Consider the following 288358-nt stretch of genomic DNA (forward strand, 5'->3'; position numbering starts at 1 on the left):
GACAGAGCACGTCATCACTGGCCTCTCGCTCGCTTCACCTTATACTTTCCCCTCTTTGGGGAAGTGTGTGTGGGAGTTTGTAGCCTTTTGGCTTTTACTCCCCTGTGTACTTGTGTGTGTGATTTTTAGCTGTAGTTTTTTGGTTGTCTGTGATATGTGATGAATGTTCTGTGTGTGTCTGGTACTTGCCTGAGGTTGGCGAGAATATTGGTGTTTCTTGGGAAGGAGCAGGATTGAGGATTGGATATTGGGATTTAATCTTCGACTTAATCGTCAAAGATCGTCATGGGGCGTTTGTGTTTATCGCGGGACATGTCATACCGACCTAAGGAGTGGATAAGGTTATTCTCAGACCTAGAAGAGCTCTCGTAGAAAGCCCTTGCCAGATCCTGGAATCTTTCTTTGAGGAGTGGTATTTCAGCAGCGGCGTGCAGATCGTCTGTGGGGAATCCCATGGGTAGGTGCAGTGCCCTCCTGAGGGCGCGGTTCTGCAGCCTCTGGAGTTTGTCCAGGTGCTCCTTCGCCGCGTATCCCCAGACAGGGCACGCATATTCCATTACTGGCCGGATCAGGGCCTGGTAAACGTTTACTCCTATTGTGCAGGGGAGGGAGCTGGTTGTGTTAAGGATTGGGTACAGGATGGACATTCTGGCGCAGACCTTCCTGTGGATCTCGTCTATGTGGGGTTTCCACGTAAGACGAGAGTCCAAGGTTACGCCAAGGTACTTGGCGGTTCTGCGCCAGGGGAGTTGGGATCCGTTTAGGTGAAGGTGGAGGGGGGGGGGGGGGGTGTTGAGGAGGTTCGCGCCTTCCGAGCCTACGGGTAATCAGCATAGCCTGCGTCTTTTCCGAGTTGATGGTAATGCGCCAGCGTCGGGCCCAAGTTTCTGTGTCATCTAAAACCCTTTGTAGCCTACGAATGACCAGGTCCTTGTTCGCATTTCTAGTGTAGAAGGCTGTGTCGTCTGCATACTGTGCGGTGTGCACCAGGGGGGCGGTCGGCGTGTCCGCAGTGCACAGACTGTACAAAACGGGCCCCAGGACCGATCCCTGTGGCACCCCAGCACGAATATGCCTTTTGGTGGAGGTGGCAGTTTCTACTTTGACAGAGAAAGTTCTATCCGTGAGGTAGCTTTTGATCTGCTTGACTATGCTCCCGGGGAACCCTTGTGTGTATAACTTGTAGAGAAGCCCTCTATGCCATACTGAGTCGAAGGCTTTGGCTACATCTAGTAGCACTATCCCGCAGTAGCCTCTGTGGTTGAAACCCTCTGTGGCTGCTTCAACCACTCTCATGATCTGTTGTGGGGCAGAGTGGTTCTGCCGGAAACCAAATTGGAAATCCGGCAGAAGTTGCTCTCTGGTAATGTGTTCCTGTATAGGTCTTAGCAGGAGGCGCTCATAGATCTTGCTGAGTGTCGGCAAGAGGCTAATCGGCCTGTAGTGCTGCGGGAATAGAGGGTCTTTCCCTGGTTTGTGTATCGCGACCACTTCCGCGTGTTTCCAGCAAGCTGGGAACTCGCGGGAACGAGTAATCTCGTTGAAGACGTTCGCGAGGTGTGTGATTGCCGTGGGTGGGAGGTTTTTAACTAACTGGTTGGTGACACTGTCGTGTCCTGGCGCCTTTTTTCAAGGGGAGGGACCTGATTACTTTTGCCACGTCTTCGGGGGCAAATATTGTGGGTTCGTCCTCTGGGTCCTCCTCAGCATTGAGGAAGACAGCCAGTTGGCGACGGACCACCTCTTCGTGTTCATCATCCTCGGGTTCTGCCGCCTGAAACTGCTTCTCGAAGGAGTCGGCGAGGGCGTTGGCCTTTTCAGCGTTGCTGTAGGCCAGACCCCTTTCTCCATGCAGTGGTGGCATCCTAGCGCGTCTTTTGGTGAATTGTTTGGTTGCTTGCCATAGTGTATGATCGTCTACTTTGAGGGCTGTGAGGCGGTTTTGCCATTGCTGGTTTCTGTGCTCATTGAGCGCTGCCTTCAGCTCTCTCTGCAGACGATTGAGCAGCCTCCTAGTGGCCTGATTTCTGGTGATCTTCCACTCTTTTGCCACTCTGTTCTTATGACGAATTTGGGCTATCAAATGTTCCGAGAGCTGTATCTGCAGCGGCGGGCCATCCCTTTGTACAGGAGTGGCCGCTTCTGCTGCCTGTAAGATGGTACCTGTTAGGTCTTGTAGCGCTTGTTCTACTGTTTCGGTAGTAGGTGGCGGAGCGCGAGCGATATCAGAGGCGACAGTTTCTCGGTATCGCTCCCAGTCTGTACGCTTGTAAGACGTCGGGTACCGCGGGAGTGCTACCCATTCTCCCACGTCGACCTCCAGAATCACCGGGTTGTGGTCGGAGGACATTCTGTTGATTGTCCTCGCGGCAACAGACCCGGCAATCCTCCTAGTGAGAGCTATGTCTAACACGTCGGGCCTGCCTCCATTTTTTGGAAAATGTGTGGGCTCGACTGGACCCCATATTTCGAAGTGGTGGGTGCGCGCGAGTTGTTGCAGTTTGGCGCCTGCTCTGGAGGTTACTCTAGAATTCCAATCAGGGTGTTTGGCATTGAAGTCGCCCCCTATTATGAGTTTGCCTTCAATTTGCCCTAGAGCAGCTATGTCTCCCTCATCTATTTGGTCTTGTGGGGGTCGGTAGATTGCAACAACTGTTAGGGGTCCGGTGGCAGTGGTTACTTCCACAGCCACTGCTTCGATTTTATTGGTAGCTGGTAGGAATACCTGGTGGTGGGGGATCCCTCTTCTTACGAATATGGCCACTCCTCCGCCGTGCGTTGGCCTATCTTTACGGTAGCTAACATAGTTGGGAACTGTCGCTTTTATTCCCGGTTTTAGGTGGGTTTCCCCCATCATGCATATGTCGATGGAGAACTCCCTCATGAGTTCTCTGAACTCGACCACTTGATTAACAATGCCGTCTGCGTTAAAGACGCACATTGTCAGGCCTTGGATATTTGGTCGTCTATCCATGATGGGGTTTCGAAACTACTGAAGAAGTCGCAGAGGGGAGCGACTGCTGGACTGCTGCCTGAAGGGCAACGAGGACCTGCGTGTTCTGCTTCTGGGCTTCCCTGAATTCCTTCATCATTTCCATGACGAGGTTCATGGTTTGCACCATAACGCCTAACAACTGATCTGTGGGTGTGGACTGTGTGTGGGGTTCCCTAGCGCTTTCTCTGTCTTGGTGGACCTGGTCGTTGTTGTTGTGTGTTTCCCGGTGTTGTTCTTGTGATTGTGTCTGATGTTGTGGTGATTGGGCTACGTTTCCATGACCTCTCGAAGGAGAAACCACTTCAGCGTATGTTGCCCTCGGTGTGTCCGGTCTTGGTTTTACCCAGCCCTTGTCCGTGTGTGTTGACATGTTTTGTTTCTTTGTGTGACTTGATGTGTTGGTGGTGTTTTGCTTCCGTGTGTGGGGGGCAGCCTTTGCACCCTTAGCCTGATGTGTGTGTCGTTTGTGGACCTCACAACCTTGGTAACCCGCTGTGTGGTTTTTACCACACAGCGCGCACCTTATTTGTGGGTCCTTGTGTTTTAGTGTACATGTTCTTGTGTCGTGGGCCTCGGCGCACTTTCTGCACCTTATTGGCATTGTACAGTACGCCGCGATATGGTTCATGCCCTGACACCTGAAGCACTGTACCGTCTTACTTTTGCGGCGCAGCGGTTCGGTGGTGACAGGCACAGCAAGGACCGTTTTAATTTCCCTTTTGTTCTGTGGAATATCAGGGAGTGTCACCTGATATAGTGGCCACTTGCTTTCGATGTAGCCCATCTGCTGGACCGCCTTGACGACGTAACCCTGGGCAGTCAGGTCTGTTTTAATCGCCTGGAGGGATACTCGTCTAGGCAGGTCTCTAATTACAATGTTTTTGTTGCGTGTTTTTGTTGTGGGGAACGTGTAGTGAGGTATGTTTTTGTCGTTAAAGAGTGTTTTGACTGTGGTGTAGTTTTCCAATGTGCGTAATGTAATCTTTATTTTGTCACCACCGGCAGGTTTTGCCTGGAAGTTGCCTCCTCCGATTTCCGTCTTTAACAACTCGTAGAGTTCCTCATAATTACGAGGAAACTCCGCGACAATCGGAGGGAGTTGTTGCGTGACTTGTTTCTGTGTTTGTGTTGTGTTGTTTTGTGTCTCTGGCTCATCAGCCACCGCCTGGAACCTATTCGGGGTGGGTTCCACTCCCCGAGCCGGCGGAAGCCTCGGCTGGCGAAACGTTTTCTTCGCCAGCACGAAACCGTCCAAGTCCTGCCCGGTTACGTGGGTCCCGTCCAGTGCAGTTGTTTCCTGGTCCCCTGCCAGGGCGACAACAGGTGCTGTCGGGGGCGCAGGTTCCTCAGAGGGTGAAGGAGTGGTTGGGGCAGGGGTGGTGGGGTGATTCTTCCCCTTTGTGTTATTCTCCTTCCTATCCTTTTTCACACGCCGCTGTTTGGATGTGGAGGGCTTGTGTGGGGGGGATTTAAGGAATTTGGATCGGGTGGAGTGCTGGGACGAGGTGGTGGGTTTGGGGAGGATTTTGGTCGGTAGACGGGTTGACTGCTTGCTAAGGGATGCAATGAAGCCTGGGAGGTTGTCGGTGGCGTTAGCAAGCAGGAGCGGACTTAGGAGAAGGGAGGGAGGGGTGGGATTGCAAGTACTGACGACGTATGACGATGTTGGTGTTTTGTGTAAGGTAGCATTCGCTGTGTTTATTGCCATGTCCGGAACGGAAAGGGGGGTTGCTGCCGGGGGGGTGCCAGTTACAGCCTTCGTTGTCACCGTTAGGTTTCTCGGCTGCATTGCTGGCCCTACTGTACTAGTGGACGCGGATAACTGGCTGGCGGCGGCGGAAACCATCTCTTTGGTCCCGCGGCCGGCTTCCAGGTCCTGGCCCACAATTTCCCTAACATTGGGGGGAGCAGAGCCTAGCTCTGCGGCAGCTGGTGCGCTCGACACGGCCGGCGACGCGGCCCGCGGCAACGACAAGACGCGACCTTTGTCAATAGCGGCTGGCCGCTTTGACCCCAAGGCACCTCTGAAGCTCGACATTCCGCAAAACGAAAAAGAACACGACAAATCTGCTGTCGGACGTCGCTAAATAAAATAACCTGCCCGCCGTAAATGCTTACTGCAGACCTCTGACAATGAGTTCCCGCCAATGCTTTTATAAAAGCAAAGCCAGCGATACTCCTGGTTTGTCACCCGTACCAGCGGGGGCCTATGGCTGACAGCGCGCGAGTGAGAGGAGCAAGCTCAACCCTTGACTGCCGCTCAGCGACTGATCACTGGCCTACAAGAAGCCCTGACCTTAGGCCCTGCGATTTGTTCTATGGGGATGTGTTCAAGATATGGTGTTTCGACCACCTCTACCAGCTAACATCGAGAAACTAAAAGAAGGAATAACTGCAGCTGTCTAAACTGTTAGGCTGGAGATGCTACAGAGAGTATGGAAAGAGTTCGAGTATTGGGTTGATGTCGTTAGAGTGTCTGGGGGAGTCACACTGAACATTTATGAACTTGTTTTCTATTGAAAAAAACTTTGTTAAGTACTCTTCAGGGTTCCGTCGTGTTTCTTTGACTAAATACAGATTTTCAAAGTTGTGATATTCTTTTTGAATCACCATGTATTTTCTAATAAGAATAATGAGCCACCCTGGTAGTATTACTATACAAAAATTTAAGCATGCTCAATTCTCTTGTGGAAAGACTGTGGACACAAACCCAGACAAACATAAATTATATACATTAGTGAACAGTAAATTACCAACCAATAATAATTTTAATAGCTCACAAAAATTTTCAAATGACAGTGATGTTGGCATGCAACAAATGGCATAGCCTCCAAACAAACAGCCATTACTGCCTTGATCACTACTGCATTCACAGAAGACATTAACACATCTCACGTACAGGCAAAATCGAAAACACATATATATTAAAAAATTACAAAATATACACTGGCAAAAAGTCATTCAGCACAATTAAGGGAAACCTGTTTCAAACTTATGTAGCTGATCTTGCGGTAAGAATCGCACTGAATTAGTTGAGTTTAAGAACCAGTGATTAAACTTAATATTCACGAAATGCGTTACGGCCAGAAGTGCCATACAAAATTTTTAACAGAAAATATACTTTGTTCTAAGGTAGAATTTTAACGCTTGCAACTTCTGTAAACACAATTTCGACTCATTGTAAGCAGTTGACAGAGAGTCACAAGGCTTTACAAGCTGGCCATAATCTTCCACAACTCACGTTGATCATCAGAACCATTTAAATTCAAAATAACTACAGGAAGTTTATGGCACTAAAATAAGTGGGCCCACACAATAAGAATGTTTAAAAGGTGTTGTGCCTTAAACACACAATAAATTTTAAACAGTTTTGGGTTGTGTTGTTTGGAGGAAGCGACCAAACAGCGAGGTCATCGGTCTCATCGCTTTAGGGAAAGACAGAGAAGGAAGCCGTGCCCTTTCAAACGAACCATCCCAGCATTAGCCTGGAGCGATTTAGGGAAATCGCGGAAAAACCGAAAGAAGGATGGCCAAACGCGGGATTGAGCCGTCATCCTCCCGAATGCGAGTCCAGTGTGCGAACTACTGCGCCATCTCACTCGGTATTAAACAGTTTTAGTTCTATTCTTAAAATAACTAATTTTTAAACAAACAAGAGCCTTAGGCCCTGTTAAATTCAGTAACTTCTCAGCCCAGACACACACCCTAACATTCAGATCACAAATGAGACACTTGTCCAAAAGCCAATGAAAAAGCTATTTGCTTCCAAACGTGATGCTCACCACACATTGAAGTGTAGCTTTGTTCTCCATCAGCAAACATACCTCGAGAAGCATGCACAGTTTGCGATTAAAGTCCGCGTCACATTGCAAAGCGGCATAGTTTTCAGCCATTCTGCGCATCTCCCTCCACTAGCCACTGGCAGCCTATAAAATTCATTCTCTTTCAGCTAAACAGCGACAATCTCGTTCCTACACGGTGCACTGTTGCTGCACCTCGCGGCAACCGAATTATTCATTCAACTGTCGGTTTTTTTTTGTTTTTTTTTTTTTTAGCAGTATAGGTGTGAATGTGTATCTGTAAATGTTTAAGTGCGATGTGCGATTTTAAAAAAAGCCAGGTGACATCAATAAATGTGAAGTGCTTCACAAGCAGGCGGGGGATTATTTACCACATTTATAATTTTTTCAAACATGAATTTGAAAGCATGTCTCCTACTGTTGACATTTGAAAACACATGAATGGACTCCAGAATCATGATGTGTCGGCAAGAGAACTGTACAGAGAATTCTAAACGGAAGTGTCAGAGCTGTAGGAACAGTAGAAAAAGTTTGTTTCGTGTTGCCAGGAAAGCGTATAAATCTCAACAAAACCTGTAACGCAAATGGATGGTTTTAACGACAATCTTTTAAAGGGCTCCATGTGGATGATGAATGCCCGACATCACAAAAACGTGCTACAGTTATGCAGGAGAAAATTAGCTTCAATGGTAAGCGCTTCGTCACTGTAAAGAATTTTAAAAGATGTTGGTTTCTGATACGTTAAGAGAAGAGTTTCTAGTTCCTCTCCTGCGATTCGTTGATTTCTACAAGTAGCGTGAAGGAACGTACGAACTTGACTTCCTTGCATGTGAATGGGTCACACAGTTTTGCGTTTACCCACGTGTCACTGTCAGTTTATCCTATGTTGGTTTCTGATACGTTAGGAAGAGAGTTTTTAGTTCAGAAAGTGACATAGGTGCAGCACAAACTACATTCCATATAAAGATTCACAATACAAGAGAAGGAGGTAGTTCAACAGTGTATTACCTTGATGAATTATGGTTCAATTAGAATCATTCCTGGAAGATCTGCTGGAAAATGAGTGATGGTACTGGCAGTTTTAAAGTTTTCATGGGAATAGGTTCTCGGACGATTATTCTGCATGCCGACTCTTCTTCTGGTTTTGTTTCTGAGAGTAAACTTGTATTTACATGTAAGAAAAACAGCAGTGACTACTAGTCACAAATGAACACTGTCAGCTTCTTGACGTGATTCACAATGCTTCGAAGTCAGTCATTGGGTATAATTCAATTGTTACAGAGAAAACACCAAGCACAAACACCAGAAAAGCGGATATTTTTCCCTGGCTTAAAAATAAAAATACTAAGCTCAGTAAAACCAGACTTGTACTGACCTCCTGCAGTTCGTTAATTTATATAAGTCACGTGACGTAATGTACAAACTTGACTTCCTTGCATGTGAATGGGTCACACAGTTTTGCGTTTACCCATGCGTCACTGTCAGTGTAGTCCTAATGAATTAATTTGGGAAAGGATAAGGCTTTGTGGGAGAAAAAAAAAAGACATTCGAGATAGCATTCACTGAATCGCTTGTGCATGAGGCAATAGACATATCCCACCTGTAGCGTGGGCACATCTGTGTGACATGCTGAAAAGCTTCAGAAAGAATAATTTGACAGGGAAGTGATGATGAATATAAGACTTGAACCTATCATCGTAAACTTACAAACAGATTGTTCGGAAACATATTCAAATAGAAGTGATAGTGGTATTGGGCTGTAGACTTTGGAACAAAGTAATAATATTTCTTAGTTTTAAAGACTCATGGTTTAAGAAATTTGTTTGTCAACGTATCAGTTCCGTACATAATAATGAGAGCTTTCTAGTCTTTTTGATTAGGACTTTGTATCCTTTGAATTATGCAGACTATAATGTTCAACATATTGCCCAAGGAGAAGTTAAGCTTCTCCCACCATGTTGTATGTTCTAATAACGCGAGAATGCAACTGGATAAATTCGTTGAAGTCCGATGTTTCCAAATGTAAACCTCTGTCATTTTCAAGGCATGAATTGGATATGGCCCTAAAATGACAGTAACTGTTACTTGTCGAGATTCGCAGACGATGGTTAATTGTTTGCTTGTTCAATGGACTATAAATAAGGTCTCTGACTGTAATGTCGAACGAGTTAGTTTACACTCATAATTCCCGTTAGCAGCGAAAAATTTGACAACTTACTGACCATTTTTACGATTTTTCATTAGTCTTTTCTACCACTAATTCTTTTTTATGCTCAGGAATTACACTTAACTACAGTCAAACACATCAACACACACCCCTTATACACATTTTTAAAAGTCGTATTGAGTAGAAGCAGTTGTCAAGTAAATATAGTGATTTCGGTTTGTGCTTCAAGTTAATTAATTATTGCAAGCAGTTTCAATGATCTTGTCGTTAGACAATTGTCATTTTGAGAAAAATTGTCCTTCGCGTCTTCACAAAGCTGTGTCAGTTATTCTCGCCTCTCAAACTCACGCAATGTAAATCTGTGGAGCAGTGGACGAAACGTCGTCAAGAGGTGAATTAATATTACTCTCACGACGAGTGGTCGAAATTGGTTTTAATATTTACTATTCCCCTCATAGATGCGAACGCATAATACGATTTACCGTGGGCAAATGAGCCTGACTTGTCCGCAGCAGCGCAGTTCCGCAACGTGGACTTCGTTTGCCCGCTCTCTGACGTGGACTTCGTTTGCCCGCTCTCTGCTGCCGCGCCTGCGCAGTTCTCATCCCTTCACTGCTCCGCCTCTCTGTGCGGAAGCGCCGTTTTACTTGACTCGAGCTATAATTTCGGCCGTGGCTGACAATTCCATCTGTTATTTCTGGTTGATGACGTGCAGCACCTCTATTAATCGACCATATGCAGCAACTATCCACTATGACTACCACGGTTACTGAACTGCTAGGTGCACTATGTCAGCCAAGGAAGAACACCATGCATCAAACTGCCAGAGTGCCACCGCACAACCCACGCAGGATCTTCCCTCAAAGCACAACAACAATACAATCGTCCTACGCCATAGAGAGCACTCCCCGCTAATGGGACCTAGACACCTTAGCCGGACCGCATGTGCTCCTTTACTTTTCAGAGTCGTGGCTCTGTTGCATCCTAATGAGGCGACAGCGTAACGCGCCCCTGAGCGCGACCCAGCATCTTTGACAAGCCATCACGGACCGGCTCAAACAAAACGCGTCCCTTTCAAGAATGGTACTGTTTTGTAATGTAACATGGATATGCATCAACAACACACAGTCAAAGCATAGCCAAAAGAAAAAAAAATACACACTCCTACATCAGGGAGGTTCCACAGAACACAAATCCAGGTGCCACAGTAGGAAGAAATAGAAAAACATAATAGTTCGATATACTTATTTCAGTATTTCCCCTTAGATCCAACCATAGTGCCCATTATGCACTACAATAAGAGAGAAAAAAATAATGAAGAAACAAACCACATTAGTTACAAAAACATGTTTGTTAGAAATTCCTATCTTAGTAAGCATTGCTCTAAATTTGTTAGAGTTTAAGGGCTATGTAAACAAGTCCCCATGATGATTTCCAGAACATGCAGCTCCACACTGTAATCCCTATTTTGATATGGTTTACGAATAAAGTAAGAAGCGTACTTCAGTATAATTAACTGTTTATGGAACACTCGATTTTGCACAAATTTAATGACACATTATCAATAAATAATATGGAAATGTCCCTTTTTTCACTAATCTCCGCCGAGCGGGATTAGCCGAGCGCTGCAGTCATGGACTGGGCGGCTGGTCCCGGCGGAGGTTCGAGTCCTCCCCCGGGCAAGGGTGTGTGTGTTTGTCCTTAGGGTAATTTAGGTTAAGTAGTATGTAAGCTTAGGGACTGATGATCTTAGCAGTTAAGTCTCATAAGATTTCACACACATTTGAACATTGTTGAACTAATCTCCAATAATAGTCGATTATGCCTTACCAATGCCTTGGCTCCTTTACCGGCTGAAACGATGGTGGGTATTGCGACCGATTTCTGCAGCTGTGACATCTACAGTATGACCGTGTCGCTAATCACTGATACGAAACCGTTAGTTCATCATCTTGTTTCAATGTTGCCTAAAAAGTCAGCATCAGTTTAGCCACCAAGTTTATCCACCAGATTAAGTGCAGAAGTGACCAAACTATGAGTTACCACGAAGGTATCTGAAAAAGCTTTTTACAGTGTTCCAAGCAGAAAAAGTGGGTTTTGCCATCGATCGAGCAGCATTTGAAACAATTTAAGAGAGTTCTGGACGAGAAGAATATGTCAGATACAGCAACGATCCCACAGCTGAACAATAAAGTATGGTACTGTCGAGAGTGTTGGAATAGTCATTGTCAAACTGTTCACTATCGCATGAAGTTTTTAATGGTTTCGAATTAGTCATGTTAACACGATGCAGAATCTTCTCTGTGACTGCTCACTATGGAATAAACAAGCCTTACTCTCGTTGCTCTATTTGCTTGCCTAAAAATGAGTCTAAAGAGCACACTGAATTCTCACTTCAACAAATCTGAAAACGAGTTCACTGCACTTGGAGTTGATCCTACAATGAGACCCTCACTGACATAAATAGCAACCGTCAATTTTTCTGTTTTGCTGTGTCGAATGCAAATTCAGGGATCTGCTTCGAACGAGTAAGTCCATTTGTCAAAGTTATTATTCCAGCACAGATGTTTTCGCTTTAATCCATATAACGATTTTTTGGGCGGCAAACACAATTTGAACTATCATCAAAACCTTCTGTTTCACTCATATATACAATGCCTGATAAAAAGACCTTCCGTATTTGGAGAGGCCATTGTGTGAGTTGTTGTGGGATACTGATTTGGTGGGGGTATCGATCGATAACGATGTACATGCCATTTTCAACTGCCACAATGACTTGGCTATGAGAGCATCGAATGTTTGATGTGGAGAAGTATATTTGTAATGGCGGTGCTCGATTGCCACTCGCAATTATTTCGAACATGCCATCGGATTGTGTACTGAAAAGAAACTCTACTGGCCTACTGAAAAGAAAATCTACTGGTCGACCTCAGAGTACAACAACGCTGGAAAATGTACCACATTGGGAACGTCCATCCAGTAATCTCCAAAGCGTTCAGCACTTAAACATGCAGCTGCCCTTGAATTATATGACAGGAGTATAAGAAATACCCCGCACAAAAATCTTCATATGCAGCCATACAAAATAATGGTTATCCAAGAATTAAGTGAGAGAGATTTTGAAACTCACAGAGCTGAGAAAATTTTTCATGGCATTCTCCCTTGCATTGTTTTGATTTCTTTTGATGAGGCCCGCTTCCACTTGTCAGGTACAGTAAATAAACGAAATTTCCGCTACTGAGAAGAAAACCTTCAGGAACTTACCAACAACCGCTTCGCAACCAACGTGTGACAATTTGGTGCGCTGTTGCTGAATTTGATGTGTAGGGACTGTATTTTTTTGAATGTGATAGTGTAAATGTAATGGGTAAATCAAACTGATATTCTCACACTATAGAGACCTTCCTCTAACCTAAGTTAATTCAGTTTGTTTGGAACCATCAAAAGACAGAAGTCTGGCTCCAACAAGACAGAGCCGTAGCTCATACTTTTCGGCGTTCTATAGAGATTTTGAGAGAGTTTTTTTCTACATCTACATCTACATGATTGCTCTGCAATTCACAATTTGTCGCTCACATTTCGAGCTTCTGTAAAACTAAGGCCAATCTCGAGGATTTTGCATTCTTTCAAATTTGGCATGTTTTTCGTTGCTTTTGTAACAGTGTTCTGATCCATTTCGTATACCATGGGGATTCAGTACCATCTCTTATTAATTAATTTTGTATATATTTCTCATTTGCTGTCGATATTATTTCTTCGAATTTAAACCACGTCTGGTCTATGCTCACATAGTCATATTCGAAGGAGCGGAGACTTCCTCTTAGAAAGGTATCAAGGCAATTTTAATCTGCTTTCTTAAATAGCCGTATTTTGAGTTTATTTTTGGTGGGTTTGGATGTTACAGTATTCAGTGTAGCTACAACAACTTTGTGGTCACTAATCACTGTATCTATCGCGATGATTCCTATTTAGTCAGGAGTATTTGTTGCTAAGAGGCCAAGTATATTTTCACAACCATTTATGCTGTGGATGGACTCCTGAACCAATTGCTCAAAACAATTTTCTGAGAAAGCATTCAGTACAATTTCGGATGAAGTTTTACATGTACTGTTGACTACAAACATTTATTTTCGACAACATATCGATAGTGTATTGAAGTCAAGATCAAAACATAATTGTATCAGTGTGGTACCTCTTTGAAATGAGACTCAAGTTTTCTTTGAACTGTTCAGCGACTCTATCATCTGAGTTGGGTGTCAGCAAAAGAAACCAATTATTAAGTTGTTCTGGCTGTCAAATATTATCTCTACCAATACTAATTCACAGAAACTATCTACCTAAGTTTCACTAATGGGTAAACTACTTCTGACAGCTATAAATACTCCACTACCAACTGTATTTAATCTATCCTTTCCAAGCACAGTTGGGTCCTCTGTAGAAATTTCGGCTGAACTAATTTCCGGCTTTCGCCAGCTTTCTATACCTTTAACGATTTTAGATTCAGTTATTTCCAGTAATGCTTGAAGTTCTTGTTCTTTCCCAACACAGCTACGACAATGTACAAGTACAATATTGATTGTTATTATGTCTACTCTCTCCCTATGTTTGTCCTACACCATATGGAATTGAATCCCTTTCCCAAGACCCTCTAACCTAGAACCCTCCTTCACACAGCCTCTGCAGCCTGTGCAGTCCTGTGAGTAGTGGACCACTGATCTATTTAGCAGAACCCAGAAACCGCTACCCTGTGGCGCACGTCGAGGAATCCACAGTCTACACAGTCGAAGAACCGTCTGAGCCTCCATTTCTGTAACAAAGGACCACAGATGTCTCTGTCAACGATGCTACAGACTGTGAGCACTGCCTTCATCTTGCAGGCAAGATTGGAAGTCTTTATAACTTCAGCTAGCCACCGAAAACCAGAGAGCATCTCTTCAAATCCAAAGTGACACACATCGATAATACTGACCTAACTCACCACCTACATTTCACTGTACCCTGTGTTCCTCATAGCATCTGAGAGCACCCATTCCACTTACTCCTCCCGGTATGCACACAGAGAGCACACTGGATTCTATTCTCCCCTTCATAGGTGGATCCTTAAGGTGCCCCATTATACACCTAACGTTGGAGCTCCTAGTTACCAGTAAGCCCACCACTGTGCATGCCCAGACCTTGTGACCTGAGAGACTTCCTCTGGAACAGTATGATCGACTTCATCTGGCTCAGGGACATTGCCAGCTCCAGATAGTAGCCGAAACATGTTCATCAGATGAACTGGGGAGACCTTCCTATTGGCCCCCCAGATGGTCTTTCACTACCAGCCACACCTTACAATACCTCCCACTTGACCATGGGTGAGCAGTCAACCTCAGTGGGAGCGTCACCCAGAGTGGCCACCGATTGGAGGATGTGTGAGACATGCTGGAATCCCTCAGATTGGCCCATCCACTCCCCCATTAATGATGCCCATTGGCAACAGTCTCAAGCTGTGCGACTAAAGCCAACACTGCCTGAAGCTGTGACTGTGAGCAAATGGACACCAACTCATCTCACATCTGAATACAGTAGTCCAAGTTGATACCCATATTAAAATCAGACTGATAAATACACAAACATGCATGAGATGTAAGAACTGAAGCTAAAGAGCACTGACGAAATTGAAAATAAGTCGCTTCTTATGAAAAACTGTGCCATCTGACAGTACTGTGAAGTTCTTCTGCTGCTGCGAAAGCTACCACTTAACTGAAGGATCCAACTACTATAAAAGGCTCTTCAAACACAAAGAAAATACCTGCTGCAATGCAAACAGCGCTTCTATTTTCTACGCAGTTAATAAAGTGGGGAACTACACAGGGACATCTTCTCTGTTCATGAGAAGACATCATCCAACTACCAAGAGTTCTCGATTTATCACCTTATAATTTTTCTTCTTTGGGGATGCCTAAATGTTCATGTGAATAAACACAACCCCACAAATATGAAAGCATTTATGGAGGCAATCCACTGGAAATAACATGAAGAAGCATGAACCAACTTCCAAGAAAGACGTTCTCAATATTTCTAGACAAAAGACGCCATTTTTAAAACCAAGTAGAGGAAAATGGGATAGTATTTGTTGTTCATAAACAAAAGCATTTTTTGAGTATCTTTCTTTGCTTGTTTGTAACTACCTTTTGAAATACAGAAAGTCATTTTGCCACACCCTGTATTTCTGTGTCAAAGTGGCCATACAGAAATGTAGTTCTAACTTCAGACTGAAATTTTCTTAATTTGCAGTCACTGTTAAGTTATGAATAGCATCATAACAAGCAACTGGGCTAAAAGTTCCTTCATAATCAAATCTTGGACATTGAAACATACTGTGAGCAACTATACAAGCGTGGTATCAATTAATCGATCCATCAGGTTTATATGCTACAAGAAGTACACTCTGTTTATTGATAACATGTTTATCTTCAGGCAGTTGTACTAAGTCCCAGGTATCATTCTGTTCAGAGATCTTCCTTTCTTCTTTCATTGAATTAAATGAGCTATTGGAATAACAACTTTTGAAAGTGATATTGAAGTTTCTTGGTGCAACTCTTCATGGATTTCTTTTGTTGGGCAAACTAATGCATTTATTTCTCGAGACTGAAGAGCCTGGTAACCCAACTTGTAATCACTAAACCTCACTGGTGGGTGTATTTTATGAACTGGATGATAATTCTGTAATTCACACAAACATCTTGGTCACTAATCTCAATTTGATCAATATTAGTTTTTATTTTCTCATTTGATCAAGAATTACTAATCAAGTCACTTTCCTCTTCTGCCTCTTCAGATATAGAATTAAATTGCAGCTAAGTCGAATTCCCTGTTTTACATAACCTCTCTAGTCAAAAATCAACATTGTGTTATGTCATTGCTTGATGTTTGATTAGGTTCACACCTTGTAACAATCTCTGTCATTAACATAAATGATAAAATGAACTGTATAGCTTTCCCATAGAACAAAGTTCCTGTGCCAAATAAAAGTAGCATTTATGACTCAAAAAAGCGAAAATTGTCGAACACATTGCCATTTCCCAATTCAAAAAGTGTTTTATCTTGAACTCTTGACTTCTTGGTACGACTGAGTAGAGAAACAACTTCATCACATGCATGAGCTCCAAATTATTTAGATATCTTGCAGTATGATAATGGAGTGAGCTAATTTTGCAATGTGTCAATGTGCCTGTTCAGCAACACCATTTTGCTTGGGCATATTTGGACATATAAAGTTAAACTTGTCTCATAGTGCTGCAGTTATCATGTTAAAATTAAACTGACCTCCACCATCAGACAAAATAATTTTATCTTATGACCAACAGCATCACACTCTATCAAAATTAATTTCAGATATTCAGGTACTTTAGACTTATTTAATATGAAGTGTATCTGAGCAAAACACAAATATTCATCTTTGGAAAACTTATAGTAACAAAAACCATTTAGAGAAGCAACAGACATTCATCCATTAATGTCAGAATTAATCAAGTCACTGACAACTTTTGGACAGTCTATGTAAGGGCTGAAATGTTGGGAACGAACATATCCATCACAAAACAAGTTGGTATCAGAACACTTAACTGATATACCAGAGCTAGAAGGCACATCTAGTACATGATGTAATCCTCTCATACCAACATTGTGACTGTTCCTCTAAAGTTGCAAAGTTAATTTGTTTTTGTGAATCTAAGTAACAAACACATATGTTCATGATGTACCAACAAGTTTTTCTGTTGTGACATTTCACTACATAACCAGAGGTAACACCTTTATTATCATAAGTCACATTATATTTACGTTGTGCAGCTTGACAAACAGAGAAAAGCTTGTGTCTGGCACAACACACATACAAAACATTATTTAGCAAAACAGGGATCCCCTTGTAGTTTACGTACACTTCAGTATTAATACTGTCAGTCCCACAAGTGAAAATGACTTCTTTGATAGCTGTGTGCACCCACTGAAAGACCAGAAACTTTTTAAACATAGCTGAATCCTGTTTATTTGTGAAACATTGTGTGTCATACCAGAGCCAAAAATCCAAGTATCAGCACTATCAAAATTAAAGTAATCTTTCAAAGGATTGGCAAAAAATGTATCTGATTTGAAATTGACTTTTAAATTAAAACTTAACTATTATTGCTAACTGTCATCTTTATTTCTTCTGCAGCCATGCATTTTGGGCATTTTATAATATTCCCAATACGATGCAGGTATGAGTGAGTTTCACTCTGCTGAGAATTTCTTCTGTTTTCACTGTTGCCCATGAGATTTTGATTTTGCTTTGGAACTGCTACCTGCCTGACTCTTTCCATACATTGCAAGTAATTTCTCAGTCAAATGCAATTTCTGAAAAAGAGGTTTTTTCATCTGATCAGATTCAGGAACACAGCACCAGGTTGATCAATAAAACTGACATTTGGGCCATGTTGTTGTTGTTGTTGTTATTGCGGTCTACAGTCCTCAGACTGGTTGGATGCAGCTCTCCATGCTACTCTATCCTGTGCAAGCTTCTTCATCTCCCAGTACCTACCGCAACCTACATCCTTCTGAATCTGCTTAGTGTATTCATCTCTTGGTCTCCCTCTACGATTTTTACCCTCCACACTGCCCTCCAATACCAAATTGATGATCCCTTGATGCCTCAGAACATGTCCTACCAACCGATCCCTTCTTCTGGTAAAGTTGTGCCAAACTTCTCTTCTCCCCAGTCCTATTCAATATTTCCTCATTAGTTATGTGATCTACCCATCTAATATTCAGCATTCTTCTGTAGCACCACATTTCGAAAGCTTCTATTCTCTTCTTGTCCAAACTAGTTATCGTCCATGTTTCACTTCCATACATGGATACACTCCAAACAAATACGACTTCCTGATACATAAATCTATATTCGATGTTAACAAATTACTCTTCTTCAGAAACGCTTTCCTTGTCATTGCCAGTCTACATTTTATATCCTCTCTACTTCGATCATCATCAGTTATTTTGCTCCCCAAATAGCAAAACCCCTTTACTACTTTAAGTGTCTCATTTCCTAATCTAATTCCCTCAGCATCATCCGACTTAATTCGACTACATTCCATTATACTCGTTTTGCTTTTGTTGATGTTCATCTTATATTCTCCTTTCAAGACACTATCCATTCCATTCAACTGCTCTTCCAAGTCCTTTGCTTTCTCTGACAGAATTACATCATCGGCAAACCTCAAAGTCTTTATTTCTTCGACATGGATTTTAATACCTACTCCGAATTTTTCTTTTGTTTCCTTTACTGCTTGCTCAATATAGAGATTGAATAACATCTGGGAGAGGCTACACCCCTGTATTACTCCCTTTCCGACCACTGCTTCCCTTTCATATCCCTCGACTCTTATAACTGCCACCTGGTTTCTGTACAAATTGTAAATAGCCTTTCGCTCCCTGTATTTTACCCCTGCCACCTTTATAACTTGAAAGAGAGTATTCCAGTCAACATTGTCAAAAGCTTTCTCTAAGACTACAAATGCTAGAAACGTAGGTTTGCCTTTCCTTAATCTTTCTTCTAAGATAAGTCGTAGGGTCAGTATTGCCTCACATGTTCCAACATTTCTACGGAATCCAAACTGATCTTCCCCGAGGTCGGCTTCTACTAGTTTTTCCATTCGTCTGTAAATAATTCGCGTTAGTATTTTGCAGCTGTGACTTATTAAACTGATAGTTCGGTAATTTTCACATCTGGCAACACCTGCTTTCTTTGGGATTGGAATTATTATATTCTTCTTGAAGTCTGAGGGTATTTCGCCTGTTCGTACATATTTCTCACCAGATGGTAGAGTTTTCTCAGGACTGGCTCTCCGAAGGCCGTGAGTAGTTCTCATGGAATGTTGTCTACTCCGGGGGCCTTGTTTTGAAACGGGTCTTTCAGTGCTCTGTCAAACTCTTCACACAGTATCGTATCTCCCATTTCATCTTCATCTACCTCCTCTTCCATTTCCATAATATTGTCCTCAAGTACATCATCCTTGTATAGACCCTCTACATACTCGTTCCACCTTTCTGCTTTCCCTTCTTTGCTTAGAACTGGGTTTCCATCTGAGTTCTTGATGTTCATGCAAGTGGTTCTCTTATCTCCAAAGGTCTCTTTAATTTTCCTGTAGGCAGTATCTATCTTACCCCTAGTGAGATAAGCCTCTACATCCTTACATTTGTCCTCTAGCCATCCCTGCTTAGCTATTATGCACTTCCTGTCAATCTCATTTTTGAGACATTTGTGTTCCTTTTTGCCTGCTTCATTTACTGCATTTTTATATTTTCTTCTTTCATCAATTAAATTCAATATTTCTTCTTTTACCCAAGGATTTCTACTAGCCCTCATCTTTTTACCAACTTGATCTTCTGCTGCCTTTAATACTTCATCCCTCAAAGCTACCCATTCTTCTTCTACTGTATTTCTTTCCCCCATTCCTGTCAATTGTTCCCTTATTCTCTTCCTGAAACTCTGTACAACCTCTGGTTCTTTCAGTTTATCCTGGTCCCATACCCTTAATTTCCCACTTTTTGCAGTTTCTTCAGTTTTAATCTACAGGTCATAACCAATAGATTGTGGTCAGAGTCCACATCTGCCCCTGGAAATGTCTTACGTTTTAAAACCTGGTTCTGAATCTCTGTCTTACTATTATATAATCTATCTGATACCTTTTAGTATCTCCAGAGTTTTTCCATGTATACAACCTTCTTTCATGACTCTTAAACCAAGTGTTAGCTATGATTAAGTTGTACTCTGCGCAAATTCTACCAGGCGGCATCCTCTTTCATTTCTTAGCCGCAATCCATATTCACCTACTATGTTTCTTTCTCTCCCTTTTCCTACTACCGAATTCCAGTCACCCATGACTATTAAATTTTCGTCTCCCTTCACTATCTGAATATTTTCTTTTATTTCATCATACATTTCTTCAATTTCTTCATCATCTGCAGAGCTAGTTGGCATATAAATTTGTACTACTGTAGTAGGTGTGGCCTTTGGATCTACCTGGGCCACAATAATGCGTTCACTGTGCTGTTTATAGTAGCGTACTCGCATTCCTATTTTCCTATTCATTATTAAACCTACTCCTGCATTGCCCCTATTTGATTTTGTGTTTATAACCCTGTAGTCACCTGACCAGAAGCCTTGTTCCTCCTGCCACCGAACTTGACTAATTCCCACTATAACTTTAACCTATCCATTTCCCTTTTTAAATTTTCTAACCTACCTGCCCGATTAAGGGATCTGACATTCCACGCTCCGATCCGTAGAACACCAGTTTTCTTTCTCCTGATATCGACATCCTCTTGAGTAGTCCCCGCCCAGAGATCTGAATGGGGGACTATTTTACCTCCGGAATATTTTACCCAAGAGGACGCCATCATCATTTAATCATACAGTAAAGCTGCATGCCCTCGGGAAAAATTACAGCTGTAGTTTCCCCTTGCTTTCAGCCGTTCGCAGTACCAGCACAGCAAAGCCGTTTTGGTTATTGTTACAAGGCCACATCAGTCAATCATCCAGACTGTTGCCCTTGCAACTACTGAAAAGGCTGTTGCCCCTCTTTGAGAACCACATGTTTGTCTGGCCTCTCAACAGATACCCCTCCGTTGTGGTTGCACCTACAGTACGGCTATCTGTATCGCTGAGGCACGCAAGCCTCCCCACCAACGGCTAGGTCCATGGTTCATGGGGGGGGGGGGCGATTTGGGCCCTAATATTCTGAAAATATGATGGAGACTGAAAGTGGCAAGGGTGCATTTGGACCACTTTTCCTCAATTCACTGTATAATTCATAGAAAATGTTTGCAGGTACCTATGCATGTTTTGTTGCTTGATGTCATCCTTTATCATTTGAAAGAAACAATCGAACATATATATAATCATTGCAATAAAGATAACACTGTTATGTGAGGGCATTCCAGATCGCTTTTGCATCGCTCTTCTTTCGTACATAAATAGCATGTTTCTCCTCAAGTGTCATTCTGTTGATATAGGCTACCTGTACATTGTCCCTTTGTGAGCACGGAAATATGTTGGACAGTTATCACGTTCCGCTAATGATGGACACTGATGTATGCCATCTACACAAAAAAAATGAAATGATTGTGTGGCATTGCCAGCCAGGAGGCCCTATCTCGGGATGTTTGGCCACCAAGTGCAAATCTTATTGCAGTCGACGCCACAGTGGGTGACTCATGTACTGGTGATGAGGATGAAATGATGGTGAGGACAACACAACACCCAGTCCATGGGTGGAGAAAATCTCCAACCCAGCCGGGCATCGAACCTGGGCCTACTGCATGGAAGGCAAACATGTTACCATCCAGCTAAGCAGGCAGACAAAACACAGACAATGTTCCTTTAACAAAGCTGAATGTGCCATTTCTATGTTTCCCACTGACTTTCACTTGACAACTTCTGAATTTTTCTATGACTACTGCAATCATTTTGCTCAAGCATCATGTGAGCCATATATGAATAACCACAGCAAACGAAAAGATAGCCCATAAAACAAGTACTGTAAGTCTTGCAAGTCAAACCTGTTGTGGTGAACAGTGGATATATTTTGTAGCAAGAATAGTACACGACACTTGTAAGAATGTTCTAGGCTACTTTATTTAATATGAGATGGATATACATCAAGAACACACACAGAGCCAAAGCATAAACAACAAAATACACACTCTTAAAGCAGAAAGGTTTCACACAAAACAAAATTCTGTGCCAAAGTAGGGTGACATAGAAAACACATCAAAGTTCGATTTCTTTACTTCAGTGAATACTGCAGTCACTCAAATAGTCCTGTTACTCTTGCCTTCTTCTTCCAATCTAAGAACTAACTTATTGAGTTAAATTGGACCATGATGCAACTCGGTATTTTTCACATGAAGAAAAGAAATTCAAACATTACAGGGGGTTTGAACACAAGATCTCTATGTTAGTAGTAGTAGCACTCCACATGTAGAGTCACAGTGGAAAGACACAGAACAGTTCATTAACAAAATAATACCACTGGGAAGCACAATACTTTTTGCAATAGATATGTACATAACTGGGTATGAAGTTGGCAGTTCCCACTTTCAAAGAAAAGAAAAGACTGTAGTGTATGTACCATTTGGTATAATGAGCTGGCAAAATTTAGTATTTCAGTCATGAATCACTGCTGGACAGTCAGCTGGGTTAAGTCCCAGGTAACTGCAAAGCTACTTTAGACATTTATTAGCAGAGACACTATGCTGCCCTATGCTCCATCCTACCACCTTTTAATTTTGGTTCTACTGTCACATCGTGGAGTTCGCATTTATGTGGTTAGTGGCTCACATATAAATTGTCAGAACATTAATGTTTACCAACAAATTTATGAGACTGAGTCTTTCAGGCTAATTACATACTTATTTTTCATTTCACTTACATCTGGTTACCCAGATTTAGATTTTCCATTATTTCTCTGAATCACTTAGGGCAAATGCCAGGATGGTTCCTTCAAAAAGGCATAGCTGCTTTCCTTCTCAATTCCTCTCTCATCTGAGCTTGAGCTCTGTCTCTAATGATCTCGTTGCTCACAGGACGTTAAACACTAACCTCCTCCTCCTCCATTTTTCATTTCAACAAACAGAATGGAAACTTGGGAGGGAGTAATTATTCCTCCATACTAAAGGGATGCTATGCCGTTTTGTAACAAAACGAACACATATAATAGCTACAAGGGTCACGTCAATTTCTGAATCCGCCGTATTCAGATGTGCCCTAACTCTCTCCACTTAATTAATATTTTTCGATATTTTTCTACAAATTCAAGGTTCATAGAAAAAAATAAGGCTGCACAGTAAGCATTCTGCGTCTCTACTGACTGACTGTGAGGTACAGCTTCTGCCCCTGGAACAGTGCTGCAATATATGGTTTGCATATTTGCATTTTAGTTTCTGCTGAAATAAGTAGATTTAAATTGCTGTTCTGCTATTGCTAGACTGTTACTGTTACACTCAGTAATTTGTTCGGTTTTTAAATAGACACTGCCGTTTCTTTATTATTATTATTATTCAAGCATCCAAGCAACAAATGATAACCATATTCTGTTTTTGCAGTTTTATCTCAAAGTAAATGTTCAAACTAACCATGCAATTCTTAATTTGGCTTTGAGAAACGTTTTAACGAGTAAACAAGATGTTCACTTTCATTTTGTATTCACCACGAGTTTAAAAGAATTTCAACTACTAAGAGGACACTACCGTTTTCACTCAATGAATTACACAAGTGCCTTCATTTTTAGAAAGCATTTAGATTAAAACATCTAATTAATAGCAAACTTAAAAATATCTGGGTGTCAACTGAAGGTGCTTTTAACCCAAAAATGCAAAGTTGACACTGCATGTAGAAGTAGCCGAATTTTCCCCTCTAAACGGGGCGTAAAGTAATTGACTTGCCCGTTACCTCTTTGGCACTGAATCCATTTTGATCCCTGTAACAAACTTCTGATTTGATTGAATGAAATTATTTTGCCCAATACCCGTAGCGATTAATTTCACGAAACACAGGCGAAATTTTATTATTTTTTTCGTCGTGCAGACTTAGTTTTGTTGATGACAATACCGACTTCGAAGATCTTTATTACGTGCTCGCAATTTCACGACATGTTTTTTCAGGTACGCATTTCTCCTTTCTAATGCCGCTAGGGAATTCTGTTATATAGCTTAGTCTGAATCATTACTACAAACAACTTTATCTGTAAATGCATATTTATCAGCACTCTTCTTCCGCGCTGAATGCTTTTGTAAAGCCTCTGTGCCTTTTGTATCGATATCATATACTGTCACATGTGGTGTGCTAACACTGGTGCTGCTACTACAAGGCAAATTACACGATGGAAATGCATCTTTCTTAAGAACTCCTCACCGCGGTTAATTTAGCAGGCCCGAATGCAAGCCTCTAACATAACCGGTTTATTTGAAATGACGACAGCATATACTAGTATTTGCAACATCCTCACTGTCTTTTCCACTTGCAGACCTGCATCACGAGAGTAAACTTGGAGCACTGCTTCAGTCCGTTTAGTGTTATGATTTCGAGAATTACACCCAAAAATAGAACAATCTGACATTGCTCGCACACATACAAAACACTTTCATTTGCAAATCACCCACTACACAAACATAACTAAGCGTAAATAACAACACTCACGAAATCCCACAGCCACCAACATACAAATGTAAGCGCAAAGTGTTCCTCTCGACGTCATGCGCACAATGATAGTAAAGCGTTTGCTTCTGTGCCCCCTGATGAAATCTTATGTTGTTCCCGATGCCCTTACCGTCCGCAGAGAAGGGAATAGAACAAGGGGCCCCATTACAAATTTCTTTCGACACACATTCATGTCGTTTTCCGTAACAAATCGCCGTACAAAGCAGATCTGTTCCCCCAATGAAAGTTAACCTGTTTTGATGAAAATTCAAGAACTGTCTGAATAATTCAGGACCTAACCTCCATTACTTGTCTCATGTGCAACTGGTACCCTGATCACACGTATCACTTGACTTAACAATAATTATCCTTTTAGAACTTAAGCGTTGAGGATGACACAGGGAAAAACAACAGTTCCAGAAACAGTAATATCCACGACACATTGGCGCGATAGCAATAATTTATAGTGACATCTATTGATGAATTGGATAACTACTTGGACAACTTCCCACAGCATTGTGGGTCTGTCGTCGCAGTTCCTCTTCCGCCATATTTACGGGTTGAGTGAATAAAAATATCTGAAACTTAATGTTTTCAAGGAAATTTAAATCATAAACAGAGTATTTTATGTGATGCCTGTTCAGCAAACTCATCAATTAACAGACTGGTTGGTAATCTAATGATACGAATTTGAAGCTACTTCTGGAACATGTAATTTTTCTTTGGGCGGAATGATACTGTAAAATAGGCCCTCATGAACACAGTAACTCGAAGTATACGCCTAGCGTTTGGCGGCTTGAATTGAATAGGTTTTCATTCATTAACAATTGCTACTTTGACATTTCTGGTTTCGTGGTTAAAAATGATTCTTAAACGTGACAAACATGGGGTGTCATCAATATTCGAGCAGATGAACCCGTTAATCACATGTAATTCTATTATTTTTATTAGTTTTTCGAGAGTTTGGCTTGTATTTGTGTTATGTTTATGTCCGTACTAAATGCACGATACTCGCAAATGTTCAGGATTGTGTATATAACAAACTGTTTTATTTGTAGTAAACACTGATTACACTGGCATTCAGTCAGTCACCTGTATGACGACAAAACTAAAGACAAAATGGATGGAGCAGCCACCGGGCAGATTAAAACGTCAATCAGCTGTCATAATAATAACGCCTTCGAACCTAGTGAGCTAGTATTTTCAACTGATTGTGGTGCAGTGATGGCACAGGGAGGTGAGTAATCCTACTAATGAAGAGGTTATGTTTACAATGTAAAACAGCCTAATAGTTGTATGTACTAATGTTTAAACTTCGTTATGAGGACACGTTTCATAGTTCTGAACACAACGAACACCATTTGTTCCAATAGTTTTGATGTCTTTCGTACTGTGTAAGGAGTCTATTGTTTTACTCTAAAATTCAGTGTTTTGAAAGAAGGGAAAATAGTCGAATGCATTGGGACACAGTTGTCATTATTTTGGTTTATACCCTATTGTATTATTTGCCTTGATCCACGTGTAATTACATATTATACCATCTATATTATTTATCGAGGATTGTATCATCCTCTTCCCCAATACCTTAGTGTATCATGTAGTTGCTATGCACATACACACCACTTATTTGAGTTCCAATTATATACTTCTCTTCCTCTGTGGATGCAAAAGAGGGAACCTGTTTTGTGTTTTGAGACTGTTTACATTTAGCAGCCACATTTTTGTTGCACAAGCTACACAAAAACATATATCTGGTTTTTAGTATTAACATTGTTTTGCAAGAGCAAGTCACAGGTGCTTATGTTGATGTTCTTGTCAGTGATTTATTTAATACCTGCATAAAAATTTAAAAATATTCAGTTTTATGTCACTTGATCAACCTATTTAGGTATTGTTGGAGTTTCTCCTTACAACCTCTCTAACATCCATTGCTTGTACGCAAGTCTCTCAGAAATATCTATTCGTGAACTGCAAGTATTAATCACCGAAAGCATGAAAATAAATTTTTTACAATTAGAACTAATATAAAAAAAGATTAAGCTTAATTTTGTACAGTCCATGAAAGAAAATTGTGAAGTTTCAAAGTACAAAAGTCAAGTATCAAGAAAGTTAGTTGAGAAAAGGTAAGGGTAATTAATGACATGCATTTTAAAGGACAAGGTATTAATTGTGTGTAGTAATCAGTTGAGCTGTAATTGTTCATCATAGTACTTCCCGCAGATACTATATTGTGACTCGTTCATTGGGAGTGACTCAAAATGTACATTAGCATAGTGGTCCAGTTAAGTTGATTTGCTTTACTAACCAGATTTACCAACTCCTATTAATCATGTCACTTACATTAGTTGCCTTAAATGCTTCCTATTCTATGTTTACACATGGAAAGGATCCAGATTAGTAATTCAATTAATTAATTCGCAGAAAAGGCAATACTTTGGAGGAAAAAAATATTTTTTTTTCTTTTATTCTGTTGCATGTCCAGGGAACTAAGGATATGCATATGTAACAACAAAAATGTTCTTGTGGAGGCATTTGCAAGATCCCTATCTATGTAATATCCTCATTGCTCTTTTTTTTCTCTCGGAAATTATCACTGACTCCTGTGATTGACCTAAATGATAACAGCAGTGAAGGAGGTTAAAGCAATGATTGAGGTCAGATACGCATACGCACACACACACGAGAGAGAGAGAGAGAGAGAGAGAGAGAGAGAGAGAGAGAGAGAGAGAGAGTGTTGAAAAATTCAACAGATTGTCTCTTGGATGCATAATGAAAGATATCATCTCTCTCTCTCCTCTCTCTCTCTCTCTCTCTCTCTCTTCTCTCTCTCTCTCTCTTCTCTCTCTTCTCTCTCTCTCTCTGCTGTTTCTTTGTTTTCTTCCTCTCTCTCAAGACAGAGTTTAATATTAACTGCTAATGTATTTTTCATTTGCAGAGATCATCTCCGCAGAAGAGGGAACAACATATATAACAGTTCCATTTCATTTGATTCAGGATGTTGCTTCTCAGCAGAATTTGTTGCTGAAAACAATTCCTAGTAATGCTGTTTTTCTCGATGCTAGTCAGGTAAAAACTGCTCAATATTGAACTGTATGCCAAGTTTCTGCTTTAGTTCTAAGAAAATTTTGAATTATTATGCGGATGCGAAGGTATGAATCTCCGTTCTTATTTACTGTAGTACAGCTGTCATAACTTCTAATGTAGGCCTACTGAGCTTTGTCTGTAGGCTACCTAAAATGTGCTGAATTTAATCCATTGGAATTGGGAATGGATACACTGTACATCAGTTAGCATATGTTGTTTCACATTTATGGTGTAATAATATTTACTTATAATACTTTCTCTCCTGCAGTATAAAATAATTAAAGAGGGATATTTATCTGTAAACATTTTTAGACCTTTGTTACTGTATTATTCTTAGATTGTCAGCACTCACAATCTTGAAATTAATGTTGTCCCATATATCGACACTTCATCAAAAGTCAAAAATTTCATTTTATTGTCAACAAGAAAGTGAATCTCAAAATGTGGATGCACTACTTCCATAGTTCTCTGTAAAGAAGTATCTTGTTCTGCTCAACTTCTTGGTGATAGTTTTATTAATGTCAGTGTTGCCATAGGTTCCGGAAATCAGAGACTATCCAAATATGTCGGGGGAATTATGGAAATTAGAAAAAAATGGAAAAAATCTTTTTTGTGTCAGTAGGTGAAATGTTTTGTTTAATGGGGTGTCGTGCATCATCACTGGCTGGGTTCAGCTGAGTAAGTGCGCGGCTTCCCTGTTGCTTCATTACCAGCCTACTGCTTCTCCCCTTCCTACCACTCCCTTCAGCTTGCAGTCAGTGCTGCCACCACTTCTTGCCACAAGCCTAGCAGCTGCCGATGAGAGGCAGGGAGGCACAAGGAGTGGTTTGTTTGGATCTGATTTTCAGAGATTGTAGACACAGCGGCTGGAGACTGTGGTCATGTGTGCATGAGTTGTCTGAGTGAGTGTGAGAATATGTGTGCGCTCTCATTTTCTGACAAAAGCTATGGCTGAAAATTTAGTCATGAGAGAGTTACTGTCTTTTCTACGTGCCTATCTGCGGCTCAGCAATCAGCTTTACAGTGAGTTGCTACCTATCGTCATTATTATTGGTTCTCGGAGTGTTTGAACAAGTTATGTTGCATAGATTGATCAGAATGGTCTAATTTTGTCAACATGCTGTCTGTGGCTCGTGAACAGCTGGACATACAAGTGGATTATCACATTGGGTCAGAATCACAGGCCGTTTCTATGGGTATCTGTAATGGCTTCAGATCAGCCGATAAATGTGCAGGCTCTAGTCTCACCGCTCTGCTTGCAGGCTGGGTCTGTTTGTGTGTAGTGTAATGCAGTGGATTTTCACCGTTTATCCATTGACCGAGGACTGGGGTCCTACTCAGCAGGGCAGAGGCCATGGGCAACGGATTTCAGGAATTGCAACTGCCTCACCGCAAATACGTTGCACAGTGTGGCATTTTACAGACATTTTATTTATTCTAGTACATTTTGGCACTTACAAAGTAGTTTATATGTTAGAAAGTATGGACGATAAGAAGAAGAAAATTGTCAGTCACTGGCAGTATGTGCTATATGTACTCACATATTTCTTGAAAGAAAAATCATAAAATACCTGTGGAAGTAATAGACATAACAGAGTGGGCAATAACGAACATAGAAGAACCAACATTTTATTGGCGGTCACCTACAGTATTGGTTTAGGGTGAAGTGGGGTAAGTGTAACCATAGGGTTAGTGTAACCACGGCTTATGGTGCCTTAAAGAAGGTGTATTTTTACCTCTGACCTTTCACACATGTTAATTTACTCCTTTCTTTGTTATATTTAACCATAAGTTGTCAAATCTGACATAAATTGGTAATTAATTTTTGGACTTGAATTGACGTATACATTTTCACTCTGCGAGAGAGTGACATGCTCAGAATTTGGTGGTCTGTCATTTTTGCAGTTTTAAAGATAACTGCACAATTTTTTGGTTACAAACTAATTTTTGCATGATAATTTCATATATGAGATTCATTTTACTCTACTGACAAATCTCTTGATATGCCGGGCATGGTTACACTTACCCCAACTTTTCCCATGTGGGGCAAGTGTAACTAGATCAACTAAACTGGCCTTCCTGTGTGTGAAATCTACTTTGGACCAAAAGTTAATTCATGACCAGAGACATCATCAAGGGGTAAAAATTAGCAAATGTGACTTTTCCAATCTCCACACTGCTGTATGGAATGAAACACCACCTGAATTGTTGAAAAGTGGTTTTCAAAAAGCAGGAATATTCCCTTACAGTAGAGAAGTAATTGATAAAAATAAATATGATTCGGTGGCATATAAGACATGTAGCTCATACCAAATCTTCGGCAGAAACAAATCCATTGCCAGATCACAATAATGCGCCCATAGACTGTGTGGAAGCTATGTCTCTAACAGAAAGTACTCAGATTTTTGGGAAACTGAATAACCTCCAGAATTTTGTAGGCCTACATCTACTGAACCTTGTAGTTCTCCCAGTATCAGAGTTCTTTCTCAACCATTCCCGAGCTAACCAATGTTTCATTATGTTCTGGAACTTCTGATTTGTCATTTGAAAGCTTATTATTGGAAACCGTCCAACAGTATAGTCCCACTGGTAAAACAAAGAAGAAAAGGATTGCACCCAGGGGCTGAAGTTATCACTTTTCAAGATGCCATTTATAAAGAAAAAGATTTTAAGAAACAAGTATAATGAGGAGGAAGCAAAACCAAACAGCATTATCGGCATAAAACAGGACTTGGTAATGAAAAGTAAATCTTCGAAACAGAGTGCAGTTACTTTATGCGAAATGGCATCTCAAAATGTTGTGGAAAAAAAATCCCTGATTGCTCATGTGGGTAACAAGGAAAAAAGACTGGAAGTTGAATCAACAAGTGATGAAAGTGATACTGAAGGAGGCCTATCTTTATTAAGTAGTGGTGAAGATGATGATGATGATAACACTGGATGATCTCAGGAAAGAAATGATAAGCTGTGAAGAAGAAGATATAAACTTTTTTGGAGCCAAAGATAAAATTATAGTTGGAAAATATGTTCTGGTAGTTTTTGCAACAAAATGTAAGAAAGGTCATTTTATTGGCCAAGTTACCAAAATTAGTGATTTAGGAGACCCAGAAGTGATTTTCCTCAGATGCAAAAATAAGACAAAGCATGGCACCACATTCTACTAGCGTGATAGAAGAGATGAGACCCAAGTTCCATCCTCTGATGTCATTTCAGTGCTGCCTGAGCCTACTTTGGGTCACAAAGGAGACCTGACATTTGGTGTTACATTTGATTCATACAACATTCAGTGACCAAATAATAGTTAGGGCCTAAGTGTGAATATAGTAAGTTGAATTAGGGCAGTTTAGCATTAAACACAAATTGCCAACAACTTTACTTCAATTACCATGAAAAATAATAGAAAGTGAACTAAAGTGATTTTTTTCTTTTCTCTTGAAATGAGATATTTTATTATTTTTGTTAAATTGCCTACTAAAGAAAAAAATATTACTTTTGTAGAATTTAAACTAATAAATTACTAGCCTAAAACAAAATTAAATCATCTATGATGTGTTCAGTTTCAGTGTTTTGTGGCTTAGGCTAACACTTATTTTCTAGTTTAACCAACATTTTCTGTGTATTTCATAATATACAAAGAGGCGTGTGCAAAAAAGTTCATATCGTGAGTAAAATTTAAGATATTTTAATAATTTAAAAATCCTGAAATTCAGTAAAAATTGTGTAATCAGGTCAGTTACCCCAAGTCTCTTTTACAATAGTCTGTATGGATACAACAATGTGAGGTTACACTTGCCCCGAACCCTGGGGCAAAATGTATATTGTTTAAAAGTCAATAAGTCAAACTTTAAGCATAAGAAATTTCAAAATCATATCTTCAATAGCAAGTTGGCAATTTGGTGTCAAAGTTGAACTATGCCAAAACGTGGTTACACTTACCCCACTTCACCCTACAGAATTCTCTCCCACCTTACACACTTCTAATATTTTCAGAGGTTATTTCTCAAATGACTGAAGGTATTTTAAATCTGTCTTGCAACTCCAAGGAAATGTGTGTTTCTATCACCAGATGTGTGTCATTTTATTGAAACAAAATATCTGTAGTCGTAATGAAACATATTAACCGTTTGGCTTGCTCTCTTCTAAAAACAGTTCATTACAAAAGATGTTGATGTTAGTACTTAAGATTTTTGCTCACATCAGACAATGCCATCTACTTGCAAGTTTTTTTCTTTATTTTTTTTTCTTTTTTAGATATTTCCTCATTTGCATTATTGTCTCTTGTACCTTAGCTGCAAAGACAGATTGTCAACTTATGTCTTAACTTAACCTATGGATCTCAAAATTTGTTGGGGAAAAATGCTAAAACTTATGTGGAAATCAGGGAATTTCACGCGGGAAACTTTTGGCAAACCTAAATGTTCTCTCTCTCTCTCTCTCTCTCTCTCTCTCTCTCTCTCTCTCTCTCTCTCTCTCTCTGTGTGTGTGTGTGTGTGTGTGTGTGTGTGTGTGTGTGTGGAGGAGGGGGTATCTCAAAAGTTCAGAAGTTTTTAATCTTGCACATTATTCAGTGAAATACAAACTTCTTAAAACAGTCTACAGTATCACAAAAGACACATTATTTTCAGTGCTCCCACCACTGTAAGGAAAACGTATCTCACTATCAAAATCAGTTAACATTTCATGTTAAGCATTAACCCTTTGACTCCTTTGATGAGTCAACTTGTCATGCTTCACTGCCCATGCTGCTATTGATAAGGAAAGGAATCAACAATCAACTTGAATGGATGTCATGTGACATTCGCCCAGACCAGATGCAACGAACAACGCCTAACAAAATAAAGAAAGGGAAAAAAGGGGTTAGCATCTTTGATTCATAATCAAAATATCTTCGGTCACAGGTTCCAATCTTGCCACTGCTTTAATTTTGATTAATAATCAGCATTGCCAGCCGAAGACTCCGGCATAAGAAGTCACCCCTCATTCTGCCAATAGCCTTGTCAAAGAGGGCGGAGGAGTGGACAGAGGTTCAGAACACTCTCTTGCCCTATGGGTGGGAAACTGCCATGAAGATGGAAGAATCAGCAATGATTAATGGCATGAGAATGCAGAAGGCAATGGAAACCACTGCATTAAAGACACGTAACATGTACCCACAGTATATGTGGCCTGTAATTGAAGAAGTGTCATGATGATCTCTACATTGGAGAAAGATTCTGGAATAGTCCCCCAAGGGGGAGGTTACTATGAGGAAAACATTGAATAATCAATGGAAGGATAACGTTCTGCCATGCAGGACTAGCCAAGCAGTCTAAGATGCTGCAGTCATGGACTATGCGGCTGGTCCTGGCGGAGGTTAGAGTCCTCCCTTGGGCATGGGTGTGTGTGTGTGTGTGTGTGTGTGTGTGTGTGTGTGTGTGTGTGTGTGTGTGTGTGTGTGTGTGTTCGTCTTTAGGATAATTTAGGTTAGGTAGTGTGTAAGCTTAAGGACTGATGACCTTAGCAGCTAAGTCCCACAAGATTTCACACACATTTGAACATTTTGATAATGTTCTAAGAGCAGGCCATGGAATGTCGGAAGCTTGAACGTGGTAGGAAACCAGAAAATCTGAAAAGGGAACTGCAGGGGCCCAACCTAGATATAGTAGGCGTCAGTGAAGTGATGTGGAAAGAAGACAAAGATTTCTGGTCATGTTAGTATAGGGTAATATCAACAGCAGCAGAAAATGGTATAGTGGGAGTAGGATTTGTTATGAATAGGGAGGTAGGGCAGTAAGTGTGTTACTGTGACAGTTCAGTGATAGGATTGTTCTCATCAGAATCAACAGCAAATCGAGAACGAGAGTTCAGGGATACAGGCCGACATCGAAGGCTGAAGATGAAGAGAGAGAGAAAAGGTGTATAAGGATGTTGAAAGGGTAATACAGTATGTAAAGGGATGTGAAAATCTAATAGTCATGGGAGACTGGAATGCAGTTGTAGGGGAAGGAGTGAAAGAAAAAGTTGTGGAGAGTATGGGCTTGGGAATAGGAATGGGAGAGGAAAAAGACTAATTGAGTTCTGCAACAAGTTGCAGATAGTAATAGCAAATACCCTGTTCAAGAATCACAAAAGGAGGTGGTTCACTTGGAAAAGGCCGGGTGATATGGGAAGATTTCAGTTAGATTACATCATGGTCAGACAGAGATTCCGAGATAAGACACTGGATTGTAAGGCATACCTGGGAGCAGACCTAGGCTCAGATCACAATATGGTAGTATGAAGAGTAGGCTGAAATTTAAGACATTAGTCAGGAAGAATCAGTACGTAAAGAAGTGGGATACAGAAGTACTAAGGAATGGCAAGATACGGCTAAAGTTCTCTAAGGCTATAAGGAATAGCCCAGTAGGCAGTACAGTTGAAGAGGAATGGACATCTCTAAAAAGGGACATCACAGAAGTTCTGAAGGGAAACATAGGTACAAAGAAGGTAACTGCGAAGGAAACATGGGTAACAGAAGAAATACTTAAACTGATAAATGAAAGGAGGAAGTACAAAAATATTCCAGGAAACTCGGGAATAGAGGAATAAAAGTCGCTGAGGAATAAAATAAATAGGAAGTGCATGGAAGCTAAGACAAACAGCTCCAGGAGAAATGTGAAGACATAAAAAAGAACTGATTGTCGGAAGGACAGACTCTGCATACAGAAAATTAAAAACAACAAAGCAAGTGTGGTAACATCAAGAGTGCAACGGGAATTCCACTGTTAAATGCAGAGGAGAGAGCAGATAGATGGAAAGAATATATTGAAAGCCTGTATGAGGGGAAGATGTGTCTGATGTGATAGAAGAAGAAACAGGAGTTGATTTAGAAGAGAGATTTAAAAGAGCTTTGGAAGACTTAAGATCAAATAAGGCAGAAGAGATAGATAACATTCCATCAGAATTTCTAAAATCATTGGGGGAACTGGCAACAAAACAAATATTCATGTTGATGTGTAGAGTGTATTAGTCTGGCGACATACCATCTGACTTTTGGACAAGCATCATCTACACAATTCCCAAGATGGCAAGAGCTGACAAGTTTGAGAATTACTGCACAATCAGCTTAACATCTCATGCATCCACGTTAAAGGCAATTCTGATGTTGCGGTTAATAATGGAAGCAAGACTAATGAAAAATAAAGATATGTTCATAGGAGTTGTCAACCTGGAAACAGTGTTCGACAGTGTAAAATGGTGCAAGATGTTCAAAATTCTGAGGAAAGTAGGGGTAAGCTATAGGGAGAAGACGGGTCATATACAATATGTACAACAGCCTGGAGGGAATAGTAAGAGTGGTGATCAACAACGAAGTGCTTGTATTAAAAACTGGGTAAGACAGGGATGTAGCCTTTAGCTCCTGCTGTTCATTCTGTACATCGAGGAAGCAATTATGAAAATAAAAGAAAGGTCAGGAGTGGAATTAAAATTCAAATGGATTGAGAGTAAATAGAAGAAAGATGAAGGTAATGAGAAGCAGTAGAAATGAGAACAGTGAGAAACTTAACATTAGAATTGATGGTCGCGAAATAGATGAAGTTAAGGAATTCTGCTACCTATGCAGTAAAATAACCAATGACTGTTGGAGCAAAGAGGACATCAAAAGCATACTAGTGATGGTAAAAAGGGTATTCCTGTCCAAGAGAAGTCTACTAATACCAAATATCTGTCTTAATTTGAGGAAGAAATTTCTGAGAATGTACACTCTTTGACATAAAACTCGACCGGCGGCCAGTCGCTGCAGTGGCTAAGTCCGCATCAATCACGACATGTGATAAATAAACTGACCAACTCGCTAATTCTCAGAGTCCGGCTATCTGCACAATCTGGCAACACTGTAGACTGTATACGCCCATGGTCTAGCGGTAGAGTGCATTGTGTCTGTCTACAATATCTGTAGATCGAGACCAGCTGGCGCAAAAAGTTTTTATAGCCTCTTGTCTCTGAATGCTGAAGACGTGAAAGTAATGGTAGTGCAGATTCAATGTGTTTCACTTTCTGACACACCGATAACAAAATTTTATCCAGTAACCATTGTGCGGCAGATTTTGTGCAGACTGTCCTCCTCTAAATGCCGCATGTGGCAAAGCTCCAGGATCCATTTGCTGGCTACCGGCAGCTGCTGCGGTGAAAGCAGTGGCACTGTGCTCCCCCGTTCTGTATCGAAAGCACCTGCTACCGCCATTGCTTTTGATAATTTAAAATGCTTTATTATTATTATTAAATGTTGCTCTACAGAAAATTTCTACGATTTCCATTTTCGCTTGAAAGCAACGGAGACAGACGCCCTGATTAGTAGATGGGTACTGTATTACATTAACTGGCAAAAGCTGAGTATGACCCGAAATTAATTTTTTAGACTGGGACGAAATCAAACCACTTCACTCCATTCGATGAATTTATAAATGCTTTATACCTCGCTTCTTTTCCTTTAAGAGTCAATTATTTGTGCAAATTTTGGCCAGTATTCGGATGCTTTAGTCAAGCCAGAGTGAGTGTCTGTGGTGTAAAGTGTATTACAGTTCTTGTTTCATTCCTTATGGTAAGTGTACGCAATAAACTGTGTGAATACCTTGCAATGCATGCTCTGTAGCAGTGCAGGAATGCTACACGTTTGGAGTTCCATGTATGGATTCAAAAGGTATTTAACGTTGATCGGAAGTGACAGTTAAGGTCATCAGATATAAACCAGAAAAATTAATCGGTTTTGAGATTTCACAGAACGGTAAGGAATTGCTAATGCCGATGCCAGAAAACCTCTACAGTTAATTGCTATTGCAAAAATTTAGAGGAGAGGAATTATATTAATCAACATGTTCACTTCATAAACAATCTCCAGACATGGTAGACCTATATTATGAACAAAGCTCAAATTCGTATCGTTGACAGTCGGTTTGAATCTTTTCAGAAACTATTTTACAGTGAAGCACCTTGGCATTTGCAAAGCAGACATCCATGATATTAACGTAATTCGAAATTGCACGAAGATTTATGTGTAAAGGCATTCTTCAGATTTCGTATAAGGAATTTTTACTAGCAGTTTGCAACTCATTAATTAAAAGGGAAAATAAAAGGTTGTGTTCAGCGGTGTTCACCGATGTTGGAACTGCCATCTCATATAGCACTAGCACCACAACAGGTAAGGGGACCACTGAGCTAACTACACACTGACGGCAGCGGGCGGACTATAGTCATTGCGATATTGCCTGAGCCTCCGAACGCAACATTAAACACACAAACAGGTGTTACATATGTGAAGAACGCCATTCCTAGAATCCAGAAATGAAATATACTTTATAAGTGTCTCATCTTACAGTGAATTATATCGTATGAGTCTTTGATGTGAAAAACAAATGCCAAGTGAATTTAGCGAGGCAATGCCGGGCTACACCCGGATGTAAATGCACTATCACTGTGTTGACAAATACTTGCTGCGATGCTGCCAATTCTCAGCTCTCATACGAGGCAGATCTTTAGTGAAATGCTTGTCGTGATTGTCAGATACGATTCTTCAGAGGGGAGACTGGCGCACACATTCGATTTCTTTACGGCGTTCTCCCCTGATAGGTTCTGAAGTCGTCTTGTGGGCTATGTATCCATCTGAGGCATTCAATTATCATTAATCCAGAATGATACAAGTTTCAGCTTCTGGCGTGGAAGAATGCTGTGACTCTGACATTATATCATTTCAACGTAGGGAAAGCAAAACGGATGATTCCGTGTTTCTCATTCAGCACAAAGCACTTGAGATAATTTTCTGTAATGTTCGTAATCATCGAAAATACAAAGAAGTACAAATACATTGAAAGCTTATTTGAATTGAATATAATGTAAGATATCAAACACTTTGCACATCGATGTCGAATGTGTCGACGTGCAATCTTTTGCAGCATACTTATAAAATGTCATGATTACCACAAGAATGAAGAAATATGTTGGTAGGGATGGAAGCAAGAAGAGATGCAATCAACAAATATTCCATTCCTTATAGCATTCATTTTATATGTTATTTAAGAAGAGGTAAAGCGGGATATTACTTTCGTTAACACAAAATATGTTCCGCACATATGGATAATGAGGAAGTCTGCGTCTTTATACGTTTCCTCCTTGAAATCCGTATACTCTATTATGAACTAAGTAGTCTGATCAATGTTGTCGTAATGTTACCCTCTTGTTTGGCCCCTTAAACGATGAACAGTTTCCAAATGCATCTCTCTGCATGAAAGTAGATGTTCGAACCCTTCCTGTGTTGTTTTTTTGCTTGGAATTCATGAAGCAGACCGATGTGCCCCCCTCACCCCGCCCCCTCGAGGGTTAGGACTCAAAACTAAATCATTTTTTATCCACTGGCATAATTTATTCAGTTGGCATCAGCACAAGACTATCAAACAAAGCCTTCCATTTACGCTTTTACACTATAACCAGCAGCTGACCCAAGGGTAACTCTCAGTCATGGTCCGAAATTAGCAGCTCTCTACTACTGTGGCAGAGCCCGTACTACATTTTCGATTCCGGAGAAACAGTTTATCTGATAACCCTGTGTTAAATCAACAGGAGTAGTTGCAGAGTTGTGCCACCATATCTGTCCTCCATTGTCAACTATATGTATCTCACTTCTCCTGTAGCGTTTATCACGAGGTGCCAAGGTAAATGAGTGTATTCTGCATGACGTAACATTCAGTATTCCCTCCTTTCATAGACACTCTCCATGCGCAACGGGTAAATGTTTGATTCTGAAATGTTAACCACAAATTTGGTACACTGTTAATCACTCGACTGTGCTTAAAGAAAATGCATAAGTAACTGGAATTGTAACTGGGCCTGCATAATAACTCCTCCATTCTGTAGGCTATTTCCTTTCATTCTGTCTTACTTTCATTTCTCAAAACATAATAACGTTATTACCAGTAACATACAGGATAAAATTGCGTAATAAAAATGGTTCAAATGGCTCTGAGCACTGTGGGACTTAACTTCTGAGGTCATCAGTCCCCTAGAACTTAGAACTACTTAAACCTAATTAACCTAAGGCCATCACACACACACACCCTTGCCCGAGGCAGGATTCTAACCTGCAACCGTAGCGGTCGCGTGGTTCCAGACTGTAGTGCTTAGAACCGCTCGGCCATCCCGGCCGGCAATTGCCTAACAGCTGATGTTGTAACAGCACACTTAAAGATATTCTACTTCCTATGGTCTCTTACGAAGATAACCATTTTCTCACCCACGGGGAGGAATGAAGGATAACCCACAACGTCACAGCAGCACTCTATCGCTCTTATTACCATTGGCCCAAGCAGTGATGGTATCTCCACGCGGACCAGTACTAGAAAGATTCTATAACTTCTTCAATCACTGTCTGATCCCAAAAACACCTCATTTATTGACGTGCCTCGACGTTAACTAACTCTCGAGTGGTTGGAAAGTTCGCGTGGTCGCGATTCCGAAATTTATGTACCCCTCATATTCGTGCGCAGCATGTTGTTGCAAATGAAAAAAAAAAAAAAAAAAGTTACCTAGACTGATTTCCTAACTATACCTCGGCACCGTTAAATAATATACCATCCAAAACCTCCCCTCCAAAAGACACTTAAATACGCACACTGAACTTTTCACAATACTTACAGTTCGTGTACAGCATGCATAGCATCGCTACACGAATTACTATTATGCTTTTTCCCCTTTATTTAATTCAGGAAAGCGATCTCACTGATTCCTACGTGCCGGCCGCGGTGACTGTGTGGTTCTAGGTGCTGCAGTCCGGAACCGTGGGACTGCTACGGTCGCAAGTTTGAATCCTGCCTCGGGCCTGAATGTGTGTGATGTCCTTAGATTAGTTAGGTTTAAGTAGTTCTAAGTTCTAGGGGACTGATGACCTAAGATGTTAAGTCCCATAGTGCTCACAGCCATTTTTTTGATTCCTACGTATCTTTCAAAATCCCGTTGTTCTAAAAAATAGCTTCACACGTAAATTTCAACTGACTCATTTCACAAAATGTGATGTCTTATTCTTTCATACTAAATTAGCAACCTTAGCTTTATCTGTGAATTTCAGAAACTTGTCATATTACAAATTGAAACATAAGCAAGCTACAAATGGCTTCTTTGAAAACTAATTGTTTCAGATCAAAATTAAGGGCATTAATTTTTACCATGAATTTCTGTTTGCACTTCAATTAGTTAAAGCCACGAGATAATATTTTCCTACACTTCCAAATCAGATTTTAAAACAAAGTAACCAGAATCATGAATTTAAATAGAGCATTACTAAAAAGAATTATGGTAAATCAGCACATTCCTCCTTATTAACTAATGGTTCCTAGCACTAAGTCATCCACTCTTCATCATTTTCTTCATCAACCCTATTTGGTGAGCGCCAAGTATTTAGGCTATAGTAGTTTGTCACATTAATCCTATTTGTGTCGTACCTGCTTTACAATTGAATTCTAACACTTTACTGTTCACCGAATATCAAATTCCGTTAACTTTCAAGTTACTTTTCGCGGTCGCGACACAGTTATTCTCACATTTGCCTGCCATCTAATGTAGTGAGGTGGTTTGATTTCGTCCCAGTCTAAAAAATTAATTTTGGGTCATACTCAGATTTTGCCAGTTAATGTAATACAGTACCCATCTACTAATCAGGGCGTCTGTCTCCGTTGCTTTCAGGCGAAAATGGAAATCGTAGAAATTTTCTGTAGAGCAACATTTAATAATAATAAACCGTTTTAAATTATCAAAAGCAATGAGTGGTAGCAGGTGCTTTCGATACAGAATGGGGGAGCACAGTGCCACTGCTGTCACCGCAGCAGCTGCCGGTAGCCAGCAAATGGATCCTGGAGCTTTGCCACATGCGGCATTTAGAGGAGGACAGTCTGCACAAAATCTGCCGCACAATGGTTACTGGATAAAATTTTGTTATCGGTGTGTCAGAAAGTGAAACACATTGAATCTGCACTACCATTACATTCACGTCTTCAGCATTCAGAGACAAGAGGCTATAAAAACTTTTTGCACCAGCTGGTCTCGATCCACAGACATTGTAGACAGACACAATGCACTCTACCGCTAGACCACGGGCGTATACAGTCTACCTTTTGTCTAACATGGGACAAGACTTCTTCCAGGAAGTGCCGCAGTCTACAGTGTTGCCAGATTGTGCAGATAGCCGGACTTTCAGAATTAGCGAGTTGGTCAGTTTATTTGTCTCATGTCCCGATCGGCGCAGACGTAGCCTCTCCAGCATCCGGCCGCCGGTCGAGTTTTATGTCAGAGTGTACATCTGGAGTACAGCATTATGTGTTAGTGAAACATGGACTGTGAGGGAACCGGGACAGAAGAGAACCGAAGCATTTGAGATGTGGTGCTACAGACGAATGTTGAAAATTAAGAATGCGGAGGTTCTGCACAGAATCAGAGGGGAGAGGAATAAGTGGAAAACACTGATAAGGAGAAGGTACAGGATAATAGAACATCTGTTAAAGCATGAGGGAGTGACTTCCATGGTACTAGAGGGAGCTGTAGAGGGCAAAAACTGTCGAGGAAGACAGAGATTGGAATACATCCAGCTAATAATTGAAGACGTGAGTTGCAAGTGCTTTTCTGAGATGAAGAGTTTAGCACAGGAGAGGAATTCGTGGTGGGCCACATCAAACCAGTCAGTAGACTGATGACAAAAAAAAAAAAAAAAAACCGTACATGAAAATGACATCAGACATTCAGTATACTTTGTTCATTATATGAATTAACAGGATGTTTTTGACTGCAGAAACACCGTATGGGAAAAATATATTACAGAGCTTTCAACCCTCATGCATTGTGAAACAGTAAAATCTGTCCACAAACAGAACGTAAAATTCAATATGAGATCCAAAATATCTGCTTACCAAGACCCAAATTCTTTACTCTTTTATTTAGTAGAGCGAAGAATATATGCTTTAGGTTAGATATTATAGATGTGCAGCTATGAAGGAACACTGATCTGCTGGTGAGTGCTGAAAAGGACACACAATGATCAGAAACTATTGAAGGAAAAGCTCTCTTTAAAATAGGTGCAATCACAACTGAGGTATCTCTCTGGATAGGCCAGAAAAATCTGTGGTTTCTGAAGAGAGACAGTAGAGTTTTCAGTAGTCGCAGGAACATTCTGGATGATTGACTGATCTGGCCTTGTAACATTATTCAACAAGGCTTTGCTGTGTTGGTACTGCAAATGCCTGAAAGCAAAGGAAAACTACATGCTTTATTGTCCCCAAGGGCTTGCAGCTGTTCTGTGTGATTTAGTGATGATGGCATCTTTCAGGGTAAAATATTTCATACGTAAAATGTTCCCCCATTTGAATCTCCCAGCATGGCTTACAGAGGAGAATGCAGTTGTCAAAATGGTATTGTGTGGATCATAGGCAGACAGGAGGAGCATTTAAAAAGGGAAATTGATAGGCTGAAGGTAAATAAGTGGGAATTAGTGAAGTTTGGCGGCAAGAGGAACAGGACTTCTGGTCAGGTGAGTACAGGTTTATAAATACAAAATCGAATAGGGTGATACAGGAGACTGTTCAGTGATAAGTAAGAAAATAGGTCTGTGGGTAAGCTTCTATCACCAATATGGTGAACACTTTGCCATAGCCAAGCTAGACACCAAGCCAACATCCATTACAATAGTTGAAGTTTATATGTCAGCTAGCACTGCAAATAATGAAGAGATGAACGAATGTTTGCTGACATAAGATAAATTCTTCAGATAGTTAAAGGAGATGGAAAAATTGTGATGGGGGATTGGGGGTTGATAGTAGGAAAAAGAAAAGGGAAAATGTTAGTCACACATGGACTGGGGGAAATTAATGAAAGAGGAAGCTGCCTAGCAGAATTTTGGTCTGAGACTAAATTAATCATTGTAAACACTTGGTTTAAGAATCAGGTAAGAAGGTTACATATGTGGAAGAGACCTGGAGACACTGAAAGGCTTCAGAGATTTCAAAACCAGATTTTAAAATGTAAGGCATTTCCAGGGGCAGATGTGGACCCTGATCATAATTTATGTGTTATGAAATGCAGATTAAAATTGAAGGAATTGCAAAAGGTAAAGGTGGGAAATTAAAGAGATGGGTAGATAGATAAATTGAAAGAGCCATAAGTTTTTGAGCGTTTCAGAGGAACCATTAGGCAACAGTTGTCAGAAACAGGAAAGAGGAATACAGTTGGAGATGAATGGATAGCCTTGAGAGATTATACATTGAAGGCAGCAGAGGATAAATAGCTAATAAGATAAGACCTAGTAGAAATCATTGAGTAACACAGCACAGCAGATGTTTGACAGAAGGTGAAAACATATAAATGAAGTGGATAAAAGGGAATACAAATGGCTAAGAATGAGATTGACAGAAAGTATTAAATGGTCAAGCAGGAATGGCTAGAAGACAAGCGCAAGGATGTAGAAGGATGACTGACTGAAGCATAGATGTTGGCTATTGGAGGATTAGAGAAACCTTAGGAAAAAGGAGTAGCAGAGCATGAATACCAAGAGTTAAGATAGCAAGTCAGCCAAGAAGGAAAAACGTGTAAGGAATGTATGGAAGAACTACATATGGGCAATTGACTAGAAGGCAGTACTATGGAAAGTGGAGAAGTAGGTGACGATTAGTTGGGAGATATAATTCTGCAAGAAGAGTTGACCAGGGCACTGAAAGACTGAAATCAAAACAAGATGTCTGGAGTAGCAGGCATTCACTTAGAATTACAGAGATTCCTGGGAGAGAAAGTGATGACAAAACTATTCCCTGTGATGAGCTAGAGACAAGACACAGGAAAAATATTCATACTTCAGGAAGAATGTGATAAATCCAGATCCAAAGAAGGCTGATGCTGACATGTAAATATTACCAAACAGTCATTTTAATAAATATTGCTTGCAATATACTGCTATGAATTAATTACGGAAGGACGGAAAAACTGGTAGGAGCTGAGCTCAGGAAATTTAACTGGGGTTACGGGGTAATGTTGAAGCATGCGAAGCAATACTGACACTACAACAAACAGGTTAAGCTTGTCACTTATATAGAAACACTGACTACATGCGATGCCGAGTACTGTGTCATTACCACCAAAGCTGACTACCTGCCTCTGGACCCTTCCTAAGGAACTGCTTTCTGTATTCTCAGGCAGACTTCAGTGCCAAAAATCAATGTTTTCAAATACAAAATCTTTCCTTTATGTCAAAATAATTGTCACATTTTAATGCAATGAGTCTGCATAATTATTTACTAACTAAAGCTATGCATGTGGTGTGTTTGCTTCATGGAGCGAGTAGATATTCATTGTTGTTGTTTTTGTGGCCTTCAGTCTGGAGACTGGTTTTGGTGCATCTCTCCATGCTACTCTATCTTGTGCAAGCCTCTTCATCTCCAAATAACTACAGCAAACTTCATTCTTCTGAACTTCCTTAGTGTATTCATCTCTTTGTCGGCCTCTACCGTTTTTACCTTCCATGCTTCTAAATTGGTGATCCCTTGATGCCTCAGAACGTGTCCTACCAACTGATCCTTTCTCCTAGTCAAGTTGTGCCACAAATTCCTTTTCTCCCCTGTCCTATTCAGTGCCTCTTCATTAGTTACATGATCTACCCATCTAATACTTAACATTCTTCTGTAGCACATTTCAAAAGCTTCTATTCTCTTCTTGCTATACCGTGTATCATCAATGTTTCACTTCCATTCATGGCTACACTCCATACAAATACTTTCAGAAAAGACTTCCTGACACTTAAATCTATAATGGATGTTACCAAATTTCTCTTCTTCATAAACTCTTTCCTTGCCACAGCCGGTCTACATTTTATATCATCTCTACTTCGACCACCATCAGTTATTTTGCTCCCCAAATAGCAACACTCATTTACTGCTTTAAATATTCATATGAAGAATCAGATCCATCTCTTGCCAGCATACTACTTCATATGGAAAGCACTTAAAGCTCTGAATCTATAAGCATCTGACATCCTTTTTACAATATGTTGTATGTACTTTTAGTCCTTTTTGGTATCCATAGGCAACTTTCATGACTAAAACTCGTGCAACTTAAACATAATTATCTATGTTACATGGTAATAATTTTAACAAATCATAAGCAGCTTAAGATATACAGTTTCTGTTTTACTGGCACTAATTATGCTGTGTATTAAAATCATGTACAAAAGAGAGATAGCATCAACTGAAACACAAAGTCAATTTGTTTCCAGTGTTCTTCTTCATTTGGAGAGATACTCCAAAATGAGGAAATGTAATTATTTGATTACGTTTTACAATACTCAGTATGTATTTTAATCTTTATGTCCGTAGGCAAGTTTCACAGTCAGAAAAGTCATGGTATTCAAATACAATTGGTTGTGTTGTTTTGGAATAATTTTATCACATTATAAAGTGAAGAATATGTATGGTTTCTATTAACTGGCAGAATGAATCCTGCGTGTTTGTCATGTACAGAACAGATATTGTAGTGTCTGAAATGCCCAGTCTGCTAGTTTTCCATGAAACTATTTCATCTGAACTGTTTGAATATTTTTTACACCCATTGCATCTATTTTCCATCCTTTTTGATCCAGGCTTTGGACCAGCACTGGCAAAGTTAAAAAGTTTAAGTTTGTTTCAATTGTGCCCATCTGCAACTTAACATCTCTTTTTTACAGTAAGTAGCAATCTATCTTTGCCTTCTACTTAACGTAGCCTTCCGAAATTCCTTCATCAAAGAAGGTGAAGTAAATATTCCAGAATTCAAATCAAGAGCAGCTGCCACCATCAGCAACTTTAGTAGATGTCCTCAGAGTAATGAAGCAACTTAAATCACTTAATAAAAGCAAGTCTTCTGGTGCAGATTGTATACCAGTTAGGTTCCTTTCTGAGTATGTTGACGCAATAGCTTCGTACTTAACAATTGCACACAACCAGTCGCTCAATGAAAGATCCGTACGCAAAGACTGGAAAGTTGCGCAGGTCATGTCAATATTCAAAAAGGTAGTTGGAGTAATCCACCAAATTACAGGCCCATATCATTAATGCCAATATAAACTACCTTATTGGCTGAAAGCTATAATTGTGTGAATCTTTTTGTTGTGCCTATCGTGACTCAGCATCTCCACTATATGGTGTGTAGCAACTTTCCTTCTCTGGTATTATTAAAGGATTTAGGAGACAATCTTAGGAGCTGTCTTAAGTTGTTTCCAAATGTTGCTGTCATTTGCCGTCTAGTAAAGTCATCAGATGACCAAAACAAATTGCAGAACCATTTAGAAAAGATGTTTGTTGCAAAAATTAGCAGTTGACCCTAAATAATGAAAAACGTGAGGCCATCTACATGGGTGCTTAAAGGAATCCCTAAAACTTTGGCTACACGATAAATTAGTCAAATCTACAGGCTGTAAATTCAACTAAATACCTAGGAATTACAATTACAAACAACTCAAATTTGATAGAACACATAGAAAACGTTGTGGAGTAAGGCAAACCAAAGACGGTGTTTTATTAGTTGAACACTCAGAAAATGCAACAAATCTACTAAAAGGGAGACAGCCTACACTATACTTGTCCATCCTATTCTGAAGTACTGCTTTGCTGTCTGGAATCCTTGCCAGATAGGATTAACAGAAGAAGAACAACACGTTTTGTATTATCACGAAATAGGGGAGAGGGCGTCACTGACATGGTACAGGATTTGGGGTGGACATTATTAAAACAGAGGTGTTCGTCACTGTAGCAGAATCTTGACAAAATTTCATTCACCAGTTTTTTTTTGTGAGACTGCAAAAATATTTTGTTGACAGTGAATTACATAGGGAGAAACGATCATCATTATACACCGAAGAATCAAAGAAACTGGTACACCTGCTTAATATTGTGTAGGGCCCCATGAGCTCACAGAAGTGCCGCAGTGTGATGTGGTATGGACTTGACTAATGTTGGAAGTAGTGCCAGCGGGAACTGATGCTATGACTCCTGCAGGGATGTCCATAAATCCCGAAGAGTACGAGGGGGCGGCAATCTCTTCTGAGCAGAACTTTGCAAGGCATCCCAGGTATGCTCAATGATGTACATGTTTTGGGAGTTTGGTGGCCAGCGGAAGTGTTTAAACTCAAGAGTGCCTCTGGAGTCTCTCTGTAGTAGTTCTGGATGTGTGGAGTGTCGCATTGCCCTCCTGGAATTGCCCAAGTCTGTCGGAATTGCCCAAGTCTGCATAAATGGATGCAGGTGATCAGACAGGATGCTTTCATATGTGTCACATGTATCTAGACGAATCGGGTCCCATATCACTCAACCTGCACATGCCCCACACTTACAGAGCCTCCACCACCTTGAACAGTCCACTGCTGTCATGCAGAGTCCATGGGTATGTGATTGTCTCCATACCTGTACATGTCCGTTCACTTGATACAATTTGAAACGAGATTCGTCCAACCAGACAACATGTTTCCAGTCATCAACAGTCCAAAGTCGGTGTTGACGACCCCAGGCGAGGTGTAGGCTCTCTTTTCGTTGATGACTTAGCAATCTATTGCAGCTCTCAATGAACCTGTCTACTTGAGGAACACCTTCAGTGATGTTCGATCATCTTTACTCATGGAGCATCCAACACTTCCGGTTTTTCACTGACATGTGCTAGGAGTTTCTTTCCCAATCCCTATGTCTCGGCCCATTCATTCTTACATTCACTGAGACAATGAAATTCTTGTTCCTTGTCCATTGGAAACTGGATTGTATATTCAGCTGCACATCCATCTATCTTATGTCTTCTTAACACCATCCGACATTGAGAGGTACAGTTTGCCACTGGTGCCTTCTATACTGGCCCTGTTGAGTCTTTACGCTGAGGCATACCTGTAGGATATTCTCCTCAGTTGTTACGAGAGCTGTCTGTCTTCTATGCCCAGTGGCCCATCCTGTGCTCCCTTTGATGATGATTCCCTCAACTGCCACTATGGGCTGCACCCGCCTTCTCTGTTGCTTCCAGGAGTTTGCTTTCATGCTGCTTCGACAACTCTGCTTTAAGCTCCCTGCCACATTCCCCATGGGTGCAAGCTCTTCACCACCCTGGCTTTGTGCCAAGGCATGTGTTAATTTCGGATTCCATTTGCTTCCTAAGGACACTGCCCCTGGCCTGGTGAATCTTAGAGTTTCTCACACTTGGGGACAGTGTCTTCATCTACACCAACAGTTCCAAGACCAACCATTGTGTAAGGTGTGCCTTTGTACTTGGCGATGATCATTTTCAGTATCAGCTTCTTGACCAGTGCTTGATTTTTACCGTGGAGCCCTACGCCGTCTATCAGCCCACCATGTACATGCGGCAACACAGGCCTCCAAATAGCTTCATCTCCTAAGGTTCTCTCAGTGCTCTTCAGAACCTACGCGCACTGTACCCAGTCCACGATTTAGTACGATGGATCCAAGAATGCCTCCATTCAATTACTTTGAGGGGGAGGGGGAGGGGGCAACGTGGTGTTCCTGTGGGTTCTGGTCCTGTTGGCATGTCGGGAAACGAGGCTGCTAATGTTGCTGCAAAGGCTACAGCCATTCTCCCCCAGCCTGCTAGTCATTCTCTTCCCTAAGATAATATCCATGTTGACGTATGTTGGCACGTAGTATCACTTTGGAGTGCACAATGGTCTTCTCTCCAGGGGAACAAACTCTGGGACATTAAACCTCTCCCAATAGCATGGTTGACTTCCTCTTGCCCCTCACATTGCGAGGTAGTCATTTTAGCCTGGCTGCGTACAGGACACTGTTGTTTTAGTCACCACCCAAAAAGAAAAAGTCGAACCCACTAATATCTAATAGTACCTGCATTTTGAGAGCTGTCACCTCTTCCATACAAAAAAATTGCTCCCATTCAGCCTGGCCACCCGTGGATGTTGTTTCTGCTGTGAGGAGAATTTCCTTGCCCAGCATGTTGAAGTTCTAACAGTAGCCTTCATGGCAAACACTATTCCTCAACCCCAGTCCACAAATTTCCCACACCACACCCTCACATTTGATTGACTCTGCCACCATATAATGCAAAGGAGTAGCTCATTGTCCAGTAACATCCTGGACTGAAGCAACTAATTGTTTCCTTTATCAGGTCTGTGACTATATCATCATGCCTGGAAGTGAGGGCATCCTACTCGTGATCCTTCTCACCCCTCTAAAAATAGTATTGTGCCACTCACCCACCCATCCAACCCACGCAATGTCCTAGTCCATCCCTCTGCATCTCCCTATGCCAACCATTTCCAACAGGAGTCATATCCCTGTAGAAGATCCAGGTGCAAGACCTGGCCAATTCACCCACACAGTATATTCTACGCTAGTCCTGTCACAGGCTTATCCTTCCCATCAGAGGCAGGGCAACCTGCATAAGCAGCAATATTATATGCCAATTCTGTAGTAATCTGTGCACAGCATTTTATGTAGGCATGGCCACCAACTAGTTGTCCACCAGAATAAGTGACCACAACCAAACTGACCAAAAGCAGAGTAGGCCATCAGTTGGTGGAACATTCTGCTGAGCACATCATGTACGAGTTCAATGGCTGCATCCAAACTTGTTCCACTTGGGCCCTTCCCCCAGCATTGGCTTATCTAAGCTACATATGACCTGATATTTGTGAGTGTTTCGTATCAAGCAACGTAACCTCTTACCTGTGTTCACATTCCGCACTGACCAGTTGCAGCTGTAGCGGCGTATCGAAAGCTAAGTACTAAGTAATTGTTTGTGTATAGTGGTTTATTTAGGAACTTTAGTAGTCTTCAACCGGAGTTTTTTGTGTTTTCTGGTGAAATAATTTCAGAAGAACCTCTTGGGAACTGTTTTCAGCTTCTTTACTGTGTCATTAGATGTTTGATTCTCTTTCTGTATTAGTCTTTTGTTATATTCACATTTGTTGTTTATTAATACTGTTAATAATAGTCATTACTTCTCTTGTAGAGTAAGTTTGTGTTTATTGTAGTTAGGTTTTTAACATCTTCTTATTGTAGTAGCGGAAATTAGTAAAAGTAAAATTTTACCACGAGTGAGAAGTGTGGGCTTTGCCATAGGTTCGTGAGTAGTGCATTGCGATGTGAGACTTGTTCGAAGTATTTTCACTGGGGGGGAATGCAGTGGGGAAGCCAGTAGGCATTCTGGTGAGATCCTCTCCTGGAACTGCAGGGTTATGTAGCAAGAGTAAGTTGATAGAAGAGCAGGAGCGTAAGACCTGTGCCCTTCAGGTGCAGTTGAAAAACGCACAGGAGCAGCTAGATAGGATGAGGAAGGAGAAGGGGGTTGGGAGCTGGTTGTTGGCAAGAGATCTGCTAGGAGAAGAAGATTTTCAGATAGTTTTACTATTGGTGTTTGCTATAGATATGACCAACTGTCAGAGTCTAGTGGAGAGGAATCTCTAGTAGCTGTAGATGTAGGAAGTATGCAGCAGACCTCAGTAGTTACAATAGCTAGAACAGTTGCAAAGTCGAAGAGGAAGAAGAAGATTCTGCTGTTAGGTAGTTCTCATGGGAGAGGTGTACGCCAGCAGTTGCAGGAAGTGCAGGGGAGTGAGTACCAGGCCACCAGCATTGTGAAGCCTAATGCAGGATTGGCTCAGGTGACTGTTAACGTAGGGGGGGTTATGTAGGGATTTTACTAAAGAGGATCAGGTAGTGATTGTGGGTGGGGCTGGTAATAGTATTGATAGGGATGTGGAGTATGACATAGATGGTGACCTGGAAAAGATATCCTCTCAGACTGGCAACACAAATGTGCATTTCGTGGAACTGTTTCAGCGTCACAATCGGTCTCATTTTAATACAGCCGTCAGGCGTAATAACATGAGACTTGGGGGTGTGCTGATGACAGAAAGCATGGGTCACATTTCAGTGGTGTCGGTGGAGTCTATAAGCAGGACGGGTTTCACTAGACATGGCCTGCACCTCAACAGGTATGGGAAGGGGAGGTTGGCAAAGCTTATAGGTGACAGCATGGGTGGGGTTGGTGGGATCACTCATGGGAAAATTCCTGAAGTAGTGGGTGTTAGAGCTGCACCTTTTTTAGATTGAAGTCAGCTGATAGGTATTCCTGCTTAAGGGAAGTCTCTCTAACAAAGGAACCACTTTTGACAAAGCTTAGGTATCCGAGTAATGAGGGAATTAGTATATTTCATCAAAATATACAAGGTATTAGAGATAAAGTTAGTGAACTGCTTATAGATGTTGACTCTGAAATTATTGGTATATCTGAACACTTCTTAAATAAGGAGATAATTCAGAGGCTTCCTTTACCAGGATACAGAGTGGCTTGGCAGCTTTTCGAGGAGCTGTTTGTGGTGTGGGGGAGTAGACATGTATGTGAAAAACGGCATCCCATTTGAGTCAATTGATGTTTCAGAGTACTGCACTGAAAAGGTGTTTGAATGTTGTGCAGGTGTGGTTAAATTTAACGGAGCTAAACTTCTAACTGTTGTTATTTATAGATCCCCAGACTCTGATTTCACATCATTTTTGCTAAAACTAGAGGAGGTTCTTGGTTCACTTTATTGGAAATACAAAAAGTTAGTTATATGTGGTGACTTCAATATTAATTATATAAGTGATAGTGCAAGGAAGAGGATGCTGGTAGACCTCCTTAATTCATACAATCTTATGCTAACCATATTCTTTCCAACGAGAGTGCAAGGAAACAGTAGAACAACCATAGACAACATTTTTGTTCACTCCTCATTGCTAGAAGGCCATTCTGTTAGCAAAAAGGTGAATGGCCTTTCAGATCATGATGCACAAATTTTAACTCTAAAAGATTTTTGTGCTGCAACTCGTGTTAAATATAGTCATCAGCTGTTTAGGAAAGCTGATCCAGTTGCTGTAGAGACCTTTGTAAACCTTATCAAGGAACAAGAGTAGCAAGATGTTTATAGCGCTGATACAGTAGATGATAAATATCATGCTTTTCTCAAGACTTTTCTCGTGCTCTTTGAAAGTTACTTTCCGTTACAACGTTCAAAACAGGGTACTAGCACAAACAGGCAACCTGGGTGGCTGACTAGAGGAATAAGAATATCTTGTAGAACAAGTGGCAATTATATCAAAACACTAGAAACAGTCAAAAACTAAATGCAGCAGCCCATTACAAACAGTATTGTAAGGTGCTTAAAAATGTTATTAGGAAGGCCAAAAGTATGTGGTATGCAGATAGAATAGCTAAGTCTCAGGATAAAATTAAAACCATATGGTCAGTCGTAAAGGAAGTAGCTGGTCTGCAGAGGCAGGTCGAGGATATAGTATCAGTGCGTAGTGGGAATGTCCATGTTACTGATAAGTCGCATATATGTACAGTATTTAATAATCACTTTCTGAATATAGCAGGTGAACTAAATAGACACCTCGTCCCAACAGGGAATCATATAGTGCTCTTAGAAAAAAAGTGTTCAGAGACTGTTACCTGAAATGATCCTCCATGATACTGACAAGAGGGAGATTGAGTTAATAATTAAATCGGTGCTGGGGTCCCTGCTGTTAATTATTTATATAAATGATACGCCTTCTAATATTACAGGTGATTCAAAAATATTTCTGTTTGCTGATGACACCAGCTTGATAGTGAAGTATCTTGTGTGTAATATTGAAACAGTATCAAATAATGTAGTTCATGAAATAAGTTCATGGCTTGTGGAAAATAATTTGACGCTAAATCACAGTAAGACTCAGGTTTTGCAGTTTCTAACTCACAATTCAACAAGAACCGATATTTTGATGAGACAGAATGGGCATATTAGAAGCGAGATGAAACAGTTCAAGTTCCTGGGTGTTCGGATAGGTAGTAAGCTGTTGTGGAAAGCCCATGTCCAGGATCTTGTTCAAAAACTAAATGCTGCTTTATTTACCATTAAAACAGTATCTGAAATAATTGACACTTCAACACGAAAAGTAGTCTACTTCGCATACTTTCATACGCTTATGTCGTATGGTATTATTTTTTGGGGTAATTCTTCTGATTCGAAAAAGGGTACTTTTGCCTCAAAAACGGGCTGTTCAAGCTATATGTGGTGTAAGTTCGAGAACCTCTTGTCGACTCCTATTCAGTAGTCTGGGAATTCTGACATTGCCTTCACAGTATATATTTTCTTTAATGTCGTTTGTTGTTAGCAATATTAGCCTATTCCCAAGAGTTAGCAGCTTTCACTCAGTTAATACTAGGCAGAAATCCAATCTGCATGTAGAATGCACTTCTTTGACTCTTGTGCAGAAAGGAGTCCAGTATTCTGCTGCATCCATTTTCGATAAGCTACCACAATAACTCAAAAATCTTAGCAGTTGCCCAAACACTTTTAAGTCTAAACTGAAGAGTTTCCTCATGGCTCACTCCTTCTATGCTGTCGAGGAGCTCCTGAAAGACCTAAAAAATTAAGCAAATTCCAGTGTTACGTTGTTGATTTTCTTTATTTAAATTTGCAACTTGTCACCTAAGTGTGTTTTTTTTATATTTCATTTTATCTGTTTCTAATATTGTGTTATAATTTCATGTGTTGACTCGTTCCATGACCATGGAGACTTCTCCTTAATTTGGTCCCACGGAACAATAAATAAGTAAGTAAATCAATAAAAATAAACATAGATGGGAGTTACCCCTTGGAATGCCTCATCCATTTCTGTAATCCTCCTGGCCCCAGTCTCTGCTAACCCACTGCACCCGCACCCCTACCCCTACCCAACAGTTTTCCCCTCCTTTATCCTGTAACCCCTCCTAAACCATGCCACCACGTCAAGTTGTGCCATTTGAACTCGCTGACTCTGCTGCCCATGCACTCACTGCCTGTCCCTTTGACATTCCTATCCTGCACACCGCACCCTTTTAGCGACTAGCTACCCCTTCTCAAACCCTCCCCCCACTTCCTCCTCCATCTATCCCTCTAGCCACCTCATCCTACACAACTTCTCACCCCAGTCCACCTGCCAAACTGCAGTCCCAACACTGTGTGTTCTGCCGGCACATTGTAGCTGCACACGTGTGTGTGTGTGTGTGTGTGTGTGTGTGTGTGTGTGTGTGTGTGAGAGAGAGAGAGAGAGAGCTCATCCTAGGTTGGCGTGAGAGAGGGGGGGGGGGGGGGGGAGAACTCATCCTAGGTTGGCAAAGGATTCGTCTGAAAGCTAGCAAAATATTCATTCATTTGTGTGTGCCTGCTGATGATCAACACTTGTAGTATCAGTAAGTGGTTTCTTTTACCCCTAAATTATTTTCATTCTGTCAAAACTATACTTTCCGTAGCTATAAAAACAGTGGTTTCAGCTTCACAAACTTGAAAACATACTTAAGAGCATTAATTAGTGGAATCTCATATGTCTACTGTTAAACGGTTAATCAATTGCATATGTCCAGCTCTGCATCTACTTACTTTCCTTTCTTGCAGTGTAACTTTGGCCTTCCATTTTCAGATTGCTCTTATAGCAGATACTTCTAGTCAAGTAATTCTTGGTGGAGTCCCAGATAATGATGCTGAGATAGTCATTGAAGCGGCTGAGGTACCAGAGGAAACTGTGGATATACCTTGTGATGAACAACATCACAATGAAGTTTCTATTGCCCTTGAAAATATTCATGAAACTGGGCAAACAGTGTGTCTTCCTATTGAAACAACACAAAAAGAAAGTGACATAGCCGACAGTGCAGTCAGTGAAAAAACTGTAAGATTTGAACTGCCCAGCTCTGATCCTGTGGCAGGAACAGCTGAATCCTTTGATCCTCAGAAATTGGTGCAAGCAGGACAAAACCAGAAGACAAAGGAACCAAATGTTGAACCACCGATGAGGAAGGTAATTCCAAAAATTTTCAAAATACTTTATACGCATGCGTTACTAAAGAAAAATTCATCTTTTTTAAAATAGTGGCAGAAGTATTATTTAAATTAATATTATCCTATATCAGTGATAAGTTTAGTGTGAATTTTTTTTTTTTTGGGGGGGGGGGGGGGGGATTATTCGTATATATTTTTGATGTTCCTGTCATTCAAGTAAGTGTTAAAATTTTGTACTATTTATTTTAATCCAATCTTGTGTTGCTTATTGTTAAAACTGTCTCTTGTCTCCAGTTGAAAAACAATTAAATCGTCTAGTGTTCCATTAATTACACAATTTCCTTCTACCTCTCAGCTAGCAGTCGTATTCTATCTTGTATGAGTAACTTTTTATTTTACTTTTTAGGGTCCTTTTATCTGTGAGACGTGTGGTAAAGAATTCTCCAAATGGGCTCAACTACGGAGGCATATAAAGTGTCATATTGATGATAAACCTCATAGATGTATAAAATGTTCATCATCATTCAATGTTGAGGTGAGTAAGCTGTTAAACGTGTCCATCATATTTGGAAGTGTGCAGTTTACCATTTGGTACTCATTTTATGTCTAGTTGCAGAGTTGACAGTTACTCATTTAATAACTTTCTCACATGGGTAGCTCTTATAACAGCTTTACTGTAGAATCTCAGGTGAGCTACAGTAATGTGTGGGTGTGTGGTAAGGGGGGGTGCATGTGTGAGACGAAAATTTTCATTTGTGTAGGGTGACTGTCAATAATTATGGTGGAAGTCGTTAAGTAAGTCAGAGTGAACATTGAGGGGGCTAACCAGTGTAGCTACCAGTGTCTGGCCCAAACTGTCAGTGCCAATAAGGTAACTGTCATGATGGGTTCTTTCATAGTGAACAACCCATTCAACAGACTTTGTTTTCATTTTCTGCAAATCTCATTCATTTACACATTTTGTTTCATAAATCCATAATTAAGGAGAACCTACAGATATGTGAAATGAGTAAAATTATAAATCAGTTGTCAGAATTAACTACTGCAGACTACTTCTTTAAAGTATTCTAACACTCAGTTTCAACTAGTTCTAATCTAAGGTAATCATTTTTAAGTAACACCATGAGATCCTGACAAACAAATGTTAATTGAGAGAGAGAGAGAGAGAGAGAGAGAGAGAGAGAGAGAGAGAGAGAGAGAGAGAGAGAGAATTCACAATGTGGCTGTAGTTAACAAAATTAATTTGCAATGTGAAAGTAAAATAGCACATTCCATGTCATTACGATTTGTTGTGCAAAATGATATATGGGACATGAAAAGCTAATTAACACGAGTGAATATGTCAAAAAAATAATAATTTTTGAAAAAATAATGTATTTGGATAGGTAAAAAGTCTACTCTCCAAGTGGCAGCAGGAGAAAGCACATACAAAGTACTGAAATTTGCAAGTTTTCTCAGCCAGTGGCTTGTCCTTCTGGCAGAAAGATTGAAGAGGTAGGAAGAGGGGTGAAGGGAAAGGGTCGGTGATATTTAGGAAATGGAGAGGGTTTGGAAAGAGTTAAGACAGGTTTACTAGACAGGATGACAAGGAAAGATTGCTTGTTGGGGACTGCACCAGCCACAGATTGAAACCCTGAGAGCTTAAAGGTGGAGGATAGGGTAATAAGCAAGACAGATTAATGACAAAACATTGTACACAAGTTATAAAGAGTGGAAGGCTAAGTGCATTGTGCTATAAAGGTAAAGGGGAAGGGGGGGTAGATAGGTCAGTAAATAAAAGAAATAGATAAGTAAATGGTAGGGAATAAAAGAATAGCTACTGAGAAGAAATGCTGACACCAAAGAAAGTAATGTAAATTAAGGTCAGGTGGGTGACAAGTACCAAGGACATGTTGTAATGCCAGTTCCCACCTGAGGAGTTCCAAGAAACTGGTATCTGGGGGAAGAATCCATATGGAATGTGGGGTGAAACAGGCACCAAAGCCACGGCCATCATGTTGTGTAGCATGCTCTACACCTGTGTATTGTGTGTTGCCAGTATACACCCTATGCCTGTGCCTATTCATCGTAACTAATAACTTGGTGGTAGTCATGCCATCGTAAAAGGCCAAACAATGTTTATATAACAGCTGGTGCATGACATGTTGTTCCACATGTGGCTCTCCCTTTGATAGCATGTTTTGCCAGTTGCAGGGCTGGTACGAGTCGTAGTAGGAGGGTGCATAGGATAAACCTTACATCAGGGCCACTCAAAAGGAAAAGAGCCATAAGGTAGGTAAATGGGCGCAGAAGGAGCATAGGCTCTGACAATGAAATTGCAGGAATTGGAAGGGCGATGGAAAACTATTCCAGATGTGGTGTGCAGAATGTCAGACAGAATGAACCTCATTCAAGGCATGATTTTAGGAAGTCATAGCCCTGTTGAAGTAGCTGATTCAAGACCAGGATAATATTGTGTGACGAAGGGTCTATCCCGAAGCTTATTTTTGGAGGGATCAGTAGTACAAGGATTGGATGTGATAACACTAACTAAAAGTAAATGATGGTTTAATACTTGGAGCTGTAGGGCAAGTGACCAACAACCTGACCATGTTGAACCTATCATCAGAAACAAGGTCTGAAGCACTGACCAAGAGTGCTGTCAACATACCACTACAAAGATTTAGTATTACAAATGTCTTGCCAAATTCTTCAGGCTAGGCAAGCCTGGTGTGCCATGGGTAGCATTGTTAGGGGCACCATTGTTGAGTAGAATTTCTGTGATGTTGGTTTTCTGGCCTATATGTGAAAGAATGTAGGGAGTAGTACACTAAAGGAATTCAAGTAATCACTTTGAACCATTGGGTATAACCTACTACTAATGTACCTATACCCTGTAATACAAAGTCTGGCTAAATAAGCACTAGCACCTGCTACTACTATTCTTTGTTTTGGTGCAATAGATTGCAGAACGTAAGTTCAAAAGGTAGGTTAGTCAAGTTTTAAGAAAGACCGATTGGAATATTTGAGAATTATCAGCAGTACAACAAAAAACATAAAACATGTAGAATTAAAATCAATCATGTGATTTACTGCAGAGAAGCATAAGAGGGAGACAATTTAGGTGCACACTTACTGTGAAAAAGTAAATTAAAAACAGTATTACAGATACCAAAAGACTCTGACAGAATGACAAGGCTTCTTTTAAAAATATGTGAAAGTTATTCCATTGGATTGGAAACTCTCAAATGAAATTAGATATCTGTTAAAGAGAAAGCCAGACTTTCAAGAAAACAATAATGGAAACACAAGAAAATATGCTGAATTAAACTAAGCTGTTCAGAGCTTTCTTCAAGAGAAAGTGGAAATGTCCTATAGAATTTTATAAAGCACAAAGAAAAACTAAACAGAAACATATGTTGTATGAAAATCACAGTTCATTAGTAAATATGTCACAAACAGCACATAGAAAACTGTAAGGTTATTCAAAGGTTCCATGAAATGTCCGTATAGTTCAAGAAATAAATCGGGGAGACCCACTGTCTTCAGAAATTTCTAATCTATAAATTACACTTATGGACAGTCCATGATGAACTGTCTGTCAATGCTTGAGAAAGTGTGCAGTTTTTCGTAACACAAGCAGGTGCGGGGTATATTTTGTATGAATGTTCATAATAGCTGCCTTAGTTACCAAGGTATACATGTAGGAGCAAAATCAGTTTACTCCTAGTTTAATTAAACAAAAACTCAATAAACTTACATAAAGTGATCTAAAGCACTGTTTAATTAATTGCAATGAGATCTATTGTTACTGGCATAGAAAAACAAAGCATCAGTTCACCATGTTATACTGAAAAATTTTATGTCAGTGCTACTGCTTCCATTAGATTTCACCATGATAGTGGGGAGTTCAGAATTGAAAGGTGGTTCTGTAATGAGAATCCACATTACAAAATAATCATTCTTATTAGTTCTAGAGGAAATTACCAGGTTTTTTTTAAAACCTGGAAGTTGAAGACTTGTTGCAAATGGAACAAATCTGAACTACTTTTATTTTGTGGTTGAGATTGTATTGTTTGCCTCTAGTTCAAGTAAACTTCAACAACTAACGCTAGAGAAGTCGTAGACCTAGCTTAAGAGTATTTAATGAAGAAAACAACTTGATGAAGAGCAGAAGAAATAAATGGGAGAATAAAAGTGGCTTGGAGTGTTTTTGGAAATGCAAACAAGGGTTGTAAAAAAGAAAAACTTCCAAAGTGTCTGAAAATAGAATAGTTTAGTGTTATTTAATAGTAAAGCCAGTTGCTAAAAGGTATTTACTTCAGCCCCTAAGACATTTTCAAGTGAACAGTCAGTGATCCTGGACATAAAGACATGTATCAAGCATCTTAAAACAAGATAATAGTAGTTTCTTGCAGTAGAATTGTGGATAATTTTGTCCAACAACCCACTGTAATGTTTATAAGTAAAACTTACATAAAGACAGTCAGGTAAAAGTTACACAACAGGACTTATGTTGCAAGTCTGTGTGTGTTCAGCATGCACTAGTAAAGTGGGAGTTGTTTTTCTTGTGGTGAGAAGTGAAAGAGGGTGTCAGCAGTGTGTTGTAAAGGTAGACTAACCAGCATAGTAACACATGGGCTTTTAAAGTGAAATGCATTCAGTAACTGTGGCTTACCTAGCAAGCAATAGTGAGGTGTAGTTGGGAGAAGTCGTGAGAGAAGAGAAAAGAAAATCATAAACCATACTGCGTGTGGAAATGCACGTCAGGCACTGACCATCTAATGCACAACAAAATATTATCACAAAGACCCTTGACAGGCCTAGCAAGCCAGTGGTAGCTATCATCACCACTTCCGACTATCAAACAATCCTCTGATCAAAACCAGTACTGAAAATAACAAAACCTTTCAGGAGATCTGGCCTATATGGTTCCAATGAGATACAGATTTCTCTGAAGAAAAATTTAAGAACTGGGGCTGTTAATGTTTTATACTGAGAAACTGATGTAAGAATTCAGTAAATCACACAGATAATGACCGAGACTTAACATATTGATAATTGGATTATGAGAAGCAAGCAAAGAAGGGAATGCCAGTGAGGTGCTCGAAGAAAGGATATGAAGTGTGGTGGTCAAGAAGAGACAAAAGAGAAAAAAATGTCACAATAATAGTGGCTAAAGAACTGGCAATCAAAGTACTTAATGTAGAAAATGTATGTGACAGAGTAGTTAAAGTTAATATAATGGTGGAAGGAAATAGCCTTGTTATAATACAGGTTTATTCTCCTCAAATTGTATGCAAGACAGATGAAAAGTAAGAGTTTATCACTATAATGGAGGATACTGTAACATTAACAAGATCGTGATTATAGGAAACTTTAGTGCTAGAGTAGAGAATGAAAGAAAAGGATACAAAACAGTCATAGGAAGCCATGTGGACAAACCCAGAAATAATGAAAGGAAGGTATTACCACACACACATATACGATAAATAAATGGATTATTGATAACAGATGGCATAAAAGAGAGTGTGAGTCTTAAGTTAACCAGATAAAGTTGGAATTTACAACAGTAATTTGTAAGAGACTATATGATGATAACCTACGAAGTCATAAGATGCCTGGCTTAAGTGGAAATGATACCAAGCATTAATCTCATCAGTGACCACATACTATAGTTAGGGACATGGAAGAAATCCAGAAAGGGTAAATATGGGAGAAAAAGACAAAAAATCTAATACTCGAAACTGCAAGTTAGATGCCCAAGAGATACACAGTGAAAAGATTAGGGTACTGCTTCCCAAAGAAGAGAGGGAAGATGTGAGAGAAGAACGGAAGAGGTTTTAATGGGCATTAGTCAAGGCAGCAGACACAAAGAAACTTCATGGTGAAATGAGAGAATTGCATAAGCAGAAGAAGAAGAAGAAGAAGAAGAAGAAGAAGAGCACATAGAGAGATAGAAGCTAATGTTAAAGATTTGAAAAGGTGTGTCACATATTAGGTAGTGGAAAGAAGTAGAAAGAAAATACTTCAAAAAGTCATCAACAAATAAAGAAAACCCATTGTGCAAGATGCTCATGCTATTCCAGGAATATTTAGGTATTTTGCTATAAAAAAAAAATATTTCAAAGGCCCCTGCCAAGCTTTTATAAAAGCTCTCCCAGTATAGCTTCAATCATTGTCTATGTGCAAGTCAGCCTGCCTTTCAGAACAGAGATGGTTGAATCCAGTACAAGTTGCTCAGTCCAAAATGATGCCACTTTTCTAGCATGTCTGCTGAAGAAACTCGCAATTCCACGGCACCATCTAGCCAATAGGGCGCGTGCAAGACGAGTTACATATGTAGTCGCTGGAATGTCCTGGGTCACAGAGAGCAGGTGCTACACTCTCTTGGAATCCAGACATCAGTCAGAGCAGATGGTCTCTTGTGGTCCAGCTTTTAAGTGGGGTGGACGGTCTCGTGCCCTCTGCCTCTGTTCATCAGGGCTGGCCTGTAACCATATGAACATGAGGTACCATTTTTCCCATTTCCTGTGCCACTATTTTAGGCCCAGCTGTTACACTGGCAGTCAGTCTTCACCTTTACCCTCTGGGCGAACCCTCACGTACATCAACTGTCAGAATATAATAAAAAGTTTAGTTCTCTCTTTCATTCCACACCAGCTTATCTCCCAATGCTTACACCTATCCTGCTCCCTTTGACACTGCTCACTGTGTGGGAGGAAATAGTAGTTTTCCAAGTATGGAAGGAACATTTCCAAAACCTATATAAAGGGCAGAATAAGGTAGTCATCTGTCATGAATGAGTGGAAGAGCCCAAAGGACAGGTCCAGCTGCCTAATTGGAAAGGTTTTCCCTTATTTCACACCTATGGGCATCTTTCCTTCATGAAGTTTGAGAGTTGTGTGTTATAAGTGCATCTGTTAAGGGTAAGTGGCTGTAATGGGTGTGTGTATAGTGCAGTGTTGTGTTCACATAGGAGATGATGAGAGAAGGAAAAGGGTAAAACATAGTGCTGGCACATAGTCTACTGCTCTCAAAGAGCATCGAGGGAGGGGGGGCACCGAGCGTAATGTCCCCCATCCGATGTGTGGAAATCGCCATCAACAGTGCTGCGTGCCCTCACTCTGTGCGACACTGCAGAGAGGTTTGGAATTTAATTTAGGACATGATGCAAAGACTGCTGGTCAAGGACTTCATGCCACCATGGTGTTATTGATCTCAGCACAATGTAGGGGAAATAGAGAGAGGCAAAAGAAATAACACTATTAAAGAGGAAAAGATGTATAAATGACCTGATGAAATAGAAAAAGTCTACAAATGTAGAAAAAAACTGTATTAGTAATGGAAAAACGAGAGAGCTACAGGAATGGATGACGTCACAGTGGAAATAATTGAAAACAAAGGACTTGTCAGGATTCCGCAACTATATAGAATACTGAGGATAATATGGACCTGTGTGGAAAGATTCTTGCTGATTGGGCAAATTCAGTTATTCTATCTATTAATAAGAAGGGAAACAAGATGCTCTCTGTGAACTACAGAGGACTAGCGTTACTGCACCATTGCATGGATATTGGTGAAAATATAAATTTTCAGAAAATCAGGAACAAGATAAGACCAATATAAAAAGGAAAATAACAGCAAGGATTTAGATCTGGAAGATCGACAGTAGATAACATGTTACAGTTAAACAACAGGTAGTAGAAAAGAAACAGGAATTTGGGAAAGACATCATAGCTGCATTCACAGATACAAAAAAAAAAAAAGGCTTATGGCAGTGTTAAAAGGGGAGAGATACGGCAAAGCCGGAATGTTGTCAAAAGGAATAATACTCAAGAGTCAGGAAAACGAGATTAACAAATGCCTGAATTATGTTTTAATAGATGGCAAAAAACCAGAATGGCTTAGAACAGATAGAGTAGTTCACAAGGAGATGTGTTCTTTTCTTACCAGTTCACTTCAATGTAGTCATGCACAACATCATAAAAGAAGTTTGTCAGGGCTCAAGAGCAGATATCATAGCGTATGAAAATATTATGATGGTGATATGGAAGACAACAGTAAATCTTGGAAGAACAATAACTAGAAGATGAAAGAAGCAGACAATGAAATAATCTTAACAAAAAGTGACGTACAAAATATTTGATCCATTGAACATACGCAACTGAGGATTATGTTTATAGAATAAAACTCCACTTCAGTTGCCAGTAATTTCTCAATTTATTGAAGGACTGATTTTGAAGCATAAAGCTTCATCTGCTGGTTTCCACCAAAAATTACGGAAACATAAATGTGTGGACCTCGGACGTCACATCCCCATTTCTCATTCTTTTGTAGTATCTGCTGTAGTTCCACATCCTTTTGGCACCTACATCACTACAGCAGTCTGCTGGCTTCTAGGCCATCTGTGTTAGTCACTTATGTGTTATGCTGTCCAGATGGACGCTGTGGTTACTGGTTCTACACTCCCATAAATATATGTTGGCACCTGAAGATGAAGCTTTATGCTTCGAAACCAGTCATGTAATAAACTAAAATATTACTAGCAACTGAAGCAGATTTTTGTTCTATTAAAAGTGAGGTAATGAGAGCAGGGAAAACAAAAATATGAAGTTGTAATGGAAAAAATATTAGGGAAGTAAAAGCTGTGAAATATCTAAAAATTAAGATAACAAAGAAAGAAAACATCAAGAAAAACATTTTGGAGACGATAGAAAATGTCCAACTTGTTACTGTGTATCAGGTGTAATTAGGAATTGAAAAGTACCTGCCAAAGCAAAGCTCATGATATACCCATCATATTACCTACCACTTTTAACCTATGGTTCAGAATATTGAACCTGGAAAAAAAAAAGATCTGAATAGAATGAAATTAAGAGATGTGCATTCTACAAGGAATCTCAAGAAGATGAGAATGGACAGGATAAGAAATGAAACAATGCAAAACGCATTTCAGATCAACCTCCTAAAATAAACTGGAGAGAAAGAAGTGGAAATTATTTGGCCACATTAAAGGAATGGGGAAAAGAAAGACTACCAAAAAGAGCTCTGGAATGGGCAGGATCTGGAAGAGGACCAACTGGAAGACCACAAACAAGATGTAGAGACCAGGTAAAAGATGATGGAGAATCAACGAGGACTACAATGGGAGGAAATGCTGAATGATATATTGTGGAATAAAAGGGAAGATCGGAAGAGGCTTTGTGGATGAACTCCATAAGCAGAAATTTTTCAGGAACAACAACAACAACAAATAATAATAATAAAACTGATCAGGGAATGTTCTGGATTGGAATATGTAGTATGTACTGTAATACCATGGAAAAAGAAGTGGGCAGAAAATGCAGCAATGGGATGGGATGGTATATGGATCCAGGAAATTCTTTGGTAGATCTCAGAAAAGGGTGCCAATGAACCTCTGAAAGTGGATGAATAAGAAAAGGCGCAGAAACTAGCTGAAGACTACAGTGCATGGAGAAGTCCAGAAAAGGCTTATATTTAGCAGTGAATGTCAAATTGCTGGTGGTGAACTATTTTTGTTCAATGGCAGTATGTTCAAAAACTAATATGAGAAAGCAATACTGCTGGTGCTGGATGCCACAGTTTCCTGCAACTCCTTTCTTATTTCAAGGCAAAAACATTGCAGTACAATTTTTCTTTTCTTTTGTTTTCTTTCTTTCTGTCTCCCATGAAACATGGACATAGCTAAATGGAATTATGATGTGTTTTTACATAAACTGATGCTTTGTGATAGCATTAATTGAAAAAGCTAATTTCTGAGTTACAAAAATATTATTTATTTAGAAGAATTTGTAAACAACACAGCAAGTGGAGTTATACTTGATGACTTGTGAGGCCTAAGTTTCTCTCGCCGTATACAATTTTCAAACAACTTACCGGAATGCAGCAAAGTAATATTTACAGCTATCGCCGGTATTTCGGCAGGAGTACACCCCACCATTACCCGGCTGAATTGTTATAAGTTATTTGAATACTTGATGTCTTGCTCACCATGCAAAATATTGCTATCAAGCAAGGCAGTTAGCAGTGATGTGATAGATACAATTGGGCCAACAGTTGTCTAGTGTAAGTACCCAGAGAAAGAGCAGCAATGAGTGGGAGAAACTGCCAAATACTGTCATTAAAAGTACTGTTGCATGCAAAGTGCATTTGGAAAATTGTTGTTGTAATCCCAAAAGTCAGTAATGTATTTTCTGTAAAAATAAATAAATTTTGTAGTGTATAAAGGGTTTAGTGCCCTGTTGGCACTGAGGTCGTTACAGGCGGCACAAACTCGGATGGGGAAGAATAACAGCTGTTTCCTTTCTAAGAAACCATCCCAGGATTTGCACTAAGGGAAACCATGGAAAACCAAAATCTGGATTACTGGACAAGGATTTGAACTGCTGTCCTCCCAAATGCAAATCTGTTGTAATTGCAGCACTACCTTGCTTGGTTTCTCTCTCTCTTAATACACAGCTGAAAACATTTCTTCAGTAACTGTACCAACTCCCATGCTAACAAAAATCATAAGCTCTGACACAAATCAGTCTGTCACCACAGCTATAATTCCAGAATAATAGAAAAATATTTAGGAGCTGTGGAAGCAGCAGCTTAGGATGAAATCTGACCGGCACTTTCCCAATTCTAGGCTCAAACCAAAAATAGTAAATTACTACATTAATTTTTTTTTTCAGTCAAGCAGAATAAGTTCTCCATTTTAGTTTATGGAACTCAACGCAGTTCACAGTTCTAACTATGAAATAACAAATAATACCTTTAAAATTTCAGGAGGCTGGTTCATGTCTGAAAATTTATTATTTTGCAGTCAAACCTTATTCTTCACATGGCAACCCACAATGTTGATGATCCAAAATGCCCTGAATGTGGAAAATCATTTGCCCGTATTGCAAGTTTAAAGGCTCATGTGATGCTGCATGAGAAAGAAGAAAGTCTTTTCTGCTCAGAATGTGGAGATGAATTTTCACTTCAGGTATGAAAGACTTATTTCCAGTAGACATATTACATGATGTTTTTCCACTTTTTTTTCACAGTTAATGTCAGCATTGCAAATGGAAAGGAAAAAAGAAATTACAGGTTATTGGAATGTTACTTACAGTACATGGTGTAATTTAGTAATCATCAAGGTTATTGTACTCTGTCAATTTTATCATACCTTGAATATCTCCTTTGTTTCAATCTAACACTTTAATTGCTTGTAAGTTAGCTTAAGACGACATTTTTAAACAGAATCGTGCACTTGTTTTCCCAGCTATGTGCAAATGATCACGTGTCTGTGTTCTGTTAATTGTTGTGCATAAATTTATAACTTGTGGTTATCAGTTATTTTGTGGTTATCAGTTACAGGAAACATTTCTTTTGTCACACTGTAGCAAAGGAACAAATACATACATAGTAATGTGAACAGTGAATCATCTGCTAAATATTTTCTTGTGTGCAGTGTAAACTCCGGTTCTCCACACTGCCTCTGAGCTAAAAACAAACTATATATGCAGGCATTCTTAGCAGTCCTACTCATTGTAATTAACTGTTCTTTTGTGTACTGAAAAAAACTGCATTGCCACACAACATTTGGTGACGCCTTGTTTCCTAATCATGTACTGAAACAATCACATCAAATGCCAGAAAAATTTGTAATTCGCCGGAACAATAAAATGCATCTATGCAAGTTTTTGCATCAGTCGCACCATGCAGAGTCATTAGTGAGCAACTGTGTCATGTAATCAATGCCTGCCATGACATCACTGGCTTACCAGCAGCAAATGTGATCTGTAGTCCAGTTTTAGTGAAACCCCCACACTTCTTGTCAGATAATACAGTTCTCTGATCCACCCAACTTGAGAGCCAATTTGTCTTGACCCACATCACTATTAATGTGGTGGCTGCACTTAATGAGCAGATGGTTACAGAAGTAAAAGATATTCTAGTTTCATTAAAAAATGTCACTATCAAGCATGCACGTTATGTGCTTATTTTGGTCAGAAAATGACTCGAAAAATTGCTCTATACTGAAGAACTCGGTGCTGCCCACCATCTCAGCTACTTTATCATCTTCATACACTGCCTGGCAACACAATAAATTATATTCTGTGAAATATTTGGTTATCATTCCTGTCTGTGGATGCACAGAAAATACTCTGTTTGTACTGCTGATCCCAACACTCTTACTCGAGCTGCTGGTTGAATAGTCGAGATGTATCCATTGACAGGTCTCACAACTGTCTTCGCCAGATGAAGACTTCTGTGGAAGCACTTCAAGCACAAGTAGATGAACTGTGTAAGCAAGTTTCAGCCCTAAAAATATGGTGCTCCATACGTGCTCTTCCAGCAGATACAAGCATTCCTCACTATGGAGAATATTTGTTGGTGTCACAAAAAAATGGATCTGACGCTCAGCAATGTCGACCAGCCTGTGACAAGGGAATCATCACCAGAAGTCAGTAGCCACGTTGACTGATCTCAAACTGGATGGCTGTCAACTGATTATAACAGAACATTCTATAAGCTGCAATTTGTCATTGACAGAGATGCTGATACCTTAGTGCACACTTCTCCTCCCCTTCCATAATGAATTACCGCTAGCAATCACCTGTATACTGCAAACAGATCTTCCACCAATAATTATGGCTACATCGACTTACATCTAAACTTCACTCTTCAACAAGAATCATAAAGGTTCAATGTTGCCACTGTGCTGTACCCAGTTATTGGAGCAGGCTTCATTTCTTTTTACTGTCTCCTCACAGATCATCAATATTTACACATGCTTGATTCTACAACATGGTTGTACAGTCATGGGAGCCTCTGCTGTGCCAATCGTTCTGGCCTTAAAGTGACTGCTGGTGGTTCACCATACAATGACCTGTTTCATCATTTCCCTGAAATTACCTACCCGTCACCTACTCCAGTGCCGGTAAGACACTCAGTGGTACTTTACAATGTCAATATACCAGGACTGCCAGTTCATGCATGCCCTCGTCTGCATACAGAACAACTAAAGACTGCAAAGTAAGATTGTCTTTTATGTTAGCACAAGAGATCTGTTGCCCTTCAAATAGTAGCTGGGGTGCTCCACTTCACGTAGTTCCTAAGCATAACAAGTGATGTCCATGTGGTGACTATCTACATCTACATACATACTCCGCAATCCACTGTACGGTGCATGGTGGAGGGTACCTCGTACCACGACTAGCATCTTCTCTCCCTGTTCCACTCCCAAAACAGAACGAGGGAAAAATGACTGCCTGTATGCCTCTGTATGAACCCTAATCTCTCTCATCTTATCTTTCCATGAAATATAAGTTGGCGGCAGTAAAATTCATCAGCTAAACGCCAGAGCAGTACCTGATTTTGTGCTAAATATCAAAGACTTTGCTACGGTAAGACTGTTTTCTCCATGATCAACCTCATCCAATGTTTTTTCTCATATAACAATTGCATCAGAAGATATACCCAAAACTGCCATTTGCACTCCTTTCAGACTTCATACAACTTTTTTGTGAATGGCATTCTGATTGAGCAGTGCAGATGAAACTTTCCAGTGCTTCTTGGATGAGTTAACTAAAGATTTGGAGTTTTGTTATATTTGTTGGAGACATGCTTTGTCATCTAATGAGACAGAGTATCTAGAACATCTATGGCAACTATTCACTAGAATACAAGAAAATGGTTCACTAATCAGCATGCAGAAATGTGTCTTCAAAGCAATGGAATTAAAATTCTTAGGGTACCTTGTCAATGCACGAGAAATTCTGGCTCCTCAAGATAGACTGGGAACTAATACTCAGTTTCCCCATTGCACTACAGTTTGAGAATTATGTCATTTCTTGGACTTGACAAACTTCTGTCAACATTTTGTACACAATCAAGCATCATTGGCAGCATCTCAATTACAGTATATAAATCATCAACTGCAAATGGAGCCTTATTACGACAACTGGCAACCTCTAGTTTTCTTCAGCAAGAAATTATCACCTTCACAAGCAAATTGGTCAATGTATGACCTCAGATTTTACAGAAAAAAGGTGTTTGAAGTCTATTATTAGGTTTCCGTACCTGACTCGATAAAATGGAGCCTGTATGGGATCACTTTGTTGTCAATATGTCTGTCTGTCCAACTATTCAAGACCCTTTTTCTCAGGAAATGGTTTCTGTTTAATTTTAAATTTTTCTACAGTCCCCTGGTGATGTAGAAACAGTCAACATTTAAGTCAGTGCAATCATAAGACACAGCCAGTGATGTCACATGTTTTGGTACTCTCAAACTAAATTGTTAAAACCTATAGGATACTTCTTTGATATAGAAGCATGAAATATGTCAAGAAGGGAGGTTTCAGTGTACAAGTAGAAGAGAAATATCTGAAAATAATATATTTTTTCATTAGTTATCTGACTTTAAAATTGTAATTAAACATGCTTCTAAGTCTTGGAGCCCATGGGACTGATATCTTGCCATATCAATGTCAATAACAGGGAACATCATGTAGACCCTCAATTCCTGCTGGAATAAACTGTCAAGTACATAGGTTTGTATGGAAGCCTCGGTGCGCATGTCCTACTGGCACCTGCCAAGTTTTATTTGTTAAAGTAATGTTTTAGTTAGTATTACCCTTTTAAACATTAAAGACAGTTGTGACTCATCAAGCTTTTCCAGCAGATATATCGTGAATAGTCTTCACGGGTTTGTCACCGTATGACGTTTTGCATATTCCACAATAACTCCTCAGAGCAATTGTCAGACATCAAGTGGTGTGTCTTTTGTCTACATCTGACAGGACTTAGCCTAATAGCTGATAATTGAAAGGAAGTCTTCTGTCAATGTGTATGTCTGATACTCAACACTACATCTATGTGATGATTAGGACTATATCCAGGTTCTTATTATTGATATAGCTTGCTGCATTGACGTGAACAAAGATACTTCTGCTTCGTATGTGACTATTATAATGGGTAATGTACTACCTTTAGTGTAGTAGTTAGTCTTCGCAGGTTTGCCGCCAGATGACGTTGTGCAAATTCCACAACATTTCCTCGGAGCAATTGACTGACACCTTCAGGTGGTTGAACCTTGCTGGTGGCTCGGTTCATCTGACGGTATCAGCATACAGAACACATGCGCGAAGAATAAACAGGCATTGAAATCGGGCATATGCGATGATTTGAAGATTGATGGCACCATACTCAAATTCCCTCTGCTGAAAATCGCAGAGCAGCCCTCCTGTGCATGTGCTGTACAATATGTTATGTGGCCAGACATTACTCACTAAAAAGCCATACTAGACCATTGTTATGATTGATCTGTGTTTGAAAAAAATTTATTTTTTTCATTGTGATTTAATAGCAGCCAGTGCAGGGTTCCAGACTGTGTTCAGTTGAAATCCCGCATCCCTGTTGATGAGAGTATCAGCTGTACTGATATGTATTGCTTCCTTAATGACACAATCCCAGAAAGATGATGCTGGGGATAAAAGTCCAGCTCTTCATAAATCACGCGATGTCCTGTATTCAGACACTGTTCTGCAATTGCCAACTTCTCCACTTGACGTAGGTGTTTATGATGCTGGTGTTCATCGCAGCATTCTTGTACTGTGCAACATGTCTGGGCTATATATGTGACCCCACATTGACAAGGAATCCTATACACACCTCGTTTCTTCAGGCCAAGATCATCCTTAACCAAAGCCAACAGGTTCCTCCATTTTGCAACTGCTCAAAAAACACACTTAATGTCATATCTTCCGAGGACTCTTCATATTCTTGATGACGTGGCACGAATATTTTGGTGTCATGTTGTCAAGAACCTGAAGAGTCCTCGGAAGATATGACATTAAGTCTGCTTTTTGACCATCTGCAAAACTGGTGAACCTGTTGTGTTTGGTTAAGGATGATCATGACCTGAGGAAACATTGTGTGTGCAAGATTCCTTGCAAGTGTGGGGTGGCATGATAGGCCAGAAATGTCGCACAGTACAAGAAAATAGTGATGAACATCAGCGTTATACATGCCTACTCCCAACCGGTGAAGTCGACAATTGCAGAACACTTTCTGAATACAGGACATCACATGATTTATGAAGAGATGGGAGTTTCATCCGCAGCATCATCTTTCTGGGATTGCGTCATTAAGGAGCAGTACACATCTGAACAGCTGATGATTTCATCAACAGTGATGCGTGATTTCAACTGAGCACAGCCTGGAATCCGGCATTGGTTGCTATTAAATCCCGATGAGACAATAAAGATTTTTTAATAATAGACCCATCAAACATTGGTCTAGTATGGTTTTTTAGTGAGTAACATTTGGTCACACTGTTAGTAAACGTGGGACATGCGCAGGAGAGCTGCTCTGTGATTTTCAATAGAGGGTGTTCTAATATGCACTACCTATCTGCAAATCATTGCGCGCGTGTGATTTCCGTGCCTGCACTTATTTCATGCACATGTTCTGTATATAGGGGCCTCAATGTTACAGTACCATCGGTTGTACCTCGCCACCAGGGAGGTTCAACCACCTGAAGATGTCGGTCAATTGCTCCAAGGAAATGTTGTGGAATTTGCACAAAGTCGTCTGGCGGCAAACCTGTGATGACTATTTACTACATTAAAGGTAGTATATTACCCATTATAATAGTCACGTATGAAGCAGAAGTATCTTTGTTCATCTTAACACAGCAAGCTATATCAATAATAAGAAGTAGGCTATATTCTTAACCATCACATAGGGGTAGTGTTGAAAGATGACTTCCTCAAATTATCAGCTATCAGAGTAAGTCTTTTGTCAGATGTAGACAAAACACACATGCATACCTCATTCACACACTTGCCCACTGTCATTCTTGGGCGTCTGGAGGTGACAGTGGCCATGTTGTGAGAGCTACACGTGTGAATTTGTGAATACTTTGATCTTAGTAGCAGAGAACAATTTTATAGCTGCTTTGTCGAAGTATTTTTAGAGGGAGATTTATGGCAGCCTTGCTAAAGGGATGCATTAGATAAGAGGTAGACACAACAAGAAATTATCTATAGAGAATTAAAATTGCTTATTAGGAAGTCCAGCTTTCATAATTTATTCTGCTGAAAACAAAACTAAAAGAGTAACTTTAATGACAGTTTTGTATTCCCAGTCCACAGTAACAACATTTATTTTAATTTATTCTGGTTTATATTTTTCCCTTAATATAAATTTGAGGAACTGTGATTTATATTATAACAAAGGTATTTTGTATTACAGTCACAGTTAGATGCTCACAAAAAGGAGCATGCTGCCGAGTGGTTAAACACCTCGAAGTTGATCAGCTGTCGTCATTGTCATCGTCAGTTTACACGTGCCTCAGCTTTGAAGGAACACATGAGAGATCACTATAAGGTACAAGCAGCTTGTTTATCTTCAACTTTCTTCACAGCAGCATTTAAATGCAAGAGTGTTACATTCTCACAATAATAACAAGGTACCAAATTACAACCTTAGTATTTGAAACATAAAATTGTTATTCTCCTCTGCCTGTTTTTGCATGTTACTTAAAATAAATTGTTCTTGACAGGATGTCTGACACAACATTTCCCATTAGCTCTTCTTGTAGAAATAGTAAACAACCAACCAGTTGCAAAATGGAAGGTTCATTTAACACATCTTTACCATGGTCTCAACATTTGTAAAAACATCAAGATGAGTTTCATTCTACAGTTGCTGTTCCAGCCATGTATAAAATTTCCATTTAGCTTTGTAAAGTATGCTAAACCATGATCAACAATATTAGGAAAGGGCAGATGGATACTCACAAAAAAAGACACTTTGAGGTACAGATAGGCACAACAGAGACTGTTGCACATTTTGCTAGTGGCCATTGCCTTATGCAGAAAAGAAATTGCACATACATTCACACAAGCAAGCGCACTTTAAGCACACGAGCGCCATCTCCGGCAGCTCAGACTGAAATCAACACACATGAATAAACTTGTAGAGTGTTACTGAGTCACCCCCAAGTGACGCAGTTGAAGTTGCTTACATGATTAAGTGAATTGAATACATAGATGTTTCTCATGGCTGTTTTTTCAGCTTCCAAACATTGCAAAACAACATAAATGCTAGAGTTTGCTGCTTGTGGTGTAGCCTTTGCATATGTCATTTTGGGAATTTAGTCCCGCAGGCTGAATTGAGGTAACATAGCTGGGATTAGTGGAATTGAAGGTGTATCGTGATTTGGTGACAAGATGGGGGAGAGGATGTGAAAAGTATTTTTGGGAAAAGCAAGATGCACCCAGTGTTGAGATATGAATATTATGAGCAAGTGATGTGGCAAGAGAACAGTTTCAAGGGAAAACGGAAAAACTTGAAATGAGTGGGGTTCTGGGGGGTGGGGATGGGGGGTGGGGGGGTTTGAGAGAAAGTGTAGCAAACGTTTACAGAATGCAGCTATAACATTTTTGCAAGCTCTGGAAATTAGTTAGCATTTAACTGATGATCAGCAGTAGTACCATAGCACCATCACGAATAGTACAGAATATATAGAGTTATTGTTGATACGTAAATCTTCAGTTGAGGTAATGAGTTTGAGGGTAGGACCACAAGTATGCAACTGAATATAAAGCCAGCACCAGCATTAGTTTTGTCAGACACTTTTCGCCTCACTTTATTAATCCATCATCAGTGTGGCCTGAAACACACTGGCATCCAAACTTGAAGCAACAAACTGATACTTCCTCACCCTGTGTCTAATTCACGATATAACCATACAAACTGTCAACAGATGTCATTACGATCGTGTTCTGCATGGAAGAAGGTATTCTGATCAACAGACAACCACACTAGCAATGACATCAGGGCACCTATCAGGTGGAGTAGTGTTTACAAGGTAGTCCCACATCTACAGTCACTGTGGACACAGTCACAGATGGTGCAGTATGGCACAGAGAAGCTCATCCGGCTAGCCGTGCAGTCTAACACACTGCTTTCTGAGCAGGAAGGCGTGCCGGTCCCCGGCACGAATCTGCCCGATGGATTAAGTGTCGAGGTCTGGTGTGCCAGCCAGCCTGTGGATGGTTTTTAAGGCAGTTTTCCATCTGCCTTGGCAAACGCGGGCTGATTGTCCTTTTATTCCACCTCAGTTACACTATGTCAGTGATTGCTGTGCAAACACTGTCTCCACGTATGTGTACACCATAATTACGCTACCATGCAAACACTGGGGTTACACTCGTGTGGAGTGTGACTTTCCCTGGGGGGAGGGGGGGGTTCGGTTCCACTGGGGGCCGAACTGCACAATAACCCTGGGTTCCGTGTGGGGCAGCGGTCGGGTGAGTGGGCTGCTGTAGCCTATTGTGGGGTTGTGTATCACTGAGGGCTACAGCGGGGATGGCCAGAAAAACAATTGTCTGCATAAAAGGTGGTGATGTTGAAGTCCCATACTCCGAGGAACTTAGGGAACGATGCGGGAGAGCCGCACCACCAACTAGGCAAGGTCCTAGCGGAGGTGGTTTGCCGTTGCCTTCGTCTGACTAATGGGGATGGATGATGATGATGATGATGATGATGATGATGATGATGATGAAGACAATACAACAGCTCCCAGTCATCTCGAGGCAGGGAAAATCCCTGACCCCGCCGAGAATCAAACCCGGGACCCCGTGCGTAGTAAGCAAGAACGCTACCGCAAGACCACGAGCTGCATAAAAGATACCCTCTCTTAATTCATTTTTTGCTACCTACAAGCAATATATAACCCCCCCCCATGAACCATGGACCTAGCCGTTGGTGGGGAGGCTTGCATGCCTCAGCGATACAGATAGCCGTACCGTAGGTGCAACCACAACGGAGGGGTATCTATTGAGAGGCCAGACAAACGTGTGGTTCCTGAAGAGGGGCAGCAGCCTTTTCAGTAGTTGCAAGGGCAACAGTCTGGATGATTGACTGATCTGGCCTTGTAACACTAACCAAAACGGCCTTGCTGTGCTGGTACTGCAAACAGCTGAAAGCAAGGGGGAACTAAGGCCGTAATTTTTCCCGAGGACATGCAGCTTTACTTTATGGTTAAATGATGATGGCATCCTCTTGGGTAAAATATTCCGGAGGTAAAATAGTCCCCCATTCAGTTCTCTGGGCGGGGACTACTCAAGAGGATGTCGATATCAGGAGAAAGAAAACTGGTGTTCTACGGATCGGAGCGTGGAATGTCAGATCCCTTAATCGGGCAGGTAGGTTAGAAAATTTAAAAAGGGAAATGGATAGGTTAAAGTTATATTGGGAATTAGTCAAGTTCGGTGGCAGGAGAAACAAGACTTCTGGTCAGGTGACTACAGGGTTATAAACACAAAATCAAATAGGGGTAATGCAGGAGTAGGTTTAATAATGAATAGGAAAATAGGAATGCAGATAAGCTAGTACAAACAGAATAGTGAACGCATTATTGTGGCCAAGATAGATACGAAGCCCACGCCTACTACAGCAGTTAAAGTTTATATGCCAACTAGCTCTGCAGATGCCAAAGAAATAGAAGAAATGTATGATGAAATAAAAGAAATCATTCAGATAGTGAAGGGTGACGAAAATTTAATAGTCATGGGTAACGGGAATTCAGTAGTAGGAAAAGGCAGAGAAGGGAACCTAGTAGGTGAATATGAATTGGGGCTAAGAAATGAAAGAGGAAGTCGCCTGGTAGAATTTTGCACAGAGCACAACTTAATCATAGGCTAACACTTGGTTCAAGAATCATAAAAGAAGGCTGTATACATGGAAGAAGCCTGGAGATACTGACAGGTTTCAGATAGATTATATAATGGTAAGACAGAGATTTCGGAATCAGGTTTCAAATTGTAAGACATTTCCCGGAGCAGATGTGGACTCTGACCACAATCCATTGGTTATGACCTGTAGATTAAAACTGAAGAAACTGCAAAAAGTGGGAATTTAAGTAGATGGGATCTGGAGAAACTGAAAGAACCAGAGGCTGTACAGAGTTTCAGGAAGAGCATAAGGGAACAATGGACTGGAATGGAGGAAAGAAATACAGTAGAAGAAGAATAGGTAGCTTTGAGGGATGAAGTACTGAAGGCAGCAGAGGATCAAGTAGGTAAAAAGACGAGGGATAATAGAAGTCCTTGGGTAACAGAAGAAATATTGAATTTAATTGATGAAAGGAGAAAATATAAAAATGCAGTAAATGAAGCAGGCAAAAAGGAATACAAACGTCTCAAAAATGAGATTGACAGGAAGTGCATAATAGATAAGCAGGGATGGCTAGAGGACAAATGTAAGGATGTAGAGGCTTATCTCACTAGGGGTAAGATAGATACTGCCTACAGGAAAATTAAAGAGACCTTTGGAGATAAGAGAACCACTTGCATGAACATCAAGAACTCAGATGGAAACCCAGTTCTAAGCAAAGAAGGGAAAGCAGCAAGGTGGAACGAGTATATAGAGGGTCTGTACAAGGGACATGTACTTGAGGACAATATTATGTAAATGGAAGAGGAGGTAGATGAAGATGAAATGGGAGATACGATACTGTGTGAAGAGTTTGACAGAGCACTGAAAGACCCGTTTCGAAACAAGGCCCCCGGAGTAGACAACATTCCATGAGAACTACTGACGGCCTTGGGAGAGCCAGTCCTGAGAAAACTCTACCATCTGGTGTGAAAGATGTACGAGACAGGCGAAATACCCTCAGACTTCAAGAAGAATATAATAATTTCAATCCCAAAGAAAGCAGGTGTTGACAGATGTGAAAATTACCGAACTATCAGTTTAATAAGTCACAGCTGCAAAATACTAATGCGAATTCTTTACAGATGACTGGAAAAACTGATAGAAGGCAATCTCGGGGAAGATCACTTCGGATTCCGTAGAAATGTTGGAACACGTGAGGCAATACTGACCCTTTGACTTATCTTAGAAGCTAGGTTAAGGAAGGGCAAACCTATGTTTCTAGCATTTCTAGACTTAGAGAAAGCTTTTGACAATGTTGACTGGAATACTCTCTTTCAAATTCTGAAGGTGGCAGGGGTAAAATACAGGAAGCAAAAGGCTATTTACAATTTGTACAGCAACCAAATGGCAGTTATAAGAGTCGAGGGCCATGAAAGGGAAGCAGTGGTTGGGAAGGGAGCGAGACAGGGTTGTAGCCTCTCCTAGATGTTATTCAATCTGTATATTGAGCAAGCAGTAAAGGACACAAAAGAAAAATTTGGAGCAGGAATTAAAATCCATGGAGACGAAATAAAAACTTTGAGGTTCGCCAATGACATTGTAATTCTGTCACAGACAGCAAAGGACTTGGAAGAGCAGTTAAATGGAATAGATAGTGTCTTGAAAGGAGGATATAAGATGAACATCAACAAAAGCAATATGAGGATAATGGAATGTAATCGAATGAAGTCTGATGATGCTGAGGGAATTAGATCAAGAAATGAGACACTTAAAGTAGTAAAAGATTTTTGCTATTTGGGGAGCAAAATAACTGATGATGGTCGAAGTAGAGAGGATATAAAATGTAGACTGGCAATGGCAAGGAAAGCGTTTCTGAAGAAGAGAAATTTGTCAACATCGAGTACAGATTTAAGTGTCAGGAAGTCATTTCTGAAAGTATTTGTATGGAGTGTAGCCATATATGGAAGTGAAACATGGACGATAAATAATTTGGACAAGAAGAGAATGGAAGCTTTTGAAATGTGGTGCTACATAAGAATGCTGAAGATTAGATGGGTAGATCACATAACTAATGAGGAAGTATTGAATAGGATTGGGGAGAAGAGAAGTTTGTGGCACAACTTGACTAGAAGGAGGGATCGGTTGGTAGGACATGTTCTGAGGCATCAGGGGATCACCAATTCAGTACTGGAGGGCAGCATGGAGGGTAAAAATCGTAGAGGGAGACCAAGAGATGAATACACTTAGCAGATTCAGAAGGATGTAGGTTGCGGTAGGTACTGGGAGATGAAGAAGCTTGCACAGGATAGAGTAGCGTGGAGAGCTGCATCAAACCAGTCTCAGGACTGAAGACCACAACAACAACAAGCAATATACATTGATGGGCCCAACAGCCAGGTCTGGTATTGAGGCATAGACCTATCTGGGGATAGGTTACAGTATTTCCTCATACCCAAATGCCTAACAGTAGGAACATAGGCTTTATTTTACCAAATGTGTTTTGCCACAATTTATTAAGGAATCGCCGGCAGCCTTAAATACATACTCAGTGAAACCCTGCTTTTACCCTTTTTCAAGAGTCTCAAAAAAAAATTAAAAAGTAGTGTAAAATGTGGGAAAACGTAAACTGTGGGAAATAACGTTTTACGCTGTAAAAGTTACAAACAGGATACCCCCTTGCACTTCGTATGATATATGTATACAACAGGCATCGAAAGACTTGTCAGGGACTTGATCATTATCTAATGAAGGTTATTTATCTAATAAAAACCACTTGTTTAACTGAAACTGATAACTGTCTGGTGTCTGGGAAGTAGGAACATTTGACTTAACATCTTAAGTTATAATCGATGTGTTTGAAAGCCTGCAGCTGTCATTCATTATTTAAATAATCAAATTTTGTGCTAATTACGTATTTTTTCATGCTTAGCATGATGTGTGTCAAGAATTTTTTTCTCGTTGTCGAGTGTAAATATGTATTTTGTGTGGAATTTGAATGTGTGTTATTCAGCAACTCTTCCACTTTAGTCAGTCATCTTTTTGAGGTTATCAGGTACCGCGGCTTTTCAGTTTTGTATAAAATCACACACACACAGCGCAAAAATCACTCCAGTTGTTTGTGTAACATAACAAAAAATACATACGTATATACTGCACTCGACAACCCAATAAATTCTCAAAACATGCTTTGCCCAGCATGAATAAAATACATAACTGGCGCTATGTTTAAACTAAAAACGTTTGAGCAACACAAAGTGAATGACGGTGTCAACTAGAGCTCCAAGTGGCCATACGCCAAAACACGCTAACTATGGCTCAACGAAAATGTCACAATGATCACAACAATCACAAAATTGCATTTGTGCAGTAGAGACAGTTGGGAAATGGTTGTGATTGGTCATGATATCTTAATTAGAATGAACCTATATAGTTACTCCCATCAGCCACCATGTCAAGTAGAGCCTGACAGCAGCGGGAGACATGGCACGAAAAACTTAACCACATAATATTTGTAAACACTACTGGACAGTCAACATCATGCCAGTGTCATTTTTTCTCCACAAACATTTTTTCATAATGCGTTAATCGCGGGAAAATTTATAAATATGTTGATGCAAAATCAGGTGCAAATTAACATTGTGGGCATAGGAAATTTGATGGGACTGATAAAAAAATGTCGTAAACAGCATGAAAATGTCAATTCCAGGAACGTAAAAGTAGGGCTATACTGCATTGTCGTTACAAAAGACTATATAATAAGGCATAAGGTCAGATGCTAACATGGTCTGGAATGTAGGGTAGAGTTTGGCCAAAAAAACAATTGGTTGCCTAAAATATACTCTCCCTTAATTCATTATTTGCTACCTACAAGCAATATACATTGGTTGTCCCAACTTCCAGATGCTGTATTGAAATATAGACCTACCTGGAGATCATCCGCAGCTTGTGGTCGTGCGGTAGTGTTCTCGCTTCCCGCGCCCGGGTTCCCGGGTTCGATTCCCGGCGGGGTCAGGGATTTTCTCTGCCTCGTGATGACTGGATGTTGTGTGACGTCCTTAGCTTAGTTAGGTTTAAGTAGTTCTAAGTTCTAGGGGACTGATTACCATAGATGTTAAGTCCCATAGTGCTCAGAGCCATTTTTTGAACCTACCTGGAGATAGGTTATACACTCCTGGAAATGGAAAAAAGAACACATTTACACCGGTGTGTCAGACCCACCATACTTGCTCCGGACACTGCGAGAGGGCTGTACAAGCAATGATCACACGCACAGCACAGCGGACACACCAGGAACCGCGGTGTTGGCCGTCAAATGGCGCTAGCTGCGCAGCATTTGTGCACCGCCGCCGTCAGTGTCAGCTAGTTTGCCGTGGCATACGGAGCTCCATCGCAGTCTTTAACACTGGTAGCATGCCGCGACAGCGTGGACGTGAACCGTATGTGCAGTTGACGGACTTTGAGCGAGGGCGTATAGTGGGCATGCTGGAGGCCGGGTGGACGTACCGCCGAATTGCTCAACACGTGGGGCGTGAGGTCTCCACAGTACACCGATGTTGTCGCAAGTGGTCGGCGGAAGGTGCATGTGCCCGTCGACCTGGGACCGGACCGCAGCGATGCACGGATGCACGCCAAGACCGTAGGATCCTATGCAGTGCCGTAGGGGACCGCAACGCCACTTCCCAGCAAATTAGGGACACTGTTGCTCCTGGGGTATCGGCGAGGACCATTCGCAACCGTCTCCATGAAGCTGGGCTACGGTCCCGCACACCGTTAGGCCGTCTTCCGCTCACGCCCCAACATCGTGCAGCCCGCCTCCAGTGGTGTCGCGACAGGCGCGAATGGAGGGACGAATGGAGACGTGTCGTCTTCAGCGATGAGTCGCTTCTGCCTTGGTGCCAATGATGGTCGTATGAGTGTTTGGCACCGTGCAGGTGAGCGCCACAATCAGGACTGCATATGACCGAGGCACACAGGGCCAACACCCGGCATCATGGTGTGGGGAGCGATCTCCTACACTGGCCGTACACCTCTGGTGATCATCGAGGGGACACTGAATAGTGCACGGTACATCCAAACCGTCATTGAACCCATCGTTCTACCATTCTTAGACCGGCAAGGGAACTTGCTGTTCCAACAGGACAATGCACGTCCGCATGTATCCCGTGCCACCCAACGTGCTCTAGAAGGTGTAAGTCAACTACCTTGGCCAGCAAGATCTCCGGATCTGTCCCCCATTGAGCATGTTTGGGACTGGATGAAGCGTCGTCTCACACGGTCTGCACGTCCAGCACGAACGCTGGTCCAACTGAGGCGCCAGGTGGAAATGGCATGGCAAGCCGTTCCACAGGACTACATCCAGCATCTCTACGATCGTCTCCATGGGAGAATAGCAGTCTGCATTGCTGCGAAAGGTGGATATACACTGTACTAGTGCCGACATTGTGCATGCTCTGTTGCCTGTGTCCATGTGCCTGTGGTTCTGTCAGTGTGATCATGTGATGTATCTGACCCCAGGAATGTGTCAATAAAGTTTCCCCTTCCTGGGACAATGAATTCACGGTGTTCTTATTTCAATTTCCAGGAGTGTATTATTTCCTCATACCCAAATGCCTCACAGTAGGAATATAATCATTATTTTGCCAAATGTGTTGTGCCAGTTTTTTTAAGGAATCACCAGCAGCCTGAAATACATACACATTTTCATTTGTATGTAGCATTCTGAACTTAGAATATTCTACTATTCAACATGTAAGTTAAAAGTGCCGCATATAATGGGAGAGTATAAATGTATATCAGGCCGCCGATGACACATTAGTAAAGTGAGGCAAAATGTGTCTGACAAAACAAATATTGGCTTTATTCAGTTGCATACAAATAGTCCTAACCTTAGACTCATTAATACAACATTTAACAGCAAATGAGGATTCACGTATCAACAACAATAACGATATGTATTCTGTACTGTTCCTGATGGCACTGCTCCTGACAGTCAGCTAAATGCAAACTGATTTCCAGACCTTGCAAAAAGTGTTATTTATATTAAATTTATTTGGTATAATTACAACTTCGTTAATGTTTGCTGGGCTTGCTCTTGCTACACCACCTTCCCCCTTAAATTTCTCCTTACCCAATTTTTCTTGTTACTGTTCTCATATCAGACGCAGTGTGGTTGTGGATCTGTCAACGATCAACCACATTCTACAAAAAAGAAATTGACTTGTCTCGTATCCCAGTGGGATAAATGTCTTAAAGCATGTGGTGATTACTTTCGAATGTAACTATTCCATGGCCCCATTGTGGTAGGTGTTCAGTTTTCATTTGACTGCCCCTCATATATACAAATATTTTTAAAACTAATACTTGTCTTACTGTGAGACTCTTAATTGTACATTGTGACAGCATTTAAAACTTTTAAATGCAGTCAATAATTAAGTGAAATATTGAAAATCAAATTTTTGTTGTTCCCAATATAGCCAAGATATTAAAATTAATGCAAGTTCTCATTTCACTGGAAGATTTCGGTCCCCCCCACCCCGTCCAACCCCTCCACATAACTGTAAAAAAAGAAGGAAAGAAAGAAAAGAGGGCTGGGCTGATGTGTGTTTCTGAAACCAAAGTATCCAATATTTCCACTTTTGCATTTACAAATAATGTTCATCAAAGGTAACATTTAAGTGTGTGTGTGTGTGTGTGTGTGTGTGTGTGTGTGTGTGTGTGTGTGTGTGTGTGTGTGTGTTCAAGTTTTTAAAAAATAAACCTTTAAAGTGAAATTAAATGAATTTCTGTAAATAATTCTCTGTACCATTTTTACTTCTAAGGTTTTGGGGAACAGCTAGTAACCTTGTTTAGGGATCAAAGGGCAGGACTACCTGGAGTCCATTCTAATCTGTTTTGTATGCTCAGATCACAATGTTTTAAAATGCTTTCCTTAATGTGTGAGAGGAGAGAAGCATTTTAATTACCACTGTTGCTGAATCTGAATAAAATGTACAGATTTTAGTTCTATCTATAATTGGACAATGGTAATCGTGAATGCTCAGTCATACCATCGGGACAATTTAATAGTTTGGGCCTCCACCATTCACAACTACGAAGATGAGTGAAAACTAGAGAATTTCAAGTACAGTTAATAAAAGTTCACATAGTAACTTAGCTACTGCTTATGATGAGATACTCAACTTTGATATGCTTGGGTGTTGTTGCTTCAGAAAGTCCCGAATTTGTCGTTGCTGATGTACTATTTTTTTTAATAAAAAACAGTGTATATCACTTTCCTTGTTTTGTATTATAACTGAATAGTATATACATTGATGGTGGATACATGTTGTCGGCTGACAGCCTTCGAAAGAGTCTCTCACAAACAGCTACCAAAAGGCAATTATGCAGACTCACTGACTCTCGCAACTGTCCCTTACTTCAACTACTACATCCTTACTGACTCTGACTGCCTGCGTGGCTCATGCTCTACATCCTTTTGTATGAAACAAAACAATTGAATACATTGTTAAATGCAAGATTTACAAAACAACAATTAAGTCATTCGATGATTTTTGTTACTTACATAAAAAAAAATGGCCACATATTGGCCTGAATGTTCTGATATGCAATTTATAAGAGTTTATTTAATTTCATATACAATTTCAATGTGTTTTACAGTACAACAATTTAAATTATATTTTAGTTAATTGTGAACAAATTACTTTGACTAAGATATTGTTATTGGTCTCTAGGATAGCTCTCAAGTAGACATATCATTTTAAGTAATCATTATGAATAAATACCATAGTTTTTCAGAAACAGTGAAGAAGTAAGTTTCCAATAATTTGTTGTGTAACGTGACTGCACAGTTCATATCGCAAAATTTCAAAGTTGAATTATTAATGAATGCCTTACTCCCCTTATTTGTAAATATAAATCAGATAACACGTTACTGTGAAATTTAGTCTGAAATTGTAAATACCTTTATACAATTTTTAATGGTCATTTTACTACTGGATCTGGGTATTGACATAACAGTATAAAGTCCAGAAAGTTAAAAATTCTAACTAAAATGACCTTTTCAGAGAACCTTGACATGAAGAAGGAATTTAAGATTGGAAAGGGAAGGTACATTTCAATTTTACGATAGCTTCATTTGTTTCTAAAACTCAGCTGAGAGATTCACAAATTTTGTATTACATAATGCGATAAGTTTGAATTTCGAAAGTTTGTGAGCCCAGTTCAGTCAGTCATCAAACATCTGCTACCAGTTTAGTTTGACACACATACAGTACTCTTGTAATGACGGAACCTTATAGACTGGCCCTCTTCTATATTCTTTTTATGTACAGGTTTTGAAGGTGAGTACCTGGACATCAGTTTCCTAAAGCAGTATGATGCAGTTCTCTATAAACTTGATAAATTTTTCTTGAATATTGGGCGATTTATGAGCTCTCTTGCATACAATACAGTTCCAGGTTACCAATGTAGTCGTCGGTACCTAAATGTGTAGTGCAAACATTTTGTAATCATAAAGTCGCTGGTTTGAGTCTCGCTGTTAGCAACTTTTTTCAATCTTATATTTCAGTTCCATATGTATTAACAAATCAAAGTATTAATTAATGAATACTGAATTACTTTTTTGTACTAAATATTGTCTCTATATTTTTAATTGCTGGTCATATGGAAATAAATTAAAATTTGATATCAATATAACAGTATTTTGTAACTAAGTAAAGATAAGTTTGCCTTCTCCAGGGGGAATGTCGTCTCTACTTCAGCATCCTTGTTTTGATTTAAGTCTTTCAGTACTCTGTCAAATTCTTCACAAAGTATCATATCTCCCATTTCATCTTCACCTATGTCCTCTTCCATTTTCATAATATTGCCCTCAAGTACATTGCCCTTGTATAGACCCTTTACATACTCCTTCCACCTTTCTGCTTTCCCTTCTTTGCTTAGAATTGGTTTTCAATCTGAGCTCGTGATATTCATACAAGTGGTTCTCTTTTCTCCAAAGGTGTTTTTAATTTTCCTGTAGCCAGTATCTATCTTACACCTATTAATATATGCCTCTACATCCTTACATTTGCCCTGTAGCTATCCCTGCTTGGCATTTTGTACTCCCTGTCGATGTAATTTTTGAGATGTTTGTATTCCTTTTTATCTGCTTCATTTACTGCATTTTTATATTTTCTCCTTTCGTCAATTAAATTCAGTATCTCTTCTGTTACCCAAGGATATCTACTAGCGCTCATCTGTTTACCTACTTGATCCTCTGCTGCCTTCAGTATATCATCTCTCAAATCTACCCATTCCCCTTCTACTGTTTTTCTTTCCACTGTTCATTCCCTAATGCTCTCTCTGAAACACTCTACAGCCTCTGGTTCTTTCAGTTTATCCAGGTTCCATCTTCTTAAATTCCCACCTTTATGCAGTTTCCTCAGTTTTAATTTACAGTTCATAACCAATAGATTGTGGCCAGAATCCACATCCACTCTTGGAAATGTCTTAAAATTTAAAACCTGGTTCCTAAATCTGTCTTACCATTTTATAAGCTATCTGAAACCTTCCAGTGTCTCCAGACCTCTTCGACATATGCAACCTTCTTTCATGATTCTTAAACTAAGGCTTAGCTATAATTAAGTTATGCTCCATGCAAAATTCTACCACACAACTTCCTCTTTCATTCCTTACCCCCATTCCATATTCAACTAATACTTTTCCATCTCTTCATTTTCCTACTATCGAATTCCAGTCCCCCATGAGTATTAAATTTTAGTTTCCCTTTACTATCTGAATAATTTCGTGTATTTCATCATACATTCTTTCACTCCCTTCATCTGCAAAGCTTTGTTGGCACATAAACTTGTACACTTGTAGTGGTTGCCAATTTTGGTTATGATACTGTACTCACTATGTCGTTCCTAGTAGTTTTCTCACTTTCGTATTCACTTATTTATAATTAAAACTATTCGTGCACTCTTATTGAATTTTGTATTTATAGCTCTGTGACTCGGACCACTTTTCTGTTGATATTAATTTCTGTGTTTCATTATCCAAAAGGAAGTTGCAAAAAAGTGCACACATCCCCAAATATGATAATCTACCTTATTTTACATTTTTACTTAAGAGAAAATAGCATCCAAAATTCAGGTGTTTCTTATACTCAAAATTAATATAAAAATGTCCAGTGTTTGATTTAAAATTCCCACAAATCTTAAAAATGGCCATATATTTGATGCCACAGGAAATCTCTCTCTGTCTAGCAGTGTTGGATTCTGCTGGCAGCAGCAGTGCATCGATGCGATGAACATTAATTGCGAGGATTCACAAGCTTGCTAACACACTTCTCCTCCCGCCCTGCCATCACAAACCCAGATTACTGTCTAGTCTATGATGCGCATTGCAGTCTACAGTGCCAATGAATCTGAATCAAAAGTGATTTGTGTTAATGGTAACAGTACAATGTTTTTGTTAGTAGCTAGTTTTGTAATGGGAAAAAAGGTATTGATATGATGTGTTCTATAAATTGAAAGTAATAGCATATTCAGAACAACAGGGAAACAGGGCAGCTGAGCGGCATTTCAGCCCTCCACCAACAGAAAATAACCATTCGCGTTTGGCGGGCTAGTAAAGAACAACTGAAAAAAAAGATGAGGAAGACTGTGCAAATAATGGACTGAGTGCAAAGTGGCCAAAACTAGATGACATATTGAAATGGATTCAAGGAGACCATCAAAATGGCATTGGAATTAACATAAAAATGATTCGAATACATGCTTGGAAGCTAGTGCTACAGTGGAACTTAACAGACTTTAAGGGGGAATTTGTTTGTGCTATGAAGTGTCATGGACTTAACGTGTGAACCAAAACCAAAATATTTCAGAAAATGCCACAACAGAATGACGAGAAAATACTATCCTTTTATCACTTTATTATTCAACACTGGAAGCCAAATAACAAATACGGATGAAACTACTCTTACATTTCATGTGGCAAGCAACACAACTGTTGACAGGAATTGTGCTAAACCTGTGACTATACAGACAATTGGACATGGAAAAAATGCGCTACACTGTTGTCCTCTCATGTTGTACTTGTGGTATTAAACTTGATCCAATGATTATTTTAAAGCACAAAACAATGCCAAAGCTTTTTGAAATACTGCCAGGTGGTGTTCATGTACATGACAAGTGTTGGATGGACACTACTGGTATGAAATTAGGATTAACAGAGTATGGGAGTGAAGGAAAGTTACTTTATTGAAGAAGATTTCTCTTCTCATGGTAAATCAGTTTAGTAGTCATTTGAAAAATTCCGTGAAAAAGAATTTGAGACAGGAAAATACAGAGCTTAGCGTTATTCCAGAAGGACTTATTTCACAATTGCAAGATTCTGATGTCTCGATAAATAAAGCAGTTGAAGTGTGTAAGAGACAGGAATGGAAAAATGGATGATGGATGAAACTCAGTATGAATTCACACTGGGGGGAGCTTTAAAACAACTTACAATGAAACAAATGTGTCAGTGGATAAAAGTCATTGTCGAGGGTGAGAGAAGATATTACTAGTAAATCTTTCAAGAAGTGCGGCATAAGTACACGGTTGAGTCAAATGAAAACCTTAAATATTTTTAAAAATATTATTTATTGTGCAGAAGTGGTACAAAGCTGTATCTCTTTTCAACATAATCTCCCCCATGATCAATGCAAGTCCTCCAGCACTTACAAAGTGAATAAATTCCCTTAGAAAAAAACTCTTTTGGTTGTTCGCACAACCGTGTGGCATACCTCTTCATTGCAACGGAACTTCTTTCCTCCCATTGCGTCTTTGAGTGGTCCAAACATATGGCAATCACTTGGGGCAAGGTCTGGTGGACGAATAAGACACTCAGAATGCAGGTTTGTGATTGTTGCAACCATTGTACGGGCAGTGTGAGGCCTTGCATTGTCATGTTGCAAAAGGACACGTGCTGACAGCAATCCATGTCACTTTGATTTGATTGCAGGCCACAGATGATGTTTTAGGAGATCTGTGTATGACGCACTGGTGACAGTGGTCCCTCTAGGCATGTAATGCCCCAAAATGATGTCTTTTTTTGTCCCAAAAGAGAGTCAGCATAACCTTCGCTGCTGATGGTTCTGTTTGAAACTTCTTTGATTTTGGTGATGAGGAATGGCACCATTCCTTGCTTGCCCTCTTTGTTCCCAGTTGGTGGAAGTAAACCCAGGTTTCGTCTCCAGTAACAATTCTTGCAAGGAAGCCATCACCTTCTCGTTCAAAGCTCCGAAGAAGCTCTTCACAAGCTTCAACACGTCGTTCTCTCATTTCAGGAGTCATCTGCCATGGCACCCATCTTGCAGATACTTCATGAAACTGTAGCACATCATGCACAATGTGACCCATGACTAATCTGTAAACATGCTGCAATGTCATTCAGTGTCACTCAGCGGTTTTCCTTCACTATGTCTTCAACTGCTGCAGTGTTCTGTGGTGTCACTACTCGTGCCTGACCTGGACGAGAAGCGTCTTCCACTGAAGTCACACCATTTACGTACTTCCTACTCCATTCGTAGACTTGGTGCAGTGACAAACATGCATCACTGTACTGAACCTTCATTCGTTGATGAGTTTCAATAGGTTTCACACCTTCACTATGCAAAAACCGAATATGGAGCTGTTTTTCTCTGGTGCAAGTCGCAAGTGGGGCAGCCATCTTTATACTAATACTGTGACGGTATGTGTGCATCTGCACTATGCTGCCACCTACAGGCCATACTGCATGCTGTTTGTAGCAGGCTTACCAACTTACAGGATAACGGCACGAAATTTGGATTTGTTATTACAAATTTGAGACTTTCATTTGACTCACCCTCATAATACTCTCAATGGAAGTGAAGACTATCTCATGTGCGAAGGGCAGAATAGTTTTTGAAGTTCAGTTCAGTTTTATAAGCTATGAGTTTTTTTTTTTTGTGGCTTTGCAGTCTAATAATAAAAATGGTAGAACTATTTATTTATTTCAAATTGCTTAAAAATCAAGGTGTGTATTATAGTCTGAGGCATCTTATAGTCTGTAAAATTGCAGGTCTCAGAGTAAGTGGGTAAAGTGTAAGAAATAAAAGCAGTAAAAGTTCCTCTGCAAATGACCAACCAGACACTACAATTGAGGATGGCTACAACATGTTCAGAACATAAAAACCATATGAAGATATATGAAGTAGTAAGAAAATAATTGCTAACAGAAAATGCTCAACTTGTATTGCGTTTGTGTGTCACGTGTGGGTAGAAGTGCTGATAACAACAAGCTCTTTATTGTGAACAAGGATCAAAATTCTAGTGCTTCAAAGAAGAACTCTAGAAGTAGTCAGCATGTCACCAACGAGAAGCCATCCCACTCCTCAAGGAAAACATATTTACGCAAAAGTAGCACAGACACTGACTACAGTATTACTAATGACAACAACAAACACTTTTTTAAACAATGGAAAACTAAATTTCTGGCTAAAGAGAGTGGCAATTTAAACACACACACACACACACACACACACACACACACACACACACACACACACACAAGGCAATACACACAGTGTGCTGCTTTTGGCGGACAGTCATGGCAGGATATTAACTAGTATATTAAATGACATAAGTAGTGGCATCACAGTTACTGTAATCATAAAACTCGAGCAAAATATGAGTGCTGTCCTAGAAGAAATCAACCAAAATGAAACAATGTTACAAGAAACAGACTACATTTGAACAATGTGGCTTGTAATGAAGCAGATGCCTGTATTGCAGTTATAAAGACATTCTTGGAACATAACAAATCAAAAACTTCAATTGTTGTTACAATAACCCCATAGACACAGTTTAAGTGAACAGGGATTGAAGCATTCATTCACACTGGATCTTTTGTGAAAACAAAGGAGAAATTTGCAGGATGTTCTGTGCCAGCAAAAAGCACCATACAGAAATTGATCGAAAAATGGAAGCATACAGGATCGGTTCAAAGTGCTGCTAGGGACAGGCCACCACCTGTCTGCACACCTGAATTAGATATACAAGTGCGGGAGATAATAACAAGAAGTCCTTGTAAGTCATTCAGGAGATTGACTCAACAAGTTCATGCAAATGAGAGAAGTTTCAAACGTGTCATAAGGGAACTGAAGTTAAAACCGTACCAGATGAAGGTTATACTGGAACTGAAGGAGCCTGACCTACAGAAGAGACTGCATTTCTGTTCATGGCTGTTGAGAAATGTTGCCTGTGGTGTCTTGGATCCACTAACATTCATCAATTCATGAGTGGCAAGGCATGTTTCCACCTGTCTGGATACATAAGTTCCCAAAACAAGCAGTATTGGCAAACAGAAAATCCACATGCGATCCTCCAGGTACCCTTTTGTTACTAGAAGGTTGGTGTTTGGTGTACCATTTCCACCACACGCATTGTAGCACCCATAGTCTTCGAGACAACAGTGAACAGTGATGTTTATTTGGGAATCCCGGGGGATTCTTATTCAGAAGAGAATTTTACAGGCTGGTTTTTTGTGCCGCACCCTGTAGTAGTGTTGAAACAGTTTTGTAAGATAAAAAACTGTTATGTATTGTGTGTCTCAGAGCACTGGCTATCAGAAAGTCAAGTAGATTTTTCCAAACGTAAAGAGTACATTCTGGCAGCTAAAATGTGTAGAAGTGGGAGAAAAAATTGGGGGGGGGGGGGGGGAAGTTTCCTATATTTATCAGACTATATATAAAATAAGTGTAAGCTCATACTACTCTGAATTAAATGGAGAATATGGTTGTATAAGACTGAAAAACGATATATCCAAATATGATGTTGCAGTGCCTGTGTTTTTCTGAATTATGTTGTAAAGTTTTTTTGCATATGAATGCATTTCCAAAGGAACTTTGCATTGTTATTCAGAATAACACTGACGCATTTATGTCCAAAGGAACTTTGCATCATAATTCGGAATAAGACAGGCACCGCAGTATCGTATATATGTGCTGACACTGGACAAGTGACTTTAAAGTCAAATAGATCACATTTATGGCATATACATAATAGATCCCTTGATGCCTCAGGGCATGTCCTAACAATCGATCCTTTCTTCTAGTCAAGTTGTACCACAAACTTCTCTTCTCCCCAATCCTATTCAATACCTCCTCATTAGTTACATGATCTACCCACCTAATCTTCAACATTCTTATGTAGCAACACATTTCGAAGGGCAGCGTGGAGGGTAAAAATCGTAGAGAGAGACCAAGAGATGAATACACTAAGCAGATTTAGAAGGATGTAGGTTGCAGTAGGTACTGGGACATGAAGGAGGTTGCTCAGGATAGATTAGCATGGAGAGTTGCATCAAACCAGTCTCAGGACTGAAGACCACAACAACAACAACAAAAACAAACAACAACATAATAGATGTACAAGCACAGGTTGTAGACACATGGTTGATGCAATATGAAAGTTTGGGTCTAGCTGCGAGCTGAACACAGATAGCCAAATGCTAAGGCAATTGCTCACAGTGAGCTGGAAATCCGGGTTCAAGTCATAGTCCTGCACAAATTTTCATTGTCGTCATTCTATTCCACAGCTGATCGTGTCCATAGTCACAGTTGTAAATACACTTAATAAAGATATCCAAATGGTTATGGTAAAATTTTGTAGCGAGTTTGGGTAGTTGTGCGTGCTCTTACAGTCCTCGACCCTCTGCAAACGGAAACAAAGACACATGGCCAGAAACAGTGGCACTGCGTACCAGGTCCACTGCATCAAGAAACTATGAAAAGGCAACAGTTAAGATTAAAGAAGGTAACATTTACTGCAAATAGCATATGATTGGCGGTCATAAATGAAGTTGTCCGGAGCAGATCTACCCCAAGATGCCTCTGTTATTTCACTTTACTAGCCTGCTGTAAAATTGGTTTTGCTAGATTCATTTATTCCAATTTTAATATAACAAACTCATCTAAACAGCACTTGTTCAAGACACGTGGATGGTGAAATTTTGTGGTTCTGAGAAATCTGAATTCCGTAAGCTCAGCCATGATACATGAAGTCAGTCATGGAAATAATGTTACATTACGGGAAATAGGTTGAAGTTAATGTAATGGAAATTATTATTATTATTATTATTATTATTATTATTATTAGCAAGCTTCACAGCTTTGGAAGCTCTTCGCTTCTGACATTACCAGGTAGTTCTATCTTGTTGTTTAATTTTTCAGTTCATCACAAGTAAAATTTTCGTATTTTCTTTGATGTCATTAAAATATTCACTTTTAACAAACTGTTCTATATTCTGCTTCTTTCATAAAACACATACGATTTTGGGTGTACAGGTTGCTGTGCTACTACTCTCTTGTAGTTTAGCTTATAACAGAGGCTCTAGTCAAACAAGCAATGCCAAAAGAGTTAAAAGATTACGGACTATCTCTTCTTCTGTTTCTGGACTTGGTAATTATTACCAGTGGCCCTATTCTCCTTGAGTTCTATGGCACCACCAAGCCCAATTTCAAAGCATAAGTGGGCCTACACAACAAATACAGGCACTGTCACTGCTCCATCTTGCCAGTGTTTAGGGCACACTCCTCTTTCCATGTAAAAAATAAAGGGACTGTGCAGTTAGCTGCCCCCCACTTACTAACTCCTTAAAATACCTTTTAACACTGATGAAGATCCTTTGTTGACCTAAGAGATAATAGTTCAACACATTATTCTGAAGACTCTCATGTTACACTACACTAAAGCAAGTGCTGCAGTGAAATAAAACATAGTTGATTGTGATGCATTGGTTTGATTTGTGTTGGGCCTTAGACCATCGTGGCTGTAATGATGTACTGGGTTGTTGTAATTAAAGTATAGGTGCTCACAGTGGTCCATTGTGAGCTGTAATCATCGTGCAGCAGTGAAAATTCTTAGGTATGCTAATTCATTAATACAGAACTGATTTAAGCGGGAAAAAATTTTTTTCCAGCTTTGGCCAGTAGATGCAAATCTGGCTCTGTACAGCATATTGGCATCATAGCGGTTCTTATATTGAACAAATTGTGCAAGTGGCACTTAGCAATAAAATCTCCTTATGCCTTTCTGATTTGTTTGACCTTTTCTGCTGATGTCCTGTTCCTAATGCATTACATATGGTAAACTTTTTATATGTATTTTGCATATTAACAGTGCCATCTTTTTCCAGCGTAAATTGATTCCACATTAACGCATTAAAATGTTACCAAATTTTGCAGCCTTATAATAATTACAGCCCGTGAATAGCAGCACTTTAATTATAACCACCCAGTACTTCAGTTCATGATTTCTGAAGAACATCAGTTGGATTCTATAAATGAGACCTGCTTGCTGATTACTACAGTTCTGAGCTCTCCCATATTGTGCCTTATTAATGCGTTGTTAATAGACAGCACATTTTAAGGGAAGTTTTATGTGTATGAGCCCACACGCATGCACATGCACACATACAAGTGCCAACAACCGTTATTCCATTCTGCTGAAGGCAAAATAAAACCCTCTTTTTATGAATAAAACCAGAAAAATGGAAAGAGCCACAAAACCTGACTGTCACATGATAAATTATACATTTTGCATCTTAACAAGAAGATGCCCTTCGATTATACACATTTTGGGACTGATTGGTAAAATGTGGATTTCTGGAGGCCTGATGTTCAACTAACAGTTTGAGCACCCAGATTTACTTTTTTCATGATTTCCCTATATTGAAAGAACCACTGAGCAAAGCTATGCAGTTCCTTTAAAAGTAGACTGCTTATTCCCTTCCATATCCTGCAGTGTGAGCTTGTAGTACTACTTTAACAATATCATCATCATCATCATCATCATCATCATCATCAATGAGAGGTTAGGCTCCAATCTTTCTCCCATGTTCCTTTTGGACAGAAACGATAAGCCAAGGATTTAAATGTTTCTACACATTTTCATGAGACTTAACATTTGTGTGTTAAAAATACCATTACTATTATGTTTTGCACTAGTTTTCAGTAAAATTGATGTAATTGTATTCATGTAAAATGTCTGCTACTTAAAAGTTAGAAGCTGACAAACTACCATCAGTGTTTCACCTAACTAAACTTGATTATTTTGTTCCTCCTTAGGTAAAAGCTTGTTTGTCTCGGAAAAGTCATAAACGAAGGAGAGATAAAAATTCATACATACACAAGTGCAATATTTGTAGCAAGTCATTTCAGAAACCATCTCAGCTGGTGCGACATTTGCGGATCCACACTGGCGAGAAACCATTTAAGGTAATATGTTTACTTGGTTTTGGAAAAGAATATTCATTGAGATCATTCATACAGTAAATACCTGACCATTCAAACACATTTCAAAATAAGTGTGTAAGTGTCCTTTGTTACACTGGTTTATGTTGTCCAATTACGTAAATTGAGTGCCAGTTTGATGTGTTGACTAGTGATGTTTATACAGCTGTTTACAGTGGCTACATTATGTAAGTTTAATTTCAGTAACTTGACGTACTGTGTTACCTTAAAAATATCTGTTTTGGAGAGTTTGTTAATCTTAGAAAGTATCAAAGATGGTTGTGAAGGCTTGAAAGGAGTTCTGTCCTTCATTTTCAACTGTTAATAAATGGGTAGCTGCAAATGAAAGTGCTACTCTGAAATAATTAAATGAATACACTAGCTCAGGCGAGCAATTCGTGGTAGCCCACGCCAAATCAGTTACAAGACTGAAGACTATAGAAGGGAGGGGGAATTAAAAAACTGAGTTTAGAAATGACCATACTTAATGTTCTTGATGATTTATGGAACCACATTCTACACATGTAACCACAGATAAAAACATGGAGAAAGCACACACACTACACCATACTATTTGACTATCACCTATTGCTGGAGTATTATGGCTGAATAGGCATATTAGACAGAAGGGTAAAATATACATCACATGATGAAACTCTGTGCAGGATATGTGGTATTTGTTGAATGCTGACCGCCGGCCGGAGTGGCCGTGCGGTTCTAGGCGCTACAGTCTGGAGCCGAGCGACCGCTACGGTCGCAGGTTCGAATCCTGCCTTGGGTATGGATCTGTGTGATGTCCTTAGGTTAGTTAGGTTTAATTAGTTCTAAGATCTAGGCAACTGATGTCCTCAGAAGTTAAGTTGCATAGCACTCACAGCCATTTGAACCATTTGAATGCTGACCAAAAGCAAACATGAAAACAGAATTCTCAGCAGTATTTGGTCAATTTTAAGAAGTAACTTGCTACTGTAGATGAGACTTTCTTCAGCATCTTCATACCAGGAACCAAAAGTCACATAGTGGGCAAAAGTAAATAGCCCAGGACAAAAATAGGCAAGTCATTTTGCACTTGAAAAAGGAATTCATCTTTTTTTTTCCTAAGATGTAAAAGAGTCTTTTCTTATTGCTTACTAATATATACAAACTGTGTGAGAAGAGACCAGCATCACAAAGAAAAACTTAATTATCATTCATCAGAACAAAGCAACTGCCCATAAATGTGATTTTGATAATGAAAGTCTGAAGTGTGTGTTGTCCAAATATCCACCCTATTCACCAGATTTGGCACTCCGACTTCCACGTGTTCTCACATCCAAAGAAATTTGTGCCTGGAAACCATTATCCTTCAGTGATAAGTTTGTGACATATGTATGTTTATATTTTGTAGCCCTTCCGGGGGGAGGGGAAGGGGGAGGTAGTATTTGGTAGAAACATATTCACTTGAAGGCACATTTGCATGTTTTTTGTATGTGTAGTATTCTGTGTTCACTCTGTTTCCTTCCCAGAATGTTCTCTCGTGTAATTTAATAGAAAAAGCAGTTACTTTATGGAAATGTCATAGCTCATACACCATGAGTTGTCAGCTGATCTGCAGAGGTCATACCTGAGGGTTAATTGTCAGGATGTTTTATTACTGTGTACACTCTGCTACTGGATGGACTATTAGTTATAAATACTGTTGTATTTCTGTTCTTTCACAAATCAAGAAATCACTAAAATACACCTGAGTATCACTTACAAAACTAAAAATTACGAATTTCTGATACTGTTAACATGTTACTAATTAAGTGTAAATTTACAGTTTTGTGGTTTATATGTGCTTTTCAAATGTCACATTATTTTTTGCAGTGTGAAATTTGTCAGAGAGCATTCAGTCAGAAGTGGTCAGTTCAGATACATATGGCAAAGCACAATGGCTTAAAACCTTTCAGATGTGACTTCTGTAAAGCCAGTTTTAGCCAAAAAGGTGAGTTAATACTGGAACAAACTTAATGAATTGATGCTAGGAATTAGTGATGAGAGAGAGAGAGAGAGAGAGAGAGAGAGAGAGAGAGAGAGAGAGAGAGAGAGAGAGATTTTACATGATCTGACCTTTTATGCAATTCTAGAAAAGAAAAGAAAAAGAGTTATAACCATAACCCCACTCCTTCAATTAAAATAGGTTTTGCTGTAATTCACTTGCCCTTCAGTTACAGCAGAAATAAGGCACTGTTTCTTATTTTGGTAAGTTACGTACTTCGTGCATATGAAAGATATGTGGCGAGGCTCCAAGGTTTCAAATGGACCTCTTCTTTATTTTGTTTGATAGTGGCCATTAACAACCATATTAAGTATTAGCTGGTGAAGCAAACTGATGACATGACCAGGCTGCCAGTATTGTCATGTTAAGGTTACAGAAATAGGGAGGGGAGGTTGGTAATAGAACACACTCCAGTACTCTTGTAAGTGGAGTACTGCCACAAACTACATGTCCATATGCCAACACCCTTCTTAGCACAGTAATTAAACGACAATGAGCACCTCTAGCACCTCTGTTTAACAATACTCTTTGCCCATTGAGACAACGCTTATTTACAGCATTATGTTTATGAATCCGTGTTTCATTTGAATCAACCAATGACTGATTTAATTCAGATGCTTCTTGTTTATGTAAATATTTATTGTAGAATGTGTCTTTGAATCTGTCATTTTGCTCCCGCATATTACGAGTTGTTTATTCTGATACCTCCTAATACAAAATCCCATAGACAGAATAATTTATGTCAGTGTCTGTGCCATCTTTGAAGTCCAAATTATCTGGAGCAAAACTGTGAACTTTCTGCAAAATTGATATTTCTTTGTGTTGTTCATAATTTTACAGATATTTCTCCCTGACAACACACTTTCCCATATTGTCAACAGTATTTGTATGAAATTTGAATCCCACTCAACTCAATGTAACGCCGTCCCCCAATAATTTGCACACCACTGACTTACTCAACTTTAACATTTTGCTTGCATATTCTGTCATCTTTCCATTGCCATGTCATTCCCTTCTCCTTCTTATTGTCAGTAAGTTTGATATCATTAACAAGCCATTTCAGGTGCCTACAAAGCTATGTTCCTGATTAATTCTTTGTTTCCACTCACTGTTGTCTCCAAAACACAGTTGAAACAACTGGAGGCAGCCATCACCCTGTCTGACACCTGTTATGATAACAGTTTCAGATAAATTATGGAATAGTAATCCAGAGACTTTTGAATCATATTTGAAACTGCAAAACATTTACAGGAGCTCATGTGCACTCTTGACAGTAACTTGCTAGTTATAAAATGTAGAATGAAGCAAAAGAAATGTAAGAGAGTTAAGGTATGGAACTTGAATAAGTTGAAAGAGCTGGAGATAGTGGAGTGTTCCAAAGGTTGCATTAGGCAACAAGTGATGTAAATAAGCAAGAAGACAAGACCCAGTAGAAATACTTGGATTACAGGATAGACATTGAAATTAATCAGTGAAAGAAGAAAATAAGGAAATGCAGCAAATTAAATAGCCAATAAGTATTATGGAAGTCTGAAAAAATTAAGTTAACATAAAATCCAAAATGGCAAAGTAGGAATGGCTGAAGGATTAATGCAGATCTGTAGAAGCATGCATAACTATGGGAAAGATAGATGCCACACATACGAAAATAAAAAACCTTTGGTGAAAATAGGAGCCACTGAATGAACATAAATATTTCAGGTAGCAAACCAGCACTAAGCCAAGAAAGTATGGAATATCTATATGGGCTATATAAAGGAAAGAAGCTTGATGACAGGGCTGTGGAAAGTGAAGTGGACAAAAATGAGTTAATGTGAGCTGTTAATGTGGTCTGGCCTCAGCAGCCCGAAATTGTGATCTTGTGTGTGTGTGTGTGTGTGTGTGTGTGTGTGTGTGTGTGTGTGTGTGTGTGTGTGTGTGTGTGTGTGTGTGTGTTGTCTATGAAGGTCTTGTTGACCGAAAGCTGACTTTCTGACAGTCATTTTGTTGTGCTTGTCTACGATTCACCATCTCCGCAATTTGGTGAGTAGCAACTATCCTTTTCATTATATTGTTAATATGAGCAGATTTTGACAGAATGCTAAAAGTCCTAAACCAGATCACCGCACCTTCATCCTTTCTTTGCTGCTGCTATAATTTTTTTGTTCTATCTTTTGTGCAGGATAGTTTAGCAATGTATTCTACACCTCGTGTTCTTTGCAACTGAGCATGTAAGACAGACATTCTAATACAGTATGAGAGTGCCCAGTCTGCTCAGTTCCAACACTAAAAGAGAAAGACAAGATACAGTTGCCTCTTCCTATACTCACTTATTTGTAACAGATGAAAATTAGCTTGCAACAGAGTTGAAAGTTGTTTGAGTGAGTGCCAAATCGTTGATCAAGAAAAATTTGACATGTAAAAACAATAAAGACGAAAATTATATCCTACCGCCCCAAAGCTAAACGGAAGGAATTAAGATGCAACCAGAGGAGGCATGATATAATGCATGCTGCAGCATAGTTGAATCTGTTACAGATTTAATTACTGCCATACTTGACTTCTGCTTGGCTCCCCTCATCAGGATGATGTACATTTGTATGAGTTAGCTATGATTTTTAGCTTTTAAAATGTAAGAAAAACTGAATACATTGTATGAACCTTTACAATATTGAAGTGAATTAATCAAAAATTTAAGACAAATCTCTTTCCCTAAAACACTGAATACAATAGCAATCCCTTTGTCTGAGGGGGGGGGGGGGGGGGGGAAACAACATTCACATATTGCAAATATCGATACATTTTGATGAAGAGAAAAAAAAACAACATTCACATATTGCAAATATCGATACATTTTGATGAAGAGATTGGTTTACGTATTCTCTCTGTGGAAGATAATTTGTCTATTCATGGTGAGTTTTTATCTGCATCTTCTTCATTCCAGCATTCACCTCTGTTAGCTCCAGAGGAAAGATTACCAGGAAAATCAAGAACAGGTTATCATCACCATCTTTCTGTTCTTCTTCTTCTTCTTTGTTTTTGTCATCATCATTGTGCAAAATATTTTGTACAAATTAGATTTTCAATGTTGGACATTTATGGTTCCGCCATGAGAGCATTCACACTCACCAAATGTGACAAACAAAGCGCTTTATATTATGTCAGATAGTCGGTTGGAACACACTTCCGAAAGTCCACGCCATCTGTTGTCAAATGCACAAATTGTTTGGCATTGGCTGCCTGATAAAGCACGTGTTCCTACAATCACTTATTCTTTTATGTAAGCCATTCATGAGGTCCATAGATCACAATCCCACAGCACCCGTCTAGAATCTGCTCTAGACAGGTTGCATTGCTACCCATGCTTAACAGTTGGTTTGAAACACTTCTGGTCAGCTCATAACTGTCATCTGCAGTGTGCAGTTTGCTGTAGCATCATTCTGTGTGTGGTATTAGCATTTCTTACTTGTGAACACCTCACTAATCATAGGAATGTCAACAATATAGGAAAAGACAGATTGCTACTTACTGTAAAGAAGACACGTCAAGTTGTAGACAGGCACAATTAAGAGACTTACATAAAGCTTTTGGTCACAGCCTTTATCAGTGAAAGAGACACTCACCCCATTCTCACACATTAGCAAGCACACCTTGTGCACACAGGATCACCAACTCCAGCATCTTGGTCCAGAAGCAACTATCATGTGTAATGTAATTAGCAATCTGGAGGGAGTGAGGAAGGGGAAGGGGTAGTAGTTATATGGATGGGGAGAGGGTCAAACACTGTCTGGTGGAGTGTGCAGGGACTAGATTGCCAACAGGCACAGCATCAGGAGGTTGTGGGACAGGGAGGTGGGGGAAAATGAGCAAAGAAAAAATAGGAGGGGAGTGGGGAAAGGTCTGTGGATGCATTGGCAGAGAGCTGCAAATAAACAGGGTGGGAGATGAGACTGGGGAGGAGATGATAGGACAGAGGGGTTGGAAACTGTTGGTTGGAGGGTGTGGTAACAGCATGTTACCATAGGTTGAGGCCTTGATAATTACGGTAGCAGAGAATGTGTTGTAAGGATAACTCCCGTCTGTGCAGCTGAGAAGCTGATGGTGGAGGGAAAGATCCAGATGGCTCGGATAGTGACTCAGCCATTGAATCAAGTGTGTTATGTTCAGCTGCATGTTGTGCCACACAGTGGTCTACTTGCTCTTGGCCAAAGTTTGGCAGTTGCCGTTCATGCTGGTGGACAGCTGGTTGGTAGTCATACCAATAAAAACAGCTGTACAGTGATTGCAGCAGAGCTGGTAAATGACACAGCTGCTTTCACAGGTGGCCTGGCCTCTGACGGGATAGGATAAAACTGTGACAGGACTGTAATAGGAAGTGCTGGGTGAGTGGATTGGGCAGAGTTTGTGCTTGGATCTTCCACAGGTGTATGATCCTTGAGGCAAAGGGTTGGGATTGGCACAGGGATGGACTAGGATGTTGTGGAGGTTAGGTGGGTAACAGAATACCATTTTTGGAGGGGTGGGAAGTATCTTTGGTGGGATGACCCTAATTTCAGGGCATGATGATAGGTAATCGAAGCCCTGGCGAAGGATGTTGTTCAGTTGTTCCAGTCCGGGGTGGTACTAGGCTATGAACGAGACACTCCTTTATGAGTGGTTCTTGAGGGTTGAGGGGGGATTGTGGGTTTGAGGGGGAAATGGAGCGAGATATAATAGGATTATGCTTCAGAAGGAGACCATTCTTCCTGTCTTCTGCCGTTGCTGGTTGTTTAAAGGAAATTATTACCACTGTTTATTTTCCTACTCTTTTAAACTCCCATTAGGTCAGTCTTTTTGTAGTGCTCAATAGTTCTACAAGTACTGGATTTTACAACACACTAACAAACATGCGTGTTGTGTCCTTTTTACTGCCACAAAACCGAAATACACTATTGTCACTAATATTGTCTCCTAAATGATATTGAAAGCTTACATTAGAAACTGTTGTCCTAGAATTTGACATGCTCATATGCAAACCACTGGCTTGAGTCATTAATTCTTTTCATGCTACTAATAGCCTTACGTATTCCTCTTAAGTAGCAGTCACAGATTGAGGTTCATTTTATCATTTATATTAAACACATACTTCAAACACATCAAAATGTCTTTTCTATGCCCAGTAATATTTATTGTGAATAAATACAACTTCAGCTAACTGAATCACAGTACTCCATAAAACATATTAACATAATATTTACACTCATGTCAACTCCAAATACAAAAAGTGACATAAATAAAATCCACATATGTGTGTGTTGTTGTTGTTGTTGTTGTTGTTGTTGTTGTTGTTGTGGTCTTCAGTCCTGAGACTGGTTTGATGCAGCTCTCCATGCTACTCTATCTTGTGCAAGCTTCTTCATCTCCCAGTACCTACTGCAACCTACATCCTTCTGAATCTGCTTAGTGTAGTCATCTCTTGGTCTTCCTCTACGATTTTTACCCTCCACGCTGCCCTCTAATACTAAATTGGTGATCCCTTGGCGCCTCAGAACGTATGTGTATATCAAATCATTTCTTCTATTTGCTGGTTCATTCTCTTTCTTGGTCTAGGTATAAAAGTAATTTAATGCAGACAAGCAAATAATCCTTACATGTGTCCTGAATTTGGGTAACATAGCAAATATGCTCCAGCATGAGATATGTGAATAATTCTACATGACCCAGTACATAAACATTGTTTCTCATTTTCTTAATGTGTTTAGTTATCAGTGGAGAGTAGGATGATTTTGTACAAGCACTAAATCTTTCACCCTTAACTTGCAAGCTATCTTTCTGCTTAAATACTTCTTCCATTCCTTTATTCAATTTGACAACTTAATGACTATTTGTCACACTTTGTCTTCGTGTGTAAAGTCACCGTATTAATGTTGAGGTATATTTTGTGAGCCCCAAACATTAGTTCACCCAACATAATTTATAGATGAGTGTGATGAAGTGTTCATGATCTCCTCAAGCCAATACAAATAAACAAACCATTTTCCTTGCCTGTTGTAACAATACAACCTTATAAATTTGTTCACTCCACCGAAAGCTCTGTGGCTTCATAATCCAAACTTCTTTCAGTTAGGAGCATATATTTTTAACTGATACAAACTGACTCCGGTTGCTTAGATATGACTTAATTACAGCTAAAGATAGGTTGTGTATGCCACGATATGCCAGTTTTGCAAGTTGTCCATACTTTGGGGGCTGACAACATACCAGTGGAAGGCCTGACTCTTTTGTGGCTCAGCACCACAAATATCCCAAGCACAAGTGCAATTTTACTTAATTTTGTCTTTCAGATTGCCCACTGAGGTTCGAAAGTAATCATTTACTACTTGTTGGTCTAGCACTTCACCTTGTATGTGAATTTGGGACATTTTGTGATTTATGACTTCTCATGCTGTTTGGCATTTGTTGGTAGCATCTTTCAAGTAATGTTAACATGCAGATTTTATGGCCAGGGTCAATTTGTCTTTATAGTTCTTTTTACATTGTAAATAAACTCTATAAGAAGTGCCATCCAGCTCAGGCCCTTGTTTACATCAATGGTTATATATTGAGTACAGTCTGAGAATCTCTTCCCTAATGAGAGCCAACTCATCTGTATAACATTTTAGCCGTATCTTTTTCTGATTACACTTAGGGCTAGCTTTGATTAATGGCAAACAGGAGTATCGTAATTCAGTGGGTATTTTTAGAAAATTATCAAACACTGCTTCCCCAGTAACCATCACAGGTTCTGTGTTGGGTACAAAGTCACAACTAACATCAGCTAATTTGTCAATACATTTATACAATAGGCCCTCATTATTTTGAGATTGGGTAAACCAAGAACTCGGTTAACCCGTACTAGCGATATGGTCCCTGCCCAATTATGTCGAAAAATCTACCATCTAAACCGCATTTTGGATAGTTCATACCATGAACTAATATTTGGTCCCCTCATTTCATGTTCCACATCTTATTTATCTTATTCTTTGTCTAAACTGAATAAGTATGTACATATGTAATGCTGTGAACCACGGTAATTTCCACTATTCATGGTAATGGACTGTATTTGAATTGAATCCAGCAACATTGAGGGAATTAGATTGAACTAATGATACTCTGAAAGTAACGAGTTTTGCTATAGATAGATATCCAGCGATCACAGGCCATGCAGACCACAGTCTGCTTCCACAAACTTCCTCCATTCCTTCCTGTTTTGTGCCCGGTTCCTCCAGGCATCTTAAATTGCCAGGGCTGCTAGGTCCTTCGTCAGATCGTCCATCCAGCACGGCCTCGGTCATCCAGTGGGGCATTTGGTGTTTGGTTTCCCCTCTAGTGCCATCTTTGCCTGTCTTCCATCTGATATACGAGCTACATGGCCCATCCATTTTATTCTTTTACTCATTATCTTCTGTAGGATAGTTCATTGTCGCATCAGAAGGTAGATTGCCTCGTTTTTCCTCCTCCATTCTCCATGTCCTCCTCCATTCTCCATGTCCTCCTCCATTCTCCATGTCCTCCTCCATTCTCCATGTCCTCCTCCATTCTCCACGTCCTCCTCCATTCTCCACGTCCTCCTCCATTCTCCACGTCCTCCTCCATTCTCCACGTCCTCCTCCATTCTCCACGTCCTCCTCCATTCTCCATGTCCTCCTCCATTCTCCATGTCCTCCTCCATTCTCCATTTCCTTCTCCATTCTCCATGTCCTCCTCCATTCTCCATGTCCTCCTCCATTCTCCATGTCCTCCTCAATTCTCCGTTATCTAAAACTGGTCACCATATCTTCCTCATTACTCTTCTTTCAAATATTAATACTTTTTCCTTTTCTCACTTAGTCATGCTCCGTGTCTCTGAACCCTACGTTACTGCTGGGCATATCACTGTGTTGTAGATTTTCATCTTAGTGATCACCGAGATCGATTTAGAGCCAAGTGTCTCTCTGAGGAAATGCATGCATTTCATTCCCACTGCTATTCTTTCCTTGATGTCCATTTTTATGTTGTTGTCCATGGTAAACCAAGATCCCAAGTATTTGAACTGGTACTCTCTGAACCTCTTGCCATCTATCTCAAGAAATTCTTCCTGCTCTTCCCAATTGCATGACCTCTGTTTTATCGTGACTCACTTTGAGTCCTACCTTGTGTGCATAATTGTCCATTTTCTGGTACATTACTTTCAACCCGTGCTTTGAAGTCATGCATTGGATTTTATGGGCTATTCCTGTGGATGCTGACATGTGCATATTGAAAATCAATGAACAGGCTGTAGCTATCTTCATCATATTCCCAGTGTTTTTCGAATACTTGTCTAAGTGTGAAAATGTGATCTATTGTCGATCGGTTTGGTCGAAAGCCAGCTTGGTACTCCTGTATGTTGTTCTCTATGAATGGTTGCAATTTTCTGAGGATAATGATGGACAGTACCTTATACATTACATTCATAAACCTGATTCTTCTGTAGTTACAACATTCCATTTTGCTTCCCTTCTTGTATACCAGGCATGTTATAGACACCTTCCATTCTTCTGGCAGTGTCTCCTTCTCATGTAACAACTGGATCAGTTTATAAATCTCTTAAGTGTAAGCTCTCACCTCACTCCTTGATAAATTCGGATGTTTTTCTGTCCTCCCCTGGGGCTATGTTGTTTCTAAGTCCTTTGATTGTGGTCTTCATGTCATCTTCAAAAATTTCCCATTCTTCTTCATGTTTCCTTTCCTCTGTATTGTCTGCAGCTAACATCTCATCTGGGTCTGGGCGATTCAACAGTTCTAAGAAGTATTCTTTCCATCTTTCTACAATTGTTTCCTTGTCATTTATCAAGTTACCGTTCCTATCTCTAATAAAAAAAAGTCTGGCTCTGAAGAAGAAGAATTGCCTTGAATTTTTGTTTTGGCACTCTGCCTCAACTTGTTCTAGCAAACTGGTTAGATATATTCTCTTATCTGCTCTTAGGATTCACTTTCTCTCTCTTCTGACGTTGATAAAATGTTGCCTTTTCTGCTCATTCTCTCTGTCGGGTAGCCACTTTTCCCTCATCTTCCTTCTCTTTTCTATAGCCTTCTGGCATGTCTCATTGAACCATTTCGTCTTCTTCATTTTCTTCTTTTTTCCAAATATATCCTCCGTTACACATAGTACTGTAGACTTTTTCTTTCCACTTTTCCTCCCCATTCTCTCTAGCTTCCAGGATCTCCAGGACCTCAAAATTGTTTTTGATTTCTATAGCATATTGTTCTTTAGTATCATTTCTCCTAGTTTTTCAACATTCAAAGCAGGTTCTAGTGTCCCCTTCTTCTTATGTATGTAGGTGAACATGACTTTAAGCCCGCACACAGTGAGGAATTTGTTATATGGGAAGCCAAATAATTGACAGTGCCAGAAGTAAAAAGCATATATAAAATTCTGATTAGTAATAGCAAGACAAGCATTCCTGAAAAAGAGAAATTTTTGACACTGAATATAAATTCAAATTTTAGGAAGTATTTTCTGAAGGCATTTGTTGTGTAGTCTTGCACAGAAGTGAAATGTGGATGGTATATATTTCAGACATGAAGAAGAGACTAGAAACATTTGAAGTGTGGTGCCACTGAATAATGCTGAAGGTTTAGTAGGTTGCTCAAGTACCCGGTGAACAGGTGCTGAGTCAAATTAAGGAGAAGAAAAGAGAAAGCTTTGTGGCGTAACTTGATTAGAACAAACGAAGTTTGTATAACATATTCTGAGACAACAAAGAATGGTTAATTTGGCGATGGAGGGAAAAGTAGGGCAGCAGAAAATATAGACAGGTTCTGCAGGTTTGTCAGTTTAACTAAATACATAAAGATTACAATTACGAACAACTTGAATTAAAAACTTCACATAGAAAATGTTCTGGCTAAGGCGAATCAGATGCTGCGTTTTATTGGCAGAAGACATACAACATGCAATAAATGTAGTAAAAAGTCTGCCTACACTTCTCTTGTCAATCCACTTTCGGAGTATTGCTGCACAGTATGGGATTCTTATAAGATAGGATTGATGCAGAACATCAAAGAAGATCAACTCATTTTTGTATTATTGCAAAAGATTGAGGAGAGTGTGACATGTGATACGCAATTTGGGATAGCAGTCATTAAAACAAAGACGTTTTTCATTGTGGCAAGGTCTTTCCACAAACTTACAATCACTACAATCACCAACTTTCTCCTCCAAATGCAGAAATATTTTGTTGACACACACTGACATAGGGAAAAGCAACCTTTGTAATGAATTTATGAAAGAAAACATGGTCCATTGTAGTATGTAATGTAAACATTCTTTATTTAAATCATGTGATTAGCTAATTCTGACCATAAGTAATTTCCAGGCACAAGTGTGACATTAAAAATATTGTAATTACTGTATTCTTTTACTTTATGCATTCAAAACCAGGTGTCATATTCTATAATTACATCAGTAATGAATACATATAAAAAACATTACAACTTCATGTCACATATTTGTAACTGTACTCTCTACAGCTTAACAACAAACAACATTGTAACAAGATTAGACAATGGAAAATCCAGGATGGAATGTAACAATACGTTCTTCGGTATTGTAACTAGATTAGATTAGATTCAGTTTTTGTTCCATAGACCATGAAATGAGATGAATCTAAAGAGTGTGGAACATGTCAGAAAGTATAAATAAAATAAACCAAAAATTAAAGGGAAAGGGAACATTTGAATATAATTCACTTCTGCGATCATTACTCAGGAGTGTGTCAAAATATGTGAAAATTACAGTAAACTGAAGTTGATAATACAGTATATACAGAAGTAATACGCTTTAGAATGAAACATAGTTATGCACTTTTTATAAATTTACCATACACAAAATACCTGATCTTGTCTGTTGTGGCCAAGTGCTGTCAAAACTGAAATGTGAACAGACATTTTTATTAAGCTTGTCTCACAGTCCCTGTAAGGATAGTCATCTATAGAGTAGCAGTAGTTACCTACCAAAAAGTCTTTTCAACACTGTTTAAACTGTGCTTTATCAGAATCCATGTTGGTTGCTGGCAATTTATTGCATAGGTGTGTTCCTGAATATTGGACCCCTTTTTGGACCAAGGTAAGCGATTTTAGGTCTTTATGTAGCTTGCTCTTATTCCTAGTATGGATACTGTGTTGAGTTATTGGTTTAAAATACACACATTATTTACAACAAAGTTCATTAAACATGCTTTAGCATTCTTAAAACTTCTGCTCGGTCTGATGAGTTACCTCCAAATATGGTCCCTTAGGACATAATTGAATGAAAGTTAGAAAAGTATACAAGTCTTTTTAAATTTATATATCCTACATCTGACATCATTCCCATTGCAGACACAGACTCGTTTAGGTTTTCCAGAAATTCTGTGATACGCGCTTCCCAACTGTATTCATTATTGAATCGTAATTACAGAAATTTAACACTCTCAACGTCTTCTGTCTGCATGTTGTCATAGTTATACACATGCTGGAAGGAAATCTTGTATAGGTTGTGAACTTTATGTGGTGGGTCTTTTCAGAGTTTAATGACCGTGAATTAGCTTCAAACTGTTAATTAATGTCAGTTAAAATTTGATTAGCAGTCATTTCTAAATCTATACTTGACATGATATTTATTGGAATGTTTTATCACCTGCAAACAAAACAAACTCGGCCTCTGGCAAAGTAATGGGTGAGAGGTCATTAACGTACACAAGAAAAAACATGGAGACTTGAGGAACACCACATATAATTAATTCCCAATCAGATGAAGACTAATTGCTTATGCCACAGGTATTTTGCCACAACACACTTCGTTTCGTGTTAGTTAGGTAATAAATGAACTGTTTTGCAGCACTACCAGTGAAACCATAATAGTCTTATTTATTTATGAGAATGCTGTGATTCACCCAGTCAAAGGCTTTTGACAGGTCACAGAAAATATCAGTAGCCTCTATATGTTATCTATTGAATTCAGTACATTCTCACCGTTCATGTAGTCTTCTCTACATGGAAACTCTTAAGGAACCCAACATATGACTTGGACAATATATTATTTTCAGTCAGATGCTTAAAAGATGCTAGAACATGATCTTTTCCAATATTTTTGAAAATGCCAGTAAAAGTGAAATGGTTGATAGTTTGACAGTATCTCTATATCCCCCCCTTCTTGTAAAGAGGCTTAAAATGAGAGAAATCAGAGCTGGCACGTAAAGATTTAGTTGTTTGTTTTTCCCATGTGCTGTTCGAAAGTGGAATGGTAGAGAAATAGTCTGAAGGTGCTCTGATGAAGCCTTTGTTAAGCACTTAAGTGTGAACTGAAGTGTGAACTGCAGAATAGTTATCTAGATGTAGGTGAATCCTGAGCACAGCAAACAGCTTCAAATTGATGTCGAGTGCACTAGTTACATTGAGACAAAGAGGCTTACAGAGAAAAGACTAGTGTAGAGGACTGCTCCTAACTATTCTCTGGACCGAAGAGTAAACCACCACACACATTTTCTGGTAACTATATTCACTGTAACGGTGTCACATCTTTTTCAGATTTTTTTATTGAATGCTTGAAATAACATCTGTTTTTGTGCTACATGTTGTTATCATAAAATATCCTGTGTTGAAGCTTATTGATTGTTACAGTATTTCATGTTTCCTTTTAGGCAATCTTCATGCTCATGTACTCAGAGTTCATGCAATACCTCAGTCAGGTGAACAAGTGTTTAGATGTATGGAATGCCCGTGCGTCTTCAAGAAACTGGGAAGTCTGAATGCGCATATGAGCCGTATGCACTGTTCAGACTACAGGGTAAGCTGCATGTATTAATTTGCTGTTATTAGAGATATTGTTGCTGTGAATATATATTGTTAAATGTTAATGTGATAAAAACAATTGATAATCTTGGTAACTAAACACAAAAACTGTTTTGATGCATTGTATCAGTGTATCTTGTGAACACACTGTCCCTGATTCACTTTTATCATTTACAAAAAGAGGTTGTGTGTGTGTGTGTGTGTGTGTGTGTGTGTGTGTGTGTGTGTGTGTGTGTGTGTGTGTGTGTGTGTGTATCTTTAATTGAACAGCAGCCATTGGGTTAAAGAACATTACAATATCAATTTTGTATTGGTGATGCTTTCTCTTACATGGCATGTAATGTAAAATTTAATAATTATGGTTTTATTGTTGATATAACAAAATATGAAGTAAACCATTTATGTAACAAATGTTCGATTCCATTTAGGAATTTACCATTTGTTGTTGATGATGGTGTTGAACATCTGATGTTCCTTAGTGTAATTTATTTCTTTCTACATGTCCATGAAACCATGCAATAGTAAGTTGTTTTAAATTAGTTGCATCCCACGTAATTTCATTCAAAATGAGTGCCATTGGAAGCCTATTTTCAAATAGCCACACCAGTTAAATAGTTCTAAATCTGTGGTGCAGCAATAGTATTTATTTTGTGTGAGAGTATATTGTGTTCCTTTGTTGCAGTATCAGAGGAGCACATGAAAACTGAGTGAAGTGAAACTTCTGTATCTTTATAACCAGAAATTGTTGATTTTAATGCATTCTGTCCATTGCAGTGAATTCTTGTTGAAAAGATTTAAGTGGCTGGAGGACGACATGCTTTGGAAAACTTACTTTTTATTTAAAGAGAGAAAAAACAATATATTTTACACTGCGCTTTTCTTTTAATCTTCTTTTACCCCGCATTATCTTGGAACAAGTTCGTAATAACTGCCTGTTACAACCTTATATTTGCCCATCTTCAGAATCCAGATTTTGGAGGCAATGTGACAAAAAAGCCTTCACAACATGCATTGTGACATTGATTATTAGTGTCATATTACACACACATCAACCAGTCCCGAGCAGAGAAAATTGGATACACCTGGGAATCGAACCCAAGACTCAGTGATAGATAGTTGGTGAGTGAAACGATCCCTATACCAAACGTACGACTGGTGTTTTGTCTCTGTGAATGTGCACAAGTTCAGTTGTAAAATGACATTCCAGTTGATCATGGTAGGGTTTACCCTGGCAATTAAAGCCAGTTTCTTCCTTCTCCATGACCAAATTGCATTTTGATCAGAACAAAGGAATCTGTGTGAGGGTATCAGTAACTGATATTTTCTTCTGAGAGGATTTGGTATTAGACTGATTTTGTGCAGCATGACTCTAGTTACAACCTTCCCCAAGTTTACATCCAATCAAGTGCATTTGACATCTGATAGTAGGAATTTTTGATGAATAATTCACCAAACTCTGCTCCAATCTCTTGACGGGTAGTTGCTGTGAAGTCAGTGTGTCTAAGCTGAATCACTTGTTGGTGTAAAAATACTGAGAAAAGGTGGAAGGTTTTCTCCCACATTAACTTGTCATAATGAAATACAACTGCATGTAATGCAGTGGAGGTGCTGTGTTGGGCATGAATAGCAGCAATATCATGTTGACTGGCCCACAAGACCACATGTCTGCCTGTTACCTGTAGCTCCACTAGCATGTCATAATCAAATACAGACTCACTAAAAGCCTCCCTCATTCTATATGTAAATGTACAATATCTCTCTGTTTATCGTACAGCATTTAAATGATGCTGTCATTGTTGAGTCTTAGAGTGTCTCAATTCAGCGGCTAAAATGCAATGGGCTTATGCCTGGTGTTAGTATGGAAGTAAGAGTTTAAAACTGTTAAGACTGAATAAGCATTGTATTCATAATGTTGAATCATATTATGTAAAACAACTTTCATAAATGTGACAGCTAAAAAGTCACTAGCTTTCTCAAAGAGTAATTGTCTCCATATTTCACACTATATTTTCCAAATCGGTAAATATAGTTTTACTAAACAATTTCTAAAATAGTGTATGTTATTCTTCAGCATGCTCGCTATCTCTATAACAAATTAAATCCACAGTTTAGCAGTACAATCGTGAAGGCATAACACAGCTAATTAATCAAACAACAGATAATCCAGGATGGAACAATGACAATATTATGAAAAGGATAGATTGCTACTCACCATGTAGTGGAGATGTAGAGTTGCAGATAGGCGCAACAGAAAGACTGCTAAACAAGTAAGCTTTCGGTCAAAAAGCCTTGTTCTGAATTACATAACATACATACACACATTCTTGCAAACAACAACTCATACGTAAATGACAACTGTCTCTGGCTGCTGAGACCAGACTGCCAGGTCAGTCTGGCCTCAGCAGCCAGAGACAGCATCACATATGTATGAGTTGTTGTTTCCGTGCTCACTTGTTTAGCAGTCTTTCTTGTACCTGTGTATGACATAATGTCTCAGAGCTAGTTATGCATTTGTAATATTAGTATAGATATAATTCTCGATGTTCCAGCCCCCTCTCCCCCCCCCCCCCCCTCTCCCACGCCCTCCCCACTATTCAGTGTTATTTTTGTTTTTTTGATGAGCTTTTGAGTTGATCATAATTGCCACAAAATGCAAGTGGAAGAACTATGACAGCTTGTAATAATGAATTGAACATTACAGGTTTGTGCCGTGCTTGATCCAGAAGAAGCCATGAAGGTAAATGTTAATGCTGTCATGACACAGCTGCAAGGATTACAAGAAGCGATAGAAGGGCCATCAAAAAAAACTGAAGAAAAGGCTGCAGACCCTAAAGACATTTTGCAGCAAGCTTTAATGAAAAGTGGCCTATCTGATAAGACATCTCCTCCAGGTATAAATATGCTGAAAATTCTTTCCTGGAGACACCACCTCACATTAGTGTTGACTTTGCATGTGTTATACTTGAGTATGAGCAGTGTGTTTCCATTTGAAACCTATGTCAGTTAAGAGCCTTTAAACATATCTTCTAAACAATTTAGGATTCCATACTTGCCAAATACGTGTTTCAGAAGCAGTAAGAGAAGAAACACTTCCGACAGATTGTCCAAGTCAGTCTAGTGAAACATCTAAAAGGCAAAAAAGTTCTCTTATTACCTTGGCTGACAAAGCACTTGATGGAAGTGTGAGGTAAGTAGAAAGAATGAAGTCACTTTTTATATCTTTATGAAAAGAGGTAGAAATATGATGAAACACTATTTTTAAACTCTATAATTTTTTAAAATTTGAATGCCTTAATTTTCAGGAGATATATAATTAGACAAAGGAGAGTGGGAAGGATCAGATGGCACCAGTGTTCTTACTGTTCAAAGGAGTTCAAGAAACCTTCAGATCTTGTGAGACATATTCGGATACACACTCGTGAGAAGCCATACAAGGTAAATTCAGCATAAATTATGGTTATTTTTGTGGTCTTCAGTCCGAAGACTGGTTTGATGCAGTTTTTTGTGCTACTCTCTCCTCATCTCCAAATAGCTACTGCAACTTACAACCTTCTGAATGTGCTAATTGTATTCATCTCTTGGTCTCCCTCTACAATTTTTACCCGCGACACTTCCCCCCCTTACTAAACTGGTGAGCTCTTGATGTCTCAGAATGTGTCATTGTGCCACAAATTTCTTTTCTCCTCAGTTTTGTTCAGCACCTCCTCATTAATTGCAAGATCTACCCATCTAATCTTCAGCACTCTTCCACAGCACCACATTTCAAAAGCTTCTATTATCTTCTCAGCTTAACTGTTTATCGTCCATGTTTCACTTCCATACTTGGCTACACTATGTACAAATACTTTCAGAAAAGACTTCCTAACACTTACATCCACATTTGATGTAAACAAATTTCTCTTCTTCAGAAACACTTGTTTTACTATTGGCAGCCTACATTTTCATTTTATATTCTGTCTACTGTGGCCAGTGTCATTTATTTTGCTGCTCAAGTAACAAAATATATCCACTAATTTAAGTGTGTCATTTTCTAATCTGTCAGTCAGTATTGCCTCTTATGTTCCTAAATTTCTCCAGAATCCAAACTGATCTCACTCGAGGTCAGCTTCTACCACTTTTTGCATGCATTCTTCTGTTAATATTTTGCAATTATGACTTTTTAAACCAATAGTTTGGTAATTTTTGCACCTATCAGCGACTGCTTTCTTTAGGACTGGAATTCTTACAAATTATCGTTATGTTGTAGAGCCATAAGTATTATACAAGTCAGTATGTGATTGGATACCATCACAATGCACTTTGTTACAGCAAGTTTTTAAAAATATTGTTGCAAGGAATATTACAGAATTCACACTGTTTATTATGGGAGTTCTTGTAATTATCTTTTCACATTAATATAGATTTCAATTATTTGCAGTACATTAAGTAAAATGTGTTTTTATTAATTTTCAGAAATCTTAAATGTATTTGTCTGATGTTAATAAAATTGTAATAGGTTATAGTCACATATATTGGCAAAGGAAATCTCAATTTAAAGAATTTTTCAATTGCTTACAAAAAAGTTGTTCTGCTTTTTCTGAAGTAACTTTTTTCAGCCCAGGATAAACAAATAACAGAAAACTTGGTCTCGTTTTGAAAGTCTCTTTTGTGGTTTTAAGAAGCTACAACTGTAACCATACAATGTGAGAAGATTTTATAAAGAGTAATATTGATTTATGACTGATCCTGTGCATGCCGGACCTCACAATTAACATTGTGCACAGCTGTGAAAATGAATGCATCATTGCTGCAAACCTCCAGACTGTTGGAAAACAGTTTGCCTGTGATTGGCAACATAGCACCTTATTCCGCCATTGCACCCACTGGTAGTTCCATGGCTCATCATGCATAGGACTAGTCTTAAATATCATTCTTTATAAAATTTGTATCACAGTGGTGGTAGCATCTTAGAACTACAAAAGAGGCGTCCAAAACAAACCCGCAGTTTCAGTTAATTTTTATCGTGGTCTGAGAAAAGTTATTTTAGAAAAATCATAAGAACCTTTTTTGGGAGCTTGAGAAAAATCTGTGACTTGAGAGTTCCACTAGCAGTATATGTGTCTATAACCTATTAAAACTTTGCTGTCGGCCAAATACATTTTGAGCTATATAGTTTTGAAATGAGCAGCTTGTTGTAAAAACACCAAAAACCTGATAATCATATAACTTTAATACCAAATTGCTCCATCTAACCTTACACAGAATAAAGTCAGAAAAATTTTTTTCACGGTGGTTACTGGTTGATTCCATTATAAAAAATCCAATAATAATAGCTGTGATTCCTATTCATTTGATTGAATGCATGGGAATATTGATCAGCACAAATTAGAAAGGACTCAAATTTTGTTTTCTTTTGTTTCAGTGCCTGCACTGTTACAGATCATTTGCTGTGAAGTCCACCCTCACTGCTCATGTCAGGACACATACAGGGGTGAAAGACTACACTTGTGTTATATGCCTCAAGCAGTTTTCTGCACCAAGTAGCTTAAATGTGCATTTAAGGTAATGGATGTAGATAATAAATTGAGGGTCTGTATTTCACACACAAGCTTCTGCTTGGGGGGACGCTAATTATGTTAAGATTACTAAGTTATATGTACTTTGTATCTGAGTAATATATGTATGATAGGTAACGTACTATTAATTGGTTACTTAATATACTGCTCAAAATCAGTTGAATTAGATGTGCTACAGTATTGGAGAGGTGGGGGGGGGGGGGGGGGGGAGGGAGAGAGAGAGAGAGATTGCCTTAACGTATTGATAACAATTCATACTTTAATTCTCAAGAACTGTCTGACGTGTACATTATTTTATGGAGTGTCGGATGTCCTTTCACTTACAGAAGAAAGAGGAAATAGAATGGATATTGTATTTCACAATGGCTTGGATTAAGCTGGAGTACACTTATTAGGGAAAAATAAAATAATATAGGTGGGGAGGAAAAGTAACAGTCAAATGCTAGCTACTGCTTTGGAAACTTTGAAGGCTAGATGAGACAATAATGGTGGTTAAAAGTAACAAGACTTTTTTCTCTTGTGATAAAAGTATTTTTCTCAACACTGCGCAATCTAATATTCTAGTGATTGTTTGGCATTAGATGATGGCAGCTGCCATCTATAGGGATGGCTCTTTCAGTTGCTTCATCAATGTATCCCTCATGGACTTACTTCAAGCTTCAGGTTACAATTCATTCCTCTCAATTCTTATCAAACTCTGTACACCACCTGAAGAATAGTGAAGCATTTTTAGATAGAAGTGCAGAAGTACCAATATTGATATATCACTTTTGTAAAAGAAAGAAAACTTGGTGTGTTAAATCCCAAGAGGTTTTTCATGCAGCCCTCCATGCTATTCTATCCAGTGCAAGTCTCATAATTGCCGCGTAACTATTACTGCCTGCTTACTGTAATCAAGATTTTGTGTCACTTTACACCTTCCACGCTCCCCTGTAGTAATCAAAAGAAAAGTAGTTAAAAAAAATCATGCAGTCACCAATTTTTTTATAGTGTCATGAATTACCTCTAAAAATGCCCACTGGTGGAGTGGGGGGCATTTAGGTGTCACTTCTTTGTCTTTCTTGAGTAACCTAAAAGAAAGAAGGTGAAGTTTCTAGCGAAGATGTTTCCAACTACAAAATTGAACCATATAATGCTTTTTACAAAGAAGGTTCTATTCTTTTTTTCTTTAGAAATAATAGTTTCCTCATTGCAGAAGATGGAAAAATCACAATTATTTTTTTAAAAAAAAGTGTTCTCATTGATTGATCACTCATTAAAAGCTCTGTATCTAAAGACTGGAAAGTTGCACAAGTCACACCTGCACCCAACAAAGAAATTAGGAGTAATCTACTGAGTTACAGACCCATATCAATAACATCGATTTGCAATAGGATTCTGTGAGATATACTGTGTTCGAACAGTATGAGCTTTCTCGAAGAAGACACTTTATTGACAAACAGCCAACACAGATTCAGAAAATAACATTCTTGTGAAACCCAACAAGCTCTTAATTCTTACGAAGCTATGGACAGGGGATGTCAAATTGATTCCATATTTTTAGATTTCCAAAAGGCTTTTGATACTGTACTTCACAAGTGACTTCTAATCACATTGCACGCCTGTGGACTACCGTCTCAGTTGTGCAACTGGAGTCCTGATTTCTTGTTGGAAAGGTCACAGTTCATAGTAATTGACAGGAAGTCATCAAGTAAAACAAAAGTAATATCTGGTGTTCCCCAAGGAAGTGTTATAGGCCTTCTCCTGTTCCTGAGCTATGTAAATGATTTTATAGGCAATCTAAGTAGCACTCTTAGATTGTTTGCAGATGATCCTGTCATTTACTGTCTTGTAAAGTCATCAGAGGATCAAAGCAAATTACAAAATGATTTAGACAAGATATATGTGTGCTGCGAAAAGTGGCAATTGAAGTTATTAACATGAGTACCAAAAGGAATACGCTAAATTTCGGATACACGATAAATCACACAAATCTAAAGACTTGTGAATAACATAAACTGGAATTATCACATTGATAATATTGTGGGGAAAGAGAACCAAAGACCATGATTTATTGTCAGAACACTTTTAACGAGTTTACTAAAGATAGTGTGTACACTATGCGTGTACGTCCTCTTCTAGAGTATTGCTGTGCAGTGTGGGATATGATAATGAATTGGGGTGGCAGTCATTAAAACAAAGGCGTTTTTCATTGCGACGGGATCGTCTCATGAAATTTCAGTCACCAACTTTCTTCTCAGTGTGTGAAAACGTTTTGTTGGCACCTAAGTACTTAAGGAGGAATGATTATCATAGCAAAATAAAAGAAGCCAGAACTCGCGCAGAAAGATTTAAGTGCTCATTTTTCCCTGAGTGCTGTTAAAGAGTGGAACAGCAGAGAAATAGCTTGAACCTGGTGTGATGAAACCGCTTCCAGGTACTTACGAGGTGCATTCAAGTTCTAAGGCCTCTGATTTTTTTTCTGATTAACTACTCACACGAAATTGATGAAACTGGCTTTTTCTCGACATAATCGCCCTGCGGACGTACACATTTTTCACAATGCTAACGCCATGATTCCATGGCAGCAGCGAAGGCTTCTTTAGGAGTCTGTTTTGACCACTGGAAAATCGCTGAGGCAATAGTAGCACGGCTGGTGAATGTGCGGCCACGGAGAGTGTCTTTCATTGTTGGAAAAAACCAGAAGTCACTAGGAGTCAGGTCATGTGAGTAGGGAGCATGGGGAATCACTTCAAAGTTGTTATCACGAAGAAACTGTTGTGTAACGTTAGCTCGATGTGCGGTAGTGTTGTCTTGGTGAAACAGCACATGCCCAGCCCTTCCCGGACGTTTTTGTTGCAGTGCAGGAAGGAATTTCTTCTTCAAAACATTTTCGTATGATTCACCTGTTACTGTAGTGCCCTTCGGAACGCAATGGGTAAGGATTACGCCCCCGCTGTCCCAGAACATAGACACCATCATTTTTTCAGCACTGGCGGTTACTCGAAATTTTTTTGGTGGCAGTGAATCTGTGTGCTTCCATTGAGCTGACTGGCGCTTTGTTTCTGGATTGAAAAATGGCATCCACATCTCATCCATTATCACAACCGACGAAAAGAAAGTCCCATTCATGCTGTCGTTGTGTGTCAACATTGCTTGGCAACATGTCACATGGGCAGCCATGTGGTCGTCCGTCAGCATTCGTGGCACCCACCTGGATGACACTTTCGCATTTTCAGGTCGTCATGAAGGATTGTGTGCACAGAACCCACAGAAATGCCAACTCTGGGGGCGATCTGTTCAACAGTCATTCGGCGATCCCCCAAAACAATTCTCTCCACTTTCTCTGTTATGTCGTCAGACCAGCTTGTGTGAGCCCGAGGTTGTTTCGGTTTGTTGTCACACAATGTTCTGCCTTCATTAAACTGTCGCACCCACGAATGCATTTTCGACACATCCATAACTCCATCACCACGTCTCCTTCAACTGTCGATGAATTTCAATTGGTTTCACACCATGCAAATTCAGAAAACGAATGATTGCACGCTGTTCAAGTAAGGAAAACGTTGCCATTTTAAGTATTTAAAACAGTTCTCATTCTCGCCGCTAGCGGTAAAATTCCATCTGCTGTATGGTGCTGCCATCTCTGGGACGTATTGACAATGAACGCGGACTCATTTTAAAACAATGCGCATGTTTCTATCTCTTTCCAGTCTGGAGAAAAAAAATCGGAGGCCTTAGAACTTGAATGCACCTGCTAATTGGGAAATGCAGAGTAATCACTTTCATTTAGATGTATGGTAAAAAATTAACATTTATTGTTAAATGAAGAAGGTTAAGAAGAAATATTAACGTTGGACCATGCCTAAGTGCAGTAGTCGTATTAAGGGATAAATTGTGTTTTTGGGGTGAGACTGACTGAAGGTGGTGGGTAGAAGCATGTGAGAAGGCAAGTCACTGAATTTTGGTCATGCTGTCACCTCTATCATAGGTCTGCCAAGTGAAGAGGAAGCAGGTGATTCCTCACTCTTACCTACTCCATTACATAGCAAGAAGCAACTACAGGGCATCATGCAGACTCTTCCGTGGTGCACCTTATGAATCACTGGTGAAACAGATTGACTTGTTGGGGAATCTGTTACTTTCCACACAGTGCGTTAACTGTACATGGAATACAGTTATGAGTTACTAATAACAGTAATGCAAGAAACGTATATTGAAAGAATCAATGTAAATCTCTGTACACTCTTCTACACTGCAAGGGGAAAAATTATTGTTAATTATCCTCTATGGATATGAAGCTCTCTTCCAAGAAAGGTAACTTCCCCCACCAGTGAGCGCTGCTCACTCTTTAGTTTACAAACTAACTATACTTCTCCAGTGTCCGTTCTTTTGCAGCCAGCCGCAGTGAAAGTATACTTCTCTGAAACACAACTGTGTACCTGACATACTTGTCGGCTACATTATTTAAAATAGTCAGTGTTATACTTCCACACTCCATTTTTCAGCCAGTATCACAATGCAGTGCGTCGACACCAAGGACAACAAATGAAGAAATAAAGGAGGTGAACCATTACAATCTCAATAAAAGACTGAATTTCTTTTCATTATTCATTTTAGTTACTGCGCTACCTGAAATTAAGTGAAACATTGCACACTACTTAAATGAGTTTGCTTAGTGGTCATAACAATTGTTGTATTTCATAACCTGTTCAGCATATTGGAATGAGGCTTTTTGCTAGTGATAGCACTATGCTCTATGAAAATTCCTTGAAACACTTCTATTCCCCAAAATATGGAAGTAACTCGTTCAGAAGTCAATGGCTCAGGACACATAAGACTTATTAATGTTAGCATTACAGGAAAACTCAAGCCGCACTCTTATACGCATACACAGCACCTGGGGAATGGCAGAGCAGGATTAACCACAATAAACACTAATGTTACACCATTAAGACACTATTTTTAATAATGTGTTTTTTCCATCACCTGCAACATGGAAATTATTGGTCCTAGAGAAAAAGTCAGCCAGACATTATTGTAGTAAATTTAAATGTAATTAGGTATGGGAAAAATTTTCACTATAAGCTGTGATTTTAGAGTTATTCAAGAAAAACATAAAAAAGTAAGCTTTAAAACACACACACACACACGCACACGCACGCACGCGTGGGGATTTTAGCATGTTGCTCATGACATTCCCCGCTACCACTATACAAAAATCTGTGACTACACAATTTTTTTCACATTATTCAACCATTTTTGATGTTAGTGACTGGACTACATAGCCAAACACTGACTTCCCTTGGTGCTGCAGGATGTCTCCTATTCCTGACTGCCTCCCATGTTTCGCCAAGAATCTGTCTCCAAAAATTTATGTGTTGGCTGTATTAAGGCTACCACTGGGTTACTGTGGCGGACGCATTCAAAAGAGAGCTGCTGTGTGGATGAAACAGTAACTTGTTGTGAACCATGTGCTGGCATTAGTCTGGACGTTGCAGTATACATACTACGTAGCTGTCTTCTTGTTATCCCTTGCAGGCGTAATGCTCAGTGGCTGTAGTAAAAGTTCCTGTACCTGGGACTGCTATGTGATGTGTGGCTTGAGGTGCAGTAATTTTAAAATAATGGAGGGATACCATGTAACGCTTATTAACTAGATACAGCCAATTGTGTTGTCCCTCTAACCTGCAACGGTGTGCAAATGTGCCCTCACTGTTCTTAATCCAGTTGTTTCAGTTTTAGGTGAACATTATATTAAATATCACATGATTTGGCATCAGTCAGATCTTAGCACTCATCGCACTCGTAAATATATGTTTCTGAAACAGAATACCATGAGTGTACACAGTATTACCTCTACCAGCCTCTAGTGCCAGTTGACTGTGCTGTGGGCTAATTTTCAGTACATTTTCGTAAGCCTTTGTTATGCCTTCAGATCTTTTAGTTTGGCTTAATACTATCAGTTGCTTCATAAAATATCAGTTTCAGTGCAATTAAAAATAGTAGGAACACAGTAAATATATAGGGAGATACATTCTTTGGTCCTTGTTAGTGGCCTGTACAAGTCGGCTTATGTAACTGTGGTCAGGATCTAATGGGAATCCGATTAAGAGGATGGATTAAATAAGAACAGATTATACATGCTGGTAACCTTTCCGATTATCAAGCATTATTGATAAAGGCTAATGGATACATCAGTGCCTGGGAAGACTACCGGTAAATTGAATGGACGTGGCTGTCCAAGAGGATAGGAGCTTAACATCTGTTCGGGTCAAGAGATGACTGGCAAGAGAGGCAGTGCTCTAGGCTCCAATGCCTTGTCCAGTTCGCACCGTCCCTCTTGTAACCATTACCAACCTCGTGATTGCTGGGGTGCTTCTGTTGGCACTATTCTGGATCTTTACCTTGTAACTGACGCCAAGCCAAAGTGTCACCGGGGCAGAATTACCATTGTGAGAATGGAGCAACACATGAACAGGGCATGGGTCAGTGTTGACATCTGGTCGGTATCGGGTACTAGCCAACCGAAGGCCAGCCACGGCTCATGAGGAAATTTAATTACTCCCAACAAGCCACTGTATAGAGCATGGCAGAGGGCACCTTGTACCACTACCAGCCCTTTCCTTTCCTGTTCCACTTGCAAGTAGAGCGAAGGAAAAATAACTGTCTATATGCTTCAGTACAAATCATAATTTCTCTTATATTCGTGATCCTTACGCTGAATGTAAATTGGCGGTAGTAGTATCATTCTGCAATCAGCTTCCAATGCCAGTTCTCTAAATTTTCTCAGTAGTGTTCCTTGAAAAGAATATCGCTTTCCCTTCAAGGATTCCCATTTGAGGTCAGGAAACATCACCATAACGCTTAGGTATTGATCAAATCTACTGGTAATAAATCTAGCAGCCCACCTGCGAGTTGCTTCGTCTTCCTTTAATCCAACCTGGTAAGGATAACAGACACTTGAGGAGTACTCAAGAAAGAGACGCACCAGCGTTCTGTGTACACCCTTCTGTACAGATGAACTACATTTTCCTAAAATTCTCCCAATAAAACTGAAATTGAGCATGCACCTTCCCTACTACAATCCCCACATGCTCATTCCATTTCATATCGCTGTGCAACAGTGACGTAGATATTTGGTTGACGCGACTGTGTCAAGCAGCACACTACTAATGCTGAATTCAAACATTATAAGATTGTTCTTCGTACTCGTTAGATTTTTCTACACATAGAGGTGGCTACCATTCATCACACTAACTAGAAATTTTGTCCAAGTCATCTTGCATCCTCTTTGCATCCTTCTACAATCACTCAGTGATGACATTTTCCTGTACACTTCAGCATTATCAGCAAACAGCTGCAGATTGCTGCTCAGCTCGCCTATCAGGTCATTTATGTGTAGGCGATAAGAGCGGCCATATCACACTTCCATGGGATACTCCTGATGATACCCTTCTCCCTGATGAGAAATTGCCGTCGAAGATATTGTACTGGATTCTACTACTTAAGAAGTCTTTGGGCCACTCACTTATCTCAGAACCTGTCCTGTATGCTCACGTTCCTGTGTACAGTGGGGCACTGTGTCAGAATGCTTTTTTTGAAATCTACCTGTTCCCCTTCATTCATGGTTAATAGAATATTGTGAGAGACAAAGGCAAGCAGAGTTTCACCGAGTAATGCTTTGTAAAAGTGTGCCGATTTGTGGACAGAAGCTTTCCATCTAGGGAAATTTATTATATTCCAACTGAGAACATGCTCAAGAATTCTGCAGCAAACCAAGATTAAGGATATTGGTTCGTAACTTTGCAGGTCCGGTCTTTTACCCTTCTTATATACAGGACTCACCAATGATTTTTTTCTTGTCACTTGGAGCTTTGCACTGGGGGAGAGATTCACAATAAATGAAAATTGTCTAAGGGACCAATGCCATAGGGTATTCTTTGTAAAATTGAATTGGGATTCCATCCAGACTAGGCAATTTATTTGTTGTCAGCACTTTCAATTGCTTCTCTATGCCAGGGATGCCTGTTACTACGTCCTCTGTAAGAGAGTTTGTGTGATGGCAAAATGACATGTTTGTGTGATGCATGAATGATTTCTTAAAAGTGATATTTAGAACTTCAGCTTTCTTTTTGTTATTTTCTAGTGCCACACCAGACCGGCCAACAAGTGGCTGAATAGAAGCCTTTGATGCACTTAACGATTTCACATAGAACCAGAATTTAGTCTGATATCCAGCGAGATCTTTTGCTAAAGTATGACAGTGGTAGTTGTATACTTTACACATTGTAATTTTTACAGACGCGCAAATTTGTACTAACTTTTGCCTGTCGTTATCTGCACTTTCTCTTTTGAACTGAGAGGGCAATAGTTTCTACTTCCTTAGCATTTTCTGAATTTTGTTATTAAACCACAGTGTATCTTTTCCATCCTTAATCCATTTAACTTGGCACGTACTTCTTCAGAGCACAAATTGCAATCCATTTAAACTTTGCCCATAATTCTATTACGTCCGTCGACAAGTGCAGTAGCAGCAACACTCTTAACTGGAAAGCGGTTCTTCTTGTCGTCAGCTGTTGTGGCGAACTCGATGTTCTCGATGGTTTTATAAACTGTCTGTTTAGAACGTCGACGAAATCTCCTGTAAGGCATCGTGGCGGCGTTCAATGCAGTTGCCTGTGCAGCAGCAGCAGCGCGAATGAGCCTCTGCGAGGCTTTCGCTCACTTATATAGTATTTGCTGTAGCTTGGACTTAGAATATTTTCACAGTGCCAGCAGAGTGTTATCCCGGGTGCCCATACCGGGTGTTCTAGAGTATGCGCGTCCGCTGGCTCGCCGTCACGATTGTGTCAGCCGGCCGCGGCTGCGGGAGGTCAACCAGGTCAGGCGAATGCGAAAATATTTTGTTGAGCCCAGCCTACATAGGTAGGAATGATCATCAAAATAAAATAAGAGAAATCAGAGCTCGGACAGAAAGGTTTAGGTGTTCGTTTTTCCCGCATGCTGTTCGGGAGTGGAATGGTAGAGAGATAGTATGATTGTGGTTCGATGAACCCTCTGCCAAGCACTTAAATGTGAATTGCAGATTAGTGATGTAGATGTAGAAACTAAACAATGTCCATTGATTGTCTAAGTGGGATGCTAACAACTGCCTATTTGCTCTTTCTAGCAAAAATATTCTCCCAACCTTCTTGATTGATTTATTAACTTTAGTAACCATCATCACTTTAATGACATTATGATTACTGGTCCCTGTCTCTATTCTGACATCATCTATAAGATCAGGCCTGTTTATAGCTGCAAGGTGTAAAATATTTCCAGTGAGTTTGGGCTCTCAAATTAGTTGCTCAGGACGATTTTTGGAAAACTTTTTCGATAGTACTCCACAAGACTCCTGTCTGTACCCCTTGCAAATGTATCCATAGATTTCCCAGTCTATGCCCAAAGAATGGAAATTCCAGTTTGGAATATCAACAACATTGAAGGAGGATAGATTGCTACTCACCATAAAGGTTATACATAGAGATGCAGACAGCCACAATGAAAAGATAGTTTCACATTTAGCTTTCAGCCAAAGCCTTCTACAGAAATGAAAATATAATACACATTCGCACCAGCATGCCCACCTCACACACACATGACCACAGTGTCCAGCACCTTGAACCAGATTCAAGTTGAACAGAATTTGTTCCACTTCATTGTTGGATGATGGAAACGTGATTCATGTTAACATAAGTTTTAGAAGACCACAAGAATCTCAATGTGGAACTCACCACCGGTTATTAGTCCACGGTGTCCATAAAGCAGTAAAGATAATGATGCCCAGGTTGATGCCATGTTATTTAACTTTTGGAAGTCATACCACATTGTTCTACATTGGATATGAGCTTCTGAGATACTGACACATGATTTGATTCAGGATTACCTTGCAAAATAGGCTACAAAACTTTGTTCTCAATGGGAAGAAATCGTAAGATGTGAAAGTAGTTTCAGAAATTTGTTAAAGTTCATGTAAAATGAATTAAATTTGTTTAAAATCAATCAGCAATAATTCATTGGAATTTCAAGGATTTATTAATAATCTAACTGAATTGTTTATGCTGGTTTGAATTTTGTGTGTCTTTTGTATCTTAATGTTATAAAAAATATTTAATGTCTTTTTTTCCTTGTACAGGATGCACACAGGTAAAAAACCATTTTCATGTCATATCTGTAATAAATCATTCCGGACATCAGGTAGTCGTAAGGCGCATATATTATCACATGAAAAAGAAGATGCAGCTAAACAGAAAAATGGTGAAAACTCTAAAACTGATTCAAATAATATGCCAGAGGTAAAATTACAGGACCCAATCATAATCACAACAACAGGTAAACACCTATATTAGTGAGACTTAAGTGTCATGACTTCATTAATTAATGTACATATTTTTGTAGCTATTCATAGACTATGAATATCTGTGTAGTGAGCACAGCTTACTCCTAATGTGAGCTGCATCAAATGGAAAATGTCCTGTGACACAGGTATGAGACTGTTTGTTATAATTTGCTTTGGGACATAAACTTCAATATTACACATATTTACTTTGTTTTCATACATTCATTTATTGGTAACAGCAGTGGTGCAGAATTGTTGCTACTACAGATGGAATTCTAAATTAGTCAAAAGCTGAAAAGTTACTTTTTGCAGGAAACTATGTGAAGGTATATAGGTCTGCTTATAATTTATGAGGGACTTGGTATGTTGATTAGTATCATGACACAGTGTAATAATGCATAAAATCACAAGGTAATTTATGTGACTGTCACATAAAGTACTACATAAATTCAGAATTTAATTTATTTTTATTTCTTATTTCTTTCTTTTTCTTTTTACAATTTCAATATTGCCCAAGGAAGCACATCAGAATGTCACTGCAACATAATTTATTAGAACAGAGATACAGCAGTACAATAAAGTTAATTACAAAGACTAAAATGCAGTGATGGCTATCCCTTCTTTTCCTACATAAAACAAAACAAAAAGCATTGAAATACGAACTTTTGTGTGTGTGTGTGTGTGTGTGTGTGTGTGTGTGTGTGTGTGTGTGTGTGTGTCTTCAAACATTTAAGCCATCTTTATTCCAGATATTGATTGCAAATTGTTAAGATGCCTATAAGATACAGGAACAGAATCCATGGTACTCCTGAACAGAACCTTTCTGGACTAGGGATGAAAGTCATTGAAAATATACTGGGCACTTACAGGCAAACCTTGAACTGCACCATAGATGCGTAACTGTTAGTCAATATATGTCAGCAAGATAATTCCATTCTAGGCATCTGAAGGCCTCACTCCCCAAGGGGCTCGTGGTTCTTTCATGAGTTCCTGCATGGCACTAACAGGGCCCCGAGGTATTGCAGCCCATTCTTCATTCCCTGTTTCCCTTCCTACCTGTCCTTGCTCCTACCCTGCTGCCCTCTGTTTCCACTCTTTTATTGTTGTTACTTATGTCAACCATTTTCATTTCATCTGGTTTCCTTTATTCCTTGCAGTTTTGTTCCCTATTCCTTTTCTTTTTCATCCTTCCTTTTTGGCATCTTTTGTTCGCCTTTGGGGATGGACCTCCACTTCTAAATTTTCTCTCCGTAGTGTGAGCCATTTGGGGAAGAACTCCATCCCTAGCATCTGCGGTGCTTATTATCCCCCTCCCTTCATCCCCTTTCATTCCCCGCGGAAACCCCCCCCCCCATGCACCCCAATAGGTTACCATCACATGTGGCCAGTTTGTGAGGTAGTAAAGCTCATACATATCCATCTGGCAGCCACCAGGCAACACAGGGATCTTACTTCTGATACCTGAGCTGTTGCCTGCCCATGTATGCTTAGGAGTGGTTGCTTGTCATTCTGGAGATTTCGTAACTCCTGATAATGGCCACCATGCCAGATGGTCCTCACTGTGGCTGGGCAGATCAAGACAGATGCTTTGCGTATGTCTGTCTCTCTGGTTTGTAATGGATCATTGAATGTTGTTTTTTTGACACTGTGGCCTTCCTTGCCTTGGCTGTAATCTGGAAGGAGGGCCAGGCTCACCAGCTTGGGTTGAAACATTTACTCCACTACCTGGTCTGCACTAGGACTGATGGGGACACATTCACCACCACAAAGCTGTTATTTTTTGTAGATAATATCAAAGAAAAGTTTGGTGAAGCAGAGTCTCTCAGTAAGATGCAGTCGGTTTTCCTGTTGATCAAAAATACTTCTGCCATCCAGTCTGCAGCCCATCATGCTTGTGCTCATCTTGGCGATGTCCTGGTGTCGACTACACCTCACCAGTTCTTGAGTATGGTTCAGGAAGACATTTTTCTTTGGGACCTCATCCTTCGAACTGATGCAGATTTCCGGGACAGTCTGGAATGACAGGCATTCATTTTGCTTGGCTTGTGCAGAGAGGTTGTAAGGGCAGCTGCTTCAGTACCAGCACCTTTATGTGGCTTTTGAGGGAGATACCCTCCAGGAGAAGGTCAAGCTTGTGTGTTATCCGCGTGCCATGTGATGTGAAGCCATGTGGCCCACTACCCAGAAGGTGCTTTCAGGGACATGTCTTCCCAGTGCACGGTGGACCCTCTATGTGGTGAATGTGGACACCCCCTCAATGAAGGGAACCCCTGTGTTCCACCACCTGTGTGTATTATTTGTCACTACCATTACTCTCCATGCTCACCGGATTGCCCAGCTTATAAGAAAGAAAAGAAGATCCATAAATATAAGTCACTTGATTGTGTATCTTAGATTGAGGCTGATCAACAATAAAACAGTCTTCATCCTATGTCCATGAATTTTATATTATATTGCCTCTGTCCTTTCCCCTCCTCCCTCACCCTTACTCTGTTCCCATCCCTCTCTCCTCTTCCCCTCCCCTGTAGTTCCCATGCCCTTCCCTCCAGGTGTCCATCCTGGGACCCCTCACCGCAGTCTCTCTCTGTCAGGAGACCTGCTACCACAACTTGGCCACAGGACGTGGTCATCCACTCTCTTTTGGTTGTGGATTATACAGAAGCTTGCTTTCCCTCCATGCTTTACGCTCCTTGACCTATGGATGAGAAGAAAAAGAAAAAGAAGTCCCAGGATAAGGCCCCTGGTGCCCCCGAAGGTGCCATCTCCCCCCTTGCAACCTGAGTCTGATCTCTTATTATGGATGTCACCCTGTCCTCGTTGGTGATGGGAAGTGATCCAGTGGCATGTTGGCTCCAGCCCGTTCACCACCCACTTGTATAGCCACTCTGTGCTTACTCAGTGGAATTGTAATGGATGCTACTGTTACCGTCTGGAGTTGCAAGCCCTTATTGCCTTTCATTCAGCAGCTTGTGTTGTTCTCCAGGAACCTCATTTTACTGATGATGCTCACTTACTGACCTAACGTGGGTTCTGTGCTTTCTTCCAGAAGTGGGTTGGCCCTTTGAGGGCTTCCAGTAGTGTTAGCACCTTGATCAATACAGATGTTGTTAGTACGTACCAGATTGGAAGCAGTTGCCATCAGGATCCACTTGGACTCTGCAGTCATGGTTTGCAATCTGTATCTCCCTCTTGAGAGGCCATCTACATCTACTGCCCTAACTGCCCTCCTTCAGCAACTCTGCCCTCCCCTCCTGCATCTTGGGGATTTTAATGCCCATCACCCTTTGTGGTGCAGTCCTTTTTCCTCTACTTGGGGGTCCTCATTGACCAGTTTCTTGCGAACCAAGACCTGTGCCTTCTTAGTGATGTTCCCCTACTGATTTCAGTGCTGACAAGACACTTTCTTTGACATTTCACTCTCATCTCCTCCACTTCTTCCTTGCTTCCCTCCTCCTTTCTATCCATCCTTGCTTGCACTGGACAGTACATGAAGACATCGGTGATAGTGACCACTCCCTGTTGATTCCCTCATTCCGTTCCCACCTCCTGATGATGGGGTTTCCCGGCTGTGCTTTTCCATCAAGCTGATTGGCCTCTGTATACCTGTCAGGTCGAGTTCACACCTTCTTTGTCAGGTTGTAGTGATGAAGTCATCTGTGATCTGTTTGAGAAGATATTCTGCACTTCCAGCATTGCCTTCTCCCACTTGACATGTCCTGTTCGCTGTCAGCCAGTTCTGTGGTAGATCATGGCCTTTGCCACTGCTGTCCGTCTTCATTGTTGCGCTTTGCAACGTATTAAGTGCCACTCTTGCTCTGCCGGTCTTAAACATCTTCACGGCAAAGCCCATTACTTAATCATACAGAACAAGCGAGTATGTTGGGAATGCTATGTCTCGTCTAGGTTCTTCTGTCCCTTCGTCACGAGTGTGGACTATACTCTGCACTATCCAAGATTGTCAGTGGAAACCTTCCACATAGCCTTTGTACAGATCTGTCAGTTCTACTGGAACATCTCGTAACCCATTTTGCGATGACATCTGTGTCAGCTTCCAGTCCAACCACTTTCTTCCTCCAGAAACAGCAGGCTGAAGCTTCCCACTTACATTTTATCCCTTGTCAGGCAGAATCCTACAGTGAACCTTCTACAGAATGGGAGCTGCTTTGGCCCTCACCTCTTTCCACAATTCAGCTCTTGGCCCTGATTCCAGCCATATCCAATTGCTTCAACAACTCAGTCCTCTTCAATCACAGTATCTCCTTCGAGTGTATTTATCTCTAAGGCATTTTCCCCTCTCAATGGAGAGAGAGGGTTGTGGTTCCTGCCCGTGAGTCTGTCAAGGATCCATCATCCTTTGATAGTTACTGGCATTTGATAGTTCCTGGCCTAGCCAATGCCCCCTGCAAGTTACTAAAATGGATGGTAGCTTGTTGGCTCAGTTGGGTCCTTGAATCATGGGCCTTTTATCTCCTTACCTGTGCAGCTTTTGGGAGGGACAGTCTCCAGTCAATCATCTGCTTCAGTTGGAAATCACAGTTTGGCAGGGCTTCTCTCAGCACCACCATCTTGTCACAGATTTCTTCGAAGGTGACTTTAATTTACCCTCAGTATGCTGGCAAAGTGTAACTCAGGAAGTACGCGTAAAACATAATCCAAAATTGTCCTAAATGGATTCTCTGAAAATTATTTCAAGCAGTAAGTTCATGAACCTAAGTGAATAGTAAATCGTTGTGAAAAAAACACTTGATCTTCTCCCAACAATAATCCTGAGCTAATAACTAGCATCAAAACAGATCCAAGGATTAGTGAACACAGGGTTGTTGTAATGAAATTGATTATTGTAGCCCACACTCCAAAGATAAACAAAAAATACACCTATTCGAAAAACCATATAAAAATTTACTTGATGTCTTCCTGAGAAACAATCTCCACTCCTTCCAAATTAACAATTTAGGTGTAGACTAGATGCATCTTGAATTCAGAGAAATATTTTTTACAGCAATTGAGAGATTTATACCAAATAAATTAACAAACGATGGAGCTGGTCCCCCTTAGTACACAAAACTGGTCAGAACACTATTGCAGAAACAAATAAAAAAGAATGCCAAATTTAAATGAACACAAAATCTCCAAGATTAGTGATCTTTTTACAGAAGCTCAAAATTTAGCACAGACTTCAATGCAAGATGCTGATAATAGTGTTGCTGGTTATATGTAAATTATGCTAGCATCCAGACACAATCAGTGCATTCTCTGCACAATAGCAATGGAAATACTATCGAAGACAGTGCTGCCAAAGCAGAGTTACTGAAAACATCCCCCAGGCTGTGGCTAAGCCATGTCTTCACAATATCCTTTGTTTCGGGAGTGCTAGTTCTGCAAGGTTCGCAGGAGAGCTTCTGTAAGATTTGAAAGGTAGGAGATGAGGTACTAGCAGAAGTAAAGCTGTGGTGACGGGGCGTGAGTCATCCTTGGTTAGCTCAGTTGGTAGAGCACTTGCCCGCGAAAGGCAAAGGTCCCGAGTTTGAGTCTCAGTCCGGCACAGTTTTAATCTGCCAGGAAGTTTCAGAGTTACTAAACACTGCCTTCTAAAATTTGTTCATGAAAGAAGACGAAGTAAGTATCCCAGCAATCAAATCAAGAACAGCTGCCAACATAAGTAATATAGAAGTAGATACCCTCGGAGTAGTGAAGCAAATTAAATCATTTAATAGAAGCAAGCCTACCAGTCCAGACTGTATAAGAATTAGGTTCCTCTCGGAATATGCTGATGCTATAGCTCATATATAGTCACTCAATGGAAGATCGGTACCCAAAGACTGGGAAGTTGCTCAGGTCATACCAATATTCAAGAAAGGTAGCAGGAGTAATCCACTAAATTATAGTTCCATATCATTAACATCGATATGAAGCAGAATTCTGGAACATGTTGTATAGTGTTCGAACATTATGAATTACATCAAAGAAAGCGGTCTATTGACACACAGTCAACTTGGGTTTAGAAAACATAATTCTTGTGAAACACAACTAACTCTTTACTCACACGTTTATTGAGAGCTATTGACAAGGGATGTCAAATTGATTCTGTATTTTAAGATTTCCAGAAGGCTTTTGATACTGTACTACACAAGCGGCTTGTAGTGAAATTGTGTGTTTATGGAATATTGTCTCAGCTATGTGACCGGATTCATCATTTTCTGTCAGGAAGGTCACAGTTCACAGTAATTGATGGAAAGTCATAGAGTAAAACAAAAGTGATTTCTGGCATTCCCCAAGGTATTTTTATAAATCCTCTGCTGTTCGTTATCTGAACATTCATCTCAGTTTGTATGCAGATGATACTGTTGTTTATTGTCTATGAAAGTCATCAGAATATCAAAACAAATTCCAAAACTATATAGAAAATGTATATCATTGGTGAGAAAATTGGCAGTTGACTCTAAATAATGAAAAGTGTGAAGTCATCCATATCAGTGCTAAACAAGATCCATTAAACTTCAGTTTACATGATAAATCAATCAAATCTGAAGGCCATAAATTCAATTAAATACATAGGAATTACAATTATGAACAACTTAAATTTGGAAGAACACACAAAAAATGTTGTGGGGAAGGTTAACCAAAGACTTTGTTTTATCATCTAAACACTTAGAAAATGTAACAGACCTACTAAAGAGACTGCCTGGACTAAACTTGTCTGTCCTCCTTTTGGAGTACTGCTGTATGATCTGGGATCTTTCCCAGATAGAACTAACAGAAAATGTTGAGAAAGTTCAAAGAAGAGCAGCACGTTTAGTATTATCAGGAAATAGGGTAGAGATTGTCATGGACAAGATACAGGAGTTGGGGCGGACATAATTAAAACAAAGTAGTTTTTTGTTGTGGCAGGATGTTCTCATGATATTTAGCACCAGCTTTCTCCTCTGAAAATGAAAATATTTTGTTGGAGCTAACATACACATGGAGAAAAGATCATCGTAATAAAATAAGGGAAATCAGAGCTCGCGTGGGAAGATATAGGGGTTCATTTTTATTGAGCAATGTTCGAGATTGGAATAATAGATCATTATTGTTAAGGTGGTTCGATAACCGTATGCCAGGCACTTAAGAGTGATTTGCAGAGCATCGATGTAGATGTAGATCTTCATAAGGCCTGTGACGCGGATTGGCACCATCATATCCTCCTTACGCTCCATGAGTGGGATCTCAATGCTCCCTCCCAGTTTTTATTTGCCAGTTCTCTCTCTCTCTCTCTCTCTCTCTCTCTTTTCTCCAAAGTTTTAAAACATAAAATACATAACTAGAATACAGTATTTTCAAAAGGTGGGCATAAAGTACATCCCCTCACCCTTGGTATTGCGAGGGTTAATTTAAAAATGTGTCTGATATTGTTAGGAATTACACCTATATCAGTGATAGACATAAAATTGTGTAACATCGTTTTGATGAAACAACATACAGGCAGGATAGGAAACATAATGGTGCTTACAAACGCTAAGTTGACACTGTTAATTGACACATAGATAATAAGTAAAACACACACAGGTTTATCATAAAAATTCACAGTAAATGCCTTGGATAAAGCTGCTGTCACAGTGCCATCACTTAGACATTGGCACAGTGGTTGAGTAAGTCTAGTTAAATGAGAATTTGAATTGGAGTAAGACTTTTCTTTAGTAAAAACGTATCATTTGGTTGTAATGGGAAAAAGGGGGGGGGGGAGATGGGGGAACTACACATTGCAGGTGTCAGATGTGTGTTGATCTATGAGGTGCCAGCACATTCTCAGCTTATAAAATGGCAACATTGCACTGTTTAAAGCTATGGAACTCTCCAGCTTTGGTTTCCTTGCTGCATGCATACCAGTGGTGGTATTAAAGGACCCCACCAGGTTATCAAACCATCCAGTGACTGTATGCACAAGTAAAAGATATGTTGTCAGAATAAATACAGAACACTAAACAACAGTGTGCCTCAAACAAAACAATGAAAAACTCATTTTCAGATGGGCCTATAGCGTCCATTAGATCAGTGAATGAGTTACAATTTCCTGCTGCATAAAATAGGAAAATATTTAATATGTCATTCACAATTAAGAAAATTTCAGTATAGAAACAGGTTACTGTCTCCAGGCACTTGGGCGTGATTGCATCTGATATTGACGTGAGCAGTAATAAGCTCAGTTGGTGGTGGTGGTGGTGGTGGTGGTGGTGGTGGTGGTGGTGGTGGTGGCAGCAGCAGCAGCGGCGGTGTTGGTAAGGAGAAGGTATAGGGTAGGGGGGTGAGGGATGGGTGTGGGGTAAGGTGCTTTTGTCCTACCTATGGGAGTGTGCAGAAATGGGGTGGACAGGAGAGGACTGCTAGGTGAAGCATTGGAGGCTGTGCCATCTGGGAAGGAAGGAAGGAAGGAAGGAAGGAGGGAGGGGAGGGGAGTGGAGTGGAGTGGAGTGGAGGGGCAAAGAGTTTGACACTATAATAACAAAAATAATAAATAATATCACTACTTGTTTCCCTAGCAATAATTTAAGGAGTGTTCTTACATTCCTATGTAGCCACACCTTTGTAAATCACGACATATTTCGAATAAACAGCGTACTTTACACCAGGTTCTGACACAATGGCAAACATTTAATAACAGGCTGTTGACATCCTTCAAACATAAACTCGGATATCAGACAGTACATCACTGTTCAGAACCAACGAGCTGTGTTGGACCATGCACTTCACCCAAATTTTGTCATCTTTTGTTAAGAGTGCCCCATCGCATCTGCAACACTGTGACCTTGCTGTGCCCTTGAGTGATTTATGCAGTGTCTATCTACGTATTTGAAAAGAACAGTAAACTTCTACTTTGAGAAAACTTTAGATTTAAACAGAAGTCTCTCACAAACTTAAACCACATGTAAATATGGTAGGATTATCTCTTAACTATTGTATCTTTTCCATGGCATTTAGTGAAAAACTAGGGTATTGTTTTATGAAGGAACAATGTTTAACACTTCATGTCCTATTGTTACCTTTAAATTTCTCTCTGATATCCAATGTTTCATACTAAAGCACCGTGCTGAGTCAGGAACTAAGACTAATTCACCTTGAGAAGTTTCCTTTTGAAAATGAGTAGTTTTCTTACTACTTCCGATCACTAGTCCTGAATAGACAGAATATTGAAAATAATTCTGTTCATTTCACTTGAAAGAATCAGTTAGTTTACCTTCGGATAAAGTGTGTCATTTCACAAGAACTTCAGCAAATCAGTTTTCTCAGTGAACACTTTACATAGCTTTTCAAATGAAAATGAAGGTAGTCGTTCTTCCCTGTCTAGTTTATTTTAGTCTTGGTAAACTAAACAAATGACTGTAATAATGTACTGCAACAGTGCGACCCACCAAAGTTGTGTGTGTCCACATTCTTGCATAAATATACAACACTAAACATTACATTAAATGCAGTTACTTTTATGCTTAATAATCATTGTTTTTAAGGTAGGATTTAAGCAAAGTAAATTAAAGGTACTTAAAATAAAAACTTTACGCTTTAAAATTAAACTGTTACTGTATTAACTCAAAAAAACACTTTCACCACGGTTATTTTCAACATTAGTTTGGTTTTCCTTTGAAAACTTAATCACAAAATACAACTTCGGTAGCTTTGCTTGCCTGAAGCAGTGCAGTTAAGAATTTGGAGCATAATTGTTTATGGTTTATTCATATCTCTGAATAATTCAATAGACCATTATGTCTGCATTTTGGAAACCATTCTTGATGTGCTATGATGTAATTCTTGCACCATCTTATTTTTGTCTGGAAATATCTTTCATCCACTACTACAATTTACCAAAGACTTACTACTATGAAATAACTAATTAACCCCTTCAACCCTAAATTGCACCAATGTTACCACAAAATATTCAACATTTAAACAAAATATTCAAAACTTGAAGAGTGCACCATTACATGGCTACACATAACCACTGCTTGATGGTTACTTCTCATTTCAGTCTGTCTTCTGTTCTCATTTTTCCAAGTAAATGTGTTCCAGCAATGAAACATGACAAGGCCACCTGTCAACCCCTATATTGACACTTGTCATTTGTGTGTGGCTCTGTGCACTTCTCCTGTATAAAAGGCATTTCCAGGCATGGAAAGATGCCAGGGAAAAACTCGCCAGCTTACTGGCCTAATGGCTTTCCTATTTCACTACTGAATACCACTCTTTCCAACACATTATTAATTCATCAGGAGGTCCTCAGACTTTACAGAAATGTTTCATTTAGTTATTTAATTAAGTGACAGGAAATAAATGTTTGATTGCTAATCACAACAAATTTTTACAACCTTTCTGCAACATCTTCATCCCCTTCTGCATATTCAAATAATCATTAATAAAATCACGAAGAAAATATTGGCAGCACACTACATAAGTGTAACTGTAACATTGTTCCGTTACAAGCAGTTATTCATTCAAGTTGAGGAGAATAATCCAACAAACAGCTTTAAAAAACACCAGCTTCATATGTAGATTGGTTTCAGAAAATTTGTACACTCCTGTATGATTGAACATTATGACTCCACACCACACACAAGATTGTCTTTGTCAAAAGCTCTCAGAACTTGCCTCATGTTGTGGTTGGCACCCAACCAGGATGCGAAAGCCATGCAGTACATCGAAACTACATTTAGGTTTGTGATGTGTTGCATGGCATGTAGCAGTGCTGCTTAGAGAAAAATATTTACGAGTAGTGTGCAGGACTGTTCAGATTAAACCCATGACCTTAGAACTCAATTGTTTCATAATATCCATTAGTAAATTCAGTACTGAAATTATCAATATTTTTACCCTGATTCCAATATAAGACAATAACATTGTAATTACTCTGTCCTGGATTTTCCGTTGTTTGATTCATATATATTTCAGTCATAATTAATGTGTTTTTGTCTACCGTTTACTAAATTATTACCAAATGTTGTCACAGTAACTTTCTTTTCCCCAAAAGTAAAAAGCACCAGAAGACAAGAAACATGTTAAATATGATATATCGGCTGCTATACAAATATAATCAACATTTCATTGCAGCACTAAATCACTTATTGCAGACATCAAAATGAAACATGATGGATGTTTCTAAAACATAGTTGCAGGTTAATGCTAAAAGGAGGTTAATTCAAAAGGTCTCAGATCATTTTGAACAGTCATTGAAAAGTAATGATTGACAGAAGCCTTATTGTAGAATAATCTTTGTTGATGTTCTTTATGTTTTAAGGACGTATGACATTGACAATGTCCACAAAACATTTAAATGAAATACATAGCTCTTACGTATGTAAACGTTTATGGGAAAGAAAAACAAAAAAAGGAAACACACCGAAATTTCCAACCATTTGAGGCAAAGTGTATTTAAGTAGTTCTAAGTTCTAGGGGACTGATTACCGTAGATGTCAAGTCCCATAATGCTCAGAGCCTTATAAAAAAATTGTTGTTGTTGTCTTCAGTCCTGAGACTGGTTTGATGCTGCTCTCCATGCTACTCTATCCTGTGCAAGCTTCTTCATCTCCCAGTACCTACTGCAACCTACATCCTTCTGGATATGCTTAGTGTATTCATCTCCTGGTCTCCCTCTACGATTTTTACCCTCCACGCTGCCCTCCAATGCTGAATTTGTGATCCCTTGATGCCTCAAAACATGTCCTACCAACCAATCCCTTCTTCTGGTCCAGTTGTCCCACAAACTTCTCTTCTCCCCAATCCTATTCAATACTTCCACATTAGTTATGTGATCTACCCATCTAATCTTCAGCATTCTTCTGTAGCACCACATTTCGAAAGTTTCTATTCTCTTCTTGTCCAAACTATTTATCGTCCATGTTTCACTTCCATACATGGCTACACTCGATACAAATACTTTCAGAAACGACTTCCTGACACTTAAATCTATACTCGATGTTAGCAAATTTCTCTTCTTCAGAAACACTTTCCTTACCATTGCCAGTCTACATTTTATATCCTCTCTACTTCGACCATCATCAGTTATTTTACTTCCTAAATAGCAAAACTCCTTTACTACTATAACTGTTTCATTTCTAATCTGATTCCCTCAGCATCACCCGATTTAATTTGACTACATTCCATTATCCCCGTTTTGCTTTTGTTGATGTCCATCTTATATCCTCCTTTCAAGACACTGTCCATTCCGTTCAACTGCTCTTCCAAGTCCTTTGCCGCCTCTGACAGAATTACAATGTCATCGGCGAACCTCAAAGTTTTTACTTCTTCTCCATGAATTATAATACCTACTCCGAATTTTTCTTTTGTTTCCTTTACTGCTTGCTTAATATACAGATTGAATAACATCGGGGAGAGGCTACAACCCTGTCTCACTCCTTTCCCAACCACTGCTTCCCTTTCATGCCCCTCGACTCTTATGACTGCCATCTGGTTTCTGTACAAATTGTAAATAGCCTTTCGCTCCCTGTATTTTGCCCCTGCCACCTTCGGAATTTGAAAGAGAGTATTCCAGTCAACATTGTCAAAAGCTTTCTCCAAGTCTACAAATGCTAGAAACGTACATTTGCCTTTCCTTAATCTTTCTTGTAAGATAAGTCGTAAGGTCAGTATTACCTCACGTGTTCCAACATTTCTACGGAATCCTAACTGATACTCCCCGAGGTCCGCATCTACCAGTTTTTCCATTCGTCTGTAAAGAATTCGCGTTAGTATTTTGCAGCTGTGACTTGTTAAACTGATAGTTCGGTAATTTTCACATCTGTCAGCACCTGCTTTCTTTGGGAATTTCGCCTGTCTCATACATCTTGCTCACCAGCTGGTAGAGTTTTGTCAGGATTGGCTCTCCCAAGGCCATCAGTACTAATTTAATATTGTCTACTCCGGGGGCCTTGTTTCGACTCAGGTCTTTCAGTGCTGTGTCAAACTCTTCACACAGTATCGTATCTCCCATTTCATCTTCTTCTACATCCTCTTTCATTGCCATAATATTGTCCTCAAGTACATCGCCCTTGTATAGACCCTCTATATACTCCTTCCACCTTTCTGCTTTCCCTTCTTTGCTTAGAACTGGGTTTCCATCTGAGCTCTTAATATTCATACAAGTGTTCCTCTTTTCTCCAAAGGTCTCTTTAATTTTCCTGTAGGCAGTATCTATCCTACCCCTAGTGAGATAAGCTTCTACATCCTTACATTTGTCCTCTAGCCATCTCTGCTTAGCCGTTTTGCACTTCCTTTCGATCTCATTTTTGAGACATTTGTATTCCTTTTTGCCTGCTTCATTTACTGCATTTTTATATTTTCTCCTTTCATCAATTAAATTCAATATTTCTTCTGTTACCCAAGGATTTTTACTAGCCCTCGTCCTTTTACCTACTTGATCCTCTGCTGCCTTCACGACTTCATCCCTCAGAGCTACCCATTCTTCTTCTACTGTGTTTCTTTCCCCCATTCCTGTCAATTGTTCCCTTATGCTCTCCTTGAAACTCTGTACAACCTCTGGTTCTTTCAGCTTATTCAGATCCCATGTCCTTAAATTCCCACCTTTTTGTAGTTTCTTCAGTTTTAACCTACAGTTCATAACCAATAGATTGTGGTCAGAGTCCACATGTGCCCCTGGAAATGTCCTACAATTTAAAACCTGATTCCTAAATTCTGCCTTACCATTATATAATCTATCTGATACCTATTAGTATCTCCAGGATTCTTCCATGTATACAACCTTCTTTTATATAAAAAAATATACAATTGAAAAAACATTCTTCAAAGAATATAAATACTTCTGAAAAATGCGTCTCGTGTGTTCTCTACTAATGATGCCTGGAATAAAGCATCGAAAGCCAGTGTGCTAAAGAAATAGCTATTACTTAAAATACTTTTGAGTAATGCTACTAAAACTGAACATGTGTTGAACACTGCAATATGTGCAAGTGTTTCTTCAGTTTCACTTAAGGTCACTTAACATACAGAGAATCAGGAAGACTGCTTATTTGAAATTTTTTGTAATTTGTTTTGGTTTCTTACATGTTTGGCTAATATTTTATCAACAGTACCAAGATTTACAACATACCTCTTATAATTTGCAGGTTTTGACCAACAAACGCCTCGGAACAGTGAGTTATTTCCAGTAGACAACCGTGAACGTCCATTCAAGTGTGACTACTGCAATGCCAGTTTTCGGAAATCAAATCAGTTGAAGAGGCATAATCATAAGCATACTGGCGAGAAGGCCTTCAAATGTGACATCTGTGATAAGTAAGCATGAGTTAATCAGCTTATACCACAATCACATTAGTTTTGTGTGTTATGTTTAGACTTTTACTCTTTTTTGTGTAGTTTTGTCCTATAAATCAGTTTCAACAGTAGTGGGTATCTGTGGCACATAGATAAATCTGATTCATGGGGAGAAAAGTATTCCGACAATTCTGCTTCCAGTTAGGTTAGACAGGGAAGGTATATAACACACACACTTGTTACTTGCATTGGAGATAAAATGAACTGGACAGTGAATACTAAATATCCCTCTTAATGAATGTTATCCACTTTCAGAGCAACATCTTACTGATAGACATCAATACAACAAGGCAAGTATTAGGTTCTACAGGAAGTAGGTGCTTTGCGTTGAACACACCTCGTGGTAAAAAGTACCATATTTAATGAAATATCTGAATTGTTTTCTGGCAGTAGATCCTAAATGCTGTTATTTTAGTATCAGTATCTCAAGATCCTTCATGTGATACTACTCTGTGAACCAGAGACCAATTGCACCATCTGGCCACTATTTTTGTATGTCCCCATTGTGGTAAGGTGGCAATGGTCAAACTTCTCATTTCTTGTTCAGTACAACACTAGTGCATATCATTTTTAGTCTTTTGAAAGAACTATCATAGTAGATGTTAAAAAAATAGTTTCAAAAACTCCCAGATGTTGAATAAAACTAATCAGAGTAATTTAAAAAGCATTTGTTTTAGAAAGAATGAGAGAGTATTATGTTCAGATGGAAGTGATTTTAGATCAGGGTTCTAGCAAAATATTATCTTTTACGAAGCTCATATTTCAAACATAGTAGAGAATAACTAAACAAGTTGTTATTCAAATTTTTGCCACAAATGAAAAGACATACTTGAATAATAGATTTTTTGTGAAATTACACACTCAAATGTGAGCACCAAGCTCAACAGCAATCTTTTTGTGCTTTCATTCGGAAACAATAAAATTCACTATCATTCTGTGTCGAAAACAATTAGGTCCAAATTAAGTTCCCATATAGAACGTTTTGTCTGTATGCATAAAACTATTTACAGAAGTAGCAACTAGAAACATTAAGATGAAACTGAGTAAGAGAGAAATTTTTAACAGTGAGCTCATAAGATTTTGTCTTCAAGTGAATTTATAAATATGCTGGGAAAAGTAAGCTATAATGTTTCTGAATAAAAAATTTAAATTCTGTCACTCTATACAGTTGGATGTGTATAATGATCCAAAAGAGATAAGCAGCTATGAAACTGCACAACCTTCCAGTTGCCTGGACATGTGTAGAATATGGTTTTCCAATGTAAAGTGTGGCTCATTTCTCTGCCATTTGTATGGAAAGGAGAACACAGTGATGTTGGCGGTCTGTAGATGTGAAACTACAGATGACAGAATGTTCTAATCTTTGCTTTAATGCAGAGAATTTAATTTGAGAAAATTATTATTTAGTTATGATTTGAAATTGTTTCAGTTTACCAAAAAGATATTATCATTACTGAAAATGATATTGAATGTAAGGGAATGTGTCTACTACAGGAGAGTTTGCTAATGTAAGAGAGCTAGATCCTGAGTGGAGTGAGTGCTGAGCTTCACTGGGAGGTATCAGAACTTAGCACTCACAGTGCCTGAGGGATAGAGCAGTGACGAGAAGACCATTGTGGAATTGGATGTTGTCATGAATACATAATTTTAAAAATGTTGAATTTCAAATTTTTTTGAGTCTATGTGCCTGTAGTGCTTTAATATCTGAAGTCGAGTATCTTTTGCGACAATGATCATTTGATTGTATTCCTCACAAAGTACTGTTTCATTCACCACGATGAATTGTCCTTCAAACCAAACAGTGTAAGTATGAGGCTAGGTTTCTAGCATAAGAGGACTTATTCCTAATATGCTAGACTATGGTGATCCCTACACACAATAGTATCCCATATTAGAAGATGCTATCTCATATTAGGGTGACTTCATCTTGCCACCATAGCAGATGGATTCAGACTCGGATTGTTACTAAGTGGTTTGACAATTATGTGTAGTTTTTGAATTCATCTGGTAATGATCCTGTTGTGCTAATACTTGATGGGCATCATATCACAAAGTCAGGAAAAAACCTTACCAGCATCATCTTTTTATCACCCCATTCCTCATATAAAATACAGCCTCTTGTGTGGATTTCATTATCCCCAAGGAATAAAAATAACCAAGGTCAAGTGGCAACCTCATTTTTGAGTATGAGGTTAGTTGGAGTGGTCTGCTTCAGAGCAATAACAATGGAAAATGTTACAAAAGGCTTCTGAGGAACAGGATTCTTTCCATGTGACAGGCATATACTAAGTCCAAATGACTTTGCAGTACACAAGGAGTTTGACATACAAGATGCAAATAACAGAATAAATGCAAGAGCAAATTTCATCCAGCTAGCAACCAAATCGGCAAGCCACATCTGAATCTGTTTAGCTAACATTATTTTTGTACGGGGAATGTCTGAAACAATTCAGATAGATTAAAGCTGCAGCGGAATCAAAGCAGGCAGAAGAGAAATTTTTGCTCTTGAAAAAGAGAGAAACACAGGATACATGAAGTTACTTCATTCACAGTCTGATACAAATATATACGAGGACCATGCTTCAGATGTGCAACATGAAGAAGACACTGAATGCATATTATGCAGTGATCGTTTCTCTAAAGACTTAACATGGACAAATGGACACAGTGCATAGAGTGTTATCCTTAGACTCTTGAAGTATGTTAACTTGAAAAGGAGCTTCTGTATGCCCTGGCAGCACTTCCTTTGTGCAATAAACCCAAATAATGTTGGAGAGGCAGTAAGATAGAGAATAATATTATTTTAAGAGTTAGCTGTTCTAAAATTGATCAATATTAAGTGTTATCTTTGTCTCATAGGAGGGCTGGAATTTAAATAGTGGCAACTATTTATTCACAACTGAAACAAAAGAGTTACATGTTTGCACCTGTTACTGTCCTTCAAAGTAGTCACTAGTGTTGTGTAGAACCCATTGCCAGCAATGTGGAAGGTGTAGTATACCATTAGCAGAGCCCTGTTTTGTTGATGGTGTGAATGGAGCGGTCTAAAGTTATGGTAATTCTCATGTACAACTATGATGGTGTTATCCTAATGTATTATGTTCCTCCACAGCAGACCGTCAGTGCACAGTAATACTGTTAGTGTTTGGAGCATCACCTACGACCAGCTTTGCGAAAGAAACAGCGACACTTTCTGCGCAACCCACCCATCATTTCGCACAACAATGTGCGGGCGTATACAGCGCAAGCTGTGACTGCCCTGTTCGGTCAATGGGACGGAGAAGTGCTGTACCATCCACCATACACCCTGGGCTTTGATTTGATTCCAAAGGTGAAGAAACCACTTCGTGGCATTCGCATAGTAACTGTTCCAGAGACTCAACAGGCAGTAGACCACTCCATTCACGCCATCAACAGAGCAGGCTCTGCTAACGGTATACTATGCCTTCCACATCACAGACTATGAATTATACACAATGCTTTGAAGGACAGTAACAGATTTTCTTCAAATTTACGCATATTAAGTGTGTGGTGACATAAATTTAAGAAAATTTGCTTAAATCACTATGCTTTCCTGTAGATTTCAAATTAACAAACTTAAAATTGTACCATATGTTCTAATGTGAAGTAGAGTGATGTGAAACGAGGAAAGTTTCACACTGGGATGAGGCTAGTGTGAGATCCATCCACGACTGGCATCAATTACCCGCCTCATCCCATGAGGCATGTGAGGCATGGAGGCATTAAGCCTCTGGAAATATGTCTCATTGTCTGCAAGACTCTGCCATTTATCCAACAATAGGTCTGGGGGCTGGTGTCGGCCAGTTGTAAGTTAATGTGACGCTTCATTTTGGCCCACAAATTTTCAATGGAATTGAAGTCCATCACTCAAACAGGCCAGTCGATGTGGTTGACATCAGCCTGTTGTGAAAACTATTGCTGCGTGATTTCACTCGTGTGAACCAGTGTGTAGTTCTGCTGGAACTAGAGCACTTCACTGAGATAGCGTACTGGAACCTTCATACTGGATGTGTGCCAGGATACTGTCCCTCATGGCATGCATAGGCAGAAACATCCTAGCAGTAAAAAAGACTGTTCTGCACTCATCTGTGGTGCAGTGTTCTCGTATATGGAATACCTCGGCAATTTTTGTGTCGTGCTTGCAACACACAAATAATGCAGTGAGAAAAAAAATGTTTTTCAAAGGTGCCACAAACCTTAGTTACTTTCATGGAAGTCCAGATCATCAATGTTTAAATACTGTTTTGATGTTTCTCCGTTACTAGTGGCTGGCATTGTTGAAGTTCACCCTCCATTGCAGTCTGCCACCATCAAGGAGGGTAAAAATTTAAGAATACCAGCCACTTGTGCTGACAAAATTCCTGAAGAATCGTTAAATAAATACCAGCCAAAGATCCGAAGTCAGAAGCAATAGGCAGTACGAGGTCTGTCTAAAAAAAAGTACCCGACCTTTGATTTTTCCTGTGCAAAATAGATAGTAGTGCAGCACCACTGTACACAGTAGCGGAAGAGACCTTTATGCGCATGCGTGAATTTTGTCCCCCACCTTCCAGCGCACCAGTCGTTGCCTCTCATTCGCTGAGTGAAGTGTTACATGTGTTTGTCAGATTACCAATTCCCTCAAGATGACTGACTGTGTTGAACAAAGGTACTGCTTCAAATTTTGTTAAAGGCTTTGTAATTCTCAAAGCGAAATAATTCGTAAGATTCAGCAGGTGTTTGGAGAAGATGCGATTGGTGTTACACAAATTAAGGAGTAGTTCAACCAATTCAAAAATGGCCACGCATCAGTGGAGAGTGACAAGCATTCTGGCAGGCCCCAAACTGCTTGGATTGCAGCGGGGTGCAGCTTTTGTTGAGAGGGTGCAAAATTTGGTGATGGCAGATTGTCATTTGACCATGCGGGAGATTGCCCAAGAGGTTGGAGTGAGTAATGATTCTGCACATGCAAATTTCTATGATGATTTGCACATGCACCGAGTGGCTGCGAAATTGTGCCCAAGTTGTTGTCACCAGAACAAAAGACCTCATTTTTGACATTGCACATGACCTGATCCTGGATTTCTGAACACCATGATAACTGGGGATGAGTCAGGGTGTACGGGTACGACCCAGAAACAAAAAGACAATCATTGCAATGGAAGCATCCTGGGTCTCCAAGGCCGAAGAAAGTATGGCAGGTGTGAAGCAAAATCAAGGTGATCCTGACTGTCTTCTTTGATGTCCATGGAATTTTGCATCACAAATATGCACCGGAAGGACAAACAATGACAAAGAAGTACTATCAAGCTGTTCTCCGTGACACAGTTTGGTGCAAAAGACAAGACATGTGGATGGCGAATAACTGGCAACTGCATCATGTCAATGTACCCCAGACATTCATCCCACTTGATCCAAAATTTTGTAGCCAAACTTGGAATTACAGCCATTCGCCAACATCCCTACTCTCCAGACATGGCTCCTTGCGACTTTTGGCTGTTTCCAGAATTGAAAACACCACTGAAAATATCATGTTTTGAGAGTAGAGAAGAGATAATGCGGAACACGATGGCGGAGCTGAGTGCCATTCCAAAAGAAGACTTCCAGTGCTGTTTCCAGCTGTGGAAGGATCTTTGGACTAAGTGTGTGCAAGCACAAGGGTCTTACTTTGAAGGGAATTAAGGTCCAAACCCCCTCAGGTATTCGAAATATTTTTTTCAGGCCAAATGTTAGATACTTTTTAGACAGGCCTCATATGTCTGGCATTGGCATTCACATTTGTTGCAGCAGTCATTACATCTATATTTACATTTATAATCTGCAAGCCACCTTATGCTGTGTGGTGAAAGGTACTTTGTGTGACACTGTCACTACCCCACTTTCCTGTTCCAGTCACACATGGTTCGTGAGAAGAATGATTACTGGTAAGCCTCCATGTAGTCTCAATCTCTCTAATTTTATTGTCATGGCCCTTTTGAGATATATACATAAGAGGACTCAGTATGTCGGCTGACCTTTTAAGCAATGCATGTTCTTGTAACTTTAACAGTAGACCGTACTGCAATGCAGGCACCTCTTTTGCAGTGTATTGTTACTGGAGTTAGTTGAGCATCACCATGGTGCTTTCTTGCTTACTAAATGAATCTGTAATGAAACATAATTGCTCTTTTGAGACCTTAGTTTCTACCGGTGTATACAGTGTTCAAATAACTAATGAGAATGCAGCCGGTGACATTCTCGACAACTGTCGATATTTCAGCAGAGCACACCCTACCATTCTCAAGGCAAAACTACAGCAAGTAAGGGCTGTGCAAGCGAAGTTAATACCTTGATTTTCACAGAAACTATGTAAACATCACACACGCACGCGCGCACGCACACACACACACACACACACACACACACACACACACACACACACACACACACTGTAAACACTAGTGCCCCCGCACCCGGGTTTTTCTTTTTTTCAGGTGAGAGAGCAGGATTACTTGCAGAATTTAAGTAAAAACCACCATTTTTATTTATAGTCTGGTGCTGAATTAATGAACCTATTTCAATATGGATTGACTTCCACTTACGTTTTATTCAATGACCTCTAATGCAAGCAGATGGATGGGATTGCGATGGGAAGCCTTTTCCCAATTTGTTCGTGGGAACTTTCAAGGAACCTTCCTGGAGTTGGCATCTTTGAAACCTGCATGGTTTCTCACATAAGTAGATGATACATCTGTTGTTTGATCTCATGGCAGTCAGTATTTGAACACTTTTTCATAACACCTGAATTCAATCCACCCAGAAATTTGTTTCGCAGTGGAGATGGAAAAGGTGGCTGACTTCCCTTCCTTTATGTGTTGTCAGGAGGAAGGTCGATGGTATGTTGGGACATGCTGTTTATAGGAAGCCTATTCACACTGACTTGTATCTGCAGGCTGACAGCTGTCACCACCCATCTCAATGCGAAGGGGTACTTCGTACCTTCATTAAAAGGACTTCTGTCATCTCAGATACTAAGAGTTTTTTTGACTGAGTTAGCCCACCTCGAAGTCACTTTGTCAGAGTGGTTATAGTGAAAGGGAGATTAGACGTGCATTGCGCTATTGACCAACTGCACACTGACAGAGGAGCATTTAGAGCGTTATTGATGTAAAGTGTGTTTATCGAGCACCATCTAGGATTGGGGACCTTTAAGGTTCCGTAAAGGATGGTATTGGTTTGCATAAGGCAAGTATCTACCATATTCTGTGCAATTGTGTTATGTCATATGTTGGTCAGATTGTCAGGACTGTTGAGGACCAATGTAATGTGAGCATAAGTGATACACATGCTTACAAGTGCCGAGTAAATCTATCATTGTAGAACATAGTCTTGGCACTGGTCATTCTATGGGATATAACAACACGGAGAGTCTAGCATGCACTTCCACCTATTGGTATAGTGCTATTAAAGAAACTATTGAAATTAAATTAGCAAGTAACCTTATAAGTAAAGATGGTAGTTTTTGTTTAAATTCTGCATGGAATCCTGCTCTCTCATTTATCAAAAAACAGAGGGACAGGGTTTATGCTACCTCATCCATTATGAGTTTCACTATCGATAACTTCTAACATCAGCCATTTGTGTGTGTGTGTGTGTGTGTGTGTGTGTGTGTGTGTGTGTGTTTAGAGTTTTTGTGAAAACTGAGATATTAAATTCACTTGCACATGGCTTACTTGCTGTAGTTTTGCCTTGAAAATGGCAGGCTGTGCTCCTGTTGAAATATTGGTGGTTGTCAATGTCATACAGCTATATTCCCATAAGTTATTTGAACATACTGCTCTTCTTGAGGTTTTCTCTATCAGTTCTATCTGGTGCGTATCCCACTACGATGAACAATATTCAAGTATTGGTCGAACTCAGTGTTTGTAATCCACTTCCTGTGCTGGTGGCCTACCTTTCCTGAGGATTCTTCCAATGTGTCTCTGTCATCTGCCTTCATTTTGCTCTGTACACTTACTCCCAGATATTTTATAGAAATAACTGTTTCCAGTGATTGTCCTGCAATCCTGTTGCCGCACAATAAGGGGTACTTCTGAATATGTGTTTGAATATGTTAGATTTGTTTATGTTGGGGGTCAACTGCCCTTTCCTGAACCAAGTGTCAATCCTCTTCATGAATTTTGCTACAGTTTCTTAGCAGTTTAACTTCTGTGTACACAACAGCAGCATCTACAGAAAGTCTCACATAACTGTTGACTATATCTACGTGGTCATTTGCATATATGGTGACAAGTATGTCCTGTAACACTATCTTGGGGTTTGCCCAAAGATACTTTCACATCAAAAACTTCTCTATGTTCTGAATGACAAGCTGTGTTCTGTTTTCTAGAAACTCTTCAATCCAATCACACAGTTGGTCTGATAGTCTGTGTGCTTGATTTTGTTCATTAGATGGCAGTGTGGTACTGTATCAGAACTCCTTCTGGAAGTTAAGGAACATGGCGTATCTGAGTGCCTGTGTCTGTTGCTTTCTGGATCTTGCGGATTAATAGAATGAGCTGGGTTTCACATATTCATTGTCTTCAAAACCCATGTTGATTCGTACAGAAAAGACTTGCAGGCTCCAGAAATGTCATAATATGCAAGCATAAAAAATCTTCCAAAATTCTACAATAGGCCAACATCAGAGATAAAGGCCTATAGTTTTGTACGTCTGTTTGACAACACTTCTTTAAAATGGGAATGACCTGTGCTTTTTACCAATTACTAGGCACAAATCATACCTCTAGAAGCTTACGGTACTCTGCTGCTAGAAGAGAAGCAGATTCTTTTCCATTCTCTGTGTAGAAGTGGCCAGTGGCCTTTCCTCTGTTAAGCGATTTCAGTGGCTTTTTTTGTCCTGTTGTCACTTTATTTTGATATTTGTCATTTTGTAGTCTGTCCAAGGCGGAGTAACAGTGGAATCTTCCTCTGTGAAACAGTTTCGGAAAAAAAAAAATTAGAATTTCAGTATTTTCTGTGTCATCCTCTGTTTAAACACCGTTATGGTCATAATGTGTCTGTGTAGGTGGCTTCGATCCATTTACTGATTTAACATAAGATGAAAACTACTTAGGATTTTCTGTCAAGTCAGAAGATGGAATTACCCTTATTTTGGCTTTGTATGTTTTTTGTTTTCGTGTGAGGCTTAGCTACATTTAAATTTGCTGTGAAGCTGTTTCTGATTCCGTAGCATCTTTCTAATATGGCTGTCAAACCTCAGTGGATGTTTTCCATTTTTTACAATTTTGCTTGGCACATACTTTCCTAAAGTGTATTGTACAATGCTCTTGAACTTTGTCTGTTGTCAATGCTAGGGTGAAATGTTCTGGTTGACATGTCACATAATTTGAAATTGTCTTATATTGCTCTTGCTAAACAGATAGATCTTCCTACCTTTCTTTGCACTCCTGTTTATAGCCATGTTCATTGATCCTGTAACCATCATATGACTGATTCCCTGTTCTACACTAACACTGTGGAAAACTTGGTGCTTGGCACAAACTGTTCAAAGATGTTGTCCTCACGAGTTGGTTCTCGAATTTATTGTTCAAAGTAATTTTGAGATAAAGACCTTAAAACAATTTCACTCAGTTCTCATCACTTGCATCTCCCAGTCTTTGCTGGTGAGCTATAGTCTCCACCTAAAACTTCACCGTAACCAGGAAAGTTATGCAAAATATTCTCCAGATTTCCTTTCAAATGATCTACCGCTATTGTTCATAAGGCAGGAGGTCTATAAAAGCATCCAATAATTGTATTCGAACCATCTTTAAAACTTTTCTTCACCCAAATATTTTGCACTTGGAATATGTACTAATCTCGCTAGATATTATCATATTTTTTTATGACTGCAAACACACCTCCACCACCAACATTCAACCAATCTTTGCAATATATATTTCAATCAGAACTTAGAATTTCATTACTGTTAACATTTGGTTTCAGCCAGGTTTATGCCCGTAGTACTAAGTGAGCTTTGTTACTGTTGCAAAACTAGTTCAGACACCTTCCCGTGGATGCTCCTGCAGTCAACACATTCACTGCCTTGCCTAAAATGAGTAAACTAGTTCGAGAAGTGAAGTTAAGCGGTTCATACAGTTTGATTTGTCATCTCATTTGTAGTCCATCCGTATCATCGAAACTGAAAAAAAATTCTCAGCAGTAGAATAGAGCCCGTGAGTTATGTCGTAGTTGGCTTAAGAACAGAAACGTCAGCTCGGACACCAACTGAGACATAACTTGTTGACAAGACTGCCACCAACTTGCATTTTTTTTTTAAAGCACGTTCGATAATTCATTCCATGTCTTTGTTGTAAATGGGTCAGTAGTTGTTCAATCTTCGTTGTAGATGGTTTACTGATATTTATCATTATCTGTGTTCAGTTTTCCTCATGAAATGGCTAATAATAAGAGCAAACTGTGTGAAGTAGCACTAGAACAGCCACTAACATGAATGAATCAGAATGGGATGAGTTTATGGATGAATTCTCGGAGTGTGGAAGTTTCTACACACCATCTTCATGTGATCATCCAAGTGAGGATTTACATGTAAACAACAGTGAAAACGATGATGATGATGCGCTGGTTGGTCCACTACGAATAACAGTGACAACTGGAATGATATTCCTCAAGATCCACCAGTATTTGTGTTCAATGAGAACTGATTCTCCTCCTCCTCCTCCTCCTCCTCCTCTTCCTGAAGAGTTCCTAGTGTCATTACATGAACAAACAAATCTGTATGCGAGCCAGGTAGCAGAAAAATGTGGGAGGAGAAGATCAGCCAGGCTCTCGAGATGGAGGGATACAAATGTTATGGAAATGAAAGTATTTCTGGGGCTGTTGCTGCACATGGGACCTCGTATTCCATTGATAGATATTGCTGGAGTAGAAGTCCTTTTTACAATGTCATGTTCTGGGAATCTGTTACAAGTAGAAACAGATTTAATCTGTTATTGAGATGTGTATGCTTCTCGGACAATTCATTCAATCCAATGACTGGCTCTACACAATTAGGTCAGTTTTGGACCATTTCAGTAGCCATGAGCAATAATTATCTTCCAGACAAGAATCTCTGCATTGTCGAATCAGTGGTTTTGTGCCACAGATGTCTGTTTTTCAGGCAGCATATCAACAACAAGAAACACAAGCTACATTTCTCCACTTGATAGCGGAGGACAAGAAATCCGCAATCAAGGCCATCATAAAATCGTTCGAGCCTCTGCTTCAAGACATCCACTTGACTTGAAACCTGAAGACTGCATTCAGTTCTGGGAACAATGCTACTAAACATAGCTCTACTACTTCCTCCCAAGCGAGGCTATCTGTCTACAACAAATCATCCAGCTCCCTGTAGGAACTGAGGATGACCTCTAAACCAAGATGAGAGGCATCGTTTATGCCAAAATGAGCCACGATTTGTAGCTGGGTGCACCCATTAGGCTAATTTGCTGCCATCAGAACTCCTCCACATCTCGAATAAAACCCCCTGGCAAGCGGACAGAGTGAACACTGGCCTCCTTCCTTTACCTGTCTCTTAGTTCCCTGGTGGGTCTCCATCAACTGCTTAACATTGGGTCTCCCAATAACAAGCAATTTCTCACTCTGCGCTTGTCAGGAGTCCTCAAGAAGATCGGCCACAGTCCAAACAGACGTGGCATCCTGTACCAGCTCAGACACTCTTTCAGCAGTGTGCAAAACCACAGACCTGGTTTGAAGAAAAAGGGGACAGCAATGTGGCTGGTACCCACTTTCACATCTCACCTTGCGCCCAGGGATTCGCGACCCCACCAAGATTTACGACCCCACCATCGTTCGCCAATCACCATCAGGCAAGTGCTGACCAGCAGAGATGTGCAAATTGGAAGGCAGAGAAACAATTGTGCTAGTGAAAAATAATAATTCGTGAAAGTGGAAAATGCACTAAATTGCTGTGGGGTCTTTCTTGTCTTTCTGGTGTAAATCTTCTAAAATTGTTGGTTTGAAAAGCACACGAGGCATGATAATCATTCTGAAGTAGAATTACTTAGTACTTTCAAATTCATAAAATAGTTTAGGTAGCAGATTTGTTCATTTTGTGATACTGGTGCTGTGCTCTACAAACTGAACTCTTACATATCCTGCTTTTGTGTACAGATCACTATCGGAGCAATGAAAATTCCCAAAATGAGAAGCAGTAATATTGTAAACTAATGAAGCTGTTTATCATTGCAACATAAGTTACTAAGCAGTACACAACAGTGCATTATATATTAATACCTTCAATAACCCAGGCATATAATGGAAGGTGTAAATGTGAGATTTTGAGTTGACGACAATAAGATAAAGAAGATTGAAAACATATATTCCAGTAATGGGGTACTTCTTTCTTGCAAAAAAATGAGGTAGAAGATTTTATTTTTTTCATTTTATGTATATAGTTGAGAATATGTTGAATCCAAATTTTTGACCTCCTAAACACTCGGGACAACTTAATGGCCAAAAAAACAGAGAAATTTTGGCACTTTTTCAGGTTTTTGCCTATTACTCAGAAATTGTACATCCTACTGAAAAATTTTACCCTTACCCAAATGAAATAACATTAAATTCTGCATCAAATGGCGTATTTAAATGTCCAGATCAGTGCAGCCATTTTGCCATAAGCAATTGTCAAATCCCCCTGCAAGTTCGGGGGTTAGAATAGGCCTGAGGTATCCCTGCCTGTCGTAAGAGACGACTAAAAGAAGTCTCATGCTTTTCAGCCCTATATGTTCAGGTCCCATTTTATGGTTTGACCTGCCACTTTACAAACTCTGCAGAAGTGCGGGCCATATGGGGATTGACGCCTTATGTGGTGCATGAGTTTTCCATAGTGCCCTTAGATTTGATTTCATGCACCTCTTGTCATGGCTTTGCATCTCCACCTGCAACTTAACTATTTGGGTGAGGTCACTTTTTCAGGGTATGTCATCTTCTTCCATTGTCTCCTGTCCTCTTTCACCCCCATAACAGTTTTAGCTTTCTCTGCTCCCAATATCCAGCACAGTAGCCAGTCTGTTGTGGTGGGACCGTCATGTACCCATTTGGTGGTAGCCCTCAGACAGCACAGGGATTGCACTGATGATGCCTGACCTGTAAACTCCCCACGTATGCCAAGGAGTAGATGCCTATCTTCCTGGGGTCTCAGGACTTCCTGCAACGGCCATCATGCCAGGTGTGTCGGTGGGTGGCGCCTGTGGGGAGAGCCCCTGATCGAAGTGGATGGCATCAGGGCGGATGACCTGCAATGGAGCGGACTAAGTCATCTCTTGCTGGTGCCATACGGTCACCAGCAGTCTCTAAGGAGGACAATGCTGACAGTTATGACCATAAATAGTTTCCCTCCCTCACTACACCATGGGAGGAACATAGGGCTACAGAAAGAAGAGAGCCATATTTGCCTCGGTATTTAGTCTGTAGAAGAATGGACGGGGACTTCATTCTACCTATGAAGCTTCAATTTTTTGTTGAACATTTTGAGGATAAGTTTGGGGAAGTGACAGTGCTGTCAAAAGATGAGAAGCGATGCAGTCTTGATTCAGACAGCATCCCCAGCCCAATCCCGGGTGTTGCTTGCTTGTGACCGGCTGGGCGATATTCCTGTTTCCTTCACTCCCCATAAAAGCCTCAACATGATCCAGGGGATTATTTTCCAACGCGACTTCCTCTGACAGCGAGCTCTGCGCCAGTATAGAATGGCGTGGTGTTCATTTCATCTGAAGCATTTACAGGGAACCCAAAGATAACAGGTTTGCTACCAGTGCCTTCATCTTGGCCTTTAAGGGTATTCATTGCCTGAAAAGGTCAAAATGGTGTACCGCTATGACGTTAAACCATACGTCCCTCTCCATATGTGGTGCTTTAAGTGCTGGAAATTCGGGCACGTGTCTTCCAATGCCACATGTTGAGACTGCAGTTGTCCACTGCATCCAGATACTCCCTGTGCGCCTCCTCCCACTTGGAGAGCAGCACTCCCCTGTTCACCAGACTGCACAGTACTCGAAAAGGAGCAGAAAATCATGAAGTACAAGACCCTGAACCGGTTGAATTACCAAAAGGCTAAACATAAATTTGTACGGTTACACCCCGTTCGGTTGACGTCCACATACACTGCAGCTACATTACCATTGTCATCACAAGTACCAGTCGTACCACACTCTGTGCCACAAACAGTGGACCCTCCGGTCCTCCAGAATACATCTGCCCTCTTGGTGGCAGGGGGAAAATATCCTTCCATTGCTCCCATAGTACCTACTTCAGGATCAAGCCCCCCTCCCTTCCCCCCCCCCCCCCCTCAAACGCAGGGGACATCGGTCCCCTCCCCCCAGCCAGAGAAGCAACAGCCTCCTCTGGCTCCTCTCTTGCAGAAGGGGTCCCTTGGGACCCTGTGTCCCAAGGTCTCCACTAATGCCCTAATGCCACAGTGGTCAATCGCCAGTGACTAAAGGAGCCAATAGCTGCTGGACGAAGAGCTTGGAATAGCTTGACAGTCTTCCTCCGTGCCTGAAGCTACTTCATAGAAGTCCTCCCAGCAGACAAAACAAGTCTCCTAAGAAAAAGGACCCTCCGGTGGCCCCAACACCACCACTCCCTACCAGTTCTGCACCTGCAGATGAGGTGGAGATCTCTGCATTCCCTGATGACTTGGATCTCACTTATTCCTCATCCACAATAGGAATGGATACAAACACTTAGTTGGTGGCAGCAGGTGACCTGGAGGCATAACCTGCCTGCTTGCATGCTTCAGGCCTTCACAGCCTCACAATATCATCATTCTCCAGTGGAATTGCTGTGGTTTGTTCCACCACCTGGCTGAGCTGCGGCAACTGTTAAGCTTTACACCTGCTTTCTGCATTGCCCTCCAGGAAACCTGATTCCCTGCAATGCGGGCTGCTGCCATCCACAGCTATAAGGGATATTACAGGGACCGTAGCGACTATAATAGAGTGTCAGGTGGAGTTTCCGTCTTACATCCTGAACACAGTATGTAGTGAACCGGTGCCCCTTCAAACCCCTGTAGAAGCTGTGGCTGTCAGTATAAGGATGACACAGGAAATAACTGCCTGCAACATATATCTTCCTCCAGATGGTGCAGTACCCCTGAAAACATTGGCTGCACTGATTGATCAACTCCCTAAACCTTTCCTACTTTTGCCCATAAACCCTTGTGGGGTGGTACTGTGCTTACTGGCCGAGGTAGAAATGTTGAAACTTTCCTGTCTCAACTCGACCTCTGCCTCTTAAATACTGGGGCCCCTACACATTTCAGTGTGGCTCATGGCACTTACTCGGCCATTGATTTATCCCTCTGCAGCCCAGGCTTTCTCCCATCTGCCCTCTGGAGAGCCCACAATGACTTGTGTGGTAGTTACCACTTCCCCATCTTCCTGTCACTCCCCCAGCGCCAATCGCCCAGACGCCTACCAATATGGGCTTTAAACAAGGCAAACTGGGAAGCTTTCACCTCTGCTGTCACCATTGAATCTCCCCCACATGGTACCATCGATGTGGAAATTGATCAGGTCACTAGAATGATCGTTTCTGCGGCAGAAAACACAATCCCTGTTCTTTAGGATGCTCCCAGCCAAAGTCAGTACCTTGGTGGTCACTGGAAATCAGTGAGGCAATTAAAGAGCATCAGCGAGCTCTACAGCAACATAAGCAGCACCCTTCCCTAGAGCACCTAATGTCTTTTAAATGGCTCTGTGCTTGCATTCTCCAGCTTATAAAAAGACGGAAACAGGTGTGTTGGGAGAGGTACGCCTCGACCATTGTCGTCACCTTCCCAAGTCTTGGGTGCCATACGTCACCTTCCCAAATCTGGCTGAAGATTAGATGTGTTTTGGGTACCTGACTCTGACAGGTGTTACTGGCATTAACATCATTATCTACCAGTGCAAACGCAGTTGCCGAGCACTTTGCTGAACGCTATGCTCAAGCCTCCACATCAGAGAATTATCCCCCAGCATTTCGCATCCTCAAACAGAGGATGAATAGTCCTCTTGTTCACTGAACGTCAAAGTGAACCCTATACTGGAGCTCCTCAGTGTCCTTGCACATTGCCCCAACACAGCTCCTGGGCCAGATCGGATCCACAGTCAGATGCTCAAACATCTCTCATCAGACTACAAGCAACATCTCCTCGTCATCTTCAACTGAATCTGTGCGATGGAATCTTTCCATTGCAGTGGCGGGAGAGTACCATCATTTCTCTGCTCAAACCCAGTAGAAACCTGCTTGATGTGGATAGCCATCGCCCCATCACTCTCACCAACATTCTTTGTAAGCTGTTGAATGTATGGTAAGTTGGCAGTTGTGTTACGTCTTCAAGTCAGATGGCCTACTGGCTCCAGCCCAGGGCAGTTTTCGCCGTGGTTGCTCTACTTTTGTTAGTCTAGTTTCCATTGAGTCTGCCATCCAAACAGCGTTTTCCAGATGCCAAAACCTGGTTGTTGTCTTTTTTGATTTACGAAAAGCTTGCGACACGACCTGGTGACATCATATTTTTGCACGTTATATGAGTGGTGTCTTTGGAGCCCACTCACAATTTTTATCTAAAATTTCCTATTGCTCCATTCTTTCTGTGTCCATGTTGGTGCCTCCCATAGTCGTCATCCCCCCCCCCCCCCCCCCCAATATCCAGGAGAATAGGGTCCTGTAGGACTTTTTATTGAGTGTATTCTCTATTTTAGTGGCCATTAATGGTCTAGCAGCAGCTGTCGCGCCAGCAGTCTCACCTTCTGTGTATGCAGACGACTTCTTATCATACCATGGACTTATCGTACCATCTGAGGGTGGGCATTTAGCCTTCTCTCTAAGGTTGCCACTCTCCCTCCATTTTAACCCTGAGGTGATCGTCTTTTCCATACATGTGTTCATCTCGCCTTGTCTTTTTGGGGTTATTGTGATCAGGCAGCCTAGACCGTATCCTCTATAGTTTTAATATCTTCTTCTACTTTTCATTGTGGTGTATGTTTTGCCCGTTTTTTTGTTCATTCCATTCGATTTCTTTTTAGGTACAGTGTTGTGTGTTTTTGAGCCTTGCTTGCGTCAGGAAAAAGGGACTGACGACCCTGTAGTTTGGTCCCTTTATACCCTGAGCCAACCAGTTGTCAAAGTTCACTCATTTTTAGCAACTTGGCTAAAAAGTCGACTTAAATTCCTTTAACTCAAAAAGGACTGCTTCAAAACAAAAATGTCAAGTTATCAGAGCTGTAGAGCATGAAATTTCGTGTTACAAAAGCATCTAGTTTTTTTTAGTTTTAGGCACTGTTAAGCATTCATACACTTCGAAAGCCAAAGTAATTCAATTTTATTGTTTTTCTTTTATGTCAAAGTTATTCAAGGTAATGAAATTTCTAGCGGAAAGACTGCTCTCTAATGAGCACCTGTGTGCTCTCTGTGCATACCTTTTTAATTTCCTTCATTCATGTGTGTTTTTATTCGTTTTTTATCCATGCCTTGATTTGTAAGAGTGGATTGCTAAAATGAAAACTAAGCACATAGCAAAGGCCAATATGTATTTATGTATGTGTAATATAAAATTTGTACAAATGAACAAATAATAGCGCCTAGCAACATTAAAAAACAATTTAAATATGAAAGATTAACATTTTATCAGATTTCAATTCCATTGAGGTTGTTTGGGAGACTGCGGTATGTCCCGGTCGAGCACCCAATCTTCAGGATCCATTGCGGCACCTTCACCAACTTCCTCATCGTGGAACATACCTTCTCTCTCTTCCTCATCCTCATCGAGCCCAATTTCTGAAGCATTCTTGCAAGATAAGCAACAACATTTGTACATAACAAGCAGCTGAGTCCAGGCTTGCAACATCCACATACTTCTGCTCATCTTGTTTTGCATGCTCAGGAAATCATCTTCACTTGAGTGTGCGGTGCCAGATCTTTTGTCATCCTCATGGGAAACAAACTTGATAAGTTTTCCTTCCACTCCCACTGGTGTGGATCAGCTTTATTCCCCACCCAGGACTGCACTTGATGGTAAGATCACAATGAGGGCCACCTAGCTGGGTCTGATGTTGGCAGTTGCCTTTCTTATGGAAAGATTTCCTCAGGGCAGGCTTTACACAGAAGTTCATCCAAAGTCACACAATTGGAATTTCCATACAGTGTTACAATCAACTGCTCTCCAGCCTGTGCTATTTAAAGTCTTGGGAGACTTAGGTTATAACACATTCAGCAGCTAGCACTTTGAGGTGTGGCTGTTGCCTCATAAGATTTTGTGACTTCCCTTTCCCTTGCCCCCCCTTCAAATAAAATAGAATTTGGTATCACATTCTTTGAAGGCTTAGCTGGAAAGAGCAAATGCAGGATTGAAATTGAAAGAATTACTGGAGTACCACATTCATGCTGATTTCCCTCTTTCCCCATTTATGGAAAAACACGTTGGTGTAGTTGTTTCCTCGGCCCATTATGAGAACAAGGATGCCAATGTCCACTCTTACAATTGCTGCACTGTCAGACTTAGTAACTTGGGAAACAGATGTTTTCACAATTAATAAATCAGTTTCATTTGCCTGTAGTACTTGAATACCTCCATCTCAAACTTCCTCATGGGCAAAATAATAAAGTGGTTCTTGTTGCTCTTATTTGCAAGAAACTTCTACTGTATGAATACTGAATTTGTACCTTCATTGAAAATGATATCTGTTGTAGAACCTGGTGTCTTTAAATGATGAGATCTTTCAGAAGACTTTCTTCTCCATTGGCTAGACAAAACTTCAGAAATTGAATGTCTTTTTTGTCAATCAGTGTTTCCTGTCAGACTCCACAGCTGTGTAGGGAGAGGCTTCCTCCCATGGAATGGTAAGTATTCAACCTGTCAGTTGTGCAGATGCTAAAATTGCCATTGTCTGAGATGAGCTGAATGAATCCTCCACTGGCTATGTTATGATGCTCAGGTCGAGCAGTCGATGACATCTCAAATAGGGAAGCTTCAATATATGGAGCTGTGAATCCAATTGCACTAAGAGTGTTGACAATAAGTTTCAACCCAAATCTTTTGTGGATGAATATACTGAACCCTATCAATAATGAAGATAGAAATGGTCTTGGCCTTGCTGCAGAAATCACTGCATGTGACAAAGAAGCAACAAAATGGAATTAATTTGACTTTCAAGTGTATTAAATAGTGCATAAAACTGAAAATCTGGTCACTTTTGTAACATGAAATTTCGTGCTCTACAGCTTTGACATTTTTCATTTGAAGTTGACATTTTTCAGTTATAGGTGCTGCAGCCAACGTTTGAGCCAGACTGGTAAAAATGAACGAACTTTGGCAACTGATTATGGCCAAATGATTGCACCAATTTGAATATTTAAATAGGTCATTTGACGCAAAATTTAATGTTCTTTCATTTTAATTTGGGCAACATTTTCAGTAGGATGCATAGTTTTTGAGTAATAGGAGAAAACCTGAAAAACTGCCAAAATTTCTTGGTTTTTTTGGCCATAAAAAGTTGTCTTGAGAGTTAAACTTAGAATCAACACACACTCAATTATATACACATTATAAAAAATTTTTGCAACCAAAGGGCCTATTTTGTGATGCCGTTGCTGGACTAATTACTGAGCTTTCCAACAATATCTTCTTCAAAACTGTGTAAAAAAGAAACATAAACACACACACACACACACACACACACACACACACACACACACACACACACACACACACACACAGCTACTTTGTCCTCGTTGGTTATGTTGGCCTGGAACTACAGTTCATCTGGGTTGTCACATAATTCATCTGCTTAACACTCCGGAAATAAAATTATAACCTAAAAGTGTCCCCTTAATTCCCTAGGAACCTGTGACACAGGAATAATGAGTGACATCTGACTTGCTTTGGCTGATATTCTTATCTACATTGGATTGTATTAGTCAGATGCTGGGTGACTACTGTTCTTTTACACACACTGTAGAGTGGATAGTAGTAGGCATTATAGTGTGTCCCCTTTGGATATGATCAACAGTTCTTAGCTACAATAGAGTCTCGATAGTTTGAGATGAACGGGACCGGAACCATCTCGAACTGTTGAAAACTAGGACTATCGAAATTTAAATGGGAAAAAGAAATATTATGATGATTAAGCAATACAGGTCAAAATATGAACTTTATTAAAATAAAAGTATTTACACATGCATTTGCATTGGCAGAATAACAATAATTATTTATTTAGACAAGTAATAGTGAAGTGTCTTTTGTTTTGTGAAGCTGCAATGTTTCCTCGTGTCAATGTTACGCCACCTTCTCAGGAGCAGTAGGTCAGTTGGTGTCGCCTCAAGCTGTTGTTCCACGTAGCATATGGCGGCCTCGAGAGAAGCCTAGCGATCGGTGTGACTCATCATCGGTGCAGCCTCTGCCTCGTCATCCTCGTCACTCTCACACTCCGATGGAATGTTAACCATGTCAATTATAAAAGAGTCTGTCACTTCCAACTGTTGGTCCGAATTTAACCACTCGCGTACTTCCACCTCTTCTGCTTCTTCACACCCTGGCAATCTTCTGATTAAATTACACAATGTTTGATCATCTTCATCTGCTAAATCTTCAGTTTCTGTGTCTGGCATACTTTCCTGTAGAATTTTCCTCCATGACTTAGAAATTGTGTCTGACTTTATTTCGCTCCAAGGTTCGCTAATCCACTACACATCCTTCAAAGTCACTTTCTTCAAAGCTCCTACAATGCTTTTGTTGTCTTTGGAATACAGGATTGACTGTAGCAACCGCCGTCGCTACTTTTTTAAAATATATATATATATATATATACATACATTCCAGAACACCCTGATCCATGGGCTGAATGAAACATGTAACATTTGGTGGTAAAAACGAGGCGCGGATACCATCGAACTGCAGTTCTCCTGCATTTGGATGTGAGGACGCATTATCCACGAGTAAAATTGGTTTGCATGGCAGTCCCCTTTTTTTCTAAAGAAATCTTGCAGTCAGGTACAAATGAGTTAAAAAACCATTTCTTGAAGATTTCCTGATCCATCCAGGCATTATTCTGATGTGTATAGACAACTGGAAAAGCTGAGTTGAATACATTCTTGAATGCTCTTGACTTGACACACTTCCCAATCACAATTAGTTTTAGTTTGTGGTTTCCAGTTGCATTTGAAGCTGCCATAACTGGGAGTCTCTCTTTGCTTTTTTTGTGCCCAGGAGCACTTTTTTCTTCACAAGAAGCAAATGTTCTCCCCGGTAACATTTTAAAATTTAGCCCAGTTTCATCACAGTTATATATTTGTTCATTAGACAAATTTTCATCAGTTATGATTTTTTTAAACTCGGCGTTAAATTTTGAAACGGCCTGAGCATCACCAGTGTGTTTTTCTCCACATAAGTCTACATCTACAGGGTGTTTCAAAAATGACCGGTATATTTGAAACGGCAATACAAACTAAACGAGCAGCGATAGAAATACACCGTTTGTTGCAATATGCTTGGGACAACAGTACATTTTCAGGCAGACAAACTTTCGAAATTACAGTAGTTACAATTGTCAACAACAGATGACGCTGCAGTCTGGGAAACTCTATAGTACGATATTTTCCACATATCCACCATGCATAGCAATAATATGGTGTAGTCTCTGAATGAAATTACCTGAAACCTTTGACAACGTGTCTGGCGGAATGGCTTCACATGCAGATGAGATGTACTGCTTCAGCTGTTCAATTGTTTCTGGATTCTGGCAGTACACCTGGTCTTTCAAGTGTCCCCACAGAAAGTAGTCAAAGGGGTTCATGTCTGGCGAATAGGGAGGCCAATCCACGCCGCCTCCTGTATGTTTCGGATAGCCCAAAGCAATCACACGATCATCGAAATATTCATTCAGGAAATAAAAGACGTCGGCCGTGCGATGTGGCCGGGCACCATCTTGCATAAACCACGAGGTGTTCGCAGTGTCGTCTAAGGCAGTTTGTACCGCCACAAATTCACGAAGAATGTCCAGATAGCGTGATGCAGTAATCGTTTCGGGTCTGAAAAATGGGCCAATGATTCCTTTGGAAGAAATGGCGGCCCAGACCAGTACTTTTTGAGGATGCAGGGACGATGGGACTGCAACATGGGGCTTTTCGGTTCCCCATATGCGCCAGTTCTGTTTATTGACGAAGCCGTCCAGGTAAAAATAAGCTTCGTCAGTAAACCAAATGGTGCCCACGTGCATATCGCCGTCATCAATCCTGTGCACTATATCGTTAGCGAATGTCTCTCGTGCGGCAATGGTAGCGGCGCTAAGGGGTTGCCGCGTTTGAATTTTGTATGGATAGAGGTGTAAACTCCGGCGCATGAGACGATACATGGATGTTGGCGTCATTTGGACCGCAGCTGCAACACGGCGAATGGAAACCCGAGGCCGCTGTTGGATCACCTGCTGCACTAGCTGCGCGTTGCCCTCTGTGGTTGCCGTACACGGTCGCCCTACCTTTCCAGCACGTTCATCCGTCACGTTCCCAGTTCGTTGAAATTTTTCAAACAGATCCTTTATTGTATCGCTTTTCGGTCCTTTGGTTACATTAAACCTCCGTTGAAAACTTCGTCTTGTTGCAACAACACTGTGTTCTAGGCAGTGGAATTCCAACACCAGAAAAATCCTCTGTTCTAAGGAATAAACCATGTTGTCCACAGCACACTTGCACGTTGTGAACAGGACACGCTTACAGCAGAAAGACGACATACAGAATGGCGCACCCACAGACTGCGTTGTCTTCTATATCTTTCACATCACTTGCAGTGCCATCTGTTGTTGAAAATTGTAACTACTGTAATTTCGAAAGTTTGTCCACTTGAAAATGTACTGTTGTCCCAAGCACATTGCAATAAACGGTGTATTACTATCGCTGCTCGTTTAGTTTTTATTGCCGTTTCAAATATACCGGTCATTTTTTAAGCACCCTGTACATCTACCTATAGGTCGAACGAGTGTTTTGTAAGCCACCTCCTTTGTTGATGGACTACATTTTCTAAGGACTCTCCCAATGAATCTCAACCTGGTACCCACTTTACCAACAATTAATTTTATATGATCATTCCACTTCAAATCGTTCCACACGCAAACTCCCAGATATTTTATGGAAGTAACTGCTACCAATGTTTGTTCCGCTATCATATAATCATACAATAAAGGATCCTTCTTTCTATGTATTCGCAATACATTACATTTGTCTATGTTAATGGTCAGTTGCCACTCCCTGCACCAAGTGCCTATCCGCTGCAGATCCTCCTGCATTTCGCTACCATTTTCTAATGCTGCAACTTCTCTGTATACTACAGCATCATCCGCAAAAAGCCACATGGAACTTCCGACACTATCTACTAGGTGATTTATATATATTGTGAAAAGTAATGGTCCCATAACACTCCCCTGTGGTACACCAGAGGTTACTTCAACGTCTGTAGATATCTCTCCAGTGATAACAACATGCTGTGTTCTGTTTGCTAAAAACTCTTCAATCCAGCCACACAGCTGGTCTGATATTCCATGGGCCCTTACTTTGTTTATCAGGCGACAGTGTGGAACTGTATCGAACGCCTTCCGGAAGTCAAGAAAAATAGCATCTACCTGGGAGCCTGTATCTAATATTTTCTGGGTCTCATGAACAAATAAAGTGAGTTGGGTCTCACACGATCGCTGTTTCCGGAATCCATGTTGATTCCTACAGAGTAGATTCTGGGTTTCCAAAAACGACATGATACGCGAGCAAAAAACATGTTCTAAAATTCTACAACAGATCGACATCAGAGATATAGGTCTATAGTTTTGTGCATCTGATCGATGACCCTTCTTGAAGACTGGGACTATCTTTGCTCTTTTCCAATCATTTGGAACCTTTCGTTCCTCTAGAGACTTGGGATACACGGCTGTTAGAAGGGGGGCCAAGTTCTTTCGCGTACTCTGTGTAGAATCAAATTGGTATCCCGTCAGGTCCAGCGGACTTTACTCTGTTGAGTGATTCCAGTTGCTTTTCTATTCCTTGGACACTTATTTCGATGTCAGCCATTTTTTCGTTTGTGCTAGGATTTAGAGAAGGAACTGCAGTGCGGTCTTCCTCTGTGAAACAGCTTTGGAAAAAGGAGTTTAGTATTTCAGCTTTACGCGTGTCATCCTCTGTTTCAATGCCATTATCATCCCGGAGTGTCTGGATATGCTGTTTCGAGTCACTTACTGATTTAACGTAAGACCAGAACTTCCTTGGATTTTCTGTCAAGTGGGTACATAGAATTTTACTTTCGAATTCACTGAACGCTTCACGCATAGCCATCCTTACGCTAAATTTGACATCGTTTAGCTTCTGTTTGTCTGAGAGATTTTGGCTGCATTTAAACTTGGAGTGAAGCTCTCTTTGCTTTCGCAGTAGTTTCCTAACTTTGTTGTTGTACCACGGTGGGTTTTTCCCGTCCCTCACAGTTTTACTCGGCATGTACCTGTCTAAAACGCATTTTACGACTGCCTGAAACTTTTTCCATAAACACTCAACATTGTCATTGTCGGAACGTCTAGTTGACGTTCTCCATACCTCTTCTTCCACTTGTCGAGCCAGCCCACACTAGCGGCAAAAATTGTCATCTCCTTCCTGCAGCTGGTTTCTGAAAAAGCAAAGTTTTTTCTTGCAAGATTGGGCCAGAAATCGGAGCACCCTTCTGTGTCTGTTGGATAAACCACATGAACAATGCCTCACTTGTTTTTTCGAAGTCTGACTTCTTTATACTTCTTCGACTGAGAGATTTGTGTGAGTATTTCTGTGAAGAAAACTGTTTCAATTTATGTCAGTTTCTTTGCCAGTCACCATCAGTAACTTCACTGACAACCATATTCAAGAGCAAGTTTTTTATTGTTTCTCCTTTGTCAAGTCGTCTTAGTGCTTCTAATTTTAATGCAAAGGCACAAATTTCCTCTTTTTTGTTACAGCACTCATCTTTGTAAGGTGTTCAACGGTACACACAGTCAACAAAAAAAAAAAAAAGACGACACACAACACTGTATAGTGCAGGTACTGGGAACTACAGCAGCGTATGAACTTCCCAGTTTCGATCAGTAGCAGCCGGCAGCAGTCGGGGTATTTCGTGCCATACTCACAACAGATGTTCATGCAACAGGGCAGTGAGCTAATCGTCGGTGTTGATTGCGTTGTTGTCTGCTTTGTCACTGAGCTGTACTCTCCCTATCTATCTTTTGCAATGACGTTTTTATTATTTATAATGTCAGTAAAAAAAAAAGAGAGTTGATAGTTGCAACTTAAAAAAATAAATAAATAAATTGAGGCTTGGATTATTGGAAACTCGGACTATCAATACTCTACTGTACTATGAATTGCACATATCAGCAACAGTGAAAGCACCAAGGAAATTTTTATCTTATTCTCACCTCTAGCAGTGGTCAAAATTCTTATATGAAAATGGCTAGAATCTGGAAATATTAGCCACTAGACAGCAGGGTACATTTATTCTCTGGCTTGACATTTGGGCTAATATGCCACTGGAAAAATTGAGACTATTAAGGAAGTGTTGCGTGGGAGTCAGTACCAATCAAACACTGATGTATATCAAAGTGACTACAGATTATGAAATATGATGAATGCTTCTGATTTTGTATTGTAGGTCAGCATGATATAATTGTTCTAAATATATGATATTGTTGTCTTAATGCCAGCCACAATGGCCAAGCAGTTCTAGGCGCTTTAGCCCGCAACCGCGCAACTGCTACGGTCGCAGGTTCGGATCCTGCCTCGGGCATGGATGTGTGTGATGTCTTTAGGTTAGTTAGGTTTAAGTAGTTCTAAGTTCTAGGGGACTGATGACCTCAGATGTTAAGTCCCATCGTGCTCAGAGCCATTGGAACCATTTGTTTGTTGTCTTAATATAAAATTCAAACAGAAATATATTTATGTGAATAATCCTCTTTAAATCCTGCAGGTACATTCCTAATTTGTTACAGGAGCTTCATCTCAAATGCATCACTGAAGACACACTTGCGAACACATGAAGGAGCAAAGATCTACAGTTGCCCATTCTGCGACAATAATTTCTCAACCAACAGCAGCCTTAAGAGACACATGGTGACACATAGTGAGAGTCGGCCATTTATGTGTCCTTACTGTCGTAAAACATTCAAAACATCTTTTAATTGTAGAACACACATGAAAACTCATCGGCAGGAATTAGTGCTTCAGGTAATTTATCTTCTTGGTTGTATTTCCCAGCTTGTGTCTGTGTATGTGCGGATGGATATGTGTGTGTGTGTGTGTGTGTGTGTGTGTGTGTGTGTGTGCGCGCGCGCGCGCGCACACCTGTCCTTTTTTCCCCCTAAGGTAAGTCTTTCCGCTCCCGGGATTGGAATGACTCCTTACCCTCTCCCTTAAAACTCACATCCTTTCGTCTTTCCCTCTCCTCCCCTCTTTTCTGAAGAAGCAACCATTGGTTGCGAAAGCTAGAAATTCTGTGTGTGTGTTTGTGTGTTTTATTTATTGTGTCTGTCTACCGGTGCTTTCCCGCTTGGTAAGTCTTGGAATCTTTGTTTTTAATATATTTTTCCCATGTGGAAGTTTCTTTCCATTTTATAAAGTTAGAATCTGTTAGAGATGATTGATCGTGTTAAGTGAAAAAAGTTCATAGACGTGAAATTAATGGAAAATATCAAAATGTTCAAAATAGTAGTGATGAATAATAAAAAGGAAAATAGTTATTCATCAAAGTGAATTTTGTATCTTTTCCTAAAACTGTTACCTTTAAATATTCTTTTGCCATGTGCAGAATACACCATAATTACACCCTATTTGAAATGATGAATTGCAATCTAATGAATATAATGTTTCCACTTACTTGTAATAATTTAAGTGGACTTTCACAATTGTTAAAAAGATTGTTGTATCCAGTGATGACGAGAGAAAAAAGATGTTTCATTACAGTGATGGAAATACACTTCATGAGAATAGTAATTTTGGAGGGAGAGGGGACTGTGAAACTATTGTGTCTCTGATCAACATAAAGATTAATTCCTTAACTTTTGCAGGCTCTTCAACAAAGGACAGATAAAGAAGGTAACAGGGATTTAAATAGTAGTAACTTCCCACCTGATGGCTTGGGCCCAGATTTCACTCAGGCATTCTCAGATAATCCTTTTAATGTAGCAGAAACAGGGTCACAAGATAACATCGAATCGGACTTAACGCAATCGACACTTACCCAGCCATTAACAGCAGGTTTGTCTAGTTTTGCTTGGATCCAGTTCTCTTGTATTTTGCATTGCAATAAAATAAAGTTTGTAATTGTGTTAATTGTTGTTGAATGTACACCAAAGATTTTTTTGTCAGCAGAATGTGATGGCAGCAAATTATTTTCTTCCTCTGACTCTCAAATATTTGAGAAATACTAAACATAATTATGATAGCAAGGTTAAATGATACATCCATGCAAATTAAGGGTTTCAAACTGTGGAAAGTTTGGTTTTGAATATCTACAGTATTATAAAAAGAGTAAATTGTTACTCACTGTACAGTTGAAATGTTTAGTTGCAGACAAGCACAACAAAAGGACTGTTGCACTCTGAGCTTTTGGCCGAAGCATTCTTCAGAAAATACACACACACACACACACACACACACACACACACACACACACACACACACACACACACACACACACACACACACACACACTTACAGTACCTTTATGCAAATTAGTATAGTTGATTCAGGCATCTCCCAGAAGTTATTGTAACTCAGAGCATTCCCAAATAATTGGTAGTGCAACTTGTCAATGACTCTTTTCCTGCCTGGGTTGCTTTATGCAATTGTTGAGTCAGAATCAGAATTTTTTTTTGGAAAGACACAACAGTGTCAACTGTCAAAATAAATGCACCATTGTGAAAGACTGAGAAGAATTTTAATCTCGGCACACTGGGAGCATACAGCATGGCATGTAAATATGAATGAAGAAGCATCATGGCATGTGATGTGAACGGGTCAAGAGTAGCTGACTGCACCACACTGGGTTATTTATTCCAATAAACCGACTGTTCCTTAATACAGCCACACATATAAAAAGCTGTAAAATATAGCCTACACCTATGAGAAAATGTCTTCTGGTGAGCACTGGAAACTCATTTGCCCTATACCTCAGATAGTATAAGGGATATAACTTAAACAAGGGCAAAAAGGGTTATAAATTTCATGCCATTGAATGGAAACCCCTGAGAACAAACACTTAACCTGCTGTCGTGAGTAAGTATACTTCGATTGTAAAATTTGACAGTAACTCAGACCATCATAGCACCTGATGTTATTAAACCATTTTGATGAGGATCTCCATGCTGTTTCCAACTTTTCCATCTAATGATGTTCCTGTACAGCCTTCCTTGAGTTAGTTAACCTTAACATTTGTAGAGGATAATACATTGGCACAACCACAAAGTTACCACAGAGAATGAGTTTCCAAAAAAAGACTACCCACGTCTGTGACATGCAGTCCTTCTGTCAGTGGATGGGGTCTGGGTACCTGGTGCACCAGTTTGATAGTTTGGATTCTCTCTCCCAACATTAGTAGTCAACACACAGACAAAACATGAATTTTTTTCTTAACAATATTATGAAAAGGATACTCACCCCCCCCCCCCCCCCCCCCCACACACACACACACACACACACACACACACACACACACACACACACACACACACACACTCACTCACTCTCAAATGCACAAACCCATGACCATTGTGAGATATCTGTCTCTTTCTAGTCAAAAGTTTGCGTAATTTACATCCTTTCCATTTCATGGTCAACTATTAAATTATATCAGAAGCTAAATCAAAGATAAGATCTATAGGTACCATATTTATCTGCCAACACCCCATTTCGTGACACTTTATTACTACAAATTGTTCTAAAAGGTGTCCTTTTGAGAGATCTTTAACTTCACTGCATACCCAATGTTTTTATTGATTTCAATTCAGAACTTGACACACTTAATTTTTGTATGTGTTCAATCTGCAGCATTTATAAGTTCACAAGATGAAGCAGTGAAGTTTCCGTGACATGACAGGTCTTGTGCTGTCTTGTGCTGTGATTGGCTACCAGAAGCAAACAGAGCAGCTACCATGCTGATTTAAGTTTTTTGTTAAAATGTTAGAAATAGTGATGTCAGTGGAAAAATGTTACCACCCATTATAAGCACTTCCTGCAGCAGCATAAATAGGTAGTTACAACAGAGGAACAACTTCTAATCACCTATTAATTCATATTTTACTTACTGTAACTCAATTGTTTATATATCAAAGCAGTATGTACCCCATTCTGTGTTACAAAAGGGTCTATGACTATTATCATTTAAGTGATTCAGTAGTTCTTTTTCAAGCTCACGTCCCAAATTTTTACCTAAAAATTCCACACTTATTTTCTTTTGAATAATTGCAGGATACCAGTGAGTCTGAAAACAGCGTAATATAAATTTAAACTCTCTATAATTTGGGTACAATACAGTCACTCAGTGAAACTTGCTAATAACAGTAGCAGTACATTTTATGTTACAATATTCTAATGGACTATAGTAAGACATTTACAAACTGATTCCAAAGGCAAATACAGTTGCCTATGGCAAAATGAAAAACTATTTAAAACACTATCAAAACATTAATACTAAGTTTTGATTAATGTAGCTTCAAAGCATTATAGATAGACAGGGATTTTATAGCGAAGTTTCAGCCACTCTTTTCATTGCCTTTTGATGTAAGCATCAGAACATGAATATCACCTGGAAGTTCGGGGATATACTTAGGCTCTGCTAGTTGAATCTTTGGAGGCTCATAGGAACTTAACTTTGTAGAAGCCATGCTCCCAAGCCCCTCCTACATAGAGCTAATCAGCCTACCTGTTCGAAATATGTCATTCTATATCCCTACAGTCACAAAAATATTGATTGCCATAATTTCTAATACATTATTGACAAATATATTTTAACACATACATTGAGGTGGCCAAAAGTCAGATCCTTCAGCTACAAGCTACACTTTAGTTAGAGTACATTTTACTCTAATGAATATTATGAAGTTATACGGTACAAATGTAACTGTTTCGTGATTAAAATAGCAACTGAGGTAACTTTTATAGTTTGTCAAAAGGCTGTAGATTAAAGAAGTTGATGTATGTTTATCTTTGCTTGACTGCCATCTTTGGAATCAGTTGTGTACTGGAAAATGGGCTTCAGATACAAAACCTAGATTGTACAAAAACAGTGTTCATCACTTAATTTGTCCTTTGTTAAAAAACATATGCTTACAATAATTATACATGTAGCAGATAAAATCTATGATTGTGTATTGTTTACATGTTTTCTTGAAATAAAAATCTGATAATGTCAGCAGAACTGATGAGTGGTACTATTAATGTAGGCCCCATAATTTCTTTGTACAGTAACAAATTAATCTTGAAAGTGAAATTTTATGAATCGATTGTGAAAAAATAGCAATATTGTGTGATGATTGTTGCAGACGAAGTGAATCATAGTAGCAGTCCTGCAAACAATGCAAGTGTGATCGCACACACACTTCACGATCAACAGAATTGTGCAAGTGTAATCACACACACACTGCATGACCCTCAGAACAGTGCTAGTGTAATAACGCACACCCTTCATGCTGATGCAACAGGAACAATTACTTTACCAGCCCTCGAAGGACAGAGTACTTTGACACAGGTACAGTGAATTCACTCAATAGTTACTTGACTTAATTACTGTGTTTATTGTTTTTGAATAAACTATTGCTTTTGTAACTGTTACTTTTGTACCTTTGTAATTAGTGCTAGCATAAGTAATACTTAATGCATCGCAGCAACATTTGTTTGTTGCTTAACTCTGGTATGAAATTATTGGTAAACACACATCACAGCATCTTCATATGTGTAAATGTTTGCATGTGCTTCAGAAGATACACCAAATACTGTTCGTTCAGACGAAGTTAACTCTTGGTGTGGTGGCTGATGGAAGCAATAGTAAAAGGGCCCCCTGGTCGGAGTTGGTGTCACGCCCTGAAGCATCTCTTGTTGGTGGGCAAACACTGGCAGTCTCTAAGCAATCAAGGTCCAACTTGAATTCAAAGAAGCATCCTCACCCCCCCCCCCCCCCTCCCCACCCAGGCCACACGATGGGAGGAATACCAGGCACCTTCTTGACCCCGGTACCTTGTATTATGAGGGTTGATGGGGAATATTTCTTGTAATGAAACCTCAAATTTTTGTGGAGCATTTAGAGGACAAGTTTGGGGAGGTTGAGGGCTTGTCCAGAATGCAGTCATGGTCAGTCTTGATCAAAAAAGCATCCTCTGCCCAGTATGAGCACATCTTGCCTGTGCAAACTGGGGCAATGTTTCTGTTTCCATCACACCCCATAATAGCTTTAATATGGTCCAGGGAATCATATTTCACAGGAACCTTATTTTGCAGCCTGGCGACGCGCTGCACACCAATTTAGAGGTGCAAGGTGTCCATTTTGTCTGGTGCGTCCACTAGGGTCCGAGGTATAATCAGATTGCAACCAGTGCCTTCACCTTGGCCTTCGAGGGTGACACGTTTCCCGAGAAGGTCTAAGTGGGGTCTACTGCTGTGACGTAAAACCATATATCCCCCCCACGATGCGGTGTTTTAAGTGCTTTCAGTTCAGCCATATGTCTTCCTTCTGTACTTCCAGTGTCACCTGTCGGGATTGTGGACGTCCTTCACACCCCAATACTCCCTGTGCCCCGCCTCCCGTCTGTGTCAACTATGGGGAGCACCTTTCACCTTGAGCTCGGCAGACTGCGCGATTCTCCAGAAAGAAACAAAAATAATGGCATACAAGACCCTGGATTGACTGACCTATACTAAGGCTAAGAGAAAATATGGGAGGCTACATCAGGTGGAATTCCAGTTCTAAGCAAAGAAGGGAAAGCAGAAAGGTGGAAGGAGTATATAGAGGGTCTATACAAGGGCGATGTACTTGAGGACAATATTATGGAAATGGAAGAGGATGCAGATGTAGATGAAATGGGAGATACGATACTGCAAGAAGAGTTTGACAGAGCACTGAAAGACCTGAGTCGAAACAAGGCCCCCAGAGTAGACAACATTCCATTGGAACTACTGACGGCCTTGGGAGAGCCAGTCCTGACAAAACTCTACCATCTGGTGAGCAAGATGTATGAGACAGGCGAAATACCCTCAGACTTCAGGAAGAATATAATAATTCCAATCCCAAAGCAAGCAGGTGTTGACAGATGTGAAAATTACCGAACTATCAGATTAATAAGTCACCGCTGCAAAATACTAACGTGAATTCTTTACAGACGAATAGAAAAACTGGTAGAAGCCGACCTCGGAGAAGATTAGTTTGGATTCCGTAGAAATATCGGAACACGTGAGGCAATACTAACCCTACGACTTATCTTAGAAGCTAGATTGAGGAAAGGCAAACCTACTTTTCTAGCATTTGTAGACTTAGAGAAAGCTTTTGACAATGTTGACTGGAATACTCTCTTTCAAATTCTGAAGGGGGCAGGAGTAAAATACAGGGAGCGAAAGGCTATTTACAATTTGTACAGAAACCAGATAGCACTGATAAGAGTCAAAGGACATGAAAGGGAAGCAGTGGTTGGGAAGGGAGTGAGACAGGGTTGTAGCCCCTCCCCGATGTTATTCTATCTGTATATCGAGCAAGCAGTGAAGGAAACAAAAGAAAAATTTGAAGTAGGTATTAAAATCCATGGAGAAGAAATAAAAACTTTGAGGTTCGCCGATGACATTGTAATTCTGTCACAGACAGCAAAGGACTTGGAAGAGCAGTTGAACAGAATGTACAGTGTCTTAAAAGTTGGATATAAAATGAACCTCAACAAAATCAAAACGAGGGTAATGGAATATAGTCGGATTAAGTTAGGTGATGCTGAGGGAATTAGATTAGGAAATGAGATACTTAAATTAGTAAAGGAGTTTTGCTATTTGGGGAGCAAAATAACTGATGATGGTCGATGTGGAGAGGATACAAAATATAGACTGGCAATGGCAAGGAAAGCGTTTCTGATGAAGAGAAATTTGTTAACATCTAGTATAGATTTGAGTTTCAGGAAGTCGTTTCTGAAAGTATTTGCATGGAGTGTAGCCTTGTATGGAAGTGAAACGTGGACGATAAATAGTTTAGACAAGAAGAGAATAGAAGCTTCCGAAATGTGGTGCTACAGAAGAATGCTGAAGATTAGATGGGTAGATCATAACTAATGAGGAGGTATTGAATAGAATTGGGGAGAAGAGGAGTTTGTGGCACAACTTGACTAGAAGAAGGGATCTGTTGGTAGGATATGTTCTGAGACATCGAGGGATCACCAATTTAGTATTGGAGGGCAGCGTGGAGGGTAAAAATCGTAGAGGGAGACAAAGAGATGAATACACTAAGCAGATTGAGAAGGATGTAGGTTGCAGTAGGTACTGGGAGATGAAGAAGCTTGCACAGGATAGAGTAGTGTGGAGAGCTGCGTCAAACCAGTCTCAGGACCGAAGACCACAACAACACACATCCTGTGCATATGACATCAACCTATGCCCCTGCTACGACAGCGCAGATTCTAGGCCGCAAATTCTTCTGGACGTTTCTCATGGCCCTAAGGACTCAGTTAACCCTGCGGCTCTCTGCTATCACTTCCTCTCGATTCTCGACATGTGCCAGTACCATGAATTGGTTTACACTGATGGCTCGATGGCCGATGGTCACTAGGCTTTGCGTATATTTATGGAAAATATATTGAACAGCACTCCTTGCCAGATGGCTGCAGTGTTTTCACTGCAGAGCTGGCGGCCATATCTTGTGCTCTTTAGCATGTCCGCTCGTGCCCAGGCGAGTCATTTCTCCTGTCTGCTGACTCTTTGAGCAGCCTACAAGCTATCAACCAGTGCTAACCTCGCCATCCTTTGGTAGTGTCCATTCAGGAGTCAATCTATGCCCTGGAATGGTCCCGTCATTCAGTGGTGTTTGTGTGGATCCCAGGCCCACGTTGGAATCCCAGGAAATGAACTTGCCGACAGACTCGCCAAACAAGCTAAGCGGAAATCACTTCTGAAGATGGACATCTCCATAACTGACCTGTGTTCTGTCTTATGCTGCAGGGTTTTTTGGCTTTGGGAGACAGAATGGCATAACAGTACGGACAACGAACTGCATGTCATTAAGGAGACTACAAATGTTTGGAAGTCTTCCATGCGGTCCTCCCACAGGAAATCAGTTGTTTTCTGCCGGCTCCCTATTAGTCATATGTGGTTAATGCATGGTTACCTCCTCTGTTGCGAGGACCTACCTTGGTGTCTCTGTGGCTCACAATGACAGTCTTCCACCTCATGCTGGACTGCCCATGTTTAGCCACCCCCAGCACCCTACCTTCGGTGTTGGGCTACAGTGCCTCAACAGCAGCTTTAGTTTTATGTTTTATTCGTGATGATGGGTTTTATCACTTAATCTAAGTTTTAGCACATGTCCTTTGTCCCCTTTTAGGGTGGAGGTTTTAATATGTTGCAGAGTGGCTGGCTTCTCCTTTTTATTCTCATGGTCAGCCAGCCATGGTAATCTGCTCTCTTGTTTTGATCTCTTCTACATGTTTCGTGCATCTCTCTGTAGTTTTCTTGCCTGAGTTTGTCCATTTTAATGTGTGTTGCCCTTTTGTCATTCTTGTTTTTCTCCTTTCTTCCAGCAGTGTTGGTATGTCTCGATTATTTTACTCCCACCTTTGTGGAATTTTAAAGGGAAGGGTGCATGCATAAATGCCGAAGGGAAGGAAAAGCCATTCCAAATTCTGGACCAGGGAAGATGTATGAAATGAGTCAGGAGTAACAAGTTTTGTAGCTTAAGTTTTGGGAAATAAATAGAAAATAAAATATGCAGAAAAAGGGCTAAGGGGCCATAGAGCTAAAAAAAATTGGCCTAGTGCGAGTAGGACTGAGAGTTCAGAGAGTTCTGTACAAACTTAATTATGTGTATTTGTAGTTCATCCAGCCTTGTAATCTAGAATCTCAATAATTTTTGCCTCTTATTGATATCAATATTGGCAAGATGTTGGTTCCAGGAATTCCAGGACCACATCAAAATCTCTACATTAGTTCCTCAGAGCAGCCCGGACATATGAACAGAAACGAGCAGGGAATGTCAGTTTATATATGTAGAGAGAGAGAAAATTTAATAAGATTTTATTCCACCTACTTTCTAAAACATGACTACAACTTAAAATTTAAGTTCACATGCAGCAATGTTTGAGTACTATGCTTTTGACAGATTATGAATGCGATGTGTGTTCAAATGGCAGAAAGATATTTTTTATTTGATATAATTCACTTTAACAAGTTTCAGATATTTTACTTTACTGTACTTTACTTGTAATGTGAAGCCTTGTTTCTTGCCAAATTTCAAAATTCTAGGTCAATGGGACGTACCCTATAAGTTTTGATGAGTGAGTTTGAAAGTATCAAACTATTTGACATAAATGCCCTGATCCACTGATTGCATTGACTTAGAAGCTTAAATTTTTTACATTGCTAGCAGAGGATAGACCTTAATGTGTGATATAAATGTGAACTGGATAGACTAGCATATTCCAAAGGAAATTTGTCTTAATAGACGGACAGACAGACAGATAAAAAATAACAAAAAATATCTTAATGTTGCATAACTACAAATTAACTCTTTTTCAGATTTTTTTCCTGTCCTTACACTGTGAAACCTTGCTTCTTGCCAAATTTAATGATAGTATGTCGACGAGAAGCACCCTATAGGTTCTGTTGAGTGAGTGACATAAATGACTGAATCTTCTGATTGCACTGACATAAAGCTTAATTTTTTTTTTACATTGCCAAGGGACCATAGGAATTGATATATGACATAAATTTGAACTTATGCCAACCTGTTCCATATGAAAGTGATCATAAAAGTCTGACAGCAAAGTGATCCTGTAAGGGTTTTGTTTTTACAGATTGAGGCAAGAAACCCTAAAAAATAAAAAATAAATGAAGAAGAAAATTGGAGATAAAGGACTGCATAAATTGATGCAGCTCTGCAGATTAGTGCACCCTGTGCAAGTCTTTTCATCTCTGTATAACTACTTCAATCTAGATCACTTAAATTTGCTGAACTGCAGTCAATCTGCGGTCTCCCTCCACAATTTTCATCCTCCACACCTCTCTTCGTAATCAAATTAACTATTCATTGATGCCTCAGTGTCTGTGTCCTATCAGTCAAACCCTTCTTTCAGCTGAGTTGGACCATAAATTTCTATTTTTCCCATTATATTCACTACCCCTTAATAAATTATTCAATCAAACCATCGTATCATACAGCACTCTTCCACAGCACCACATCTCAAAAAGCTTCTATACATTCTTATGTATGCTGTTTATCGTCCACGTTCACTTCTGTAAGTTGCTAGATTCAAGAAAATACTTTCAGAAAAGACTCTGAAAAACCTAAATTTATATTAAATGTCAAAATATTTCCCTTTTACAGGTATTCTTTTGTTTTGATTGCAAGTCTGCATTTTGTATCCACCTTACTTCTGCAGTTGTCAGTTATTTTAATCCTCAGATAATAAACCCATCTAGTACTTTTAGTGTCTTATTTACTGGTTGGTCTAATTCCCTGTTTTAATTGGACTATATTCTATTACTCTTTTTTTTCCATCCTATAACCTCGTTTCAAGGCACTGTCCTTTCTGTTCAATTAATTTTCCGAATACTTTCCTGTGACGGATAGAATTGCAATGTCATTGGCAAACCTGTGAAGTTTTTTATTTCTTCTCCTTAAAACTTAATTTCCTTTCTGAATGTCTTCTTTGTTACTTTTACAGCTTGCTTAGTATACAGATTGAGTGTGCAGCTAAGAAGTTGTAAGAGGTTTCTTCCATGTGTATTAGTTGAGAGGAGCATACCATAGAACTACTGAAGTATCTAAACAAATCTTTATTTATTCATAAGAATAATCTGTTTGAAGATTTAAAATCACTTGGAATGGTTCAGAAAATTGTTATTTTCAGGATCTCACATTATTGATAACTTGCTTGTGCAGCCATAAAAAGTTTAGAGACAAAGTGCAGTTCAATAGGATCCTAAAGGAAGTATTGCTAACCAACTCTTTATATTCTAGATCCAAATTTCTTTTAGGACCAGTTGGTTTATATGTTACTGGCATTGTGTGGAATCTGGCATTTTTTTTTTATACATTGCCTAGGCACTGTATGCTTTGCTGGATTGTCTGCTGGCAAAGTATGTAATATGCCTAATACCACCATTTTTTTCCTCACTACCACAGTTTACTGTGGCGTTCAGGTCATTGTTTAATGGCTGTGAAGACAGCGTATTGTACAATGTTCAACTATCACACAATGCATATCACCATAATAGTTCGCCCACCTATATCATCCAGCTGAAGTTCCACAGATGCTCTCCCATCATCTTTTCCAGTTCGTGTATCAGCACTTTGAAAGGCAGTGTAATGCCAAGACAAGAATCGTGCCATGCTGACATACATTGATGGTTCTGTGATGAATTATCTTAACTAAGAGCAGATGCTGTCAAAAAAGTGTGTTTTCCTAACCAAAACCAGTCGCCAAAAGTTAGTCAGTGATATGAAAAAGGCTAAGACGACCATGAAGAAGGAACCACAGGACTACTGGCTGCTAAAACACTATGACGTAATGATGATCGAGAATAAGACCATGTTGATCTACCCTGTTAAAGAAGGTAAGAGTGCTATTCAATTTTACGTCGTGGACTCAGAGTGATTTGACGTGCTCAAAGACCCATGTGGCTATTGGTCATGCAAGGCATGACAGGATGTTGAAAGAACTTTCACCCAAGTATAAGAACATTACACATCATGATACCGAGCTGGACATTCACCTTTTTAGGCCCTGCCAGGAGAAACAAAAGATGTTAAAAGAGGTTTTGTGGTTCTTTCGAAATTCAGTTCCTGTTCTCAGGTTGATCTCGTTGATTTCAGTTCCATCCTGATAGAGTGTAAAGTTTATAGTGGTCCGCCAAGATCATATCACTAACTTTGTAGTTATCAGGACACTGAAGAAATGCATGAGAACAGAAGTAGTAGCCTTCAGCCTCAGTGAGATATTCACATCACTTGATGCTCCAACAATTCTATTGTCCAATAATGGCAGGGAATTTGCAAACAATGTGGTAAGCAGCCTAAAGGAGTTTTGGCACACCTTGAAGATCACGTACGGTCAGCCACACCACTCACAAAAACAGCAGTGTCGAAAGAGCAAATCAGGACATCGAAGATCTGCTGTGTGCTTGGATACAAGACAAAAAAAGTAACTGCTCTAGTGATGGTCTGTGGTTTGTCCTTCTTATGAAAAGCAGAGCCTTTCATTTTGGAATTAACAGGTCATCATCTCTGTTTGGCTGCAAAGCTAGAGTAGGTCTCTCTTTTTCCATGATGTTGAGACTGATGAAGAACTGGAAAAAATAACAGAGAGCGTAAAACAGTAAAACACCAGAAAGAAAAACGAGATGAATAAATGCAGGTGGCACATCTCCCTGCAGAAAACAAATGAGATTGCATTTATTGATGGGTGAATCTCTTCACTGCAGCAATGTGGTCAACACAAGTAAGTATTACAAACTTCTTTCTCCTTTATTATACATGGCTATAATAGCCTAAGAACTATCTCTTGTACCTCATTGTGTATACAGTACATGTAAAGTAAAGAAAAGGCAAGGCAATGCAATCATTCACCTTTAGCTGACTATGTGTGGTTCATAGAAAGACATGAAAAACATGGTATTAACTAGCTTTCGAGCCCTGGGTTTTCTTCCAGCAAAAAGTACATGCATAAACATACAGATACCCAAACACACACTACAGCCACAGAAGTCTACATTTGGGTTTTGTTGTGGTTGTGTGGAGTGCTAATTGTCATGAATTATCAAAATATTTTTAAAAAATTGTCTCCAAGCAATTCCAGTTGACAGGGTAATTGGTTGTTAGAGCACAAAATCCATGTGTATCGGACTTCATCCATGAAGTGAAATGAAGTATTGTACGTAGTAAATATTCTTAAACATCTGTCGGTATCTGAAAATAAAGGCAAATTTCCTATTTAGTGTTGTGATAAATAGTGTAGTTACGATCTGTATTTCACATCATTTTAAAATTGCAATCACAACTTTAGTAGTGGAACAGGCTGTAGTTCACAGATTTGCCTAAAAAATATTGATATCTTGATTTTTGAAAATGTTGCACCTCCCACCTTAGATTCAGGGAAGCCAGAATCACCATTGATAAATCACCATTGCCACAAAATAAGTCATACTTGCATTCAACTCCCACTAAATGGATTTTGATTTTTACTGTATGTGATTAGAAAGCAAGCTAAGCTACTCTCATATTTCACCTCATATTAAGTTTGGTTGGGTGTTTGGGGGAGGAGACCAAACAGCGAGGTCATCGGTCTCATCGGATTAGGGAAGGATGGCGAAGGAAATCAGCCATGCCCTTTCAAAGGAACCGTCCCGGCATTTGCCTGGAGCGATTTAGGGAAATCACGGAAAACCTAAATCAGGATGGCCGGAAGTGGGATTGAACCATCTCATATTAAGTGCAGTGTGGTGTGATTTGAAACTGTTTTCCTATATCACTGCAACAGCAAATTCCAGGAAATAACTCACTAAAAGCTGTTACTGAAATCTTTTAGACAGCTTCAGGCCACAATCTGGATAATGTAAAAATAGATATTCAGGGTGGTTATAATTAAAGTTAAACTTTCAAAGTGCTGTAGAAATAACACCATTGGTCAGAATGACATCAAATTCAACGGAATATTATCAGAGAAGGGGGAAAACATATGGCAGGACAAAAAAAATTGTGTGAAAATTGATCAATAGACGGCGCTGTATGTGTCAGAATACGTAAATGAAAACACCTGTCAATGCCACAATCCATTGAAGTTGGTATAAACATGCTGGGTACAAGGCTTTTCCTCCTTTTGCATCTGCAACATTTGCCATGACTTCCACAATGCAGAATCGCACTCTGCTTGTAAAGCTGTGTTACAAGAATGATGACTGTGGACAAGTCACTTGGCAGAAGTTTTGGACACTGAAGGCTTTGAAAAAAGGTGTTTGTCCAATGACTGACATGTGTCTGGAGGAAATGATTCGGACATTTGGTATGCAACCTGATAGACGGAGGAAAGGAATTGATTTGATGTCAGTGGAAGCAGTGGCCACAGCAATGCAGGAGAAGATGATTGGTTGTGTGCAAATGTGTAGTGCATGGAGCATTGCCCGAACATTGGACATACCCATAGGCATGCTGCATAAAATTTTACAAAAAACCCTTCTTTGTTATACATTCAAAAATATCCATTCGCACAAGTTGCTTCCTATTGACCTGCCAGCAAGAGAGACCTTTGCTTTAGAATTTCTTGCTCACATGGAAGTGGACTATGATTGGCCATGGAAGATTTTGTGGACAGACAAAGCACAATTCCATCTGACAGGATATGTCAATAACAGAATTATAGAATATGGGCAACGGAAAATCCACACGCAAATCAACCAGTGCCACTTCATCCTGAAAAGGTCACTGTGTGGTGAGGGTCTATGGTATCATTTATCATAGGGCCATCTTTTTTTCGAAGAGAAAGGTGCTTCCGGTCCTGTTTCCTGTACCGTCACTGGTAAGCGCTACGAGTGTCTTTTACACAACCACATCATTTGAGCTCTCCAACAGCGTAGATGTGTGGATGGAATTATATAAAAAAACAAAGATTCCAAGACTTACCAAGCGGGAAAGCGCCTGTAGACAGACACAATAAAATAACACACACACAAAAAATTTCTAGCTTTCGCAACCAATGATTGCTTCTTCAGGAAAGAGGGAAGGAGAAGGAAAGACGAAAGGATGTGGGTTTTAAGGGAGAGGGTAAGGAGTCATTCCAATCCCGCGAGCGGAAAGAATTACCTTATGGGGGAAAAAGGATAGGTATATACTCGAGCACACACACACACACACACACACACACACACACACACACACACACACACACACACATACAGACACAAGCAGACATATTTAAAGGCAAAGAGTTAGGGCAGACATGTCAGTCGAGGCAGAAGTGCAGAGGCAAAGATGATTTTAAATGACAGGTGAGGTATGAGTGGCAGCAATTTGAAATTAGCAGAGATTCAGGCCTGGTGGATAACAAGAAGAGAGGATATATTGAAGGGCAAGTTCCCATCTCCGGAGTTGGGATAGGTTGGTGTTGGTGGGAAGTATCCAGATAACCCGGACAGTGTAACACTGTGCCAAGATGTGCTGGCCATGCACCAAGGCATGTTTAGCCGCAGGGAGATCCTCATTACCAACAAACACTGTCTGCCTGTGTCCATTCAAGCGAATGGACAGTTTGTTGCTCGTCATTCCCACATAGAAAGTGTCACAGTGTAGGCAGGTCAGTTGGTAAATCACATGGCTGCTTTCACATGTGGCTCTGCCTTTGATCGTGTACACCTTCCGGGTTACAGGACTGGAGTAGGTGATGGTGGTGGGAGGGTGCATAGGACAGGTTTTACACTGGGTGCGGTTACAAGGGTAGGAGCCAGAGGGTAGGGAAGGTGATTTGGGGATTTCATAGGGATGAACCAAGAGGTTTGTCCTGAGAGCAAGGGGAAACTACGGCCGTAGTTTTTCCCGGGGGCATGCAGCTTTACAGTATGGTTAAATGATGATGGCGTCCTCTTGGGTAAAGTATTCCGGAGGTAAAATAGTCCCCCATTCAGATCTCCGGGTGGGGACTACTCAAGAGGATGTCGTTACCAGGAAAAAGAAAACTGGTGTTCTACGGATCGGAGCGTGGAATGTCAGATCACTTAATCGGGCAGGTAGGTTAGAAAATTTAAAAAGGGAAATGGATAGGTTAAAGTAAGATATAGTGGGAATTAGTGAAGTTCGGTGACAGGAGGAACAAGACTTCTGGTCAGGTGACTGCAGGGTTATAAATGCAAAATCAAATAGGGGTAATCAGGAGTAGGTTTAATAATGAATAGGAAAATAGGAATGCAGATAAGCTAGTACAATCAGAATAGTGAATGCATTATTATGGCCAAGATAGATACGAAGCCCACACCTACTACAGTAGTACAAGTTTATATGCCAACTAGCTCTGTAGATGATGAAGAAATTGAAGAAATGTATGATGAAATAAAACAAATTATTCAGATAGTGAAGGGAGGTGAAAACTTAATTGCCATGGGTGACTGGCTCCGAGAGTAGGGAAAAGGAGAGAAGGAAACATAGTGGGTGAATATGGATTGGGGGAGAGAAATGAAAGTGGAAGCCATCTGGTAGAATTTTGCACAAAGCATAACTTAATCATAGCTAACTCTTGGTTCAAGAATCATAAAAGGAGGTTGTATTCATGGAAGAATCCTGGAGATACTAGAAGGCATCAGATAGATTATATAATGGTAAGACAGAGATTTAGGAACCAGGTTTTAAAATGTAAGACATTTCCAGGAGCAAATGTGGATATCGACCACAATATATTGGTTATGAACTGTAGATTAAAACTGAAGAAACTGCAAAAAGGTGGGAATTTAATGAGATGGGACCCGGATAAACTGAAAGAACCAGAGGTTGTACAAAATTTCAGGGAGAGCATAAGGGAACAATTGACAGGAATGGGGGAAAGAAATACAGTAGAAGAAGAATGGGTAGCTTTGAGGGATGAAGTAGTGAAGGCAGCAGAGGATCAAGTAGGTAAAAGGACGAGGGCTAGTAAAATTCCTTGGGTAACAGAAGAAATATTGAATTTAATTAATGAAAGGAGTGCAAAATGGCTAAGCAGGGATGGCTAGAGGACAAATGTAAGGATGTAGAGGCTTATCTCACTAGGGGTAGGATACATACTGCCTACAGGAAAATTAAAGAGACCTTTGGAGAAAGGAGAACCACTTGCATGAATATCAAGAGCTCAGATGGAAACCCATTTCTAAGCAAAGAAGGGAAAGCAGAAAGGGGGAAGGAGTATATAGAGGGTCTGTACAAGGGCGATGTACTTGAAGGCAATATTATGGAAATGGAAGAGGATGTAGATGAAGATGAAATGGGAGATATGATACTGCTTGAAGAGTTTGACAGAGCACTGAAAGACCTGAGCTGAAACAAGGCCCCCAGAGTAGACAACATTCCTTCAGAACTACTGACAGCCTTGGGAGAGCCAATCCTGACAAAACGCTACTGTCTGGTGAGCAAGATGCATGAGACAGGTGAATTACCCTCAGACTTCAAGAATAATATAATAATTCCAATCCCAAAGCAAGCAGGTGTTGACAGATGTGAAAATTACCGAACTGTCAGTTTAATAAGTCACAGCTGCAAAATACTGACGCAAATTCTTTACAGACGAATGGAAAAACTGATAGAAGCTGACCTCGGGGAAGATCAGTTTGGATTCCGTAGAAATGTTGGGACACGTGAGGCAATGCTGACCCTATGACTTATCTTAGAAGAAAGATTAAGGAAAGGCAAACCTACTTTTCTAGCATTTGTAGACTTAGAGAAAGCTTTGGACAATGTTGATTGGAATACTCTCTTTCAAATTCTAAAGATGGCAGGGGTAAAATACAGGGTGTGAAAGGCTGTTTACAATTTGTACAGAAACCAGATGGCAGTTATGAGTCGATGGGCGTGAAAGGGAAGCAGTTGTTGGGAAGGAGTAGGAATTAAAATCCTTGGAGAAGAAATAAAAACTTTGCCGTTCGCCAATAACATTGTAATTCTGTCAGAGACAGCAAAGGACTGGGAAGAGCAGTTGAATGGTATGGACAGTGTCTTGAAAGGAGGATATAAGCTGAACATCATCATAAGCAAAACGAGGATAATGGAATGTAGTTGAATTAAGTTGGGTGACGCTGAGGGAATTAGATTAGGAAATGAGACACTTAAAGTAGTAAAGGAGTTTTGCTATTTGGGGAGCAAAATAACTGATGATGGTCGAATTAGAGAGGATATAAAATGTAGAATGGCAATGGTAAGGAAAGCGTTTCTGAAGAAGAGAAATTTGTCAACATCGAGTCTAGATTTAAGTGTCAGGAAGTCATTTCTGAATGTATTTGTATGGAGTGTAGCCATGTATGGAAGTCAAACATGGACGATAAATAGTTTGGACAAGAAGAGAATAGAAACTTTCGAAATATGGTGCTACAGAAGAATGCTGAAGATTAGATGGGTAGATCACATAACTAATGTGGAAGTATTGAATAGTTTGTGGCACAACTGGACCAGAAGAAGGGATCGGTTGGTAGGACATGTTCTGAGGCATCAAGGGATCACCAATTTAGTATTGGAGGGCAGCGTGGAGGGTAAAAATCGTAGAGGGAGACCAAGAGATGAATACACTAAGCTGATTCAGAAGGATGTAGGTTGCTGTAAGTACTGGGAGATGAAGCAGCTTGCACAGGATAGATTAGCATGGAGAGTTGCATCAAACCAGTCTTAGGACTGAAGACCACAACAACAACAACATTTCTCTACTGCCTGACCATCCTGATCACCTGATCTTAATCCATGTGACTCTGACTGTGTGGCTATCTGATAGATGTGTTCAGTGTTCTGATTGCACACTTAGTTGCATTGAAGGCATGCAGTGCGCAACACATTCTGAACGTGACCCTGGAAATACTTCGATCAGTTGTGGAACATTCTGTTTCTTGATTTCAACTTGTTGCAGAACAAGGTGGACAGCATATTGAACATGTTTTGCGCCAGTCACACGGAAATTAATAACCTGATTTGATTTTGATTGATGCTTTTTATGCGGTTTTTGGCCTCGGGACAATTAAATACCAGTTTGTCCCATATGATGTGATATGACCTTGCCTTGGTGGATCGGCTTAGTAACTAACAGTATCACACCTGTAAACCCATGCACGCTGAGTCGTACAGTTTGTTTTACGTCAAACGTACATCTTGGGCATTGTATGATTCATTTGCCATTTGTAATTGACCACTATTAAATTATGATGCTTACAGCACCTTCTATTGTTACTTGTGTAATTATTTATTTTTCCTCTCCCATATGTTTTCCCCCTTCTTCGATAATATACCATTGCAATTTGACATCATTCTGACCAGTGGTGTTATATCTACAGCGGTTTGAAAGTTTAACTTTAATTATAATGACCTGTATTTCCTTATAATATACTGTATTGTCATCTAGAACAAACTATAATATGTATTAATTCAGTATCTAACAACTTTTTAAAGCATATATGTCATTTCACCCTGTCTCTGTCTTTACAAGTCAAAGAAATTATTTATTACATTGTTATATGTTTAAAGCCGTAATTATTTCATATGTAATAACAAGAGGGTGCCCTATATTTAAACATTGCTGGTCCAGTTCCAAGTTTGTTATTCACTCATAGATGCCACTGAGATCGATAGGCCATGTTCTTTCTTTCAAGTTCTCATCATTCACTCCTGCTGGCAGTACACTCATCTTCCATGGAGCATTTCTCTCCAGTGTGTTACCAACATTGTTTAAATACATTGCCTCCTTCTATCTCTTTTCCTGCAGAGTTACAAAATTTTATTTAAATTACACTTCATCTGTGTGCCGAGAAAAATTATCTACAATTCTTAGGAGAGACATACATACAACTTACAAATGTTCTTTGCTTACCTTACCAATGAAAGTGTACACAAAATTATGGTCTGAAACATTGCAACACTCGATTAATTTTTCATTCTTAATAACCACACCAAGCACTCGACTTCATATTTTCTTCCTACAATTTTGCTGTGCTGTTATGAGACATAGTAGTAAACAAAATGTGTATCTTATGTGACATTAGCAAGTCTCATCTTCCACTGTGATGTCACTTGAGTGCTGCACACTAAATACTGACCTCATTCTCAGCCGTTTCTGCAAGGAGACGTCTCAGGCAGTCACTGCCTATGCTGACACTTACTTTCAGCTACTTTCCTAAGGGCTTTGGTCTTTAGTATGGTGTCCTACATTGTTGAACACTGCAGTCACCTGCTGCAGCTTGGACCACCATGGTAGGCTGCATTTCTTCTGGCAGTGATATAACGACACTTATGGTACATTGACAGATTTCAAATTTGGTAGCCAATATGCTGGACTGAGGAAGGGGTGGGGAATGGCATACACACTCATAAATAATAAAACTAACATTTATAACTGTTCAGTTATTGGCACTGAACTTCTCCAGACAATGTGGAAACTGTTTAGAGGTCTGTCCGCGCCTAATGTGACAAAAAATGACCATCAGGACATCTCCATTATCATCACAGTGATATTACCTTGTACTAAATAGGTTCTATTTATTTAGCAAGTAGACCACCCAACATCTATGTCGTAGTCCACTTATTTTCCCATCAGTCCTGCATCGTGTCATCTAGCATAGCATTGCATCTAGGACATCAGTTCCTTATATGAGTAATCAACCATCATTTTAAAGTTACAAATGTCAGCCATAAGAGAAAAATCAAAATTGAATTTCAACATCAAATAATCATCATTTATCAGTGTTAGCAAACTGCTGCCTAGAATGTAAAACATTCTTACATGGGAGTGGAAAAACGTTACAGCATTTCAATAAATGTCATTGATCTCGTGTTCTTCATTGTATTATTGCTCGTGTGCAATTTTCATGTACTTAGCCATGGCCCAAATCAGTTGGTGGCTGCTTCATTTGTTGACTTTCTAAATGTATTTGACTCTGTACCATGCATTTACTAATAATCAAAATTATGATGATACAGAGTATCAAATGAAATTTTGACAGGGTTGAAGATTTATTGATACGAGTGCCACAGCACATTATGTTGAATGGAAACTCATGGGCAGAGGTAGAAGTACCTTCAGTTGCCTGGGAAGTGTGTTGCAACCCTTTCTGTTTTTGTTGTACATTAATGGTCTAGTAGACAATACTAATAACTGCCTCAGACTTTTTGCAGATGATTCAGTTTTTTGTAGTAATGTGCTGTCTGAGAAAAGCTGCAAATGCACTCAGTCAGTTCTTGGTAAGATTTCAGATTGCAGCAAAGTTTATCAACTTAATTTAAATGCCCAGAAGTTTAAAATCAAATTCCACGCAAAATGTAAAAAGAAGTATCCTATGACTACAATATCAATGGTCACAATTGGATCAGTCAAGTGTGTAACAATATGTGGAGATATCACTTAGGTTCATTCATTGGTAACACATGAAGCATACTCCAGTTCACTGATAAGGTCCTGGGAATGCAGTTTACATATTGCTTACAAAACATTCACATGATCCATCCTGACAGATTGCTCAAATGTGTGGGACCTGAGCCAGATAGCACCAAGAGGAAATGTTGATCACATACAAAGAATAGCAATACAAATTCTCACGGGTTTGTTTGTATTGAGGAAGAGCAGCATAGAAATGCTGAAAAATTCTGAATTATTACCCACTTGAAAATAGATGTCAATTAACAAATTAAGTCTCCCTCAACAACAATGCCTTATATCTCTTCATTGAACTTTTGGTAATCAATAACACTCAGAAAACATTGTTTATAATCAATTTGCAGAAATTCTTTGTAATTGTGCTTCAGTCAATCCTGAATTTTTTGAAGATCGACCAAAATTGACTGTTCTAAAAACCATCAGAGGAAATTGGCATATGACATACCATGCAGTAGAAGTGTCTGTAGGTGTATCAAAGAATTTCATACAATTTCAATTTGTGAAAGGAAATTAGTGGATCAAGAAAATGTGAAATTGTTATACAACCTTGTAACAGCTGACAGGGCTTGGATACGTTTGTACATGCTGGAAAGTAGAGTGCACTGGAGCCGTAACAACCACTGCTTTAGAGAATGAAACTATATGGTTCCAGAGACCTTTTCAAGTCTCAAACATTTATGACATAAATATGCAGACTGAAGTGACAAATGAAAATGTGTACCATGGCTGGGATTTGAACCTGAGTGTCTAGCTCACTAGACAGACACACTAACCACTACACCAACCTGGCAAAGTGGCTTTGCAGTAATGCACAGACTACCTTACCTAATGCACAGACTACCCTCCTCAATCCAAATTCCCAGTCACACCTCAGTCCACGTACTATTCCCCTCAAACTTGAAAAGTACTGCAGAGGCTCTCAACTGTATTTAAACAGCACCTAAATGTAGAACGAAACAGGGGTCCTGCCTGAAACCCAGGCATAAGTGTTTTAATCAAATGGAACTACATACTTCCAGAAACTTTTTCATGTCTCAAAATTTTTGAAATATATAGTGCATATATTCATCATAAATGTTTGGGACTTGAAAGAGTCTTCAGAACCATATAGTTTTATTTGTTTAAAACATTTATGCCAGAGCTTCATGCAGGATTCCATTTCATTCTTCATTGAGGTGCTATTCCAATACAGCTGGAGAGACTTTGCAGTGCTGTTCAGGTTTTATGGGGAATGCCAAGTGGGCTGAGGTAAGAAAGAGAACTTGGACTTAGGTGGGAATCACTAAGATTGTCCATGCTGTTTATGCAAAGCCACAGTGGCATAGTGGTTAGTGCATCTGCCTAGTGAGCAGGAGACCAGGTTCAAATCTCAGCTTTGGTACAAATTTTCATTTGTCACTTCAGTCTGCATATATACTTCCCTGAAGTTTCAAAGAACGGTTTATACCAAATGGTATACAGCAATTGTTGACAACAGATCATCGATAAAAACATTGTCTCACTGTCTCACCTACCTTACTGCCTAACACTTAGTTCTGTGGTATTTGATATCTATCCATCCCCTAGAGGATAAAGTTATAACACCGTATTGTTCATTTATTATATAAATGTAAAATGTGAGGAATAGTCAAAAAGTTTCAGTTCGAAGGACGTACAGTCCAGACTCAGTATGCCGAAAGAATTATGGCAATCATCCCACAGACATACCAGGCTGAAGATACCTGTTCGGAACAACATAGATTCCTGCTTACTGCACATGCTCGTCCAGCAGGAATTCTTGACCCTTTGAGGTCCTTTTTAAGGGACTGATGGTTTGATAATCACATGGGAAGAGGTCAGGACTGTAGAATGGGCTATCGAGTGTTTCCCACTTAAATTGGCATAACTTATGGATTACAACATTTGCAACATGGCAATGTGCATTATCATGACACAGCAGCACCTAACACGGAACTTGGCACACCATTTCGCAACAGTGTTTTTTGACAGACATGTTGTCCCCCCCACACATTCTTCATTCTCTTATAGATGTCTACCCAGCCTAGAAAAGAAAAACAGTATGTTGGTCCTGTTTGAACACATTTGGTAATAACATCGCCATAGCTCACATTATCGCATTTACTGCACACAAGTCAGACACATGACTGCCACACTTACGCCTTGCTTACACATTAGTGCTTATATACGGAATTGCGCTACATTGCCTAAATGCTGCAACAATGAAGCAAAATGGAATCTTTTTGATCTCGTATTTATCTGGGAACTTTTGTAGCAACACAAGCTTTAATTTTAAAATATTAAATCACCATCGATAATTTGATCGCATTACTGGAAAGCTATTTCTTATTTTCAGGAAAATATTCAGGAACTGGAAAGGACCCTCAATGAGCAAATATTTGGAAATGATTCAGATGCTACGCAATTAGCAAACGGAAATTGCCAAGACCCAGGAATTACAATTTCTGAAATAGAGGTGAAGGAAGTGGAGAATCTTATTGCCAATAATTCTGAAACACATGCTAATATTGAACCAGTGGTACATACTGAATCTTCAACACAGGATGAACAGCCTGATACCACTACAGCAGAGCAAGAAGTAGTTGTGCAGAGTACTTCTGAAAATCATGAAGGAAACACACTTGAAGAAGTATTTGAATCACAAGGCTTTGATACATCTGTTTTCTTATCTGTAAATTTACAGGTCAGTATTCTTCTGGTACCTATTGTTAATTATATATAATTATATATATATATTTTTCTTGTTCAGTAATTTCTCTATTAGTAATTTCTTCAACTTATAATAACTATTGCAGACTGCTAAAGACAATTTACTCAAAAAAAGTCATCAGACATATGACATCCACTGTTGAAAGGGTGGCTCCTCCTGACTTCGTGCATTATCATCTTCAGCCTTTTACATTCATGTTGTTGTTGTTGTTGTTGTGTATTTGATTGACATCCCACCTTCGTTGGGTTATCTTGCTGATCTCGTAAGTTTCGGGCTGCAGTAAAGAACCTTCTTGATCCATGTACATTCGGTTCACCTGGTTGTATATCCCAGTCGTCTCTCTTTCCTTTTCATTACAGTTAAAATTACATTTTCCACTCCAGCCTGGTCTCTGATCCAATTTTCAGTTTTCTTGTCTCTCCGAGCAATTCCCACGATACATATCTCAGTTTTTTACTGAGCAACCCTCACTTTAGAATGTTTTTCACATTAAAAACACATACACATTCACTGTGGTAAGTCAGAACTGATACATTAAAAGTAAGCCTTCAATTTCAGCTACATCAAAAATGTAATATTCTAATACATGTTTAGTTTACCAGAAGCACTTGAGGCCATTTTTATTTCTCTGTTTCTTTTTTTGTCCATTCAGTTGTCATCAACTGCTGTGGGTACAAAAACTCATAAACTATTTCTTTGGCTTTACTAATAATTAGTATTTTTTGCTTTTTGGGGTGCTTTTTATGCATTATTTTAGTCATATTGTACATGTTTTCCAATCTTGCATTTTAAGCTCGTCTATACTACTTGTATAAAGGATAATGTCATCTTTAAAATGAAGACTGATTATGTTTCATTTATGTGTATGTCAATAACTATTCCTTCATATAGGACTTTGAAAATGCATCCAGTGCTGCTGCCAATAATTTTGATGAAGAATCCTAAACAAGGCAGTAATTTGTATTCATGAGTGTGTCCACAGAGTTCAAGTAGTCCATGGAACTATGTCCACTTCTGAAGCTGCCTGATTAAAATGTGTCTTTATGAGGTTTATGATAATTTAATGTATATATTGTACCTTATGGAGAGAAGGCTGATGGATCTATACTATTTTGTTAATTATCTGTCTACTCTTTGTGTGGAGTAGAGTAAATCCAACATTTTACCAAATTTGGGGAATTGGCATCCAGGCATAAACATTGCGTGTATATAAACACAGGCTTCTGTGGCCATTGTCACAGTCAATAATATTTTTCTGGGTTTGCGACCACATTGTCATTATGCAAAACTACTGATGTTTCAGTCAGTGTTGTAAGTTATCTTTTTCAGGGTGTTCTTGTTTACTGCTGAATGAGAAAAGTTTGTTCCCTATATACCTGCAGATTTGGCTGTTATCCAATTCTGATAGGCTGTTAAGGATGAAGAGGCTGGATGTTAGACATTCTTTATTGGTGTTTTTACTATTTCTTTTCATTGCTGGAAACCCAACTTAGTGACTGGTGTTTGCATTACTGCTTGTGATTGGGGGAAATCGGCAAATGGAAAACTAGGAGGTAGTTCTGACGAGGTGTTGCTTTCCTGCTTTGTAGCAGCCACTGCAGTCTCCCAGATGCCTGTGTGTATTGTTTCATGTGAGTTGCTATCCTACAACTCAGAGCAACTATCTACTTCAATTTCGCTACAAGATAATCTACTTCTATTAGCAACACACACACACACACACACACACACACACACACACCACTGCCAACTCTATTTACCCTATACTTTCTCAACACCATTTGGCCCATTGCAAAAATTTCAGCTGAATTTATCTCCAGCTTTAGCCGGCTTTCAGCTCCTATAACAATTTCAGCATCAGTACTTTATATTAGCGCTTGGAGCTCCAGTACTATCCCAACTTTGCTGCAACAATTTAAAACTGTTGTACTGATGGTTCCTAGATCTCAGTTCGTCCTGTGTTCAACTTGCACCATTTGTGACTGAAGTCCTTATTCTATTTCCCTAAAACCTGTTCATGTTTTGCATCAATTTAGAGCTGTATTTAACATGTATCTTTTCATTAACAATTTTCTGATCTCAAGGTTTATATTTTTGGATGTACATAGTTGTTTCTTTTTAGAGAAAGTCCTTTTGTTTTGTGCAATCCTTGCTACTGTGCCTTTATTGCACCTTCATTCTGTGTGGGGCATTATACTTCATAATTCATATATCTCTTTGAAAGAGGGGGGGTGGGGGGGGGGGTTGGTTATGTCCACATTTGACATTTAGCTATCCAGTAAGTGCACCTGTGCACACAACATTACCTTAGTTTTCTTTTTATGTGTATATTATAACTGTCTATTAGGACACATTTCATTTCATTAAGCACTAAACTCACTCCCTGTTCACTTTTGCTAGTCACTGCTATAGCAGCAGCAGGTGATATCATGCTATTTTTTGTCAGTGAAAAACAATCCTCACATTGAGATACCCCTTTATTTCCTTCATTGCCACTTCTGTGTCCAAATTACTTAGTAGTGCTCAAAGTGGGTAACACTGCCTTACACCATTCCATATTTTCTTCCTATGATGTCATACTATCATTTCTGGCTACTTCTGTTTGCTTTGCATAAAGAGAATGGGCCACACATCTGCCCCTGTAGTGGATACCACACTACCTAAGAATGGAAAACATTTTATTCCTTATAGCAGTATCAAAAGCCTTCCGCAGATCATCTGTGCTTCCCTGTAATACAATGTACATCCAAATTGTAATTCTGTTTGGACTTCACTTTTTTGCAGCACTTCTGGTAGCCCTTTGTTATAATCTGTAACTTGATTTAAAATTCTGCAGTTTATTGTCCCCAAATAAAAAATAGTAGAGACAGTTAAAAGTCTAAGATACATTTCATTATTGATTTAGCCAAACTTTCTGTAGCTAGATAGGGTCACGTAAGTAACAGAGTTCTCGTATTCTAAAGCCATAAATTAAGTTCTCTTAATACATTACTCCCAACATTCTCACACTCAAGTGTGAATACCCTTGTGGCAGGGTACTTCCACATGATGTCAGGCAATTCTACATGTTCAGTCTAGTTTACACAACACTAGGTTGCAGGCAACTGCGCTACTGACCACTGCACGTGCGTGCCGTGCATTTGCGCAACTCGTTGGTGAAACTAAACACTTTCAATGTGTTCCAACTTTGGCAACACTAGTTGCATGAGTTTTGAGGTTATGCATGTTCGTAGTGTGTAGACAAACTGAAATATGGAGAGGGGAATGGAGAATAATATTCACTTTTTCAATCTCTATGCTTTGCATAGGTGTTTGTGGGATTTCAGTGATGCAGATTACAAGAATAAGGAGCATATTGCTGCTGCTGAGACATGAAGATACTTGAATATTAATACAATATGACTGCTTTTATTTTTTGAGGAGTCAGATAATAGCTATTCATTTTCTTGTTTTACTTCAGTATTTTCGAAATCTTGTGCGGTATGTAGTATTATTTTTGTTACAGGCTCCTGATACATTGGCATTAGCTTTGTCAAACATGCTGCCACAGTCAGCTCTTTCGAAGAAAAATGAAGTACCAAAGGACGATGAGCAAGTACAGCAGGCTCAGTCTACCGTTGAGGAAGTAGTTGATGAAAATTATGCTTTACTGGGTGACAGCTTCCAGAATCAGTTGTTAGTAGATGAAAAACAGCACAAGTAAGTATTCCTCTCGTTCCTGTATAATTTTATAGCTTCCACCTCTATCTTTAGTATCAAAACACAGTAAACTTGTGGAAGTACCTTTTTCTGTCAGTATCCCATGTTTAATGTATCTCATATTCCATATAATTTTTTTAAAAAAATCTAGATATTTAGAAATAAGCAGTGTCAGGAAAATTGGCTGTATGTTTGCTGCAGCAACAGAAATGGGGCTCTTGCCTTTTTAGTTTAAACTAGTGAGTTTTTCAACATAAAAGTCCACTAACAGGATTTCAGAGACCAGTACCAGTAACAGTTCTTTGTTAACATGCTTAAATTATTGAATATTGAAACAAGTTTGTGGGTGTAACCTGCTCATCAAGCAAAAAAATGCCAATACCAAAACATTTAACATGAATGAGAGCACACCTTAATGTAGTAGTTTTCTTCCTTGGAATGTTTGTGGATTTTTGTAGAAAAAGATAAGTATAACCTTTTTTAGTCACAATTTACTTTGTTTACTGCACTGTTGCTAAAACAAAAAAATTATTGACACTTTAGATAAAAAGCTGCTCAGGAGATCTGTAACCGTCTTTGCCAATAAATTGTAATACATCTGTCTTGCTTGCAAAAATGTTTCTGGAGAACCCCATTGCCAGATATATGGCATGAGAAACATACCTGCTAAAATCAATACAAAGTATCTTGTCACTTCGCACTCCATTCCATAATACCATCAGTGCCCAAACAAACATAGGCACTTAAGACATGGTACAAGGGGAACAATTTTGCCAGTAGGTGGCAGTAGTGATAGTTATGGCTCTGAGCACTACGGGACTTAACTTCTGAAGTCATCAAGTGATAGTTATGCCTATGACATCAGGCATAATTGTTGTATGATACATGTGTATTTGGGGGGGAGGGGGGGAGGCTACGTATGCAGACACATGCACACCCATATTGTAGTAGTGAAGTAAAATCTACTACGTTGCAAAGAGTTGCCATCTTTATGAGATAGGAAGTAACGCAAATTGAAATTACTCAGTACATAAATTTCATCCAAAACATGAAATACAATATTACATGGCGTAAACAAATTACAGATAGTTCAATGAATATAAAACTTTAAAATTTTGAAGGAAGTGGAGGGGGGGGGGGGGGCACATTAAAATTGGGAGAAATTACTGCCTACATATGGATTAATAACAGATTATACAAGTAACATAGAGATCACACATTACATATACTCTTCAAAAATTCTCAGTAATTGTAGTTACATATTTCTATCAAAGAGGGTGTAGTTGTGCACTTGGGGCTGCTGAAGTGCATATGGGAATTTTCCGTGCACAAACTTCAACCAACCTATTTAGATAATGTATGACAGTAAAAATAGTTTAGTGACAAAAGTACATGACAGTCAAAATTTCAACCAACTTATTAGAAAAACAGTTGTACATTACAATCCAAATAATAAAACATCAAAATGATGATCTTAAAAATATGCATGGGAAGGGAGCAGTAGCATTTATTACATTCAAAAGAAATCATACATACTTATGGCTTAGTGCAAATTACACATGAAGACTCCTTGAGAAAAAATTATTTTTATCTTATTCTGACTAATCAAAATAACAATCTGTTTTGTTGACATACAATATGTCCCAACAGTTACCATTATACCTATTCTAAATGTACCCCCATTTATTGATTATTTACATTTTAATAATACTAGGAGAGAAAAAATAAACAAAAAGAAATGATTTACATTAATTTTCAGACCTTATTCTTTCCTACCTTTTTTCTCTCACCAACCCTATAGCCTATGGTATGGTATCAGTATTTTTAATCACTGTCATCATCATCATCCTAAATAGCACTGTGAAATTTCCAAATATTCTGCTATTTCTGAGGTTATCATTACAGTAAAATATAAGACAACAGCGCCCAGCCAAGCTGGTGTCGGTGTTCCCCTTCCAATCCTTCCTTAGTGATGAGCTCAAGCAATTGTGAAACACAGACTGCTGGTCACACGTAACAACAACAACAACTACTACTACTACTACTACTACTACATAAAGGAAAGATCACAATTACGATTCAGTCCCAGTGTCAGACTTCCACTCTCCCTACAATCTAGTGATGTCTATTAGTAATTACTCCACAATTTGCCTTGATGGTGTAATTTATCCTTGCTATAACAATTACTCAGTTTAATATGGTTCATTTCCTTTGAGACATTTCATTCTGGATTATTTTCTTTCTTGTTTCAATTGAACGTCACTGTCATGCTCTAATGCTGATTAAAGACTGGTAACATTTTTAATTGGGATTCTAATACATGAACAGTGACTGAATTTCTTGTTGCAATCCACTCAGTAAATCATTACAGTCTCTAATAACCAAATAAAATATTGGTCTGGGTTCTGACTCAGGCAGTGCTTTTTTAAGGACGATATTTCTGTTTTTGAATGTTTCCTTTACTTAAAAAGCAGTTTTAATGTTTGTATGTGGTATCCATACATGTTGTTGTTTTTGTTGTTGTTCTGGTCTTCAGTCCAGAGACGGGTTTTGATTCAGCTCTACATGCTACTCTATCCAGTGCAAGCCTCTTCATCTCTGAATAACTACTGCAACCTACATCCTTCTGGACCAGCTTGGTGTATTCATCTCTTGGCATTCCTGTAAGATTTTTACCCTCTACATTTCCCTCCAATACTAAACTGGTGATCCCTTAATGCCTCAGAATGTGTCCTACCAACTGGTCCCTTCTTATTGTAAAGTTGTGCCACAAACTCCTATTCTCCCCAATTCTATTCAATATCTCCTCATTAGTTATGTGATCTACCCATCTAATCTTCAGCATTCTTCTGTAGTACCACATTTGGAAAGTTTCCATTCTCTTCTTGTCAACACTGTTTATCATCCATGTTTCACTTCCATAGATCGCTACACTCCATACAAATACTTTCTGAAAAAGACTTCCTGACTCATAAATCTATATTCACCATTAACAAATTTCTCTTATTCAGAAATGCTTTCCTTGCAATAGCCAGTGTACATTTTATATCCTCTGTATTTTGACAATCATCAGTTCCCAAATAGCAAAACTCATCTACAACTTTTTAGCGTCTCATTTCCTAATCTAATTCTCTCAGCATCACCTGATTTAAATTAACTACATTCCATTATCCCTGTTCTGCTTTTGTTAATGTTCATCTTGTGTCTTCCTTTCAAGACACTGTCCATTCCATTCAGCTGCTCTTCCGGGTCCTTTTGCTGCCTCTGACAGAGTTACAATGTCGACAGCATACCTCAGTTTTTATTTTTACTCCACAGATTTTAATTTCTACTCTGAATTTTTCTTATGTTTCCTTTACTGCTTGCTCAATATACAGATTGAATAACATTGGGGATAGGCTACAACCCTGTCTCACTCCCTTCTCAATCACTGCTTCCTTTTTATGCCCCCATGGCTCTTATAACTGCCATCTGCTTTTTAAACCTGCCACCTTCAGAATACATGTATGGGAATATTTATTGCAAATCAGTTCAGATACAACAAAAGTTTGTAAGATGGTGACTTTAATGTTATTTCCTCCTGTGATTCACAAAATTGTCAAATTTTAATCAGAGCAATAGACAGTTGCAGTGGCTAATTCATACTTTTTCATGTGTCTTTTGCAGTAGCACTGCACAAGTCAGCGTCAGTGATTTTTTGAGCAATGTTGATACTGTATCAAGCACTTCAGCGTATTGGGAAATCTTGAGGCTGTTGGAATGCGAGTTTCATTTGCCAAGCCCTGTCCCTTCCAAATTCTTCAAAGTAAATCTGCATGTGACCTCAGTAGCCAAAGCTTCATCTCTAAATGTAATATGACCACCATAAATGTAAGACTACCCCTATATACTCTACTAAACAATGTAGAAAAGGGGGAAAACCCCATCTTATAATTGGGTAAGTATGGTAAGTCATTGCAATTACGTTCACCAATGGGATTATTCCCCTCACCCCAAACGAAACAAAGAGCCACACTTGTAGTGCTACAAGACCTGCAGATCGCACCACTGAACAAAATGAAATGCATAAATGTTCAAACTGTTTTGAATGTAAGAATGGCATAGGGTAGGTGGGCTTAAAAGCGCCTGTGCTTGGTTTTACTAAATATTTGAGAGAGACGTGCAACAATATTATATTAATTATGCATGCAACATCTAGTTCAACATCTTGCTAAAATTGTGTAAAAGTTTCTGTACCGCCTAGTAATTATTAGAGGAGTAATATTTTTTTTCCTAAAAAGTAACTTTGTGTACTCTTACTCCATGCTGTGGGGTAGCAGTACACAGTCCTGGGGGAAGGGAGAGCAGTGTGTCTTTTACCCCAACTACAAAAAAATAAAGGGTTACAAATAAATACATGGAAAAATAAATTAGGAACTCGTTATTTTTTTAAAAAAAATGCAAGAACATAATTATATAATAATTAGCAACAGCCTTTTATGCATTTCAATTTCACAGATTGAAACTACTTGACTAAAAAAGATTATTGTGCTAACTTTTAATACTGACATAACTAAAATGGACACTCAAACAAAATATACATTCTTCTTGTAGAACAACAGAAAGTAACAGAAAAGAAACATTTTCAAATTAAGATACTTTCATGATCAAAAAGCAATGGGAAATGTGGAAAGATTAGTGGTTGCCTATCCAAACTTGAATTTGAATGATAATTTCAGTTAATTGGACAGATGGTTGGAAAAGCTAATTGTATTTGCAATAGATTAAAACTGAAGAAACTGCAAAAAGGTGGGAAATTAAGGAGATTGGACCTGGATAAACTGAAAGAACCAAGGTTGTACAGAGTTTCAGGGAGAGCATAAGGGAACAATTGACAGGAATGGGGGAAAGAAATACAGTAGAAGAAGAATGGGTAGCTTTGAGGGATGAAGTAGTGAAGGCAGCAGAGGATCAAGTAGGTAAAAGGACGAGGGCTAGTAAAAATCCTTGAGTAACAGAAGAAATATTGAATTTAATTGATGAAAGGAGAAAATATAAAAATGCAGTATATGAAGCAGGCAAAAAGGAATACAGACGTCTCAAAAATGAGATTGACAGGAAGTGCAAAATGGCTAAGTAGGGATGGCTAGAGGACAAATGTAAGGATGTAGAGGCTTATCTCACTAGGGGTAAGATAGATACTGCCTACAGAAAAATTAGAGACCTTTGGAGAGAAGAGAACCACCTGTATGAATATCAAGAGCTCAGATGGAAACCCAGTTCTAAGCAAAGAAGGGAAAGCAGAAAGGAGGAAGGAGTATATAGAGGGTCTATACAAGGGCGATGTACTTGAGGACAATATTATGGAAATGGAAGAGGATGTAGATGAAGATGAAATGGGAGAGATGATATTGCGTGAAGAGTTTGACAGAGCTCAGAAAGACCTGAGTCGAAACAAGGCCCCTGGAGTAGACAACATTCCATTGGAACTACTGATGGCCTTGAGAGAGCCAGTCCTGACAAAACTCTCCCATCTGGTGAGCAAGAGGTATGAAACAGGCGAAATACCCTCAGACTTCAAGAAGAATATAATAATTACAATCCCAAAGAAAGCAGGTGTTGACAGATGTGAAAATTACCGAACTATCAGTTTAATAAGCCACAGCTGCAAAATACTAACACGAATTCTTTACAGACGAATGGAAAAACTAGTAGAAGCCGACCTCGGAGAAGATAGGTTTGGATTCCGTAGAAACACTGGAACACATGAGGCAATACTGACCTTACGACTTATGTTAGAAGAAAGATTAAGGAAATGCAAACCTACATTTCTAGCATTTGTAGACTTAGAGAAAGCTTTTGACAATGTTGGCTGGAATACTCTCTTTCAAATTCTAAAGGTGGCAGGCGTAAAATAACGGGAGCGAAAGGCTATTTATAATTTGTACAGAAACGAGATGGCAGTCATAAGAGTTGAGGGGCATGAAAGGGAAGCAGTGGTTGGGAAAGGAGTGAGACAGGGTTGTAGCCTCTCCCCGATGTTATTCAATCTGTATATTAAGCAAGCAGTAAAGGAAACAAAAGAAAAATTCGGAGTAGGTATTATAATTCATGGAGAAGAAGTAAAAACTTTGAGGTTCGCCGATGACATTGTAATTCTGTCAGAGGCGGCAAAGGACTTGGAAGAGCAGTTGAATGGAATGGACAGTGTCTTGAAAGGAGGATATAAGATGAACATCAACAAAAGCAAAACGAGAATAATGGAAAGTAGTTGAATTAAGACGGGTTGTGCTCAGGGAATTAGACTAGAAACTGAGACACTTAAAGTAGTAAAGGAGTTTTGCTATTTGGGGAGCAAAATAACTGAAGATGGTCGAAGTAGAGAGGATATAAAATGTAGACTGGCAATGGCAAGGAAAGTGTTTCTGAAGAAGAGAAATTTGCTAACATCGAGTATAGATTTAAGTGTCAGGAAGTCGTTTCTGAAAGTATTTGTATCGAGTGTAGCCATGTATGGAAGTGAAACACGGACAATTAATAGTTTGGACAAGAAGAGAATAGAAGCTTTCGAAATGTGGTGCTACAGAAAAATGCTGAAGATTAGATGGGTAGATCACATAACTAATGAGGAAGTATTGAATAGGATTGGGGAGAAGAGAAGTTTGTGGCACAACTTGACTAGAAGAAGGGATCGGTTGGTAGGATATGTTCTGAGACATCGAGGGATCACCCTTATAGTATTGGAGGGCAGCGTGGAGGGTAAAAATCGTAGAGGGAGACCAAGAGATGAATACACTAAGCATATCCAGAAGGATGTAGGTTGCAGTAGGTACTGGGAGATGAAGAAGCTTGCACAGAATAGAGTAGCATGGAGAGCTGCATCAAACCAGTCTCAGGACTGAAGACCACAACAACAACAACTCTATCTTAGCCAATGATAAAAGAAAAATTCTTCGCTTTACTGTGTTTTGTGTAAGTAAGTTTGAATTCCGGGAAGTGAATGTTTGCTGAAAGGTTCCTGCCATTGTGTTGTCTTTTCTTTGAGTTCGGTTTCAGCTGCTTAAAACTTAACGCTTAGTGTTATATGTTTTAAAATTTTGGAAAATTAATTGTGGGCCTTCTGCTTTGGAACCTTATTCTTAAAATTACCTTTCAAGCTTAAACATTGCCGCCTTTTGCCATTGAAAGGTTATGGTAATTTATTTTAAAATCTTGAAAATTTTACTGTGGGCCTTCAGCCGTTTGTATTGCATTTTGTTATTTTATTTGCAATTTTAACTGCATTTTACCTTGTTACCATATAAGATTTCTTGTTTGGAGGCCTTTAGCCGTGAAAGATTGGGAGTTTGAAAGTCATAGTTGTAAAAGTTCGGCTATGTTCCGCTTTGGTTGTAAATGTGTTATTAAATTATAATAAATTAGAATTTTAAGGTGAAACTTACCCCAACCTTATTTGGCCCTAAACACAATCCTAAACACCTGTTTTGCGCAGCGGGTTTACCGAGCGTCTCGATTACAATTTCAGAAAAAATGGATGAGAGAGAGCTTCACAAATTGAAGAAGTCAATAGCGCGTTGATCCATCTATGGCACTTATACAAATATCCGATGTGGCACTTAAAGAAATATCCGTTGTGGCACTCATTGACAGCGTTGTTGGATGTCTTCCTGAGGACTATGGTGCCAAATTATGTCCAATTGACGCCTTAGATCGTGGAAATCCCGAGCTGGTTGGAAACCACTGCCCAAAATGCTCCTAATGTTCTCAACTGGGGAATGATCCAACGACCTTGCTGGAGAAGGTAGTTTGGAAACTGCGAACACAAGCACTAGATACTCTAGCCACGTGCGAGTGGGGCATTATCTTGATGAAATATAAACCTAGGATGGCTTACTATGAAGGGCAACAAAACTGAGCGTAGAATACAGTCAAAGTGCCGCTCTATTGTGAGGGCACCACCGATGACAGTCAAAGGTGTCCTGCTATGAAAAGAAATGGCACAACAGACCACCACTTTTGGTTGTCGGGCCGTATTGTGGGCGACAGTCACATTGGTACCCCATTGCTGTCCAGGACGTCTCCAGACGCGTCTTCGGCACGGAATCTCATTGCTGATAAATACACTCCTGGAAATTGAAATAAGAACACCGTGAATTCATTGTCCCAGGAAGGGGAAACTTTATTGACACATTCCTGGGGTCAGATACATCACATGATCACACTGACTGAACCACAGGCACATAGACACAGGCAACAGAGCATGCACAATGTCGGCACTAGTACAGTGTATATCCACCTTTCGCAGCAATGCAGGCTGCTATTCTCCCATGGAGACGATCGTAGAGATGCTGGATGTAGTCCTGTGGAACGGCTTGCCATGCCATTTCCACCTGGCGCCTCAGTTGGACCAGCGTTCGTGCTGGACGTGCAGACCGTGTGAGACGACGCTTCATCCAGTCCCAAACATGCTCAATGGGGGACAGATCCGGAGATCTTGCTGGCCAGGGTAGTTGACTTACACCTTCTAGAGCACGTTGGGTGGCACGGGATACATGCGGACGTGCATTGTCCTGTTGGAAAAGCAAGTTCCCTTGCCGGTCTAGGAATGGTAGAACGATGGGTTCGATGATGGTTTGGATGTACCGTGCACTATTCAGTGTCCCCTCGACGATCACCAGAGGTTTTACGGCCAGTTTAGGAGATCGCTCCCCACACCGTGATGCCGGGTGTTGGCCCTGTGTGCCTTCGTTGTATGCAGTCCTGATTGTGGCGCTCACATGCACGGCGCCAAACACGCATCCGACCATCATTGGCACCAAGGCAGAAGCGACTCTCATCGCTGAAGACGACACGTCTCCATTCGTCCCTCCATTCATGCCTGTCGCGACACCACTGGAGGCGGGCTGTACGATGTTGGGGTGTGAGCGGAAGACAGCCTAACGGTGTGCGGGACCGTAGCCCAGCTTCATGGAGACGGTTGCGAATGGTCCTCGCCGATACCCCAGGAGCAACAGTGTCCCTAATTTGCTGGGAAGTGGTGGTGCGGTCCCCTACGGCACTGCGTAGGATCCTACGGTCTTGGCGTGCATCCGTGCGTCGCTGCGGTCCGGTCCCAGGTCGACGGGCACGTGCACCTTCCGCCGACCACTGGCGACAACATAGATGTACTGTGGAGACCTCACGCCCCACGTGTTGAGCAATTCGGCGGTACGTCCACCCGGCCTCCCGCATGCCCACTATACGCCTCGCTCAAAGTCCGTCAACTGCACATACGGTTCACGTCCACGCTGTCGCGGCATGCTACCAGTGTTAAAGACTGCGATGGAGCTCCGTATGCCACGGCAAACTGGCTGACACTGATGGCAGCGGTGCACAAATGCTGCGCAGCTAGCGTCATTCGATGGCCAACACCGCGGTTCCTGGTGTGTCCGCTGTGCCGTGCGTGTGATAATTGCTTGTACAGCTCTCTCGCAGTGTCCGGAGCATGTATGGTGGGTCTGACACACCGATGTCAATGTGTTCTTTTTTCCATTTCCAGGAGTGTATATTACCAGGCAGAGGGTGTCACCAATGGAGGTGGAATAATTGCAATAATGTGGTCCAGAACCCAGCACTTTTCAATTCTAGATGGCTAATAAAATTAATTTGCTGGGCCATTTGGGTGCACAAAGCATAATAAAACATCCTTCTGACCAGTGGAGGTCTCACAGTAAATTCGAATCTACCACTCTTTTTCCATAAATGCATGTGGGTTATTCCGTGTCAAAGGGACCAATATTATAAAGTGACCCATCGCCATATCTGGTGTGAAGGCTCTAAATGGTCTTTGATGGTTATATTCGAAATTTTGTTCCAGTATTTTCAGTGGTTGAATTTTTAGGGGCTTTTAAAGAGAACCTATCCTTCTTTGCAGCACGTTCGAAGGCTTAAAAAAAGTTCTAGCAAACATTTGGTCATTTGCTTTAATATACACAGACAACTTTTTATGCTGAATTACATCGTGACAAAAATTAGATTTAGCCACACCTAAATATAGATACAAGCCTTTACAGTGATTAAAAAATTCATCGTGTTATTCAGAGAGCAAAGGTTTGACTGATCACTGCTACTTTTCATTAGAACCAATCACGACAAAACTTCAGAGGACTTTTTCTACCTATGATATCTATGTATGGATCATATTTAATTAACATTGGATGCATAGACGAAAAGATACGCATCTGCAAAGTTAGTTGAAATTTTTGCGTGCAAATTTTAAGGTATTTTTTGGTGTCTTGTTCAATCCTTCTCCTCTTCTTCTTCTTCTTCTTCTTCTTCTTTTTTTTCCCACATGTGGAAAGAGCATGCTTTAAGCTTTCAAAGCTACATTGTTTAATTTTTGGATCTTGAATTTTATGAGTAAGAATAACTGTCAATACTAGGGAAAATAAATTAATGATTTAAAAAAAAAGGGGGGGTGGGGGTAATGTCTTAATAGTATAAGATTTGCCTGTGGTTTATGGACTGTAAGTATACTAATAAGACATGTTTATGTTATTTTAAATTATAGAGTATAAATACAATAAAACCTCATAAAATGCTCTTAAGATTACAAAAGCTAGAAGATCATAATGGAACGCTATGTTGCTTTAAAATGTTTTAACCCTACAATACATGGTGGTGCAATATGCTTTGTCATTCAGTTACCATCGACATTATAAAGCAGCAATACTTCATATGACTCTCTCCTCACAGCAGTGATACACTGCTGAATCACCACTTTCAGTTGTTGCTTTTATTACTGACAATTTTCACAGTGTCAGTCTTCTGTGTGATGTAATGTTTGGTGCGGACATTGTACAATCAAGGTGTTGAGGACTGAGTGTTTGAATAATCAATAATTGTTGTTTTATATATAACAAGCCTGAATCTACTATGCTTCAAACCAGGCTATTCATGAGCTTTCAAATTTGCTTGTTATATGCTGATACACTATTGCATAAAATGAACCAAGAAACCCTTGCATCCTGCTGCTTTGGTGGATCAGATGAAGCTGATTATCGTAAGTCATTACCATTCTACTATGGTGAAAGTCAACTACCATCAGTTACAGAAATGTCGCCAGTGGACAAGGAGTTTCTACAAAATAGATCTGGGCTTGATTTTACTGAGGATGCCCAAATTTGTTCATACCATAATACCATGTTGATGACGAAATTTCAGTTCGTGCAGAAGACATTTTTCAACGTGTTTGGTAAAGAAAAACATGTAATCAAGAAGGATTTAACACCAATAATCACTGCAATGTCCGATAGGTTGAAGTTACTGACTAATTAAGTTTTTAAATCTGGTCATAAAATTTGTACCAAATGTAGGGATGAAGTGGCCCAAAAAGAATCACCCCACCAGGATAACTAAGAGTCACCCTTTACTGAAGTCATGAATGTTGTTGATGCTGGTTTTACTGCTCATACTTGATCACCACAACTTGAAGAGTCACCATTAAAGCTTCACCGATCAGCAATAGGGATTCAATGGGATACATAAAGTGCATAAGTTCTGAAACCCCAAGACAGCATTACTAAGGTAATTGCCACATATGCTGGTGTGAGCCAAGTAGATATTGCTCAAATACAAATGGAAGAGTGCCAGAAATGTAAAGATATGGACATCTTAATTGAAGAACTTAAGATTAAGCTCCAAACTTCAAGCAATTGCAGTAAAGTTTAAATTTGGACCCTGGCCCCAAATAAGTGGACTATTGAAAAAACAACTAAAGAATTTGCTATTTCAACAAAAATGGTGAAAAAGGCTCAGGAACTAATGATGGAAGATGGGATTTTGGCAATATCTGCAAACCGAAAAGGGAAAAAGCTCAACGATGAAGTAAAACAAATGTCCTCACTTTTTTTGAAGATGAGGTTTTCTCGTTTATGCCTGGGCAACAAGGATTGTGTTGCATTAAGAATAAATGGGAGAGATTAACAAGCAGGAACGCTTACTTCTTTGTATCCTGAAAGAAATGTTCATTGCATATTGAAAGCAATATGGAAATCAACTGAGCTTCTCAAAATTGTGAGTTCAGGCTGAAATGGTGCACAGCACTCGGCATATCTGGATCACATTCAGTAGGTGTTTGTGCAATTTATCAAAATGTCAAATTAATATTGTCTCCAGTAACATCCATCCAAGATAACTACAAATATTTGATGAGAAAAAACTATATGCAGTTTGGAAACAAAAGACTGTATGCTGCAACATTGTGAGAAATTTCCAGGAAAAATGCGACAAGAGGCTTTTAAAGAATATGACCCTCAACAAACAATGGAATATAAACAATGTGTCCATACTGACAGACACATTAGAGATGTGTCAAAGAACTGTTGAAGATTTCATGGAGGCACTGATGTGTCAAAACAAAACTAAAGTGATCTCTTGCAGAAAATGAGTTAATTATATTGATGGATTTTGCTGATAATTATTCATTTGCTGTTCAAAATACGGCGAAAGAATTTCATTGGAAGATTAGGCAGGTCACATTAACTCCATTGGTTGTCTCTTTTGGTGGCAAAGAATGTCAGATTATAGCATTTGTATGATAAGCAACTGTTTCCGTCATGATAAAACTGCTGTTCACGCCTTTCTAACAAAGTTAATAGCATATTTAAAGAGAAAGATTGAAACCATTAAGAACATTTATTACTTTAGTGATGGTTCAGCTACTCAACATAAGAATTTCAAAAATTTCATCAATTAATGTCAACAAAAAAAGGATTTTGGCATCACTGCTGAATGGAATTTTCTGGAACAAGCTACGGTCAATTGCCTTGCATGGCACTGGGAGAACATCAAAAAGACTAGCAGCCCATGCTAGTCTGCAGAGGCACTTAGATAACCAAATATCGACACCATATGATTTGTTCAATTTCTTTGATGCTAGTATTCCAGGCACAAAGACTTTTTATGTACCAAAAGAAAAAATTGAAAAGACTCAGCCTATCAAGAAACAAGGAGGAAGTAGCAGAGTAGTTGGTGTTATCATTACTACATATAAGATCCAATAACAGGTATTTGTCTCAGTATCCACCAGAATATGGCCATATGGAAATTGCGATTGGTTTCCCTAGCAATTGCAATGACTGATGTTTTACAATATAATGCAACGACTGATAGCCACTATGTTACTACTGTAACTTTCTTCAAGGTCATAATTATCAGTGGCTCCTTTCCATGCTCTTATTCTTCCCACATTTTTTAAAGTTCTATTTTTTATCTTTTATTATTATGGCTGCCATTGTTTCTTAAACAGGTTGTTTGAAACTTGCATATTAAATTTCCATACGCACCATATTCCTATGTGCATTTTCAGCAGCTAGAGGCACTGTGGCACGGACTTCTTGGTAGAAACTACCAATTGCAATGACTGCCTCATTTCAAATTATATCAAAAAATATGTAGGGTAGGTGAGGATAAAAGTACCCGTGGGGCAAGAGTACACATCAAGCTTTCAGGCCCCAAAGCAGAAGTTCATTACGCTACCACAAGGCAGCACACACATAATCATCTTTTCCTCATTTCTATTCTGGAACCTTGGGGCAGTCGGATGCTTGCAGCTGGTGTATACACAAACTAAAATCTACTTAAAAATTAGATGAATCTGCTCTTGGAACTGGCAGCTCTCAACTATCAATATCTGTCCAGATCTACATTACTTGTATGTGTTATTTGTAGAAAAATAGCAGAATGGAGTAAAAGTATGCAGCCGTAGTGGGGTAGAAGTTCACAGTGGGCACTTTCATTCCATCACTGTAGTTTGACTTGTGTAGTCCCTTCTAGAGCACTGAAGCATATTTTGTTCCTGTTTATTTACCTTAGATGCCTCATTGTTAACCTTAGAGACTTGAAATTATTTTTTCTTTCCTGCAGTTTTTATTTCGTCGAAGATTTTTTTTTTTTTCAGAGGTACCACTCAAATAGACTTCTAATACAATCACATCTGCCATAAAAGCATTTTTTTCCAGAAACCGACCAATAACATTTACTCAGCAGCCCATAACAGACCAGCTCTACCACCAAGCTGTTGGCCTTATCAAAAATGGGAGCCCAATATGGCAAACAGCCAAAGCTATTGGGCTGCCTTAAAAAAACTTTTAAAACTGGCAAAGGTAGTACTTGGCTGAAACACTAAACCTTATTCATTGGAGGAAGAACAAACAATAGTGCAGCATTACATTTCCCATTATACACTTTTTTTCAACCTTTCTCTCAGATCACTGCAACATGTATGTTCAGTGTCTCCCAGGCATGTCGGAATTTCACTAAACAGATGATGAAGTTTATGTCAAAACTGAAGACAAAAAAGGAGACTATCAGGACCAATTTATAAATGCTCTGGAAGGTTTGCAAATGTTGTTGTGGTCTTCAGTCCTGAGACTGGTTTGATGAAGCTCTCCACGCTACTCTATCCTGTGCGAGCTTCATCATCTCCCAGTACCTACTGCAACCTACATCCTTCTCAATCTGCTTAGTGTATTCATCTCTTGGTCTTCCTCTACGATTTTTACCCTCTACGCTGCCCTCCAATACTAAATTGGTGATCCCTTGATGCCTCAGAACATGTCCTACCAACCGATCCCTTCTTCTGGTCCAGTTGTGCCCCAAACTTCTCTTCTCCCCAATCCTCTTCAGTACTTCCTCATTAGTAATGTGATCTACCCATCTAATCTTCAGCATTCTTCTGTAGAACTACATTTCGAAAGCCTCTATTCTCTTCCTGTCCAAACTATTTATCGTCCATGTTTCACTTCCATACATGGCTACACTCCATACAAATACTTTCAGAAATGACTTCCTGACACTTAAATCTATACTCGATGTTAACAAATTTCTCTTCTTCAGAAAGGGAAGTTCGGCCACCAAGTGCAAGTCTTATTTCATTCAACACCACTTTGTACGACTTGCATGCTTGTAAGGGGGATGAAAAGATGGTGAGGACAACACAACACCCAGTCCCTGAGCAGAGATAACCTCCAACCCGGCTGGGAATCGAACCCGTGCTGCTTGCATGAGAGACGAGCACATTACCACCCAGCTAAGCAGGTGGACTACGTTTAAGGAAATGAGTCATCAGTCCTAGGATACTGTCTTAATGAAATCCTCCCATGGTTGCTGTTGCACGACTTTATGCATGGCCCCAATAGTTGTGGGGATACTGGGTTTTGCACTTGGAAAGAAACAAGCAGTGGTGAAGGTGCCATGTACCCTAACAACACATTTACACAAATTTTCATCAGTATACGTGTTCGTCATAAACCACATACTATGCAAACAGAAAATTTATGTACTGTGTACTGGAATAGACACAGATTCAAAATTCTCATAACACATATCCTTTTCACAAAAATGTGATACTGCTGTGAAGCAATTTTATGAAAAGGATAGTTGCAACTCACCATGTAGCAGAGATGCTGAGTTGCAGGTAGGCATAACAAAAAGACTGTCAGAAAGTGAGCTTTGGCCAACAAGGCTCACACACACACGCACACACAAACAAACAAAATGTGACCACAGTCTCTGGCAGTGGAGGCCATATGCAACAATGGTGTAAAGCTTGAAGTAACTTTATAGAATGTTTTGCAATTGCTGATTCACTCTGAATCTCATTACCAGCTTTCTTGCTTGAAAGGTAAAGATAATTAAATAGTTTATCTTTCTCAGTCCTACTGGTAAACTTTATAAATGGAAGCAATGCATTCAAGGTTGCTAACAAACCTGTGGATTTCATCTTTATCACATTTAAATGAAATGATATCATATACCACATAGCCATGATATAAAATAATTTTTTTTAGAAAATTTCAGGACGAAAAATGAAGAATTTATTCTCAGATAAATTAATGAATATGTTCACTATTGTGCCAGCAAGACTGTTGCCTATAACAAGGCCTTTCGTTTGTTGATATAATTTCTCATTAAAAGATAAGGGCCAGTTGGATAAATTCTGCAAGTGTCCTACTTCAGTATTTTGAAATTTAATCAAATTATCGAGAGTGATCTCAAGACCCACGGATCAGATAATACTTGGTGATCTCCATCTGGCACTTTAGTAACGCCCCTGATGGAGACAAGAGCATTAGATGCTGAATGTATGTGACTCGCTAAATATTCTGTTGCACTTTCCATTCAGGTTATAATTTGGCCTGGGGTGGTTATTGATGATCAGTGTAATCGGCTTATCAGGTTTATGAAATTTTATTTACACTCGGAGAGAAGTCATTTGTGGCTGTATCGCACCATCCAAATCTAGCAGTTATGGCTTTGCTGCTACAGATTCCTTTATTAACAACTTTTTATATAGAAGTAAGTTAAATAACACATGTATGTTTTCAATAAGGGTTGTCGTGCAACGGTTAGCCAAACGTCTAAGCAAAAGAGCCCATGTCCACTGTGACAGTGATGGTGTTGTGGTCTAGTGTAGGAAGCAGTAAGGTAGTTTGTATTATTTTTAACTGGTATGTTTCTCGGCTTGGCTGTATTTTGCAATGTGTGCATTTTAGTATTGTATTTTATTTTATGTTGCATTCCATAGATTTAATAATGGGGTTCTCCTGAAACGTATCATGAAATGATAATTAAAAAGAATTATTTTGCTAATCAAGCCAAGTGTGTTACTTTATAGTACAGAACATGGGGCATTTTTCATGTGGCACATTCCCTTTCTGCCATAATTGTGGCTATTTGAATTTTTGTTGTTGGTAGTAAACAGTAACTTGTGCCAGATTAAAGTTCTTCACAAATATTTGTACGTTTTTAACTGCATTTACATTAATAGCAAACACTACAATTATTCTGCAACTTGTAGGTTTTTAACGAAGCTATTGGAGTTCGTGCATGTAACAAACTTCCTTTGTGACAAATCTCTCGTAACACACCTGTTGTGAGTAACTGTCATAAAAGTGCAAGAGTTCAGTGTCATGTCATTTTTTAATGAAGAGTGAATAAATGTTTGTTTTATTGTGCATGAGTTGCTACTAAAAGTTTTCAAATTTTGGCAATGAGAGAATGCCATTTCTCTCATTACTTGACTAATGTAACTTTAATGCCGGACAGCAAGGTTACTAGTGATTGGTGACATAAATTACACCACTGTCAATAGGAAGACACTGCAGGTACTCCCAATTAGTAATGGTTCTTATTGAGTACTGTATCTGATCGTAAATTCTGTAGTAAGGCCTAAGGTTTTAGACTGTGGTTTTATTACCTGTGTTAGTACACTCTGATGTCATACTGTTAGAACTTCTTTCATATTTGTTGTTGGATTTGATAGCATCAGTGGACCGGTAACTACTGTCACGTCCAACTTGTATCACAACATTTCCAGGTTCCTTTCCCAACTAAAAATTACATTGTTGGTATTCACTCTCAGTAATTTTAATTTGTGCACGTGCTTCACCCCAGTCCTCTACAGTTACTTCTGTTATGTAGCTTTGTGCAAATACCTTCAAAGTTTTTAATGAGAGGTTGTTGGTATGAGTTTGAATGGTTTTATTTACTTGTTTCAAATCAATTTAATTAGATTTTGGTTGCAGTAGTAAAGAGGGAGACAGTATAACAGAAATACCTCATTTCTTTTAAAATACTTTTTCATGGTTTATGAAGTGTTAAGTCTGTCTCAACAATTTTTTGTAGTTCATAGTGAATCATTCTGTGTAACATATTATATAGCTTAGGAATATTGTATAAACTGTTTCTGCTTTGAGATCGTATCACTTGCAATGATATCTTGGAAGGTGTTTCCATTCTCCTTATTTAGGAAATGTGTAGTAGATGTTATGCATTGCATGCATACATTAGATACGTTACTCATATGAGCAATCACTGTTATGCCATAGTGTTTCATCTGGGCCATAACTATCACTACCAGGAGGATGTGTGAATCCCTTACTCTCAGGCTCTTGGCAGTTTGCAAAGTTAGTTTCACTGTTTGTCGCATGTAAAGATATTTGAAGCAGACAGTATTGTGTAACAGATCTTCTTGACTATAAGGTGCTTTGCCACATACTCTGATTTAAGTTGGTCATGTAATTTCCGTGAGGTGTACTGATGAAAACTACTGTGTGTGTGTGTGTGTGTGTGTGTGTGTGTGTGTGTGTGTGTGTGCGCGTGCGTGCGTGCGTGTGTGTGTGTGTGTGTGTGTGTGTGTGTGTGTGTGTGGGCGCACGCGCTGCTATGCTCCTTGCCCCATTTCCATTTTTTCTAATTATACATCTGTGTATTTTTTATACAGAAACATTGTTATACGTGCATTCCTCCTGTACCATATAATTTTTTTGCCTCTTTGAATGCACTGCATATCTAACTTCATACAGCAATAATGGGAATTTCTAGATAGAGGCGTACTTATTTTATGTATCACTTCTGTATTAGTTTACCCCTACCTTCAATGAGTTTATTCTGTTAGCATTCTGATTAGATTATCTTGGTTTCCTTGAACTTGATTACATTTGACAATTATGCATTTTTTCCCTCTATGTCTCATTGCATTTTGTGATGAATTTATTGTCATTAAACTTACTAATATGTAGATTTGTAGGAGGATAGACAAAGTCTTTTGAAAAAACCACTTGAATGTTACTTGATCTTAGTTAGGCATGCTATTATCCATCTGAGCCACATAAGTATGGCTCATAGCTACTAATTAATTCTGCCTTCTTTGCTGCATTTGTAGTACTATACTGGTAGAACACATCAGTTAATCTTTAAGAGGGGTAATGGGCAATATTTTTATAGTGATCTGTATGACTTATTATTATTTTTCAGGTGTAACCAGTGTGGCAGAACTTTCAAGAAATTAAGCTACCTCAATGTGCATATGAGAACACATACAGGCGGAAAAATATATGCGTGTTTAATATGCAACAAAAAATATGTTAATTTTTGCACACTTCGTGTAAGTTAATATGTATATTACTGTGTTTTACTATAACCTTCAAGTCTTCATTTCACAATATTCAAATATTGACCAAATATAATTAGTCATTCTTTCACTAACTTGATATAATGAAGAAAATTTACTTCAGATGTTTCTAATTCAAGCCTCCATATTCTTACTAACATTTTCATTATCATTCAGGGCCATATGAAAAGCCACACAAAAGGAGCTGAGCTTATGTGCCAAGTATGTAACTACCGCTTTCCAGATTATACAACACTTTGCCAGCACATGATGGAACATACAGAGGAGAGGTAAGTCAGTGTCCACATGAATTACTGAGCTGTCATAATTAATGCATTACTTCAGTGATTTACTACAATTTGAATTGTTGTGTTATAACTTCTTTCACTTTATAAAAAAAGTAACAGCACATCACTTACAAAAAGCGTTAGCTATTAAGCTGAAAATGAAAGGAACATAAGGGGAAGCTCAAGATGGCAAAGTATTTTGGAAAAAAATAGTATTCGCATGGATCAGGCGAACCATGAGCGATTCATGTTACTCTAGTTTCAAGGCAGAGAATCGCATAGCGGAAAGAATACAGAAAAGTAGTCAGAAGGTCATTGGAGCCAGTCCCTATGTGAAAACTTTTTTCTTACTTTCAGTTTTTATGTCATGCTGCAAATAAATCAAAAGCAAGCTCAGCACATTGTATTTATTAATATTTTTGTAAGCGGCATTAAAGGAAAAGAGGGAAAAACTTGGGATTGTAAATAAGTTACCAGGAAGGAAAGACAAACCATATTTGAGAATTTTGAATGTAAAATTAGATACTTTTATTACTTTACAGCTTGCACAAAAGTTCCCTGTCATAGAACAGTTTGGCAGCAAACCACACGTAATGTATCGTTTCACCAGATATTCGTAAGTGTATCTGGTGGTGTACAATGGCATTAATTTTGATACTGTCTTCTCAGTATATGGTTTCTTTTTCTCTGAGATAACAGCAGTTTTGAAGCTTTTTGAACAAATTCTTTACCTGTCGATAAAAATAGGCATCACAAGTTTGCACTAGCGGAGTGAAGTTCGAGGAGAGTCACTTTCATGCTGCATGAAGGAAATCCATTTAATCGTTAATAATTTTGTCATATAATTGTGCATTCGTTTGTTCCTGCCAAGAATTAACACACTAAATTTGTTCTCCTACATGCTTTCATCACGTTAGTCAAACAATTTTTGTATGAGGCTGTGATAAGCTTCCCAGGCTTTTGAAGAAGTAATTATATTTTGCCGCTTACTCACAGACTGCTTTTTGAATCCTCAGTCCAATATTGTTCTTTGGTTTTTATGGAAAAATTAGTAAGTACAGTATATTCTGCATCATTTCAGTTCATTTGCATAATAAGTAACGTAAAAATTGAAAATAAAATTAGAGTTCCTGCATAGATACACAATCCCTCAACCTTCAGATTACCGTTCTGCACTCTTTCCTTTGTGCCAACCACTGCCACAAAAGCTGTGCTAACATAAATGGCTCATGCCTCGCCTGACCGGTGCCGAAAATGTTACTTTATCCAAATGCTTGGCCAAGGAGCTCCCACTTCTATCAGTATCATCTGCATCTACGTACACACGCCACAGACTACTGTATGGTGCATGGCTGAGGCCACCTTCTGCCATTAATATTCAGTTCTTTTTCTGTTCTACTCGCAAATAGAGCCATCGAAAAATGACCGTCCACATGCCTCCGTATGAGCCCTAATTTCTCTTTATCTTCTTGGTGCTTCTGCTAAATGTTTGTTGGTGGCAGTAGAATTGTTCTGTAGTCAGCTTCAAATGCCAGTTCTCTAATTTTTGTCAATGGTGTTCCTCAAAAAGATCACCGCCTTCCCTTCAGGAATTCCCATTTGAGTTTCCGAAGCATCACAATCCTTGTTTGATGATCGAACCTGTTGGTTACAAATCTAGGTGCCCTCCTCAGAATTGTTTCAATGACTTCATTTAATCCAGCCTCGAGCCGTACTCAGGAATGTGTCGCACTAGTGTCGTATACCTGGTCTTCTTGACAGATGTCCGTATCTACATATACCTGGTCGTCTTGACAAATGTCCGTATCTACATCTACATGGATACTCTGCAAATCGCACTTAAGTGCCTGACAGAAGGTTCATCAAACCACCTTCATAGTAATTGTCTATTATTTAATCTCGAACAGCATGCAGAAAAAACAAACACCTATATCTTTCCATGCAAGCTCTGATTTCCTATATTTTATAATGATCATCGTTTCTCCGTGTGTAGGTCAGCATCACTAAAACATTTTTACATTCAGTGGAGAAAGTTGGTGATAGAAATTTCTTGAGAAGGTTTCTCCATAATAAAAAACGCCTTTGTTTTAATGACATCCACCCCAGATCCTGTATCGCGTTAGTGACACAATCTCTCCTATTTCTCGATAATACAAAATGTGCTCCCTTTCTTTGAACTTTCTTGCTGTACTCCATTAATCCTGTCTGGTAAGCATCCCACACCATGCAGCAGTACTCCAAAAGAAATTGGACAAGCGTAGTGTAGGCAGTCTTATTAGCAGATCTGTTGCGTCATCTAAGTGTTCTGCCAATAAAACACAGTCATTGGTTCGCCTTTGCCATAACATTTTATTTGTGTTCTTTCCCATCTTTGTTCGTAGTTAAACTATCATGGACCCTCTCTACTACGCTGCAAAAGTTATCTCCATAAAGACACCTTTAAAGTGTGGCTAATGGCTGTATTGTACTTCGTAGAGCTGGCCATGATGTCCTCATTCGTTCATGATGTCCTCCTTCGTTGATGCTGCTGAATCTATGTTGTCTAGGCGATGATTGCTTTGCTGCTCTGGGTGCAAGAAAATCATGATGCAGGATTCCACAACAAAAAAAAAAAATTGCCAGAACTTGAATACAACTACACTCAACTGCGCCAGAGCTCAAGTGGCCTAAAATGTATTGCTCAACGAAGATCACAGCCACAGAGACAAAGAACATAAAATTTCAATGTCAATTATTGATCATAACACCTATCCTAATATCATTTTCAACAAATACTTTTTAACACAACTTTAATGAGTGTATAATATGACAAAATGAGGTCTATTTGTCAGTTCCATTATAAAACAATGTAAAATCCAAAATAGAATGTAACAATAAGTTGTTCATAATTGTAATTCCTACGTATTTAGTTTCATTTATGGCCTTTAGATTTGACTGATTTATCATGTTACTGAACTTTAATGTATTCCTTTCAGCACTCATATGGATGGCCTCATACTTCTCATTATTTAGGGTCATTTGTCAATTTTCACACCATGCAGGTATCTTTTGTAAATGGTTTTGCTATTTGTTTTGATCCTCTGATAACTTAACTAGATGATAAATGACAGCATCATCTGGAAACAAGCTAAGATGACTGCTCAGTTTATCTTCTAAATCATTTATCTGTGTAAGGAACAGCAGAAAGCTTATAACACTACCTTGGGGATTCCAGAAATCACTTCTGTTTTACTTGATGACTTTACGTCAGTTACTACAAACTGTGAAATTTATAACAGGATACAATGAATCCAGTCAAATGACTTAGACAATATTCCATAAGCTCGCAATTTGATTACAAACCGTTTACAAGGAACAGTGTCAAAAGCCTTCAGGGAATCTAGAAGTATGGAATCCCTTGTGAAGAGCACTCAGTACTTCATGTGACTAAAGAGCTAGCTATGTTGTCTCCAGTCAAATGAATGGCTACCGCCATACTGGGGCGACGATCAGTGTTAACCACACTATGGTGGAACACACGGCTGAGCAAAAAAAGCTGGTATTTAATGGCTGCTTTGCATTCTCCCCTCTCAAGACACTCCACTGTGTTATTGTGCACCACACACATCATCCCCTGACTATGCCACAGTGTGGTCACAATCCTATCCTGTGTGCATGCTACCTCTCCCTCCTAGTCATCATCTACCCTTTCCTCCAACCATCCTCCCAATCCATGCCTCATTCCTAACATTGTCCACTCCACCCAATACAACCCTTCACACCAGTAAACCCACATGCCAGTACAAATGTCATCAGATGGGACAATGTAGTCATACAGGTGATGTTAGTTTTGGAGGAGGATTTTTCAAAAAACTTGGCAGTCCTTTTATGTGCCTATTGACTACTTCACGCATCAGCTGTATGGTGAATTGTTACCTTCTCTTCTTCCACTATACAAGGGTTGGAACTTTAATAGTGGCAACTATTTTACAGTTAGTACATAATAGATATGTGTTTCATAGTTTTACTGACCTTCAAAGTAGTCACCAGCATTGTGTATAACCCGTTGCCAGCAATGTGGAAGTCATAGGATACTCTTAGTAGTGCCAATTGTGTTGACAGTTCGAGCGGCGCGGTCTATTGCTCGACAAATTTGTAGCAGTTCTGAAGTGAATGCCGTGAAGTGTTTCCTTCAGTTTAGAAATTTAGTTGAATTCAAATAGGCTTAAGTCAGGGGGGTATGGCACTTAGCAGCCTCATCAGTCAAACAAATCAGTAACAGCTGGCACTGTACGTGCTTGAGCATTGTCCTGCAAAATGATCAGGTGCTGCAGAAAGTGTCATCACTTCGGTCTCTAAGCTGGTCGTAGGTTGTGTTTCAAAAACGAACTGCATAGAGACAGAAGTGATGACACTACCTGCAGGATCTGACTATCATTTCTGTAGTAGTTATTATTGCTGACATAAAAGAAGCACAAAAGGAATGATGTTCCACATTTGTAAGATATGTACAGTTCCTTACGTAATCACAAAAGAAAAGGTTGATTTGAGTAGTGTCAAGAAAGTCACAGCAGATGGTTGAGTCACATCTCATACTGAATAAGAAATTTTCCAATCATAATAACTTGCAAAAACCTTCAGTACCAATGGGAGAAGCACCTCTCTGCTGTAGGAGTCGAAGATAATAAAGCAAGCACAAAATGTCAGAAGCTGAATTTAACAGTGTCTACAGATGATGAGAAAATTATAATTAAGCCGCTGCTTGTACAACTGGCCTTCTATTAAGACAGTGTCTTGTTAATTTTCTGAAAACACTCAATGCATTGTATACGATTGCTATAACCAACAAAAGTAAGCCAACGGTTCTAAATTCAAATTGTGTGCAGTCATGCGTTCCTACTATTACTGTTGGTTTGATGTTCATATTTTCTTATGTATAAAGATTACTCTGTTATCTTCATATAGTTAATTTAGTTAATTTTTGTAGGCCTTTTCAGTGCAGTGTCTGCGACATGCAATTTCATTCTGCTGCACATATGCGCCGGCATTTAAGAACGCACACAGCAAGTGAAAGAGCAGGCCGGGGAAATGGAGAACGTGTTCTAAGAGGTCGACAGAGAGCATCAGTTATTCGCTTAAGTGCTGAAGAAACTCAGGTCCTGGCACAGCGACCACTGGAACAGGCTGGTTCAGTGTCGGAGAGAGTGCTAATAGCATCAGCTGCTGAAAGGGATCGAATTAGTGAAATAAAGGTAATATTTAAACTTAAAATTTAAATGGTAAATTTATATTTAACACTCTGATGAAACTAAGAAACATATGACCTTATCCTTTTGATTACAATTTGCTAGCTGTGAATTAAGAAATAATAACTCTTCAGATTGTTGCCTGATCAGAACTGTCAAAGTTTCATCTTAAAATTTATTTTATGTAATTGAATGTTTGGCTTTTTTTTTTTTTTTTTCCCCTCCAAGTTTAACTGTTTGGTGTAGGCCAAATCATGAAGATGTAATAATTTTTGCTGTTTTTAGATATGGAGAACTGAATTGTCATATAGAATGACAACTTTGTAATCACCTCACATTTCAAAAATCTTGTTACTTGCTTACCAGTGGTTCTCTCTAAACAAAACAAAAAGTAGCAATTTAAAGAGAAAAGAAAGATAGAAAAAATTGATGTGTGATGGAAAATATTGATGTGTGATAGACATCAGCAACTTCATTGTCCCATAAGAAAGATGACAGATAAATCAGCGGTTGGAATAAGGATTTTATTTATCTACTAGTATTGAAATATAAAGAAAAAAATTGGGAGCCAATCTGAATCTCAATGAAAGTGAACTGGTTCAAAAAAATTGCAACAGAGCAGAATAAAGGGGGGTGATAACAATGTGACGCGACTAACAAATCATTAACTTGTTGTAGTAATGTTCATTTTAGTGTGTTTGTACCTGATACTGTATAGCATTGCCGTCTCTGTTTTGAAGTAAATCTCAAGTTTAACTTTCAAATCTAATAATAGGGAAATTTGAAATTACGTTAATGATAGATTGAAAATCCTATGGTTGGCAGCAATACTATAAAAACACATTATCCAGAAAGGTTATTGGACTTTGAAAAATAAATATCATTGCAGGTTCTTATGAGTGTCACAAGTAAGTGTAAATGACACACAGAATGACTTGTAAAAAGATTATGAACCAAACGAAAGTCTCCTTATTTAAATAGTTTACTTTCTTATACTTTTAATTGAAAGGGTTGTTAAATAACATGGTATACACAGAAAATATTATTTAACAATACGAGAAAAGGAAAGTTGCTACTCACCATATAGCGGAAGTGCTGAGTCGCGATAGGCACAATAAAAAGATTCACACAATCGTAGCTTTCGGCCATTAAGTCTTTTGTCAGCAGTACACACACACACACACACACACACACACACACACACACACACACACACACACACACACACACACACAAAGTGCAGCTTGCATACACATCTGCTGTCTCAGAGAGCTGAAACTACACTGCTTTCTGAGACTGCAGATGTGTGTGCAAGTTGCACTTTCGTGTGTGTGTGTGTGTGTGTGTGTGTGTGTGTGTGTGTGTGTCTCTGTCTGTCTACTGCTGACAAAGGCCTTAATGGCCGAAAGCTATGATTGTGTGAATCTTTTTATTGTGCCTATCGCGACTCAGCATCTCCGCTATATGGTGAGTAGCAACTTTCCTTCTCTCATATTGTTACATTCCATCTTGGATTTTCCATTGTTTGAAAATATTATTTAGATTTAAAAAATATATAAAACTGGTTTTACGACACGTATGTGATTGGTACAGCACAGTGACAATCCCGTATTTGTAATGATAACAGAGGTAATAGCATAAGATAACAAGTGCGAGTAAGATAGCAAGAGTGCAATACAAGAGAGACCAGAACCCAAGAGCAAGAGACAAGAGAGCTTTTCACACTAGTACAAGTCTTTATATAGTATTTTAACATTATTAAGTTTGTTTATTTATCTTGGTAATATTTACAAAGTTCATACGCTGTTGCATTACATAGAATAAAATTAAATATTATTTCTCTGAAGCATACTAGATGCTGTCACTTAATAATTGTTTCTCTTGGTATGGGGTGAAATAGTTTAAGGTTGGCTGTGATGATGACACAAGTGTTGAATATTATGATGTTATATTGCCAACAACAAGGGCAAAGGGGTAGAATTGGGAAGGTAATCAACAGCAGCCCACTTTACAGCAAATTCAATGCTGCTGTGTATAAAATATTAAGGGGAAAGTTAGTTGTTGCAGACAACCATTTTCATACTTCTTGTTGAAGTGATACCTTCTACGCAATCAATGTTTTAGCCTTCGTTATTTAATCTTGGCTATCTCACATTAATATATTGGAAAATGGCAAGTTGGAAAATTCTGAAATCAGAATGAGGGATATTTTACTTGTCATTTGTATAAAAGAAAATGTGATGCGAGTAACAAATCATTAACTTGTTGTAGGAATGTTCATTTTAGTGTGTTTACACCTGATACTGTATAGCATTACCGCCTCTGTACCAGAATGAAGAATATTTTACTTGTAACTTGTATCAAAGAAAAGTCTAAAATTTGGAGACCAGTTAAGGCTGCGCATAATGAATGAGTCATAGTCACCCCCCGATTAATGTAAAAAACTTGAAATACCTGATGAGAACAATTGTTCAAGATACTGTGAGGACATGACAAAAAGAGACAAGAGGAAAGGTGAAAAGGACAGAATTGGTAAAGATGGCACATAGTAAACCAACAAGGTTATTTTGTCCCAAGGTAGAGAGTATAACTAATTTTGGATAATTCCAATTTAAAACACTGAGAGAAGGGCAGTTAGGAAGGGTGAGGAGCTAAATGTGGATCAGAACAGTGATGTCAGTTTTGTAGTGCCTTCGTACTGAAAATACACTGAAGTGCCAAAGAAACTGATATAGACATGGGTATTCAAATGCAGAGATACATAAACTGGTGGAATAAAGTCGGCAATGCCTACATAAGACAACAAGTGTCTGGTGCAGTTGTTAGATCGGTTACTGCTGCTAAAATGGCAGGTTATCAAGATTTAAGGGAGTTTAAATGTGGTGTTAGAGTCAACACACAAGCAATGGGACACAGCTTCTCTGAGGTAGCGAGGAGGTGGGGATTTTCTCGTGCTACAATTTCATGAGTGTATTTTGAATATCAGGAACCCAGTAAAACATCAAATCTCTGATATCGCTGCAGTCAGGAAAAGATCCTGCAAGAACGAGACCAACAACAACAGAAGAGAATAGTTCAGCACGAAAAAAGTGCAACCTTTCCACAAGTTGCTGCAGATTTCAATGCTGGACCATCAACAAGTGTCAGCGTGCGACCCATTCAATGAAATATCACCGATATGGACATTCAGAGCCGAAGGCCCACTCGTGTACACTGGATGACTGCATGGCACAAAGCTTTACACCTTGGCTGGGTCTATCAACACCGACATTGGACTGTTGATGACTGGAAACATGTTGCCTGGTAGAATGAGTCTCATTTAAAATTTTATCAAGCGGACGGACATGTAGGGGTATGGTGACAACCTCATGTATCCATGGACCCCAGCAGGGGACTGTTCAAACTGGTGGAGGCTGTGTAAAGGTGTGGGCTGTGTGCAGATGGAGTGATACGGGACTGCTGTTACGTCTAGATACGACTCTGACAGGTGAAATGTACAAAAGCATCCTGTCTGATCACCTGCATCCATTCATGTCCATTGTGCATTCTAATAGACTTGCGCAATTTCAGCAGGACAATGTGCACCCCACACATCCAGAATTGCTTCAGGAACACTCTTCCGAGTCTAAACACTTCTGCTGGCCACCAAACTCCCCAGACGTAAACATTATTGAGCATATCTGGGATGCCTTGCAATGTGTTGTTCAGAAGAGATCTCCACCCCCTCATACTCTTGTGGATTTATGGAGATCCGTGCAGGATTCATGGTGTCAGTTCACTCTCGTGCGACTTCACCCATTATTAGTCAAACCCATTCCACGTCTTGTTGCGGCACTTCTGCGTGCTTGCGGGGGCCCTATACAATATTAGGCAGGTGTTCCAGTCTTTTTGGCTCTGCAGTAGAGAACCTGGCTGCTGTGCATCAAAATGTTGATTAATTCAAAAATACTTTCACTGGCTTTAAAACTTAATGTGCATGTATACAATCATGATAGACATTTCAGTTCTCACTGGGTAATAATGTTTGTTTTTGCTTCCAAATTTGAGCATTTCGCATGTCTGACTGAACATGACCTAGAGCAGGGGTTCTCATACTTTTTTCATCATACTCCCATTCTGAAATATAAATAAATTAATTTAACCCCCCCCCCCCCCCTCTCTCTCTCTCTCTCTCCCTCTCCTTTCCTTCCTCAGCACTTCTAATACTTGAAACAAAAATGACCTGTGAAATCTATTTACTTCTGTCCAATTATTGCAACTATGATGATGATGATGATGATGATGATGATGATGAGTATAATTTGAGCACATCAAAGGTAAACTTCTATTTTAATTATCATAAATTTGTGTTATTGAAATATGGTACAAGATGACAAATACAATTAGGCTAGAAATAACCACAGCAATGAGTGCAGTTATTGGAATTGAGCAAATATATGTGCTTTCCTACTTTCTTTACAAGTTCATTAGTTTGTTGAAATTTAACTGTTTCCATCTGCAATGCTTTCAATTAATTTAGAATGTTTTAATACTTGATGTGCAAATAGCGATAGAACAATATTCAGCATTTAAATGCCAATTTGAAAACTGTTATATTCAAACTGATCATTCAAAATGGAAATAAATAATAGCAAAAATGCACACTGTTAAAATTTGAATTTTTTTGACATCTGTACATTTATTGTGCTGTGTGTGCTTCTTCATAAGAAGGCAGATCCGTTTGTGGTTGAATCTTTGAAACAGTGACTCACAGATACCCTCCCAGCTGCAGTTCAGACCATTGTTTCGTCTTGATTAATGCCAGTAATTTGATGCAAAGTGTAATAATATGTCTGCTGCTCTTCTTGCTAAGGGGGATAGTCATTCCGAGTCTGCACCCAAATTTTTCCACGAGACTTCAATTTAAACTCAGTTTGAAGTGTTCTGTCACTTGGGAGTTCTATTAGCTCCTCCTGTTCTACTGTTGCTAAGTGGATCATATTGAACAGATTGAAGGTTCTGGAAATTTATTCTTGAATTGTTGACGAAGGTTTTTGAGATAAAGTATGCCATTTCTATTACTTTTACCTACATCTGACTCATTTCCTATTTCCTTCCACGAAATCATTCAGACAAGAAAATATCTCACTGGTATCCTTCTGCTTCTGTCCAAGTTTCCTCTTTCTTGTTTAAAAAGATGATGTTACTATTTTGGCCTTGAAGTGATACATTAAGATCATTCAGTTTCTCAAAAATGTAGGCCAAGTAGCACAGTATTATAAGTCATTTTTCATCCAAAATCTGAGCCCAAGTGGGCTGGACTGGATGACAAGCTGCACAAAAATGGTAGCAGAAAGAACGCTGAACCCAGACAGCAATACTTACTAAAGACATTGTCCGTATGCCACTGCCAACAATGAAAGGTGTTCATGTTGTTTAACATTTCCCCCACCATGTCGAAGGGCGGGTGACGTCACACTAAATCGTCGTCACTCGTGTGAAACATTGCTCGTTAAGTGAGTCACTTGTTTACAATTTGTTTTGATCATTTTGCAAATTGTGCTTTTTGGGAGTTGCTTGTTGAGTGAGGTTACGCTGTATAGATATTTCACTGAAAGCTGGCACCACCCCCTCTATTACTCTATGTGTCACGCGTAAGAGTGGGGCGCACACCCCACTTTGAGGATGACTGACTTAGAGGATCCAGATTATATTGCTGATACTACCAAAAATTTCCCTTTGTAAATGTATACTGAGATGGTGTGATCGAGACCTCAGAGAACAACACAGCAGTTACTTGAAAGAGTGTTTGCAATCTGACATTAATATCTGGGTGAACGTAGTTCATGAAGTTGCTCTCTGCCAACTCTACTGTTCGGTATTTTGGTACAGTTTGTAAATGGCATAGTAAATGGTAGGATTACTGTTAGTATTAGTAGCGTTGGTAGGGAAAAGCATAAATGAATGTGTGAGAGAGAAACTGGAAGAAGGTGACTTCTCTTTCTTTTTTGTTTGTTTTGCACATAATTATAATCACATATCGCTCAGTTTTAGTCCCCTGTGTATTTTATACCCTTACAAAATACAAAGTACATTTTATAAGTAGTAAAAATTAGTTGATAGCATAACTTCTGCACTTTTATGTCACCAAAGCAATTACTTTTGATGCAAGTGTAATTAATATGCGCATCATCATCAGTGTTCTGCCAAAAGGCAGGTTTTCACATGGTAGTTCTCCAGGCTGTCCGGTCTTCTGCTATCCTCTTCAGGTCTGCATAATTTCCTCTTCCCTTTATGTCGTCTATCATCTTGTATCTCCTTCTTCCTCTCAGTCTTCTCCCACAAACCAATCCTTCCAAAGCATCTGCTAGCAAGCACTCCGTTCTCAGTGCATGGCCCAACCAGTTCTTTTTCCTTTCTCTTACAACCTTCAGCAGACATCTTCTCTCACCAACCCTTTCCAATATTCTTTCATTACTCACTCTTTCCATCCAGCTTATTCTCTCCATTCTCCTCCACATCCACATCTCAAATGCTTCTAACCTTTTTTCATCCTCCTGTCTCAGCGTCCATGGTTTTTACATCTACATCCATACTCCGAAAGCCACCTGACAGTGTGTGGCCCCATATAGTGCCGCACTCCAGACAAAACATTTGCCAAGCCTTTTCCTAAGTCCTTTATCTAATTTGCCACATAAGTCTCCTCTTTCTGTTGAATGCCTCCTTCACTATGGCAATTCAAGTTTTCACCTCCTGGTGACATCTCAAGTCTTCAGTTATTGTGCTTCCAAGATATTTCATTGCACTTACTTGGCTAATGGTAGATTGTCCTATTTTAATATTGGACCATCTGCTTCTTGTACTGATAACCATACTCTTTGTTTTTGCTGTGTTTATTTGCATCCCATATTCCACACAAGCTTCATTCAGATCTTTCAGCATGTTATTCACTGTCCGCTCACTTTCTGCCACTAATACCATGTCTTCAGCAAATGTTATACATTCTATTCTTTTTCCACCAAGACATATTCCTTTTTTCCCATCTAAGCCTTTCGTAATAATCTCTTCAAGATATACATTAAACAGTGGTGGGGAAAGGCAGCAACCTTGTCTAACACCTCGTCCAATTCTGCTTTCTTCTGACATTTCATTTCCTATAATTATCCTTACTTTCTGGTGTAAATATAGATTCTGTATCAGTCGTCTCTCTGTCCAATCTACTCCTTTCCTCTTCAAAATATCCATGAGCTTGTTCCACTGAACTCTGTCTAGGCTTAATATGCACAAACACAAAAAATCTATACAATTATTGTTATTATTTTGTTCTTAACTGCCGGCCGGTGTGGTTGTGCGCTTCTAGGCGCTTCAGTCTGGAACCGCGTGACTGCTATGGTCACAGGTTCGAATCCTGCCTCGGGCATGGATGTGTGTGATGTCCTTAGGTTAGTGAGGTTTAAGTAGTTCTAATTTCTAGGGGACGGATGACCACAGATGTTAAGTCCCATAGTGCTCAGAGCCATTTTTTGTTCTTAACTGAAGTTCATTGTCATGATGATAGGCAAGAGTTTCCTATTGTTTTGATAGTTCGAAAGTTGTTTATGAATAACAGAAACATTTTTTATATAAGCTCAATGAGGTATTGAAGGGGTGTATGACATGTCTTTATTTTGCGGCCCCATTTTATATTTTTTTATTTATTTGGGGGGGGGGGGGGGGGAGATTGCGTTTTCTAGTATTATATGATACATATGTCTTTTGTTATTACTTTTATTACAAAGTCCCTCTGTTTCACAGTACAATCAACAATTTTGTAATGAAACCTGAAGTAAACACTGATAAGTTCAATTTTGCTATTAATACTGTATACTTTTAAGTGACTGGTAGGAAGATAACTATGCAGAACAAAAATGTTCTATAGATTACACTTTCTAGGCAGTTAAGCTACTTCTGATTTGAAGGGGAATCTAGTAAGAAACTGATAGCATACACAAATGAAGTAATTTTTGAGTTAACACCTACCAGGCATACATCACACCGAACATACAGGTAATTTGGTTACGGATTTGACTGACCAAAACTACTTCAAAAACTACAGTCTACGGTAGCCTACAGTAGTTTTACAACACTGGTTGTGCTTGTCGCATGCCCCTCCATACTGCCGTACAGTAGCACTGTTGGTGAAGAGCGACAGCAATTGGTCAGTAGTGAACGGTTCCTAGGCTCTGATTGCAGTGCTTAAATGTTAGGCCATATGTTAGAAAAAAGCTATCATAAGTGACTCTTTTTTAACATCATATCTCCTGAGCAATGTGGCTGAAGTTGTCAGCTGAAAACAGTGTATAAAGATTTGTAAGGTTGAATAACAGAAGTATAGTGTGTCCAAAATTACTTTAGGATTGACTCTTCAGCAGGAGCATGTGGAGGCACCAGAACAGAGTTCCCACGTTCTGCATAGAACACGTGCATAATCTTATCTTTCATTCAGGTTGCTCAAACAGGCAAACTATTCACTTTACGGGTATGAAAATTGCAGAAATGTGTTCTGGAAGAGTTACACTACATATTGATTTTAGTTTTACGTTAATATGTTAATAATTAAGAAAATATACAGTTTACGAAAATGCATTTTTTCATATTTTTACCGAATTTTCAATATGCGGTAAACTTTTTTGTTATTGAAGTAAGTTGAATACACTATGTGAATGAAATCTTAATACAACATGTTTTCATATGTTCGAAACCAGAATTCTATTGGAGACCTCTAATATGAGATAATTTGACTTAAATATGATGCACAGTGGTCCATTTGCACATCAGCTACTAATCGGGCACTTCTTATCAAGCTGCGGAGCTATGGGGGTAGGAATGATCATCAAAATAAAATAAGAGAAATCAGAGCTCGAACAGAAAGGTTTAGGTGTTCGTTTTTCCCGCTCGCTGTTCGGGAGTGGAATAGTAGAGAGATAGTATGATTGTGGTTCGATGAACCCTCTGCCAAGCACTTAAATGTGAATTGCAGAGTAGTCATGTAGATGTATATGGTTTCGAGATAAAAAAACCAGCTCTTGACATGTTTGTAATGAAGCTGTTATTAATTTTTCTGGTCTGTCTATTTAATTTCAACACAACAAAAAATAAGAGTAAGCATGTTCATCACGATGGGAAAACATGTCTTAAATAAGCCAACCTCTGTTGTGTAGAAAGAATAAAGCAATGTAAATGACAAGGCCTCTGTATTGCACTATATTGTAAACAGTAATGATTGTTTTACGTAATACAGACTGGATTCCAGGGGTGAACTTCCTTTGGAATTAGTTGAAATTAAGGCTTTCTTATTAAAATTTCAAAACTGACTATATAATTTTGTTACATAGGTTAAATGTATTGGTATTGCCGGCAACATGATCTTTAATTTGACCCTTCTTCTTCTTCTTCTTCTTCTTCTTCTTCTTCTTCCCCAGCTCATCAATTTCATATAGAGGAAAATGTGCCTTATGGAGAAATTTTTCCATAATCTCTATCTTTTTAAGGTCATCACTTACATTGAGTTTGCTGTGATGGGTGCCTTGTCAGTGACAAATGAATGGTAAAGAGCATTATCTAGAACAATTGATGACAATTTTCCATGATTTGGCTTTAGTGAATCTTTGAACCACTTTGTAAATGTCACGTGCTTCGTTTCTTCACGATAATTTCCTGTTTTCCTTGATTTAGAAAGCAGAAGGCTATTTGGGAGAAATCTTGCTAAGTGCCTTTGTGAAGAAGAAGAAGAAGAAGAAGAAGAAGAAGAAGAAGAAGAAGAAGAAGTAGTCTGCCGCCCTTGCCAGATGGCATTGCCATTTTTCATTTAGCTGAGTCCACTGTCCAGCCATGCTTGACAATGTGACCAGAATTGACCCGTGTTTTGTCAAGACACATGACTTCATAGATATTTATGCTATGATTTCCCTTAAACATTGGCAGTGTCATGCAGTTATATCCTCCTCCTCGATCGACAGCGTACGGCTACAGAAATGTCCATAGTAAAAGCCCAGGTTGTGTTAAACTTCAGACAAGAATGTGTTGACTGTCTTGAAAAAGTTCTTAGTCTTTAAATGTGACCAACAGCCTCTTGAGTGCCAGATGTTTCTTTACTGCGATAGTAATCATAAACATGATGACGAATTCTATCCTCTGCAAACAAACTGATGTTGGGAATCCATTTATCCATATGATAGTTTTTTCCATCTGTGTAAGTTCGAGAGTTCTTCAGTTTCCTTTTCTTTGTCAGACATTTCCGTCTCTATCTCTACAACAGTGTTTTTATTTAAATTCAAAGCAGAAGCAGTTCTGTCGATTACTTTGGTAATGGAGAGCAGTGGACCACCATTAAGTTTTGTATTCTCAAAGGAAGCGCGTAACATGCAAACCATTAACCATTTCTCTTGACTGGCCTCATAAGGCAATTCCCTCAGAATGACATTAAACTTTTCCACTAATAACTTTTGACGAATTTCCCACTGACATCATTGGGTACCACCCTATGAATAACAGGGGAGGGGAGGGGGGGGGCAAAAAAAAAAACCGCACACACACACACACACACACACACACACACACACTCTGTCACAGGGCACAACAGTCACTGTCAATCCTAAAGTAGTTTTTGTCAGATTATACCGTACATGATCGGAGGAAAGTCTCATATACATATTGTTCTAGGCATTGGTACAATGTTAATAGTCAACCCAATCTGTGCTATATTATTAATTCAGTACTTGAAGGTACCATCTAACATAGGTAATTTTTAGTGAAAGTTGTTTACCTTAAGGCTCACTGTACTAATTTTGTTGGTATAATTATACATATACTTTTGTTTCAGGATCCTCACCAGCGGTACAAGATGGAGCCTTTATATGCTAATAAATGCAAATATTGTCCAAAGAGTTTTAAGAAGCCTTCCGACTTGGTACGCCATGTCCGTATCCATACTGGTGAACGCCCATATCAATGTAGTTTCTGCAATAAGTGTTTTACAGTGAAGTCAACATTAGACAGCCATCTAAAAACCCATGGAGGGCAGAAAACGTTTTCATGTCATGTATGTGGCTTCTTCTTTTCAACAAAAGGAAGTTTGAAAGTACATATGCGTCTTCATACAGGTAATCTATATAGTTACACCATTTGTTCCTTCCTTGTGCATTATTAGATTAATATAATATGGAGTTTCGATTTTCAAGCTTGTTACAAGAAAATATGTCCAATCCGAAGAATTTTACTCAGTTTCTTTCTTCCTTTCAAACACCTGTCATCTTGCCATGTGTAAAATGTGGTGCTGAGATTTATTTTCTTCATATCTCCTGAAAGAGCAGTTCCAGATAGTGTGCTATCATTTCCAAGAACTAATTTTAGAGCCCTTATATATACACATGTATCTTCCCCACCCCCAGCCTTCCTTTTCATTCTGTCATGGGTCTCCGACATGTAGATAGTACCAATGGTCTGACTAATAGATGCTACTTAGGTTAATGGATCTTTACTACAGCACAGATGACTTCTTTTTTTTGTTGACATGTAAGTTACACTTTGTGGTACCAAAGTTTTTTTGTGTACACCCTTAATTTTTAAATTTTCCTAATTAGTTTTATACATAATCATAAATTTTAACATTATTATAAAAAGGATAGATACATACAAGGCTATAGCCACAGCGCCATACTCATCAGCCACGTTTGTGTGACTTTTGGTTTTGTTAAAGTATATCTGCTTTCTATTTCCAAAGAAGGCCTTTCGGACAAAAGCTTAAATGTCTAGTAGTATTTCATAATATTATTGTTTCTCTATCCTGGACTATTTGTGGTTTAATTATGAATTTCAAGGTTTTTTTTAAAATAAATTCCTGTACTAAATATCAATTTAGCCCTAACTTTGTTGCTATGGAAGGGTTTGACAGGGTTACTACCATGTAATGATCATTGTCTCGTGGCTTTTTTTTTTCCCCCAGCCCTCTCTGAGCTTTTGTCATTCAGGACATCAGATCATTCAATGCAGTTTTCCTACATGTGCGTGGTTTCTTGAACATACCCGATACCCTAAATGGTTTCTGTATGTTCAAAGTTAACCTCAAGTACTTGCAGCATTTATCAATTTGAAGATGTCTTTAGGTTGTACAGAAATAAAAACTGGCAAGTTGACATTACCACAGACGACGATGCAAGCAACTCTGCAACCGCCGACGCGCTCTTTGGTTGTGGACTGCGGTGGGAGGAGATACAATTTAGTGTGCACCCTCAAGAGCTCAGTTCATCAGCAGACTTGACAATGGTGACATGTCTGATTGCCTAACTGTACCTGTTGGACACTATGGATGAGAAATACACCAGTGGACTGTTTGGTTAATAATATTCCATTTTCAGGCACAATATTTTTATTTTCTAATTACTGTCCATCATATTTTGGAGCTACACAATTCCATTTTCAATGACTATATAGACATAATGGTCATTACTTCTGATTTAGGTGTTCACTTAACAATAACAAGTCAATGCAATTGTTAGATGTAATAAGAAAAGTGTCTCAGGAGGATTTAATGAGAGAAAAATGCTAGAGTAATGACACAAATAAAGTGCTGTATATATTACTTGCATTTGCCCATGTAACATTCATCTTCTGCATTCGTGAAAAACTTCCACATTTGCACTTACATTTTGAACGATTTAACATGTTTGACAGTACTATGTGACTCAAATGATGCTTATTTAATCTTTGATGCAGTATCAAATTTCATATTGTTTTCATTTGCATAAATTGATGAAATAAAATCAGAAATTAAAAATCCATTAAGGCAGTGACAGTTAACAATTGAATATGTAAGAAAGTAAACCCAAGTTATTAACTGTCAATACTCTAAGTAATTTTTAATTTCTTATTTTATTTTATCACTCTATGTAAACAAAAAAATAGGAATTTCAATATCCATCACATGACTGTAACATAAGGTAAGTACACATCATTTGAGTTGTGTACTACTGTCATAATCATATTAAATTGTTTAAAATGTAAGTGCAAATATAGAACACTTTCATTAATGCGGAACACGAATGTTATGTGGTCAAACTCAGATTATTGTTGCAGTACTTCATTTCTCTCATTTCTTTAGCATTTTCCTCTCGTTAACCCACCTGAGATAGTTTTCGTGTTCCATCAAATGATTGTGTTCTTCTATTACTGCTATGTGAAAAACTAGTGCCCATTACATCCACCCACACGTTGAAAATGGAGTTGTAGCTCTGTAACACGTTGGACTGTAATTAGAAAATAAAGATATTTTGACTGAATACAGAATGTAAGTCAGTAATAGCCCATGATCTAGTATCTATTAACAACATAAATTATATCATTACTATGACTGTCATTTGGAATGTAAAGGAAGGTAGGAAGATTTTCTACTTAACAACTGCAACAAGGAATGGTGTAAGATTAGCTGAGCAGTCACCGTCGCTCATCTCAGAGACTAAAAATTTCAAGTACAAGTGGACAAAGTTAGTGTTGTACAATATGCCTTCAACAGATATGTGCCAAGCAAAGTTTTGAGAGGTGGGAAAGACTCACTGTGATTCATCACCATGTTATAAAGCAACTTTGAAAGCAGAGTGTTTCCCCAAATATTTAAAGCTTGCAAAAGCCTTGTAAGATAACAAAAAATGAAACAAAACTTACATGAAAGAGAGCCATCGGTGAACCATTCAACAAATTTAGAAGTAACTTTGCCATCAGGTGCTTTGACAGGACACCCAAAGAAGTTTTGATCTTCCATTATATCAGTAAATAGATAAAAGCTATCTGTCAAGTCACTCTGTAACCATACTGGTACTGAAACAAATGATGACAGAAAAGGCTGAAATACTTAAGGCAATTTTCTGAAATTGCTTCTCTGATAGAGATTGTAGCACGTGCAGTTTCTTCTTTCAGCAGTCTCAATGAATACAAAAATGGCAGATGATGAAACAAATAACTGTAGAACAGAAATTCAAAATGAAAAATCTCTCAGCAAAAGACAGACAAATGGATCCGATCTGATGAGATACATACATAATTCTACACAAGAGTATGTGAAAGAAGTTTCTCAACTTTTAGCAGCAATGTATCATAGGTTGCTGGAAGAACTAACCATTCAAAGTGATACTGAAAATGTGCAGGTGATTTCCTTTTTCAAGAATGGTCACTGAAGAGATGCACCCAACTATTGGCTTATGTTGCTAATGTAAGTCTGGTTTGAAGCTAAAGTACCTGTTTTACATGCACATATTATAACCTTTCTGGAAACCATATATCTCATCTGTAGGAATCAACATGGACTCTTCAAACAACAGTTGTAGGAAACCTAACTCACTGTCTATTCATGAGACTCAAAAAGCAGTTGATGCCATGTTAGTTGATTTCTGGAAGGCATTCACTACAGTTCTGTACTGTCACCTAATTAACAAAATACCATAGTATGCAATATCAGACCACCTTTGGGACTGGATTGAAGAGTTCTTAGTTAATTGGGACAGAGCATATTATTCACAATGAAAAGACAACTTCAAGCAGAAAAGAAAATTTGTGCATATCCCAAGGGAGTGCTAAGACTGATTTTGATTCAAATATGATATTCTGGTGAAACATTGTATATTGTACTAACTTATCAGAACCCCTTATTGTGTATTGTTATTGTATGATCTATGCTTTGGGTTATAAGCCAAATTGGGTCCTATGAAATAGGGTTAAAACCCAAAACCTAGGTTGTATAGTAATAATAATGATGGTGGTGACAAAGTTTGTGAAACAAGACAAAAAAGTGTTTTGTTTAGTTTATACAAAAGGCAATCACTGTTCACAATGTGTAGCAATGCCTAGTGGATAATCTCAGTGACACTGTGAGGCTGTTGACATGATGATGATGATGATGATGATGATGATGATGATGGAAATGTGTATATATAAATCACAATGTTAAAAAATTGTAATGATACGCAACAAGACCTGCAGAGGATCTACACTTCGTGTAGAGATTTACAGGTGACACCAAGCATGAATAAATGTAACATATTGCACATAAAGAGACAGAAAGACCCAGTATTGTTGATTAAATAGTGGCAGAACAATTGCTGATAGCAGATACCTTCATGAAATATCTGGAAGTAAGTGTATGAGGTGATTTAAAGTGCTGCCAGACTGAGACTCATTGGAAGAATCCTCAGAAAAGTGTATACCATCCACGAAGGAGATAGCTCACAGAACAGCCATTTGACCCATACTAAACTATTTCTCATTAGTCGAGGTAGGATTGATAGAGTAAATACAACAAATAAAAAGAGAAGCAGCACATTTCATTATTATCGATTCAATGTCTGCCCCCGGTAGCTGAATGGTCAGAGCGACAGACTATCAACCCTAAGAGCCCGGATCGATTCCCGGCCGGGTCGGAAATTTTCTCCGCTCAGGGACTGGGTGTTGTGTTGTCCTAATCATCATCATTTCATCTCCATTGACGTGCAAGTCGCCGAAGTGGTGTCAAATCGAAAGACTTCCCCCAGCGAACGGTCTACCCTATGGGAGGCCCTAGTCACACGTCATTATTATTATTATTATTATTATTATTATTATTATTATCGATTCAATTAATAAGTGCCAAACATCATGGAAGTGCTCATCCTATTCAAATGGCAGAAACTATAAGAGAAAGGTGTTACTCATTACTGTGTGCTGTATTGTTGAAATACAGAAGAGTCAACCAAAATATTGGTTGCTTCCACGCACACACACCCCACAAAAGACTCGGAGGTAAGATTAGAGAGATTAAAGTTCATGCAGAGGTTTACCAGCCGTTATTCTTCTCATACTCGATTTGTTGGTGAAACAGGAGAGGTGTGAAGTGACAGTGATACGAAAGTTATCCGTAGACCATGAAACATCCTGGTTCAGCTTGAGTGTCCACGTGCAGGTAACTGAGCACCCAAGGGAATAGGGCATACAACTGACACACAGGCAGTCAAGCAGCTAGGATGGCACAGGCAGTCAAGCAGCTGGGATGGAACCTTGGCAACAGTACAGCACCGGCCAGGCATTTGCTGGCAGCAGTGTCCAGGTGGCTTGTACATGCAGTGAATGCATGCAGTAGTTGTGTCTGGCAAGTAACTAGCAGTACCTGGATGACGGCGAGCTGAGAAGCATCCACGGTCACACACCCCCCTTGTACACTGCTGGAGCAGCCCGCCATAAAGTGGCCTGCAATGTGTGGATGTAGATGTAAGTGACTGAAGTTTGCAGCTACCACCAAAGGGTATTCGGACAAGCTGTCAAAATTCATAAATTTAACAAAACATCACATGGAATGAATATCTGTAAATTGTGCAAGCGTATTACCATTGTGTAAAAGCTCTTTTTACCACTTGAGCTGAGCTTCATATTACAAATACTAAAAATTTCTTTATGTGTCAGCACAACCTTCCACTGCCATAGCTTCCATCTGTTAATGGCTTTTTTACTGCACTAGAGTGATGTACTGCACAGATGATGTTTGGTGGAGACAAACACATAGAACAAACATGTGATGCAGCAAATTATTTTCTATGAAGAATGCATCATACATCCACATTGTTCCATCCACATTCGTATAGTCAGTGATGCTGTCTTACATTGTACCAGCAAAACATTAGGCAATCTAATGTAAATGTTTGCCTTAAGACTTGGGAAGAAACATCACTGTTATCCCTACAAATCATTTGGTTGGAAAGATGTGAAGTAACATTCAAAGTATTTCACTTTTTTTCATATCAAAATCTGTTTGCGAATTTGTCACAGTTCTTCAGTTAACTTTAATGGAATCTGTTTAGTATATCAATTCCTGTCATGATATCGCCAAAGCTTGTATTACTTGCTCATCTCCTCTGCCTTGTGGGGATAAGTTGATTTAATTCAGCCACCTCTATGGGAAAGTTTCTGTACCAAAACTGTCCCATCTATTAACTGCACATCTAATTTTCACAGCACTCCTTAACAATAAATCGTATCGGCATAGTCCATATCAATTCAGGCAGCCTAGGAAAAAATCTTATCTTATAGTCTCAGATGTTACTGAATTTAGCTTATGTTACAATGAAGGACTAATGAGGAACAAGTTTTTTCTTCCCCCCCCCCCCCCTCTCAACAACAAAACATCTGCTCAGAGATACAGCCCTCCAAAGATGACACTGCGCATACCATTTTGAAGACGCAAATTTTGGAAAAAAAATTAAAATGCTTTGTCTCTGGAACAGTTCTAGATATTTTGTTGGTTTTTTATTATTATTTGAAAGATAATTGTTTTATGATAACAAAGGAATCATCCATTTGGATTTATCTGTCAAAGTTCTTTTACCATAGCGTTCTGATTTTTTTTATAAATTAGAAACTTTTTGTTCCAAGAATTCCAATCTATAAAATTTTGATTTTTTTCTATTGATTAGTACCATATACTTCTGAGTTCCCTGGAGAGCTTCCACTTTTAGGTTGAACAGGTTTTATAAAAACTTGAAATTTTTGCCATGCATAAAACCTGTTTTATTACCAAATTACCCCATAACAGGCTCACAAAAATCAAAACCTAGCTTTATTTAACAAAATTTTAGTTTTGGAAGATGAGTAAGAGACTCATTTTTCAAGCATTTTAAGTGGTTCCAAAATGTATGTGAAAGGTCCAAAGACTTAAAGGTTTCAATTTATACAACTTCTGTGAACTCTGTTTTGTACTGAAATTAGCCAGTCAATTAACTAAAAATATGTTCCACTGCTTCAGTGTCTTCCTTTGATATAGTGTGTTGCTTTCCTGTTGAACCAATAGGAACTGGAGAACTTATAATCTTCAAAACATTGTGAACAGGAATTGAGCCCTGATGGCATTGTTGCTGTTCTTCAGCCAGCTGGTCAGTGTGGTAGCATAAAATTCACTACAGTTTCATTTAATGCATAACTGGTGTCTATAATTCTTGCCATCCACCTGTCACATTCATTCACACACGCCACAAACATCCCCCTTCTCAGGTTGTGAATCTGAATATTATTGTGCTGTTTCTGAGGTGTTGGCCAAACAAAAGAAGTTTCTTCTTTCTTGCTCCTTAAAGTGTGTGCAATAGGAGTTCGTCCATTACTTTGAGTCCAAAAATGTTTCTTCTGAAGTCCTTTCACAGGAGTAGTTTGTTTGGACCATTCTTCTTTTTTCTACTCACAGAATTCGATTTCCTCTTTAGACAAAAGATTGAGGGCTGTGGATGTGTAAGATTTCACGACTCTCGTAAAATCCTCAGCATTCTGAATCACAGCTGTAGTTGGTCTGGAAAGATTGTTTTGTAGTATAGTGCTTCAGCAGGCCTCCTACGCCATCACTAGGCCCTTTCCCATGACCAGCAGCACTGTATACCCAGTCAGTTGGACTTACTCAGTACAAACAGCTGGTAACGATTTTTAAAATGACTAAGGAGTACTCTCAGAAATAATGATGATCTCTGCCCCTGTTTGCAGTTGAAGAATTTTGCGCATTGCTAGCAAAGCATGTGCTGAGTCATATTCTGTGTCATCACTTCTAACAGCAACACTTGCGGTCTTGTTTTGAAAATATGTCACTTCCATAAAAATTGAAACCTGGTCATTACTCCAATGATACCCTTGTACTTCATGCAGTAGAATTACAGACCAGTTCTCAGCAAAATCACAGTGAAGCACTAAACATAGTTCTTCAACCTGTACACACCCTTTCACTTCTGTAATCTGTTGTTGTTGCAATTTCTTCAGATGCTGGTGTGTTACGGCTTGCACTGACCATTTACCAAGTTCATCAATGAAACTGTCAAATGCAACAGTTTTCTTAATTCGTTTATTTTCCTCTCATGTCACATATGTACTTTCTGCATAGTTATCTGCTACGACTTCCAGGCCAAGTGTCTGTAAAGACAGTCCTCCCTACCCAGGGTAGTTACCACATTCTAGAAACAAACAATTCTCTCACTTTACGTCACATACTACTAATGACTTCACATGCGCAACCAATGTGTCATATGTCACGCACTCCAGTAAATTATTCAAAGTTACCACACAAAGTTCAAAATTCACACAGTACACACATAAACAGACATTTCCAGGTGGGCGTGGAACTATCCACTTAGGTCATAGTGCATAAAATTATGATCTTCCAATATGTGAAGTTCTATAGTTGCTCTTATGAATTGCTAAAGTTTCTTTAATACTGCAAGTCATGTACCTCTTCACTCCACAACTTTTTGACCTTCAACTGTTACAGTTATAGTGTCTTTTTTTGTTGGCACTCTGGCAAGAACAGTCCCGTTTATCTTCCGTATAAAATGACTGCACTATTGGAACTTGAGCTGCTTCTACAGGATGACCATAATAGGGATCTGGTCTTCCAAAGACTCCTTTTACAGACCTCACATTTCTTTATTTGTCTACTATGTACTTTGATACTGATTGAATGTGGTTCTAAAGTGTTTTCTTTGAAAATGTCACTAGAGTAATAGTTAAAACTTGCACCTTTTGGCTGTAGGATGCACAATATTCAACAGCTGAATTGTATTTGTGAAAAATTCCTGGCAAGAGATGCAAGTGTGCTTTGGTTCATTTTCTTCTGAAGATTGAATTTCTACTTTGAAGGGTGTGGTCAGTTTTGCTGTAGTGTATTCATCCATAGCTTTTGTAATTTCTCTGCACTTTTGTGATGCATAGAGCTTATGACTCAACGTCACTTACCACAGTTTCTTAACAGGACTAACACCTAAACAACTACCTCAGTAGTTGACTGATTCAGGATATTTAATTCTTCCTCTATTGATGCAAACTCTCCATCATCTGCAGCATGGCAGGCTTCACCTTGTTCAGATACAATTATTGTTGTTATTCTGTCAAAACATTCAGAACACAAAAAGTCATCGCTGGAAACATCTTCACTTTGAAACAAAGTTTCCAAATGAGAACAGTTATTCTCAACCTGAACAAAGTCTGTTGGTTTTTATATATATAATCACAAACACTATGTGATCAAAGGTATCCAGACACCTGGCTGAAAATGGCTTAAAAGTTCATAGTGCCCTCCATCGGTAACGCTGGAATTCAGTATAGTGTTAGCCTTTATGCCAGCTTCCACTCTCGCAGGCGTAAGTTCAGTATGGTGCTGTAAGGTTTCTTGGGAAATGGCAGCTCATTCTTCGCATTGTGCTGCACTGAGGAGAGATATCGAAGCCAGTTGGTGAGGCCTGGCACGAAGTCAGCATCCCAAAAGATCCCAAAGGTGTTTATAGGATTTAGGTCAGGACTCTGTGCAGGCCAGTCCATTACAGGGATGTTATTGTCTTGTAATTACTCCGCCAAAGGCCGTGAATTATGAACAGTTGCTCAATTGTGTTGAAAGGTGCAATCACCATCCCCGAAGTGCTTGTCAACAGTGGGAACAACAAGGTGCTTAAAACATCAATCTAGGCCTGTGCTGTGGTAGTGCCACATAAAGCAACAAGGGGTGCAGGCCTCTTCATCGTCGCTGAATTTTACTGTTGGCACTACACATGCTGGTAGATGACGTTCACCGGTCATTCACCATACCCACAGCCTGCCATCGGATCGCCACATTGTGTACTGTGATTCGTCACTCCACACTACGTTTTTCCACTGTTCAATCATCCAACTTTTACGCTCCTTACACCAAGCGAGGCATTGTTTGGCGTTTATCGGCGTGATGTGCTTATGAGCAGGCACTCTACCACGAAATCCAAGTTTTCTCACCTTCCGCCCAACTGTCATAGTACTTGCAGTTGATCCTGATACAGTTTGGAATTCGTGTGTGATGGCCTGGATAGATGTCTGCCTATTACACGTTATGGCCCTCTTCTACTGGTGGTAGTGGTGGTCTGTGTCAGTCAACAGGTGAAATCAACCTGTATGCTTTTGTGTTGTAGGTCCCTTCACGTTTCCACCTCACTATCACATTGGAAACAAGTGTACCTAGGAAGTGTGAAAATCTTGCGTACAGACACATAACACCAGTGACACCCAATCACCTGACCATGTTCGAAGCCCATGAGTTCTGCAGAGTGCCCCATTCTGCTCCTTCACATCGTGTAATGACTACTGATGTCACTAATATAGAGTGCCTGGCAGTAGATGGCAGCACAACGTGCCTAATATGAAAAACGTATGTTTTTGGGGGTGTCCGGATACTTTTGATCACCTATTGTATATCACTCTTTTATTGGTATGCAAATAGCAAGCACACATCACTCTCCTGTGTTTCCAATCAGAAGACATTTCAAACAGTCCTTTTCACAGAACTCACTGGATGGTCTCAGATTTCTCAGAAGCGTCTTCAGTAAACAAATAAGCACTGAACAACTGCACTGCAGAAACCTGCTATGAAAAACCACAACAAAGAAATTGACAAGAAACTACAACAAAGTGTAAGAAATAACTGCAACAAAGAAAGCGATAAGACATAATTGCAGAAAAGACAAAAGAAATAAACATTGTAACAAAGAAATTAGTAAGAAATAACTCCAGTAAAGACATATTATCCTTGAAAGTTAAAAAAAGATTTTTTTTTTAATAAAACCTGTCCAACTTAACAGTGGAAGCTCTCCTTTACAGAGGCTATAGTAGTACATGGTACTAATCAACAGAACAGAAATCTAAATTTCTGAATTAGCATTTTTGAAAAGAAAAAATTCTGTAAATTATAAAAAAAAAATTCAAAAGATGGCAATAAAAGAACTTTGACAATGTCTAAATGGAGGAGGCATGTGTCTCGTGGCAAGGATTTTTATGTAGAAAAGAAAAAAAATTACATGTTTCTTAATTACTCCCAAATTTTAACATAAGCTAAATTCAGTAACATCCTAGATTATGAAGGTTTCCCCACCTGCCTGAAGTGATAAGGATTATGCCTATCTAGTTTATACATCAATCAGCATCAAGAATGTGTTGTCAAAATTAAACAGCCTCTGCCTCTTATTAGTGAAATTTGAAAGTTCTATGTAAATCACAAGTTTAATTTAAAATTAATTCTGACTACTAACTGTAAAAGATGGTTGTCAGTGAAGGTGTCTGTCTGTGTCTGTGTGTGTGTCTGTGTCTGTGTGTGTGTGTCTGTCTGTCTGTGTGTGTGTGTGTGTGTGTGTGTGTGTGTGTGTGCAGTCACATGAGTAGCATTAAAACTGCAAACTATCAATAAAGAAATAAAAACATTATGAGAATTGCATCTTAATTTTACATTGCTTGGCTCTAGTAATACCAGGTGTAAAAGTATGAAACCGGAATTTAGGAGCTGTAATGGCTGACGACGAATGCCAAATCGTATAACCCAAGTTCCATACATCGGTGTCTTTTTCAAACCCGTAAACATGTTGAGTTTTGTGCCTACGAACTATTATTTGCAGACAGCCATTGGTTTTATGCTATGATTTGAAGAAAACTGCTGCAGAATTGCATTGAATGCTTGTCGAAGCTTTTGGCGAACATGCCTGCGGAAAAACACAGTGTTTCAATTGGTTCCAAAAACTCAAAATCGGTGATTTTGATGTAAGAAACAATGAGCATGGGAAACCACCAAAAAAATTCATAGACAATGAGTTGCAGGCCATATTGGAGGAAGATGATACTCAGACTCAACAGGAACTCGCGGAGCAATTGAATGTGACGCAGAAAGCTGTTTCTCTTCAGTTGAAATCTATAGAAAATGTGCGGAGGGGAGGGGGGTTCTGCATGAACTGAATGAAAGACTGTAAGCAAATCAAAAGACCACTTGGGCAATGCTGCTCACCAGGTACAAGTGAAAGTGGTTTCTCCATGAATAGTGACAGATGATGAAAAATGGATATATTTTGAGAATCCTAAGTGTCGTGTAAATCATGGGTGACTCCAGGAAAATCATTGACATCCACTGCAAGACCAAATAGCTTCGGAAGGAAGAGAGTGCTCTGTGTTTGGTGGGGTCAGAAGGGTGCCATCTGTCATGAGCTACTAAAACCTGTTGAAACCATTAACATTGATCGCTACCAACAGCAAATGATTGATTAAAGTCGAGCATTGCATGAAAAACGACTGGAATATGGAAAAAGGCAACACAGTCACATTGCTCCACGATAATGCCCCATCACACACAGCAAAACAGGTCAGGAAAATGATCGAGGCATTCAGTTGGGAAGTACCAAGGTATGCGGCTTATTTTGCAGACTTACCGCCATCCGATTGTCATCCATTTGCCTCACTGGGAAATTCTCTCGCTGAACAACGCTTCATTTCATGTGAAAATGAACGAAAATGGCTCGCTGACTGGTCCGCTTCCAAAGAACAACTTTTTTTTTCATGGCCTGCCAGAGAGGTGGGAGAAATGTATAAATAGCAAGAGATTATTTTAAATTAAATATTGTCTATCAGTTTCAAAATACAGACGTGTAATTATTGCAACTAAATTCCAGTTTCATGTTTCTCCACCTAGTATTTTCCAAATTTTGGATTCAACCAACTCATACCAGTTACAATTTTGCAAGAAAAAACTTAGAAGTAAATATATGTTAAGTTTGTCTTACAGCCTTCATAATAATTTATTGAGTACAGTCTGGTCGTGAAAATGTGTTAATGCAATATTAACTCTTTCCCCCTAGGAGCCAAACCATTCAAGTGTCCAGTGTGTGACGCAAGATTTCGGACATCAGGGCACCGAAAGGCTCATCTTGCTTCGCACATTAAAGAAACCAGTAGACTGAACAGACAAAGAAAGCAGCCTAAACTTCGGGGTATTTCACCAGCTGTGAAGGATCAAGAGAAAAATACTGAAAATATGGTAACTGAGAGAGAGATACACCAAGCAGAAAACGAAAATGCAGAGGCAGATTTGAACAATTCCACATTTTTAGTCACTGGAGACAGTTCTCAAGTTGTCAATAACTTCCAGTTTCAACTAGCTGATAGCTTTCAGATAGATACTTCAGGGAATCTGATACCTACACAGGCCTTACAACTTGATGAAGCAATTCTACAACAGATACAAGCTTCCAATATTATTATTCAGGCACCAGGAACGGAACAGAGTGTTTGTCAGGAAACATTTCAAGTGTCAACAGATGATCAAAATTTGGGTACTGTACGTTTTGAAATACCTTTTATAAATGTTCAGCAGACATCATCAGATAATGTGACGACCACCGGCGACATTGTTTTTAATGTTGAAAGTGAATTAGATGTTGATATTGACAACAATGCTTCTTCAACAACTCCCTCCACAACTTCACGTTTCAGGGTCAGTGACAGTCGCAAAGGTGGCAGATCTCTAGTGCCTGTTGGTGGTCAGAAGAAGACAGATGACGATTTCTTTGTGTATCATGACTGTCAAGTGTGTGGTAAATGGTTCTCAAAACCAAGTCAGTTACAACGGCACGCTCGTATTCATACAGGAGAGCAACCCTTCCAGTGCACTGTATGTAACAAAAGATTCAATCAGAAGGATGCTTTGAGTATACATTTAAAAAGTCACACAGGTGAAAGGCCATTTGCTTGTCAGTATTGTGATTACTCCTTCACACAAAAAGGTAACTTGAAGACCCACATTAAGCGAGTTCACAGATTCAGTTGTTCTGAGCTTGGGACGAAAGGTCCACCTACACCCAAATCAGTTATTAAGTTAAAACCTTCAATAAGCAGTGAAACTGACGTTGATAAAAGCCTTGATCTCGATAGAGTTGTTGATGACTTGTTTCCTCAGATGAACAGTACTTTTCTTACAGACCCATAATATGTAAATTATTTGCATGTTTGCATGCATTTTCCAGTACAAATATTGTTTACATCAGAAATGATGTTACAACTGCCGTAAATATTTATAAATGTAATGCATTTCCAGAAAATGTAATTGTATATTTGTATTGTAAATATATTTTGAAATTGTGATTTTTCTTTGCTGTTTATTTATAAAATATTTTTTTTTACTTTTATTGTATTTACTTAAAAAGAACTTGCAGTTAAATACTTTTACATTAATAAAATATGTATGCAGATTGCTTATAAACATCATGAGTGTATGTTTCTATATTTTTTTATTGCAATGACAAACAGTCATCTACAATTTCAAATTACTGTGTTGGAAATCCCAGAGGAATATTCTTCACAATCCAGTGGCACATTTCAATAATACCAACACATATGTAACTTGTTTGACTGAGTGCTTTTGATAATGACTCTGCCTTTCTCTCTGGGTAATTATGTTGACAGCTGGGAAGCGTTTGGGTATCCTTAGTATTCCCAAATTAATTTACGACCTTCACCTGACATAACCCTTGTCTGTGTAACACCCATTGAGAAGTGGTATAGCGAGATCAGCAACCATATCTCCAAAAATAGAATTAGCAAACTGTGCTAGGTAGACGAGAGATGCGCACTGCTTCCCTGAAGTACAAATTTTTACTGCAACTATTTGTTTGAAGAGTGTGACCTATACGGCTGATAAATGTGTAGCATTTCATTGAACTGGTAAAATAAGAACATTCTTTTTAGAGTGAGACCGTTTGATGTCATTCGGTCACTTTACTAATGGCTTCTAATGTTAATGTTGCGTAATAAGTCAGATCAACCTGTCCACTACGCCCTGTCAGGAACTCTGCAACTACACTGATGGATAACTTGAGTACCATGTCCTGTTGTTCAGAGCAGGTAGAATGGAAGCAGAGGCACTGTGTTGTAACTCAGCAGTTAACTGTGGTGCAGCCTGTGGTTTTGCATGTGGTTATATAAAACTGAATTGTATATAAAATGCAGTGTTTTATGGTTCACCTGTTAGTGTAAATAATGGAGAGGCAGTGAATTCATTCACACTAATACGATCAAAAACTAAATGTATGGTTGCCAGAGCCAGACACCTGTGGGTAAATAGTGCATACAATTGCTGCTACTTAAAGATACGAGAATTATGCAAACAAATGTATCTAATGTTTAAAGTACACTCATCCACCTAGCAAAATGAGAAAACTTCAGTTTCCCATCTGTACTTATAAAAAATCCGAAAAATTGTCATGTCTGTTTGAACACACTTCCCCAGAACTATTTGACAAATTTTCATGGGGTTCTGTAGGTAAGTTAAACTTAGTTTAGGGCAACATATAGGCTTCAGTTCATTAGAATCAAATCAAAAAAAAGATAAGTAATTGAAAGTTTTACCCATACTAATATTATAAAGGTGAAAATAACTCTGTTATGTTTTTACAACCAACCTGCTGAACCGGTTTTCATGTAACGTACAGAGAGAGCGTGAATCTTGAGGAGAAACAAGCTACTTTAGAATGTGTGTAGGACAAGATATTTGCTTATTTGAAGAATAATATGCAAATTAGGGGAAAATATTTACTCTTGGACTTTTTATCTTTATATATTTGTGAAAATGCTTTTATTGGCTGAAATGTGTATGTGATAAGATTCAAAGTAAAAGAGTTCTATGGTTATACGATCTTCATTGTGTTTTATCCATACATCCACACTAATTATTCTATAATGTACACTTAGCATAATGTATAGCTACTTCCGCAGCACAATGCATAGATGCTGGCTCCTGCACATACCCCTCTGTCTGCAATGCTGTGCATGGCGAAGCATTGTGCATTGGGGCAGCTTGGGAGGGAGCAGAATGAAGTGCACATCATGAGCTATACTTACCCAAACAGACAGACACGTAAGGGCAGCTGATTTTACTTCATGTACAGCATCTTATTTACTCGCCATCACTCATCATAACAAAACCACAGATATGTGAGTGCAGCTGCGAGCAACAGCTAGTAGAGAATAAAATAGCATTTCTGCATAAGTGAAGAACCATCTGTTCACAGAATTTAAATGCTATTTGTCAAAATTTCATCATCACTAAGGTGCAAGATTTTCTGTATACAGACAAATTTGGCTATGGATGGCGAGGGACTGCGCCTGATGTGTATGGTTCCAGGGGGAATTGGCCACTGCCTATAAACATCTGGAAGCTGTGTTGGCCATGGTCAGTAGGCCTCAGGCTGCTGCCCTGAGCTGTGGTGGTGTTGGGAGACAAGAGGCAAATACTTGTGAAGATGCTACAAATAACGGCAGGGTCGAGAATTCTGGGCAGAATGCGAAAGGCAGTAGCTGCTGCATGGCTTCTCATTTTGCAGCATTGTTCCCAGAACTGATCACGTTTTTTGGAGTTAAGTAGAAGGCTGGGGTGTATTTTTCCTTCTTTTTCTGCTGTTGTGTATTTTGTAAGATTTGTGGTGGGTCCAGCACTAATGGGAAGTTGCGTCCCTGGTCGGTATAACAGGGCAGTATTTTGCTTACCTCATTACACCACCAGATGAAAGTAGTATTATCTTTATTGTGTCTTCTCAGAGTAGTTTTTTGGTGGTCTGGATCTTCCATGCCACCTCCCTGTCGATCCAACTGCGGTCAAGGTCCGTGGAATCCTTTCGTAAGTTCTCTCTGTTGCGCTGCTGAATAAATAGCCACACTTCCCACAAACAGGGATATATTTTGCCCAAAATTTTCACTCTTTTCACAATGCAGATAACAGTTGCTATGGTAATACCACTCTCTTGAATACATTCAAACGCCTGTACATGTATACTTTAAGACCTGAGAGAAAAACCAGAAAAACAACTACCACTCTTCAGTTGTTCATTATGTCCTTGTTGGAACATCATTTACTCCATGGCTTTTAGCTAGCCGGAGTGGCCGTGCGGTTCTAGGCACTGCAGTCTGGAGCCGAGAGACCGCTACGGTCGCAGGTTCGAATCCTGCCTCGGCCATCGATGTGTGTGATGTCCTTAGGTTAGCTAGGTTTAATTAGTTCTAAGTTCTAGGCAACTGAGGACCTCAGAAGATAAGTCGCATAGTGCTCAGAGCCAATCCATGGCTCTCGGATTCAGGCACTTGCTGCACCTTGGCTCAAATGGCTCCCACTACATTTATCCTTATTCAGTTTACTCATGAACATCTCTTGTTGACAGCTTTCCATCGGTATGTTGGGATGTTTACAAATATCCTGAAACACTACAAGCCTCAGACAGTTCTATGACAGTCTTGGTTGTGGACGTCTCAACCTTCACTATTGGGTGGAGAAATATTGGTTAACCACCTCTCCATTTTCCATAATGGGTCAGACTTGCACTAGGTGCAGGAAGCAGTTACCAACATCGTCGAGTACAAATGGTGTGCATGGGGCCATAACGAGAGCATGGCAAGGTAGAACCCCACCAAGGGTGTGGACACACAGAGCACGCAATATCTGACTTGAAAGAAATATTGTTTTAAAATTAATCAAGAGAAGAATGAGAGTTCTCCTATGTTCCTGTCTGCCGCCTACAAGAACCACCTTTTCCCTTGGCTGGCAGCTGCAAAGGCACACTGTTGTCACAATATCTCCATACGGTGTAATTTAATCCAGGCAGCAGAAATGACTACTACCGAATAGGCGTCTGTCAGTAACATGTCTTACGTACAAACAGTGTACTTGGTTCATGCAGCTGCTGCCTACACAACTCACTTGAGTTGTGTAGTGGAGCGTGTGCTTCAACTTCACTACAGTATTATAGGATCTCAAATGTTAGTTAGCTGATGCTGAATCAAATAGGCTATTTGACTGAAAGCACACAATTCTTGCCGACAGAAGGCTGGAGGGAAACTGTTTGAGCTAGAGTGTTTTAACATATTTAACAAAACAATAAGTCCAATGAAAAACAGGTCTCAAATATATAGAAACATTTCATCCAACTTAAATTTTCTTTCAGGAAACTCCCTAAATGAATGCTCTGTATCTTGCAAAATTTGCAGCTGATTTTGGTGCTAAATATAGCAGAGATATTGATACAGCATAGGTAACTAAAGTAATAGCTGCTTTCAACCTCTAGTCAAAGGGAAGATTAAGAGCATTGAAATGGATTCCCATTTGAATAGTTTGAAGGTTTTTTCAAAGTATGGGTTAAGCGATGCTTATATCAATATCAAAATAGCTTTGCCAGGGACTGCGGTATCTTGGGTGAACACAGTCCTTTAACTCTTACCATCTTGTCCATAGAATACAAAACAACTGTTAAAGTTGACTTCAATGATTTAACTAGTTTTCTGCACTTAAATCCAATAAATGTGGAGTAGAACTGTGATAAAACATAATTCTTGGGAGAGAGATCATCTGAGCTCTTAATTGGTTCCTTTTTCTTTTTCTAATTTATTATTATTGCTATTATTTGTGTGTGTATCACACAGTGCTTTGACATTTGGTTTCCTGGTCTTCCATGTGGCTCTTATTCTCTTACTGTAGGCTAGTTTAAAAACACATTCTCTCAAACAGTTTATCTTTTGATTGAAAAGATTTCTATCTACAAGGACAACTTCCACTCCTTCCATCTGGGCTTTTAACATTGCATTTTTAACTTGCTCAATGTTGCTCGTATTTTGTGTGTAAGCCTTGTTTTACAAAGTTTTGAACATATCCACAAAAGTTAAATCCTTCTTTTCTGTTGTCTGCTGCCAGGTTTAACAATTTCTCTATTGTTTTACAGAATGTCAATCTCTATCAGTCTTCCATTTCGTCTAGGCCTAGAATTTTCCTCATAAGTCTTTGTTCTTCCTTTATGGTGTTTTCATGACCAACTTTTATTGTTGAGAATTAAAATTTTGCTCAGACACAGAGTTCCAGAATTTATCACCATGCTATGTCTTAATCTTTTGGGTGTGTGAATATGCACTTTCCATTGTAGATGTTATGCGCACTCCAGTATGTTCTCTTGGGTTTTTGTTGTCGAACTCTGTGTCCTTTCTTTACAGGTGGGTTTGTAGGCCAGCCTTTTCACGTCAGTATCCCCAGGTATCGCATCAGCAATGGTAAAACACATGTGCTGCCCAGACGTGTTTCGCATATGGGACCGGTGTGAGCGTGCATTGGAATTCTGTGACGTCAGTATAACACTTGGAGAACTCTAACTGAAGCAACTTTCACCTGTTCGCTGCAGGGAGCAGCGGCGTAAGAGCGATGGCTTGTGCTGGCTTGCGTCCTGCATCAAAGCGCTCTGCAAATAGGTCTTTGCTCCCATCCGGTCGCTTCATGTATTTTCGAGAGGAATTTCTCAGGTGTCAAATATGAAAGGGATGTCGCCACCTCATGCTTGAGGGCACCTGTGTAGAGTTGGACGGCTCACGGCTGCGTCACTTAGTGAGTCTGCCGGTAGCCCCCTGTGGTGTCTAGTGGAAAGGGGGTGGTGGATGGTGCTTGTGCATGTTGATTGCGTGACTATTGCATTATTTTGCTAGGAGGTCTGTAGTTTGTGCTGTGTGTTATTTGGCCAGTTTACGAGTTGACTTAGTGTCTTCACATCGGTGTACTGCGTTATTTAGGAGCAGTTTGCAGGTCTGTACTGAAATTATTTCGGTAATTTAGGAGTTGTTTGCGTGTCTACAGAGTGTTATTTAGTAGTAATTTACGGGTCTGTGGGTTGTGGACCTCAAGCATGTCCGAGCATGTGTTTTGTATCGGTGTGATAAATATACTATCTTTAAAAATCCATGCCTAAGTAAACTGCTTCAAAATAAATAAAGTAGACTCTTTCATTAATCTCTCTAGCAGCCCAGCACAGGCTGAGTCATTTCCCCCTCCAGACAGTCATCTTGAGTATTGTCACAGAACAGATGACCACGCCCTTTGGTGGCAGTACTGTGTACTAGGTCAGTTGGATTCTGGACCTTGTGATGAACACACTGGATGGCTGTACTGCACCAAATTGTTCAAATAAATAGTGCATGTCAAATAAAGGCTTATGTCCAGCACAGGTAGAGTTCTCTTACCACAATTTTGTAGGATGAGGTCGGTGTTAGGTGACTTAGGGTACTGGAAGTAGCCCAAGTGACCTATTTTCCCGCCATTTTCTTAGGTTAGTGGAGATAGCCCAAATAACTTTTCTTTACCGCCATTTTCTTAGGTTAGTAGAGATAACCATGGTGTGATGCATTATCCTGATGAAATTAAAACTTCCCGCCATTTCCTGGGGGAGGGGAGGGGGATACATTAGTGTAGGTTGCCCAGTTGACCATCTTCCTGCCAAAAGCACCCATCTTGGACGACATCATCGCCACCATCTTGGATGAATTCATGCAATGTTGCCAAGTCTACACACCGAAATCTTGGATGATGTCATGGCCGCCATCTTAGATTTATCTGGCAACAGTGCAGAGTGCGCCAGTACTATCCTTGCCCGAGTACTTACCAGCCGCATTTTTATTTATTTATTTTTTATGTGAAACAATTGTTATGGTGAATATACATGTTAATGATTTCCTGTTTATTTTTTGTTAGCGCTGGAACAAGCAACTTCAAAAGACAGAAATTATCATTGTTGGTCAGTTGTATAACATAAACCTAACGATCGAAGACTTTAATTTAGATCTATTTTACACATTGACAGCTATGGCCAAAATGAGTTAACTGCTCTCAAAGTCCATGTTAAATGGTTCATACAGTTTGATTTGTCGTCTCAGACGTAGGCCATCTGCCTCCGAAATTTTTTGAAAACAATTATTGACGAGAAAAGACAGCTTGCGAATTATTTCATAGTTGGTGTCGAGAGGAAAATCAAGCTCAGATGCGCAGTAATATCGCCCTACACCTTAAAGAAAAGGAGCAAAAGGAGGAAATACATTTTCCTGATGATCTGTGTTCGTCTGTGCACTTATTACATGACCATACCGTTAATCGCTTTTTACCAGTTGTCTTGTGGTCTTCTTGTCCAATTTGTGGAAAACACCAAGTCTGCATGGAAGAAGGCTTCAAGACAGAGTTCCCCAACTGAAAGGTCGTGACCCGGCACCGGGACATGGAAAAAAAAAATACCGGATCGCACAAATATCTCCTTGTAAACAAATATCTCCATGCTGTAATTGACAGTTTACAATTATGTACGTTATTAAACAATCACATTTTAAATAGTAAGTTAATTGAAAATCTTAGTTTCCAAAGGGAATTATAACACAGTTGTTTGGTACATAGAAGTTCTACTCATTCTAGTAAATAATGAAATTGCATGTCGTTAAGATACTACTTTGCTGACGATCGTCCTGTGTTTAGCCTGACACTGAGGCTCACAAAGGTAAGAGAATTTCAAAGAGCGTACAACATTTTCTTCTCGCACGATACAGCAACTCTTGTAGAGGAGCATCTGCTGGGACTGGGCAGTGGACGCTAATCTGAAATAAAATTTTCCTTCAATCAACAGTAACTGAACATGGATACGGAAACTATTTTCATTCAATTTAGAATCCTGTAATTTTTCAGATTGAGATGCTGACTCGTTAACTGTGCTGTCGTGTGACATATTTTTGGATACCTTGTCGATAAGCGATCCCGCTTTAGCAGGACAAGCGATGAAATTTCTAAAACCTTTAAATTGGATACATAAGTGTCCATGAACCATGGACGTTGCTGTTGGTGGGGAGGCTTGTGTGCCTCAATGATACAGATAGCCATACCGTAGGTGCAACCACAATGGAGGGGTATCTGTTCAGAGGCCAGAGAAATGTGTGGTTCCTGAAGAGGGGCAGCTGCCTTTTCAGTACTTGCAGGGGCAACAGTCTTGATGAAAAGCTAACGTGGCCTTGTAACACTAACCAAAACGGCCTTGGTGTGCTGGTACTGTGAACAGCTGAAAGCAAGGCGAAACTATAGCCGTAATTTTTCCCAAGGGCATGCACCTTTACTGCATGATTAAATGATGATGGCGTCCTCTTGGGTAAAATATTCTGGAGGTACAATAGTCCCCCATTCGGATAAACGGGCTGGGACTCCTCAGGAGGACGTTGTTATCAGGAGAAAGAAAACTGACGTTCTATGAATCGGAACGTGGAATGTCAGATCCCTTAACTGGGCAGGTTGGTTAGAAAATTTAAAAAGGGAAATGGACAGGTTAAAGTTAGATTTAGCGGCAGTTAGTGAAGTTCAGTGGTGGGAGGAACAAGACTTCCGGTCTGGTGAATACACGGTTATAAATACAAAGTCAAATACGAGTAATGCAGGAGTAGGTTTAATCATGAACAGGAAAATACGAATGCGGGTAAGCTACTACAAACACCATAGTTAATGCATTATTGTGGCCAAGATAGATACGAAGCCCACGCCTACTACAGTAGTACAAGTTTATATGCCAACTAGCTCAGCAGATGACGAAGAAATTGAAGAAATGTATGATGAAATAAAAGAAATTATTCAGATAGTGAAGGGAGACGAAAGTTTAATAGTCATGGATGACGAACTTGATAGTAAGAAAAGGAAGAGAAGAAAACGTAGTAGTGAATATGGAATTGGTAGGAATGAAAGAGGAAGCTGCCTGGTAGAATTTTGCACAGATCATAACTTAATCATAGTTAACACTGGGTTCAAGAATCATAAAAGAAGCCTGGAGATACTGACAGGTTTCAGATAGATTATATAATGGTAAGACAGAAATTCAGGAACTAGGTTTTAAATTGTAAGACTTTTGCAGGGGCAGATGTGGACTCTGACCACAATCTATTGGTTATGGACTGTAGATTAAAGCTGAAGAATTGCAAAAAGGTGGGAATTTAAGGAGATGGGACCTAGATAATCTGACTAAACCAGAGGTTACACAGAGTTTCAGGGAGAGCATAAGGGAACAATTGGCAATAATGGGGGAAATACAGTAGAAGAAGAATGGGTAGCTTTGAGGGATGAAGTAGTGAAACCAGCAGAGGATCAAGTAGGTAAAAAGAGGAGGGTTAGTAAAAATCCTTGTGTAACAGAAGAGATATTGAATTTAATTGATGAAAGGAGAAAATACAAAAAGGCGGTAAATGAAGCAGGCAAAAAAGGAATACAAACGTCTCAAAAATGAGATCGACAGGAAGTGCAAAATGAGTAAGCACGGTTGACTAGAGAACAAATGTACGGATGTAGAGACGCATATCATTAGGGGTAATATAGATACTGCCAACAGGAAACTTAAAGAGACCTTTGGAGAAGAGAGAACCCCTTGCATGAAAATCAAGAGCTCAGATGGAAACCCAGTTCTAAGCAAAGAAGGGAAAGCAGAAAGGTGGAAGGCGATGTTCTTGAGGACAATATTATAGAAATGGAAAAGAATGTAGATGAAGATGAAATAGGAGATATGAAAGTGCGTGAAGAGTTTGACAGAGCACTGAAAGACCTAAGTCAAAACAAAGCTCCGGGAGTAGACAACATTCCATTAGAACTACTGACAGCCTTGGGAGAGCCATTCCTGACAAAACTCTACCATCTGGTGAGCAAGATGTATGAAACAGGCGAAATACCCTCAGACTTCAAGAAGAATATAATAATTTCAATCCCAAAGAAAGTAGGTGTTGACAGATGTGAAAATTACCGAACTATCAGTTTAATAAGTCACAGCTGCAAAATACTAATGCGAATTCTTTACAAACGAAAGGAAAAACTAGTAGAAGCAGACCCAGGTAAAAGATCAGTTTGGATTCCATATAAATGTGGAAAACGTGAGGCGATATTGACCCTACGACTTACCTTAGAAAATAGATTAAGGAAGAGCAAATGTACGTTTCTAGCATTTGTAGACTTAGAGAAAGCTTTTGACAATGTTGACCGGAACACTCGTTTTTTCAAATTCTGAAGGTGGCAGGGGTCAAATACAGGGAGCGAAAAGCTATTTACAATTTGTACAGAAACCAGATGGCAGTTAGAGGAGTCGAGTAGGTATTAAAATCTATGGAGAAGAAATAAAAACTTTGAGGTTCGCCGATGACATTGTAATTCTGTGAGAGACAGCAAAGGACTTGGAAGAGCAGTTGAACGGAATGGACAGTATCTTGAAGGGAGATATAAGATGAACATCAACAAAAACAAAACGAGGGTAATGGAATATAGTCGGATTAAGTCAAGTGATGCTGAGGGAATTAGATTAGGAAATGAGATACTTAAATTAGTAAAGGAGTTTTGCTATTTGGGGAGCAAAATAACTGATGATGGTCGATGTGGAGAGGATACAAAATGTAGACTGGCAATGGCAAGGAAAGCGTTTCTGATGAAGAGAAATTTGTTAACATCTAGTATAGATTTAAGTGTCAGGAAGTCGTTTCTGAAAGTATTTGTATAGAGTGTAGCCATGTATGGAAGTGAAACATGGACGATAAATAATTTGGACAAGAAGAGAATAGAAGCTTTCAAAATATGGTGTTACAGAAGAATGCTGAAGATTATATGGGTAGATCACATAACTAATGAGGAAGTATTGAATAGAATTGGGGAGAAGAGAAGTTTGTGGCACAACTGGACCTGAAGAAGGGATCGGCTGGTAGGACATGTTCTGAGGCATCAAGGGATCACAAATTTAGCATTGGAGGGCAGTGTGAAGGGTAAAAATCGTAGAGGGAGACCAAGAGATGACTAACCAGATTCAGAAGGATGTAGGTTGCAGTAAGTACTGGTAGATGAAGAAGCTTGCACAGGATATAGTAGCATGGAGAGTTGCAATAAACCAGTCTCAGGACTGAAGACCACAACAACAACAGTGTAGAGTTTAGAAAGTGTTGTAATTTACTTCATTATCATCTACACAAGAATTTGAGCTGTTTGCTTCGTATAAGTGCTTTGGAGTCTTGGCAGCATCACAGAAATGTTAATCGTGTCAGCTGTGCTCATTTCTCATTGTTGCCAACATGATTAGATATAACAATTTTTGCACTATAATGTTGTTACCATAACAAGTGGAATTTAATTTCATACCCTTTGCTACCTGCCAACACTTTTTCATCTGCGCGGTCTGTGAGGGAGAAAGGTCAATACAGTAGGGCTGACAACATTTACTCGCACAGAGCTCACGCACTTCGGTAATGTATCTCCGGTGTGCCAACGACTGTATTCTCACAAGTGTTGCCACCAATGTAGAAAAGCACGATAACAACAATGTTCTATTGTATAGTAAAAAAAAAAAAATCCAGTGGTTCAGGAAGGGAAGACTAAAAAAAATCTGGGACAAGACCAAAAATTTCGGAACTTCTGCTTTTTAAGACGTAGTAATAATTAAAAGAAAACCTTTGTTTCAATTACCATTAGTGACACACAGTATACATTTTACGTCTGAAACTAAAATATTTGTATGAAATTTTGCATGCAATTTTCTCTTCTTTTATTCCAAGTTGGAGAAAAATTCTGTTTCACCACGTCCAGATGTCTTATTATACATGTCCCTGACGCCCAAAACCTGTAAATCACACATATTTGCTACTAATGTTTTCGTATCTGTGTTTATGCAGAAACTCGTTTCCTACGAGTTAACTCGCAGTGGGCGCCAGTGGCCTGTTCGTTCGTACGAGATAACAACTCGTAGTTAGGAAGCAACGTGTTAAGCTCTACAATCTGGCACTACGTAACTTGATGTAGCTCTTATGAATCGTATTATATAGCGTATTATCAGGGGAGCTAGCGTAAAACTTTTTTACTTAAAATTTAGCTGGTGAAATTTGAACTGCTGTACAAGCTTTCATAGAACATAGCTAAGAACCATTCTGATTTTACCAGCTTTCAAATAAAAAAAACTGCCCTAAAATCGGACCTTTCGTTTGGACACTGACATACACACACAAACACACTTTAAACTTGTAACACCCCTGTGTTTGCGTCGCCGGTTAATGAGGAAAAAACTGCAGTAATAGTCTAAAGAAGTGGCATCCACGCAATACTTCCAATAGGAAGAGCCCACTTCGATTTTCGTGGGTGTGATATATCACAACAGAAAAAATTGTTGCGTTGTGAGAGACGATCCAAAGTAGTTGAGGGTTAATTAAAAGCAGAGTTACCACACTGTTTGTGACAATGATTTATGAATACTTTACTTAGCTCTCCTGAAGTTCGGCATTGAAAACGCAGTGACGTTTGGGCATTGCGAAGCAGGTTACAATCTGTACGTGCTACAATACTCACTGCAACAAAACAATCACAAAAGGGCTTCCAGCTCAGTAATACAAACTTCAGCGCAACTGTTATTGAAGGTCTCGAACGTGCAAGGCGACAGGTTCTGGAAACGCGTTCTATAATGTTTTACGTTAGGTTTGGGATATGATATGGAAATAAAGTGTGAAACACTTTTTCTTTGCTAAAAATGTGAGTGTTACATGAAACATCCCATGACCGAGACTTCGATTTGATTCGTAAAAACCGTAATATTTAGGCGTCCCAACTGAGCCTGGTCAGAACAAGAGTCCAAAAACCGGCTAGTGTGACCAAACGTCCCGGAAAACCGGAATTGTCCCGGTTTTCATCCCTGTGTGCCGGTATCCCGAAAATTTGTTTCAGGACGCTCAAAAATCACGGAATTCAGTTTTTAAATATATTTCGTGAAACTTTCTCAAATTTTTGGGATTTCGCTATGTTGTTGTGGTTGTGGTCTTCAGTCCTGAGACTGGTTTGATGCAGCTCTCCACACTACTCTTTCCTGTGCAAGCTTCTTCATCTCCCAGTACCTATTGCAACCTACATCCTTCTGAATCTGCTTGGTGTATTCATCGCTTGGTCCCCCTCTACGATTTTTACCCTCCACGCTGCCCTCTAATACTAAATCGGTGATCCCTTGATGCCTCAGAACATGTCCTGCCAACCGATCCTTTATTCTGGTCAATTGTGCCACAAACTTCTCTTCTCCCCAATCCTATTCAATACTTCCTCATTAGTTATGCGATCTACCCGTCTAATCTTCAGCATTCTTCTGTAGCACCACATTTCGAAAGCTTCTATTCTCTTCTTGTCCAAACTATTTATCGTCCATGTTTCACTTCCATACATGGCTACACTCCATACAAATACTTTCAGAAAAGACTTCCTGACACTTAAATCGATACTTGATGTTAACAAATTTCTCTTCTTCAGAAACGCCTTCCTTGCCATTGACAGTCTACATTTTATATCCTCTCTACTTCGACCATCATCAGTTATTTTGCTCCCCAAATAGCAAAACTCCTTTACTACTTTAAGTGTCTCATTTCCTAATCTAATTCCCTCAGCATCACCCGACTTAATTCGACTACATTCCATTATCATCGTTTTGCTTTTGTTGATGTTCATCTTATATCCTCCTTTCAAGACACTGTCCATTCCATTCAACTGCTCTTCCAAGTCCTTTGCTGTCTCTCACAGAATTACAATGTCATCGGCGAACCTCAAAGTTTTTGTTTCTTCTCCATGGATTTTAATACCTACTCCGAATTTTTCTTTTGTTTCCTTTACTGCTTGCTCAATATACAGATTGAATAACACCGGTGACAGGTTACAACCCTGTCTCAATCCCTTCCCAACCACTGCTTCCCTTTAATGTCCCTCGACTCTTATAACTGCTATCTGCTTTCTGTACAAATTGCAAATAGGCTTTCGCTCCCCGTGTTTTACCCCTGCCACCTTTAGAATTTGAAAGAGAGTATTCCAGTCAACATTGTCAAAAGCTTTCTGTAAGTCTACAAATGCTAGAAACGTACGTTTGCCTTTCCTTAATCTTTCTTGTAAGATAAGTCGTAAGGTCAATATTGCCTCACATGTTCAAGTATTTCTACGAAATCCAATCTGATCTTCCCCGAGGTCAGCTTCTACTAGTTTTTCCATTCGTCTGTAAAGAATTCGTGTTATTATTTTGCATCTGTGGCTCATTAAACTGATTGTTCGGTAATTTTCACATCTTTCAACACCTGCTTTCTTTGGGATTGGAATTATTATATTCTTCTTGAAGTCTGAGGGTATTTCGCCTGTTTCATACATCTTGCTCATCAGATGGTAGAGTTTTGTCAGGACTGGCTCTCCCAAGGCCGTCAGTAGTTCCACTGGAATGTTGTCTACTCCGGGGGCGTTGTTTCGACTCAGGTCTTTCAGTGCCCTGTCAAACTCTTCACGCAGTATCGTATCTCCCATTTCATCTTCATCTACATACTCTTTTATTTCCATAATGTTGTCCTCAAGTACATCGCCCTTGAATAGACCCTGTATATACTCCTTCCACCTTTCTGTTTTCCCTTCTTTGCTTAGAACTCGTTTTCCGTCTGAGGTTTTGATGTTCATACAAGTGGTTCTCTTATCTCCAAAGGTCTCTTTAATTTTCCTGTAGGCAGTATCTATCTTACCCCTAGTGAGATAAGCCTCTACATCCTTACATTTTTCCTCTAGCCATCCCTGCTTAGCCATTTTGCACTTCCTGTCGATCTCATTTTTGAGACAATTGTATTCCTTTTTGCCTGCTTCATTTACTGCATTTTTATATTTTCTCCCTTCATCAATTAAATTCAATATCTCTTCTGTTACCCAAGGATTTTTACTAGCCCTCGTCCTTTTACCTACTTGATTCTCTGCTGTCTTCACTACTTCATCCCTCAAAGCTAACCATTCTTCTTCTACTGTATTTTTTCCCCTATTCCTGTCAATTGTTCCCTCATGCTCTCCTTGAAACTCTGTACAACCTCTGGTTCTTTCAGTTTATACAGGTCCCATCTGCTTAAATTCCCACCTTTTTGCAGTTTCTTCAGTTTTAATCTACAGGTCATAACCAATAGATTGTGGTCAGAGTCCACATCTGCCCGTGGAAATGTCTTACAATTTAAAACCCTGGTTCGTAAATCTGTGTCTTACCATTATATAATCTATCTCATACCTTTTAGTATCTCCAGGGTTCTTCCATGTATACAACCTTCTTTCATGATTATTAAACCATGTGTTAGCTATGATTAAGTTGTGCTCTGTGCAAAATTCTACCAAGCGGCTTCCTCTTTCATTTCTTCGCCCCAATCCATATTCACCTACAACGTTTCCTTCTTTCCCTTTTCCTACTGACGAATTCCAGTCACCCATTACTATTAAATTTTCGTCTCCCTTCACTATCTGAATAATTTCTTTTATTTCATTATACATTTCTTCAATTTCTTCGTCATCTACAGAGCTAGTTGGCATATAAACTTGTACTACTGTAGTAGGTGTGGGTTTCGTATCTATCTTGGCCACAATAATGTGTTCACTATGCTGTTTGTAGTAGCTTACCCGCATTCCTATTTTCCTACTCATTATTAAACCTACTCCTGCATTACCCCTATTTGATTTTGTGTTTATTCCTATAGTCGCCTGACCAAAAGTCTTGTTCCTCCTGCCACCGAACTTCACTAATTCCCACTATATCTAACATTAACCTATCCATTTCCCTTTTTAAATTTTCTAAACGACCTGCCCGATTAAGATATCTGACATTCCATGCTCCGATCCGTAGAACACCAGTTTTCTTTTTCCTGATAACGACATCCTCTTGAGTAGTCCCCACCCGGAGATCCGAATGGGAGACTATTTTACCTCCGGAATATTTTACCCAAGAGGACACCATCGTCATTTAATCATACAGTAAAGCTGCATGCCCTCGGGAAAAATTACGGCCGTAGTTTCCCCTTGCTTTCAGCTGTTCACAGTACCAGCACACCAAGGCCGTTTTTGTTATTGTTACAAGGCCAGATCAGTCAATCATCCAGACTGCTGCCCTTGCAACTACTGAAAAGGCTGCTGCCCCTCTTCAGGAACCACACGTTTGTCTGGCCTCTCAACAGATACCCCTCCATTGTGGTTGCACCTACGGTATGGCTATCTGTATCACAGAGACACGCAAGCCTCCTCACCAACGGCAAGGTCCATGGTTCACTATATTAAAGGAAATACAACACAAGAAATTAATATATTTTAGCTTATTTGTCTAAAACCTCCATTGTCCCATACTAGTAATCATAGTATCACTATTGATACACTCAGGCAATAATTTACTTTGAGCGGTACTTTGACCAACGAGTAGTAAGTTGTATTATTGTAACAGAGGTATGAAACCGTCTGTTTGTCATGCCACTTACTCACACACTCATTGTCAGAACAGTGTAGCAGTTGATGTTTTGTCAAACAAACTGCAATAGTTTTTTCTCATATTGGTGGTATTATTGCTGCAGTACTGTGAAACGCAATGCAGAAACGTGCCTGCAAGTTCAGTGACTGTTATTCCAAGGAATGGAATTTCATTAAGAAAGGTCGTTTTGATTACAAAGCAGTGTGTTCCGTATGTAACTGTTTTATAAGTCTAAGTCATGGTGGACGTTCCGACATAGTTGATCACATCAGGTCAAAGAAACACATTAACAGATACAGTGCACCGAGCTGCAGTAAAACTCTACAAAATTATTTTGTGAAACATCAGTCAAGTGAAGTTCGAGCAGCCGAGCTTACACTAGCCTACCACACGCAAAACATCACCAAACATATAGATCTAGTGATTGTACTAATAAGCTTAACAGCATTGTGTTTGATGATTCTTTCATTGCAAAAAAGTTTAGTTCAGCAAGAACGAAATTGTCAGCCTTAGTGAAAGGAGTTATTGCTCCCCAGAGTGTAAAGGAAAGCCTTGAATACATCAAAAAGCCTTCTTTCTACGGGATATCCACTGATGCCAGCAATCATAAGACCACTAAAATATTTCCGTTTGTTGTTCAGTTTTTCGATAATAATCAGGGAATTCAGACCAAACTTTTGAAGGTGAGTTCCCTACCTAATGAAACATCTGACGAAATATCAAGATTTTGTATGAATACTATCGAAATGTTTGATCTTGAGAAAAATAAATGTGTGGCATTTTGTGGAGACAACACCAACACAAACTTTGGTGGTTTAAAAAGACAAGGAAAATGCAACGTATTTACCAAATTAAAGGCAACATTGCATGAAAACATTGAACACATAGGGTGCCCTACAAATGTTTTACACAAGAGCGTGCAGACATCTGCTGATAGTTTAAACTGTGATGTTGAAACTATTGTCATGAAGGTATACTGACACTTTTACGTATATTCTGTTAGAACAGAGAGGCTTAAGGAGTTGTGTGATTATGTGGGAACTGAATATATGAATGTAGTGTGTTACTCGAAAACTCGCTGGTTACCACTGTTTCCAGCAGTTGAAAGAGTAATCCGCCTGTTCGTTAAAAGATTTTTTCCTAAATGAGGACAAAGTCCCCATAATATTGGTTCAGTTTTTCAGTAACCATTTAAGTGAAGCCTACTTATAGTTCATTCACAGTCAGCTTAGCACTTTGCAGCATGGGATAAAGGAAATTGAGGGAAGCACGAAAAATGTAATAGAGGTAAATGATGTTTTGGAAAATACTCTGGAAACTGTTACTAAGAAGAGAGAACAGCAGTTCATTTCTTTTAATGTTAAATCTGTCCTTAAAAGAGCAGAAGTATCAGAAGCAGCAGAAAAGAGTTTTAGAGAAGAAGTTAACAAGTTTTATGACACTTGTGTAGAATATCTCGGCAAGTGGAGCGCCTCATATTTACCCTCATCGCCGGTGTTTGATTGGATGTTACTGACGAGAGTGCCAAAATGGGAAAGCGTTGAAGAGACAGTTTCTTATTTGAAGAGTAAAGAGATTGAAATCGATGATTCCATTCTCTTTGATCAGTTCGCCATACTGACAAATTTTGTTGAAGAAAGTCTTCACAGGTGGAATGATGAAAAAAAAGAACACCATTGGAATGTCATGAGAAGTGCGTGAGTTTTTTAAAAAGCTGTGACTGTCTTCAGCACTACTCTGAGTTGGTAATAATTGCAAGGTATTTATTTGCAATCCCAGCCCATAATGCCAATGTGGAAAAAATATTTTCGCTCATGAATATCCAGTGGACTGATGAAAGAAACAGAATGGAGGTGGACTCTCTTGAAGCAATCCTGCAGATTGGACTGTGCCGAGTTTTATTACTGTGTCTCAAAGAACAAAGACACGATCAAGAAGGCTGGAGGCAGTGAAAAGTACCCTTTTCTCCAAGGACAGTCAATTCCATCTACAAGTGCTCAGTAATATTAAAGCTCATGTTAATATTAATTGATTAAAAGTTGAATGGCTGTAAAATTTTGTAAAATAGTAATACATTTCTTTATTACTGTATACGTTTATTAAATGTCATTTATTATACAGTTAATATAGATTATACCAATCTTTTGTATCCTCTTATTAGTTATAATAATCGGGTTAACAAAATGTATCAACAAAACATTAATATTTAAAATTAAGAAGCCTGGGTACATGTGGAATGAGGTGTCCATTGTCACCCGGGTGAATGTGTCCGGGTTTTCACCGAAAATAATTTGGTCACCCTATTCTAGGCGCTTCAGTCTGGAACCGCGCGACCGCTACTGTCACAGTTTCGCATCCTACCTCGGGCATGGACGTGTGTGATGTCCTTAGATTAGTTAGGTTTAAGTAGTTCTAAGTTCTAGGGGACTGATGACCCCAGATGTTAAGTCCCATAGTGCTCAGAGCCATTTGAACCATTTGAAATGTCGCGGCCAAAACAGGACGTCTGGTCACTTAATTTATGTTTACATCAGCTCACCATTTATTGAAAAAGGACTATCGATGTTGCGTGCTAACCAGCAGATAGAGGAAGACTGAGCTTCCATAAATTTAAATTAAAAATAATTATTTAATCAAAAAATTAATATGAGGCGTTTTTAAAATACAGATTCATAACACCATACAGACTGTCCTGAAAACTTATTCCTATGAATTTTTAACAGCTATGACAATACTTTTAAAATGTAAAACGAAAAATGTGGAACGCATCCAAAAGGTAACTGATGAATGAATTGTTCATCTAAGTCGCTAGCAGTTTTATTGCACTTCAAATGATATAAACTGTTATGTGATTTTTCTCAGTGGCAGTTATTCTCTACACTCCTTACTACTATCTATTGCATGTGCCCCTATTTTCAGCATTATCCGTATGGCATTAGGAATCTGTGTGGGGCTAGGAGAGATTATTTATTACTTTTTGGACCATTTTAAAAATGCGGTACGTTAAAAAGCTTTTTATTTAAATAATTATTTTCAGCTTTTTAGTCTTGTGCATCGGAAAATTTTTAACTGATTTCAAACATTTTGATGAGATTACAACAGATATATGTGGCAAATTTCACGTTTATTTCAATTTCTCTTCAGCTGCATCAGGCAATGGATTGAATCCTTCTACGTGTATCTGGCGAAAAGACTTTGAATGCAAAAAATAGAGAGAATCGACATGACACGGAAGTTAACAGCAATAGTTCTTAACCGCGAAATATTCGTGATTGGAACAGGAAAACAGGGAAACAGCAATTGTACACAAACTACTCTCTCGCCACACACCAAAAAAGAAAGCAAGTTAATATTGCATTTTCATCCAGTTCTGAGCTAAGTTGAAAGTTTCATCTCTTTAGCTTGTAGAGAAGTTAGTTTAAAATAAGTTGCAAAATTTGTACTAAACAAACACACAGGCCGAAAAACATAGTATCTTCCGCCACACACTCGACTAAAAAACGAGTTAATATTGCTGTGTCGTTAAGTTCTCTCTTGCATTGGAAGTTTCAAGTATATAACTTATCGCGAAGTTAGTTTAAAATCAATTGCAAAATTTCTACCGAACTAACAGACAAAAATCGACCTAATAAAAACGTATTAGAAAGAGATTGTTCATTTATATACACATAAACTTACAGTGTAGCTCCAGGTATTAAACTTTCAAAACCAAGAAAAAATGGGTATTTAATTCCACAAGTACGAAAATTCGTATTTAAGTAAGTAAATACATACATTTTGGAAATTCCTTATTTTTATAAATATACTTTTTATTCACATCTTCTTGAAATATGATACTCGTACTTTATTTGTCCGCAAAAACGTTGTCAGTCCTTGTCATGATTCGTGTACCCACAAATGCTGAAAAAGCATGTAAATAAAGCCAGTCAAACCCGGAGAGCGAGTGAAAACATCCGTATAAATGCCGATACGGACTTAGACTCGTGTCAGTCGTTTCTTTGCATTGAATAAAACCACTCAAACTAAGTGAGTGAATGAAACACTCAAATAACGGTCGCAATCAACAAACTCTTGTGTCAGTCAGTTCTCTAGCAGTTAATGAAGTCACTCAAACCCGATGAGAGAGTGCAAATATTCATGTAGCTGACATGGCCGCAGAGACTACTCTCATTCAGCTGTTTTATTTGACTGAAAAAACCGACTGTATGAAAAAATCGCCTGTTAACAACAATCGATTGTTACATCACTATTTATGAAGTAGGTAAGTAAATGTTGATGTAGAACACATCTAGCTGCCACAAGTCATACGGAACAAAGTGCCATGTGTCAGAAGCAATGTGTGATACACAAACACTGTGAAGGTCCACCGATACTGCCTTGAGATTCTCACACAGGTGTACAGGAACTGGAGAAACTCAAACAGTCCCTTCATCCTAAACTTGGTTACCTATGATATCAATCATAGTTGGAAATTTAATCACCCAAAAACAGTCTTTGCTATGGACAATTAAGCACCTAAAGCTAGTAAAAGAAAATACACGAAGTAAATACCTGGTAATTCCTGCATTACAGCAAAGCTAACTGGCAACACCAGTTGAATATACCCAGCAGATCATTCAGGAATACAGGGAAGCCATATTGCACACTAAACACAAACAAAACACAAAGTGATCAATTTATGTTCAACTGACCACTCATATGACCACAGGACATAGACAACCTCTTCTTTTCAGGGAGAGGGAGGGTGTCCAGTTCTCTTCAAGAACAAGATCTTCATTCATATCAGTATCCAAGATATTGACAGTGAAACTTTCAGAACATTTTTCAACGTTTGGATTGGAACATAGGTTGCATCTACTGAAAGATCTAATATATGGAAATGAAAGCACTGACGACTGTACAAAGTATTGGCGACATCCATACTAAGTGTATTGTTATACAGATGAATTTATACTTTAAAATCTCTTCTCAGGCTCCTGGATCGATTTCAGCCAAATCTGGCACACAAAACTTCTTGAGTGTCAGTACCGTGAGGTCTATAACCACCTAGCTCCATATGAGCAAAGATAAGGGCGAAAACTTGTTTTTTTTCAGTCCCTGCCATATAGCCTACCCTGTAAGACAATATTTGTGGGAATAGTATCAGCCTGACAAGGCGGCCTATCTGTCAGGATCAAGAAACAGTTCCCAAGCCACTGTCCTGCAGGCTGCATTGTACAATGGGCATGTTGCATTGCAGTAGTATCAACCTCCTTCATTGACTTTTTTTGCATGGTATCCTATGTGTGAGGGGCAATAAATGGGTTTTAAGCCTCTGATATGTAAGCTTCCCTACATGACAAGTATGTTACGGGGGTAGTAACAGCCTGTTTTATTGACCACTTTGCAGGGGCTACATGTGTAGATGGGTATATCTGAGAGAAGGTTGAGACAGAGAGAGGAATTGATGGACAGAGAGAGGTATCAGGAGGGGATGGATCGGAAGCTAGGGGGCAGGGAGAGCATGGACAGGAACACGTGGCAGGAAGACATGGACATAGATTGTGGGGAACAGATTGAGAGAAAGAGAGAGGAGAGGAGAAGATGAATAAGAATTTTAGAGGAGGAGATGGTGAGAGACAGTGAGGAGAAGGAGGAGGATATGCACATAGTGGGAGGTGGAAGAGATGGACAAAGGGATGATGAGAGGATGGACAGAGAGAGTGGGAGGAGAAGATGATAAGAGAGAGGGTAGAAGAGGGGACATGCAGCAGGCAGGTGACAATTGTTGTGGAGTAGTGAGCAAGTGTCTGATGAATATGGGGGAGAAAGATATAGTGAAAGAGAGGGGCTAGAGGAGATGGACAAGTAGAGAGATCAGGAGGAGATGGAGAGATAGAATGGGGAATGAGAGGTGGACATAGAGAGACAGGAGAAGGTGATGAACAGAGAGAGGGGGGGGGGGGCAGGATGGAATGGACAGAGAGACCTTGTGCTGCAGAGGGGAAATGGAAGTGTACAGAGAGAGTGTTGAGGAGGATGAGATACACAGAGTGAAAGGGGTGGAGGAGATGAGCTGAGAGTGGGGGGGGGGGGACATATAGTTGTAGGGAGACTAGAAGATGTACTGTGAGAGGGGGAGGAGAAAATGGGCAGAGAGAGGGAAAGGACAAGCTGACCAGAGAAAGTGGCCAGAAGGGGGAGATGCAGGTGGCAGGTGGAAGGTGAAGGGAGATAGTGGATAGGTGTAAAAGGAGGATGGGGAAGGAGAAGGAACATAATTTATGCAAGCAATACCCATAAGTACTGTTTGGTACTCATTGGTATAGTCTGGAAGTTTTCTTGACACTTGCCGTGGAGCTTGCCAGTCTACTCAAGCTGACACTAAATGACACTGCACTAATCAATGCAAACGAACTGCTTGACCTTGTGCTGTGGATTTACTTAATTTACAGTATTTGATTTCATCTCACCTTCATTGCTACAAATAAATATCACGTATGATGACGAACGTCGCTATAACGTGATTTCACGAGATCTTGTTACTTTCTTGCGTCATTTTCATGACAGCAAGTGGCCCGGTTGCAGTGTGAGCTGAAAATGTTGGCAGCATGGGTGGATTTCGACCTGCAACATTTCTCTTACCACAAAGGGCCATAATGATTATCACTTTGTTTCCTGTGCTCTCTGCTGAGAGCAAGAAAGTGGTATAAGCTATACTGATATTGGCTTATGGCGGAAAAATAAGATCTGTTATACTGAATTTATGTGATTTTGCCTTATTCAACAGTTTTTAGTTCCCTTCATCATACTACCAATTTTTTCTGTTTTCCAGATGAACATAAAATGAAAATACTCTTAAAACTGCATACTTTGCAACATAATTTGTAGGTGTCACATACCAGGCAAGGAACTGGCATCCCTTTGAAACTATTACTGAAATGAAATATGAATCGAAAGCAAAATTATGTATTTAGGTATACCAAAAGATAGGATGGCTTTGTGGCCTCCCCTCCTCCCTGACACATCAGGCCCTGTGGGCTCGGTAATTACGTCCATGTATAAGGGGCGATCAAAAAGCTTACATTTTAGGGCGTTATTGCAACGTTTATGCAATTTAGGAGGACTCCGAAGAGGGTATACAAACACAGGCATGAGGGCAAGGGATTACTGTGACATTCATGTCTATGCAATGTGACTGGGGTGAATGAGGAATCGTGAACTATTGTGACGTTATTACAAATGGCGTTCGAACAGGACTAACCTGATGTTTTTCTTTTCTTAGTTGTCAAAGGACAAACGGCTTAGACCTTCGTAGGAGATGAAAAATGTGCATGGAGTAGCATGTCTGTCGAAAACCTCTGTTGTGGAATGGTGCATCAGTTTTGGGACTGGTCGCGATTCTATACAAGGCGCCTACCGATTGGGAACTCAGCCTCATCTATTACGGACAACAACTGGTCACCGGCCCTATAGTCCTGATCTCTCTCAAAGCGATTATCGCGCCTTCAGTCCCTTAATAAAGGCGTTGAAGGGTCAATGATTCCTGTCGGACTAGGATATGTATCAGGCAATCAAAGACATCTTCACACAGCAGAACATGGTATCTTACCAAGCAGAAATCTCTACCCTGGCCATCAGTGGTATGAGTACTTCAATGCTCATGGTGATTTTTCCTGATTAGCATACAGATTCTGGACTGTACTAACTTTGAACCGAAACTTTTTGAACAGTTGTTATAATGAAACATTTTCCGTTCTTTTGGGAATATTATTCTATGGTTTACAGCACATATAAAGCCACATTTCCATTCTTAAACTGTTTACCCCAAAGGGGCTGCCTACTGGAGCATTACCCATTACCCTTGTTTTCTAATTCATTTAAAAGGCCTCTAGAAACAGGCTATTAACAACTATGTTCAACCTTCCGTTACTCGCGCGAAAATACGCGACGTCGACACTCGTGCGGATGACTGGTGTCATCCACTGAGCAGGCGGTCTATTTGTATACTTCGAACGGTCTTTATGACTGGTTTTGTGATTTTTTATTAAATCTAAATATAGTACATTTAATATGTATACACAGTATAAAATATTCTAACGTTTGAAACAGTTTGACCATTCGAAGAACAATATCTTCAACTGGATTACTGGCATTACACGGTCCCTCTTGTTGCTTACCGACATAGGGTTCTAAATTCAAAGTGTAAGCTGTTTTTACATCAATCAAAGCAAACACTTTTAACCTATACTTTACTGGTTTGTTAGGAATATATTGCCTGAACGGGCAGTTTTCTCTATGTGCCAAAAGCTGTTCGTCAACAGTAAGATATTCAATTGAAGAAATATATTTTGGGCAATTGTTCGTAAATAGTTCAAGTACCTCTCTGATAGTTCTGAGAGCAGCCAACTTGTCAGTCTCTCTGCGAACACCTTTGTCATGGATATTATCAAACCACAGACATCTCAACAGAAACCTGAATCAGTTTTCTCGTATGCATAAATAACATGATTCAAGTTCGTTTCCCTTTGAGTCATCCCACAATTTCGATATACTCTTCCTAGAACATCTTAAAGATCCACATAGATATAATAAACGAATGAAAGCTCTGATCTCTATCTGTTTCTTTAGCATCCCTTTCCCTAGAGAAGTTACCACGCACTTAATTGATGTATGCAATAGTGCATGTTGCGATAATGCTTATTATATTTTCATCCAAGAAAAAATTCAGAATTTCTATTTCTGTCCTTTTTTGCCCAGGCAAATGCGTAATAAAATTACGAGATCTGCTTCTACCACTGGTAGGATATTTATTTTTTCCTCAGTTTAGTTATTGAATCTTTCCCTTAAAAAGTGCATCCTCTTGAGTTACTTCTTCCTGTGATTCATATTCATCATTTTCTGATACTTCTTGTTCTATTCCTGATTTATGACCGCTTTCATGAACAGAATCCTCAGACTCAGAGTCAGCGCTTTCACTGTGAGCATCTTCATCACTCTGCTCATTGAACCATTCCAACCACACATTAGGATCTCTATTAAAATCTGTCCGAGGTTTTTTGCCTTTGAAATTTCTTCCACGATTTAGAAATAAAGAGAATACTAGGTAACATGGAAGGTAACTGCAATCAGTTTCACTACTTCTAAATTTACGCACATGAAAGATCATTTGAATCTAGGAAATTATTCATTTTATTTAGCGTATGGCGCTACACACATGGTTTACACTTATTACATTATGAAATTATATGATAAAATACACTATAAAATACGTAAGTGAAAGATACATATTCAGATAAAATATATATAAAAACAATAAAAAGTAACATCACAGTAAATATTTTGCGTTAAACAAGTCTTCAAATTCTGACGTCCAAATTGGCGATCCATTCGAGGCAGGGTGGTGTGGCGTTGAAGAAGTCAGCCCGTCTACCCTGGTAGGCTCTTAATTCACAGTCCTGGGCGATGTGTTGTACTGTTTGATTAGGTGCCCCACAGTCACAGCTAGGGCTGGGAAGCTTTCCCCACTTGTATAGATTGTGTGCACATAGTCCATGTCCTGTTCGGATTCTGTTCAGGCTTTTCCATAGCTGTCGTGGAAGTTCAAAACCCTTAGATTTCTCTGATGGACAGATAAGTTCACGGTTGTCAGGGGAGGCACTATCACTCTAGCTCTCGTACCATTTAGTATCCATGCTGAAGTTGGCAGCTGACAGTTGTTGGGCCAGTCTTAAAGGGGGATTTCTGGAGCGGAGTCGTGTTCTTTCCAAAGTTGGGACATCTTCATGGATAGGAAGTAGGGGGTTATTCATTATTTTTGCGTTTTGCTTCATCAGAGGTTCCTGTCTTCGCAGGGAGGGTGGAGCTATATGACTAAGTGTTGGAAGCCAAAATAGTGGGGTAGTCTTTATGCATCCAGTTATGGATCTCATAGCAGAGTTGAGCTGGGTGTCCACCTTGTTTACATTCTTGCTGGTTAACCACGCTGGTGCACAGTACTCGGCTACAGAGTACACTAAAGCGAGTGCAGAGTTTGTCTGCAGCTACTCCTCAGTTAGTGCTGCAGAGCCGCTGAATGAGGTTGTTCTGTGAGCTTATTTTATAGGATACATTTTCCAGGTGTCGTTTGAAGGATAATGTCTTATCTAGAGTGACCCCCAGGTACTTTGGATATGGCTGATATCGCAGTTGACTGTTATTCATATAAACCTTCTGCTCATATCCCGCCATTCTGTTGTTCAAATGAAACCAACTGACTTCAGTCTTGGTGAGATTTGGTATTAGTCTCCATTTGGTGAATATTCATACATTTTGTTTACATCAGTTGTGAGGATGTTTTCAGTGTCTTCAAACTGCTTGCTTTGGATAGTTAGAGCCATATCATCAGCATAGCTGAACTTCCTTGAGACGGTTTCAGGTAGGTCAGAGATGTAAAGATTAAAGGGCATTGATGCCAAAACTGATCTTTGGGGCAGTCCATTGTTCAGTTTCCTCTGTTTGCTTATGTTATTACCCTGTATCACCTAGAAGTATCTATCCAAAAGCATGTTGTTGATAAGTCTCAGTGTCATACGGCTGGGGATTACTTTTATCAGTTTGTGTAGAAGTCCTTCCTTCCATACAGTGTCATAGGCAGCTGTTAGGTCTATGAAAGCTACCGCAGTCTTTTTTGTTTTTGAAAACCTTCTTCAATATATGTCGTTAGACTTAGAGCCTGGTCTGTGTTGCTCCTATGGTCTGAAACCTGCCTGCTCTGGTGGGACGACTTCTAGGATTTGTAGGCCCAGCCTGTTGAGTAGAAGCCGTTCCAGAAGTTTGTAGCAGTAGCTGAGAAGTGCGATAGGGCGGTAACTTTCGGCTTTATCTGATGGTTTCTTTGGTTTCAGCACAGCAATTATTTTAGTAATTTTAAAAGCTTTCGGCAGGCAGCCCAATGTTAGTATGCATGAGTAAAACTTGGTCAGCCATTTCTTCGTTTCCTTCCCACATCGAGTCAGGAATTCAGGGTGTATTCCATCATAACCAGGCGCCTTACCTGTTTTAACATCACTGAGAGCAGCTTCTAGTTCTTCAGTTGTGAAGCTCCGAGAGTACTCAGTTTCTTGAGGTGTTGTTCGCTGTATGTTTCTCTATTCTGTCTCGTGGTGTTGTAGATAGTGATACAATTCGACTTGCTATCTGGTCTGGTAGCACTGTACGAGCTACTTTGATTGGTGGTTTACTTTCCCCCAACTTCTTTAGTAAGCTCCAAGATTTTCTGCTTGGCTTCTTAAAATCAATTTCAGCAGTTGTCTTAATCCATCTATTTCATCGAGCCTCATCCAATGTCTGTAGCAGTTCATCGGCTACGTCTGTATCACCATGTTTTACGTATGTTTCAAAAAGTTTGTCACAATCTTTGTTCCAGCCCGAAATGTATTCCTTGCAGTACCCACGTGGGATACAGTTTTTTGCTGTTGCAATCACTGCACCTACAAATTGGTTGTAATTTTTAGGTGTTGCTTGGATCCATTTTACGACCTTGTCACGTTCTTGGGAGAACAGTTCCCAGTTTACCTTTTGGAAATTCCATCCAGGCCTTGGTATAGATTGGATCACTGGGATTTTAATGCCTATTTCATATATGACTGGACGATGTTGACTACGTGAGAAATCTGGTAGGATCGTTCTGGTTATGCTAATTGGTTGGCCACTGTGATTCTGAGAGGAGAAACGTAGATCTGGATTTGAGTCTCTATCCCATGCTGCTGATCTGAAACTTCCCTTGTCCTTTGCATCGAATATAAGACTTAAACTGTTTTCTTCCATCCAGTTTGTGGGTGCAACGCCATTCTGGTCACTAATGTTGTATTTCCACATTATATGGTGACTATTGAAATCTATCAAGTACAGAGCTAGATGGGGGAGTGAGGGTAGTGCCTTTGGAGGCCACTGGACAAGTTGAGATTTGTAAACATTAGTTATTGAAACTTCTTCCACTTTTGTAGTGACAGTGTGGATTCCACTGTCAATGCCAGAGTGCAATACTTGGGCATTTTCTATGTTGCTGCGGATATAAGTAGCTCAGCCGTGTGACTGATGGTATGTCATACCTGGTATCTCGTATACTGGTATTCTACCTCTTGCCTTAAGATCGGTCACACTAGTTACATGAGTCTCTTGTATAGCAACATCAATGTTCCTCTCATGGAGAATTTGAGACAGAGTTTCGCATTAGGATCTGCTTAGTCCTTCAATATCTTGTTGGAAAATTCGGAGGCTAGGTCCGATATTTCTTTTCATGCAGCTCCTTCAGGAGCCATTATCAGACAGGCTTGCTCCCATGTGCGCAAGGACAGGAGATCCTCTAGAGAATATAAGTATGGCGCCAGCTATCGTTCTAGCTCATTTAGCATTACCCAGGGTGCACGTGTGGACTTCTTCCATGGACGCAAGCTAGTTTACACCCCAATCTAGGAAAGCAATAAAGTAATACAGACTTACTTTGTTTCAGGTTGTGACAACAGAGCTCGCGCGGGTGACAAGTGTCCTCCAGACTATAATAATGTTTCATAAACAATGTATCTTTCGTAACTGAAAGCCAACAATGATTGGAGCTAACATCCGGAGAGTTAACAGAATGGTACTGAAAATGGTGCGAACTCAATCCAGCCCTGCCAGACAAAATTGAGCGTGAAAGTCATGTGGATGACGAGTGTCATCCATGCGAGAAATGGAGGGTTAATTAAACGGTAGCCCCATAACCTTGAAATTGAATGGATGATACAAAAGTTACGTTTGGTGTCAAGTAATGTTAGCATGATTGAATTAAGACAGGACGATGCATGGTACCAATATGTTCCAAACACGTGCACTCAAAAATGCAATGTTTCATGGGGTCATGTCTCAGGTCCTACTGATAACAGGGATAAGGGGCCAAGTGTTTTGGATAGCCCTTGGTCTAGAGACCATTTGCATACCAATCAGAAGAATGGGCATACTGTAGCTACTCTACAGTATAGGTTCAAAATTTAACATTACACACTTCCTCCAGCCGAAGCAAACTGAACGTTAGGAGTGGTCCAGAGTGGACTTCGGGTGTCTTATAAAAGCACCATTTATTCATGTGTAACACTGAAAGGACTGCACATTCAGGAAAATATTTCTAGTATCATAATTAGTCTTTAAAGACATAAATCATAAGTCTAGCATTTTCGATGCATTGCGATCGATGAACAAAGCATCCAGAAAAGATGTAAAGCAATTCATTTTGTGTGGGCCTTATACTGTGCATACTTAATCGTTGTTTATATGTAACAAAGTACAGACATGTGTCGATGTACGTAATTAAACTGTGAAACGTCACTGGCCTATAGAAGGCGTTTTATATAATCAGTACACCCTGTGACAGCAGGAAAAGGAAGGCAACCAGTGGAAACTTGCTCCTTTCAGAGGCCAAAAACGGCGAATAAGTTTTTTCTTAAAAGTCACAGAAAAGGGGGGAACCAGCTGTCTCCTAATTCCGCCTTTCATCAAAAATTTTGGCACGCTAACATATTATCACGTATTTGTGCTGGAAGAGAGTGGCAGAGAGACAGTCACAGTGGAAAAGAGAAAGACAGTTCGATATCACATATTCTGTTACTTTGGTAACAGAACTACAACTTTCCATGAGCCGCCAACAGCTGTTGTGTGGGACTGGGCGGACTCAATGATGCACACCTCCAGAGGCTCTGTACCACGAGTGCCCTCAGCCTCTGCAGTGTTGGGCAGCCGTCAGCACCGGCTCACCTCACTCGCACTTGGAGCTACCTCACTACGGGCTGCCATGCAGACGCCACCTACTGGCAGCTCCAACTTCATCATTGTTAGTACTGTATGAGCTGAACTCTGGTTCCGGCTGCATTATTTTTATTGAATCTTCATTCACTTGGAGCAATACGAGTTGCATAAATCTCCAATTTGCTGTGATATCTTATTCGGTAATCACTTGTGTTTCTGTCCAGCTTGCCCCAAAATTCTGTAGCACCCCCCCCCCCCCTCCCCCTGCTTACCATTGCGTAAGAAGTTGTACACATCTGGTGATGACTTATCGTATCTACCTACGGCAGTCATCAAATCTAATTGCTTTCTTCTTGTTATGTCATCTTTTTGATTGGTTTTTGTGGCACCCAGTGTTTGCCTCGGTTTTGCTCTTCAAATTCGAGCTTCCGCGGTTGTTGCTTTTGAACCCCTTTCTGCTTTCTCTATGCTTATTTGACTTGTCATTTTTGCTTTTCTGTGTTTGTCTTTGTGCATTACTTTGTAGACTATGGCTACCAAGTGACAATCGCATGCTGCCCTGCCTGCAGTTAATCTAATTCAGTTTATGCAGTTTCAGAGTCAACAAATGGTGGAACTGCTTGAAGTGTTGAATCGATTCAGGACAGCACAGATAGCCATCCGAGAGTTTGACGAGGCGAAGAAAGACTGGACAGAGTGCTTTGCACAGATCAATGTACACATTGCAGCGCATCACATACCAGGTACTGACAAACATTTTTATTTCTTGGCCATGGCGAGAGTAACTATTTATAGACTTTGCAACAAGTTATTTCCCAAATCTCGCCCCAAACTATGAGCATTTATTGCCGGCGCTCACGAAGCGTTATGAGGACAGGGCTCAAGTGGCAGCTGCTCGTTACAAATTGTTTACGTTGCATAAGTAACAAGGACAGACACATCGTCAGTGGGTGACTGATTTGCAAGGCCTTACTAGAGAGTGTAGATTCAAATGTGACTGTGGTAAATATTACAGTGATACAATGGTTCGCGATGCCACCACGCTTAATGTAGTTGACTCTCTAATTTGCGAATATATTTTTAAATATCCACCGCGCGGTAGCCGAGAGGTCTTAACGCCTTGTCACCGTCCGCGCGGCTACCCCGTCAGAGGTTCGAGTCCTCCCTTTGGCATAGATGTGTGTTTGTGTGTGTGTGTGTGTGTGTGTATGTGTGTGTGTTTGTGTGTGTGTGTGTGTGTGTGTGTGTACGTCGTGTGTGTGTTGTGCTTAGTGTAAGTTAGATTAAGTAGTGTGTAAGCTTAGTGACCGATGACCTACATCTACATCTACATCTACATCTACATCCATACTCCGCAAGCCACCTGACGGTGTGTGGCGGAGGGTACCCTGAGTACCTCTATCGGTTCTCCGTTCTATTCCAGTCTCGTATTGTACGTGGAAAGAAGGATTGTCGGTATGCTTCTGTGTGGGCTCTAATCTCTCTGATTTTATCCTCATGGTCTCTTCGCGAGATATACGTAGGAGGGAGCAATATACTGCTTGACTCTTCGGTGAAGGTATGTTCTCGAAGCTTTAACAAAAGCCCGTACCGAGCTACTGAGCGTCTCTCCTGCAGAGTCTTCCACTGGAGTTTATCTATCATCTCCGTAACGCTTTCGCAATTACTAAATGATCCTGTAACGAAGCGCGCTGCTCTCCATTGGATCTTCTCTATCTCCTCTATCAACCCTACCTGGTGCGGATCCCACACTGCTGAGCAGTATTCAAGCATTGGGCGAACAAGCGTACTGTAACCTACTTCCTTTGTTGTCGGATTGCATTTCCTTAGGATTCTTCCAATGAATCTCAGTCTGGCATCTGCTTTACCGACGATCAACTTTATATGATCATTCCATTTTAAATCACTCCTAATGCGTACTCCCAGATAATTTATGGAATTAACTGCTTCCAGTTGCTGACCTGCTATTTTATAGCTAAATGATAAGGGACCTATCTTTCTATGTATTCGCATCACATTACACTTGTCTACATTGAGATTCAATTGCCATTCCGTGCACCATGCGTCAATTCACTGCAGATCCTCCTGCATTTCAGTACAATTTTCCATTGTTGCAACCTCTCGATACACCACAGCATCATCTGCAAAAATCCTCAGTGAACTTCGGATGTCATCCACCAGGTCATTCATGTATATTGTGAATAGCAACGGTCCTATGACACTCCCCTGCGGCACACCTGAAATCACTCTTACTTCGGAAGACTTCTCTCCATTGAGAATGACATGCTGCGTTCTGTTATCTAGGAACTCCTCAATCCAATCACACAATTGATCTGATAGTCCGTATGCTCTTACTTTGTTCATTAAACGACTGTGGGGAACTGTGTCAAACGCCTTGCGGAAGTCAAGAAACACGGCATCTACCTGTGAACCCGTGTCTAAGGCCCTCTGAGTCTCGTGGACGAATAGCGCGAGCTGGGTTTCACACGACCGTCTTTTTCGAAACCCATGCTGATTCCTACAGAGTAGATTTCTAGTCTCCAGAAAAGACATTATACTTGAACATAATACGTGTTCCAAAATTCTACAACTGATCGACGTTAGAGATATAGGTCTATAGTTCTGCACATCTGTTCGACGTCCCTTCTTGAAAACGGGGATGACCTGTGCCCTTTTCCAATCCTTTAGAACGCTTCGCTCTTCTAGAGACCTACGGTACACCGCTGCAAGAAGGGGGGCAAGTTCCTTCGCGTACTCTGTGTAAAATCGAACTAGTATCCCATCAGGACCAGCAGCCTTTCCTCTTTTGAGCGATTTTAATTGTTTCTCTATCCCTCTGTCGTCTACTTCGATATCTACCATTTTGTCAACTGTGCGACAATTTAGAGAAGGAAGCACAGTGCAGTCTTCCTCTGTGAAACAGCTTTGGAAGAAGACATTTAGTATTTCGGCCTTTAGTCTGTCATCCTCTGTTTCAGTACCATTTTGGACACAGAGTGTCTGGACATTTTGTTTTGATCCACCTACCGCTTTGACATAGGACCAAAATTTCTTAGGATTTTCTGCCAAGTCAGTACAGAGAACTTTACTTTCGAATTCATTGAAAGCCTCTCGCATAGCCCTCCTCACACTACATTTCGCTTCGCGTAATTTTTGTTTGTCTGCAAGGCTTTGGCTATGTTTATGTTTGCTGTGAAGTTCCCTTTGCTTCCGCAGCAGTTTTCTATCTCGGTTGTTGTACCTCAACATCTTCGTCCCAGTTACCTTACCGCAAATTTATATTCCTTAAATATCCGGATCCTTCATTGCAACAGGTTCTGCAGATTTCGGATTGCCAAGAATCTTGAGAGAGCACAGCAGACAGTCTTCAGGCAGCACTTGTACGAGGGTTGACTGAAAAGTAATGCCTCCACCCTCGTAATTCTTCAACAGTTGGCAGCATTGGTGTGCGGAAGGCACAGGCATATTCCGTAGCCTCTTCTCTACAGCTCCAGTTGGCGGGAAGCCTTCGCATTGTGTCGTTACAGTGTAAAGTATGAAACCCTGCGCAGACAGTCGGTCAATGCTATTTGAGCAACGTGCAGTCATTGAATTCTTGATAGCAGAATGTGTCACCCCAAAGGAGAATCATCAGAGACTGAAAGCAGTTTATGGTGATTGTGTTGATGTAAGTACTGTGCGTCTTTGTGGGAGTAAGTTTAAAGATGATGAGGCGGGAACATCTGACCTGAATGACAAACAAAGAGTTGGACGTCCTGTGACAGCAACCACCGAGTTTCACAAGCAAAATGTTGACAGATAGATTCAGGACGGTCGTCGTATCACTCAGAGAGAAATTGCAAGCACAATCGGCATATCACAAGAACGTGTGGGTCACATTATTGTTTTACTTGGCTATCGAAAGATCTGTGCACCATGGGCACCCCGGATGCTGACTCCTGAAATGAAAGTGTACAGACTTGAAATTTGCCAGGAACGCCTCTCTCGTTACGGGAATGAGGGTGACGCCTTTCTCCATTCGAACATGGGAGATCATTATGCTTTTGATGAAGACCTTGAGATAACCATGGGCAGCACGTGCTCGTCGATCTTGCACCTTGCTTGAAGCGACTTGATTTTAAGTCACACAGTGTGTAGTGTGTTTCCCAAGGCTCACAGTGTCGTTAGTGCAAAACGATGTAATAGCTATTCAGGAAAAGCTTCCAACTCATGGTGCAGTGTTATGTGAGGACAACAAACTTTTTGTGTCTCTAACTATTTCTGGACATTCTGTTTGTCTGAAACTTAACATTGAAGCTAAAGTGACTTTGTTCAACCGTAGCATTTAGGAATTGCTTGGCAGAACTAAGTCCATGGCAAAACTAAGTACACTGTGTGCCATACACTAATGGCGTATAAAAGCGAAGGCATTTATAGCCTTCCTGCAACTTTCGAAAATTTGACGAAGATAACGACATTCACAGTGCCTTCCTCCCAAGACAGTGCTAATATATTTGGTCTGGGCTGATTTGATTTGTTTGGCTTAAGCATTCAGGACAATGTACATCCTATTTCTTCCTCTTATTCTCGGGACAGTGTTGCTAAGTTATGTGCAGAATTTCTGTATTTGTTTTCTGAGGATTTAGATAAAGCGAATAATTATTTGCTCATGTCACAATGAAGAACAGTGCACAGCCACGTTTTATTAGATCTCGTCCTCTCCTTTATGCTCTTCAGGAACAGGTGGCACAAGAGAGTGAGGTCTTAGCACCCATTACTGCCAGTCAGTGGACATCCCGTCTTGTTAGCCTGCAGAAGCCATCCAGCATGCTCAGTTTGTGCGCTGATTTTAAGAATCCTCAAACAGTTATTGACAGTTATCCCTTGCCACGCACGGGAGTACTGATGGAAAAATTGGGTACTGGTCGCTACGTTCCTAATATTTGTTTGCATAACACTTACTTGCAAATCCGTCTTGATGAGGAATCTCAACAAGTGTTTTTCATTAACTCTCATCTGGATCTATTCAAATTTTTGAAATTGCCATTTAGCAGTGCTTCAGGGCCCACCATAACTCAGTACTTTCTGGAGCAGTTGACTGAAAAAGTTCCACTTCGCTCGAATTATTTAGATGACTTTGTGATCTCAGGTAGCACTGTTGAAGACCACATTGTCAGACTTCGCATTCTGTTTTGAGCATTGTCTACAGTTGGTCTCAAATGTAACAGAGACATATGTGTGTTTTTATAGACCGAACTTCAGTACTCAGGATATGTCGTTAATAACTAGGGTGTTCACCCATTGCAGTCACATTTGTTTGGCATCCCTGACCTGTGGGAAATGCAGTGTGTGTTAGGAAAGCTCACGTATTACATCTAATTTATTCCTAATCCTGCTCAGATCGAGGCTAACTTGCATCGTTTAGACAGGAAGACTGTTCCTTTTGTTTGGTTGCAAGAGTGTCAGTCTGTTTTCCAGAAGCTGAAAGATGATTTGCTCAGTGATCAGTGCCTTGTTCATACTGATCCAGCCAAACTTGTGGTCTTGGCTGTGGATGCTACATCTTACGGCATCAGTGCAGATTTGTTCTGTAAAATTGGTTCTGTTGACAGACCAACTGCCCTTGCTTGTTGTATAAAGCTCAATACAATTAATCGTGATTTGAAAAGGAGGTTGTCGTCATTGTCCATGGCGTCACTAAGTTTCTGACAGAGAGTTTTACATGGTAACTGACAATAAACGCCTACAATCTTTGTTTAGCGCTACTCATGCAGGCCCAACTTGCACAGTGCAGAAGCTGCAATGGTGGGCTCTTCTGTTTCGAATTACCAATATGATATCGTGTATTAGCCCACTTCTAAGCATAGCAATGCAGATGCTCTTTCTCTGTGTCATTAGCCAATATTTTGCCCACTGCCACACCCTTGCAGTTCACCTCGTTGTCATTTTGTTTCACACCGATAATGACCAGTCACATGTTGTGGTTCCTCAGGCTCCTCAGTCTGACGTGCTTCGTTTGGTACACCAAGGTCACTGCGGCATTGTTCTCACCAAGCAGTTTGTGACATTGTTGTACATGTATTTGTCACAGTCTCGATGCACAAATTGAACAGTTGACTTATCAGTGACAGTCCTATGCTGAACATTGCTGAGCCTCACTGAAGCAGTTCTTTGAATGGCCCAAACGTCAAACACCTTGGCAACTTTTGCACTTGGATTTCGACGCTCCTTACTGAAATACACGTTGGTTCATCGTCTCTGACGCTTTTAGCAATGCACTCTACTACAGTTCATTCCACAATCCAAGCCCTGTTGTCGGTCTTCTGTCTTGAGAATTGCTTGAAGTGATTATAACTGACAATGGACCTCAACTTGTCGCTACTGAGTTTGAAGAGATTTTCACTGCTTCCAGCTTCAAACACATCACAAGTGCATAGTTCCACCCAAAATCCAATGTCGAAGCTGAACGGTTTTTACGACCATTTAAGTAACAACTGAACAAACTTATCGATACCATCCTACAGGCGTTGTTAACATATGTAAGGGGAATTGCAGTTTTTTTGCGAGATGGCGACAGTGGTCGTGTGGAACCAGGCAGACCCAATGATGTGCCCCTGTTACGCCACACCTCCAGTGCCTGATCCCACTCCAACCTGGAGCGACCTTGCTACTGGATGCCATGCAGATGCTACCTAGTCATGGCTCCGACTTCATCATTGTTGGTATCGTTTAAGCCAGACTCTCTTTCTGACTGCATCCTTTGTTCACTTAGAGAAATACAAGTTAAGTTAATATTCTATTTACGATGATATGTTGTTCACTAACCACTTCTGCTTCTGTACAGCTTTCTTATGATGACAATTGCCACACAACTCTGCAGCCCACCTCTTCTTACCATACTGTACAAAGTGGTACACAATAAACAGTGCCAGTGGGAGAGAAAGAGAAAGGGGACGGTGATGGTAGCAGAAAGAAAGTCACGGTGAAAGGGGAAGAGAGTTGGATGAAGGCAATAACAGTGGGAGTCAAAGAGAGAGGAGATATGGAAAGTGATCATATAGTCAGTAGTAGTAAAAGGGAAAGAGAGATTAAGGGAGATAGAAACAGTGGGATTGAAAGAGAGAGGAGGCAAGAAAAATGAAAAATACAGATGAGAGAAGACCATAGTATAAAGGCTTATGGGTTCTTGTCTGTTCCAGACCAGTGTACTTTAACGTGGGTATAGGGAAGGGCTTGTTCGTGATCAAAATTTTAAACATGTTGGTATAACACAAAAAATAAGTTGAACCCCCAGGATTTTTGAGCTGCCAAGGTATGGCAGAAACAGTGGTAGTGGGAGAGACAGAGAAAAGGAGACAGTATAGGTAAGGGAGGAGGCAGTGTCAGCTAGATATACCATAAATAAATGGGAGAAAAGGGAGACGATGAGAGACTTACATAGACAATGCAGTGATAAGAAGACACTTAGTTTGAAGGCAAAAGTCCCAAGAGAGAGTGGTTAAAAGGCTTTAGAATATTACGTGTAAAAATCGCGCAAATGCGTTTGCATGCCAAAATTTTTGGCGAGGAAGGCAGAATGATGATTGAGGCATCTGGTTCTCCTCTTTTCTGGGAGACTTTTGAAGAAGAACAGCCGGCCGCGGTGGTCTCGCGGTTCTAGGCGCGCAGTCCGGAACCGTGCGACTGCTACGGTCGCAGGTTCGAATCCTGCCTCGGGCATGGATGTGTGTGATGTCCTTAGGTTAGTTAGGTTTAAGTAGTTCTAAGTTCTAGGGGACTGATGACCTAAGAAGTTGAGTCCCAAAGTGCTCAGAGCCATTTGAACCTTTTTTTTTTTTTTTTTTTTTTTTTTTTGAAGAAGAAGAAGAACATATTCACATTTCTGTACTGTGACTGGAGTATTTTTCCGGATGTTTAATAACTCTTCACTCTTCTGAAATATAAATAAATAAATGTAAAGCCAAACGTCACTTCAGTTGAATTGGACAGGCAACACAATCACGCTGAGTACTGCAACTCCATTCTTGCTATCAACGTGACGAAACTTTTTATAATTTCCTCAGATTCTGTTCGTCGTTGAACCCTCATGCAAACAAAAACGCTCTCATTGACTGGTCAGTGACCCTAACACACAATCGCTGGCTGTTGGTACACTATTAAAAATAGGTACAACTTAAGTATTAAGTATACTGTAGTTACACTACTAAAAATCGAACTTTGAGACACTCTAAAGTCTAAAGGGTTAAAAGCCTTCACGTTTTTTGGTCACAATGTTATTGAATCCATGTTTCTTTTATTTCAAGTTTCAATGATGATCTCTGAGACCATATTTCTACTCTGTAGATAGTGACATAAGTCAGTGTAAGTGTCAGTGTGAAGTTAAGCTTCGACCTCAGAGGGATGTGAGATGCGTAGAAAGCAGAACTTCGTCACCTTGTTGAGGAGGGACATAAGAGGGGTAATGTTATTAATTTGCTACACAGTTGTAGCACTTTAGGCATCCATGTGCCTCGATAATCAGCACCTACACTGTGAATTACACAGGAAAGTAACAAGCCTCTGTCAAAGGATATCATGGAGTTTTTTATATTCAAACACACTCGTTATGGTATTTATTCTTTAGTTAACACAGAGAACACGAGTTTAGGCCGCTACTATAGAGCTACAGGTAGTTGTTATATCACTGAAGCTGGCAGCACTTGTAAAGATAAGGGCCAATTCACATTGGTCATCATCACACAATTACATCACCATACCACTACATCAAGATGTATCTACACTGTCTGTCACATCATGGCACATAAAGACACGTGATGTCAACTCGCATGACTGTCCTCGACTGTTTTTCTTTTTATGAGGGAATTGCGATCTTCGCAACATGATTTTCAACTGTTTTTATGCGCAAAGCACACACACACAGCATGATAGCTTATCTACGTAGATGGTGGAGTCCACATTTGTACGAAAATGACATTTATTGGAGTGGACAGGCATCATCATTTTGTATTTCAGAAAATCGAAGCATCATTTTTTTTCAAATATTACGTCAAATTGCACCCAGAATAACTATAAGGAATGCAGTGTTCCAGGCAGCCCTCACAGCCCATGCAATTTTGGTTTTTTAAAGTTAAGTTTCCTTGTTAGTCCAGTGCAAATTTTTGTCCAATGGTCATATCACCCTCATCACCTTGCTCTTCAATATTTCTAGTTTTTCTTTATGTCTTGTATTTGGCTTTTAATATTTCAAATGCCTTATTTGTGTCTGGATGAACTAGTGAAAACACATAAATATTGACGAGTGATGCATGCAAAACCGTTTCACACACAATCCAGAGAGCTTCTTCTCATAATTACGCCTGCCTCAAACACATATTTAGACAAACAACTTGCAGTGACCCAAGGTTTCAGTCAATTTTTGTATGAAACGCTACAAACGACAGACAACATACAAATAAATTCCACCTACTAATCAATCTGATTCTACCCACAGTCCTTTTTTCACTTCAAGCATCCATGTTGCATACATTTCACTGTAATATATTAAATACCAGTATGTATAAAAATCCACTTTATAAATGTAGTAAAAGGCAAGTAATTTAGTATCTTCATGTCATACGAATCAAACTGCTGCCTCACTACTTCAATTACTCTTTTTGTCATTTATTATAAATTTGAACAAAAGAAATAACAAAATAAAAGAGTTTTGTAACAAATATCAAATAAAAAAAACTGATATTAACCAGTAAAACCATAACAAAACTAAATACGGAGATGTGCACATGGACACTAATTGGTAGAAAATTAGCTTCAAGGTCACATGATCAACAATGGCCAGATTACATCAGCTGCCGAAACCCGGGATAGACTTTGCCCGAGACAATTTCCACGATTGCCATATGTTGTTGTTGTTGTGGTCTTCAGTCCTGAGACTGGTTTGATGCAGCTCTCCATGCTACTCTATCCTTTGCAAGCTTCTTCATCTCCCATACTTACTACAACCTATATCCTTCTGAATCTGCTTAGTGTATTCATCTCTTGGTCTCCCTCTACGATTTTTACCCTCCCTCAAATGTTAAATTTGTGATCCCTTGATGCCTCAGAACATGTCCTACCAACCGGTCCCTTCTTTTTGTCAAGTTGTGCCACAAACTCCACTTCTCCCCAATTCTATTCAATACTTCCTCATTAGTTATGTGATCTACCCATCTAATCTTCAGCATTCTTCAGTAGCACCACATTTCGAAAGCTTCTATTCTCTTCTTGTCCAAACTATTTATCGTCCATGTTTCACTTCCATACATGGCTACACTCCATACAAATACTTTCAGAAACGACTTCCTGACACTTAAATCTATACTCGATGTTAACAAATTTCTCTTCTTCAGAAACGCTTTCCTTGCCATTGCCAGTCTACATTTTATATCCTCTCTACTTCGACCATCATCAGTTATTTTACTTCCCAAATAGCAAAACTCCTTTACTACTTTAAGTGTCTCATTTCCTAATCTAATTCCCTCAGCATCACCCGATTTAATTTGACTACATTCCATTATCCTCGTTTTGCTTTTGTTGATGTTCATCTTATATCCTCCTTTCAAGACACTATCCATTCCGTTCAACTGCTCTTCCAAGTCCTTTGCTGTCTCTCACAGAATTACAATGTCATCGGCGAACCTCAAAATTTTTATTTCTTCTCCATGAATTTTAATACCTACTCCGAATTTTTCTTTTGTTTCCTTTACTGCTTGCTCAATATACAGATTGAATAACATTGGGGAGAGGCTACAACCCTGTCTCACTCCCTTCCCAACCACTGCTTCCCCTTCATGACCCTCGACTCTTATAACTGCCATCTGGTTTCTGTACAAATTGTAAATAGCCTTTCGCTCCCTGTATTTGACCCCTGCCACCTTTAGAATTTGAAAGAGAGTATTCCAGTCAACATTGTCAAAAGCTTTCTCTAAGTCTGCAAATGCTAGAAACGTAGGTTAGCCTTTTCTTAATCTTTCTTCTAAGATAAGTTGTAAGGTTAGTATTGCCTCATGTGTTCTAACATTTCTACGGAATCCAAACTGATCTTCCCCGAGGTCCGCTTCTACCAGTTTTTCCATTCGTCTGTAAAGAATTCGTGTTAGTATTTTGCAGCTGTGACTTATTAGACTGATAGTTCGGTAATTTTCACATCTGTCAACACCTGCTTTCTTGGGATTGGAATTATTATATTCTTCTTGAAGTCTGAGGCGTATTGCGCCTGTCTCATACATCTTGCTCACCAGATGGTAGAGTTTTGTCATGACTGGCTCTCCCAAGGCTGTCAGTAGTTCCACTGGAATGTTGTCTACTCCCGGGGCCTTGTTTCGACTCAGGTCTTTCAGTGCTCTGTCAAACTCTTCACGCAGTATCTTATCTCCCATTTCGTCTTCATCTACATCCTCTTCCATGTCCATAATATTCTCCTCAAGTACATCACCCTTGTATAAACCCTCTATATACTCCTTCCACCTTTCTGTCTTCCCTTCTTTGCTTAGAACTGGGTTTCCATCTGAGCTGTTGATATTCATACAAGTGGTTCTCTTCTTTCCAAGTATCTATCTTACCCCTAGTGTGATAAGCCTCTACATCCTTACATTTGTCTTCTAGCCATCTCTGCTTAGCCATTTTGCACTTCCTGTCGATCTCATTTTTGAGATGTTTGTATCCATTTTGCCTGCTTCATTTACTGCATTTTTGTATTTTCTCCTTTCATCAATTAAATTCAATATTTCTTCTGTTACCCTAGGATTTCTATTAGCCCTCCTCTTTTTACCTACTTGATCCTCTGCTGCCTTCACTACGTCATCCCTCAAAGCTACCCATTCTTCTTCTACTGTATTTCTTTCACCCATTCCTGTCAATTGTTCCCTTATGCTCTCCCTGAAACTCTCTACAACCTCTGGTTTAGTCAGTTTATCCAGATCCCATCTCCTTAAATTAGCACCTTTTTGCAGTTTCCTCAGTTTTAATCCACAGTTCATAACCAATAGATTGTAGTCAGAGTCCACATCTGCCCCTGGAAATGTCTTACAATTTAAGACCTGGTTCCTAAATCTCTGTCTTACCATTATGTAATCTATCTGATACCTTTTAGTATCTCCAGGATTCTTCCACGTATACAACCTTCTTTTATGATTCTTGAACCAAGTGTTAGCTATGATTAAGTTATGCTCTGTGCAAAATTCTACCAGACGGCTTCCTCTTTCATTTCTTCCCCCCAATACACATTCACCTACTATGTTTCCTTCTCTCCCTTTTCCTACTGACGAATTCCAGTCACCCATGACTATTAAATTTTCGTCTCCCTTCACTACCTGAATAATTTCTTTTATTTCATCATACATTTCATCTGTTTCATCATCACCTGCAGAGCTAGTTGGCATATAAACTTGTACTACTGTAGTAGGCGTGGGCTTTGTGTCTATCTTGGCCACAATAATGCGTTCACTATGCTGTTTGTAGTAGCTTACCAGCACTCCTATTTTTTTTTCATTATTAAACCTACACCTGCATTACCCCTATTTGTTTTTGTATTTAGAACCCTGTATTCACCTGACCAAAAGTCTGGTTTCTCCTGCCACCAAACTTCACTAATTCCCACTATATCTAACATTAACCTATCCATTTCCCTTTTTAAATTTTCTAAACGACCTGCCCGATTAAGGGATCTGACATTCCACGCTCCGATCCGTAGAACGCCAGTTTTCTTTCTCCTGATAATGACGTCCTCTTGAGTAGTCCCCGCCCGGAGATCCGAATGGGGGACTATTTTATCTCCGGAATATTTTACCCAAGAGGACGTCATCATCATTTAATCATACAGTAAAGCTGCGTGCTTTCGGGAAAAATTACGGCTGTAGTTTCCCCCTTGCTTTCAGTCGTTCGCAGTACCAGCACAGCAAGGCCGTTTTGGTTAATGTTACAAGTCCAGATCATTCAATCATCCAGACTGTTGCCCCCGGAACTACTGAAAAGGCTGCTGCTCCTCTTCAGGAACCACACGTTTGTCTGGCCTCTCAACAGATACCCCTCCATTGTGGTTGCACCTACGGTACGGCCATCTGTATTGCTGAGGCACGCAAGCCTCTCTACCAACGGCAAGGTCCATGGTTCATGGGGGGGGGGGGGGACTACGATTGCCGTAGTGAATCGCGAATTCTGGATGCACGTCACGCCGCAATACTACGAGGGGGCTCACTGCAGCGATTTGTCACACCACGCAACAAGCTCTTCGACGACAACCGCCTGCATACACAGTTAAGTTCAATTGAATTACCTCGCAACATGTTTTGTAGTGCCATTTGTAAAGGCAACTGATAGCATTATTGCCGCTGTGTACTGCTATTGTAGCTGTTCCATTAGCGCTTTAACGAATTATCAGATCCTATGCTACGCCTGTAGATTGTTTAGGACTAGTTCTGCCATCTATCGACCATCCATTGAACTACGTAGACTAGCGTTCCAAAGATAACGCCCCACTAGGACCAGCTGATCGCTAGCCGACACTGCTTTAAACTTTGGAGTAATCGGACGGAGTGGACATGACAGACCACAAACCAGAAGCACAGTTACACTCTCTAAAGAGAAAACGTATGAGAGAAAGAGCAAACATTACGCGACTCGTAGCGGAAGTTGCAAGGTTGTCAGACACATCGGAAATCGCGGATTATAAATATTACAATGACAGATTGGGAAGCGTTCTGAACTGCCTCGTTAAATTAGATGAGGATATTCACGAGTTGTTAGACGATGACGAATACGAAGAAGATGTTCCTAAATGCGAAGATTATGTAGACACCGCGAAACTCACAATTTCTCGATTGTCTCACGAAATAGAGAAACAGCTTGCGAGATCGGTGTCAGACATAAAGATTCCCGACAATCCGGCGCTACAATCTATAACAATGAGTGTTCCCACAGCTTCAGTAAAACTACCGCCGATTAAGCTTGAGCCTTTTTCAGGAGATATCGAGACATGGACACGATTCTGGGAGCAGTTTGAGCAGTTGGTTGACAACGATCCGACGGTAACTACAATTAATAAACACATCTATCTTCGCGGCTATCTCTCGGAAAAACCAAAGCATTTAGTGGACGGTATTGCGCTGACAGCTGAGACGCGCGCAGAAACGAAGAGGATTCTCTGAGCGCATTATGGCAACAAGGATCGAATAATTCATGCCCATTTAGATTATCTCGAAGCCATAAAACCAATTCAGCTGTCCACCCCAGAGGAACTTAATTCAACATTCATTGAACGCCAGCGACCTATTCAAGCTCTCCGGGCTCTTCGGGAAGACGTGAACGGATACGGTCGAGTCCTCGCGCTGAAAATTTTAGCGCTTTTCCGGATGACATATACCGCTGCTGGATAATTCACGCCAAGCGTACGGGAATATCCGAAGGGGACATTTTGCAACTGATAGAGTTTCTGAACGAGGAAGTCGATGGGGCGCTTACCATGCAGAAGATACGCGGTGAATTTTCCAGCACTTCTAGTAATCTTCCCACAGCATCCACACTTCACGTACACGCGAAATCTAAAAGATCTACTCCGAAGGATACCAGCGTAAAGGAACCATTCTGCGTCTTTTGCGAATCTTGCGGTCATTGGGCGCAAGACTGTAAGAAGATCGTACGCGTTAATGATCGAATAGATAAATTGAAACTAGCGAACAGATGTTTTCTTTGTCTTCAACGTGGGCACAAAGTGTCAAATTGCAAAAAGAAAGAAAAGGCTCGGTGTGCTGACTGTAAAAGATTGCATCATAAGTCCATTTGTGAGGAACGAAAGGATATTAGGGATCCTGCGGGTCAGACAAACGTTACTTCCGTGGGAAAGGTATCTGTCGCTGCCCACGGATACACGTACCTTCAGACAGCTGAAGTATGCGTCTCAGGACCTACAGGATTGAGCAGGACAACGAGATGTCTACTGGACGCAGGTAGTCAGTCCAGCTTCATAACAAAATCGCTGATTGATTATCTGAAACTGCAAACGGTAGACCGACAAGAACTAATCGTTTGTTCCTTTAAATCAAACACTGCACGCCCACGCCATCGTAGGCTCGTTCAGTTTAATATGAAGGGGCTTTGGCAGAATTCTTCAGTGCCACTTACTGCCTTCGAAAGTACTCACGTTATTTCTCACCAGCCTTCAGTTCCACAATATATAAAGAGTTTACCAGTTGCCCGTAAGATCACGCTAGCAGATCCGAAAACCGATTCAACAGAAGATCTTCCCGTGGAGATTCTTGTAGGAGGCGATTTTTATTGAAAGGTAGTGAAGCACAATTCGCCCATACGCATTTCTGAATCCTTAGTGTTAGTTCCTTCTCTGTTTGGCTGGATACTTAGTGGTAGCAAGTGACAAGCCTGTGTGCATGCAGCTGTGGTAAATTTTGCTCAGACTGACCGATCTCATCTGCACTCAGACAATGATTTCAGACGCTTTTGGGAGTTGGAAACTATAGGGATTACTGCCGATCAGGATCTACCTGTGAACAACAAGGATACGAGACTTCTTGAAGAGTTTAGAGCATCTTTCTCTATAAAGGACCATCGAGCAGTGGTTACACTTCCCAAAAGACAACATACAGTGCTTTCGAGTAACAGACCGATCGCGGAAAAACGATTCAAGCACCTTAGGGAAAGATTTCAACGTCAAGAGGCCTTTAAGAAAATGTATTTCGATCTTATGCTAGACTACATTACGAAGGGGCAATTAGAGGTCGCTCCCACCCCACTCTCAGCAAAGGAGCTATTTTATCTCCCTCATCATGCAGTGAGGAAGGAGAAATACTAAACCACTAAGTGGAGAATAGGCTTCGACGCCTCATCTCACGAAAGCAATGCACATTCTCTGAATGAGGTATTAGAAGCAGGACCGCACGTATTACCAGAGATTCTGGAAATTTTACTACGTTTCAGACTATATTCTATGGCTATCGTCTCGGACATCAAACAAGCTGCCCTTCAATTAACCTTGAACGAAAAGTACAAAGACTTGATCAGATTCTTCTGGTTCAAAATTAGTCAGGATCAAACAGGAACTCTTCAAACGACGGACGAACTAGCAGAATATCGTTTTAACAGACTCCCATTCGGCCTGACCTGCATCCCATTTTTACTTTCTGCAACATTAAGAGAACTTGCCGACAAGTGTATGACAGCATTCCCCACGGTAGCGCCACTTATAAACAAAACTGCATACATGGACGACTTTGTGATCTCGGTAGCAGGTGATAATTTGGTTATAACTATATACTATGAACTTGTAACCCTTATGAAATTGATCAGTCTCCCCTTATCAAAATGGGCTAACAACTGTGAACAACTCTGCACTATCTGGAGGGCAGAAGGACGAGAACTCCACACCCAGACTCAAGTTTTAGGTGTAGACTGGAACACCGCAGGTGACTACTTCTGTATCGATCCTAGCGAAATCAGCAGAAGGTCGTCAGAAGAGGCAGCCACCAAACGACTCCTTTTACAATGTACGGCTAAATTCTATGACCCACTCGCACTGTTTTCCCCTGTTTCTCTTGTTGGGAAATTGCTATTCCAGGACACATGGTGCCGAGGAATTGGCTGGGATGAACTTATGCCCTGAGACTTAGGGGCACGATGGTGCACTTGGATATCTAGCTTACCTTCATTGTCACATATACGTGTCCCTAGATGTATAGCTACAGCTCATGGAAGAGACTCTCAGCTGCACGTATTCTGTGACGCCTCGGAAAAGGCATATGGAGCAGCTTTGTACGTTCATCGCGTCTTAGATGATGACGTCGTAACTCATTTAGTCTGCAGCAAGAACAGACTTGCTCCTATTAAAAAGGTGCCATTGCCTCGACTCGAACTTTTAGCGGCAGTAGTTGGGACCAGACTATTGTGTTACTTTTGCCGCGCAACAGACTTTAACTTTGCCCATGCGATATTGTGGACGGATTCTACAATAACACTAAGTTGGATTCGCTATGATCCTAACAGATGGAAGACCTTCGTTTGTAATCGGGTAACTGAGATACAAACAAACACGACTCCCACGCAATGGAAACACTGCCAGGACCAGACAATCCTGATGACCACCTCTCACGTGGACTCCTCGGCTACCAAATGAATTCTCTGGATATTTGGTGGCATGGGCCGCCTTGGCTCACACGCCCTCCTGAATGCTGGCCAAACGATACTCCAACGATGGTACGACTTCCTCCCGAAGAAAAGAGGAAGAAAACCCAAAGCCAAGTCTTGTCAATATCTACGCCAACCAGCCTTCTGGACTTACTTAAATTCTGCTCATACTGGAAGCTCATTTCTATCACAGCATGGACTCTCCGCTTCCTACACAACATTCGTCACAAGAATAAATCTTCAGGAGAACTTACAGCCACCGAATTATCAGCTGCCAAAATGTATTGGATTCGAGTGGGCCAGAGAGATTTCTTCCCCAGCGAATTACATGCACTTCAGAATAACGTACCACTGCTAAAAGGGTCAAAAATCGCACTATACAATCCTTTCTTAGAAGATGGACTGATACGTC

General features: G+C 39.7%; 1 protein-coding gene across 2 annotated transcripts; it reads left to right on the forward strand.

Annotated features, from left to right (window-relative positions):
* The first annotated feature begins 24697 nt into the window (after positions 1–24697).
* On the forward strand, positions 24698–241231 carry LOC126339177 (zinc finger protein 236-like). Of its 2 annotated transcripts, none has more exons than XM_050001610.1 (26): positions 24698–24849; positions 25241–25419; positions 27118–27248; positions 53708–54085; positions 54473–54601; positions 64877–65041; positions 71299–71433; positions 92825–92974; positions 94838–94955; positions 107651–107796; positions 110503–110692; positions 110871–110988; positions 111104–111236; positions 113203–113342; positions 123513–123709; positions 137801–137969; positions 164015–164249; positions 165089–165278; positions 168563–168768; positions 187692–188039; positions 191572–191765; positions 210543–210672; positions 210856–210968; positions 215932–216196; positions 227031–227310; positions 239827–241231. In XM_050001610.1, the coding sequence occupies exons 2-26, from the start codon at positions 25302–25304 to the stop codon at positions 240951–240953; spliced, it is 5505 nt and encodes a 1834-aa protein (XP_049857567.1). In that variant the 5' UTR covers positions 24698–24849; positions 25241–25301; the 3' UTR covers positions 240954–241231. The 2 variants fall into 2 exon arrangements, with proteins under 2 accessions (XP_049857567.1, XP_049857566.1); XM_050001609.1 differs by lacking the exon at positions 24698–24849 and adding an exon at positions 24930–25111.
* Positions 241232–288358: the final 47127 nt, after the last annotated feature.

This window comes from Schistocerca gregaria, chromosome 1 (genome assembly GCF_023897955.1).
Source record: "Schistocerca gregaria isolate iqSchGreg1 chromosome 1, iqSchGreg1.2, whole genome shotgun sequence".
Lineage (NCBI taxonomy): Eukaryota > Metazoa > Arthropoda > Insecta > Orthoptera > Acrididae > Schistocerca > Schistocerca gregaria.

What these genes read in the sequence shown, in the direction of transcription:
- LOC126339177 (XM_050001610.1), top strand. Translation starts at nt 25,302, where the DNA reads ATGGATGGAGCAGCCACCGGGCAGATTAAAACGTCAATCAGCTGTCAT. An exon ending in ATGGAACATACAGAGGAGAG is followed by an intron (nt 210,969 to 215,931) that starts GTAAGTCAGTGT and finishes TAATTTTTGTAG; the next exon opens with GCCTTTTCAGTGCAGTGTCT. An exon ending in ACATATGCGTCTTCATACAG is followed by an intron (nt 227,311 to 239,826) that starts GTAATCTATATA and finishes CTTTCCCCCTAG; the next exon opens with GAGCCAAACCATTCAAGTGT.